Source organism: Amblyomma maculatum, chromosome 9 (genome assembly GCF_055883805.1).
Source record: "Amblyomma maculatum isolate TAMU_Amacu chromosome 9, ASM5588380v1, whole genome shotgun sequence".
Taxonomy (NCBI): domain Eukaryota; kingdom Metazoa; phylum Arthropoda; class Arachnida; order Ixodida; family Ixodidae; genus Amblyomma; species Amblyomma maculatum.
Genome location: NC_139352.1, coordinates 118639413 through 118927770, shown reverse-complemented (window position 1 = coordinate 118927770; position 288358 = coordinate 118639413). Strand labels below are relative to the sequence as shown.

Here is a 288358-nt window from a genome sequence, read left to right as displayed (position 1 = left end):
CGTTGACCCCGAGATAAGTGAAAGCGATCTCTGCACGCTGATCAAATCTACGGCGCGCATTGTGGATGTTCATCGATTCGGCCGCTCAAAGTGCGTTAAATTAGTGTTTGAAACTGAATCCCTCCCATCCCACGTTAAAGTGGGCTATGTGAGACACCCAGTTCGGATGTATGTTCCAAGACCTGTTCAGTGCCACAAATGCCACAAGATCGGACATGTGAGCGCCGTTTGTCGAAACGAGGTATCCTGCCGTCGATGCGGCGGTACGCATCCTCATGACGCATGCGAGACGGAGACTGTCAAGTGTTCGAACTGCTCGGGTGCCCATGAATCGACGGCTAAGGACTGTCCTAAAATTCGGGATGAAAAACGTATACTAAAAAAGATGGTGAGAGATAACTCGACTCATCAAGAAGCGGCCGCGTCTATTCGTCGTCGCAAGCACCGTTCCCGACGCCGACACAAGGAATCGGAAGGCAAGCCTAGCCTGGATAAGTCAACTTCAGAGTTAACGTCAGCTCAGGTGCCACAACAGATTGAGTCTAATCCCGCTAAGAGTACTCTTGCTGTAATGTCGCAGACAGTGTCACATGCCAAGGATCAGACAGAGGCTGTTGTATTACCTACCGCCTCTGATGCTGAGTGGCCAGCTCTACCATCAAAGGCCAACGCCAGGCCTAATCCCAGTTTGGTTGCCACACGTACTGAAAATTCCGACAACCCCGATAGCCAGCAGGTAAAAGAAATGCTGAAACAGCTGGTTCGTTCAATGCGGGTGCTGCTCTCCAGCATCAAAACGCAAACAGCAAAGTTTGCTGTTCAGTTTTTGGACGCATTTGAGCCGCTCTTGGCGGCATTGCAATAATTCACAATGGCGCAACAAACTAACCCCACCTCTGTGACGATGCACTTGCGCCGCAGTGTTGTGATGCAATGGAATGCCCGAGGCCTGCGTGGTCGGCTGAGTGACTTCCGACAGCGGGTACAGAAGTACCGCTTTCCTGTGATTGTGATCTGTGAGCCCAACATGCCGGCTGCTTTCCGCCTTTCTGGATATGTTCTGCTATGGTCTAGAGAAGCAAACGAAACAAGCAAAGTACTGGTATGTGTACGCCAAGACATTGCGCACGTCCGCCATGCTCTGCAGCCCCACAACACGAACCACTACATTTGTTTGACGTTAACCCTGAAAGGACGAGTATGTTCTGTAATTGGCGCTTATATTCCACCGAGGGATGGCTTGGACAAATCATATCTATTTTCAACAATCCAGTGTTGTGCAGCTCCTCGTATTATTGTGGGGGACTTTAATGCTCACCACCCTCAGTGGGGTAGTGCAAAAATGAGCAATAGAGGAAGAGACCTGGCAGACTTTATGCATACGCAAGATCTCGTCAATATAAACGACGGCTCACCGACATTTCTACGCGGAACAACCTACAGCAGCTGCTTGGATGTGGCGTTTGTTTCCAGAAACCTCCATCCCTCCGTTTCTTAGTGTAGTGATGTGGAAACACATGGGAGTGATCACATACCAACGTACATATGCATCAAGTGGTTTGCACCTGCCCCTTCACCTCGTGTGCAATACACAGACTGGCCCGCCTTTAGGGCAGCGGTGGAGACTTCCAGCGTGGACCTCCAGTCACCATCTCAAATAGAGGGACTCATTACTTCCTCTCTCAGTGAGAACACTCGCTATGTTAGTGTGCCGGTGTCAGTGTCCAGCATCGACGTGGAATTCGAGCGGCTTCGCGCGATCCGTCGGCGGGCTGAAAGGAAGTACAGAAGAACGAAATCCGCGCAAGATCTCGCACTTTCTCGCCGAGCTAAACGTCAAGTTTTGCGTCACCTGGAGAGGTTAGGACGACAACGTTGGAGACAGTTCTGCTCATCACTGGATCCCCGTAAGCCCCTGTCGCGTATCTGGCATGTTGCGAGAAGCTTGCGCACACCTCTGCGAGAAAGGCACCCTTTTCGTGCCCTGGCCCTTTACCAACGCCGCAATGAAGTTGACGTAGCTGAAGATTTTTGTAAAATGGTTGTGGGCACAAACCAGGCACAGTTACTAGTTTCAGAGGTTTTTGCACCACCTTCGCCGAATGATCAATACGACGTGCCCTTTACAATAGCTGAATTAGACGCCGCTCTTGCTTCTTGTCGGCATTCATCTGCACCTGGTACTGACGGGATTACTTATTCAACCTTATCGAACCTAGGCAAGGATGGTAGAACTGCACTACTTAATTATTGCAATGATATATGGGCTTCTAGTACTGTTCCTGAACACTGGAAAATTAGCCGCCTGGTTGCTCTTTTGAAGCCTGGAAAGCCTCCTCTCGAACTTCCCTCATACCGGCCAGTTGCCCTAGCAAGCTGTGTTGGAAAAGTTATGGAGCGCATGGTGCTGGCAAGACTTGAGTGGTATCTAGAGAGTAATGATCTTTATCCGAATATGATGACTGGATTTCGCCGCGGACGCTCTTCCATTGACAGCGTCATCGACCTTGTGGCGACAGTAGAACACGAAAAGCGTCACCGTCGACTAGTAGCTGCTGCATTTTTAGATATAAAGGGAGCTTACGACAACGTCCTCCATGAAGCTATTCTTGATGGACTTGATGACGTGGGAGTTGGTGGCCGGCTGTACTTGTGGATTGTAAGCTATCTCAGCGGCCGCTCTGTTTACATGACTACGCCTGAAGGAGATACTACCCACTTTCAGGTCGGTCGTGGAGTTCCACAGGGAGGAGTTCTCAGCCCAACTTTATTTAACGTTGCGCTAATTGGCCTGGTGAGTGAACTGCCGACTAACATCCACATAAGTGCATATGCTGACGACATCTGCATCTGGGCCTCTGTTTCGACGCGCCCACAACTACGTGCGAGACTGCAATGAGCTGTGTCATCAACATCGATGTACTTACGGCGTCAAGGTTTATTTTTGGCGGCAGAAAAGTGTGCAGTGATCGCGTTTACGGGAAAATGTGTCAGCCGCTACCCGATTACCCTTCATGGAGTCGTAATACCATACGTCTCCAGGCAGAGATTCTTGGGAGTAATTATTGACCACCGACTATCTTGGTCGAAACATATTGCTATGGTGAAGAAGAGGCTAATTAATTTTTGCCATGTACTTCGTTACATAGCTGGCATCAAATGGGGTCCAACTGAGCGCTCCTTAATACGCCTTTACGAGGCTCTGTTTGTTGGCTACATCCGGTACAGTCTCCCAGTACTCTCTAGTATGAGCATTTCCTGCTTGCGGACTTTAGAGAGCGTGCAAGCGCAGGCACTGAAAATATGCCTTGGACTGCCCAGATGCACCTCTAACAAAGGCACAATCGAAGAGGCACACGCTCGCCCAATGTCCATATACTTGTCACACGAACCACTTCGTGTATATTTACGAGCACTTACAAGGCACCGTTTTCACCCACTCAGCAAGATTCTGGATGAGAGGCCGGACTGCAGTTTTACAACTGCACTCCGCTGCCATCAGTCGCAAGTACCGACAGGATATGCCCTCCCATATCATCCCACCCAACCACCATGGACGATGGATAAACCTTTGGTGCACCTTCGTGTTCCCGGAATACTAAAGAAATCAATGGTACCAATTAGTGGACTCAAACAACTTACTCTGGCACACATCTGGTCAGAATATCCAAGTTATATTCACGTATTCACCGATGGATCTGTGTCAGCACAGGCATCCGCTGCAGCTGTGGTCATACCAGCTCAGAAAACGACTCTGCATTTCCTTTTGGGACATACCTCTACATCAACCGCTGCCGAACTTGTAGCCATTCTGGAATCTATTCGCTATATATGTGGGGAACCACCTCAAAAATGGTGTATATTCACGGACTCGAAGACTGCATTACAAATTTTGGAAAACTTCTTACGCCACACTGCCTATCAGTCCCTGGCACTAAACATTATGGATCTCATCACATCTGCCCAGCTGCAAGGCCACATGATAATGTTTCAATGGATTCCTGCCCACTGCGGCCTCCATGGGAATGAGCAGGCCGATGTTGAAGCGAAAAGCGCACTCATCAATGGCTTCCAAACAGCTGTGCCTTTTTCAAGAGCGGATACGACGTGTCTTCTAAAGAGTTATATGAATATTGCTACAGCAGCTTACTGGGCTCAACCAGACGCCCGACACATCCGTCTAAGAAGGCTTGATCGAACATTTAAATTCTATGTTCCGCGTGATATTCCGCGTCATCAGACATGCTTGATACATCGACTTCGTTTAAACGTGGCTTTCACGCGCAAGTACTTACATTTAATTGGACAGATGGACTCACCGGAATGTTTAACTTGTGGCATCCCAGAGACTGTGGACCATGTATTATTGGTGTGCCCAGAGTATGCGAACGAAAGAAATGTGCTAGCTGCTTCCTTGAAGCGTTTAGACAAGAGGCCTCTGTCGGAGGAACTGCTGCTGGGCGCTTGGCAGGACAAGGGGAAGGGCGTCCAGGCAGTGCGCGCTCTTTGCCGTTATTTGAGCGCCAGCGGACTTGATTCACGTTTGTAAAGCAAGCTGCTGTGTCTGTATATATATTTCATATGCCTTCTCCCACATCGTCACCCATCATGACCTTCTTTCTTCTCTCCTTCCCCTTCCCCAGTGCAGAGTAGCAGGCCAGATTTTAATTATTCGGGCCAACCTCTCTGCCTTTTCCTTTCAATAAATCCATCTATCTATCATGAGCAACACCTACGTGCTCTGTTCAAGCGTCTACAGCAGTACGGCCTGGTTGTGAACGCCTCCAAGTGCGTTTTGAAGCACAAAGCTTCACTACGGGGGTCGGAGCCGAGCATCGCGCATGCCGTATGCCGTATGCTGTATGCCGCGACCGAGTGACATCAGAGCCAAGGCCAGCCGCGCAGCCCCCTCGCCAAGCTCTGCCGGCGTTGCAGATGCTTATAGGAATCCATGCATTTGGATGCCATCGCCACTATCACTAACCATCACTTATAGCTAATGGGTGTTTAACTAACACTAACCGGAGATTAACTAGTACTCAGAAAGTGCAAGTCATTGTTAACTATCACTAACCAGTAGTAATGGTTAGACGTTTCGAGACGTCCATAGCCGTCACATAGTGATGTTATCGGCCGTGACGTCATTACCGGAAGTGACAATGACATCACATCAGTCATGACGTCATGACTGGTGGTGACGTCACCGGGAGAGAGACGCATATACGAAGCTGACCCCGCCGGGCGTTCCATCCCTGTGTCCGTGCGGGATGGAACACCCGCTTTGGCGCTTTGGCGCTTCCTCGAACGCCGCACCACAGAGTATATAGACTACAAAATAGTTAAGCACTTAATTAGGGTGGCGTCAAGGATGTGATGTCAACCATCTGCCGTCAGCTATTAATTCCTGGAGCGAGCGGACGCATCTCACATGTGCTCCGTGATTTCCCAGCAAAATGTCGTGTTTTTGGCCACTTGCGTTCACCAACTTTGCCCTGGACGGTCATCTATCGCTTCGGACCCGGTGTGGTGATTTCCAGACCAAGGCAAGCAAAGTTTGATGATTTTTCGACCAAATTGTCTTGGCCGCAACAGATGCGACATATAAGCCTATCAGCTGCCTCACGACATCGGCGTGTTGGCGCGCAGCGGCGTTGACGACGTCGCGTCCTGCCAAGCCCGAAAACACCTTGACTATGCCTTACACCGTGCAAGGCACCGACATTACTGCCGCGGAGTTATCCGATGGCTCATGGACGGCGTTCGAGATGCAAAGCCGATACCGAAGACCATCTCCGCCCCAGAAACAACCTGCCGAGGCCCAGACGCCAGCCACAACATCGACTCCACCGAATCCGCGGCCACGCGGACGCCCTCCACCTTTGACCGAAAAGCGTCCTCTTCCACGCCTGCCCTCAGAACACCTCAAGATCGTCCTCCGCCCACAGGGCACACTGAACCTCCACATCGTAGGCCCCGCACGACTTGCACTTGCTATCTACGCAGCTGCCAACGTCGACCACCGCCTGGTGGTTACTGCCGACCAAGTCCGTATTCACCCCACTAGCAACACCATCACAGTGAGCACGCCCGACAATGCCCATGCTGTGTCTTATGCAAAGATCGGCACCATTACTATCGACAAAACAGTAGTCCCGGTTACCGCCTATGCCCCAGCCCCGGATAATTCCGTGCGGGGGATTTTGTACCGAGCCTACAGTTACGAAAACGATGCCGAGATCCTCGCTGAGCTCCACGCTCGTAATCCCGATCTCCTCATTGTTGCTGCGCGTCGTATGGGCAAGACACAGCACTTCGTCGTGACGTTCGCCAACACCGAGCTGCCCCGATACGTGCGGTACTTGGGGGTTTACTTTCGAAGTCTTCCCTTTGAAATCTCGCCCGGAGGCGTGCTTTAACTGTCGCAAGCTGGGTCACCGAGCGGACGTGTGCCCCCAACAACGAATACCTACTTGCCGCCGCTGCGGCGTCGCCAAAGAGTCCCCCCCCAGCCGGTCAACCACCTACCTGTCAAGCAATGTGCACCGTATGCAAAGGCTCACATCCAACAGACAGCAGAAGCTGCAAATACCGCTTCGTGCCTAGCCACAGGACCAAATCCTCACAATCCCCACGGACACTGCCACTGACCCAGGCACTTCGCCAAGCGGCCGCCAGTCCCGTCCCCGAGAACGCGGCCACCAACAACTACCCCCAAGGGATGAATCCTTCCCGCCACTGCAAAGCAGCAGTCCCCCAACTGACCCAGCCACAAGTCATACTTCAGCCGTAGGAACCAAGGGATGACTCTTGTCCCCCTCTACGTGGACGCAGTGGAAGCAGAGCTAGGAGCAGGTCGTCGTCACAGAGGCACAACTCGCGGACAAACTCCAACTGCGGAGAAGAAGGAAGACCTGCCAAACATTTGGCATGGAAGAAACTACTTACAGACAGACAAAAAACCAACGCCGAGCACCCGACCCACAGGTAAGGGAACTGGCAGAGTTAGTCCGACAAGTGCAACAACAGTTAGCTCAGTCTAACGCAAAAATCAAACAGCTAGAAACTGCAAATGCGCAATCAAAAAATGAAAAGTCGTCTGTGGCTTGCGCTCGCGTTGTAGTCAGCTGCAATGAGGACATAGAAGTAGATCAAAACCGCCGTAACAAACTAAAGGCACATTTGGTACCTCAGCCAGATACAGTTGACTTAGAGAGTAATTATGAAGAGATATTTGCAAAAATAGACCAACGACTCGCCAAGGTAGAGGAAACTATCCAGAAATTAATATCACAGCTTAACAAAGTGACTGACACAATGGCAAAGTTTCCAACTACTTTCGAAACTGCCCTAGCTAAACTTAACACGCTTACAACCAAGGTTGACGCACTAGCATCCCCTAGCAACCTGATTATGACATCTCCAACGCCAAATGCAGGCTCTTTGCCTCCCGCCCACACTGCATTCTCACGCCCAGCCGATGGCTCTTCGGCCCGTCTGTCCCCCAGTAGCATTCTCAGACCCAGCGTATTGCAACCTGCGCGAGCGGAACCTTACCCGATACACGATGGCTGGTACACCTGTTATAGTGTGGCGATGGAACTGCAGGGTATTCCGAGCCAAGCGTAAGACTCTGGAATATGCAGTTTTGTCCCAAACAGACCGGTAGTCATAGCACTTCAAGAGACGAATACACAAGTAAAGCTTGCAGAGTATACAGCATACAATGAGAAAGTGTAGGCTGAGCGACGGCCGATCACAGCTACACTTGTACACTAATCTAACTGCAAACGAAATAGATTTGGAAACACCGAAGGTCTCTCGTACATTTGTACAAATCCTACCGAACAAACGAACAGAATCTCCCCTTTACATTCTAAACGTGTATAGTCCACCTAAAGACAACAGCACGAAAATAGCCACACTCTTCCGTAAGGCGCATGTAGCCGCTCATATTGGAATGTTGCTGACTGTTGGAGACTTTAATGCACCCTATGCAGAATGGGGCTACTCAGTTAACAGTGGTGGTGGTGGTAGTGGTTATCTATTGCATATACAAAAGGGAAAAAGTTATGTTTGCCAGCGCCGGTATCTGCTATCTGCTATCTGATATCAAGCACCTGAACTGGGGCGGCGGAAATAAAGGGATAGCGAGAAAGAGGTAGAGGAAATCAAAGAGGTGAGCGATAGGGAGAAAGAAAAGGGCAGGTAAAATAAAAGAAACATATACACTATCGTACAGTATACAGTAGTTTGCTTGAGGCCCACCCGCAAATGTCTTAGGTCACTGAGCACTCGGCACATCGGGCGGGCGTCTGCAATAGCTCTGCTTCCAGGCATCTGTTCACTACGCACGCACTTGCACACTGTAAAAAACACTGACGGCCGTCGTGGGCGATCGGCCGTTATTGTCCGAAATAGCACACGCGGAGCGTTCAGTCACAGCGCACACTATCTGGCTATTTCACCTCGCCAGATAGTGCGCGCTGTGAGTTAACGCTCCGCGTGTACTGGGAAACAGCCCAGACGCTTGGGTATACCTTACTCGTCGACCCTGATAAATCTACGCGCATTGGTAACAGTGTAACCAGGGATACGTGCCCTGACCTTACCTTTGCCAGAAATATCCCCGATGCAAGATGGGAAAGCTAAATACAAACATAGGAAGCGACCACTATGTACTATGTACCACTTTCCGAGCCACGCATTGCAAAATGCGTCGCCAGAAAGTGAAGCACACGAACTGGGACTCCTTTAGATAAGTCCGCTCGCAAAGGCCCGCGGAAGGTATAATAGATTTAAGACAATGGACGGAGGAGCGTCTGTTGCAAGACGCCGCAAACACTTCAAAAACTGTTACCCTGGAGAACAGCAGTCCAAGCCCGGACGCTAAGCTAGTGCACATGATTGAAGCACAAGGAAGTATCCATGCTCGATGGCGTAAAAATAAGCACAACCGACGTTTAAAAATTCGGCTAACCCGGCTTGAAAAGGAAATCGAGGCTTACTCGTGGGAACTTAGCCGAGCACAGTGGCATCAGACTTGCGACCGCCTTAATGAGCAACTGGGCAATATGAACACGGGGTTTTTCTTAGACATTTACGGGATCCTATGAGAACTAAGGCCGAATCCCACAAGAACCTACATAGGATCTCGCAATCTTTCCAAGGCACCGACGAAGAGCTCATGACCACATTAAAAGATAAATGCATTAACACCTCCCAGGATATACCCACGCCAGATGGGTACTCAGGATTGGATAAACCTCACATGGATAGCGTCTTTACCGTAGCACAGATCAGAGCTGCTCTTAACCAAATTAACACCACCTCGGCACCGGGGAAAGATTGCATCACCAATAAGATGTTGAGCAATTTAGAGGACCAGTCAGTAGAGGCGCTTACGGATCTCTTCGACAGGTACTGGACAGAGGGCAGCGTCCCTGAGGAATCGAAGCACGCTGAAATTATGTTCACATCTAAACTGGACAAAAGACTCGAGATGGGGAACCTTCGCCCAATCTCGCTAACGGCATGTCTCGGGAAGGTAATGGAACACGTTGTCTTAAACAGGCTCCTTATGCACACCGATGCGGAAGGCACGTTTCCCCCGTCCATGATTGAGTTTCGAGCAGGTCTTTCGACTCAGGACATCATGTGGCAAATTCAACAAGACATTCTAGATCCAAATCGCATAAGAGCCCCGCGAACCATCCTGGGACTCGATGTGATCTTCGACATTGTGTCACACGTTTCCATCCTCACTCACCTCACAGATAAACGTAGGCAAACGGACATACGACTACATCGATACCTTTCTGAATGCGCGTACGGCTCCGCTCCATTTCGTTGGCAAAACTAGCGACAAAATTACACTAGGGACGAGAGGAACACCGCAAGGGGCCGTACGTACTTTCACCTTTCCTCTTCAACATTGCCATGAGTGGCCTCCCGCGTCTGTTAGATGACATCCCACACATACATCATTTCATATACGCCGACGACATCACCATATGGACCAATTCTGGCTCCGATGGAGAGATTACAGAGTCATTACAACAAACTATCGACACAGTACAGTCTTACGTGCAGGAAAACGGCCTTACCGGCTAAATTAGAACTCTTAGTTATAAGGAACAAACAAGCTTCACAGGCAGAACCAGATTCTCGAGAACCTATACAGTTACACATTGACAACCATCCGATACCCCCGGTAGCTACGATCAGAGTTCTCGGAATGCTGATTCAGAATAATACGCAGAACATAGACGCTATACGTCGGCTACGCATCACGGCGCACCAGATAGGTGGGCTGGTGAGGCGCATTGTCACACATCGCAGGGGTATGAGAGAAGCTGACCTGTACAGGATCATTCAAGCCTTCATGATAAGCAGAATCATGTACGCTTGCCCGTACTATCATCTGCGTCGTAGGGACGAAGATACACTTAACAGCATAATTAGAACAGCATGCAAAGCGGCCCTTGGCTTGCCAGTATACGCTAACTCAGATCGACTACTGCAGTTGAGAATTTTTAACACGCTACCTGAACTAATTGGAGCCCATAAGACAGCACAAGTGACCCGCTTGTCACACAGCCTTGCGGGACGCGTAATTCTCGACAAGCTCCATATACACCCCACTGAGGTGGTGTGCGCAACATCCCATTTATCGGCTGACATTACTATTAGACTAGTTGTTAAACCAATAGCCAAAACCATGCTACCAGGCAGACATGATGCCCGCAGGAAGACAAGGGCACAGACCCTTGAGAAACAGTACGGGGACGATCCACAAGCAGTGTACTGTATGCAGCTCAGCACATCAAAAACGGAGCATACGTGGCATGTATGGCCACTCCAAAGTCAACCTCCATTAACGCCATAACATTTCATGCTAGCTCCATATGCGAGGCAGAGGATGTAGCTATCGCACTGGCCATCGCGGATACCCGCACCAAAACTATTCTAAGCGACTCAAAGAGCGCCGTTCAGAATTTCTCCAAAAAATCTGTAAGTGCACTCGCGGCGCGAATTCTGCGCAATCGATCTCTCAATCACAACATCAATCTCGTATGGGTTCCGGCTCACGCGGGTAACTCCGGAAACGAGGACGGGAGATCTATCGGGAACGGACGCGCCTGTCGAGGCGCTGCGCACATACACGGAGATAAACTTTTATCGCGTGCTAAGATGCACGTACCCCGCCCCTCACCCCGATCTGTACCGGGCGCTAGCCACGGCACCCAGACGCCTACAAAAAAAGCCATTCTTAGCCCCTACCGATTATCGTTAATTACAAACGGAGAATTCAACCCTGCATGCCGGCATCGCGGTGACTGGACGCAGGCCACTCAAGACCATATACTGTGGGAAGGCGCCAGCAATCCCCCTCCAAAGTCACTCTTGCCAGCTCCCTCGGCGGAGGGATGGGACAAGCTGTTGGCCAGCTCAAGAAAAACTACTCTACTGGCCCTCGTCACGCGAGCTCAAGAGGTCGCCTCCGACTGGAGGCCACCCTAGATTCGGCCCAGCCCGAAATAATTCCTTTCAATTTGTTGTTGTTGTGGCTGTAGGAAGAAGGAAAAGAAAATGCACGGGGCTGCGACTAGCTCTGTAGCTGAGCTACCTCCGCTACCTCGTGCAGACAGAAGAGAAAATAGAGAAGAAAGAAAAGAAAGAGGGAAAGAAAGACGCGCACCGCAACAACAGCCGTCGTCCACCACCGAAGCGGTGGCTGGTGCAATGACGGCCTACAACAGATAAAAATTCGATGGCAGGCTAGCCCCCGCCGCAAGCGGCGGTGACCTACCTGTCCCAGCCCCATCAGGGAAGATGCGATCACACCTACCTTTCATTTTGTGGCAATAAAAGTTGTTACCATTACGAGTGCGCTCCAACGCACCTGGGAGCACTTCTTGCGTTCCGCGAGTAACAGATGCTGCGCCTTTTCTTTCCTGTAAACAAATTATAGAACGCCGGACGCGCTCGACATGGCGGTGGTAGAACCATTTACTGCCAATAGCTTAACCTGAGCAGGAGTGCTTGCAGAGACAGTCAGAGCTGCGGTATCCATTTCCCCGTGCACCGTCGGCAAAAGCGGGTAATCAAAGCTCCCTGTAGCCTGTGGCGTTTGTGGCGTCGGAGTCAGCGTTCGGCTGGATGCGAAGTACGGCGCCGCGTCCATCTGCTCATGCCCCGCCGGTAAGAGCGGGTAATCACAACTTCTTGTAACTTGGCTTGAATGTGGGGTTGTAGTCGGTGTAACCTGTGGTGTTTGTGGTGTCGGAGTGAGGGTTCGGCTGGATGCGAAGTACGGCGCAGCGCCATCTGCTCGTGCCCCGTCTGCTCAGGTTGACAGCTACAGGATGCAGCATGACTTCAACGCATCGCAAGCGTCAAGTGTCCCCGCAACGCCTGCACACAGAACGGGTGAGCCGTCCTCATTTCACTGCTCTGATCAGGCCACTTAACAAAGTGCATGTCACAAACATCCCGAAACAGCCTATTACCAACGCAATATAGCAAAGTGCTCCGTCTCAGTATTTTTCGGATATGGCCATTCTCCGCTTTGATTCTGCTGCTAATTGCATCCGCATAACTGTCAGGGACGCTGAGCATTTCAAGAAGCTGTGTACATTGACCCGCTTAGTCACGCGAACGCGAGATTCTGTCCAAGCGTTCGATGTGGACACGTTCCCACTGAAGCAGCCTGCGGTTGGCAGCACGCGAGGTGTGATCAGAATTAGAGAAGGCCTCACGATGGACTATATCATGGAACATCTGCGCTGCGCGAGAGCTGAAATCGCAGACATACTCATGCTCGGCAAGACAGATTTGCTACTTCTGACCTTCGCATCAGACACATTACCTTCTCGGCTAGTATTCGACTACGAGATTACACGAGTCCGTGAATACCGTCCGCGCCCAGTCGCATGTTATAACTGTCACCGCATCGGCCATGTAGCCAAACACGGCTCGTTTCCTGCCGTTTGTCGGGATTGCGGTAAGAACCCGTACCCTGAGGACGCCGGCTGCAAGCACTTTCCTCAGTGCGTAGCCTGCGGCGTTTCCACGCATATCGCCCTGAGCCACGCATAAGCCCGGCTCGAGCTTATGCAAAGCCTGTCGACAAATCGGCACCTAAGGAGTCGGACGATCCGAATACGCATCAGGTGACATCCTCACATACTATCTCCAAACATGTATCATATGCTGAAAAGATCTCTTCTCCAAGTTTAGCCGCGGTCATTGAGAGCCTCAGAGCAGAGATATCTGAACTACGCCGCGAAAATCAGCGTCTCCGGGAGATGATAACCACGGACAAGATAACAATGGACACCCGAACTCGTTCCCAGACTCCGCAACGCAGCCGCTCACAGAAGGGCCGCAAAAGCCGTTCGCCTACCCGCCGGCCGCAACCAGTTACAGCGTCTGATTCCGCCTATACCCACATGCTGGGGCTAATCCGACAGGAACGCGCCCAAGAGACACAGAAGCTGGAAGAAACTCTGCGAAAGAAAGTTAATGCAACTCTTACTGCTGCCCTCACTTCCATGCAGAGCCATCTGCAGACTATATTTGAGGAGTTCCAACGTACCACACTCACAGACGATAGTAAGCGCCGTAAATCTGCCCGTTTCATGAGTACTATGGCTCATGGGATTCAATGCAACTGCAGAAGCTTCAATCAGAACAGTCCTACCCTTCGTACATTTGTGCCTCAGCGCCGTCCTCTTTTCATACTCTTTCAAGAAATGCGCGGTCCTTGTAAAATTCCTAGTTACTGCACTTACCAGACACCTACTATCCAACATAAAAACGGCCGTTCAGAGGGACAGGCGGCCGTCTTAATCCGAAACGATTGTCCTTCCACTCAGCTCTAGCTTCAGTCCCTTCGCTCTCCCACTCGTGAGATTGTTGCAGTAAAAATCTTCCCCCCTGGCCAAAAACCTTTCGTCGTGGCATCGGCCTATTTCCGGCCAGGTAACGTCATGGCAGAACCCTGTACCTGACTCCCTCACCTTGAAAACGCAGCACACCCTTATCCTATTCTTATTTGCGGAGATTTCAACGCACATCACGCAGCCTGGAGCTCATCTCAGCCTAATCAACGTAAACACCTATATGACACCCTTGATCAAACTCTTCTTACCCTGTGCAACGAACCAAACGCGCCGACCCGTATCGGTCTCCATCCCTCTCAAGCAGACACTACACTGGGCCTTACATTCTCATCACAGCGTCTTCTTCGGCGCTGGGAAGTCTTTTCTAATTCTCGGGGTAGTGATCACTTGCCCATCTTGCTCACTCTCAGTCGTAAATGTCTTCGCGTTCGGACAACACGTTCGTTTTTCAGCTGGGACAAGTTTCGTTCTAATACTACGACCCCCTTCTCGGATATTGACTCCTTCCTGTCTGTACTCCGAGATGCCCGCACTCAAGCTCTCGAATATGTCCCCTGTTACGATTCCACAGTTGGCATGGATGCTCACCTGGCTCACCTTTGGCGTCGCACAGATCACCTCACACAACGTTTTCGGACACGCGGAAAACGTCACAAAGATGTCGTGCTTCTCCGACGTCAATTCAAGCTTATCCGGGCATACCAGCTTCACCTGCAAATAGAGGCTTAGCACTCTACATGCGACCGTCTTTGACAAGTACCGGGCCTATCACAACTTTGGCGCATCTTTCGTGACTGTTGTATCCTTATTTCTTGTTTCAGTTTCGTTTCTTTCAGTGTACATGTCGTCATCGTCATTCAATATGATTCCCTATATAAGTGGCTTCACTGTGACGAATAAAGGAGGGTTTTTGCATACTGCGCTTGCGTGGTCCCTTGGCATGCGTCTGGTCTGAATCAGACACCACAGTGGCCTAAATGGCAAGGCACGCGGGGCCCCACCTCTCGCCGATCTCCTTCTCAATGGCAACCCGGCTGATGTTGAAGTTATACGCACCTTTTTCCCACACGCCAGCCTAACGCCTCCACCAGCAGTTTCCATTTTCCCAGTCAGAAACCCTGATCCAGACCTGGATCGCCCATTCTCAAAGGCAGAACTGCAAGCAGCCCTCGGAAGAGGTCGAGCTTGCGCCACACCCGGGCATGACCGAATCAGTTGGCAGGAGCTTTGCAGTCTCGACTCGGCAGCCCAGGATGCCCTACTCGACATCATTAATTCTTACTGGGAGAGCGGAACGGTACCGGATAATCTCAAGCGTTCTCTTATTCTTCCTATCCCTCAACCTGGCAAAAACCCTCGATTTCCTAGTAATTTGCGTCCAATCGCCCTGACTTCACACCTCTGTGAACTCATCGAGCGCCTGCTGCATACCCGAATTAGTCACTACATTGAATACGTCAGTCCTGGATTTCATCCAGCTCAAGCCGGCTTCCACCCTAACCTCGGAACGCATGGCTGTCTTTGGCTTTTGCGAAGAGTTCTGAATAGAGCTCATCGTAAAGCGCTACCTATATCCTGGCTGTCGATATACACAAAGCCTTTGACAATGTTCGCCATGAGGTTATCCTGGAGGATCTCGCCTCGTGCCCAAATCTGGATCCGCAATTTTTTGACATCTAGACCCATTCAGCTACATGGCAAAGCACCCGGTGCCCAAAACCTATTACTCGGACCCATATTGTTCAACTTGGCCATGACACGCGTCGCCGAGAATCTGGAAATCAGCACAAGCGCAAGATTCGCTATATATGCCGATGATATTACCGTCTGGACTGAGGCAGCGGATTACGTAGACAAATATTCTATGCAGACTGAACTTCAGGCGGCCCTTCTTTGTCTTGAAGATACACTAACCAAAATTGGTCTCGAACTCGCACCACATAAAACAGAATTGGTTAGTATCGGCGGAAAACATAAAACCAACCCCAGTATGCAGATCCATCTTCACATCGGGGGCAACATCATCACCTCCTCAAATGGGCAAATCCGCATTCTTGGCCTGCCCATCTCAAGCTGCAACAGTCCCCAGAAATGGGGTCATCAGCTACAACGCCTTTGACCAGCACTGCTACACACTATTCGTCGCCTGTGCAACCGGCACGGCGGTGCGCGGCAACATGCCTGCCGTGCGATGGCCCGAGGCGGAAAAATCCTCTATGGCACACCCGTCCTCCAACTGTCGAAGACTGATTTCGCTAAGGTCGAACGCCTTCATAGTGCAACACTACGTAACCGGTCTATTACCGGTCTACCTAAGCACACTACTATAGCCGAACTTGAGCGTTTGGCCGCTCTTCCACCGCTCACTACCATCACAGACGCGTCATCGAATACGTCTAGAGAACACTGTCCAAGGGCGTCGCCTGCTGGCCTGGGGTGAACAGCGTAACGACAAAACACCAGCCCTATATGCATCTCTTCCCCCTTGGGAAATGCCAGTAGTCACACGCCTCCATCGCCGACCTATAAATTGCGATTTTCTAATTCCCCGGGAGCTCCTCGCTGCCCATCGCCGACAAGAGCGAATCCCTGATACGACTGACATATACACCGACGCATCGATTACAAGCGATTTTGCATCTATGGGCTGGGTATGCGATGACAACCCTTCCCTTTCAGACGCTTAGGCCTGCCACCTACCTCAAGGTACCCCTCTTCATGCTGAACTCCTCGCGATTCGGGGAGCCTTGTCAGGAGTACCTTGCACCGAAACTGGTTCAATACGTAATCTTACTGATTCCTATGAAACTTGCAAGGAAATCGCTACTCCGGGTTCACAAGATGCAACAGCTACGGCCATACAGCGCCTCCTTAAACGCCACCAACTCTCGACCAGAACTGTCGCTGTTCACTGGGCCGCAGGTCACTCGGACGAATCAGGGGGCAATGCGGCGGCACACGCCACGGCTGCCTTGGCAGGTGGGATGTCCACATTTACTTCCCCACCCCCCTTGCTTCATCCTTACTCGACCTTGGGCGGGCAACTCACCCCTTCTCTTGCCCTTATGCACTATATTCGGACCAGTCTTCGTAGCCTCAGTCAGCATCGCATGCAGGTGGCCACACCAGACCCACTTTTTACGAGAAAAACCCACCTCACCCGAAGTCAAGAAGTCTTTTTGAATAAGCTCATCGCCCATGCGGCTTACACGCCCCGTGTTATGGCCCGCTGGCGTCAGTATACGAAGAAAATGATTACGTGCCCCCACGGTACGACTCTAACTCGCGGCGGCATATCTCATCTACTCTGGGATTGCCCTTCTTTTTCTACTGGACGCTCCAAGATCAAACCCTACCGCCTGAACTACCGTTCCCTTCTAGAAACTGATGCTAACACACAGATGATATTTGCCAATTATGGCTCGCTTAGTGGCCTGGTTAGAGCAATGTGATTCGAGTGACGACCTAAACAATGAAGATTCTGTCTACTCCCCTTTATCCCCACCATGGCCATGAGCCTTCCCATTCAGTAAAATACATTCATTCAATTAAATCTGCCAATATTACAGAGGGTGGGGGCGTTGCCCCCTACATGACATTTGAGAGCACCCTCCATGTACGGAGAGCCCTCTTACAAAACAAAAGAAAGCCCTTGGAGGGCTATCCGAGCGAGAGCGCATATAATGATCTTGCGCGGTTCCTTATAGGAGGTACTGGTGAGTAGCTTCTCCAGTAATCTAGGGCCACCTCTGGTGAATGAGGATGAGCGAATGAGGGGCAGGTGAGTAGAGTGTGTAGAAAGTCGCCAGGTTTGCCACACAGCTTTCAGGAAGAAGAAAACGTAAGGAAAGCGGGCGTGGAGAAGGATGGGATAGGGGGCTGTGCGCATTTGTAGCTTGCGCCACTGGGCAGCTTGTGTTATTGTGAGATTCGGGGCAGGGGGTGTGTAAGTCCTATTTTCGCGGTGGTAGGTAAGGATGTCACGAAAGGACAGCAGGCACTCCCAGGAATCTGAGGAAGACTGTTCCTCCCCAGCCTGGAAAGTGAGACCTCGGGCCAGGGAGGGAGCCTCCTCATTACCGACTTGCGCCTTTTTGTCCGTGAAGGCCCGCCTGCGCGGGTGTCCAAATAAGAGTGACAGATTGTCGGGGTTGCCAAAAACGCAAACGGTGGTGGGTGTCGGGAGACACTAAACCATTGGCAAAGTTTAGGAAAGCCGTTTTAGAATCCGAAATTATTTTCGCAGTGGTTGTGGATGTCATGGCTAGAGCGCAATGGCTGCCTCCTCCGCCTCTGTTGTAGAATCGGTGAGAATTGAGCAAGCAGAGAGAAGTTTTGCATGATTGTTAGTAACTGCTAGTACCTTACGATGGGTTTTTGCATAAGTGCCGCATCTACATATGCTACACTGGGGTCTTTTTCATATTGTGTGTGTAAGGCTTGCGCCCTGGCTGTTCTACGTTTCCCGTCCTGTTCTGGGTTCATATTTTTAGGAAGGGGGGTACCAAAATTTTGGAACGAATTGTATGAGAGTTACGCTGCTGGTGAACGGCACAGAAGACTGGAGAAATTAACTTCTGATCCAGAGGTAGTGACTGCTATTTATTAATTTATTTATTTTTTTAGAAATACTGCAGAGTCGCTTGACTCCAACTTATATCCAGGCTTAGCAGAGCTAAGCCATCTTCATTTTTTGGTGCCTCTGAGCTCGAATTCATGGGTCATCACATATCCTGAGAGGGTATTTTGTTGTTTTTGTTGGCCTCATAAATGGCGCATACCCACAAGGGTATTGGCCACGACCAGGCGGTGATTATAGTTTCTGAGATTCCATCGTGTAGAATTGAGATTAGAATTTTGAGAAAGTCCGGTTCACTGTCATTGATGGTTGAGGGTGGTGCATGCTGAAATTTTAATTGATGAGAATAAAAATAATAACAATATAATAATAAATAAATATACGTTTAGGAATAAAAAGTATATCAGCAATAAAAGAAAACATTGTAACGATCAGTTATGATGGAAAACGTTTTGATTCTATAAGAAAATTTTGTATGGCAGAGCACACATTACCATCGGCATCCGTGCTGACATGCGTCTGTATTCGAGTCACGTGACAACCATGACGTCATCGTGCCTGTATATATTTGGCTGCAATAAACAAACGGGCGTCTTTTGCTCTGGGCTTGCACACGGGCCTGGCTGCTTGTCGATGCGTCTCCGCTCCGTTGAAACGCTCAAGCTGATAGCGGCCGGACGCCGCTATGACAGTGCCAGAAGTTTGAAGCTGTGACCTGGTGGTGGTGGTTAAAACTTTATTTAGTGAAGGCAAAAATAAAATTATGTTGCCACCGTTCCGTGGGTGGCCTTCCGGCTGCTGGTCATGGCCTCCCGGTCACGCCTGACGGCGACTTCCGTTGTCCAGGTCATAAGCCGCTGTTGAATATGCGGCTCCGAGCTGGCCAAAGCAGCATCCTACAGCTGCGGGCTGTTTAATTGCCAGGATTCAAGGGAATGTGCGCTGGACGTGAGTATAGAATGTGAGCATAGTCTTCTCGGGGAGAGCTGCAGAGCGTGAATTTGGGCGAGAAGGGCACCGGGGTGAATAAGGGCAAGGCGTGCAGGGGAGAGGAAAGTGTGGGCCTGTAAATGGCACCACGTATTCTGTTCTATTTTAGATAGGGACTTGTGAGAGGGAGAGGGGGATAAGCGGGACTTGCGGTAGTGGAGGGTAATGTCATAAAAGGTGAGGAGGCAGTCACGCGAGTCCATCCAGGAGTGAAGGAGGCTAGCTCGGTCGGTCATCTCGCGAGCGATGGAATTTGCCGCCTCATTTCCAGGGTGCCCTGCGTGAGCCGGAACCCAGAAGAGTTGGATAGGACGGGAAAGGGGAGAGGAGTGCTGGAGAATGTTGAGCGCAGAGGAAGAGATTCTACCCTTTGCAAAGTTGCGGACTTCGGTCTTAGAGTCGCTAAATATGAAAATAATGGTGTGTTGGCAATGGCGAGGGAGATGGCTGCTTCCTCTGCGGTAGTGGAAGTGAGAGCAGGGATAGTGGCGACAGAGAGGGGGGTTCGTATATTGGAAACAGTAGCCAGGGCATAGGCGGGGTGCGAGAGGTATGGTGCCGCATCAACATACGCGGCATCAGACCGTGTACCGTACTGGCACCAGAGGGTGGAGGTGCGGCAGATCGGCGAGCGACATGATGCTCAGGGTGCATGTCCTTGCAAAGGGGATTAATAGTGAGCATGGAGAAGATATAGGAGGGTAAGAGATAGGTGACACAGACAAGGGAGACAGGGGTCAAGTGAAGGAAAGTAAGAAGGGCTCTGCCATGGGTGGTAGGAGATAAACGATCGAGTTGTGCCATCCGATGGGCCTCCACAAGTTCTGAAAGAGTATTGTGGACGCCAATCGCCAGCATACGAGAAGTGGGGGTGCAAGTGGGAAGCCCGAGAGCAGACTTGTAGGTTTGGCGGATAAGACTGTTGACCTTGTCTTCCTCGTCGTCAGAAGGAGATAGGGGAGGGGGCAGAGACTAAGCGGCTTAGCACAAAGGCCTGCACAAGACGACGGAGGTCGTGTTCGCGCATAGTTTGGTGTCGGTTAGCGACCCGCCGGTCAGCCGTACCGTCTGCTGGACGGTGATAATAAGGCGGGAAAGGACAGTAGTGTATTTGCCATGTGATTGGAGAAAGAGACCGAGAATACGGATGCAAGAGAGAGAAGGGACGGGATGTGCGTCTATAGTGACGTTAAGGGTTGGAGATGAGGTCGGAACTGTGCCTCGAGCCAGGTGGTGCAGAAGCTTTGACTTGGACGGGGAACAAGCTAGCCCGACCGTGCGAGCATAATCGGTGACCGTGTCCGCGCCCGCCTGGAGAACAGCTTCCATATCTTCAAGATTGCCGATAGTCAACTAGAGGGTGATATAATCAGAATAGAAATCATGAAAGAAGTTAGGGAAGTTAGCTAGAGCACGTGCCATAAGGAAAAGGGTGATGTTGAAGAGAAGGGGAGAGAGGAAAGAACCCTGGGGGTACCTCGATATCCAAAGGGAAAACGGTAGAAGAGAGGGAACCGAATGAGACCTCAGCCGTGCGACAGGCAAGATATGCCTAGATGTAGCCATGGACCCGGAAACCTACATTAAGGGTGGATAGGGCGTCCAGCATGGCAGTATGGAGGACATTGTCAAATGCTTTCGTCAAATCCAGTGCCATGATCGCGCGTGTGCTTAGTGTGAAGAGGGTGAAGGACCTCTTCGTAGAGCTGGAACATGACGTCCTGGATAGAGAGGGATAAGCGAAAGCCGAAAATCGAATCAGGGAAGAGATGGTTGTCCTCGAGGAAGCTCTGCAAGTGGTCTAGAACGACGTGCTCAAGGAGCTTATCGAGACAAGAGGCGAGGGAAATAAGGCGGAGATTTTGGATGTCTGTGGGTTTGCCGGGCTTGGGAATGGTTACCTTAGAGTAGGTCCACTCAGAAGGCAGAGTGCCTTTGTGTCAATGTAATGTTTGTTAAAGAGGTCCGTAATGGCCTCTAGGGATGATGTGTCCAGGTTACGGAGGGCCTTGCTACAGATTTGCTCTGCTCCTGGTGCAGAAGTGGTGCGGAGCTTATGTAGCGCCGAACAAACCTCCCCCAGTGTGATATCTGCGTCAAGCGCAGAATTATGGGTGCCGATGTGAGAAGGGAGGGGGATGGAGGGGAAGTGCAGAGATAGCGATCTCGGAGCGCAAGAAGGAAATCGGAATCAGATAGGGGAGATGATTTTAGGAGGCGCGTCACATCCCTGCGTTGCGTGGCCTTGGCATGCTACGGGACAAGGAGGAGACGTTGGAGCGTCCACGTATCCCTCAGCCCGAGGTTACCGGCCATGCGGTCGCAGGACTGGCCCCATTGCTGCCTAGTGAGATATGAGCAGTGCTGCTCAATTTCCATAGCCAGGCGGGCAATGCGGAGTTGTAGCGAGCGATTGTGTTTTTATGAAAGCCAGCGGCGGTGCAGGGAATGATGCGCATCCCATAGGTGCAGCAGATGGCTGTCAGCCATGGAGGAGTGAGGAGGGGTAGGGACAGTAGAGGTGGCGGATGAAACATCTTTGAGCAATGTGGCAGTCCATTGACAAAGGTCTGAGATGGAGGTGGCGGCATGTTGCCATGCGTGGCACAACCGATCCCAGTCGACCACCTGGTTCAGACGACGCCGGCGGGAGGATAGGGTGGAAAGAGAGAAAGAGATGGACATTATATAGTGGTCGCTGCCGAGAAAGATCCAAGTGTTCGTCCACGCCTCGTCCGAGACATTTTTGCAGATGAAGAGGTCCGGATTAGTGTTGCGTTGGCGCTGAAGCCGATGCGGGTGGGGTCTGAAAAATCATTAAGAACGGATAACTTTTCGTTCCGGACGAATTTCCATAGCGCGAGACCTTTCCTACAGTTCCTAGGGTAACCCCAGCTGACGTGATATGCATTGAAATCCCCAAGATTGAGGCGCGAGAAAAGGCTTTACGGAGAAGGAGGAGGAGGAGAGGATCTAGAGGTGTGCGAGGAGGGCTGTAGAAATTAATAAAAAAGAGATTTGCATCCTGTCGCCGCCGGGGTAGGAGCTCTAGGAAAAGGTGTGTGCACTCTGGAACGTCGAGAGGATGCTCTATCGCCGTGTAATTGCGGTGAACCAGAGTAGCAATGTTCGGGGGGGGGGAGGGGACGGGAAAGGAGGGTGGAAAGTAGTGAAGTTGCGCAGCTTAACTGTGGAGAAAGTTTCCTTTACGGGCGATTAAAGTGGGGAGGTCGAAGGGAGGGATTTCTAGAGGTGGAGCTGCAGCGCGTTCCGATTTCCGCCGCATCCACGGCAGTTCCACTGTCAGAAACTAAGGCGTGATGGATGGCTGGCCATCATGAGGCCTGGGTGCCTCTGATGATGCAGGGGGATTGGGAGATGAGGAAGGGAGAAGTGATGACATCATTAGGGTAGTCTGGGCAAGTTCGGCTTCGTGGGCACTTTGAGGGCCTCAATTATGGCTACACGTTCGTTAATTTGTTCTATTTCTGCGTGTCGGTACGCAGGGCAGAAATTGCGGCCTTCAGGCGTTGCTCATGGGCATCAAGAAACGAGGTTGTGTGGCGGATGACGGCCTCCACCTCCGGGGTGGATGCGGGCTCGTTGGTAGAGCGCCCCTTTTGTGGAGGGCTGCAGTAAGAGGTGGTGGCGCGGGAGGAAGCATTCGAGGAGATGACATGGGGGCGGGAACGGCGGCGGGGGAGTTTGAGTGACAGGTGGTGGGGGGCATTGTGGGGAAGGGGTGTGGTATCGGGGGTGCCCTAACAACGCCTGCAGCTGCTGTTTTGGCAGGGCAATCTCCCTGTTCTGGGCAACAACTTGAGCTTCGAGCTTTTATTTTTCGGGGTCGGGGGTGGGAGGCTACAAAGGCCAGCTCACCTGGGAAGAAGTCAATGGGGTGTCTTGGCTCAGCAGTTGCGGAAAAGAGATGAAGCAGTGGCGGCTGGCGAACTGTGTATCACGAGAAACAGACCAGCAGCGGGGGCGGGTAAGCCGGGAACCCGTGAGGATGAGCCCGGCGGGAGGCGCTGGTGGAGGAGGCTGTTGGAGGTAGCCGGGGGTGACGACGAGCCGTTCCTGTTGAACCGGAAGCACAGGTGCGAGCCTGTGATATGGGCCTCCTTGCACAGGATGCATCAAGGGACGCAGGTGGGGGCTCGACTGCTTTGTGGGCCTGACCGCAGCGGCGGCAAAGGTCAGACTTGGGCTTTGTGCATACGTCCGCGTGGTGGCCAGGAGCCCAGCAGTTCGTGCAGGCCTCGGCTTTCGGGCGTAACGGGTAGCAGCGGTAGATCCCGCAGTTAAACACAATGGTGGAGTGGTGGTGCCGACGAAGGTGATGAGAATAGATTTCGTGTGCCCCATCTGGTGCCCGTCGGCGATGGCATAGGGTGTGTTGAGATTCATTAACTGCAGATCGTGGATGATCTCGCCCTGCTTTTGGCAGTCCGCAGCGTTGTTTGGCAGTGGCAGTGACGAGTGGCGGTCGCACCCTTACATGGCTTGCACGTTCTTTCGTACTTTTTCCAGGTCCGTTCCTGCCCTGTTCATCTCGCTATCACCTTGCACTGACCCTGGAGTTCATTGCCGACTACGAGGGCTTACAGCTCGGTTAAAATCACAGTCTTTCTTCAACATCGAGGACACATTGGCCGCCGTCAGGTTGCGCCGACAACCATGTGATCTTCTACCGTCAGCGATAATCGGCAACGCCCCCGCATTTGGCAGTTTGGCAGCGGCAGTGACGAGCGACGGTCGCACCCTTACACGGCCTGCACGTTCATTCGCACTTTTTCGAGGTTGGTGCATTCTTTTCCGGTGCTTTATCTTCTTTGTATCGCCACTGCGGCTGCCAAACCTCTCGTAAAGTGATTTGTGTACGATATTCTCAAGGGAGAATACGGATGAAGAAGTTTGCGTTGCTTGCAACCGAACAATTGACACTCCTGACAGCGTAATCATATGTAAAGAATTTCAGTACCCATATCATGTAGAAGGTTGTTAAAGAATTGCTGAGTCGAGTAAACCCCTGAGCGCTGGTTCTCGCAGAGCGTTCCACTGCCCAACGTGCGAAACAGGTTCTTCTCGCAGTGGGAAAATGCCCCCAACGGCCGAGGCTCCTGTTTTTGACATTGCCTCTGCATTTCTTTAGAGCAGTAAAAAACTGGACAGTTTAATGCTCCTGAAAGAAAAAGTCGATAACATTGAGCAGTCTGTGCAGGTCTGCACACTTTGATTAAGTAATGAAGCGTCTGTATAATCAACACAAAGAAATCGCGCACCTGCGGAAAAGAATGGCACAGGTCGAAAGTATCCGCTGCGAAGAACAATTATCTCGGTTCAACTTTTATTTGGACGAGCTGGAATTCCGAAGCAGGAAAAAGAACATAGGAATTCATGGTGTTTTTGAAAGTGAACATGAGAATGTCATAGCGAAAGTTAATGAAGTGGCTAAACAAATTAATGTAGCAGAGATTAGTGATAGTGATATTGAGGCATGCCACCGGCTTCCTGCAAAAGCGAACAAGGTACCAGCCATTATTGCGCGCTTTCAGCGAGAAGCTCAAAGAGGCGAATGGTTTCAAAACAAGAAAACTGACAAAGAAGGGCAAACGTGTATACTTGTGTGAAAACCTTACCCGAAGAACGAAATCCTTACTCCAGCAAACTAAAGATTGTGCTAAGAGATGCAATATCAAGTTTGTTTGGTGCTCAAATGGCAAGGTGCTTGTTCGCCGAAGGGAAGATGACACTGCTCAAGTAATTCGAGATGACAGTGACCTTGTGGACGTGGAACAGAAAGCTGGTATCATTTGTGACCGCTTCAAGCAAAGATATAACAGCGTGATGGCTCCAAACACATATACTCCATCATGGGAACTTCGTAACACTACGTGTGTTGAACTGGAAAGACCGTAAGTACTGAGGTGTTTGCACCTAAATGCTAGATCAGTCAGGAATAAGCGCGATGAATTATCTATCTTATTAAGCAGCTTTTGGTTTTCTTTTGATGCAGTTGTGATTTCGCAGACATGGCTGACTGACAGTGATAATTTTGAGCTCCCCTTGTTTTCAACATTTTGTTTAAATTGGATAACCTTTCATGGCGGTGGTTTATGTGTGCTTGTTGGTGCACACTTACAGTGTGAAATTATTCCCGAATTGTGGTACATGCTGGTTGATGTTGAAATTCTTTCGGTTATATCTGGGAACAACTTAATGACTGTGGTTTATAGGCCACCATCTGGTAATTTGGGATCATTTCTTGAAACCATGAAATCTTATTTAAATCTTGTACTCAGAAATAAGTATGATGTAATCATTGGTTGGGATTTCAATATAGATATGTCATGTGCAACTCCAAGCAGTGAATATTTTGATGTTTTATTCAGATGTTATTGTGTTACAAATATGATTACCAATGCAATCCATATAACCTCCGGCTCTCAAACATGTATTGATCTATTTCTCATTAACATTGACTCTTCACTCGTTCACTCCAGAGTTGTATGCTGCGACATCAGTGATCACATGGGTATATATCTCTTTTGCAAGAAGGTGGTACCGAAGCGAGACCTCCGTGAGAAAGTTACATTGCAATGTGTAACAGAAAGTTCACTAGAAAGATTTCGTTCCAATGTTCTAGGTGTTGACTGGTCAGAAATATATTGTGCGGAGAGTGCTTACGATTTATTTCTTGCCAAGTTAATTTATATTTATAACATGCATTTTACTCCAGAGCTGAAGAGGTTGACTGATACCATAATAAAGCCGTTGATATTGCGTGAATACTACTCGCGTATTAAAGAAAAGCACAAATTATATCAGCTATTTATTGACACCAAAGATGTTCTTGTTTTTCAACGCTTTAACCCTTTGAGGGTTTTTGCCATACATATACGGTGGCGGTTTTCCGTCCCGCAAGGATTTAGCCGTTCCGGTACGGTTTACATCCTCCGTTTGAAATCTCGTGCCCTAATGACGATGCACTCTCACTGGGAGGAGCTGCCACCTCCTAAGGTTTACAAGAAGCGCTTAAAATTTATTGCGCTGCCTTCTTGCGAAGATAAACAGAAGTGATTCTTTGCTGCAGCGTGTCACCCGGTCTGTGGCAACGCCGCCGCCCTATTGCGGTTTCGGTTTCGCGACGTGATCGCAAAGTAGGCGCGAGACTTGATTTCTATCTTCATGGGCGCTTCCGTGCAGGGGATAAACAGAACTGATTCCTAGCTGCAGCTTGTGGCCAGGTCTGCGGCAAGGCCCTTGCCTGGTTTCGGTCACCCCCCCCCCCTCCCCCCTCCCAATGATTGCAATGAAGGCGCGCAAAACTTGATTTTTATTTTTATGGCCAATCCTGGTGAAGGGGCCACAGAAACCGATTTTCATTTTATTGGCGCGGCTGTTAGCTTGTTTATCATCGACGCTCACGAGGTATTCCTGCTCTCCTTGTGGTTTCTTGAGGTTCCTGAGTTTGCAGTGTAGAGCAACGTTGACTCCAAAATACGATTCCTAATATTTTTCTAAAACTTTCCTTGACGTTACTCATATTGAACTTTCAAAATCCAAAATAAAATAATTTGATCATCTGGGAAAGTTTTTCTGAACAAAATTCGACCCTCAAAGGGTTACGAAGTGCAGAAATAAACTGAAATCCGACAAACGGCATGCAAAGGACAGATATTAAGAAACTTACTTTCAAACTGCATCGAATCGCCCTGATAAACTCTGGCGCAAGCTTCGGTTACTAGACTTCGGCGTCTCGCAGGCTAAAAGCCCGAGAAAGATAACTAACAATGGCATATATTATTCTGGTAATAATCTCACAGAAGAATTTAACAAGCGTTTTACACACTCATTGAATTCCTTAACCCATTCACCTAACCTAGCCATAGACAGATGCTCTTCATCTTTATTTTTAGAACCTGTCTCTACGCATGAAATTTTATCAATGGTTAGAGACCTGAAGAACAGTACCTCGTGTGATGCGGATAATATCCAAATACCATTATCGAAACTGGCCCTTTTCTCTCTAGAATGCAGGCAGCTAGAGTGGCAGTCGTATACAAAACAGGTGATAAAATAACTTTGGGAACTATCGACCAATTAGTATTTTGCCTGTATTCTCAAAGGTGTTGGAGAAACTGATCCTTAAACGAGTAGAAAGCTTTTTAAATAAACACAGTGTAATCACCTACTGCCGATATGGCTTCAAGGAAAAACGTTCAACAGAACTGGCCCTTCTGAACCGGAAGGAATATATATTAAAAAATTTTTAAAATAGGAAACTTGTCTTGGGAATTTTTTTTAGATTACAGCAAAGCATTTGACTACATAAATCCCAGCATACTGTTTCAAAAGCCTCAATTTTATGGAATAAGAGGAAAAGCATTACTTTTAATGGAATCTTATTTAGCATTTAGAAAACTGTATGTCCAAATAAATTAATATAAGTCAACTCCGCGAAGAGTGTCCTGCGGGGGACCCCAAGGAAGTATCCTGGGACCATTGCTATTTAACTTGTACATTAATGATATAATAAGTGCGGATACCAGTGCTCGGTTCAGTGTAATTTACGGTGATGACACCAGCTTGTTTTTATCTGGTGATACTATTTTAGTGTGGTAATCTTCGTCATCATAACCACTGGCAGGAATCGCGTGCTGGCGCACTCGAGGACGAAGAAGTTGGTCGCAGTCTTGGTGCTTCGCTACGCTGCGAGTTCATCCTGAGCGGCTGGATCCATCTGGGTTGACTAAATAAACACACCCCTACAACTGGTGCAAGTGCTGCTGGGTACGTTCCCATCCAACCTGGAACTAAGAAACCGCACATTGCCCTCTGCTTCCACTATGCCGGACGAGACCACCTCGACATCGCCGCCCATCCCAACCACGGTCCTGTGTTCTGGCGTTCCACGGCAACGTGATCCATGCCTCTTCAGTGGCACGGCCGACCAAAACGTCGACGATTGGTTGTCGGCGTATCAGCTTGTCAGTAGTTACAACCGATGAGGCGGCACTATCAAGCTAAGTAACGTAATCTTTTACCTGACCGACGAGGCGAACCTCTGGTTTCGCAACCACGAGGCAGGCCTGCCGTCTTGGTCTGCATTTAAGAAGACTTGCGGAGGTGTTCGGTCATCCTGCAGTTGGCAAGCTTCGAGCAGAACAACGCTTGTGTGAGCGCACTCAGCATGCCGACGAGTCATCCACCAGTTATATAGAAGACATCGTTGACCTGTGCAAATGTGTTGACCCACTAATGTCCGAAGCGGCTAAGATCGGAAACATCCTGAAAGGTATCTCTGAGGACGCGTGTCAGATGGTCTGGGTGAAAAGTACTGCCACCGTCAGTGACATGAATAAACTTTGCCAGAGCTACGACGAGCTTCGTAAGCAGCGCGCTTATACCAGGCGGTCCGGTGTTAGAGACGACACCATCTCTACACCAGCACTGGGCGGTTCTGCTCCATCAGAGGATAACCCTTTGATTCAACAGATCAAAGCCTTCGTTCGAGAAGAAGTCGCCCGCCAGCTATCCCTGGTCCCTCAATTACAAGATACTGGCCGCCTTGCTCCTGACATGGCTCCATCTTTGGCCCCTACCATACGGCGTGTCGTGCAAGACTACATCGCTGATGTCCATCCGCCCAGACCCGTGCTCCTGCCCAGTCCAGTACTGCCGCCCAGCCCAGCGCAGGCGCAAGTAACGGCACTACTGACGTACGCCGAAGTTGCGGCCAGGCCGCTAATGCCAACCGCTTTTTTTCCTACCAGGCCGCTCCTTCCAACCACCCTTCCCCTTTGTCTAGGAATGCATTTCATGTCCCTGTTCCAAGGGTACGCCAACGCCATACGGACCCTTGGCGTACCGCGGACAACCGGCCAATCTGCTAGTCTTGCGGGCTGCCGGGCCTTTTGCACGCCTTTACCGCCGACGCCTTCCACCTTCTCGGCCTGACCTCTAGAACTACTCGTACGACACTGACCAGCCCTCGCCGAGAACTCCACCCGGTTCCAACTTTGTATCTCGGGACAATCAAAGGTATACCACTCGCCGATCACCTTCCCCTCGTCGCCGTTCACCGTCCCGGCTTCTCTGGCGTTCTACCGGAGCTGCTGAGGGAAATTAACAGTCGCAGTTCCCGGGGCAAGAACTGCGCTTCGTTCGAACTCTTCAAGTCCTCCGTCTTCTCCCGCTAATGTGATACAAGTGTTTGTCGATGGCGTCGCAATACTCGCTCTTGTTGACACCGGCGCTTCCGTATCCGTCATAAGTGAACCTCTTTGCCATCGTCTTCGCAAGGTGACCACCGCACTGTCCGACGTTTTGCTTCGCACCGCTTCATCCCAGCGCATTCATCCCTCAGCGGCGTGCACGGCCCGTGTTCTCATCGAAGACATGTTATACACCATCGAGTTCATTGTACTGGCTCACTGCTCGCACGACAGCATCCTGGGCTACGATTTCTTTTCCACTCATCGTGCCGTTATTGACTGCGCCCGCGCGGAATTTGCCCTTTTTCTGTTTGTGATACTGTCTTGTGTGACGTCCCTACCCGGTCTACAAAACTCCTTGTCGCCAATGACACAGACATTCCTCCATTTCCTGCCGCCCTCGTTCCATTCTCCTGTGAAAGTGTTACTACTTCGACCGTCTTCTTCCCACCTTCCGATGCCGCTTCACGCCATCCCTGCCTCCTGCTTCCATCTGCTATTTTCAAGTTCGAGGATGGCGTTAGTCCAATGTACGTCTCAAATCCCTTTTCATGCCCGTCCATCCTGCTACGCGACGAGTGTCTCGGTCGTATTGAAGAACTTGATCCCGCGCTTATCAATACTCTTCCTGCCACGCCTACTTCGTTAGACTTTAATGTTCTGATTTCTTGCGATATAGCGACCGCTTCGACACCATCCGATGCTCTTCAACAAGCTATTGACGCAGATCTTCCACCCGCGCAACGCGATCAACTTGCTGCTCTTCTACAGAACTTCACTTCTGCCTTCGACCTTCCTCACACTGCTCTGGGCCGCACGTCTGTCGTTACGCACACAATCGACACTGGTAAAAACGCACCTTTACGACAGCATCCTTGTCGCGTGTCGGCCTCTGAGCGCCAAGTCATTGCTGATAACGTGGACGACATGCTTCGCCGGGGTGTAATACTGCCATACAGTCAATGGGCTTCTCCGGTTGTTTTGGTCACCAAGAAAGATGGTTCCATCCGGTTTTGCGTCGATTAACATACGCTAAACAAGATCACGCGCAAAGACGCCTATCCTCTGCCACGAATCGACGAAGCCTTGTTCTGTTTACAGGGTGCTGAGTATTCCTCTTCTTTGGATTTGCGCTCTGGCTACTGGTAGGTGCCGATGGCTGACGATGACCGCTCGAAAATTGCCTTTATAAGACCGGACGGCTTATACGAGTTCAACGTTATGCCCTTTGGCCTATGCAATGCCCCGGTTACTTTCGAGCGCCTGATGGACACTGTTCTTCGTGGACTTAAGTGGCAGACCTGTCTTTGTTATCTGGATGACATCGTAGTTTTTTCTATCGATTTTTCTCACCTTCTCCGCCTAAAGCTTGTCCTCACGTGTCTCGCCAACGCTGGGCTTCAGTTGAATTTGAAGAAGTGCCACTTTGCCGCTCAAAAACTCACAATTTTAGACCACTTTGTTTCTAAGGATGGCATTCTTCCCGACCCCACCAAACTTCGCGCACGCTGCGCGACGTTTGGTGGGGTCGGGAAATTGCAGAGTTTCCGAAGCCAACCTCCCTGAAGCAGCTACAGAGCTTTATCTGCCTCTGCTCCTACGTTTGATGTTTCATTTTGAACTTCGCCTCTATAATCGCTCCTCTGACCCAGCTCCTTGCCGGCAGCTCCGACCTTTCCGCCTGGACTCCAGCCTGCGATAAAGCCTTCGACACTTTACGCCGCCTTTCCGTTTCGCCTCCCATTCTACGCCACTTTGATCCGACTGCGCCTACGGAGATTCACACTGACGCCAGTGGTATTGGGCTTGGCGCCGTCCTTCCCCAACGGCAGCCTGATTTCAGCGAGTATGTTGTGGCATACGCCAGCCGAACTTTGACGAAAGCAGAGTCTAACTATTCAGTAACAGAAAGAGAATGTTTGGCCATTATTTGGGCCATCGGAAAATTTCGTCCCTATGTGTATGGCCGACCGTTTTCTGTCGTGACCGATCACCACGCTTTGTGCTGGCTGACCTCTCTGAAAGGCCCATCCGGTCGCTTTGCTCGCTGGGCTCTCCGTCTCCAGGAATATGACATTCATGTCATTTATCGATCAGGTCTAAGCATACGGACGCTGGCGCTCTTTCCCGCTCGCCATTGTCTAGTGATTCCTCGTCTGACCACGTCTGTGCTTACGATTTGTCGACTCTTGCCACTGTCGACATGGCCACCGAGCATCGGAATGACCCGTGGATCAGTGCACTTTTGGATTTTTTTTTTCAATTCCTACTCACGGTCATTTATCGAAAGCACTCGTCAGGTAAGCCCACCACTTCTCCATTTGTGACGGTCTTCTCTATCACCGCAATTATCTGCTTGACGGACGGAAATGGCTTCTAGCCATCCCACGTCATCTCCGCGCCAAAATATGCGCTGCGTTCCATGGTGACCCACAGTGTGCCCACGGTGGCGTATTGAAAACCTACAAGCGCCTCCGTCTGCGATTTTACTGACGTGGAATGTACCGCTTTGTACGACATTCCGTGCGCGCTTGCGAATCTTGTCAACGCCGAAAAACTCCTCAGAAGTCCCCTGTTTCGTTGCAGCCATTACCCTGTCCTGCTCGTTCGTTTGACCGCGTTGACATAGATCTTAATGGCCCTTTTCCTACTACTCCCGCTGGAAAGCGGTTGATTATTGTGGCAGTAGACCATCTTACTCGCTACACAGAAACATCACCGCTACCTTTTGCCTCCGCACGAGACGTTGCTTTGTTTCTTCTCAGGAACTTGATTCTTCGCCACGGGAACTACTCAGCGGAACTACTCAGAAGGAGCTAGTCAGCGACTGCGGACGCGTTTTCTTGTCCGACGCTCTTGAGGCCCTACTGAAAGAATGCCGCATCATTCATCGCACCGCTGTTTTTACCAGCCTCAGACGAATGGCCTTACAGAACGCTTCAACCGTACTCTGAGTGACATGCTGGCCATGTACGTCAACGACGCTCATTCCAACTGGGACCAGGTTCTTCCCTTCGTAACCTACGCGTACAACACTGCGATACAGACAACCAATGGATTCTCTCCCTTCTTCCTTCTATACGGGCGCGAGCCCAACTGCACAATGGACGCGCTTTTTTCCTACCGCCCTGATGTTTCTGGATCGACGCCACTCTCGGACGCCGCCCAGTACGCAGAAGAATGCCGTCAGCTCACTCGTTCGCTTACAAAGGAAACCCAGTGGCAACAAAAACACCATCGTGACACTGGCGAGGCGCCTTCATATGCACCCAACTCCCTGATATGGCTCTGGGTTCCTACCACAACCACCGGCCTTTCAAAGAAGCTTCTTGCTCGGTATCACGGCCCATGCCGAGTCCTTCAAAAAACATCTCCTGTCAACTACGTAGTTGAGCCTGTTACGCCCTCTGAGGACTTGCGTCGCCGTGGACGCGAAACAGTTCATGTGAACCGAATCAAGCCCTACTACAATCCATCTGTTCTTTCGGCTCCATAAGTCGCCAGGATGGCTCCTTCTCTACCCGGGGGGAAAATGTAGTGTGGTAATCTTCGTCTTCATAGCCACTGCCTTGCATCGCGTGCTGGCACACTCGAGGGTGAAGAAGTTGGTCGCTGCCTTGCTGATTCGCAACGCCTGACGCTCCGCAGCGAGTTCCTCCTAAGCGGCTGGATCCATCTGGGTTTACCGAATAAACACACCCCTACACAATATATATATATATATATATATATATATATATATGAAACCAGGCCGTCAAGCTGCTCTAGCAGCTTTTATCCAAGAAACCTTCCAGCAAAACTGGAAAATAAACGAACTGAAAAAAAAGAAAAACGTCAGCAGGCGCGTGCACTGGAAGCTTGGACTGTCTTGTTTGGACGAGATTGTGCTTCACTCTACGATCGTCGTGTGTCACCGGTCGCCATCTACAGTCCTCCGAATAAACCCCAATAAACCTCTCTTCATTTGGTGGAACGTGCCGCGGTAAGACTCTTGCACGATCACCGTGGAGCTCCGCAGCCGTACGATACCTATGGCGACAAACGAGGTAGGCCAACAGCCAGTAGCAGCCCCTTCGCAGTCCATCTCATGCTCCGATGCCATTCGGCAATGAGACCCCGCAGTTTTCATTGGGCAGGGTGACCAGGACGTCGAGGATTGGTTGGCCTCGTACGAGCGAGTGAGTCGTCATAACAACTGGGATGACCGCTTAAAGGTCCATAACGTCATCTTCTACCTGAGGGACGCTGCTAGCCTATGGTATCGAAATCATGAGGCCGACATGCCAACTTGGGCTACCTTTAAGGCAAAGTTGTTGTTCTTGTTGTAGTGGTTATTTATTGTATGTACAAAAGGAAAGAAAAGATGTTTGCCAGCCCCGGTATCTGCTATCTGATATCTGAAGCACCTGAACTGGGGCGGCGGAAATAAAGGGATAGCGAGGAGAAGGTAGAGGAAATCAAAGAGGTGAGTGATAGGGAGAAAGAAAAGGGTAGGTAAAAATAAAAGAAATATATACACTATGGTACAGTATACAGTAGTTTGCTAGAGGCCCACCCGCAAATGTCTTAGGTCACTGAGCACTCGGCACATCGGGCGGGCCTCCGCAATAGCTCTGCGTCCAGGCAACTGTTCACAACGCACGCACTGGCACACTGTACAAAACACTGACGGCTGTCGTGGGCGACCGGCCGTTATTGTGGGAAATAGCACACGTGGAGCTTTCAGTCACAGCGCGCACTATCTGGCGAGGAAATAGGCGGGTCATCAAGCCAGCCTGTTCGATGTACTCACACAGGCTCACGTGAGCTCGCTCGCGGACACGCGCACTGCCCGGCGGCCACAGGAGCACATCTACGCTGTCCGGGATTACCCCCTGCGCTCTGTAAGCCGCCAGCAACTCACGTCCTGGTTCGGCTAGCGCGGTGCAGCGCAGTAGAAGATGTTCGAGAGTTTCTACCGCGCCACAGCCGTCACACACGTCACTAGCGGCAAGTCCGTGGCGCATCCGTCGTTCCCCAGGCCACACACATCCAATGCGTGCACAGAGGATCATTGCGCGTTGCAGCCGAGTCAGCGAGCGGCCGCTGAAACTGTGAATGCGCTCACCTCTTGCGATGCCTGGTCGGTGTGCTGCGTCCGGAGGTGATCGTCGATTACCGCACGCACATCCTCCAAAGCGAGTTGCTCGTCGCTAGGAGGGAGTTAACGTGCTGCGGTCGCGAGCTCGTCGGCACGTTCGTTGCCCTCTATGCCGCAGTGCCCGGGGATCCACTGTGCCCGTATAGCGCAGCCACGCTCCGTCAAGCGCTTGAGACGCGCGCGAATCTGACACAGCAGCGGAGTTCCCCGGCCGGTAGTTCGAAGGCGGCTGAGGGCAGCGCGGGAGTCACATAGCACGGCACACCTGGGTGGCGGCGGCGGAGTCAGTTCAAGCAGTAGATCCAGGCCTAGGCGTAGACCCAGCAGCTCCGCCGTGGTGGAAGAACCCAGGAATGACAGGTGCAGCTGTCTGTGCAGTTGCAGGGCGGGGGTGGTAGCCGCCGCTGCTAGCGAGCAACATATCTCTGGCCACGGAGCCGTCGGTGTAAACGAGGAGGTGGTGTTGGAGTTCCTCGTAGATGACGGCTCTGGTCAGCTGCTGCACTGCACAGGGCGGTGTGGTGCGTTTTCCCGCGATTCCGACAATCTCTCGCTGAACCTCCGTAGCAGCGGGCCAGGGCGAGAAGAGGTCGTAGGGGGCGTTGCATTGGTGAGCTGTTCGTACTCGAGCAGAGCCGCTCCCATGTTTTCGGTCCTCCCACAGTGCGGAAACTACGCGCTGAAGAAGCCTTGCGCGTACGAGTTCAGCATGAAGGTGAAACCTTCAAGCTACATTCAAGACGTCGTAGATTTATGCTAGCTTGTCGACCCGTCTATGGATGAGGCTAAAAAGATAAAGCACATAATGAAGGACATTGATGCCGATGCCTTTCACATGCTGTGGGCAAAGAGCCCCACCACGGTGACCTCAGTATACAAACTTTGTCAAAGTTTCGACGAGTTGCTCAAGCAACGCCTATGCACTCGTCGCCCTCCCGCACCTGCTGCGTTCATCTCTGGCCTGGCTGTGAGCAGCGACCTTTTTGGCTCACATCAAAGATTTCGTTCGAGATGAGGTCTCCCGGCAGCTTGGGCTTTTGCCCATCCTCTATAGCCCAGCTGCTTACCCCTATTACCCGACACACCATCACGCAGGAGGTTGCCGATGCACTTCCCAGTTTGGGCGAGCGAGCGCCTGTCACACCTCATGTCGACCCTATTCCACTGCAGCCACCGTCTGTCGCCCCACGGTTCCGATAAACGACGCCTCCCTACAATCCTTGGCGCACGAATGACAACCGGCCTATTTGCTATGCCTGTGGTATTCTAGGTTACGTCTCCCGCCTGTACCGTCGTACTCTGCGTTCTGCCCCTGCACGCACTATGGCTGACTGCGATTATCAGTACGACACATTGCGCCCACCTTCGGTGACATCTCCTGGACAGCCGCATAACTCGTCGGGCCGCCAGCACATTCCATTGCACCGCTCGCCGTCCCCTCGCCGTCAGTCCCTGTCGCCAATGCGGCGTTGCAGCGTGACGCAAGGCTTGGAAAACTAGCAGCCGCAGTTCCTGGGGCACGAACTGCGCACATTTCGCCTACCACAAGTCCTCGTCTGTCTCCGCCGAACGTTCTCGAAGTTTTTGTTGACGGTGTTCGTGCCCTTCCACTCGTCGATACAGGGACCACTCTCTCCGTCGTTAGCGAAAGTTTTTGTCGCTCGCTTCATAAAGTCACCACCCAGGCCTTCTGGACTCTCTCTTCGCACCGCCAGCGCCGATTCCGTTCGTCCGTCTGCTGCTTGCACAACGCGCGTCGTTATCGCGGACGTCTTATGCATCGTCGAGTTTTTAGTGCTTGCATCATGTCGCATGACCTAATTCTTGGCTGGGATTTTCTGTCCCGCCACAATGCTGTTATTGACTGCGCCTGCGCCCATGTCGCCTTCTCTGCACTCGGTGATGCGGTTCTTGACGATGCGCCGTCTTCTTCTTGCGCCAAACTTGTCGCCGACGACACCGACATTCCGCCCAACTGTGCTGTGATTGTTCCCGCGTGTGTACCCTTTTCTTTAGATGCGACTGTTCTTCTTACGCTTTCTCTCATGTTCCTTTCTCGCAGTCACCTCCTTCTTCCCTTTGCTATCATCGATATTAACCGCGGTGCCGCTGACATTGTTCTTGCGAATGCCTCAATCGCTGTGGTCCCGCTACTTCGTGGCGAATGCCTTGGCCATATTGAAGTTGCTGACCTCATCGCGCCGTTTGATGTTGATGGGTATTTACCACAGAGTGCCTAGGTAGCCTCCCTAACGCCGATTACTGCGTCTTCCGATATACCGGGTTGGGACCTTTTTCAATCGTCTGTGGCCAGTGACCTCAACCCGACTTACCGTGAGCAAGTGTTTGCTCCCCTCAACCAGTTCCGTTCTTCGTTTTACGTTCAGATGACTTCCTTGGGCCGTGCGACCGAGGCTGTTCACTACATCGACACCGGCAGTCATGCCCCTCTTCGCCAGCGCCCTTACCGTGTTTCGCCTGCGGAGCGCCGTGTTATTGCTGAGCAGGTCGACGGCATGCTACAACAATGTGTAATTCAGCCGTCATCTAGTCCGTGGTCGTTGCCTGTGGTGCTTGCGAAAAAGAAGGTTGACTCCATAAATTTTGCCTACCGCCGTCTTAACAAATTTACACGTAAAGATACCTCGCATTGACGACGCCATCGATTGTTTACAAGGAGCAGAGTTGTTTTCGTCCCTGGACCTGCGCTCTGGCTATTGGCAAGTCCCAATGGCTGAGTCTGACCGACTCAGTACTGTTACCCCTGATGAACTATACGAGTTCATTGTGATGCCGTTTGGTTTTTGCAACGCTCCTGCTACATTTGAGCGAATGATGGACATCTTACGCGACCTCAAGTGGAACATTTGTCTTTGTTATTTGGATGACAGCGTCGTTTTCTCTCTCGATTTTCCGACGCACCTCGTGCGCTTGCACCAAATCCTGAGCTGTCTCACTGGCGCCGGTCTCCAACTTAACTTGAAGAAATGTCGTTTTGGCGCCCGCAAGCTGACAATACTGGGTCATGTCGTGTCCAAAGATGGCGTCCTGCCCGATCCGGACAAACTACGTGCGGTCTCTAAATTCTCGAAACCGACTTCTGTTAAAGAGCTGCGCAGCTTCGTCGGCCTATGCTCATGTTTTCGCCGTTTTGTCCGAAATTTCGCAACCCTCATTTCACCACTTACACAATTGCTGAATGGTCCCGCTGACTTGTCTACCTGGACCCCACTCGGCGACGATGCTTTCACTACGCTCCCACGTCTACTCACTTCACCGCCCATTATCCGCCATTACGGCCCATCCGCTCGAGGTGCACACTGGCGCCAGCGGCATCGGCCTCGGTGCTGTCCTCGCTCAACGCAAACCCGACTTTTCCAATTATGTAGTTGCTTACGTTAGCCGAGCGCTAACGAAAGCTGAATCTAACTACACCGTCACGAAAAAGGAGTGTCTTGCAATCGTGTGGGCCTTAACAAAGTGTCGCCCCTACTTATATGGCCGCCGCTTCAACGTTATCACCGACCACCATGACCTCTGCTGGTTGGCTTCCCTGAAAGACCCTTCTGGACGCCTCGGCCGCTGGGCTCTTCGCCTTCAAGACTGACTTTGACGTAATATATCAATCGGGACGCAAACACTCCGACGCTGACGCCTTGTCGCGCTCTCCGCTGCCCTCTCCTGCACCCTCGGACTCGATATCCGAACCCTCCGTTGCAGCCCTTACTTCCGACCACCTGCCTTTCGAACAACGCCGGGATCCCTGGATATCTTCGCTCCTAGACGCCCTCACCGCGTCATCAACGTCTTCATTACCGCGAGCCCTTCGCCGCCAAACTTCCCGTTTTACGATCCGGGGTGGTCTGCTGTATCGCAAAAGCTATCACGCGGATGGTCGCAAATGGCTCTTGGTCATTTCTCGCCATCTTAGCACAGAAATTTGTGCCCATCAGCATGCCGACTCGCAAAGCGCACATGCTGGCTTGTTGAATACATACGAGCGTCTCTGCCAGCGATACTACTGGCGGGGGATGTACAACTTTGTCCGCCGCTATATTTGCTCCTGTACTGCTTGTCAGCAGCGGAAGTCGTCTCCGCACCCCTCCGCCGGCCTATTGCAGTCATTGCCTTGTCCAGCGCGACCATTTGATCGTGTCGGCATAGACCTCTATGGCTCCCTTCCATCTTCTACATCAGGCAACCGCTGGATAATAGTCGCCGTGGATCACCTCACTCGCTACGCGGAGACTGCAGCCCTGCCTACGGCTTGTGCTCGTGACGTCGCCTCCTTCATTCTGCGTCACTCCATTCTACGTCACGGGGCTCCTCGTGAACTTCTCAGTGACCGTGGCCGCGACTTCCTATCACAAGTGGTCCACGAGCTGTTGGAAGCTTGCCAAACAATACATCGAACCACCACAATCTACCATCCTTAAACCAACGGCCTCACAGAAAGGTTTAACCGAACTCTTGGTGACATGCTCGCAATGTACGTTTCTTCTGATGCGTCTAATTGGAATCAGGTGCTTCCGTACGTCACCTATGCTTATAACACAGCGTCTCAGGCAACGCCTGGATTTTCCCCATTCTTTCTCCTATACGGTCCTCCTTTCTCCTTCCTTTCTACTGAACACCATACTTACCACCCCGAATGTTCAGAGTACACTTCTCTTTCTGCTGTTGCCCGTAATGCTGAGCAGTGACGTCAGCTGGCTCACTCATTCACGTCGGACACTCAAGATCTTCGCCGACATGAGAGCGATCACGGCAAGCCCACTGCTGACTTTCCTATCAACCCCCTCGTTTGGCTCTGTGTTCCGGCTGATTCCGAATTCTCTGCAAAGTTTAATGGCCCTTATCGTGTATTAGAGAGTGCATCTCCAGTTAACTGCATCGTGGAGCCGGAAACGCCTTCTTCGGACCACCGTCGCCACTAGATAGATAGATAGATAATTGAAAGCATACTAAAAAAAATTATATATATATATATATATATATATATATATATATATATATATATATATATATATAGTATGCTTTCAATAATCTATCTATCTAGCGAAATAAACAAATGGTCCCGACGCTATAGAACTGGATTTCAAGGAAAGGGAAGTGCAGCAAGAGACGACGAAGCCAAGGAAATGAGATTCGCAAATATTCTCGGGTTAAATGGCCGGTTTTGCAACAGGTCAGGGTTAAAAAGAGCGATGAATGACACACAAGTTCCGCACTAGACGTAATGATTAGCGACGTTGATGAAATTAGAGAGATTTAGTTTAGCGCGCTTTGCGGTGATTGCGTGAATAGCAAAATAGCGGCTCGAAAATGCGCATGCGCTGAACGCTAACAGCAAAATAGCGCTAGCGCATGCACGGAATTTTGAGAACTTAGCACGAGTCTTTTGCGCATTTAGCGTGAAAACATGGCGGCGTTCTTCGATCGGGCAGCCATCCGCTTCAGACGAACGACGAGTCGTTGCAGCTCCGGTTGGCACGTTTACGAGCAGCTACTGGTACATTCGTCTTTCGCTTTCACTAATCTTGCTTCGACGACAGTGCGCAGGGCGTAAAGAAGCTTTGTTGTTGAGATTCGGTGTGGAATCTGATGCTCCTAGACCTAATTGCGTCGCCTACGACGATGCCACTGCTCTGAATTCAGCGAACTGGTTTCCAGCCTCGTTTGGGCGGTTACTATATTTTACTACTAATTTTGGCTACTATATACTTATAATTTACGAAAAAGTATTGAGCTGGCTGTGAAGTTTGCACTGCACCTTTTAAATGTTAAAAGCCTCACTTCAAAGAGGCATGCAAGCGGGGTTCTCGTAGCATACGTCCATCAATCCTCAGAGCAGAAGAGAGTAGCCGAGAAGCGTCATAATCAAAATGTCCAACGCAAGAGTCGGAGCACGGTTTAAAAGAAATATGCATGTACGTTTCGCTGCTCATGACGACGTCGCACTAGAAGTGCGGAACCTGAATCTAGCTGTTTCGAGCATCGGAACAGCTATTGTTTAACTACCATGGTCCGCGTATGACTGGTTTTCATGTGCTATCAGTTTTTGATTCGAAGCGTACACGGCAGTAAAAAAAAAAAAAAAAAAAAAAAAAACACTTTTTATAATTGCGTGAATACCCACTGTTGCGAATTCCTCCGTCCGCGAACTGTGATTGTTGCTTCCGTCAGCCAGCTGTGATTGTTGACACGACTAAAATGTGCAGAAAACTCCCAACAATGCTGCTGATAGTTTGAGCCATGACGTTGGACATCACTGATGAATGCAGACCGAAGATAGGTTCCAAATCACATCAGTTGTTGGGATACGCAAGCCGTCTTAGTGCAATACAAAGTGCCTGTCGGCCAGGAACCTTAACGCCTTTCGCACTGGTGAAAGTTCTGGCACAGCAAGCCAGTTGTAAAGTTGCTCAAATTCTCTTTTCAAACCGGAACGGATACCTGAACAGTGCAGAGTCCACAGCAGATATATCCAGTTGACCATTCTTCGAGCGGCAGCGGCATATTGTCGGCCCACTTCTGCTTTGCTGGGAGATTTGCAAACTGTCGTCTTCCAGCAAGTCAGGATGAGCGAGCTTGTGAGCATGCACTCCTAGATACAGTTCTTCGTACTCCACCCATGTCAACATCGATGGATGTCGTAAATCATTCAAGACGCTCGACGGTATATGTAGTTGAAAGGCGCCTGAAGAATATGCAGTTCAGAGGCCAAGCGCCGCGCTGGAAGGAAGCAGACGTCTGTAGCGCCTGTAGTGTCGTGTTAGCCCAGGCAGGGGGGCGTAGCCGCACACGCGCCGGAGCGCTGTCCGAGAAAGCAGTCCAGACACCGTGCTCCCAAGCGACGAAAATGACCCCCCGTTTATTATCGCACTCCGCTTTTATACACTTGCGCCGCAGATCCACTATCGCAGTCGCAGCTGCCAGTGGCTGATGACGTGGCGCGTAAAGCCGAAACAGATGATAACAGCACATCCCTCTTTTCAAGCACTATTAACTTTACATGCATACACTTCAAAATGACATTGGAACACACCCAAGAAAACACGACAGAACACAGTCACTCCAAGCATCAGTCGTCCACGCCCAGCCTTATGGGTTTGCGAACAACTCTGCCAAATCTGGTCGTAGTTACAATCCTAGCTTGAGAATTGCCACCGTCAGTCTCCGTCTGAGTTAGAGGCACCAAAGCTTCCGGAGCTTCGTCAAATTGGTTGTCTACTTCAGTTACCAATCCGGCCCTGCTGGGCTGTTCCTGACTATCCGGAAAACCGTAGTTCCCGCTATCTACCCGGTCTTTTGGGAGACGGTTAAGCATTCTCCTGTTTCGACGGACTTCAACCCCGTTTTCCGTTTGAACACGGTATGAACGCGGCTGTGGTGCTGCTCCGAGCACTGTGCCTTTGGTACGGAGATCAGTCACCCACACCACATCACCTGCTTCCAGCTTTGGGAGATTTTTAGACCGGTGACGTCGGTTGAAGTGGCGGCTTTGCTCCTTTCTGACTTTACGGTCCTTGGCTGCCGCTTCTTGCAGACAGCATTGTCCCGGATTGCGGTGCGAAGGCAGCATTGGGACTCTCGTCCTAAGCTTCCTACCCATCAGTATCTCCGCTGGGCTGACGTTCAAAACACCAGGCGTGGCCCTATAAGCCAGCAAGGCTAAATAAGGGTCGTCCGATTTTAGAACGAGATTCTTAACCGTCTTTACCATACGTTCGACTTCCCTGTTTCCCTGGGGGTGCCTCGGACTCGAGGTGACATGACGGAAGCCATACAGTTTTGCAAATTTCTCGAACTCGGCACTGGCAAATTGGGGACCATTGTCGGTCACCACATACTCGGGAATGCCATGTCTCGCAAAAATGCTTTTCATTCGGCTTATCACGGTAGCAGACTTTGTTGACGGAAGAATGGCGATCTCTGGGTATCGCGAAAGATAGTCTACTACGACAAGATTATGCCGTCCCTGAATTTGAAACAGATCGACCCCTACTCTCTCCCAAGGAAAAGAGAGCGTTGGCGATGCAATCATCGGTTCGATCTGTTCCGGCGCATGCATCGCGCAAACGTTGCACTGTTTCACGAAAGACACTATCTCAGTGCTAAGTCCCGGCCACCAGACAGAACCTTTAGCCACACTGCGGCATCGCGAGATGCCTTGGTGACCGTCATGCAGTTTGCTTAGCGCTTCCTTGCGAAGGCCTCATACCTTTGAGCAGAAACCCGTTCACCAAAGTAATGCATGCACGTTCCTGCCAGTATGGCAGAAGATAACAGGGAACATTTTGTTTCCTGGGCCACCCTTTTTTGCACTGTGCGCAAGCTTCGACACACTTCGTCTTTTGCTTGACCTTCTTTTACTCTTTTCAAGAAATCGTCGCCTGTTTCTAAACCCAGTAAACGCTTTCGAGTAAGCGGTTACCTCTGAAACAGTTAAACAGCTTTCCACTTTAGTACGAGCTAACGGCGAACGTGAAAGAGTATCGGCAGTGGTTAGCGATTTGCCTGGTACATATAGTACATAAAAACTGTATCGCATCAGGCTCAGATGAAAACGTTGAATTCTTGGCGGCATAGCATCGATTGCCATGTGACCCAACAGCGACACCAAGGGCTTGTGGTCAGTTTCAAAAACAACTTCCAGACCACGTACATACTCATCAAACCTTTCCGCTGCCCACGTCAACGCCAGCGCTTCCTTTTCGATCTAGGAGTACCGTTGCTCGGTTTTGGTGAGCGAACGAGAAGCGAATGCAACTGGTCTACGTTGCCAGTCTTTTTGCTTTTGAAACAAAACTGCTCCCAGACCGAAAGACGATGCGTCAGCTGAAAGAGTGGTTTGTAGCGAAGCGTCGTACAAAGCCATGCATTGCGCTGAACAAATGAGCTCTTTGAGTTCTTGGAACGCTTTTTCCTGATTGCTGTCCCAGACCCAGTCCCTATCCTTGTGCAAAAGAACACGCATGGGAGCAGTCACTTGGGCTAAATGTGGCAGGAAGCGGCCCAAATGATTCGCCATGCCCAAAATGCTTCTAAGCTCAGTAACGTTTCTGGGTGCTCTCAAATCTTTGATAGCACTCACCTTCGCTGGATCAGGATGAATGTCTTCTTAATTCAGAATGTGACCCAAAAAACGCACTTGCCTAACCCCGAATAAACATTTCTCTTGTTTAATGTCACATTTGCCCTTGCTAGGCGTGTGACCACGTTACTTAAGCGCTCGTCGTGTTGAGCTTTGCTTTCGCCAAACACTAGGACATCATGACATTAACGACCCCCGGCAAGCCACCTAGTATCTCAGACATTCTCTTTTGGAAGTACTCCGGAGCGGAGGTAATTCCAAAGGGTAGTCGCGTGAAACAGTATCTACCGAAGGGTGTTAAGAACGTGGTTAGCTCTTCTGAGTCTTTACTGAGTCGCACCTGGTGGAAGCCTGAGTTGGCACCGAGCTTTGAAAACCATTTCGCTCCCGACAGTGACCCTAGAGCTTGATCCACAGTTGGTAACGTAACTCGCTCTCGAACTACGCATTTGTTCAATTTAGTGAGGTCTACGCAAACTCTCAGGTCTCCTGAAGGCTTCACTACCGGAACTATTCCGGCGCACTATTCGGTGGGGCCATCCACTTTTCTGATTATGCTTAAACGCTCCATTTTATCTATTTCGCGCTTCAGGGACTCCCTCGGGGGAATTGGTACCCTGCGTGGAGCGCTTATGGCATGCGGGATAGCGCCAGCTTGTAGCCTGATGGTGTACTGCCCTGGCATCGTACCTAGACTGCGGAACATTTCTGGAAAACGAGTCTCGTACTGCAGGTTTCCTGACTCGACTGCGTCTGCAAATTTCACGATACCTAAGACCTGAAGTGCAGGTAATCCTGGAAGGACGTCGCGTAACGGGCTGACAACGTAGCATGTTTGATACACTGTTTTCTCTTTCCATGCGATCTCTGCTACGAATTTGCCTAGTACGTTAAGCTTACTGCCTCCTGCACCTTGCAAGATTTCATCAGTTTTTACCAGTCGGGACGGTAATCCCGGAAACATTGATGGTAATACTGACACTTCAGCACCCGAGTCAATCTTTGCGAAAATGGGCACAGAATTTATGCGCACCTGAACAAATCGCGCTTTTCTGCATGCATCTATTGATCCCACGAAAGTTTCTCCAGTTTCCTGGTTGACCGCTGAAACGCGTACCTTTCGTTGAGCGGAAGCCGTTGCTTTCTTCAAGCAGGCCTTTGCGAAATGTCCCTTCTTGCCACAGTGGAGACACTTGGCAGCTCTGGCTGGGCACACTGTCCTGGGGTGGGCGTCGCCACTGCAGAAAGGGCATCGCACCTCCGGCGTTCGTTGCCCATGCTGCGGGTGCACTTGCAGACGTCCCTTGTGCCTCTGTTGAACCTCCGCGTCCACATTGGGGTCCTGGTCACGAATTTCCGATGACTGCTGGCTGTGTTGTCCTCGTAGAGTACTTTGCTGCTGTTGGACGCTTTCCTTTAGGCGAGCCTTCGACAGCGCTGAAGCCAGCGTGAGCTGAGAATCCATTTGCAAAGCTTCCGAGAGCTTTGCGTCGCGGAGCCCGACAACCAGTCTGTCTCGGATCATCCGTTCTTTTAGTTCACCGTAGTCGCAACGTTCCGCCAAGCCGTGTAGCGCAGTGACGAACTGGTCTACCGACTCTCCTGACATTTGTACACGTCTGTGAAAACAGGCGCTTTCGTACACAATGTTGCTCCTTTTACAAAGCGCCCATCGAACTTTTTCTTTACGGTTTCATAGTTCTTGGCGTCTTCGTCAGATAGTGAAAACGTCCTGAATATGTCACGAGCTTGCCTCCCCATTGTGTACAACAGCGTACGTACCTGAGCCTCCCCGGAGCATTCGTTGAGTCCCGTTGCATATCGGAAGTCGTCGAAATGTTCGATCCACGCCGGCCACTCTGACGTGTGGTCAAAGTCCAGCGGTGGCGGTTGCTGCAGTCCACGCAGCCGCATTGAAGGCGTCTGCGACATCGTGGATGGAAGGTGCCTCGCTCAGGGGGAAGATTCTTGACCATCTGACCTCATGCCGTAGACGGCCACTTCTGACACCATGTTGTGTTAGCCCAGGCAGGGGGCGTAGCCGCACACGCGCCGGAGCGCTGTCCGAGCAAGCAGTCCAGACACCGTGCTCCCAAGCGACGAAAATGACCCCCCGTTTATTATCGCACTCCGCTTTTATACACTTGCGCCGCAGATCCACTATCGCAGTCGCAGCTGCCAGTGGCTGCTGACGTGGCGCGTCAAGCCGAAGCAGATGATAACAGCACATGTAGAAGCAGACGAACATTCCGCGCGTCTGCTTCCAAAGCAGACAGCGAGCCTTTCCAGGTTCGTCTGCTTCCACAGACGGACGGTCGTCTGCTTCTAAACGTTTCGCTTTGCTCGCGACTTCAGAGTGGTTCCTTGCAGCTCAACCTATGTCTTGGTTAATTTCAGGGAACACTTTGCTTACCAGGCGGCGCACCTCGAATATATCCTTAATCGCTGATACCTCATGCAAAATAGTTTCGGTACCATTTACTAAACGCTGTACTAAAACTCGCTCTGAAGGTGGGTCTTTTGCGGTACGCTAACTTTATTTCCGTTAGCATCGCTATTTACGCTAACGCTAAACTAAAGCTCTCTAATATCTCTTGCGCGATTGGTTTAGCAAAACATTATAAATCAGGGTACAGATCAGATCGCCCGTCATTTTAGCAGCAAATGGAACAAATATTCACATGTATGCTCCAGATCAGTCATGGGCAGTATCGAAGATACATGTATCTTCGATAATATCTTTAGATACATTTTGTGTATCGGTATTAGGTATCGTGTACTGAAAATTAAAGTATCGGGGTATCGCTATCGAAAATACATTTTTAAAGTATCGTGTATTTTGAAGATACTCGATAATAAAGAAAACTTCAAATATTGAAACCGCAGTGAGATTTTGGTTGACGGCGCTCGATCAGACGGTAGTACAAGCCCTGAGACAGCTCGGCTTGTAGTACCGCCTGAGTTCCCTACAAGATCCCCGGCCCGTCAGCGTCAACCACATTTCCAGATTCCCTTTCGTTAAAGCTGAAGGAAGCAATGGTAAGTAGGTGCTCACGAGGTACTTCACTTTTGAGCACCGAGTGCGTAGCAAGAAGCTGCTAAGCCTTTAACAGAGTCACAGAGAGATATGAACAAAGCGGAAACGCAAGACGAACAAGCAGTAGGTATCACGCACTCACGCGCTCTTCCCACCCTTTGCCATCCGTCCGACCGTCTTTGAGGCGTTTTATTCTCATCAAACAGTGTACTCAATGTCCTGTCGGACGCAGTAACTTATGCACAACCCAAAACCCATGGGCTTCGTGTGCCGGCTCTACTTGGCGGCAAGAACACAAGCTTCTAAGGCCTCATCCACCACGATGCAGTCGGCTAGCCACGTTCTTGTATAGTTACGGCGTTTGACGGAAAACAAATCCGTCCTTTGTAACTGCACAGGAAAGAGGCTTCCACTTTTCTGGAAAAAACATTACGTCCAAACTTTTACAGAATGCACGACATGAAAACTATATGAGTGCAATTTTCCAGCACACTTCGAATAACAATTTATGCGTTGCCAATGTTTTTGCAACAAACATTTGAGCAAACCTTGAATAAAACTTTTAAAAATATCTTTATCTAAATACAAACAAAAATAACTTTACTTTTTGAAATATGCGAATTGATTGACATCATATTAGCCACTTTCCGTTTAGAAAAAAGAAGACTTTTGTCTTTTATCTACAACCAGCCGTCCTCCAGCGACGCTGGCGGACCTCGAGTTTCCTAACTACCTCCAGGATGCTTGAGTCAACGCGTCTATGGTTCACTCTTACGCGCTGATAAAAGGCATCTTCATCTAATACAACACTGAGGTGTGCTCGTGTGCATATGTAGAGAGGTCTTTCTCATTTGCGCCGCTTTCAGCACGTCCACATCGCGCTCTTTCCGGGCTAAATAACATTCAGCCATTTTATTTTGTTTTCATTCTAGCTTTTAACAATATGCAGAGCTTCAAAGTTTGTTATCGAACTAATGGCGGTATAACTGCTCAGTTCGCTCACAGGTCGGTTCGCATGAAGAGCATTAGTTTAAGGAGATATTTCGCTAGGCTGCTTGTGGAAGCAATCGCTTAACTATAACCATGGCTTCAATTGAATGTGAAGTTCTGACAAGGACACCTGCCCAAACAATAACTCCATGCTGGCATTTTCCTTAAGCCCTTTCAGAAAAACTATGCTATAGGAATGCTCTAAAGATTCCAGAAAGCACGGTAAAAGGTCCAATGCCGCTAATCGTATTACCACCTTTATTATGTTAGGATTTCAGTGATGTATCGAAGTATCGATGATACAGTACCGAGTATCTGTATCGAAACTAGATTTCGTTCCTGTACCTTGTATCGGCATCGGAAATACAATTTTTCAGGGTATCGGGTATCGGTATCGAAGATACTTTTTCGAAGTATCTTGCCCAGCTCTGCTCCAGATGCAGGAAATGCGTTTAGCTCCAATCCTTGACGCTCTATTATAGCGGGGCAGACAATTATAACGAATTACCTCTCCTCAAAACGACTGTCGCAACTTCCGGGGTAAGGGCGCTCCTCTTCAACTTCTCCCCATCCCGACGCCCAAAATCCTCTTACGGGACACCAGTATAGCCATGACGCTTCCTAGTCATGTATCTTCACGCCGACATTACCCTTAGCTCGAGAGCATCCACTCTCTTATACCGCTCGCTCACATTTCAAACGCATGACATAACATCATACGTGTATCATGTGATCACCGAGATTGTACACCACACACATAATATATCATCTATTTTTTAACCAACATATGCCACCCCCGTCCAACCCAATGTCTTCACTGGGGAGGCTCCTGTGATATCTGCACAGACTCGCCGGAAAGCAACTACTTATCATTGGGGGAAACGTTTATTGTGCACACACAGACTGGGGCTGCCGAGCTACCTTGGGCCGAGGGCAATGCCTCTGGTCTCTGGTGCGGGAACTCCGTCTCACTGCGCACAGTACGTTTCACACTCTCACGCGAATCGGAAATAGCGTCTGCACATAGACACCAGTCTAGACCTGCTGCTCAGCCGCATCATCTGGAACAAAACCCGACACACACTAGGAACCGACCATTACGATATATCTCTCGCTGTCCCGTTTGCACAATCCCACAAGATATACATTACACACAGGCTAACAAACTGGGATTTTATCCTCAAATTGCGAATAGACAAGTCAGCTTCCACCATCATAGACACCGACTATGGGTGAGCTCACTCATGAGCGGTGTCTCGACGCACATCCAACACATCGAAACTGGACACTCCTGCATTAGATTCTTGACTTACCACCTCTGGGAAGCTCATCACAGCCTCTTGTACCACTGGAAAAAGAAAAAAAACTTAACCGCACTCTGAAAAAGCAGCTGGCCACACTGCAGTTACAGATCACCCAACATGCAGAGGAGCTCTGCCAGTCCAACTGGGACAAGTTTGTTACAGCATGGCCGTCATTTCGTCAGCCCTGCAGCCCAAGACAGCTACGCAACACCACGTCACTCGACTCATACGCAACACGAACTTAACCCCGGACTTCCTCTTGGACAACCTTAAACAAACGCATACATCGCCCGGCACATCCGGCCCCATTACCTATACAGGCCAACCGAACTTCACTCTCGATGTAGATATTGATACGGCGCATTCTTCCTCGTCGCTTTGGGCTTTCCACACCTTCAAAGTTTCGTAGTGTCTTCGCGGCGGCAGACGTCATCACGCTGGAACGGGGCGGAATGGTGACGTGATCATCGAGAATGCACAATGCCGTCGGGCGGCCTGACGCACTGTCTATTGCGTTCTCCGTCGATAAGGTCACTGACTTTGACTGAAGGTCAATAACTGCTCCATTTTCTGTTAAGAAATCCATGCCAAGTATTAACGTCGCGAGAACACTGAGCAAGGACGACGAAGGTAGCTAGATATGTTTCTTCTTGCACAGTTCCTCTAGACGTGCATGTACCAGTAGGTGTGATCAAGTGGCCACCGGCAGTACGAAATTCCGGGCCTGTCCACGATGTAGTCACCCTTTTCAGAGTAGCCGCGAATGACCCACTGAGTACAGAATAATCGGCGCCGGTATCGACGAGCGCTGTGACCTCGGTTCCGTCTACTGATATGTTCAGGTTGGCGGTTACAGCTGCGCTTGTGCAGAAACGTCGCGCGGTCCAGTCACGGCTGCGGTGCGACACAAACTGGTTTCGTGTCATCAGAGAAGAGGGGCATCGAAGAAGCGGATCAGAACGAAACATGTCGCGTCGTCGTGAAACGGTGTGACCATTGGGCTGCAGCACTGGAGGATCTTGAACATTTTGCCGATTAGCAACATTCCCCCCAAAGGTTGCCGCTTCTAATTTTCCCGGCGGTGACTAAGCGAGCGGACCCGCGTCTGGCTGACGTTTGGACGTGTGTACGAAGAATACTGTTTAAGGGAAGGCGACCGAGAATAGTCGTAGGGCATCCCGGATGCTTCAGTCAGGTACGCGTCTATGGCAGGGGGCCGTTCACCATGCTGCGGTTTTCGTACGCCGGCAGTAAATACCGGCAGACACATTCGACGGTAATAGCAGGTTCGGTACAGGTGACCAGCCTCGCCACAGTGGTAGCACAGCGGGCGACAATCCCGAGTGCGCCAAACGTCGCTTTTGCGTAGACGCACCTGAGGAGGTCGAGCGGGAGGTGGTGGACGGACGTGTGCAGGGGCCTCCTGGTGCTGACTTGGAGGTAGACAGGCAAGGCGAGCGACTGTGGCGTAGGTCATGGATTGTGGTGGCACCGTTTGGTGAGGGTCGGGTAGAGTGAGCGCCTGGTTGACTTCTTCCCGAATCATCTGTGATAGGGAGGAGACTTGTGTCTGTGGTGAAGTCGAAAACATTTTTGCAGCTCCTCGCGTACTACTGCACTTATTGTCACGCGGAGCACGTCAACGCTATCAGTGTCGACGATGGCCGCAAACATAGGGATGAACGGCCGCTCGTAGTGTTTAGCTCGCATCTCGAGCTTCTTCGCTATGGTAGTGGCCTCGGACACAAATTCCGTAATGGTCTTGGGGGGACATCTCACTAGACCAACGAAGATCTCTTTTATTCCCCTCATCAAATAAGGGATTTCTTTCTCCTCGGACATGTTGGGATCAGCCCGACGGAATAACTTCATTAAAACAGAAGCTTGGGCATGTTGGTAAACCATTGTGTTTACCAACATGCCCATGGTAAACATGGTAAACCAAGTCAGCGCTCGTCTTGTTGTCTTCCTTCGTCCCTGTCGTTTTTTTCGCGCTGTTCTACACAATGGAATAACTTCATGTTCTCGAAATAAATAAGAACGCTCTCGTTGGAAAACTGGTCGAACTCTTGCCTGCAGGAGCAGCTCGGCGCGTTCCTTTCGGACAATGGTGATAAAAACTTTCAGGAACTGGTCTTTGAAAGCACTCCACGTCGTCATAGTGGACTCGTCATTTTCAAACCAGGTGCGAGCTACACAGTCCAAAGAAAAGAATACATGTTGCAGCTTCTGGACGTCGGCCCAGCGACTGTACTGGGCTGTGCACTCAAATTTCTCCATCAGTCTTGGAAAGTCGGTAGCTCCAGCGGCTGCAGCAGCCCAAAGGAGTGCGCAGAAGTATCTGCCTGCGTGATCAAGAGTGATTACGTGGTCGCCGAAGGTGGTGTAGGAGCAGGCGGTGGTGTCCTCACAGCCAGGTGGAATTGCAGAGGGGAAAACTCCGGCTCAAGACTTTGAAGCCGTCGGCTACCCTAATGGGTTGGCGTAATCTCGATTCTAGGAGATCCCTGAGAGCTGGAGTTTCGGCTACCTGGGGGGTTCTGTAGCATGGATTGGGTTACCCAGCACACCTCCAACAGTCGGAGCAGTTGTACATGAACCATTTAGATAGTCCATGATGTGACAAAACTCAGGATCTGCAGAGTGCCTCGCTGAAAGACAATCTGCAGATCCCGAACTTCGTCACATCATGGACTATCTAAATGGTGCATGTACAACTGCGACAGCTTTCAAGCGTGTTCTGTCATCGTTATGTGTTCGCGATGATGTTCTTATGAAGAAAAAATTTTCCGCCAGCCAAACGCCATACCTGATTGGTGTACTATATGTATCTACGCGATAAAATTTTACAAGCTTGCCATAATGAACCAACTTCTGGACATTTGGGAGTCACCTGCACACTTGCAAGGCTCAAGAAAAAGTACCACTGGCCTCGTCTTAATTCAGACTTTTCACACTATGTCAAAACGTGTCGCAGCTGTCAGTGTCGTAAGGTGCCGCCGACCAAACCCACCGGGTTCTTGAAGCCAATAGACCCGCCATCGAGGCCCTTCTAGCACATTCGCATGGACATGCTGGGGCCATTTCCCCTCTCATGTTCCGGTAGCCGGTGGGTCATCATTGCTACGGATTACCTCACACAATACGCGGAAACCTCCGCTCTACCCAACGGTACTGCCCTAGAGGTTGCAAAGTTTTTCATCCATTGTTTTGTCCTGCATCATGGCGCACCGCAGATTTTGATCACTGACAGAGGTGCTGCATTCACAGCCGAATTGCTGTAGCAGATTTTGATTCAGTCATACAGAACACAGGAAAACGCACCATATCATCCTCAAACGATCGGCTTGACCGAACGGCTGAACAAGACAATCGCTGACATGCTCTCACCGTACGTCAACGCGGAGCACAAAACATGAGATGAAGTGCTACCGTACTTCACTTTCGCTTACAATACGGCAGCCCAGGAAACAACGAACATGTCCCCTTTCCGCCTAGTCCACAGCCGCGGAGTGACCAAAATGCTTGACGCCATGTTGCCACATCTGGGCGACGACAATCAGCACGATGATGTTCATGCCTTTCTACACCTCGCCGAAGAGGCCCGTCAGCTAGCCAGGCTGCGAATTTACACCTAGCAACGCCGAGATGCCCAACGATACAACCTCCAACGCCGTGATGCTCGGTAGCAACTGGAGACCGTGTGTGGGTCTGGTTTCCGATACGCCGACGGGGCCTCAGCGAGAAACTCCTCTGCCGATACTTCGGACCATACAAGGTGCTACGACCAGTTGGGGACCTAAACTACGAAGACGTTCTGGATGGCTTCCAAAGGTCTCGACGTTCCGCGTGGTCCACGTGGTCCACCTGGAACCCCATTACGACCGAAACAATTGACATTTGTGTTTGTGTGCACGTATGTGAGCACAGCGACTGCCTTCCATGCTACTTGTTATTTTCTCTCAAGCCCAACCTCCCAGCATCGATGCTTATTTACCCAGGGGCCAATGACACGACGCATTCTTCGTCGTCGCCTTGGGCTTTCGCGAGCGCTTGGGCTCGTCGAGACGAAGAAGCCGGAGTTTTGGTGTTGAGCCGCTGGCCTAACCTAGCTCGCTGCCGCTGTGTGACGTCTGCAAAGACCTGGCCTCGTGGCAATATCACGGAAGCCAAGGTCAGAGAGGCCCTCCAAACTATCCGTACCTCTTCCGCTCCGGGTGTTGACAAAATATCCCGCTCCGTGCTCCGCAACCTGGATCAATCGATCACACAGATTACGGACTATTTCATTATTTTCATTTCATTTATTAATACTATCAGCCACCTATTTCTGGTACAAATGCTGGGCGGAGGGGCCCCTCCTCCAGTCTTGGCGTCACGCGAAAGATATTTATCATCACCATCATCAGTCGGACTATACCCATTGCAGGGCGAAGGCCTCTCCCATATTCCTACAATTAGCCCGGTCCTGTACTAACTGCACCCACTTGACCCCTGCGAACTTTTTAACCTCATCCACTCACCTGACTTTCTGCCGCCCCCCGCTACGCTTTCCTTGCCTTGAAATCCAATTTGTTACCCTAAGCGCCCATCGATTGTACTCTCTACACATTTCTTCTTGATTTCTACTACGTCATTAACTCGAGTTATTTCCCTGACCCGCTCTGCGTGCTTCTTATCACTTAACGTTACACCTACCATTTTTCATTCCATAGCCCTCTGCGTTGTCCTCAACTAAAGCAGAACCCTTTTCGTTAGCCTCCAAGTTTCAGCCCCATAGGCGAGTACAGATAAGATGCAACTGTTATATACTTTCCTCTTGAGCGATACCTGTAAGCCGCTAGTCAAAATCGGCGAGTACTTGCGAAATGGGCTCCATCCTAATCTTATATGCTCCGTTATTTCCCTTTCATGGTCTGAATCTGCGGTTACTACCTGTTCTAAGTAGACATATTCGCCTACTACTCAAGTGCTTCGCTACCTATTGTGAACTGCTGTTCCTTCCCGAGGCTATTGAACATTACCTTAGTCTTCTGCATATTGGTTTTCAAACCTAGCTTTTTGCTCTTCCTGTCTAGGTCATCATTCTTTGCAGTTCATCTCCTCAGTTAGCAAAGCGATGTCATCAGCGAATCGCAGATTACTCAGGTTTTCTCCATCAACCCTTATCACCAACTGCTCCCATTCCATGTCTGAATACTTCCTCTCAGCATGTGTGAAAACAGTGCGCGTTAATTGTGTGGCGTCTGAACGTTCCTGCTCGCAAATTGTTCGCAACATTGATGCTAATACGCCCCTCATTGCAGTTCATGCAACGAAACGTATGAACTCCGCACTGAAGCATATCGTGTTATAAATGAATTAAATACTTCAACCTCTTACAAAAACATATTTTTCAGCTAAATGAAAAAATGCGCGTGCGGCCACGCGGGACGGGCTCTCATAGGGAACCAAAGCTGGAGTTTGCTCCGCGACGCCAGCGCTCGGTTTCCAGCGGAGCGGAGAGGAACTACAAAACCTACGCGCATCCGCGCCCGCGCTGCGCGTGGCTGTCTGCGGAGTCTGCGCAGCCCGCTCGCTCGGGAGCGCGTGCTACGTTCAGCCGCGCGTGCACGCGGAACGGGAGAAGGAGAGTGAGGACGAGGGGGGTTGGTGGCGCGTTCTCGCGCGCAAAGCCGGCGCTCTTTGCCAGTGGGATTTCTTAATTTTGCTTTTTTCTGTGCCCCGGCTGACATAGAGGCTGGCTGGAGGCATGTTTTTTATCGGTGCTTTTGAAAGCAAGAAATTATGATTAATTGATCGCCAGACATTGTTTTCAAAGAGCGCTTGTTGGCAGGCTCAGACATACATAAAAAAAAAGAACGCGAATTCGCTGCTTGGAGGCGGGAGGCAAACGACAGGTATCTTGAAGGACTTGAGGCGGCACCTCTTGATGCCTCTGTCCATGTTCACAGAATGAAGGGTCCAGCCTTTGAGTGCTCCTTCCTTTCCCTTTGTGACTGGTCACTTGAGAGGGGCCTATTCAGCTCTTTGGGGACAAACGTTTTAGGCAGTGCTGCCAGCGCCGTGGGGCCTGTTTTCGGCGCGTTTAGGATGCGTTTCCTACAAAGGCACAAAGTATGCCGCCTTACCCTTTGGTTCCTGCCGACACCGGCCAGGAGAAGTTCACTGCTGCGGCGCTGCCATCCGAAATCAATGACCTAGCTACCGTTAACGATGAGGGGTTTCTTAACGACCTGGGTCATTCCCCAGAAGCCGAGGCATGCCATTTTTGCGGCAGTTTCCTCTCCACGAGACGAACAGCGAGGAAATGTCTGACGACTTTCCATGCAGACGGGGACATCTCTCCACGGAAATCTTTGTCTTCTTAATTCCACTGTTACGCTGCGCAATTCCTAGTTCAGTTATCTCCTATAGCGAACGCGCAGTTTTGAGCTCCCGAAGCAGGATCGCGTATGAGGATAGGATGATTGACGTAAAGTGATCGCATTAATGACGAATATGCGTTTCTTGAGGCCGACCCGGTTCCACGATGGCTGCTTCAGCACCGCCAGTTAGAGAAGTACGACACACGAACGGTACGAAATATCCCCCCCCCCCAAAAAAAAAACAGAAAAAAGAAAGGCCCACAACCATCCCGTTACCGTTTCCACACAAGCTTCGCGAAAAAAGTGCGCCGTCATTATTTTCCTTCTAGCTCTTTTCTTCCTTTCTTCTTCCCCCCTCATTGTTAGAGCGCGACGGTGGCCACAATGCGGCCGGAGGAGGAGAGAAACAACCGAGCGCGCGCGCGCAAACACGTGCTAGAAAGCAGCGCGGAGCAGACAACATGCTTTTCTATGCGGCGGCTAGCAGACGACGCGGCCGGGCTGCGCGTAGATTTTGACGGGGTCTCCATGGAGGGCGCTGACGCACAGAGCTGCGCAGCGCCCCCTGGCCCAGGTTTTCTCCCCTATAGCCGCTCTTCATTCCAGTGGTTATGCCCCGTACGTGCCTTTGCTTTCCTGCACTTGTCTTTTTTTTTTTTGCTTACCAATAACGACTACATTGTGCTCGCATCGTCGAGTGAATTTCTAAAGCCCACGCTAATTAAAAACAGACATATGCATCACCTTCGAAGTTGGATATGCTATCATGACAAAAACAAATGACAACATAAAGCGCGTGGCTTGTGCCGCTTGTCCGATTATCAGGAGCAAGAGCATATCGAAATTTAGCAGTATCGAATAACCAGATCAACTAATCGTCGATACTCCGGCCCGGGCATAGAAGGGTCGCGGCGCCTTGTGTAGCAGACGACGCGGCAACGGTGCGCATGCGCAGTGTGCACCAAGGGTGAGTTCGTGACAAGGACTTCCCTACTGTGAACTAATGCCCCATAATCAATATCGCACTTTTCACAAACCGCGATTACACCTCTACTGAGAGTACTTTCACGATGCATGGCCTCCAAGATCGAAGTGAGAGCCCTCCCTTTTCTTGAACTTCTCTCCTCATTACTCAGGTGGCAGCACCTCACGGTTTGCGTTATTTTGATGTCCACAGGCTTAGAGCTCCTTTAGTTTTCATTTATCTTACGGTGACCCTCCGCGGTGGTTCAGTGTTTACGGCGCCGGCTTCCGAAAACACCGGTTCAATCTCAGCCGCGTTCTAATGGAATCGACACGCAAGGCGCCCGTGTGCTGCGCGATGTCAGTGCTCGCCAAAGAACCCCCATCCCAAGCGGTCGAAGTTAACCTAAAGCCCTCCACTTCGGCGTCCTTCATAAGCCCCAGATATGCTTACCATATTATACAGAAAATGTATTATTTTCTGTATAATATATATAATATATTTTCTGGTATACCATATTATACCAGAAAAGCGCTGGTACTGTGACTTTCGTGTTTCTTGTCCCTTGTCTTAGTGTTCGCGCTGTTCATATTAATAATGAATAAGAACCAACTCGCCCAACAAAGTATCTTCGTAAGTCATATTATACAGCTCTCGCCCCTCCTCCCTCCTATCTTGCACCGCTGTCTGCATCTCCCCCTGCGTGTGTAGAGAAGTGAACATGGGCATCATGCCCGTCATGCCTTCCGCGATTACTATCCTTTATCTGCTCCTTCTATTTTTTATAATCACACTATATATAGAAAACCTATCAAGTTGTATATCTGCTCGCTTTATGTGCTGGTGGATATAACAGAAATTTGTTTTTAGGGAGAAAAATTTCTCCAAAGCCATGTTATTGCAACCGACTTTTTTATTTAGGCGACAGTGCTAATCCCCACTAAGTTAGGACTGATGCTAAGAGGGAGTCACAGCTGCAAAACCTTTCTACAGAGCAACCAAGATCACTGCATGGTAATGCTGTCACCATATTAACTTATTAATCTTCATACTGTGAATCGATTATATTTTTTTTTGCAATCTGTGTACTGTGTGCAGCTTCTCCTTTTGTAGGAAATCATTCTCATTTATTATGTGCTGTTATTGTTATAGGTGCAGTCGCTACAAGAAAAATTACTTAAGCCAGTGAAAATGCCTAATGGCTTCTTTTTTCAGCTTCTGTTTTCTGCCGTTTGCTTTAATTCTGGTTTATTCTCCTGAACAGTAAATGTGACTAAGAATAGTCCATGTCTAAAGCTGGAGCAGTACAGATCGAATAATGAGAAACGATCTCTTGGCCATCCTTCCAGAGTGTGTAGCCATTCCAACTGAATGTGCGTCTAATCAGGGAAGACTTGCTCTTGTTGGGCTTTAGTGAGGAGCTTGAGGAAGTATATGCTCATGATGTACTAGAATCAATACTTTTCGTTGGCTAAAAACAAGTGTAACTGCTCAAGCTTGGAAACTTCAAGCTAAAGCGTAGGTGAAACAGGTACCGCCTTTGCCAAAAGTAACTAGGCTGCTCTGAAGACTGCCGGAGCAGGCGCGCGGCTGTATTATGGTGACCCTCTAGGCACCACAGCCGTGAGGCGGTGTTGTGTTTGCTGGCACCAGCCAGTGCTCGTCAGCTTTGAGGGTACAGGAGCTGACGTAACTTCGCACCCCAACTCTCGCTCTCTGGGTGATAAAAACTGGGCGTGCATATGTGGGCTGTGTTTTCAAGTGTGCAAAGCCCAGTTGTGCTGAGCGATGGGGTTATTCGCTCTTCTCGGTAACAGTGGAAAATAAAAAAGCCCAGTGAGCTCTGGCTGTTTGTTTCTAGGAAGAATATGCTAGGCTTACGAGATAGTGCTGCCCTGAAATAAAGTGTTTCGTACTTGAGAAAGTGATTATGTGTGCCTAATGGCTAAGCGTGAGGAAGGTTTTATTAGAATTGGTTACTTAAACCAAAACTTACCCAGAAGTAAATGCATAAATTTATTAGAATCAATCACTACACTTATTTACACACAACCTACCAAGGCGCTAACACACGATTTGCAAACCTAAAAGACAAATAGACTTGAAAGGGTTCACTAGCTTTTCCATATCTTTGCACAGGAGCCACAGTGCACATAAAGTGGCAGTACGCAGTGCACCTCGGAGAAAGCATATTGAAATTTCGAGCTGCATTATCATTATTTATTTTAAAGGTGCATCAAACACATAGAAAAGTGCAATTGTGCTTGTGCGTTTCAGCACCAGATTACAGAATATAGCAAAAACGCTACTTATATCCGCTTCAGAAGGGTGAATAGCACCGCTGATATACTGAGCGCCCACGCTGGGCACAACCAGGCTTCAAAAGCAATTTGCTACCTCTGAAGTTTCTTAAAATTAAGGCAATTTTGATTGTCTGTAGTGGGCAGCAGTAATTAACATGTATCTGTTCTGAAATTCAACTCTTTGAGGAGAAATATTTTTGATAACATTTTGCACTGGACACAGAACAAATGCATTTTGGCAGGATACCCTAGAGCCAGCACAGCCTTTTTGAGGTATGGTTTATCGCAGACGCTTTGGGGAGGCAAGGTCTTCTTTATACAGTTTCATACTTGTTAAAGAAATGTCACTAGCTGTATATTGTTTCATAAAATGCAATTTCTTCCATGTCACTTAGTACATGAAAGTTGATTGATCTAAATAGGTGGTTTCAAAACTTCATGAGGTTGAAATTAATTTAGAGCTTTCTACTATATGGCATGCAGTGTAGCTGGCAGTACTGTTTCAGGATGCTAAGCGCGATCAGTTTAACAAAGTTGTTGATTATGGGCACCAGCCAACAGATGTGCTGCCAAATGGCTGCGCAGTAAACTATCCATAGTGCCTTATGACCTCTCCTCACGCATGTATTGAGTAGTCCTAAGCATGTCACTAGATATGTTACATAGTGATAAAGTTTAGTAGCATTCCGTGCTCCAGATTTTGAACTGTAAAGCCTTTACTGTGTGGCACATGCATGCATGTAACACATATGGAGGAGAAACAGAACATGCAACTCAGATGAGCACTGCCATGTATATGTTATGATGTCATGTAAGCAAATGATTAAGACAACCCAGCAGTCTTAGCTGTAACCGCATCAGTAAAATGAAAGTAAAAAAGATCACCATTAATGAAATGTCCATAAATTGCTCAATGCACCAATTCCATCCAGCCCAGCAACCTCTCCAGTTTTGTAGTATATTGTGCAGCGCATTCATCACTGTATTAGATTACAAAAAGTCTTTACAGAGCACACCTAAGTTGCAATATAAAAGTTTGATTGCAGTATTCTCTCCCGTTCGTTTAGGCACTTTCCAATCTAGCTGCTGTGAATTTCTCCCTCAATTCCACCTGCTAATATTGGATGAAAGCTCTTGTGAAAGGGACAACACTATTACATGAAACAGAGCACAGATCTCGGTTTGAACTACTGGAACATTTCAAGAACCATAAACCTCACGGTTACTTGCCAGCCCTTACATGTTGTTTGCTTTGCCATATTCTTGTTTGTTTGTTTTTTTGGCTGATTGTCAACAGTGATGTGTATGCATGCAGGCTGCATGATAATAAACCAACAACTTGTAACATTTTCCAGTTCCATACTTGTACCATTGTACCTCACAAGTTTCTCCTGCTTTAGAGCACATTTAATGATAATGAAATTTTTGCAGCAACAGGATGCCCTGCAAATGTCAAGCTAAGGTTGTGTTAATTACAGCTTTTGAATATCCAATTTTGATGTATGCATGATATTTGCAAAACTGTCCAATTTTTTGCATGTTAAAGAATTAAGCACCATAGCCTATTTGCTGCTCTACTCCCACCCCATGTCTACACATGTAATGGTATAGTTCAGCAGGAGTCACAGTAGTCACTGCACGCAAGTGTGACTGATCAAAAGACTGCCTTCTGTTTGTATATAATGTTTATTTCTGCAGTAAAAAGAATATGACGATTCACAACCTAGCAGTTTTCCAAGCGTAGGAAAAGTCCTACACTCTAAAGAAATCTGCAAGATTTCACTTTTCCATGTTGCTGAGTGGAGGGAGCGGAAGCAATCTGGTGGGGACACTGCCCCCTCTGTACTGTTTCAGCACATCAAGCAAATGAATTTGGCAGTAAATCCTCAAATCTTCAGGCACTTGGTCCAAGTGGTCTGCCAGCGATAACAAAAAGTGTTCTGTCTGTGTCGTCCTTGCTACACGTGGCTTATCATTTTTGGCAATACATGCATCTACATGACTTCGTTTTCTTGTTGCATGCCCAGCCCTGAAGGTGATGGGTGAGAAAGGAGGGTCAGCAGAAGCAGGTTCAGAGGAGGGCAGAACACAGGCAGGAGATGGACTCTGAGCTTCTCTGAGAGAAAGGGAGTTGTCTTCAGGATGGAGTGAGCCTTGTGCTGAACCAGCAGAGGAGTTTGATGGAGAAGATGGCATTGCATGGATCGTGTAATGCGTAACTGGTGTGGTAGTGCCAGCAGGACTAGTGGCCGTATTGCTGGACACAGTTGCCAGAAGGAGCTGCGATGCACCACTCTCCTCGAGTTCTTCACATTCTTGCTTGATCTCAATCAGATCATTCACGTTTCGCTCAGTGGCTTTGGTCCTAAAGGGAATGGATGCAATAAACTAGTGCTGAACAATAGCTGCTTCAGCTTCCTGAAAAATAAGCCCACTAGCAACACCTAAGGGCATTGCCTGCATCAAATTAATATCATGGCAATTCAAAATTTCTGAACATGAAATATGAGAAAAAAAAAAAGGCATGAAATGAGGCTGAAATTTGCACTGCACAACAACCCAGGTGCACGAAACATAAGACTAATTATAGTGACTTGACTGGAACAGCGTGCTAAAATCAGAAATAAACCCAGTGTCTACATTATAGTCTTGGCTTGGAAGATTCACCCGAATTTTTTTGTTAGTAAAAAAACTTTAACCTTTTATGGCTCTTTCTGTGTATGCTGATATCTATATTGCAATGAAAAATGCATGTATTGCTGAAAAAAAAAATTGGATTCCAGATTTCCCTGCCACTAGATATAAATTTGCAACATCTTTAGCAAATGATCATATTTTTGGAGGGGAAGCAATGCAGCCTTGCCTCTAGAGCTCACGCTGAAATTCTGTCAACACGAGCACTTTGCTTGTAAAATCTGCCTGCTATGGTGCATGACACCTCTACTGCGGCCTTTCCCAACTTATCAAAGCTCACTTTCACCAAAAAGTTGAGCAATCAATCTGTACAGACCAATTGCAATTTCTCCTCAGCCTCTCCTTGAAACTAAACAATGTGGTACCTGTGCTATTTATAATGTGATGAGTTTTTTAAAGATATCTGCCATTGGTGGTGTAAGCATAATGTGAAGCTTATAAAAAGAACCAAGTCTGATCCCTATTTCTGTCTCCAGGTTTTCAACAGTGCATCAATACAGATGAAATTTGTGCAGACGTAAAAGTTGGGAACGTGGTTCCCCTCTACAAGTCACATAATACCAATTCCTCAACCAGCCAGCATCACATGTGAACTATTCGACAATATTTTCGGCTTCAAATCCTCCTATTTCTTTTCCTCGAGTTAATTTTTTTTTTTTCACATGCATACACAGTTTTTGCGAAATGCCTTTTTTTTTTTTTTTTATCAGAATCAACAAGCTCCACTTCAACCTTCACTGCCATTTCCTTGGCAATTTAATTTTCTTAAAATTGTCCTAAAGCATTCAATAAACACTTAAGGGGACATCCCTCATGTGTATCACCATGAATCTATGGTCAGAAGAACAACTGTGGGGCTAGTTGGTATACAATGTTTAGGTTTAGAAAGCATTAGGTTGGAAAAGCACTTAATTGAGCGTATCTGTCCTTCTCTGTTGCAAGCTAGCACTTTCTAAACCTAAAGATGAATTCATAGTAAAGCTTGCTGTAACCCTTTGAACATGCTGCAACCCCGTGGAGCACAGATTCCAATTATATGCTCTGATGATTCCATGCACTTGGTGCTCCAATGCCACAGCATGTTAACATAATGTTACTGAAAACTGCAATTTATTCACTTAGTGGGCATCTAGATATGGTTACGAAAACTTTATTAATTAATGCATGACATTATGAATGGAATGGTAAGCAAGTTTAATATTCCAAAGCAATATATTGGCTATACACAATGCTGTAGTAGAAGGCTCAGTGTAAATTTAGACCGCTTGAGGTTCTTTACCATGCACTTACATCACACAGCATACTGGCACAACCAATAAAAGATGCATGTAAAGGAAAAAATATGACAAGATACGAGATTAATGCATATGAAAAAAGTAAAAGAAACAATTCTAGGGCACTCCCAAAATGCTGTCAATGCCACTGTCGTGCAGCAAAAGGACAGTTTTAAGAATCGTTATTCGTACCGCCGACGAGGCTCGAGGACATCCCGAAGAAACATCATGCTGTTGAAATGCTTCCATCGTGATGATGCTCTAACAGCAGCTGTGTCACCCTTCTTCTTCATTACATACTTGTATTTTCTGGCAAAGGTATCCCGCAGATTTTTCCAACGCCGAACGATCATGTTCATTTCACCTAAGGGAGCGTAAATATCATTTCTCTGAAGGCTGTGGCTAAAGGTACGTCGGACGGACCCGATCAATGGTCTTAAAGGTACGTCCGACGGACCCGGTGCGTTTTTCTTCGGGATCCGTCCGACGGATCCGGGAAATATTTTTCAGAGGTACGGCGGACGGACCCGATCGGTAGGGTTCTTCCGACGGACCCAACGCATTTTTCTCCGATATGGGCCTTGGGATCCGTCGGGAAAGCCGGACTCAGATGTGGTTGTAGCAACAACATGGTAGCCATATGTAGCCAAATCGAAGTTGGTATGAGGTGTACTACGTGCGAGGTGTAAGAAGTATGCACTACATACTGCATGCGTGAAATGTGAAATTACAAAGAATAGTACAGTGGCAAGAATAGTGCCTAGAATGGGTGATATACTACGTGATGGCATGATGATAGGTTTACGTGAGTTGGACCGCGGCAGGGTGGCAAGCACGACCAGAGCGCAAGCGCATGTAATCGCGGTGTTGACGGCCAGCCCGCGGCCCGCACGCCCGCTCATTTGGCCCTCGTTATCATGTGGATTAACGTCTACGACGGTCGTTATGTAGTTATGTAGTTTTGATTCTTCAAAGTTTCCTCACTTCCATCTGTGATGAGATGCGTCACGTAACGCATCGCTTTCTGCTCGCATTGAGGTTTGGTGCTGCAAGTTCTACGTAGTACAAGCGGCGCTGAAAAAGCTGGGCACCGCCGGCGTGTCTCTAGCCCAAGCATCGCGTCATTCGTGTTTGTTGTACAACTGGAGGTGTGGTTTGTGCTTACCGTGAGATGCTGTGATTACGGATTACGTCCTACTAGAGTGCTGTGTGAGACTACGAAGAGTGCTGTGATGAGTGCGCCGATGTCCGGACGGACATCAGTGTGTCCGTTTATGATCGGCGATGTTGCACGTGCATGTCAGTGTTTATTAGGTGCAGTGGTAATTTATTTACACGCGCTGTGCAACAATCAGACGAAAATAAGTCATCGACAATTTGTTAGCCTGTACTACAGAGCTCAAAACTCGGAAAATGGGAATGCACGATGCAGTTTTCGCATGTTGGAGTGGACCGAAAAATAAGTGCCCAGCCCACACCGCCGGGATGCGTATTACTACAGGTGAAATGGTTCAGGTTTCTGTAAAATAGCTGCCTGGCACAGCACCTTTCTAAATGTTCAGGCTTTGTACTATTGTTGAAGGCCACTTTATCATTAATAAAGGAACGAATATGCTTTATGTGTTAATGACTAATGCTTTTTCAACATATTATGTTCATTTTTTTTTTCGTTTTTCCTTAGTTTCCTTTGTTTTTCATGCTAGATAAACACAAATAGTACACTTTTAAACTTGTCAGTCCAAAGCTGAACATGAATATCTGCCATGCATGTGACAGCTTTAATGCTAGAAAGGTTGACATGTATAGCATGTACGTACACGCTGCGACATCTTAGTGGCACGTTAGGCTACTTGCCCCAAGGTCGTGATGTTTAATACCAGTGATGGCAGTCGCACTTTGGTGCAGGTGAAATGCAAATGCTTCTGTTTTCTGCAAGATGTCAATTCAAAGTACAAAGCCCAGGCAGTCAAATTAGTCTGGAGCTCTCCACTACGGTATTCTTCATAGCTACATATGTCACTTTAGGATGTGAAACCCTACATGCCACAGGTAGGCTGCATTGTTTTTTAGATTTTGTAACCTCTCATCTATGTTTTGCAACATTTGGCTAATTTTAGTTCCCAAACAGTTGCTAAAGATGAAACCGAAGCAGTTCTTGGCATGGTTTGCTGCTTAGATTAATTTGCTAATTGCAGTTCTTTGAAACTTGCATCAATGCTGGACAGTTCAAATAGCAAGCAGTTGAATTACAGAAATGATGTGGATCATGCATTTCAGTTCTGACAAGTGGAAAGTAACGGTCCCCTCCTTGCATGCATAGGTGCCTTTAGACAAATACATACTCGGGTGTGTGATTGTGACGCATATCAAGGGTCAACAGAAGGCCATGTGGAGCCAGTGTGATATTCTTCATGAAGGCTAAAGTAAAATTGTACAACAGCTGCTGTACCATGCAGAAAAAAAATTGATCATTTAGTGTATGATTAACTGACCATGAATAGCATCTTACTCAGAGTATGATGTGATATATATCTGGTTTAGCATCCCAAAATAACTACGGCTATGAGGAACACAATAGTTGAGGGCTCCGGTATAATTTCGACCATCTGGGGTTCTTTTACATGCACTGACACCGCACGGTGCATGACGGCCTATTGTTTCGCCTCTATTAAAATGTCCCTGCTGTGGCTGGAACCAAATCTGCATCTTTGGGTTCAGCAGCCAAGCACTCTAACTACTGAGCCAGCACAACGGGGCCAAGTATCAAAATGCATGCCATTACATTTCTTTCTAGCCTGTGGTTTTCTTCACAGAACTAATGTATACAAGGAAAAGTAAGCAGCAAGAAAACACTAGTTTTATTGCACATTATATTCACATTTCAGCAAACATTCTCTAGGAAAAAATTTCTCATAATGTTTTCATGGAAACCATGAACAAAACAATGCACTTACTCCACTCCAATTATTAATGGGCAAGGTTGCATCTATGCTACTACACTGCACTTATCACAAAACCACAAGCCCCATCTGCTTTGGCCAATCACTTGATGAAACTAACGGAGACAGATGTCGCACACCACAGACTGGTCGTCTCGCAACATATCTCTGCATATGTTGCATTTCAGTTTCATGCCTTTCCACTTAACTTCAACTGTTGCCAGCATTACTAGTCACCCATCTTTTCTGAAATTCCTTTTTACGTTGTTGGGATCAGCATCCTTGTTAACGATGGTCTCTGGAATTTTCGATGCTATCATTTTCACATCTTCCTCATCTGGAAGAACGAAGGAAATGACAAGCTTTGAGCAGACAAAAAATTAGGGAGACTCCTAATCTCCACCTGTAAGGGTATGGTGTGCCAGCGTTAATGGTTCTTGTCTGCAGATCCCACTGTGGATTCTCGTTAATTTACATGCCCTTTGCTACAAACATTACTACTAATTCCTTAATTCATGTCTGTTATCTCAGATATACTCATTAGCATACGGTCGTAGGCTGCCCTGTTAGGTGATAGACAACCTGGCATAGACCTCTGTAAGCCTCAACCTTTCTTAATTGGAGCTGAAACGTTGAAGATGAAATATTTCAAATATAACTTTGTAAGCTTGGCTTAACAACTCCTACCATGTCGTGTGGCCTCGTGACATTTGGCTCGTGGCACTTTTGGCTTGTGCACAGGGGTCATCTGTTAAACACTGGTTAACATGCATGAAAAATACATTTTCACACAAACTGGTGGCAAATGGTCAAGTGGTGCACTGCAGATTCTGAAATGTATACCTATATTCATGCAAGGATCGCATCATCACATAACATGATCAAGAGTTCTATCAGTACCTGTAGTTACATAGCATTTCAATGCCCATTAAAGGACCACCTCAGACAATGGTTGTTGTTATCTCAAGACCTGTTCTAACAGCGTGCTGACGCCATTCCACTGAGCGATGGACATGTACATGCATACCCTAGATAGCTCATGATTGTGGATCTCATTTATTTCTATGACTTCCAAGGAGTTCCTGTCATCAGAAACTTTATGAAATTGGGACAGTAGTCTTGAAAGGTGAAAAGAAATAACCAGGTTACCTTGACGCAATGCTAAATTACAGAGGGTGAATATGCTGCATGAAGATACCAAGAAGCTTGTACAAAGAAAAGTGAGAGTGAAATGGCAGGATTTTTGAAACATTGAAATAAACTACAAACTATACTTGTCAAACCTGTCATTAAGGAATGGAAATCATGCAGTAATCAAAAACACAACATGGAGGACATTTTAGGTCATCTTCACAAAACACATACCCAAACCTCACACACAGCTTCATACTTATGAAAGAGGACAAACCAATATGCAAGGAGTGTGGAGATGAACTAACAATAAACCATATCTTACACATGCGCCAGAGTCGAGAAAAGAGGAAACATTTTGTACAATTTCCAACAGATCCATTTCCATCCCAGCATGATCCTAGGAGAGACGTGCAAATTTCCTGCATTTTTGGTTTCCTAAAATGTTCCTAAACAAGCTACATCCTAAAGAACATTTTAGTCATTACACACAAAATAAATACATTAAATTTTGTTCTTGGTGCATGGCAGCATTAGTCGCTTAGGCACCATAAAAATCAACACAATGCTGTAGTAAGGTATACCTTGGTTAGCTATGTTATATGAGACAAGCTTTCGGCCTGGTGTGGTCCTTATTCACGTGACAGCGCTGTCATGAGGGTCTATGTCCCAGCGATCGGAAAGTGACCTATTCCAATAATTTTACAAACTGAAGGTGATTGTACAGATTTCTAAAGACTGGAGTGCTCAACTGTTTTATCAACGTCCGCCTGCTTTGACAGCCTGGAGTGAAACTGTTGAAGAGAATACATTTTTGAACATTTAACGCGTTTCTGAAGGCGTTGCTTTCAATTACGGGGCCAACAAAAAGCAGGTGAATGTCAAACGCCGCCTAGATAGGCTTTCTAGCAAGACAGCGGTGTAGCGTGGAAAATCGCTCCGCCGATCCATCGCTGGCGCCGCTGACTTGAAAGGCGAACTGTTCAAACTTATATAGCTACTGACCACACCTGAAACACTGAATTGCGCATGATCAAGGCAGAATTTCTCTAACACTGAGCACTGGTAGCTATCGATTTCGCGCCCAATATTGTGAAAATCTGTCCTCTCTTCGATCATTGATACGTCCACGGTTGAACATTTATGCGCCTCGGGGTAGGCCAGCCGTGGGAACATGGATGCGTGGTTGTAGCAACGATCGCTTGCATGGCACACTCTGCAAAATTCCAAGAGTCAGCTTCTTCAACGAAATGTGCAGCGCACATTTTCTACCGCGTACCTAAGCCCGGCGATGCATGCATATCGATCCCGATCGTTTCAAAGCTGCGCGGCCGTTCAGTCGGGTCACGCTAACCTCGAGCATGCGGGGGTTTAAACTACATGTACGCAAACTTCAACGACAAGAAAAAGATGCAGCCTAAGCACTTTAGTCTAGTAATCCCCTATATACCAAAGAACATTGCTGTTCACAGGGAATTCGGATCATTCACGCTTCCGGCTTTCCGGTTGTGCACTCTTGCGGTGCGGTGCAGTAGGTCTTCGCCTCGACGAGTCGATGTGCAGGCCTCTAGTAGATTCGGCATGTCTTCTGCCACGGCTGTGAGGTAGAATTTAAACGAAGAATTTAGCTAAAAACATCCTGTTTCCTCGGTCTGCATGTGAGGAACGAGCACAATGCCATTTCACATACATACTTTGGACTGCCGAATGTTCAGCTGCACGACGAGGTGTGTGTGTGTTGTGCCGGCGCTAGATCTTTAGAGGTCGATGCAGGACCTAAGACAGCGTAAATGCTAGGAATAGCTCGCTCGCATTACGGGCAGATCGGGGTGATAGTTTAGTGCGAAGCGAAAGCTGCTCGTGAATGTGCGTATCTCGATGCCAGCTGGTGGAGCTGGTGCAGTACGTAGCATATCGCCTGCAGCTATGTGCTTGACAGCGATGTTTGCCGTACACAACCCTAAGTGAAGACCGTGATCTATGTTAGAACGGATGCACTCTTCGTAGCACCTCATCGAGAGTCGCGGCTAGCTGATATCATAGAGGATGAGATCCATTCACGCGTAGCAAGCGGAATGGGGCCGCGTTCGACGTGCATATAGCCATGAGCCTGTATATCGACGTCCGCCGTATCTTTACGAGAATCGAATGGATCCGTCGGACGTACCTTTAGACACTTCGTTCTCTGAAACAGGAAAGTTGCCCAAACATACAAGGACTGACTGAGCCATGTCACCCTGCCTAATCCTGCTGATCTCGGCTAGTTAACTTTTACATTCTAGTGTACAGCACAGTCTGATTCTACGTAAAGAGTATTCTACTATTAAATTTTAGTTGGTTCTTGGAGGCTGGAAAGGGAGTTTTGATGGCAATTCAGGCTTATTGAACTACGTGAGACGGGCACCGTATACTTTCAAAGAAAATCCAGAAAAAGGCATTTATTTTTAAAATTTACCTTTAAGCAGACGCTTGCATATGTTGCAGGCAGTAAGATAAACCATTATACAATGGTGCGTATCGTGCACAAGATTAGAAAATGTAGGCATATCTGTCATACCCACTATTGGCGTACGAAACATTATCGGTGTTCAATATTTATTCATTATTTGTTAATTAATAGTGTGGAGTCACTTGACTCCAAGCAGAGTTGGCCACAAAATAACAATACTCGCGAGCGTCTTCTTGGCTGGTTAGTCTTTCTTTATGCAATGCACAAACTAGCCCAACAACGTGTTTTACTGCTTTGAAATCCGTTTTCAATTTTGTAATCTGCGTGCCATGAAGCGCGGTGCCGAACCCTAGCTGTCACCTGAGCTTGGCTGCCTGCGCGTGTACGCGGACCATCGCCCCTGACCCTGACAGCCAGCCGCGATCTGCGCATAAGAACTCAGATGTCATTTACTATGAGAGCCGCAGTGGTGGTTTTGCATAGTGACTGTGGGTGCGCGCACGCGCGCGCGAATGCAGATGCATGCGTGAGCGTGCACTGCGTCGGGAACACGCTGACAACGCAATCGTTCATAAGGGGCTTGCGCTGCTGGAATACGTACTTTGAGACAAAGAAGAGAGGCCTAGTCCGCTGAATACGCGCTCCCAGGCTTCAGCCCGAGTGTCAGCCTCTCGGTAGCCACTGTGTGCCGAATCCCACAACGCCCTTTCAGCACGAACAAGTGAAATCAGGGCATCGTTCTGCGTCCAAAACAGACTCATCCTTTAAGTCAGGCCACTCGAGCAGTCTCACACAAGAAGGCTTAAAAGCTACTCCGTTACGTCGGACTGCGCGTCGGATGTACGACTAGGAGGTCTGTAATCGCACAGCGGCACACAGGCACAGGCGGCACAGGCCGTAGCCAATAACCTCACGGAGGAAGTAAACGTCACCATATGACGTAAATAGGCGCCTAGTTCGATTTTCACCCAGTCTCACCACCGGCGACACGAAAACCAGCATTTTTTTTAAAATACTTAACAATGATTACTGTAACAAGAAATGTCAATTGTCACTTGTGCCGATCCTGAGACAGTGTTTAACTATTAGCTGGATGGGGCTGCAGAGCCGCGCGCGGGAGCAGCCGGCTACTGCCAGAGCGAAGCGATACGCTTCGCCTACACATTGGTCGGACCTGAGCATCTCTAAAGCGAATTATGATAACGAAATTAACTTCGTGGTGTGTTGTGCACTAATGCGTATCGCCTTTTTAGGCATACTGACCTTAGGTGTGCGCTTAGCTCAATTTGTTCCAGCGTTCCAGCGCACGAAAAACACATGGACGAATAGACGAGAAGGGGTTGGTGTCTGTTCCAACGTCAATAGTTTGTTCTAGTAACGTTGGTCTGTTCTGCCCTTTACCGCGTGTTTTTCGTGCTCTGGCGTGTCACAAGTGTACTAGAAACCCTAGAAACCAACTAGCCCAGCTTTATACGCAGGCGCGTCTCGAGGGGGTGCGGTCCGCACCGGGTGCAGAGCTCAGGGGGGTGCAGCTTGGCAGTGAGAGGGAAGAAGGGGCGAGGGCGAAATGAATTATTGTGGAAAGATGCGAAAAGGCGCGCATCGTGCCACTGACTGGCAAGTGTGATCTCGTAGAACGAATTATTCTGCTCATTCTGGCGGTGCCGAGCCGCGCCTCCGCACTAGCACTATAGCACCGCCACTGTTTATACGTTTAGCTCACGGATAGTAATTCTTGATGCGCTCAAAAGATGGCGAAAAGTGTCCCTAGGACACAAAATATATCTTCAATGTGATTATTATTGGTTGGACACATTTAAGACAAAATACACATCCACACAAAAATTACATCCGGTAGCTTTTTGAAAATGCTCGTGCTCGGGCATACTGGCGCTCTCTATGGAGCAGCACCAAAACTCGGTATATTAGTGTTCAGCATACCCTCACCAGATGGCCGCAGTGTTCCTGGCCCAACTTCGTTTTCCGTTCGCAAAACTAACGAGTGGTAAGACGCCCGACTACTGTGCCGGAGTTCCCGGGTTCGAACCCGACCGCGGCGGCTGCGTTTCGATGGAGGCGAAACGAAGAGGCGTCGTGTGCTGTGCGATGTCAGCGCACGTTAAAGATCCCCAGGTGGTCGAAATTACTCCGTAGCCCTCCACTACGGCTCCTCTTTCTCTCTGTCCACTTTCATTCCCACCTTCCTCCCTTCCCTTACGGCGCGGTTCGGGTGTCCACAGAGCAAGTGTGACAGTTACTGCGCCTTTCCCTTCCTGTGAACCAATTTAACTTAAAACTAACGAGACTAGTAGGTAGAGACATTTCTGGTGTGAGTGATTTATTTGAGGCATGATGTTTTCGTTATGGTTGGACAAAGCACCAATTAGAAATAGCGCTCACGGCCTTGATACGGTTGCCGTTTGGTTTGAGGCATCATGTAAGCACGGTAAGTGCGGTCCTATTTGCATCTGCGGACAATGCCATGGTCAGAGCACGAAGAAGCGCGCGCGAATCCGTCAAAAAGAAAGGAAGAAAAAAAAAAAAAAGGCGGGAAAGTCAAGAGCAGGAATGGTTGTCGCACGCGGACGGGCCCCGCATCGTTCTTGACTTGGGGAGCTGCTTTGGCCGCCGCTCGCTGCCCACGCGCGTATTCTTTCTTTTTTTTTTTTTTTTTCACCAGGGGCCGGTCTGTATACCCGGCGAAGTAGGCGACCGGCCCGGCGTGCTAGAAAGAAAAGGCCGTCGCGCCCACGCGATTCTCGGTGCTTCGTGCTTGTGTGCACCCACATCGGATACCGTGTGCGGCGGAGGCGTGCGCCGAGTTTGGGGCCGGCTGTGGAAGCATCCCTCTGTCTCTGTGGCTGGCGGCTGCGGCGGCGGCGGCTGGTTGATCGCATCGGAAACCTGAGCCCTCTGGAAAGAAGCTGAACGACGCGATCACTCGACGCTGGAGACGGCGCGACGAGGGGATACCTACGGGCGGTGCAGCCTCTCCGAAACTCACCTGCTCCTCCGGAGATGGGTGCCCGCAGAACTTGTGTTGGAACGCTGTCGAGCCGAGCATCCTCACTTGTGAGATGCTTGATCCTGGTGGCGGCGTCGTCGTCGCTCTGGACACGGGTCGAATGCCGAGGGGACACGGGACCGAGACGTAAGTGAATCGTTTTTGTTGACGACGTGTGGTTTCGAAGTAAAATTGACGTCCAGGTAGCTGGTGGCCGGATGGTCGTTTGTTGTTAAAAATATTTAATTGAATCCGCGGAAGCAGCTGAGAGAGCGCCGACGGTTATAAAAGCTCCAGCTGATCTCATATATGGTCACAAATGGGGAGGTTAACGGCGCGCGCATGGAGCTTGCGCTTTGAGTCTTTTGGCCTGATCGCTCGAGTTTTGTAGCAATGTTTGATGGCGATCGAAGGTCCCTTCGGCATTCTGTTCTCCACTTGAAAATGCGTGGTTATATCTATGAATGTATAAATGCCATTCAGCTGACAGGTGTACTGCGCGAGCTCATCAGGTGCAAAAGGAAAACCGTACAGTCATAGCTCCGCGCCAAGCAATCTGAAGGGAACGCTTATCAACTGTGCGAACAAAACGAAACAAAAGGCATGTTCGCCTCTTGCATTCTCATGGGCGTACGCATCGCGTGTGTCGTTTCATTGACACCCACTGACCCTGTAGCGTCAGCCTTGACTCTATACCCTTGCATGTATAATTACCTCCGCAAACCTGGTTGCATGTTTGCGCTTGTCGTTGCATGTGCATGCCGAACGGTCACAGCGTTGATTGCATGAACCATGGCCGTGTGGCTTGATCGATTGTTAGGAGGCCTTCGCTGGACGCTATCACACTGGTACACATAATTTGTGCATTTGCGACCCATGCTCGAATAGAAAAGGGCGGGCTTGTCGTGAGCACCGTGATTGACTGCGGTCTCTTGAACCACTTATGCGCCACTCGCTTTCTGCACGCCCGCTCTAATTAGGCCGCACGTCGTGGCCGGAAACGTCACGCGAATATACGCCCGTGAGGCATTATTATTGTACTTTCGGAGAACATTAATTCTTACTGCATGTATGAACTAATGAGAGTTTGCGTCATATTCCGCGTGCGTTTATGCAAACATGAAACCATGGTTCGAATATATACGACGACCGTGCGCAATAATACCCGGCTCCTTAGAAGTCGTGAGAGAGATGCATATGAAAATCGACGAAGGAGGCCGCATCAGAGGCTTTCTGGCCCAGAAGACCGAAAAGGTGTCCTCGGTCGAAGAACATATTGCAACGCTTATATTTGACTCAAAAACGTGTTGGTTGCCATCAGCCTGAATGCAAAGGGTGCACAAATTGAATTACTCAAAACGAGCTGGCGACCAAGCGAAAAGGCTCACGAGCAAACAATATCTTTGCGATGCAATTTCTATCCTCTGTGTCTTGCACAGGTTCTCTCCTGGGAAACTTTCCCCACGAGATATGGTCTCGAGTGTCTTTCTGCATAAGCTCTGCTTGAAGGATAACCTTCTCTAGCCGCTGAATCCCGCAGAGGTTCCAGCAAGGGCCGAGCGCCAGCAGGCTCTTTCACTTCGGAATCCCCCCGCCCCCCTCGGGTGCCCTTTGACTCAGCACCCCCTTTGTGACGCCTTGTCCGCCCAGCAAATCACTTCTTTCCGGAGAAAACGTGCGGTCATTCACGGCCCGAGGCACCACAAAGGGCGGGACGGCGTCGGCATGCGTTTTCTTCTGAAAGAGGCTCTGAAAGTGTTTTCCTTGTGTTCACACGTTCACAGCGGGGTCGGCGGTAGCTAGACAAGTTTGGTTTTTCTTCCTATCTCAACGGGCGGCCCCTCCGTAGGCGGGCTTTTGAAATGTTGAGTCTGAAATGGTTCCCGCCGTTACACCAAGAAGGGGAACAATAGTAAAGAGGAACTGACGTTTTCTTTTTCATTTCATTTCTTTCCCCCCCCAGAATCGGTTGAAAGAAAGGGTCAGACAGCCCGAAGGCTGTCCGTGAAGTGTTTTTATTTATTTATTATTATTATTATGATTATTATTATTATTATTATTATTATTATTATTATTATTATTATTATTATTATTATTATTTTTTTTTTTTTTGCGCAGGACGCAGATTAAGCAAGCGATGAAAATGTGACCGGCTTTGTCTTGACAGCGATGTCTGTCTGCTGGAACGAAATAGAGGGGATTTGAACATCATTTGAACGTTATTCGGAGTGGATCGACTTGCCATCCTCGTCTTACTTTCATACGCACCAATATAGTGCACGCACAGATGATATCGCATTGTGCGCGCTAAATCGAGCTCCGTTATCAGCTCGCCGTCTCCCTCGGTGGTGCCAGATTCGACCTTTCAAGCGGCGATGAACTTCCTTCAACTTAACTTTCCTCAGTTTCGCTGACCAGAATTCTCGTTAACCTCTTGTCTCTACTCGTCTCTCTCTCTCTCTCTCTTTCTCTCTCTCGTTCGTCTTTGAGGAGCCGATCGAAGATTCATTTTATATAAGTTGACTACAAGCTTAGCCGCTTAGCGTTGTCTAGATCTAGTATCGCCCATCAATTCCATTCTTCGCCCATACATGTTTACGCTGCCAGTAGTAACACCAACAGAGACTAGCACAAAGGTTACAGATCCAACCAGTATCGCCTTCTTGTAGAGACGAGCATATTCATGTGACATGATTTTGTGTACGGCCTTCTTATTACCAAGTTTGCTTCTGTAGCCTCATCGCATACATGCCGAACGCGTTTTCTGATGTGTGCATGTGCAGGATGTTTTATTTCGGCTACTGACTCTTCATCTTAATTAGCTTCTCGGTGTTCTGCGAATATAATTCGCGTCCTACAAACAACTCTCTCAGACGCATTTAATACATGTAATATGATGAGTCAATCTGGACTTTTTACTTTACTTTTTCGCTCACACTGAACTGTTGAATCTACGGCTCCAGAAAAATGGAAGCGATAAAGCGCGGGAGAGAGGACAATGTGTTCTGTCCCTCCCCACCTTACTGGTTTTATGAACTTTTCGCTATGTCACACCGACTGTGGTCTGAGTAAAAGGCGCTCAGGTATACAACGATCATATGTTTTCACGTGAGACCTGACCAAGAGTTCACTTTGTAGACGTTTGAAATAATAATCTCCATTACCGTGATCAACGAACCATCTACCGTCCCCCCTCATAAATCTATGACTAAGCTGCAACAGGTGACGTGGCGCCATCTTCAGTCCCGTACATTCCCATCCCCTGCTTTCTTAGCTTTGATCCATCCAGGACTGTTCTCACCGCAGTGCACACTGTGTGGGGCACCTAAAGCTGATTTTGAACACATCATGATCAAATACTCGGAATTCCACCCTCCAGCCACTGGGCAACTCTCCGACCTCGAGCGATGGGAGGCTGCGGTGTCCACCTCTGACCCGGCCGTTCAAAAGCGGCTGACGGACTGGGCTTTGGGTGTCGCTGGGAAGCACCAGCTTCCGGCCACAACACGTAGCCAAGAACCTACCCGTCATTAGGATGTAATCACTTAGGGCTCCCAAATATAAAGTTTTTCACCACCACCATCACCACCATCTGTTCATAGGAACGGAAAGGCGCAGTATCTGTCACACTTGTTTCTGTGGACACCTGATCCGGGCCGCAAGGGAAGGGTGGAATGTGGGAGCGAAAGTGGAAAGAGAAAGAGAGGCCGTAGTGGATGGCAGCGGAGTAATTTCGACCACCTGGGGATCTTTAATGTGCACTGACATTGCACGACACACGGACGCCTCTCCGTTCGCCTCCACGAAACGCAACGGCCGGCGATCGGGGTCAAACCCGGGAAATCCGGAATAGTATAGGCATCTTAAGCACTGCACCACCGCGGCGGGGCGTTGATAGACAGATATCATATTTCTGCATTAACGTGGCACTTTGGACCACATAGTCGGTGTGACTTCAGATTTAGGCTCGTTGAATACCTGTGCACCTTTTGCTCTGCACGTCGGAGAGGTGTACAGGTGGTGTTCCATACACGTAGGGCGATAACAACGATGCGCTGTGGTGAAATGTGCGCCGACCTGTCCGCCCACGGCACAGGTGGAGGAGGAGGAGGAAGTCGTGCCGCTGGCCGAATATGGGACGTGAGGCGCCGGACGCCTCCGCGAAAACGCCCATATCTCGATGTTCGCCGATGGGAGCGGCCCTCGCGAGCTGCTCGCAGAGGCCTACGTCGCCGGAAAAGAGCTCGCTCACCCGCAGCCACGCGCACACCTGTTCTCCGGATGCTATTAATATTGCTGCACGACTAGTCATTATTCCAGCGGCGTTTGTGCGGTTTACGTTTGCTGCATAGACTCTGCATAGGATGGACATTGCTCTCCTCCTGTCGGTTTCTTCTGTTCCTTTCGAGCTGCTGTTCCGACAACTTCAGTGAGCTCGTCTGTTTTCGGTTTAGACGCCCTTCACGCAGACAGCGCTGGGCATTTTACTGTGCTGCGTCAACCAACCTGCCCAAAACACTGCACAGAAGAGACAATTGCAGATAAGATCATGCAAGGGGTGGATGGTCGCCTTCATAAACTTACTCGATATTGTCAGTTTGGTTTGTTCGTTTATGTGGTTTAACGTCTCAACACGACTCGGGCTGACGGACGCCGTATGCAGTGTAGGGATCCGGGAATTTCAACCACCTGGTTTTTTTTTTTATGTGCTCTGACATCGCACAGCACCCGAGCGCCTTGCTTTCCGCCTCCGTAAAAAGCGGCCGCCGCAGCCGAGATTCGATCCCGCACCCATTGTGCTCAGCAGTCGGGCTCGATCCCTAAACACTGCAACACTGCAGCGGGGAACTTACTCTGTATTGTTATATGCATATAGATTAAGTTCAACTATTGGTTCGCTCTTTAAAACTTTTCACAGCTCAGGAAATGTTTGGTCGCTTAGACGTAGAGTGCCACGCTTACTGGCTCTGCTGCTCTGGCAAATTAGGTGGCGAAAAAATTGAAATGTATACCGACAGATACTTGGGAAAGTTTACTATGAATCTATACGTATGGTTTAGTCTGTGCCTTCTCGTTTTTGTATGTTTCAAGAGTTCGGTCCTTTTTCTAGAGCTTATTGCCTAACTTGGTGGCTGAAGTGATCATTTTTCTCTATTTTGAGCGTTTTTATTCCAAGAAAGCCAAAAGTGCCGTAATTACACATTGCACTGTAGAGAAGCATGCTTATATTAAACTGGAAAATTGCACGTTTATGTTTTATGCGTATATAACCGGATATAGTCGCACAGATTCAGAAAGAGAAAGAATGCAACGCAGTCTTCGGACAATTATTAAAAGAATAGTTTTAAACGAGCATTATGGTCCTGAGGAGGAGGAGGAGGAGGAGGAAAAAACTTTATTAAACGAGCGAGTTTGGACCCTTCAAGGGCCCAGGGCCACCGCACGGCCCTCACATTACGCGCATGTGTCCAGGTCACGTAGGGCCATGGCACTGGCACCCCGGTCCACACAGCGAAGTTGTATGTCCAGGTCCTGCGACGTAAGGAGGGCCTCCCATTCCTCCCATGATCCGATGGCGGGCTGTCCCTGCGGGGGAGGATCGGCAGGGCATCCGAAAAGAATGTGGTCCAAGGTGGCGTGCAACTCTCCACAGAGAGTGCACTGAGGGGAAACGGGTCGGTAGTAGGATAGGCGTTGAGGGGTGAGAAGCGTTCGGGTTTGAAGACGCCTCCACAGGATTTGTTGGGAGTGAGACAGCTGGGGGTGGGGAGGGGGGTAGAGTCGACGGGCAAGGCGTGTTTGCTGTGTGAGCTCAGAAAATGTATGCGCCCGCTCCCTCGAGAAATCCCGGCATGGGTCGCCATTTGCCCGGCTAATAAGTCCTCGGGCTATGTTATCGGCGGCCTCATTTCCGGGATTGCCAGAGTGAGCCGGCACCCATATAAGCTCAATACGCCTGTCAGAATTCAGGGTGCACATTCTCAATATTTGCCACGCGGGAGGACTGACGCGTCCGCGGGCAAAGTTAAGTATGGCTGTTTTGGAGTCGCTAAGTATGTAAGCCGCATCTGTTTGGGCGATTGCTAAGGCTATAGCCACTTCCTCTGCTTCTTCCGAGTTACAGGGGAGGGTCTATGAAGTGAGTGAGTGGGGGGGCTGCTGGATTGTAGGCCACAGCTACCGAACGGTCTGAACCACATGCGGCGTCCACCCAGCGGACATCCTCTGCAGTCCCATAGTGTTTATGGAGAGCTTTGGCTCGCGCGACGCGGCGGGATTGATGGTGTTCTGGGTGGACGTTCTTAGGAAGAGGTTTGAGGATAAGCGCTGAAATGCACGGCCTGAGGGAGAGGGTTTAACTCTTCAGCACGTGCGGGTATGCGAATGCCGAGAGTATCCAGTATATGTCGTCCTGTTTGCGTGCCAGCCAACCGAAGGTACTGTGTATACCGATGTGCCTCTATAAGTTTCTTGTATATTGTTGTGCATTCCTAGTTTTAAGAGCCTGTCCGTTGCTAGTGGTCTTCGGTAGGTTGAGCGCTGCTTTGGTAGCCATGCGGATTAAGGCGTTGATTTTATCTTTGTCTGCACAGGAGAGGTTCAGGTAAGGAGAGGTGTAAAGAATGCGACTGAGCACAAAGGCATGTAGTACCTTTAAATTGTCAGCTCATCTCGGCCGGCTCGCCGAGTGTGAAACCCTTCTCAAAGATGGATGATCGAGTAAGTAGACTGTTTTAGTGCCTTCAGGGTAAGGCCGTTTTCCCCCGTGTCCTGTAAGTTCAGACCAGAATGCGGAGGTTGGGAGTTTGTGGTATGGGAGTATCGTGCAGATAAATTGTTATGGGGGCGGTAGGAAACACGCCGCGGCCGGAGTAGAAAGAGTGCTGACTTTGTCGGGGAGCATTCAAGGCCAATTTTTACCGTGTGGGTAGATATAGCTGTGGCCGCTTCTTGAAGTGTAGATTCTATGTCTCCATCCGAGCCGTATGTGGTCCAAACCGTGATATCATCTGCGTAAATGGTGTGTCCCAAGTGTGGGATACTGCTTAAAGCCTTTGGCAGCGGGATCATGGTAATATTAAAAAGGAATGGCGACAACACTGCGCCTTGCGGAGTGCCAATGTTACCAAGTGTGAAAGAGGGGGTCTGTATATCATCTATATGCAGGGAGGCGGTGCGTCTGTTCAGGAAGGCCCTGATATAGTTATAGGCCTTAGGCCCTAGCTGCAACTCTTGAATGCCTTGCAGGATAGCACTGTGCGTGACCTTATCAAATGATTTGGTTAGGTCAACTGCCAGTATTGCTCTGGTGTGGTGTGGCATATCATTGAGGATAGCATTTGAAATCTGTAGTAGGGCGTCCTGCGCCGATAAATGAGCTCGAAAACCTAGCATGCTATGGGGATACAGTCCATGGGATTCCATGTGCTGCGTAAGACGGGTGAGGATGACATGCTCAAAGAGTTTCCCCAGACATGATGTCAGGGAGATGGGACGGAGATTTTGGGCATTTATGGGCTTGTTTGGTTTAGGAATGAATATTATTTTACCGTGCTTCCATTCATCCGGCAGCTGCCCCGCTTCCCAGCACTCGTTAAAGTATTCAGTGAGCAGGGAAATAGAACGGTCATCTAGGTTTCTGAGCATGTACATCAACGCTCAGAAGCATCGCAAACCTGTCGAATAACCTCGATGCTGCATAAAGGCTCTCGTATGAGAATCTCGGCACAGCTGTCTACCGCATTCGTGAAAAGCGTAAAATCGTGTTTTTGGCTTGATTGCTTATTGTCACGATGCTGCGCATTGGCAGATTAGTTTCTGCAGTCTGAGTTTCCTTACTGCCGCGCATGACGTGACAGTCAAGACACACGGGCGCTTCACACTCCCCCGAAAAGCAGGCAGTATTCGACTTTGGTTACACAATGGGAAGTTAAAGTAACATAAATAAACAACGAAATCTACCAAATGAGAAGGGAAATGGCGTGCACAAAAAAAATATAAAAAAGCTTTGTTAACTTTTTCCAGTGCAGACACGTCTGTGCGTATACTACGCGATTCGCAAGGTGCATGTCAACATTTAATGCCGTGAAAGGCACGTACTGCCATCTGTTTTTAATTTTAATCCAATAGCGCTACCTGTACGGTGCGCCGAGCATTGCGCAAGTGTCTCATTGGGAAGCTGTAAGTATAGTGTACAGCGTGGGCGTTTTATGGAGCGTTTTTTTTGGCATGTTTTCCCCCATCTGCACCGCGCGTTTCTTGCACTTTTTATCCGTCGAAAAATGAAGGTCAGTGTGGTTTTCCTATGTGAAATTCCTGGCTTAAGTACCGGGGGTGGCGGCCGGCCGCTCCGCCTCCTGAGTCCTGGCTCTGCGCGATAAAGGGACGAGAGGGCTCGCGAATAGTGAGCCCTTGCCTTTTGCGGCTATCACTGTCACAATGGCCCGAGGGAGGACAAAAAAAAATCTGCAAGTTCTTTCGTTTTTTCATATTATTTACGTCGTAGTGCGAGGCAGCTGAAATGGTCGAGGATTAGGTGCAGGCCCAGGTAGTATAGGCACCGGGCAGAAACCCAGGGGGCAGCACTTGCGGCGAACAGACAGCGCCACGGGTGAGCGCCGGAACAGTTTGATAGGGAGACGCGCGGCCGCCTGGGCAGGGCGCGCGCTTGAAAAAGGCGGCCTGCGCAGCGAAATGGTAGCAGTTGCAGCCAGCTCGAGCGACGTAGCGAAGCACAAACAATGCGAATGCACAAACAAGAAACTATGTGAGAAGAAGAACGGTCCCACAGATAGCCATAATTTTTCAAACACTTGATCTGGATGGAAGGAAGGAACAGCTCAAAAGAACGGGACGTGTAGGAAGGCGAGACAGACACATGAGCTCATGTGTCTGTCTCGCCTTCCTACACGTCCCGTCCGTTTGAGCTGTTCCTTCCTCCCATTCAACATGAACCAACCAGCCCGACAAAGCTTGATCTGGATACCTGATAATTATGGTATCGCATGGAACGAGTGCACACATGCCTCAGTCGTAGCTCCTCTCTCGGAACCTTATAACAAACCCCCCCCCCCCCCCCCCCCCCCCCCCCCCCAGACAGCCGCTTACAAATACGCAGAGGTACTTAACATATGTACAAGCTAAGACAGAGGGAGTACCCAGCAGGCTTCAACAAAAAGCGACGTCCTTATAGGATAGTTCCCGGCGCAGTGCATGTCAATCCTGCGAGGAGAATACCTTTTGCAACATGGTACGGATCTGCCAGAGAAATCAGGCAACGATAGAAGGGTGGGAGGTCGCCCTGTCCAGCTCAGACCTCGCCACAATTAAGCTCTGATCAAGGCATCAAGGGCCTTTGCTGTTGAAGCGTCGAAATAGGGACACTACTCTATATCTCCTCCAAGCTTGTTTCGGTATCGTCAAGCATTTTCTACTACTACTTCTACCCATTCAAGACGTCCACTTGACGTCCTGTAGGAGCAGCTGATTGATAACATCTGGCCAACAGTAGCTGGCGACAGTTCATGTATACAAGGTTTTAGGTCGAGAGAACTACTGTCATTCATTCATTCATTCATTCATTCATTCATTCATTCATTCATTCATTCATTCATTCATTCATCCCTGCAGAACTCTTTTCTGATAGGTATACTGTATCATCACGCTGCTTTCGGCACTGCGAAGCTTCCCCACAAGCGTTATTTAAAAGCCTAATAACCGGGTGAAAAAAAAAAAAAATGCCAGAATAGGCTTTCCTGCATGTCACGGCATGTTCGGTGCGACTGTGGGTTTTTTTTACGGAAGCTTCGGCGGGGACTTCCCCGCGCTCCTTCTGATCTTCTGTCTCGGAACTGCAGAGCAGCTCTCTGTTCCTCTATGCTACATAACTGTTCCGAGGAAAAACGCCGAGCACCCCATGCACTTTCATTTTCCGCTCTATCCTCACCATGATCCCAGCCGCCGCCGTGGTCGTGACCTTCGCACCTCACGTAAAGTCCCTGTTTCCTTCCTCACGTAGGAACAGATGTTTTACGCGATGGATGGATGGATGGAATATAGGAGCGTCCCCTTTGAAACGGAAGGGGGGGGGGGGGGGGGGGGGTAGCAGTAGCTATCATGCTCATTGTTCTCCCTATATCCTAATTATTGTTTTAGATTGGTTAACTATACCATTACTCTATTTATTTAATTTTTGTTTCTACATTACTAGAGCTGCGCGCTCGCCCTCTGGTGGCTCCGGACTGTTGAGGCCGAGAAGGGCAGAGGTCCTTGGCGCGGTTGGAGTTGGGCAGAGCACTGTGGCTTCCTTCTCTGATCTATCTACTGCTGATATTGTTTAGCAGTAGATCTATCTGATCTGATAACTAAACTGCAGTCGGGGAGTATCGTTAACTCGCTCGCTATAAACAACAGTAAAACAGAAGCAGTGTTTTTTTTTTTTTTTGTTTGTGCGGAAAAACCGCAACATAGACACGCAGGTTATCCTCAATATCGGCACTGCAAATATTCAGATAGTGTCCCAAGTTAAACGTGTCGGTGTTGTGTTAGAAAAAATTATCTCCTTCAATGCACTCACAATTAGGATGCAGTCGCGACTGAAATTTCGCGTATTACGGGTATCCTGTGCAAAATGAAATATGTTGCTTCTGTTTGCATTAAACGCCTAATTTTCAAAGCATTGCTTGCTTCACATAAACTACTGTCACCTAGTGTGGGGTACATCTACTTTGTGAAATTTTACTAAACTTCACATCGCACACACAGAAAAAAAGAAAGGTAATTCGTATAGCTACAAATTGCATTCGACCTCCGTTCTAGGAGCTGAATATTATTTCACTTCCTGACATAAAACAATAAGCAACCTTCATACTAAAGGATTGAGCATAATAAAACTATTTTATGTGACATAGTAAACCTCACTCCTAAACGGCAAGCACACCCGCAGTGCTGAACTGCGTGAAATACATCCAGCACGCACTAACTTTGGTTGCCACAATGCGCAATGTGCTTCGCTTCTAAACAACCGAAATGCTTCATGTATCTCAGCCACAGTATTTACACTTGTTGCCTTTTTGTGCATTGCACCATACACTATATCATTAAAAACTTGGGGTTTGCTTATACGTCTTGATTTGTTCCAGATATTTCCATGTCTGATACGTTGGGTTTGCTGCCAATGCCATGTTTAGATGCCGTGAAACTCGTCAAGCCCCGTTGAAAGCTTTTTGTTCACGACCCCAGGATCTGTAAGGTTGGTGTTGGAATAAATGAAATGCAATGGTACGCATACCCAATTCAGGGAAGCCATTGAATCGGTTGTTTTATGTTTGTTCTTGTTTGTAAAAGTGATATTATGCTATGTACCACTGCTATGCCTCTGTAGGGTGTGTCGGCCTCGTCAAGCCTTTCCACTGGCTTTTTGCCGGCGCACCCAACATCCTCAAGGTGTTAGATAAACATTCTTATAAACTGCTCGGATGGTCATCAGCAGGCAGCAAACTGTCGAAAGCGAGCATAGGGTCGCGGCCAATGGAGAGATGAAAGGATGAGTAGCTGGTGGTATCTAGACGGGATTAATTGTATGCAAATAGACGAATGGCAAATTGACGTCCCAGTCATGATAGTGGTCAGAAACGTACATGCATGGACAGCATTCCATTTCATTTTGTTACCTTAAAGGCCCCTAAAAAAGGGTGTTACAATAAAGGGTGGCAAGAGTAAAAATACGTAATCACAATAACAGGAAAGTTTTGACATTTTCAATGAACTGTGGTGTGCAAGTGATGAGAGCAATGTTGTCCGGGAGGCCGTTCCAGTCTGCATCTGTTCGAGAAAAAAAGGTATTTGAAAACGTGACGGTACGTGAACGTGGACGGGCAACTTGTAGCTGATGGCTGGTGCGATGAGATATACGTGCGGGGGGAAGAATATAGGTTCGATGCGCATAGGGCTGTAAAAAAGTTTGTGAAATAAAGAGAGGCTGGCAATGCTACGACGGAGCGATAAGGGGAATAATCCGGATGCTGTTTTTAAGGAGGAAACGCTGATGTCATAAGAATACTATGAATAAATAAAACGAGCGGCGCGATTTTGAATAGATGCGAGGGCACGAATGAGGTAAGCGTAATGAGTATTCCAAATGGGCGATGCAAATTCTAGTTTGGACCTGACGATTGATTTGTAGGCTAATAACTTTACGTGTTCGGGAGCATGATGAAGATGGCGCTTTAAGAAACCTAACGTCCTGTTTGCTGACGATATTCCAACTCCATACTGCATACTCCAAGAAAGATCGCTACAAATTGTTATGCCTAAACGCTTATACGATGGAACCAAGGAGGATATAAAAAGCTGCTGGAGGGGATGTCCCCTATACCGGCCAATGGTCTGGGGTGAAGCCTGCGGCGGCCATCTTGTGGTGGGCAAGAATTGGCCTGCCAAGCGCTTGGAAGCGCTCTTCGCGGGCGTCGCCAGTGTGTTTCAAGTGCTTAATAGATTTTTAAGCTCTAATGCAATGTTGTGGGCTACCAGCTGAGCAAGTCTTAATTAAACAATTAAGTTCAGTCGTTCAGTCGTGTCCGACTCTTCGTGACCCTATGGACCATATCACGCCACGCTTTCCGGTCTCTCACTATCTTCCTAACATCACATAACTTCATCTGCAGCGCCTCCAGGATGCCATCTAACCATCGCGTTCGCTGCCTACCCCTTCTCCGGTGACCCTCAACTTTTCCCAACATCAAATCTTTCTCCAGCGACTCCTCTCTTCTCATCAGATGACCAAAGTAGCTGAGGTTTAACTTTAGAATTTGACCCTCCAATGAGCAGTCAGGGTTTATGGTACGGTAAATAATTAACTGCTAATGAACTTTAGATTTTACACATCATCGAGTTATATGTCGTTAGATAGCATATGTCGAGTATAAGTGCACTGACTTGATGTAATTCTTAATTAATTATGCTAATTAGATAATTGTTCATAAATGTTAAAATACATGCATTGGCTACAAGTCATATATCGTTAGATAGCTTATGCCGAGTACAAGTGCTCTAGACTAACTGCACGTCTTAATTAATTACCGCTAATTAGTCAATTGTGATTAAACCTGAATTGAATGCTATCTTTTCAAGTCATATATCGTGGTGTAGCGCTTGTATTGAGTACAGTTGTACTAAACTAATATCATTGTAATTAGCGCAATTAGCGGTAAATAATTGAAACGTCCAGCTAGTCTAGTGTTGTTGGACCTGGCATAAGTTATCCAACAATATACGACTTGTAGTTATAGCATGTATTTTAATATTTATTCACAATTATGCAATTATCAGTAATTAATTCGAGCAATTAGCGGTAAATAATTAAAGCGTGCAGCTAGTCTAGTGCTGTTGGACTTGGCATAAGCTATCCAACGATATACGACTTGTAGCTATAGCATGTATTTTAATATTTATTCACAATTATGCAATTAGAGGTAATTAATTAGCGCAATTAGCGGTAATATTTAAAACGTGCAGCTAGTCCAGTGCTGTCGGACTTGGCATAAGCTATCCAACGATGTACGACTTGTAGCTATAGCATGTATTTTAATATTTAGTCACCATTATGCAATTACCAGTAATTAATTAGCGCGATTAGCGGTAAATAATTAAAACGTGCAGCGAGTCTAGTGCTGTTGGACTTGACATAAGCTATCCAACGATGTACGACTTGTATCTGTAGCATGTATTTTAATATTTATTTACAATTTTGCAATTAGCTGTAATTAATTAGCGCAAAACGCTACTAATATGCTCAGGAACCCTTCATGACGCCATACACCAACAGTAATCCAAGCGGCGTTGCCATGCAGTAAAGAAATATCCGTAAACGGGCCGCGCGTTTGTCTGCGGCTGCTGTGGCCGCCTGTATGTTTTGACCCCCCTCCCCCCCCCCCCCCCCCCAAGATGGCGGCACGTTGGCGTCACTTTTTGGACGTCACCTCCGCTCCAGAAGTTTTTATATGTCCTCCTTGGATGGAATTAGCTGTACGGTAACTTCAGAGATTACGTAGGGAAAAACAACAGGATTACGGCGACGGTTAATGGACAAAAGATTACACTTCCATTAGCCACTCGTTACACTAGTCTTGAACAGCATTAAGATCGTTTTGAGGCCACAGGAACAGAGGGAAACGGAGACATGGGAACATAGATGACAGCTTCGGGTGGCAGGCGAACAAATTCATCAGCGCGGAGACGGGGCTTCGGAGAGGCGCTGTCGGGGCAGAACGGCAGGTCCAAGTGTTGAAGGCCAGTGGCGCAGCCTATAAGGGCAGCATGGGCGGTCAAAAAAACTATGCAGAGATCACATGGTGAGGACAGCTGTCTATAACGGGGAACAGCACAGGAGTAGTACGGTCGGTAATACTAACACGAGCAGTGCACATCCCACCGACAGCACCTGCACTGCTATCGGCGACACGAACGGCGGAGGAAGCGGCGGGGTCAAAACGTTTTCCAGACGTCGACGAAAGGATGAACTAAGGACAGAAACTTGGGCACCAATGTCAAAATGGTTACAGGTACGCCGTCCACATAAACGTCGAGAAGATTGCGTCGATCAGGTATGGTCAGGAGAGTATTTTTAGGCCGGGTCGTCAATGCAGCGTCACCTCCGGTAACTGCATTGGTCAGTTTTCCAGAAGAGAGCCAGAGAAGTGAGGGGGTGATGAACGGCGAGGTTGGGGCGAGCGAGGGCGCCGGGTCTGGGGAATGGGCGAGCGGCTGGACATACGCGGAGCTGGCGAGGTAAAGTCACGAGAGAGCGCATTACGGAGAGAGTTTGGGTGTGATTCATAGTCGGCGTTGCGATCGGTATAGTAGCGAGGTCGAGGTGGCGGAACCAAGGAGGTTATATAATACGATAATACTGCTGGAGCGGAGGTCCCGCGTACCCGCCTATGCGACCGGGTGAAGCCTGACTGCGCGGCCGGCGGCCATCTTGCTCAGGGCAAAAGGCGCTTGCGCGGATAAGCGCTGCGTGTAGAGATCAGGTGGCTGAGGCTTGGAAGCGTTCGCTACCGCTCGTTACGACGATCAAACTATTTTTCGCATTATGGGGACACTTAAGGTTTTCTTTTTCTCGGATACTTTGCCCCGCGGCACTTTTCTGGGCGGCTGCGTGTGGCAGATTCCTTGAGGGAAATCTTTGCTCACGTGCCGCCACCAACTCCGCGGTGGTCCATTCAAATCGGCAAGCCATTTTTATCAGCTGGTAGAGTACAAAAAATGTTTTCTGTAAACAAGAACACTCACGGTGACTAAGAACGACAAAAACAAAATAAAACCTTATTTTGTTTCTCTTGATCGCAGTTGAGTTTTCTGATTTTACTCGTTGTCACTCTGTCTGCGAGCAGCTTTAGTATTCGAATAAAAACTGAACATAACTGACGCAGCAGTTATCTCTATAAGCTTCTGTTAAGAACAAAAATGATCTGAAGAATGGGCCACAACCAGAGGAGGACTATACTGAATATAGTCTTATATTTAGCGGGCTGCAAGAAATGGCGAGCTTTTTCATGCGTCTGAACAATGGAAAGACACTGATGACTACAGGTAAAAAAGCGTGGATATGCTTCACTGGTGCTTGAATATTATCTCTTTGGTGAGCACTTGCCTCACCTTGTTTTTGCAGTTCTTTTCATTAATCATCTTTGCGATGTAATGGACCCTGATTTTCAGGTACATGTTAGCAACCTCTTTGGACAGGACGTAAATGTGATTATCGAGGGGGTCGCAGTCCAAAAGGTGAGGTTCAAGCTCGCGAAACAGCGCCTGCTCAAACACAGTTGTCACCACTTCTGCCAAGATACTTTGACATCTTATATGCAGGGTTTTTACATCTTTGCATTGTTGTTGAAGAAGTCGTATGCCCTTTTCCACAATGTTACATATCTTTACGACATCCTTGGATGATGCAACAAGATCGACCGCCTCGGCTTTTTGCGGCTACCAAAGCCGGGCACTCGGTCGACTGTAATGCCATGCAGCACTCCTCACATGAAGTCGCATGGCGCACTCTACGGGCCACAAACCCTGCTATGTAGGGAACTACTGCTCGAGCGAACTCTGACAGGCTCTTTGGGAGATCCACGCGATCTGTATAGTCGTGATCGTTATCCCAGGCTTCGACGATTTGTGTCGACGATTCGGCATAAGTTACGGTGCTTGACCCGTTAAACACTGTCACTAGATCTTTAGAGCAGTTACCGGCTTTATATGAGGTGACCTCTGCCTGTATCAGAAGCCTTTTGTATGCAGCTCTGAACTGACAGGCAGTGGGGTTGTTATTGTAACCACCCCTTCCTCTTACACAACCAAAAAGTGTTTCCAAATGGTCCTGTGACATCTTATGTGTCAGCAAGTACCTGAGTTTGCCAGTAGCCACCAGAGTGTCGAAAATAGCTGTCACGCTTTGAATGGAAATGAGCATGCCTGAAAATCCAGTTTTCTTCAGTCCTTCGATCATCGGTCGTCCCGCAGCATCTTTGAGCCCTCTTATATAGGCCTCTGCTGTGTGACAGGATGCCTTCCAAGTGGCTGCGTTCTCTTTGCGAAGGGGGGCTTTATATGACCGTGCTAGAGGATTCCTAGAGTTGAGAATGTCAAAAAGATGGTCAAAAATGCGAATGGATCCTGCTGTAGCGTGCGCCCCTTGGAACTGCGCTAATTTCAGCGTGAACTCGCAGAAGTCAAGTGCATCAACAACGGATGAGCTCAGAGTTTGAACTGCCAATTTGACTTTCATTTTCTGCTTAGCCCACTCAACGTGAACCTTTCTCGGTTTGTTGCCAAGGTGGAGTCCTTCTTGTCGTTGCAGTGCTTCCAATTCTTCAATATATAGCCATTTCACATGTGAACCATTTGGATCCACGAAGTAAGGAACCGATCCTAAGCAGTTCCGTATCAATTTTATCATATGACAGGCATCTAGTAAGACATGTACTCTTCCTGCATCTTCTGAGGACTGCAAAACTGATGTCGAATGCCGTCGAGTTGCAGTTCAACTGCGCACCAAGACACTTGGCCATAGAAAAATTTGACGCTGCTCGTCAGAGTTAAGCGAAACTATTTCGATGCCTAGTGATGATAATCTGGGGAGGCATTCTCTTGCGAGTTCAGCTGTCTGAGATCCGGAAAGGGAATCTATGAAAAAGTATGCAAGTGGCAATTTCAGCCTCATATCCATGGCCACAAGCATAAAAACACAAGCATTTGTGGCTTCCGGCAAGCTGTCGTGCGAGGTTTCAATTCCAAGGTCCACATAGCCAAACACTTTGTGGCCCACAAGTTGTACATGCTTTTTAATAGCCATGTTGTCAATCAGTAGTGCAGCGAGCAGTGGCTTCGCTCGGCTCTGCACTATATTCTTCATGAAGGCAAAAGCTCCAGAGGTAAAACCTGGTTCGCCGTTAACTGACCTGTACCATTCGCGCAGCGTACGTTGAGATGGCAAAGCGTTATTGAACTTCAGTCACACATACGCATAAGCAGCTGGAGAGTAGTAGCGCAGTGTCAGGACGAATGCGCGAAGTTCCGGGGGATACTTAGCGTGCGTTTTCTCCTGGGCTCGTGCAAGAAGCTTCTGAATATCAGATGAAATGGTAGCTTCAAAAACCTCAAGGCCTTTCTCTGATGACAGTTTTTGTTTCTTCAGTTCACCGATAAAATTCTTGGAATCGTCACAGCGCTTTAATAACCTTCGTTTGGACTGCTGCAGTATTTTCACTTTTTTCTTCAACTGTTGAACCTCATCAGCTGACTGCTGTGCCTTCTGCTTGTACCATTCTTTCGTCGGAGAAGATGGCTCTGAGATGACTTGTGTTGCTTCTTCGTAAACTGCAGGCAGAGGTGATGGAGTCGGTGCCCGGGACTTTGGAGGAGCTCGCTTTCGTTTTTGCTGTCAGGAAAAAAGTACGTTCGACAAAGTTACATCTTTTGCTCTCTCCATATTTACAGCCGTGTAAAGTAATTAAGGAACCAGTAATGAGACAGCTGTGAGGCTGATGTATTAATACTTTCCGAGCTAAGAACTGGAAGTAATTCGAAACATTATTCGTACTTACTGGCTGCCGATGATAGGCTGGGAACTCCGGAAATATGGTGGGAATGCTGCCTGCTCGCAGCCTCGTTGTTTGTCCTGTTCTATCGAAACAGCTAGCTTCGAAATGAACAGAACACAGAACATCAGTTTTCTTGGGTGTCCAGCCAACTCGCCGCACTGCGCGCTCCCATGCAGGCTGCACGCTGGGCGGCATCTTTGGGAAACCTGGGATTCACGAACAAAGGTCCACGTACAGTATAAATCCTCAGGCATGTCTTTAACAATGCCATCTAGTGCTCCTACGGATTCGCGCTATAGATAAAGGGTATGATGCAATAGCGTTAATATAGCTCCCATATTAGGCTCCCCTCGTGGTTCCTCTTTCCAAGCAAGTTGTAAGTCGTGTTCGGCGTACTTACACTTGAAAAGTTATTCCCGGCGTCTGCTTCACGCGATTGGCGCAGCCGAATGCAACGCACGAGCCCACCATCACCTTCCGGTAGGCTTTAACAAAAGCGCATGCAAAACTCGACCTGTACTGGTGCGCAATACTGTGCGTGCGCTATGCCGTGCGCGCGCTTTCTGCCCTGATCAAGATGGCGGCGCCTCGGCTTCAGCGTTTGGGCGCCACTTCCACTCCACACGTGAACAGTTGAAGCAGATTGGTCGGTTGTCCGAGGTCCGCGATTCTTCAGGGTTGCGGTAGTGGTAGCGGCACCGCGTCGGGAAGGGCGCAGTAGGAGCCGCAGCAGCTACGACGGTGGGTTGGAAAGAGGGCTGCGCGGACCGCTGACCAGAGTTGAAGCTGACGTTCGTCTTCGCACAAAGGCTTCGCAGCTATACTTGGCAAGCCGTCGAAGCGGGAAACAATACGACGGTGTTTAGCTTGCTCAAACCGCTGACATACTTCGAGGGCAGAGTAGGCTGTCGTATAATATTTGCAAAAAAGATTAAATGCGTCTTTGGTGATGCCCTTCTAAATATGGCCCACCTTGTCGGCCTCCCCTCCCCTCATGCCATGACTTCCCCTCAAGCAAGTTCATCTCCAAAGGCTCTACTGTCAACAATGTGCCAGTCACTTTCGTAATCGACACGGGTTCTACAGTGTCAATTGTTGGCGAAAATGACTTCAAGAGCTGTCGCCTAAATGTGAATCTCCAAGAAACATCCATCAGAGTGTTCCCATACAAATCAACGTCTCCACTGGAACTTTTGGGCAAAGTCTCTGTTACAATGAGATACAAAGATAAGTGCATTGTAGAATACATTTTTGTCATTCCAGGAAACTGTGCACCACTCTTAAGCTTCACAGCAGCAAGCAACCTGGGGCTTGTCCAGATCACGTACCAAGTTTCTGACAATCCAGGTGACAAGTCAGTCGTGGAAGCATTCCCCAAATTGTTTAGTGGAGTTGGAACACTCAAAAACCAGCACATCCACCTTTTTGTGAACGACTCAGTCCAACCTGTTGCACAACCACACACGTATTCCGTTTGCCTTACGTGATGCCACAGAAAAAGAACTTGAACGCCTCCTGTCAGAATACATCATAGAGTCAGCCATCGGACCTACACCGTGGGTGTCCCCTGTGGTTATTGTGCCCAAACCACATCAGCCTGATGAAATTCGAATCTGCATTGACGTGCGTGTTGTGAACAGTGTCATTCAACGTGAACGACATTTGTGTCCGACAGTGGATGACATCATTGTTGCCTTAAATGGAGCAACAGTATTCTCCAACCTTGACCTGAAGAATAGATATCACCAGTTGGAACTTGACACTTCTTCAAGGCAGCTCACAACTTTCTCGACACATGTTGGCTTGTTTTGCTACAAACGTCTCAACTTTGGCATCAGCAGTGCGGCTGAAATCTTTCAAAGCACCAAGTGCTCAATGGCATCCCCAATGTCCTGAATGTTAGTGACGACATCCTTGTTTTCGGACAAACAAAAGCGGAGCATGACGCCTCATTGAAAGCAGTTCTGCAGCGACCCCAAGAAGCTGGACTTAACTGAAAAGAGTGTCTTTCATCAACCAGAACTGAACTTCTTTGGACTTATTTTCTCAGCTGACGGCGTTCGTCCTGATCCCAAGAAAATAGCAGCCTTCCTACAAATCAAAACACCAGAGTCATCGCAAGAAGTAAAGAGCCTGCTAGGCGTGATCAACTATTCAGGCAGATTCCTGAGAAATCTAGCCGACCTCACACAGCCATTACGTGAACTGACATTGAAGAACATTGCATGGGAGTGGACAGAACGACAGCAGAACGCTTTTGAGAGCTTAAAGCAAGCCATGTCTGATGCATCCACCCTTGCTTACTTTGACCCATCCAAGCCGACAGAACTGGTAGTAGATGCAAGTCCACATGGACTAGGTGCTATCCTCACACAACGTGTCAGTGAACACATTGCAGTGATAGCCTATGCAAGTAGAGCGCTCACACCTGTTGAAAGCCGCTATTCCCAAATAGAACGTGAAATGCTCGCAGCTGTATGTGCAATGGAACATTTTCGCCTTTATCTTTGTGAAATTCACTTTCTTTTGCTGACTGATCAAAAGCCTTTAGTGAGCATACTGGGAAACCCAAGATCATCACCATCTGCCCGCATTGAGCACCTCGCTCTACGCATTCAACAGTACAAGTTTGATGTACAGCACACCGCAGGAAGTAGCAGTCCTTCCGATTACCTTTCCAGGCATCCGGTTCCTGAGAGGAAAATACATGCCCGCATCGACAAAGTACCCAACGAGTACGTTAACTTCATCCAGTGCCACAGCATCCCAAATGCCTTCTCAGTTCAAGAAGTTGCTGAAGAAACTAAAGCAGACCAGCAGCTACAATTGTCAGTGCTATCCAGCATCCCACACCTAGCAGCTGGGTCTCAGTTGAACTGAAGCCATTTGCCTCCATAAAGACTGAACTAACAACAACACCTGAGGGCATCGTCCTTCGAGGAATGCGCCTAGTTATTCCCACTAGCCTGCAGAAGCAAGCAGTGTTGCTCGCCCACAAGGGTCATCAAGGGATTGTCAAAAAAAAAAAAATGCTGAGAGAAAAAGTTTAGTTTCCAGGCATGGGCAAACTAGTACACACTTTGATTAAAAGCTGCCTACCATGTCAAGCAGTCGTTCCCCAAGCAAAGCAAGAACCACTTGCCATCACTGAACCACCCAATGGTCCCTGGGAGGAAATTTCGGTTGACTTTTGTGGTCCGTTCCCAGATGGAAAGTACGCTATGGTGGTAATAGATGACTTCTCGCGATACCCAGTAGTACAAGTCACACATTCCACGAGTGCGAACAATGTGCTCCCCTTGCTGCGACGAGTGTTTTTCCAGTTCGGAATCCCTGCACAGGTAAAAACTGACAATGGACCACCATTTCAAGGCAGATAATTTGCTGCACTCTCGAAAGAGTTAGGATTTCGACACCATCGGATCACACCTTTGTGGCCTCAAGCTAATGGTGAAACTGAACGGTTCATGAGAACATTGAAAAAGCATGTTCACACAAGGCAGCTTGAGAACACAGATTGGAAAGTAGAGCTTGACACTTTCCTGTGTCATACAGATCTTCCAAACACCTTACAACAGGAAGATCACCATATGAACTGCTGTTTGGCAGACCAATGAAGAATCTTCTGCCATGCTACCCTGAAGCTCCTTCGCACAATGAAGACTTAACAAGGTTGAAAACAACCGCGCTCGAGAAAAAGGCATTCAACAAACATCATGCTGACGCACGAAGACATACTCAACCACATCGCTTCTCTATCGGTCAACGAGTCCTGTGCAAGCAAGAGAGACGCGACAAGTTCACTCCATACTATGATCCAGACCCTTATATCATTGTAAGCATTCATTGATCACAAATCAAGGCGTCGAGAGGAAAAAGAGTAATAACGCGCAACTCAAGTTTTTTCAAGAATGTCTCTGGCCTCAAACAAGCATCAGCCACAACACCACTCGACCGCGATGACATTATACATCCACCACCTGTAGTGAACCAGCCTGCACCTCCTATATTGCACCTGCCTACACCACCTGCATTGCACCAGAGTTCTCCAACGCGGCGCTATCCACAGAGAAACAGAAAACCTCCACGTCATCTGTCTGACTTTGAGACCTGACTTTGTGACTGTTTGCCAATGAGAGACCTTTCTACAGTGGTCTGTGACAGTGTGTGCACATCCATTTAACTTTCCCCAAGGAGGGTAGGGTAGTGTTTGTAATCGGCATCTAGCCGAATGTTACCACTCCGTTGGCCACTATGGAATAATACATGGCGGCTTAACTAACAGGCTCGCTTCATCAGTGTCTCGCCCAATCTAATCAATCGGACCCCATCACAGTCTCCGGGAACACTAAGATTTGAGGGAGCGTGCTATTGGACAGAAGGCGATGATCGGGGGCGCCAATCGGGACGCTGGAACCGTCCGGCTGAACGGCAATCAGCAAAACGATCGTACAACACCCCTTCCGCACCACGTCTGCAAGCGGACAGAAAGCGTGCGTCCGCATACGTGCGGAGCGAGTCTAAAAAGCAACCGTACAGCGGCCTTTAAGTACTTGCAACTGATGCATGCAGCACCATTTTTGGTAGCCTTGCCTTGACAGCGAGTACTATATGGTGTTCTTGATTTGTACTCAATTTTACTTAGCTAGCTTGCTGTTAGGCTGGTCATCAAGGTGTTTTCATCCCTTGACGCTGAACTTTTGGAGATATGAAAATCATGCGATTCTTGCATTGCAGTTACAGCATCTTGCATTGTTGCCACTGGTGCTCGATGTAGGTTCCTCTCCCACGTGGATCTGAGCTCAGGATCAGCAGGCACCTTTCGCGCATTTTTTGTTTTTGTGTATCCTGTGCTGCACCCTGGGGCGTAGCAGTGGTTGAGCCGTTGCTTTGCACTCATTCTTGCAAGAAGTTAATACACGTACATCAAAACACGCGTGCAATGCAACCACACTGAACGAAAAGCCAGCGCAAAAATGAAGCGCCGTCGGGCGTGCTCTGATCCTAGTAACGTACTGCTCTTACCGGCCGCCGCCTTCAAAAGCGGTCGACAACAGCACCGCCGCTTCAGGAGACACTCTCGGTGACGCGCGTAGCAAGGCGCTGCCCCCTCCGCTCGCTTCACTGGAAAATATTCTAGTTGTCATTCATTCATTCAAAAACCTTTATTTATGAGGATGACCTGAGGCCTAGAGGGGAAGGGGGTGGGTTAGGTGAGATTGAACGCGCCAGACTCCGACATGAAGTCTAGCAGGGCACTAAGCTTGCGCTTGGCGTTGGTATATTGGGGCTGTCCAGTCTTCGTAACTCTGAATGTGGTGGTGAATGTGATGCCGGTGTCATCGCCATAATATAGGGCGGCGTCGATATAAATGCGGAGACCGATGTGTTGGTCTTGTGTATCAATTATGTGGCGATGTCGGTGATCCCTTCCTGGCCCTTTGGTGTTTGTTGGAAGTGATTTTGGATCCGTTACCAATGTTTCTGTCCATGGTGCTGTAAGGTGGTCCAATATGGGCAAGTGTACGTTTGCTTCGTCAAAGATTAGAGTGAGGAGGCGATGCCTGTTGGGTGTGTGACGCAGGCGAGTTTCATCATTGGCTCGATGCGTAGCAATAAGTGCATCCGAATCTATGAAGCTCCGGGATGCGTGTGTGTACGGGTAGACCAGTTATAACCATCAAGGGAGAGTTATAAAGTAAGCCAAGTCTCTTGTAATTGGCTGCGGTCAAGTCAAAGTAAGGTGCACCGTAGCGGAGCTTAGCGAGCAGAATAGCGACGGTGAGGCGACGCGCTACCTCCGTCCCTGCGCCCACACTCTTGCTGCTGAGCCGTTTGATTAAGTGGAGCGTTGGCTTCCATTGAGATTTTAGCTGTTGGATCCAATCCTTAGCAGTACCATGTTGATTGATGGGAACGCCAAGCATCCGGAGATGACCTTCCGGGGGTTGTTCGATGCTTTGACCGCCGAAGTGAAGGTTGACGTCCACGCCGCCAGGCGGCGGATGTATGATCAGAAATTTAGCTTTTTCCGGGGATGGACGCATGCCTGTAGAATAAAGTTCAATTTTGATTGTATCTAGTGCTAGTTGCAGCGTCTCCGTTTGTTCTCGAGCCGTATTACGATACGTGGTCCAGAGCGTGATGTCGTCCGCGTATATTGTGAACCATAGGCCATCGATTTTGTCTAGTTTCCATGTGATTTTCGCTATAACGATGTTAAATAAGGTGGGGGAAAGGACTGAGCCTTGAGGCACACCCGTGCGGTTTGTAAAATGTTGTGCCGTGTAGTTGGTATCGATTTGAATTTCATAGGTTCTGTTACTCAGGAAGGATTTCACAAAGTTGATGACGCGGGCTCTAACTCCAGTGTGGATGAGCGCGTCGACAATGGCTTGATGGCTGATGGTGTCGAATGCCTTGTGTAAATCAACAGCTACGAGTATGTCAGGACGGCCTTTGCACCATCGACGTGCTCTGTTCAGGTTGGTGTAGAGAAGATAAAGGCTGTCCTGTGTTCCTAGCTGAGGGCGGAAGCCAGTCTGGAACAGGTTAAAATAATTTGAGGCCTCAAGGTAATGTGTAAATCAACTGGTGACCATGCATTCCATTAGCTTACAGACGGTTGAGGTTAAAGAGATGGGTCGCAAGTTGGCAAGGTGCGTGGGGTGTTTTCCAGGCTTGAGAATGGGGACTACCGAGTGTTTCCAATGTGGTGGTAGGCAGCCCGTATCCCAGTACTGGTTGATGACTCCAGCACTGGAGGTGTGCTGGAGTTCCGGAGCATGCTCCGAGTGATGCCATCTTTGTCGGGCGCGCTGTTCTTTTTAACTTATAGGAAAGAGCATATTCGAATTCAAATGTGTTAAAGGGGGCGTTAATGCCAGTAGAGTCTGTGGATGGAACAGGTGCATAGGTGTCAGGTGGGGGTGGTGAGGCGAGTTGCGGAAAGAAAGTGCGGGCTGCCTCCTGCTCAAGCTCGGTAGCAGTGTGACTAGTGCGGAGGAGAAGAACGTTTATCCGGTATTTGCGGATTTGCGCTTGCCGTTCATGGCCCGGAATACTATCCACAGCTTGCTGGTGTTGGTCCTATAGGATAAAGTGCTACAAAAGTCAAGCCATCGACTTCTGCTAGGGCGTTTGCTCTAGCGGCGTGCCTCAGCAGTGAGGCGACGAAGTTTTAGAAGCTTTTTGTATTCTCTTCTAGATTGGAGGTAGTCGAGTTCGGCTTGTTTTCTGCTTTCCCATAGGTTAAGCACGTGAGGGTCAGATACAGGAACGTCTTCTGTTACTTGCGTGATTACAGTGGCTGAATCACGGGCGCGTTGAAGGAGTGTTTCGACTGGCAGTTCGGCGAGATGATCGTCTAAAGCCTGTCTGAAGTTTTTTCCATTGACGGTATGGGTATTTCGTTTGCAGCGGTGTAGATTGGACTGGAGCTGTATCCATATAGGGTAATGATCACTGCCCATTGTTTCAGGGCCACATCGCCAATCTTGGATAATGTTGTTCGAGTGCCAGGTCAGATCCGGCGACGTATCATGTTGACCAAGATGCATGCCTTGTCGTGTCGGATAATCGCTGTCATTGCCGAGGTATAGTCCCGCTACCTCTGTGGATGTGATGTGCAGACGTGTTCCGAGAAGACTGGAGCGGCTGTAACCCCATGTTGGATGCTGCGCGTTGAAGTCCCCGCCAATGAGCATCTCGTCTTTAGGATGAGCGTCGCGATGTTTCCGTATCCAGTCAAAACTGACTTCGTGAGGCTTTGCGTGGGGTCTGACGAATGCTTGTGACAATCACAAGATGTTTGCGGCTGTATCGCACTGCGACGATTTCTTGGTGCGGTGAACAGAACGCGGAGGTGTCAAGTTGGGCATGGGGAGTATTTTTATGAATAAATATAGCAGCCTGAGCGCGGATTACAGAGGCGTTTTGGTAACGAGGCGTATGCACAATACTTGGAGAATAAAGTGCCTTGTAGTGACGTAGTCCAGGTGAGGTTCCGTTTGTTTCTTGAAGAAGGATAATTGGGGGGCAGCCCATGCGCTCAAACAAGAGATTGAGTTCGTGCGCACAGGTTGCTAGGCTTCGGCAGTTCCACTGAAGGACATCAGGTACGGTTTCGATTGAGGGGATAGCCATGTTAGTCGGTGGGGCAAGGCGGATGTCTATCGACCGCAGCTATGTTGGGACGCTTTGGAGCGGGAGGGCCGTATAGAGTGTCTAGGCGTCGTGCGAGGTGAACCTGATCATTCCGTATAAGCTGTTGTTCGGCTGTGAGTTGCGTTTGAACATTATTGAGCTTATACCCTAGTCACACGGTCATTTTCAAAGGCGATTGAGTCGATAGCCTTTGAGATTTTCAATCGCGATCGAACTCGAAGGAGTTGTGCCGCTGCTACACGGCAAAACTCGAAGGCTATTGAAATAGTTCTGGTGTTTGGCGCCAAACTTTTATGGCGCTACTATCGTTGCTTTCGGTTTTGCTTAAAGAACTAAAATCTCTGTATAAATGCAAAATAAAATATAACTGTTACCTTTTTTTAGTAACTGCGGGTGTTTAGTTGTTATTCAAGGACAGCTTTCTTTTTTTTTTTTAACGCGTTGACGTTCATACGACTGTGCTTTTCATTGTGTTTGTTTTTCTCGGCGGTGCATGCTACAGATAGTAGTAGAGAAGAGTACATAAATAATACGCCTAAAAAAAAGAGCGATACTATTTTAAAACTATTACGGGTATTAATAATTTATCGCGTAAATTAAAGATATACAATAATAACGCTTATTCACGTTTTTGTATCGTAAACGCGCTGTGCACGTGTGTGCGTGACGCTCCTCGGGTCAACGCTAGCAACCTTGCGCGACGTTCGAAGGCCTTCGAGATCTCGATAGAGTTCTGAGCTGTTCCGTTGACTCGATAGACTATCGACTCAATGGTCATTGAAAACGCCCGTGTGGCAGCTTTCGAAGGCCTTCGAGTCGATAGGCAGTCGGTTCGAGGGCCTTCGAAATGCCCGTGTGACAGCGGTATTAAGTTGGCTGCTAATGGTATCGAGGACGGTAAGCTACGGCATGACAATTGCAAGCTGTGTTAAAATCTTTTCTTGTGTGGCTTGTTGTTCTTCGTAAGCGTCAACTCATTTCGTGAGAGCGGCCAGTGCTGCAGATACTGTGTCGACTGATATGGTGGTGGGCGAATCACAATTGATCTGCGTTGCGGAAGGAGGCGCTCTCTGGTTTTGCGGGGCGTCTGGCGCTGGAGAGGCTATTGAAGAAAGCTGAGAAGGCGGGGATGTGCCAGCCAAAGGGGTAGATTTTTAAAACCATACTGAGGCTTGACGAAGTTTCGCCTCATTAGTTGGCCTCGAGAAGCTGTTGGAACGCTAACTGCTTGTCGAGCATGAACGGTGCGCCGCAGACGGAGCGGCGCCGCTGCCGAGTAGGGGCGCTTCCATGGCCATGAGCGGCGCAGAAGATTAAGAAGAAAAGAAGGAAAAGAAAAAAAAAAGAAGGAGGAGAAGAGAAAGAGCAAGAAGAAAAAGAGAAAGAAAAGAAGAAAAAGAAAAATTGAAAAAGAGAAAGATGAAAAAGAAGAAGAAAGAACAGAAAGAGAAGCTACGTCGGCTTTGCTTACGCAACTTACCGGGTTTAACTAAAGCTGAACCCCAGCAATTTCTTGTCGGTTTGATGGGCTAGTTGATGCAACATTTCAGTATACACTAGATACCGATATGCCGATTTGATACCGTAGCGGGCTGCTCCGGTGGTGTGGGTGAAAACTTTATTTCCGTAAAAAAAAAAAAAAAAAAGAAAAGAAAAACACATATTTGTCAGATGATCAATGGGTTATTTTCGTTGGCTTCATGATGTGGTCGTCAGACCATGTCTTTCGGCGACTTCCAAAGCCCAGCTCATCGCCCGCAGTTGTACCACAGGTTCGGAACTGGTCACCGCAGCCTCCAATTGTAGTGGGTTAGATAATAGCCATTCGGCTTTGGGTTGAAGCTCAGGACACCTGTGTAGGATATGCGCTGAGTCGGCCTTTTTGGCTTCGTAAAGCGTGAATTCGAGGGTGCACAGCCCTGGGTTAACCAGGGATAGTTTAAAAGGGTCAGGCAAGGCATCTGATTGAAGCTGCCTCCACGTCACTTGCCGGATTTTACTAAGGGATTTATCCGGGGGTGGATATTCCGGAATAATTTCAACCGCTTGAGGCTATTGAACGTGCGCTGGAAATCAATGCGATGCATTTCGAATGGAACTGAGTCGCGAAAGTCATTTTGCTAGCCTCGACAGTAACCTTCCATCTGAGCGCAGGTTCCTGTGGCATCGCTAGTCGCAGGGAAAGGTAATGGGAGTTAGGATGTTACCACTGCTAATAAGGGAGTAATGGCTCGTTGACATCCACCCAAGCGCAGCCATACGGCTACAAAGGAGAGTTATACAACTTCCTCGGAATAAGTAATTACTTCCTTATCACAAATCTACTCCACCTTGCGGGATTCCCCTAAATCCGACCACGATCCGTTGCCACAGCTACTTGTAAGCACTGCCAGTTTAAACAAGCCGCCACTCCGCGGCGCCGTGACCGAAAGCATGGTGAGTCGTGCAATCAAGAGGCGGCGCGCGCTCTGCGCTGTACTAGAGGCAGCCTAGGTGCACGCAAGTAGCGGGACACGCCTATTCAGAGTGTTCTGTGCGTGTTTTGCTTTTGCACGGAAGCCAGCTATGGCGTGAGGGCGCCGGATCTGTTAAATTTTCCATTTGCTACCTCTCTGGCTTGCAGAAGCGACCTAATTGTGACATTTGGTGTTGATTAAAAAAGACGCATTGTAAAATAATAGCTTATACAGCTCGTTCGGCCGAAAAAGCAATCGGCGTCGTAGAAGTAGTAGCAGTTGGCATCGCGTGTCGAAAATAATTGGGGGCTGCGTAAAAAAGTATACATCATGGCAATTTGAGGTTGCAGTGTTTGATGATCGATCAGTGTGTGATATGCGATTGCCGAAAGGGGCCTTCAATGGCTTGAACATGCTAAGAATCTCAAGCCGTGCTGCTAATTTAGAAAATTTAGAGCGTGTAATTAATTGATCATTGAGTTAATAAAATTATTAAAAAATGAAAAACTGGAAAAAGGTGGGTTCAGAATGATAAAAAATGCTCAAAATAAAAAACCTAATGCTTGTTGTTGCTAATTAAGGAAATTTAATGTGTAATTGATCAATTAGTGAAATCATTGAAAAACAAAGGCTTCAAAAGTGCCAAAATGGTCACAGTGAAAAGCCAATGCTTGATTTCTATTCATTTTATTACTCTTGGGGCTGGTAGGGCGTGACAGAGAGATGTGGGAAAACTAAATAGCAGTAGACAAAAGAAAAAAAAAACACGAAAGGAAAACAACCAACAAGCTAATTAAGAAACCGAAATGTGCAATTGATCAAATCATTAGTTGAAATAATTAAAACAATCAAGAATAGGAAGCAAGAGGTTCTAGGGTGTCAAATTGCTCTGAATGAAAAGGCCCTGTTTGATGAGGCTAATTAAGAAAGTTAATGCGAAATTGATGAACTGATTTATCGAAATGAAAAAAAAAAAGCGGTTCAAACGTGTCGAACTGCTCAGAATGAGCAGAAAATGCTTGATTATGCTAATTGAAGTTATAGTTCGTAATTGATAAATTATTTAACTGAGAGAGAGAGAGAAATAACATTTATTGCACCCGTCAAAAGGTTGGTGAGGAACCGAGGCGAAGCTCTGTCCCAACCATGTCCTCCCCCTCAGCTGTCGACCTGGATCCCTTGGATCTTAGCAGCGGCCAGGGCAATACGGATGACTTCTCGTTGCCCTTTTTCGTCCTGCTTGAGAAGTAGTGCCTCCCAGGACTCATCTGTTCGGTCAGGTTCTCCAAATCTAGGACACGTCCATATCATATGGATCATGTCCGCTATGCCATCGCAACGTTTGCACCTGGGGCTAAAAATTTCCGGGTGCCACTTGCTGTAAAGCTGGGGGTTCGGGAATACTCCAGTCTGTAGCTTACGCCACATAACCTCCTCGCTTTTGGTGAGTTGCTTACACGCTTTTGGTAGTACTGATCTGCCTAATTTGTAATGATTTAGGATATCTTGGTAGGTGTTAAGGTCATCGTCGAACTGCAGGGGCTCCTCATCGCGCATGGGGTACGGGGTTGCGCATAAGTCCTCACTGGGATTTTGCCTAGCGCTCCTGCCATCTGCAATCCCACACTTGAACGCGCGCCAAGGAACGCCACGCGACGGGAGTGATGGTGTTTTAGGAAAACGTAGCTCAAAGAAGACAAGGACAAAAAAAGAAGGATTTTTTTTTTATTTTTTTGTCAATTTCACCACTTTATTAGATGTATTTGATAATTTTTTGTATCCTATATATTCTGTTAGCTTTTCTAATAAAACATCAGTTGTGAGTAAGCGCTCGTGTGCGTCTCCTTTTTTTTTTTTTGTCCTTGTCTTCTTTGCGCTACGTTTTCCTAAAATGCGAATGCACCAACTCGCCCAATTTAGCATTCTTGTGAGTGATGGTGTACCGTCCAAGCGCCATCGGTGTTGGGAAAAAGGACAACTAGCGTGACGTAGACGGCTGGGGAGAGGAGGATGTGAGCAGGCCTTTAGGTGTTGGTTCGATCCCGACATCGATGGCTGCGTTTCGATGGAGGCGAAAGGAAGTGACGTCCGTGTGCTGTGCGATGTCAGCGCACGTTAAAGATCCCCAGGTGGTCGAATTACCCCGTTGGTCTCCCCTACGGCTCCTCTTTCTCTCTTTACACTTTCACTCCCACCTTACTCCCTTCCCTTACGGCGCGGTCGCGGTGTCCATAAAAAACAAGTGAGACAGTTGCCGCGCCTTTCCTTTCCTATAAAAATAAATAAAAATCAGGCAGAGCCGTTTATTGAAGCTGTTGAAAGTGACCAGACGTGATGGTTGAGGCGTCGAATAACAAAGCGCAGAAGAGCGTGCCTTCGCTGCTCAGTCCCTTGCCGGTGGGAACGCGCAATCCGCCGGAAGGAACACTGTCGTTGTCCATGTGGGTTGGCGCAATGTCGGTTTGCGGATGTGGCTGCAAGAGACGAAACATGCACGATGCAAATCGGCATTGTAATCCGACACCCGATTGCAAGGATCTCCTGATGAGTCCCATATGGGTACAAGAAAAAGTGTGTGTAAAGCGCATTCCATTAACTCCCCAACTCGCGGCTATCGCGTTCGTTAGGCTCCGAATCGCCACTTATTTTCGAAGAGAATTGATATGGTCTATATTTGACCTTGAATAAATCTCACTCGCTCGCACCGCGTTTGAAGAAACACGCTGCAAGTTCTAGATCCGAAGGGCTTAGCAGGGAACATTTATTCCTTCATAAAGCTAATTTTTTTGGATGAGATTTGGGATGAGAGGTTAGGTTTCGATCGAGTCACTTTAATGTTTAGGAGCTGTGCACCTTGTGCGTAGGTCATTATCACCAGCATGCTCGAATTTTATATGTATTTTTCAATTGGACGTAATTTCAGGACGAAATTATTTTGTTGTTCCGTAGGGTTGGGCCATCACAACGTAGCAAGCGCTATCCTTGCCATCCAGAGGAGAGAAAAAAAAGAAAGAAGAAAAACTCCATGTCCTACCGTGCTCGCCTCGGGGTCATGCAGCACTGCTGAAATTCATGTATCGCTTGAATCCTCGATAACCGATCCAACGCTTCTTATTTTCTTGGGGCGCATATTTTTTCTTCAAGCTTTACTCTGCCGAGGCCCCTTTGAAAGCTCGCAACATCCGCCGCTCACTCAACGATCGCAAGCGTGCGTAAGCGCGAATGGAGACCGTGCCTTCCGCTTATCCTTATCGCCTCTCGAACAAGGGGGTGCACGCCCACTCATTCTAGGGAACGCTCCTGGGGATATAAAAGAAGGCAAGAAAACGCGACCGAGGGTTGAGGAGAGGAGAAACAGGGGCAGAGTTGTGGCACGGCATAGCCTGAACAGTTCGGAGCGGAGAGAGGCGTGCCTGCTCGTTGCGAAAGCGCCCTCGACCGACGCTTTGCGACGCCAGCCAGCGCTCCGAGCGCAGCTCGGGCTTCGTCGGCGTCCAGTCGGTTCAACACTCGGCACCAGCCTTGGAGGAGTTGTGTTCGGAGCGGGCTGTTGCGAAAAAGGCGCGCTCCCGGCGCCCAGAGCCATGTGCGTGGGGCCCGGCCTGGGGCCATGGTCGCGTTCCTCGATCTCAGTGGCCGACTGCTCGTCGCGTCGTGGTGTCTGCGGTGGTCGCTGCTGGCGCTCCTGGCAACGGTAGCTGGTCCGTGCGACGTGAACGAAGCCTGTCCGTGGGACGCCGGCTGTGCGGACTACGCCGGTGAGCGATGAACTGTGTTGCCGGTAACGCTCTGAGCGCTCCGGAGGTCACATGTTATCATGAACGCGTGGTCGTGCTCTTCGGCATTCTACCGTGCGTGATTCAAACGTGGTTCGCGATTTTCTTTGCTGTCGTGAACGTTGCCGCTGTATACGTGTCCTTTGTGCAAATAAGCATCCTTTATTCTGCTGTCAGTGATACTGTAGGGTATTACACCGGCGTCCAGTCGGTTTAACACTCGGCACCAGCCTTGGAGATTTTACTGCGGCTCCCTGGACCTTTTGAGATGGACGAAATTCTATCAGTATTATTAATTCCAACGTTATTCTTCCAATGGTCAATATGTAACCTGCTGGTGAACTCACAGTCAAGGCCAAAGTAACGCGGAACATGCTTTGACGATAAAAGTTCTCTCACGATTTACCTTAGCGGAACTTACGGTATACCCGTGATTTTTCCCTACTAAGATAGTGCACCCTGTGCCATTCTCTTCAGTAAGGCACTGATGAGTATACCAATAATGTCCACCGCTTCATCTCTGTCTTTCCTCTTTTAATTTCAATTCCCGGGGAGGTGTCCAAGGAGATCGAATGTGTACCCATATTCCAGCAAGTGTCGCTCGTGTGCGCCAAGAATTCGGAACACTACCCCTGCAGAGCGCACGAGGACAGTTCAAAAGCCAAAACATGCTCCATAACATTTCTTCCGCTTTAGCGTGCAGTACGTACTTCAGGCCTCATTCACAGCACGTGTAAACATGGCCGGGCTAGTTGCTTACTAGCGGCTCATGCCGAGGTGCTCTTTTCCGAATGCAGGTGCCGTTTATTTCGGTCTGGTGTAGTACGTTTAAGACCGGCATGGTTTGCTGGGGAAGCGACATATGCTCAAGGCAGAGCACCGCGAAATGTGATTGGGCTAACCAGAATCTCATCTTCGCAAACTACTGAGTCGTCGGAGAGTTTACCTCTGTCACTCGCAAGAATATATTATATCAGACACTGTGATCGAGCTAATTATGGCGTTGCGGGGCGACCCAGTTTAGTCTCCCCTCTGAGTGCAATGTGTTTTGTGCACAGACTGATGGACAGCGTCACACTATTCGGAATTATAGGCTATCAAGCTGATTGTTCACTACGTTTGCTCTTAGTGACGGGCACAATTATGACTGGCTAGCGATTTGTCGTTCCCGTCGCCACGTATCAGGTGGCAGAATTTGCGTACGTTCACCGGTTTTTCCTTTCATCTAAGAGCGACGTTTTGGGGTGGCCCCGGCTTGAGTGCATTGGCTGTAGTTAAGCTTATAAAACGATCGCGTGTTCCGCCATGTATAACATTGTTGCGCGCTATTGAAGCAATTTTGTAAAGAGCGGAATTCGCCTGAGCGAAGGTGGTTCGATATATGTGTATTTCGCGACGCTCTTGATTTCGCGAATGCCCACACGGAGTGGCCGCGTGCGTAACAAGTACGTGAGGAACTGTCAGAAATGCTGAGAAACAACAGCTCGCATATCGATTGACGCTGTGAATAGCAAGAATGACGATACAATTTTGCCGCGAAATCGCTAACTTCAAGACTAGCTGAGGTTCCACGGGAACTCAAGGTGAAAAAGAAGGTATACTTATTTCCGGCAGTTAGTGTTTGTAAAACACGGGTTAGGCCACCGGAGCTTATGACCGTGTCGAGTTTTTCTATAACTGCCAGATGGTTTTACGCACTCGACAACGTATTCCTTATTTGTACATGAACATTGAAAATACTGACAAGGGCGCGGCACGAGTAATCATTTGTAATAAGGGAGTAATTTGATATCCAAAGGATATCCACCTAAGCGCAGCCGTACAAAGGAAAACTACAGCTTGATCAGACAGAAACAAAATGTAGCGCACCAAGACAAGGACAGAGAAAGAAGACGCGCACAGCTAACTTCCAACTAATATTTATTCAAGGAAGAGAAAATGAATTTTTACCACCACATATCACATGAGCCAAAAGAATTCCCCTAAATATTGGACCGAGTAATCGTTTCACGCGCTTCCCAGCATCTTGATGTTGTCTGACTCCATTAAATCAGTAAACATGTTGCCGCGTTTATAAGGATATTTCCCAAAATGACATTTCAATGAAAGCGAAATATTCAAAACTATATTTTCGTTTCGGATATTTCCCGAAAAATTAACCTAGCTGCAATTGTATTTGCACGCTCAGGTTTTACTTTACTTTTACGATCCGGTCGACACAGGCTTGAGCGGCACAATAGCTCATTGCGGGTCCCCTCCCCTCTCTCTTTTGTTATTTCTGCTTGTTACTGCGCACTGGCCGCTAATTCTTCTGCTCCCTCTACTCTTTCGTTTTCCCCCTTCTATTCCTTTCGCCTAGTATAGGGCGAGAGGAAGGATACGGTTGTAACGGAAAACACGATTATAACGAAATACCTCGAAGGGTTCCTCATAATACCGTTTAAGTGGAGTCGAAAGGGCGGAATCATTCACATTTCCTGACTATCCATAAAATTCATCCCCCTAATGCGTAACCTTGATTTCCCAGGCAGCACAATCGTTAGCGGAGATAGTGCACCTACGTCGCATTTAGTGCAACGAAATTAATCGGGAGGTTTTTTTTTTTTTTTTTCTTTTTTTTTTTTTTTTCACAACAGGCCTGTGTTACGTTTCACTTCTGGGGCACCCGTACATGCATACAAAAGCCGCTGTGTAGACGATCCCCTTATTGCCCGCATACGCGTGCCGACACATAATGTACGTGCAGAGAGCTATACGAAAAAAAAAAAAAAGTCTAGCTATATATACTACTCCGATTTCGCCAAGTCCTCTCTGCGTATTGCAGACCGTTGCCCGTTGCTGAAACATGCAGAAGCTGTGGCATTCGGCTTTCGAGTCCGTGGCCTTGGTCCGGAATCCCGGCCGCGGCAGCACCTTTCGATGGAGGCCCATATGCTGTGCAGTATGTGACTGCGTGTCGAAGAACTCCCGATGGTTGAAGTTAACCAATTTGCCCGCATCAATCAATCAATCACATAAGAATAACTTAGCAGGAGCTTGCGGGTAGTTTATTGGAATTTGCTACCTATAGTCACTGAAAGTGACGAATCCTGTGCTTGAGATCATGCCCCTGCGAGGGTGCTCACTCAGATCTAAAAAAGAAGCGTTACTATTTTTTTTTTTTAAGCAGAGACGGTGGCTTAGTCTGATTATGCACTGTGGAAAAAAATAGGCACAGCATTCAAACGTCCTGTGTCCTAGCACACAATTCAGACGAATTTGACACTTGGACGTGATATAGGAACCACTTGCAGCGTTGATTCGTTCGCATATTTTTTTTCTTCTATTTTCACGCATACTCATTTGCCTGCGGCCGTAAGCTATGAAAGACAGCCCGACATAGATGGAGCGGATACGAACACATAAGTGTGTGGCCTGAGAGGAGAAGTCGCACAACTCGCCGGCCAGTCAGCGCCACTTGACGTGCCTACTACCACCTGCCAGGTGACGTTTCGCTCACGAAACCGACACGGACTCCAGCACCAGATTTTCTGGTCAGTGCTGCCGTGAAGACGGGGCTGACGTGGTCTCAGTTCATTCTTAGGTCCTCACTCACAGGGTGCCGCGTTGTCCAGAGGATAATGATAGAAATACAAGAGTAGATGAACTCAATTAAAGCTTGATGACATTGGTACGTAGTAGTGGAGGCAACAATTTAATCGACTGAGATTTCGCTGGAATAAATTATTTATTGGGCTGACATGCAAAAGAAGCGATTCGGTGGTGGCGATAGCAGCAAGCCTGCTCGGCGGTCGCCGAACTACAAATTCCCGCTGGGCTCCTCAACCTCAAGTTTATTTATTCATTTGATTTATACATACCGCAGCTCTACGAGAGGGCTATTTCTGGAGTGTGCATAAAGAAAACAAAAATACAAGGCATAGCAGCACATCTTAAATAAGTCGAAATCATGTTAGAGAAGGCAAGAACAGCTAAGAGATGTTTTTAACAGCAAGCATAAATTTACCTACTGGTAACAAAGGAACAGAAAACGAATGATTTCTTTTGGATGGCTTCAATCTTATCTATATCGGTTATTTATTAGGGATTCCATACAGACGAAGCCTAGTCAAGGACAGCATAGATTAATGATTTGTAAATCAGTAACTTGGTTTCTTTTGGAGCCTGAGTTAATGTTCGTCTAAGATATCCTGATTTTCTGAGGGCTTTATTACATGTGAAATCAAATATGTTTGGACCATGATAAGTTACCTGTAAAAATAACTCCTAGGTACTTATATTCAGACACCTTTTGAAGACGTTTTCGTAAAAAGATATTCAGCGCTACACAAAGACACAGACACTGGAAGAATACACAGGACGGTCGCTGACTCCAACTAATTTTATTGAAACAGATTCATCCCGCATTTGTACACCAATCGGTGAACGAGAGCGCATGCATATAGGAAATTACCTGCCAGATTCAGAAGAGCAGGTACATTCTGCCTTCTATTTATTAATCTATATTCAGTGTCTCGCAGGGAGATTGATGTGGGGCTGATGCACGTGTCACGCCTTTCCTTGATAAAAAACGCTTCTGACAATTCACGTGCTAATCTATCCTTAGTTTTTGCGCAGAATTTTGATGTCCTTAAGTCGTGGCTGACAATGATTACCGTTGTCATCTTTGCAAGAGCGACAATGGGCTGGTACATTTTCGCAGGTGTGCGACACATTACCAAGTGAACGTTCGTGCGTTCGTTTACACAGCGGCCAGTTTGCCCGACAAATACTTTGCCACATTTTAGGGGGATTTGATAAATCATACCCGTGGCACACTGCACGTACGGCTTGCAGTGTTGTTGCTTTTTGCAAGGATAATGGCCTGGCTCTTCTGCAAGCCGATAAGGCAGGGTGCTTCGTCGTCTTACCAAAGGGCCGCTACAATGAAAAAGCCATGCAAGCGATATCGAAGAACTTGGTTACCGTCAAGCCATCCGCCACCCGCATTAAGGGCAAGGCAGCGGATCTGTGTAAGTTCATAGATCTCCAGAACCTGGCAAGAGCTATCGTCGACTCCGGAGTGAATTTCTCGTTTTCTTTGCTGTTAAAGCCCATAAACCTGATTCACCTTTTAGAACAATAATTAGCGAAAAAGGCACCTGGCAGCAACACATTAGTCGGTTCCTGCCGAAGCACCTAAATAAGTTAGAAATTTCAGACCCTTTTGCGACAACAAAAATTCACTGAGGACACGAGTATTTTTTTTTTTTTTTGCTGGGAAAAACATTCAGGATCTAATAGTGTCTTGCAATACAACAATGGTCACGCTGGAAAAATGGTCGAAATCCAATGATATGCGCGTGAATGAAAAGAAGACAAAAGCCGTAATATTTCGCCCGAAATACAAGCCGGTTTCTACTCACAGTTATATTCTATATAATTCTCGACCTATAGAAATAGTTAATCATTTTAAATGCCTTGGAGTTATATTTTCTTCAACCATGTCATGGGAACATCATGTAAATCACGTTGTCAAACAACTGGCTAGAGTAGTGGGCATGATTGGTTGCAGACGGCACATTCTTCCGGCGTCACTCAAACTAACTCTTTATAACGCACTTTTTTATTCTCACGTAAATTATTGTCATCTTGTATGGGGAACTGCAACACATTCTTGTCTTCACAAAATACACATGTTGCAGAAAAGGGTCCTTCACTACGCCTTCAATGTCAGCTATGGGTCACCCAGCAAAGGTCTCTTTCTTGCAGCCGGTGTGGTCCAAATCCATAAATTATATCGATACCGGTTGAGCATTTCTTACAAAACAGAAATAAAAAATGGTGCAAACCATATTCGACGATTGGCAAACTTGCAAGAGAAAACCACAAATTACCCTTTCAGACAACCCGATGGTGCCAACAGCACGCCTAAACTCCGGGCAAGAACGTTTGAAATTCACACTCCCTTCCCTTCTGAACGCTTATACATCTGCACATTTTGACTTATTCACTTGTACTCATAAGGTATTGCGTAGGATGTATATAGAAGGTAGCTCCGAACAATTTTCATCCTTAGTTGTGCCAAAATAAGCCTTTGCTTCTGTATCCTATATTTTATGTATGAGAGTGTGATATGTAACAACAATCTTTTTATCCCTGTGTTTACTCAGTACGCTTAAAGTGCTCTTGCGATGTATAGCATTACATTTTTGTTCTTTTGTTTCGTTTATACGACACCAGAAGTTGAGTCGTTGTTTGTCTTCTGCTGTTGCCTGTAAAATGGGTGCTTTGTCAAGCTGTATTTTTACAGCTTTTTCTGCAGCTCTTCTGTCCATATATCTTTGAGGCAGAAATAAAATTTATTTATTTATTTATTGCATGTTACTAGCATGTTGGAAGGAGAGCAGCGCATTGGATACGCTTTTTCAGTAGATGTTGAGTTTCACATAATCACCTGTATAACGCTGTTCGAAGTTGTATTGAGACAAACGGTGTAATTTCCTTTCAGAAGGCAGCCGACCTGGGCATCGACAATTTTATGTCACTTTTAGAGTTTTATATTAACGCAACTTTTATTTGAGTTTGACAATCGAAGTTTTTTTCAACGCCAGGGCATTTTCATCGGTTCATGTGTCGCTCCTGTTTTGTGTAGCATTTTTCTCTCATCAATTGACAACATTTTGGCCTCACATATTGACGACGGAACAGTCCTAAAGATTTTTACATATGTCGACGACTTTAGATATGTCGAGACGCGATACAGGTGGTTACCAAGAAGTCGCTATGGAAATTTTACAGAAGTTCCGGCAACATGGCAAAGGGCTCTCGTTTACGCACGAGTTGCCTGAACAAAGTAGCCTTCAGTTCCTAGACTTCAACATCAAGCTCGGAGACGGGTGTGTTTGCTGGTGTTACCGCCCGAGAGCAAGGAAATATTTTTTACCATTTGATTCGGCCTACTCAAAAGATGTTAACCCCATTGCGAGCCTTTCTTTGGAATCCGCCCTCCTCAAGTCGTGCCGTCATTTGATGCAGGAGGGCTTCCAGGGTGAGGTTTCTAGACTACGCAAAGCAAGGTTTCCCGACCGAGTCACTTTTGCAGAAGATGAAAGGGAGGCCAAAGAAAGCGCGCAGACCACAACGTAGCAACGCCAGGCCAGTGGTGATACCTTACTTACATAGGGTGTCCCACAACCTAAATAGAGTTGGAAACAACTACGCCGGTCTTCTCGGCGCCAAGTAAATTGGCCAAGATTTGCCCCAAGGTTTGCAGTGGCGGCCCTGGGAAGTCAGGCTGTGGCATGAAACACTGCAAGCCGTACGTGCATTGTGCCACGGGTGTGGTTTATCAAATCCCCCTAGAATGGGGCAAAGTATATGTCGGGCAAACTGGCCGCTGTGTACACGAACGTTCACTTGGTAATGTGTCGCACTCCTGCGAAAATCTACCAGCGTCGCTCTTGCGAAGATGACAACGGTAATCACTGTCAGCCACGACTTAAGGACATCAAAATTCTGCGCAAAAAGTAAGGATAGATTAGCGTGCGAATTGTCAGAAGCGTTTTTTATCAAGGAAAGGGGTGACACGTGCATCAGCACCACATCAATCTCCTTGCGAGACATTGAATATAGAATAATAAATAGAAAATAGAATGTACCTGCTCTTCTGAATCTGGCAGGTAATTTCCTATAGGCATGCGCTCTCGTTCACTGATTGGTGTACAAATGTGGGATGAATCTGTTTCAATAAAATTAGTCGGAGTCAGCGTCCGTCCTGTGTTTTCTTTCAGTGCCGTGTCTTTGTGTAGCGCTTAATATCTTTTTACGAAAACATGCTTCACCTACTAGCCCAGCAACGAGTTTTGTTAAGCGAACTTTGAAGACGTACAACCTTTTTGAAAAAGTTAAAATTCATCTGCCAACTTTCACGGTAGCTTTCGACAATGTTGCCCAGCAATGCCTCTTATTCAAACTTTCGCGCCTAAACCTGAACCCACTGGAATTTAATTGGCTAATCGCTGAAGTTTTTGCCCATCCATGAATCTTTCAAGTCATTCATCACCGAACTAATGAAATGATCTGTTAGCCCGCCCCTCATGTAACCCCCGAAGTGGGCCTTTGAGGTACCAATAAATAAAAACACTCTACTAAGCGAGAATGATCGCTTGAAGTGTTAATGATGTCAACAGTACGCAATTGTCAGCATAAATGCGGATTTTCGAAGGTCGTTGATGTGCAGTAAAAATAACAAATGTCCTAAAACCTAGTCCAGTGGTACTCCGGAAGATACCGGGACAACATATGACGGAGCAGGGCTGTAGCTAACTGTGAACGCGCATTTAGAATATTTGAAATCCAAGCGATAGAGTCAGGTTTCTTATAAGATTTAGTTTAAACATTAATTTAGAACGAATTACGGTGTTGAAGGCTTTCAAAAATCAATGAAAAGTGCGTCAATTTGATTAATACAGTCCAGATTATATATAGGCGATATCGTGCAGAAATTCGGAAAATTGCATTGAAGAAACATCTAGATAAATCCGCAATGGTTGCCAGCACAAATTCGACCATTTTGGAAACAGACGCAAGCGCTTGGAATCTTTCCAGATACATCTCGGCGTATCTTGCACGACAAAGCCGGATCTCCCAATACAGAACGAAAAAAAAAAAAAGGAATAAGATCGTTTCGTCCTCTATAGAATCACGGTTAAAAGGCCGCATTCCGGCGGCTATTGAAAACAAGAACAACCAAAAAGGCTTTCAATGATTCACGGCAATATTTCCGAGGGTGAAATGAAAGGTTATTGAATGCGAACAAGCTTCCAGTCTTTCCGAGCCAGTGTCTTCTATATATGCCGTCCTCTGAATAAACTGTGTATATGGCAATGTAGCTTCGCAGCCAATGCCCAGCTATTTGTTTGTTCTACAAACGTTACAGCAGAGGACAGACGCATTCAAGTGCTTTTCCTATAGTTCCCCAAAACTTCGCGGAGTGCGTGCTTTATCTGGCCGTCACAACTCCCTCGTTGTGTCATTGGCTTAATTACGTGCACAATCCAGGCCTAAACCGACCCATGACGAAGAGACCGCGTCCGTTCGCGACGAACTGGAGCGACAGATGGATACACAACTGGAGGGCTAGTTGGTCTGACATCTTCAAGTGGCGCAGCGCTGTGTCTGTCCCATCCTCTTGTTTCGTGCCGTTGCGCTGCACCACTTGAAGATGGATACACTGCGGGTGGGCCGAGTTTGAACCTCGTGTCAGCTGTCGCCGTTCCGTCGGCCGGGGTGCTGGCGCGCGACGTTCAATGGGCTTCTTTGTTGCCAGTGGTGCGATGGGCCTCTGGTCATCGTCGCCGGAAAAGACGGATGGGAACTTGCTTGCGATTATGGACACTTGCTACGAGCTCGGGTTGGCGGAGGCACGTGAGACGACGTCGCCAGACAAAATGCATTATTGAGTTGCAGAACTTCGTCTTGGGTCAGTCGACGCTGAAGGCGTCGTCGCGATGAAGTTTTAGCTAGAGCGAAACTAGCCGACAAAATAATACACTGCAGCGCTCACGGACACTTGTCGTCATTGTGTCAATCATATTGCATAGAGACAGTTTTTTTTTTTTTTTTGTGCCGGCTTTTTTGTTGCAGGCAATATTTTTATTCAGTCCCATTAAATGGACGCCAAAAACAAATTTAAGTTGCCCTTGATAGATGCATTAGACAGCTTAGCACCTGTACAACTACATGTATTGCCGTTATCTTGCTTGCCCAGCCACTTTCGCCGTACGGCCATAGTTTCCGTATTTGCTGTATTTACCGTACGGCGGTGACAAATTTCTCATGTCACTTCATATATATTAGCAAAGAACTTAATTTAACTGAAAACTGAGTTTTTGTAGGCTAGCAAGGAGCGAAAGTTGACACGTATTTCCACCATACGCTGTTTCCGCTAGTACGCTGCGTTAATGTCAAGTGAGGGTTTTGTTGCACAGAAAAAAAAAAAAAAAGAGTAAGAATTAGGCGCTGGGCTGTCCCATTGGCTACATAACATTGCGCTACTGTGCGCTACGAAGTCAGAAACTTTGGGGCTACAAGAATAAAGCTTCAATGCCGCTTTGAAGGAGTCTCATTGGATGAAGCGCATGAGCTTTGATGAAAGGTGCAAAAAAATAAAGGCCCAATTTCAACTCAAAATTTCCTCACCAGTGAAAGTGTCTTTCGCCGCCTATAACGACCGTCAATAATCACAAGAGGTAGCCATCAGATTTTTACTCAGGCAGTGCCACCCGTTGCATGAAGTCTTGTAGCACGCCCCGTTGAGAAGTGTTCGTTGGCATCGCGTAGGCCATCTCCAAGCTTTGCAAGATCTTCGAAGTTGTTCGTTAACACGATGCCGAATGTTTGTGTCAATTTTCCAATCCGGTACAGACATTGATGTTCGTTTAATAAACTGTCATATTCACTTTTCACAGTTTACTTTTGCCCTTCGGGAAGCTGATACGTGCAGCCTGTGCACAAGGGGCGGCGGTTTGTAATGTTTGCAGTGTGTGACTCGCAACATGTTGTGACTACGGGCACATGTTGGTGGAATCACGGCGAGCAATGATGGGAACGAAGAGCAGGTCAGCCGCTAACGGAAACCTTTGTAACCTTATTTAGTACGCCGAACGTACAACTCTGCAACAGAGTATATACAGTGGATTGGTGTTCACATTTCTCCTCTTTATTCTTTTCGTTATGGCTTATTGCACTACACTACGTCGGCTGTTGTTTACTGCATGAAGCTCTATCTGTGATCTTATATTTTGTCTTCTCGAAATAATTTTTTTTACCGTTGTGGTTGAGCTGCTGTGTGATCCGCTTCTTTTTTGTTGTGCTTCTTTTGAATCAAGCGCGCTTTTCAAGTATGCTTTCGGAAGCACTGACCTGTATCCTATCTGTACCTACCCACCTGCTTGGTCTTCCGAGACCGCAGTATATTCCAAATAAAAAATTAAAAAATGCTCGGGGGGCAACCTTTTATATTAACTCGAAGCTTCTGACGTTTAGCGTTTCTTTCTCTTTGCTAATGGATCCTCCAGTCTCAATAGTCTAAATAGAAAAAAAAATCGACTGTGGATGACTCATAGTCGATATGGCGCTGAGCTACGCAGTGACCACTGTGTATACCCGCCTCTTTTCGCACCGTCCTCCATCACTTCCCTCACGAACATGGTTTGAGTGTTCCCCTATAATGCCCAAATATGCTCGCCTGCCACAGTAGTTCCACCCTGAGATTATTGGCTGTTGACTGTTCCCATGATCAGCATTGTGCATTGCCGTTATGCCGGCTAATATCTGAGCGTACTAATGTGCGAGCTCTCTTCTGACGCCGCGTGCACGCTTTATAGTGCGACAAAAAAAAAAAAAAAAAAACTCTTTGGTGCATTTCGATCTTTCAAGTGCGGTCGAAAGCCTTTGCTGCGACTCTTTGCACTCATTTTCTTCTTCTTTTTTATTTCTGTCTGTTTCTCTTCCTTTTATTGTTAATTTTCGTTTCATTTTGAGGCATTTCGCACAATTTCGGCGTCCGTGGGTGTTTTGTCCTCGGCACACTATATCGACGTGCTTGGCTATTTTGACGTCCAATTGATTTCTTGGCTGTCACTTCCTAACCTAACATCCACATCAATTAAATTTTGCACCCAGACACATTTTTTTGCACCTTCTACATCGTACAAGCCATTTTTTTAATCACCAATCATTTTTCGACCGTGACGGTGTGACACTCTCCGCGGACGCAGAAGTCTTATCCACACTCATGAGCCATCATCATCATCATTCATTGTTTTAAAGGCTTCCGCCTTAAAACGATGAATGGAGCACCCGATGCCAAAATGGAAACTCCATTCTGACTTCCACATCCTGTCCTCGCCGCAACAAAAATGTCAAGTGCAAAGGAGTTGTATACGAAAAGCGGCGCTCTCCGGCTTGGGAGCGCTGAACGAACGTTGAGCCCCTTATCAGGTCGACGCGTAAGGACGTGCCCAACGGGCTCTTCTTCCCTCGCGCCCTGAAGCCGCCCTGGAAAAAAAAAAAAATGCTAACAGAAGGTCTTTCGTGCTCTGCAATTTGCGGCTTGAGGGCTCTTCGCTCTGGAGGTATAAGCTACGATCTTATATACGGTCTTTTGTTATTTTTTTCTACCGTGCGTGTTCTATCACCTGTGTGCTGCTACAGCGCTATCTTTGTGTGTATCTCTTTCTCCTGCCTTTATCTTATCTCTCACCTAAACGGCGCTGCACGTTTTTCCCTTTCGTTTTCTTATTCTTGCTCGCGTTGAGTCTTCTGGACGCATTCGGCTAAGCTTAGCTGAGGCTGTGTTTGCTGTCTCAGCTGAAGGGCGTGGGAAGCGGGGGAAATAAGTCAAACGCAAACATGGCGACGAGGCGCGCATACCTTTGCGGTGACGCTGTATGCGCGATGTGTCACAGTGTCAAGATATAGGGTCGTTTTATCTTTCGCCTTCATACTGTGACGCATGGTGTTGCAGCACCTGGTAATGGAAGGAAGGTGCAGCAATGCGCGGACACCAGAGGGATCGAACTCTGATATTGCAATTCTTGAGCTCAATCCCTCTTGCGAGCTGCCTACGATAACCTCCACGAATTTACAGCTTCAGGTTGGTTCCCATCCGTTGTCACTGCCTCGGGAGACGTCCGGGTGCAACACAAAAGCTTTCGCAGTTTCACTGGACACGGATGCGAGTACCTGTTTTAATAAGGCCTCTTTTGGACGGGAAACTGAATAGCGGTTGAAAATAGTAAAAAGGAAAGGGCAAAGGATATGTAAGCTTGGGAACTTAAGCAGATAACCTGTGCGTAAATTATGTACGTTTTTTGAAGTGGATAATGAAAATTAGCTCTGTGCAGAACATCGATGATTTGGTTTATGGGGTTCATCGCCCTGCTTTTCGCCTCGGTCGAAAAGCAAGGCCCCTGTGTGATGCCAGTTCACGTTAAAGAACCACCGAAATGCGGCCGCCGCGGTCGTGATTCGATCCCGCATCCTTAGGCACAGCAGTCGAGTGCCCTAAACACGACGACAGGCCTGCGGAACATTGAAGAAGAAAAATGTTACGGAGGTTTATCATGGTTAATAGAATTGCCATAACAAAAAACAGCTGTCTATCCCACTGACCTGTTGCGGGCCTATTAAACCTAACACATCTCAGCGGCAGTTTTTAGGGAGAATAATAAGAAGCAGGCGTATCCTCTAGCCAGCCTGCTGACCTCCGAATGAATGTTCAACATCCCCGGGAAGGAATAGCAGGTAGCGAAGGAGTGGTAAGCGAATATGTTCACTGAGGAGAGCTAGTAACCGCCGATCCAGACTGTTTCGTGGGCATTTCCGTGCTGTCGTGCCGAAAGGCCGAGAGAGAGAGCCCAGCATCCACGCCGCTCCAGTACCAAACACAAAAGTGATTTATTCCAATCCCCCCCTGGCTGTGCGTCAGCTTAGAGGGCGCCACTATTAAGCTTATGGGTGGCGACCCCAACACAGACCATCAAAGGAAAATAACTAGGTTGAGATTGAGATGGAGCGTATTTGGAAGGTACTAAAACATTATGACTAGCAGCTTATCGGTGTGTAACAGTTGCATCTTACCGGTACTGACCTATGGGGCTGAAACATGGAAGTTAACGAAAAGTGTTCTAATTAAGTTGAGGACAACGCAGAGGGCTATGGAACGGAAAATGGCAGGTGTAACGTTAAGAGATATAGGAAGCGCGCATAGTGGTTCAGAGAAATAAGTTACTAACATTCTAGTCAAATTAAGAAGAAATGGACATGGGCATGACATGTAGTTTTCGGAGAGAGGATAACCGGTGGTCCCTAACAGTAACCATTTGTATTACAAGAGAAGGAACATGCAGCAGGGGGCGGCAGAAAGTTGGGCGGGCTGATGAGGTGAAGAAGTTCGCAAGGATCAATTACATGCACCTAGCACAGGACCGGTTAATGGGATTAATATGGGAGAAGCCTTCGCCATGCTGCGAGTATATATATATAGTCCGGCCTATGATGATGATGATAAGTGCAGGCAAAGCACTAAGGGGGGCTAGTTGGTTGAACGTTTCGAGAAAATTATGCTACGCTATAAACACACAACAAGGAAGCAGGAAAACTGTATTCAGACAAGCGCGCACTGACAAATATAGGGTTTATTTGTCATAGCAGGTACCACTTAAAGCAGTCCACGCGCATCCTCGGATAAAAGAAATCTCGCAGCTTCACATGCAGTGTCACATCTTCCTTTATTATTTTTATCCTCCTTTATTAGTTTTATGTCATCACTTGATAGCGTAACTGACGGCGTGCTTACGCACTTGTCATCTCCGGCTTCCTAAATCTGAAATGCTTGTATTATTTTTCTTTCTTTCCTTTCTTTTGAACAGCTTAACATGGCGGTTCCTTCAAATTCTAGCTTACATTTGTGTTTTGCGCAATGGGCTGCAGGGTTCGTAACACTGTAGCGATATAGGTAGGATTACTGGCCCTGGAAACTGTGCACCCCATTGCGCAAAACACAAATGCATGCCAGAATTTGATGACCACCATCTTAGGGCTATACTCTCTAAAGAGAGCAGAGCTGCTCTCTAAGAATGCGTTGGAGGCATTTATTATTCAAGCTCGTGCATCTGCCACATTCACGTGCGTGTGCTGAGACTCTTGAGTGATTCCTGAGGGAAACGAAATTCGGAAACGTACTCCCTTTGGGCGCTGCCACTTTCTGCCGTGCTTAGATGCAGTCTCGTCCGGCCACCACTGCTCCGTCCTCCGCTGTGCGCTCGAAAATATACAAATAAAAATGGTAATCCGCAGATAAAAAAAGTTACAAGTGTTCAACGCTGCTGAACCAAATATTGAGCGAAAGCATTAGCTGCGGGTGACCGAGCGTTCTTCTCTTTTTCTTCTTCCTCAGCCCACATATAAAGCCCCGCTTTAACCAAGCCGTATGAACGTGTCTTAGTGGCCGTGAATGCCAGGGTCCTAGCAGGCTGATTCTGACATAACCGTCCCATGTGAAACGATAGACCCAGGTTGGCAGCTCCTGCCAGCCCACGTGGGGTGTGACGTCACAGCGTCACGCGTATTGCTTTCGCAATAAAACGACGAGAGGATACAGGCATTTCCTCAGACAGCTGGCACGTGCAGAAATGAGCGGAGGGGAGTGGTTAGTAATAATTTATTTCTCTCTATCTAAACGTAATCCCTTCCGTCACGATTTGCATGTCAGTTTGTGCCTTCGTGTTCACACCCCGTCTCTCCGTCTATCATTTCGTCTATATTTTTGACTTTCTGAGTGTCCGTCTGTCTCATGGTCCGTCCGTCTGGTCATGGTCGGACCGCCGCCACCTCCTACTCCGACCTGACATGCTGTCGGTCTGTATCAATTTCAGTCGCCCATTCCTCAGAACCTCCTCGTGCCGGATTTGTTTGAATCCGGGGCTATAGTTTTAATGCGAGATAGGAAACTGTAGGTCGGCTTGGATTCGACAATTTACGAATACAGCTGGTAATACGCGCTGACAGCAACTCATTAGACTGGGAAAATGGCAGGCAGGGAATGCTCCCACAAAACGACACCAGGAGACAGCACCGTAGCCATTAATACACCTATCTGTAGCCGACGATAGTACTTGAGAGGGCAATAGTAAGTTCGGCAGAAATTGCACGGGTCGTTCTGCCATTGCAGGCAGACTTCGCTCTGTATATGAACGGCGCACGAAAGTCGGAGGCGCAGGTCTTTAGGATATTTTGCGTTTTGTAGCAGTTGTCATTCAATTTCGTACTTCTCGGTCGGCCTAATATTCAAAGAAGGTTTCTTCTTTTTTTTTCTTTTTTTTTTTTTTTTTCACTGGGTTAAACTTTAGGGTTTGAATTCGAGTAAATATACGGTGTTTGTAGTATATAGCTTGTTTCTTGTGCTTACCCAGGTTGGTGACGTAGACCTACGGTAGCCCCGCTAAACGAGGTCGGATACTCTCCAGTCTTCCTTCAGAACTGGAACATTTGCGAGTGCGAGGAGCTGTTGTCATTTGAGACAGAGTGAGAAAGACTGGAGTCGCCCTTTTTGAAGCACTGACGGACGCAGCCCTGCGGGATCCCTTACCGACCTGTCCAGTAGAACATATAGACGGATGAGTTACTGGCCGCTCGACGCGTTCTTCAACGAGGAAAGCAAGGATATTCCCATACATATGTACAACCGGTGGCCTAACATAATTAGGGTGCACAACGTCAGAGTGGACGTCCGATTTATTTAAAAGAAATAGAGCAGATTTCACTTAGGCACTCTTTATCATCTGTTTCAGGTTAGCCCAACCGGTTAGCATAGGACGACTGCCGTGGACAGGCAGTGGTCGTGTTGGGTTTCTGGAGCAGGATGATTTTTCCTTCGACTGTAAAGCTTCTGTATAATAGCCTTCATTTGTACCGCATGGGGCGTGCTAATGTGTCAGTGGCGTTATACCAAGATGGCTCGTGTGATTTGCTTGCAGACGCTGATTTGCAGACGCGGAAAGGCAGTTTTATTTATTTATTTTTACATACTGCAGCGCCATCTGAAGCTTTAGCAGGAGTAAGGGGGGGGGGGGCACATTACATTTCAAAAACTTCAAAAGATGACTTATGTTCATTGAGTGAGATGTGTACGTGTACGTTGTGCTAGGGGCAAAGCGACGATGCAATGGCGCTGATGACTGGGCTCTCTGCTATTAGACGGAATTTCGACAATGTTTGCAGTAGCGTCGGCGATTATGATGAATGACTTTGAGAGAATAAAATATGAAGCATTTCGCGCATGTGTTGAGATGGCGCCGAATGGGACCCGCTGCCTCTGCTTATAGTCGCTCCGCTGCTCGTCATCCCAAGCTCGCGAGGCAGTCCCGCGACAGCATTCGGATGAAGACAAAATGCAGAAACGTCCTCGCATGTAAGATGTGAAAGAACTGTTCGTAGTCGAAATTAATTTGGTGCGCTCCTACCTCATTACTCCCAGTTCGGTACCCTTCAACTCCAGTCACGAAGCACGGAAGAAAGCTACGAAGCGCTTTCCGCTTTTACGACCACTCTTAATTCCCGGAATCTGTTTCGTTGCGGCGATTTTCCAATCCTTGGGGGACGTTATGTGTGTATATATATATATATATATATATATATATATATATATATATATATATACATATTGCCGCATAGAAGACGACGCCAAAGATGATGACCGGGCCTCACAAGCGCGAGCCTGGAAGAGAAGGAAGTTGGAGCGCAAGACTCGTCCAGGTTGATTTATTAAACCCGTCCTATCTTTGGGTCCTCTTTGGCGTTCAATCGAGACGTGACACTGGTGGAGCACGCTGGGGTATGCATAAGACTCCTTCCGGCAGTCCACAGCGAATCCCAGACATCGACACGCCTGTACATCGCGCTAGCCGCCGCCTTCTAGGCCTAGCCCCGGAGTACAACTATCTGCCAAGCGACTCTTCAAACGACCAAGTCCATCAGGTCTCCCAAGCCATGGCACATCCCAACCCTACGCCGGTGACTCTTCAGAACACCAAGGTGCCAGAGTGCTTTCGCGGGGAAGCGTTTGAAGATGTCGAGGACTGGCTTGACCAGTTTGAGCGAGTGGCCAAGATTAATCAGTGGAGCGAAGATCACAAGCTTTGCAATGTTTATTTTGCCCTTCAGGATAATGCTAGAACGTGGTTTGAAAACCACGAGGCCAGCTTATCCACATGGAACGACTTCCGCCGCCAGCTTGTAGACACCTTTGCGAGAACTGATCGACGCGACAATGCGCTGCGCCTGCTTGAAGTGCGTGTCCAGAAGCCGAATGAGAGCGTGGCTATGTTTGCGGAAGACATGGCTCGCCTTTTTCGCCGTGCCGACCCTGATATGAGTGAGCCAAAGAAGTTACGGCATCTCATGCACGGTGTCAAAGAACAGGTGTTTGCCGGCTTAGTACGCAACCCACCTAAAACCGTGAGTGAGTTCATTAAGGACGCTACGGCTATCGAACGAGCCCTCCAAGACCGGTGCCGCCAGTACAACCGACCGGTCAACTGTGCCCCGACGACTGCGGCGGCGCTGACTGCAACAGATCAGACCACTCTTCGAGACATGATTAGAGAAATTGTCCTTGAGGAGTTGCAGCGAATTTCGGTTACGAAAGCTCAGTCGTCAGAGGCCCTCGTGCAGGCTGTAAGGAATGAAATTCGGTGCTCCCTAACACCGTCTGCCCAGTGCAACGAGTTTCATCCAGTCGACAACGCGGCAGTCATTTCCGAACCACCATACCGCGTTCCACAACCGGTCAACTACACGGCCAACATTCCTGCACCTTATCACGAGCCGCAATCTGAGAGCTACGCCGCGGTCCTACGTCGCCCGCCTCCAGACCACGCCTCACCGAGCGCACCAAGCCGTCAGGAGACGCGATTCTTCCAGGGGCCTCAGTGGGCGCCTTCCAGGGGCTCTCAACTACGCCGAACGGACAGGTGGCGCAGTTATGACAGCCGGCCACTATGTTTCTACTGCGGACAACCTGGCCACGTATATCGGTACTGCCGTTACCGCGAAGAGGGGCAGGCCTTTCCGTCTGCTTCTGCTCGCCGCCGCTTCGACGCTGACACTGCCCAAGCCGAGGACGGCCTTCCGGTCAGCAGGGAAACCGAATCCCCGGGCTTCCGCCGCCGCTCCTCCCCATCGCCACAGCGTTATTCCCCGCCTATGCGTCGTGGCAATGCTGACGTTGGCGGACGGCGGTCCCCTAGCCCTCACCGGGGAAACTAACAGCCGCAACCTCACGAGGGGAGGTTGCACACAGTCTAAAAGTGTCAAAACCCTCACCACCGCCGCAACAGCCGACAGCCCGTGCTTCTGACGCTGCCGTTAGTATTGACATTGCCGCACTACCGCCGAAAATGCCGCCTACATTACCACCGAAAATGCCGCATCAGATGAGCAGCCCCGACAACGAAGCTGATACCGCTGACCTTGCCGCACTTCCGCCGAAAATGCCGAAAGAGACGAGCAACCCAGATAACGTTGTTAGCGCTGACCTCGCCGTTTCCATTGATGGGCTGGAGGTACATGCTCTGGTGGATACCGGGGCGGATTTTTCAATTATTAGCCAGAAACTGGCTGACACGCTGCGCAAAGTAAAAACCGAATGGACTGGGCCAGTAATAAGAAGTGCTGGGGGCCAGCTACTGGCACCGACAGGGAAGTGCACTGCCCGGATAGGAATAGGAAACGCGGTGTTTGTTGGCAGCTTCGTTATTCTCCCTGACTGTTGCAAAGATCTCATCTTGGGCATGGACTTTCTGCGTCTTCATGGGGCTGTAATCAGCATTCGTGACAGCGTCGTTGCCTTCACCAACAATCATGAAGACCTTGGTTGTGCGGAAGTACCACTGATGCCCTTACGCGTCGCCAATGAGACAGTGACATTACCTCCGCGATCATGCTCTCTTGTTGAAGTGAAGTGCGACATGGCGCATACCGGCGATGGTATCGCCGAAAGGGCAGTCGCCCTGGTACTAAGCCGAGGTGTTTCTATAGCTCGAGGGCTAGTCAACTTGACCAATGGACAGACCGAAGTGCTGCTGACAAACTTCAGCGACGAGCGTCAGCAAATTCCGAAAGGCACAACTGTGGCCTTTTTCGACAGCATACCAAATGCGCAGCACTGCTTCTCACTGCAACAGGAAGGATCAATGTGCAAGACGCCCGTAACCATCGTCGATGTGAGTCCAAATTTGTCTTCTTCAGAACGGGACCGTCTTTTAGATCTCATAGATCAATTTCGAGACTGCTTTGCTTCCGAATCGCGGATCGGCCAAACGCCTTTGACAAAACATCGAATCATCACGGATGACTCGATTCGCCCGATTCGACAAAATCCTTACCGTGTAGCTCCGAAAGAACGTGCAGCCATTCAGCGCCAGGTGGCCGAAATGCTTAGAGACGACGTTATCCAGCCGTCACAGAGCCCCTGGGCTTCCCCCGTGGTACTTGTTAAAAAGAAGGACGGCAGCTTACGATTTTGCATAGATTACCGCAAGCTCAACCAAGTAACTAAAAAAGACGTGTACCCTCTTCCTCGCATCGACGATTCCCTTGATCGCCTACGAAATGCACGTTACTTCTCATCAATGGACTTGAAAAGTGGATATTGGCAGATAGAAGTAGACGAGAGAGATCGGGAGAAGACAGCATTCGTCACTCCCGATGGATTGTATGAGTTTAAGGTCCTTCCGTTCGGTTTATGCTCAGCACCAGCAACATTTCAGAGGTTGATGGATACTGTGCTCTCGGGACTTAAGTGGCAAACATGCCTGGTGTATCTTGACGACGTGATTGTGTTTTCGGCCACATTTGAAGAGCATCTACGCCGTCTGCTAGCTGTATTTCAGGCCATACGATCTGCGGGCCTCACACTAAAACCCGAGAAGTGCCACTTCGGGTACGAGGAGCTGCAATTCTTAGGTCACGTCGTTAGCCAAGAAGGTGTCCGGCCTGATCCTGAAAAGCTCTCCGCAGTCGCCAAGTTTCCGACACCTACGGACAAAAAGACATTGCGGCGTTTCCTGGGTCTTTGCGCCTATTACCGCCGGTTTATTGCTGGTTTCTCACGAATTGCCTGGCCATTAACTTCGCTGACGCGTGACAATGCTGTCTTTCACTGGGGTGAAGAACAGGAACAAGCGTTTAATGAGCTGCGGAGACGTTTACAGACACCACCTGTCCTGGCGCACTTTGATGACGACGCCCCTACACTGCTTCATACGGATGCCAGCAACGTGGGCTTAGGTGCTGTGCTGGTGCAGCGCCAGGATGGTGTGGAAAAAGTAATTGCTTACGCCAGCAGGACCTTATCTAAAGCAGAAGCGAACTACTCGGCAACCGAAAAAGAATGCCTTGCAGTGGTATGGGCGGTTATGAAGTTCCGCCCTTATTTGTACGCTCGCCCCTTTCAAGTAGTTAGCGACCATCACTCGCTGTGTTGGCTGACGAATCTAAAGGACCCTTCAGGGAGACTCGCGCGTTGGAGCCTTCGATTACAAGAATTCGACATGGCAGTTATTTACAAATCTGGAAAAAAGCACGCGGATGCTGACTGCCTTTCGCGAGCGCCGGTCGAACCTTTCACTATGACCGATGAAGACACTGCGTTTTTAGGTGTCATAGATGACGCAACGCTTTCCCAACAGCAGCGAGAAGACCAGGAATTGCTTCCTCTTATTGATTTCTTGGAAAAACGAACTACCGTTGTGCCTAAGATTTTCACCCGAGTAATCTCTTCATTCTTTATTCGCAACAACGTGCTTTACAAGAAGAACTTTCGCCCTGGGGGAAACAGTCATCTACTCGTCGTCCCATCTGTTCTCCGCAGTGAAGTTCTGCAAGCGTGTCACGACGAGCCAACCGCCGGTCACCTAGGCTACACCCGCACGTTGGCTAGAGTCCAGCACGGATACTACTGGCCAAAACTGCCTGCGACAGTGAAACACTATGTACGTACGTGCATAGACTGCCAGCGCCGTAAGTCACCCCCTGTAAAACCAGCTGGCCTACTCCATCCTCTTCAAGTGCCAACAACACCTTTTAAGCAAATCGGCATGGACCTCCTGGGACCATTTCCGACGTCGACAGCCGGAAATAAATGGATAATTGTCGCCACCGATTATCTAACCCGCTACGCGGAGACCAAGGCTCTGCCAAGGGGTACCGCCGCCGAAGCAGCTCGGTTCTTCGTGGAGAACATTGTCCTGAGGCATGGCGCTCCGGCGCTCATTATAACTGACCGAGGAACTGCATTTACGGCCGAACTTTTGGAGACCGTTCTCCGCCTCAGTGGTACCAGTCACCGTAAAACTACAGCCTATCACCCCCAAACCAATGGGTTGACGGAACGCCTCAATAAAACCATTGCAGACATGCTTTGCATGTACGTTGACGTGAACCACAAGAATTGGGACGAAATTCTTCCCTACGTCACGTTCGCCTACAATACGGCACGCCAAGACACCACTCGTATGACACCATTCAGCCTCCTTCACGGGCGACCAGTAACAACTATGCTGGATGCAATGTTGCTCCCGAATGCCGACACCGACGATCTCGATCAGGACGCCGAGGAAATCGCTCAGCGTGCAGAGGAAGCCCGCCAACTAGCGCGTGTGCGGATCAAGAATCAGCAAGAGCATGATGCACGACGCTACAATCATAGACGCCGACATGTCATGTACGAACCTGGCGACAAAGTGTGGGTCTGGACGCCTATTCGCCGCCGTGGACTCTCCGAAAAACTATTGCGGCGATATTTCGGGCCATATGTTGTCCAGCGACGTTTAACCGACGTCACTTATGAGGTGGTGCCAGACGGGGTGTCGACCTCAAAGCGACGCCAGCAACAAGCCGACGTCGTCCACGTTGTACGCATGAAGCCGTACAAATCGGACTGACCTTGACCCCCTACTCCCTTTTATGCTCATCGGGACGATGCTTCCTAAGGAGGGGGGCAAATGCCGCATAGAAGACGACGCCAAAGATGATGACCGGGCCTCACAAGCGCGAGCCTGGAAGAGAAGGAAGTTGGAGCGCAAGACTCGTCCAGGTTGATTTATTAAACCCGTCCTATCTTTGGGTCCTCTTTGGCGTTCAATCGAGACGTGACAATATATATATACAGAGGCTCAACTTGCGGGGAATTGAGCGAGTTGCGTCACACTGTGTACACGCACCCTCAAGCACCCGGGCCTCGGGAGTGGATGGACGGACGGACGCAAGGGGCACCGATATAAATCACCCTCCCTCCACTTCTCGAACGAGCAAGCCTTCTCAGCAGACTGGGATAACCGCAAACACTGGCCCATCTGCCGTCGCCCGCTATCGCATCACACACGCACGCACTGCGCTCTCGCGTCTTCGGCACCTGATGCCGCGTCGATTTTAATGGCTTCGACGGCGCGCGACCATTCATCCTCCTCCTCCTCTGTGCGTGAGTGATGCAGGCCAGAGCCCCGCCGGCGTAATCTTCTTGCGCGGTTGCTTTTCTGTTTGTGTCGCATTTATGGCGCAGGCGAAGGGAACATCGCCTCCTTTCTCGCGAGGTTCCGAAGGCTCGGGGATGACAGGGGCTTGTGTAGCGGCGTCGCCACGTGATGTTCAAGCATCTTGCAAGCAGCACAGAGAATACGGACGAAGAAGAGAGCCTTTCGGCGTTGTTTCTGTTTTTATTTCTCGCGATGCATGTTCCCCAAAGCACGCGGGGCTGTGTAGTCGCGGGTATCACTTCCTGGTCGCAAGTCCTTCCTCCTCGGGACGCGGTTCTGTGGAAAGTATAGCTCATTGCGACACGGGAAGTGATCGGCATCGCGTTGAGAGTGGCATCTCCTTATCGCGCTCCAAGCGGCAGGCACTTGTGTGGCAACATTGTTCGGGACTGTTACAAGAAGGATCCGCGTGTGTTTCGTCGAGAAAGAACCCAGTCGTCGGCGCTGTCTTTCCGCAGAACGTACACGTATATGCCGCAATGCGTCTGACAGGGACTAATGGAACAGTCATTCAAGAGTCTGCTCCTGTAGCCGTGCATACTCAGACTGTCGCTTATTTATGTCACAATACTGCAGGCAGCGTCGCTGCGCAAGCAGCGCATTTTCTCTAGGTCGAAAGATGAAAACATCAAACTTCGATGCAGGCGCAAAAAAAAAAAAAAAAGCGTTAGTTGGCCCTCCACTGTACGGCATATGTCTCATAGCAGCAATGGCTAGTGGATCATGCTGAAGCAGTGGCCGCTAGCTGATGTGGGGCTCCTGATTATGGCTCCAACCAGGAGGCATGCATTTAATGAGCTATACTGATGTGATCGAGGCTCGGGGGCCTAGGCTTCACCGCAGTGAGGCCATGGGGAGCCGAGACGCAGGAGAAGGAACAGGAGCAGCCAGGGAGGAGAGGCGAAGAACGTTTTATACACTTTTTACCTGATGGGATATTTGCGGACAGGAGGAAGGAAACGGAGACAATTTCCACCGCTTAAATACGGTCGGTTGTCCCCACTTCCCTAGGTGCGGAAACAAAGTTAAGTCGGTGTAGTCCAATTAGTGGGGCACAAGAGATCACTCGGTGTGCCTCCCATTGACGAGGGTGGTGCTCGAACTTCCTCTCATATTTTTCGGTAGCGAGGGTGAACTTCTTTGGTGTCGATGACGATGTTGTGCTGGTGGTGGAACAGCCCGGCGAAACAGGCCGCGAAGTCGCCCGCTGGCGACGGTCATTTCCCCCGCGTAAATCCAGGAAGGTCACCCGCCAACTTCGAGAATTTGCCGAGCGCGGGGTCAAGGCCACTGGGTGACGCGCCTCTGGTCCATACTCCATTCAACACAAGGAGGTTCCCTGCTGTCGCCGCAGACCCGAAAGGTAGCCCGTCTTCATCCCGAAAGGGGGGGGGGGGGGGACAGAGAGAGAGAGAGGGAGGGTTGACCGCCGCAGCAGTGGACAAAGGGTCACTCCCCCGCCGGCGCCGCCGCTTGGATGCTTTGGCAGCGGTCGCTCGCCAGCGTCCGCTAGACCCGTTTCTGTCTTCAGCTGCTGGAGACTACGCGAACCTCGGCCGGAACCCCGGTTACAACAATACTAAAGATGCTTACTGTCTCTATACTCATTGTTGCTTCGTCAATAGATAAATCAATCAATCCATCAATCAATCAATCAATCAAAGTTAAGGCTTGTTTTGTGGTGTTTAACGTCCTACCATCCGGGATCATCAACATGCACTGACGTCGGACAGCGCACATATGCGCCTCCACCGAAAAGCGGCCGCCCACATAAGAAGGCCCGCTCACTTCCTGCGTTAGGAATAGGTTGATTTGCACGACGCGCGCTTTTACGTCCTCACTTGTTGCGTCAACGCATTGTCGCATCAAAAAAAAAAAAAAAAAAAAACGTTTTAAGGGAGGCAGCGGAGCTATAACACAAGGACGTTGGAGAAGAAAGGGGGAACATGTGCCGTAATAGTAGGCTCCGGGTAAATTTTGACCGCCTCCGTGGGGATCTTTAAAGTGCTGGGCAGCATAGCGTACTCCGTACTCCCCAGCGATATGCCTTCCCTTGCCATCTATAGGTTAATGGTCTCGGACTCGTATTGGCATGCCTGTCGCAATGAGAAGGTTTCCTTCCTTATGGGCCAGGAACCAGATAACCCCAAAAATAACAATAGACACAATATCAAACAATAATAAAGTTAAAAAATTCGGTAAGATAGATAAAATCTACCAGAATGTCTCGTTCCCATCCATCGCGGAAGAGAAAATGAGCGCCTGCTCGATTCTGCCCAAACATAGTACGTGGATCGGAGGGAGCTACTGAAAGTGTGGAATGGTTAACAACAACCACAGCCACTTCCTCGCGAGAAAACTCTACACTTAAAATGCAAGAGAGGGTCGGGTTGCCTGGCTCGAAGGCAGCTGACGTCTTATAAGGTCCCTTTATGATTAAGGGGCCAGTTCAGGGCTCTTTTCACCTGCTCACATAGAACGTGTGCCATCAGCGGATGCGGCCTTTTGGTTCATTTTAATTGGAAAACGAGCCTGGTGGAAAAGCCGACTCGTGAAGCTGGCACATGCTTCTGGAACGAAGGTTCGAATTTTTTGGAGCCGGCGGACCGCGTGTGTGATACAGCTGCGTGGGTTCCGTGTTTGAGACCCCTGATCTAGGCCTTGTGGCGGATCTGCACCCCAGGCGTCTGGCCTCGCCTTGAGTCTGCGAGGAATTCAAACTTTTCAATGTGAATCCCGTGATTTGGAAACATCAGTTAGTGCATTCACGTCCCTACGTGGGCTCGATTGAAAACAAACAAACAAACAGAACTTTCGTCAGAGACTTTTTGTGACAGATTGTAGGCGGGAAATAATGACAAGAGTACCACTCGGTCACGAAAGATATAGAAGGGCGAAAGAGCACGTACACGCTGGCGTGAGAGATAAGCCGTCCGTATACGAAAATGACAGAGTATAGCGGAGAAGGCGACCAGTGCATGCAGATAGCAGGCTTTTGGTGCCTATTCATTGTCATTTCAGTGCTTGTTTCTGCCGTGGTGCAGCGCGGACTTTTGAAGCGGAAAGCTTCACTAGGCTAGTCAACTCCGAATCTCGCGTGGGCTCCGTCGTTAGAAAAAGCCACAGCTGCGCACGCGCAATCCACGTGACGTCACAGGAGAAGAAGAAGATGATGCACTGCGCTGGGTTTTCAAGCCGTCGGCGTGGCACAGTGACACCGTATGCCGGGAAAGACAAGAAGAAGAATGACAGGAGACGAGGCGTCGGGTGCTGCTGCTCAGGCCGAAGAAGCGGCGTGCCGAGAAAAGTAAAGAACAGCGTGCCGAGCGGTTGGAAAAGAGACGTATGAGCGACGCAGCAAGACGGGCGCGTTTTACTGTTGAGAAGAACACTGGATGTGACGATGAGGTTAACCGTTTACGAAAAGTTGACCTTGACATTCGGGTGAGTGAGCTTGGCTATGCTACTCGTCAGTTTCAGCCTCGCTTCCCAGACAATCCATTCGAAAGTGCGCGTAGTGGGCCAAGTATGCCAAGGAACCACAAGCTAAGCCATGGCATTGCCGAACTTTTTGGCTTCTGATATCTAGGCTTAACCAAGCTAAGCCACCACCAATTTTTTTATTGAATGGAGTTGCTGTGTTATTTCGCGTGCGCCAAAGGGTGATGGACGTCACTCGGCGCGCACCGCCCTCGGGAGATTTTGGAGTGGCGCTTGTGTCTGACATCTGTCGAGCCGCGGCGCATATTATACGCTAATCGCGTTTTCAAAATGAAAAACACAACCAACTGGCTGTTAGAGGTGGAACCCGGGTGTCGTTGGGCGGATCGTCGGCCGCATCGACGCCCGCTCTATACCTAAAAAGTGCCGCTGAGCGAAGGAGTCGGGAATAGAAGGTGGTGGTGGTGGTAGTGGTTATTTATTGTATATGCAAAAGGAAAGAAAAGATGTTTACCAGCCCCGGTATCTGCTATCTGATATCTGAAGCACCTGAACTGGGGCGGCGGAAATAAAGGGATAGCGAGGACCAGGTAGAGGAAATGAAAGAGATAAGCGATAGGGAGAAAGAAAAGGGTAGGTAAAAATAAAAGAAATGTATACACTATGGTAGGATAGGATAGGATAGGAAATACGTTAGTTTCTCTACGAGGGTCTTGTGCTAGTAGCGGAAGAGTTCCATCTTCCGTCTTCTCACAGGGTCGGTGCCCCTATTCCAGGGCTCCGCTGAGCTTCGCTGCTCGCTGGGCGTGCTGGATTAAACCTAGTTGGCAATCCAAATCGCCGCTGGAGAGCCGGCTCTCCCACTGTTCCGCACTCGGGTCTTTACGAAAGCTGTCGTTATTTTTACATTGCCACGTGATGTGGTATAGCGAAGGTTTGCTACCACACCATGGGCAGGTGTCTCGATATTGTGACGGGTAAATTTTGCTCAGGGTATGCAGGTTAGGGAATGTTCCTGTCTGCAGTCTTCGCCAGTACACGGCCTCTTGTTGTTTTAGATCCCGATGAGGCGGCGGATAGCGGATCCGTACCCCCTTATAGTAGTTAAGAATGTCGGAGTACGTAGGGCCGACTCGCTCGGGTAGATCGTCCGATTGGGCGACCGAAGTCGGCAGGAATCGGAATAACTCTGCGGCGTGAACACTGAAGAAGGAAGGCGACCATGAAGCTCATCCGCTGGGTCGAGGTGCACATCGGCCGGTCACGCAAGAAGGCCAAGAAGACGCCCACCAAGCAGCAAGGATCTCCCCGTTGCGGAGATGGCCCATCTGAGAATCTCGCTCGCGCCTCTCCTTCGACGGCGACCCCGAGACTACGCAGCGGAGAGCAGAGCTGCTCTCGGGCCGGCGACTCGGGCCGCCCCGAGGCCCACCCGAAAGCCGCGGCGACAGTGTCCCTGCAACCGCAAGCCTGCAGTCTGTCCAAGCTTCCAGTGGTGCACATCCGCACCAGCTTCCTGGACCAAGCTCCCGTGTCACCGGCAGACGCCAACTCGCCTCGCCAGCGCAGTCGCATAAAGACCAACCCGTGGATCGCGTCTCCGCGAAGCCCCTGCGGAAGCAGCTCGGCCGACTCCGGCTGGGCCGGCTCGCGCTCCTCCACCGGCTCCGAGGGCTCCGAGCCCGGAGACGTGACGCCGCTGCTTTTGCACGAGCCTTCCTGGCGGGGTGGCCATTGGGCCTCGCTGGGATCCCTGCCGCCCGCGCGCAGCCCCTACGCGGTCTCGCTACTCGGCGCCTCGCCACTCCGGCCTCGCACGTCATCCACGCTGGACCGGCGGCCGTCACCGCTCATCGGGTCCAGCGACCTGCGCTTGGCGTCTGCGGTGACGAGGCGACCCGAGTCGGCGAGGCTACAGCGTCGCCAGGCATGCGGCCGTTCGCTGTTCGGCACTCGCATCAGCGACAATGACAGCAGCGCCAGCAGCGATGACGAGGCGTACTCGGAGGACTTCCTCCAGTCGGAGGACAGCAGCGACGTGGTGACGGTAGTGAAGGCTGCTGAAACCCCACAGACCGACTCTGCCTGTGACCCCGGAAGCTGCACCACAGCTGTACTGTATACTGTACACTATGGTACAGTATACAGTAGTTTGCTTGAGGCGGAATAGAAGGACGAAAACGTGGTTTCTTTACATTGTTAACTGTAGGAAAGAACTCCGGAGAAGAACTTATGATGCCCGCACACACACACAGTTTTGAAGGGTCCGTGTTCCCCAGGTTTCCTAGGTGAAGGGCGGGCTCGTCGTCGAGACAGTGTCCTTGTCGCTTTGATTGCGCACACATTAGCGCACTTTCACGCATGCAGACCCGCCCCTTCGAAAGTTGGACTTGAAGGTGAGGAGGAAACCGTTGTGGCGGTGTAGTGAGCAGCACATGAGGAGCTCGCTGATTGCCGGCGTCTCACAGTCTGGCACACACCTGCGTCTATCGGCGTCTGTCTGCGTTCCATTGTCGGGGGCACTCCTGCGTCGAAACATGTCGAACGCGCCACTGCGCGCCGTCGGCAAGATGGCAAGCGAGGAGCTCGGCGCCTTTTGAGCCCCCGTCGGCGTCGCAAGGGCCGCCGCGCGCTGTCGGCCAGACGAAGGGGATGACCGCGTGGCCGCCTTGAAGGTACTGACCCAGGTGGGGGACGCCGGGATCCACTTGAACCTTTTCGTTTCCCAATGGCTCGACTTGGAATGCTGTTGCCGTCCGGCCGAACACCCCGCGTTCTTTTCCGGTGGGGAATTCTTATCTCGATGGTTGAAAGCCGCAGCTCTCGTGCTCGTCTCGTTGTCGCCATCCTTAACATGACATATTCTTTCTCGGAGTCAGCTAATATATCCAAGTGTTGCCAGGCGCCTAACTGTAATATTGTTACGGGGCTGCAAGCCGATGAACATAGGAGAACACGGAGAAGATGTCCGACGACGACGAACGATTTCGATGAATGCCGGCAGCGGCGGGCCTATAGCGCGATCGCTCCTCCACGCGCCACTGCCCGCTTCTTCCTTGTTTGTAACAATATTAAACGAAAGTTATATCCAGCAAGATATAGTTAATTAGTCATACTTTAGTTAATGATCGAATTGCGTTCTCCCGTTTGCAAACGTTGGTATTAGCGTGCCACAAAAGTATTTTTTTTAACCTATTCCAGAAGCTTGTTCTGGCTAAAAACAGTATTTGTGGGCAATTCCCTGCGCGTATTGCCGTTCCCCGAAAACTCCAGCCAAGAAAGTGCCGGGTACTTCACTAAAAATAAAACACATTACGCTTTGTTCGAGCATAATGTGCAGTGCGTAAACTGATGAAATGCACTATTAAACAAAATTCTAGAGGCACTTTTTACTACTAAAGTGCGATGAGACGAAAGTGCCTGTGGCGAAGTGGTCCGAAGCCTTCCACTACGGCACCTCTTTCTCTCTGTTTTCACTGCCACCTTCCTCCTTTTTGTACAGCTCGGTTAAGGTGCACCTTTTCTTTACAGCCAAGCAATTTGAAACGCCGCTGATGCCGGCCGTACTGCGTCCGTTTCTATATATGCTCTGTGGTGCGGCGTTCGAGGAAGCTCCATATGAAAGGCGCTGCACGGACCCCTGGATCGAACGCCCGGCGGGCTCAGCTCTGTATTGACCAACACCGTGTTTACAAAGGAGGCTGTCGCGGCGTAACAGCCGATTGGGGGTGAAAAATAGGGTTAGCGCCCATAGGAATACATGGAACTGAAAGATTCCAAAGCAGTCTTCTCATTTCACGGGGTACCTATGATACGGTTATTTGGTACAAAAGCAACTATGAACATCGTAGAACAGATCATGAAAGTATGAAATCTCACTACCGAGGGAAGTATTTTTAAAACACTGCAAAATGTACGGGGGTGCGAGTTGGGAGGGCGACCATTAGAAACACATGTAAACACAACTTACCGAAACATTTTTCTCATTTCGCAGAGCACCAGAAGCGTTGATCGGTCGTTAAGCGTCGACCAGCGCTTTAAAGATGTGTGTGACAAAGTATGATGCTTCACTGCGGAGGCAGTCTGCTTTTAAAACTCCCCGAATGACGTGCGTTATGAATCCAGACACCGCCAAAAGGCAAGCTGGGTGTAGCGAATCGCGCAGTTTTGTTTACAGATGCCGCATGGGGCAAAATTAGCTTCATAATCCGAACGAGAATCGCGGGTTGCAGCAGACGACGGCGCAGCTGGCCGCCTCCAGCTCCGGAGCGTCTGCTAGCGACACCGGCGGTGCATGGTCGTCTGCAACTGTGCGTGGTCGGTTTTTCATGCTGTGAACAGTCCCGTAAATCGTCAGACATGCAGTACTTGCAAGTGAATGCAGTGTGCGCTGCTGCAATGTCTGACTACGTGAAAAGCTTGTCGGAATTGGGTAAACAGCTCTAAAATGAAAAGCTATGCATTGACGGCGTTGTGCACCCGGACCCATTTGCTATGCCTCAAACACATTGAGAATTCCCCCGAACTGACGCGGGCGCTCTGCCACCGTTGGAAAGGTCAACATTGTGGTGTATTTGATTTTTTCTCCGAGTCGCTTCACTGCAGAGACCGTCCAGGCATTCAAGGTCCTGGAGACATACAATTATTTTGAATCAGGTGGGTGCGCTCAAGGTCATCAACTGGCATATAGGCTGGTTTACTATTTTTATCGTTTATTTTCTTTTTCCCCGTAGTATCGCTGTGGTTCTCATATATCGTTGTGCGGTTTCCTCGTCCTTTTTTCTTTCCGTACGGCGCAAGCTATGCAGCGCGTGCGCGGACGTCGGAATATATAAGCCTCTCAAATTGTTTGCTTACGACTTGCTCATCACATGCGTGTATCGCGACGCAATTATATATGCATTCATTTTAATACCGCCACGATCGATGTTTGCAGAACGTGACGACGTCGTGCCCGTTATTTTGCGTTTTATTCATCTCAATTTACAAAATGAGCCGTATCTCGACGGCATCATTACTGCCTTACGAGGCTTATATGCGCGTCGCCAGCACTTGCAATGTTTTTTTTTTTATTTTTTTTTACTTCCGTCATGCAACATGCTTTCGGGACATGGTAGAAGACGTTCATAAAAAAAAAACGAGAAAGAAATACTGTTTGGGTGACTCGCCTCCTAGACATGGGGTTCGTCTGGAAATGCGTCGCACATATATTTATTGATAAATATGCTTTACAGAGGTGTCAGACGCGAAATGTTGGTGCATACGTATATTCATGGTCTTAAAATAATGCACCAGCTCTTAACAAACCACTGTTCTTGTAGGCGTAGAGTCAGCTTATTTGCGAACCGTTCTTTATATATATATATTGTTTGTTTCGCGCTACTACAATGAATTTCCAACAGCGAGGGGTTTAAAAAGTAGACTGTCTCCGCAATGACGCAGCATACCTTGTCACACACTTCTTCAAAGCGATTAACGACAGGCCACCACTTCTGGTGCTCTGCGAAACGAAAAAAATGTTACTGTAAGTCGTGTTTACATGTGTTTTTATAGGTCGCCCTCCCAACTCGCTCCCCATACGTTTCGCAATGTTTTAAAATACTTCGCCTCGGTAATGAGACTTTATACTTTCACGATCTATTCTAGGATGTTCATGGTTGGTCTGTACCGAATAACGACATCATAGGTGCTCCGCAAAACTATAAAACCGCTTTGAAATCTTTCGGTTCTATGTATTCCTATGGACACTAAGCCTACTTTTCACCCCCAGTCGGCCCAGCCTGGCGATAGAAGCGCCACCGCATCGTGCTTACGTCACAGATCGGTGTTGGTCTATATGTGTGAATCGCATGCAGTGACGTCATAAATAGTCGTGACGCAATGACCGGATGTGACGTCATTGTCACTTCCGGTTATTAGACATGGCCGATGTTACGTCAGGATGGCGTCACATCCGGTCATGACGTCACGGCCGATGACGTCAGCATGTGATGGTGTCACTAATTAGAACTATTTAACAGGCATGCGACACAGCTGGCGAAGCGAGCGAATGCGAGCGCAACGATGAGGCAAGCGGTGTGACGTCATACCAAATGGTGGCGGCTCCGCGGCGAGCGCCGGCATCCGCCAGCTACTCTGGCTGCTAGGCAATGGCTCAAGGTCATTCTGTGCCTCCTCGGAGCACCGCCACAACGAAATCGCAAATTCGTGGCCAGTGTAGCTTTCGCTACAATAATCGGTTGTGTCCGTCGCGTCATGTTTGCTACGTTGAAATAAGTTAAATTTCAACGGAGAGTCCCGCAGCATCTTTCTCCTCACTGGTTCTCCCTAACCGAGTTAAACGGCGATTGTTGCTGAGAGGTATCTCAATGCAACCAAAAGGTAACATAAAAGCAGGAATTAATTAAGATGAAGGTAAGTGCATAGTCTAACCGTTGTCATGCTGTCACCTTCATGGCTGGTTTTGAGGCTATTAAGGCCATGGAATTATGCAACCTAAAGGGGAACACATCCGAGGAAAGATGTTAGTAATTTATTCGAATGTTGTGATTTGAAAAAAAAAAAAATTATTATTGCACTCACAGTATTCGAACACATGTCTTAGTGCTGAGTTGAGTAGTGTTAATCCATTGCGCCACAGAAGCTTTTTCTTTTCTTAAACATGGTATTTATTACACTGAAACAATATGCTATGCACATGAACTATGTACAAATAATTTAGAAAAGTGCATCAAATCAACACGATACGGAATAGGGTGCACCAAGTCAACAAACTTTCTAAATAAGAGGCAATGAGTGCACACCGCCTAGAGTGAGTGCCACTCCTGTTCAAAGTCAGCCTGTGCATTCAATTCCCTTAAAAGGACAATCATTCTACAGAAGCGGTCTTGGTTGGTTTGTGGGGTTTAACGTCCCAAAGCGACTCAGGCTATGAGAGACGCCGTAGTGGAGGACTCCGGAAATTTCGACCACCTGGGGTTCTTTAACGTGCACTGACATCGCACAGCACACGCGCACGAGAAGCGGTCTTTTGTAGAAACAACAGATTCACACTTTCTGTCTATCATGCGTGTTTTTGAGAGGCTGTGTAACCCAGTTAGAAAGAACATGTCTAAAGGCTTATCAGCAAATGGGAATGCAGTGAGATACCGTAAAAAATGCGGCGTTAAATTACGTCTTTATTCCAATTCCCGTTGCAAAATATTCCAGAACAATATTGCATCTTTACAATCGATGAAACGGTGCTCAGTGGTTTCCGGAGAGTCACAAAGGGGGCAATTTACTGTAAATACGAAAATGCCTTTTTCCCCTAACCACGTTTTAACAAGCAGGGTCTCAGTGTGTAACTTATAAAAGAAAGCAAAAGGTAAAAGACTTGCGCAAAAAGTAGATGAAGAAAGAGACGTGACAACAAGACAGACTCAGTGATAATCTGATGAGATTTAAGTCAATTTTGCCCTGCTTGGTAGATGATCTTCGCTGGTTGTGTGCTCACGTGTTTACTCTTGATCAATATGATATGATTTCACTTGTCTATATAAGTAGGTACCGTTTCCTAAATAAAACCAGTTGGAAGTTTGCGCTCTGTCTTGTTGTCACGTCTCTTTCTTCATCTACTTTTTGCGCAAGTCTTTTACATTTTGCTAATATGAACCAACTCGCCCAGAGGAAAGTACTTATTATAAAAGAAAGTCTTCGTACTTGGCGAGAGCGGCATTTTCCCTACTCTTTTGAGTACATCATCTCCCGGTAAACCAAAATACACACTACGGTACATGGGTGGAGGAAATAGCATAAAAATTAAATCCTTGTACAAATGCTTCAGCAATGCAGAAAACAAACTCTCGGGAGAAACGAACAAGTAGGAATCGAAGTGATAAATACACCTCATGCATTACACCGCATAAGCACGGATGATCAGAAACGTTAGAAGACACTATAAGATTTGGTAAAACATGAACTAAATTAACTTGCAAAAATGCACGTTGCGCCACAGAAGCGACGGGAACTGCGAGTTTTAAATGCGGTCTTATTCGTCGTGATGCGCCACCGCACATCCAACTTATTCAACGTAGGCGCAATGGATGCAGATGGCATGAATATCGGATTACTACAAGCAATTTTATTCGAGCAAACTATTTTATTGCTTATACATTTTGGTTTATGTACTGTACTCAACAAAACATATGGATTTATTGACTTCCTTTTTATTGTGTTTTATTTTTTAATTGACGCACCCGACACTTCCGTTGCTGAAGTTTTTGGGGAATGGCAATACGCCTTCCCTGCAACACTCATGTCACTTTAATAGTGGGAGGCACAAGTGTCACGATTACTTATACAATGGCAGTTCAGTTTCTCTGCTGTAGTAACGGTTAGTAACACACGTTCCTTTATTTTTCTCTCTAAACACGTAGTAGTATTTAATTGCATGCGTGATAGTTTTCTGTGATAAAGCTGTATGCCACGACGAGTTATGGTACAAGTGCCACTCTCGTTGACGCCGAATAGTTTACATTGTTTCCTACTCTACTTTAAAAAAAAGGATAACTGACGAAAACCGTGCACTACGCCCGCAAGGTTAGCGCAGAAAGACAGAGTCAACAAACAGACTAAAGACGGTAAGCGCGGTGTCCTGTCTTCTGTCTGTCGGTTGTCTCTCTTTCTGCGCTAAACTTTCGGCAAATTCATGCATCAACTGGGCTGCAAGAATGCTTTCGCTAGTTGTATTGCGGTTACAGGTTAACGCAAACAAAACTTATCTTTTGAAAGTTTGGCCTTAATGGTAAATAAATAAATAAATAAATAAATAAATAAATAAATAAATAAATAAAATCTTTCTCGGAGCTTCATCGCTTCGCAAAAAATTACTTTTTCGTGTACATGAATGGACAGGCACGAAAGAACGCCTTGAAAATTTTACATATGCTTGTCAAAAGTGCCAGGTTTATGGGGCGAAATATGTGGCTCGAGGAATCAGGATGGTTATGTCAGGGTACCGAGCCTTCGTCTTTATTAAAAGTAACGTAACTAACGTACGTGTCATGAAACGGCGCACGAAAGATATATGTCGCTGAAGAATAACAGCTACACAAGAGAAATGTAAATAGCGAGAGAAAGAGAAGGGGGGGGGGGGGGGGGGTAGAAGGAAAGGAGGAGACGTTAGCCAGGAGAACATCGGTCTCAAAAAATCCCGAGATTACTGTGGAATCTACACTGCAAAAATGTGAAAGCCTGAGCGTTGCTGGCGCGCGCACGGTGCATCACGTTTGCTCTCACCATAATTATCATCACTAATGTCATCATTGTCATAATCACTAATTACAGTCTCATTGTCATTGCTACAATCATCCTCATGGTAGACAAGGAGAATTATGATGTGCGTTTCACGATCCCGGGCGTGGCGTATATAGTTTGTAGCAGCGCTCGGCTTAGGATTCGAGGGATGGCTCGATTCCCGGTGGAGACAGGATTTTTATTTTTCCGATTACACTATCAGGATGATCGACAAGTGAAACATCTGCGCACATGGCCCATGCGCAGGTCCGACGCAAAGATCCCGCGCACAACTCTCGCGCACGGGATTTCGTTCCATGAGCCTAGAATGGCTCTCGCCTTGAAAAGGAAAATTGGTTTGAGGCAAGGCAATCAATCAACATACTAATGCGGCACCAAGGAAAAACATAGCAAAATAAAAGTATCGTGACCCGTCCCATCATGCGGGTGACGAGCTTGTTCCAGTTAGAAGTGGGAAAATATGTAAGATAAACACGAATTTCGCATAGCGTGGAAGAAATAACAAAGTACTGTATTTACATCGTAGGTACAGCCGTTGGAAGGGCTCTGAAGCGAGTTGTTTGAATGGAAGTAAAAATAACGGTTAAATGTGTTTTTCTCGTTGGACTGGCTGAGGTAATAGTAATGAAAAACTGTATGCTGTTTCACGTAACTTGAATCAAGGATTTGAAAAAAAAAAAAAAAAAAAAAAGGAGAACCGCTGCCGGGTGAGAAGCGACGACCCGTGCTGTGGCGCTCCTCAGGTTTTTTTTTTTTTTTTTTTTTTTATGACATGCTCAATTATCCAATAAGCGAATTAGCAAAGTTAACTACGCAACATTTTTAACATTGACTTCAGGGCCAACAAATGCATGTAGTTATTTGTAGGTTAAGAAACAACCGTCGCTATTATTTTTATCCTTTTGTCAGCGTTTGTGGAAGTCGATACTATACACATTGGAGCAAAAAGGATGAAAACTTTTACTTTCAGGTGATGTTGTACAACACGGGGGTGCATTACGAGTAGCGCGGTTCGGCTCAGAACACTTTTGTTTCAAACTTTTTTTTTTTTTCCCATAATATCGCACGCAGCAGCAGGGGCAAAAATAATTATATCGGTAGTTTGTAGGCATGAGAGTAAATATACGCCAAAGAACATATCGCAGGCCTGGCAAAACAGGAATACAATCCTTAAATAGCTCTTAATTACTTGAAATAGTCCTGAGACATTAATTGCTCGTCAAGCAGTCTGGCTGCCCTTCGGTTTGCTGAGCTCAACAAGCCGTCTCCGCACGTCCCGCGTAAAGCACCTGCGTCTTCCTCTACAGGAGAGGGTTGGGGGAGGAAGCCTTTGCGTAGTATGCAAAAAACCGCGGGCGCGGAGTTCAAGGACCGCCCCTTGGCCGGCTCGTCTGCCGCGGTGGCCCTCTCTGATGTTTGTACCCTTCCTTGACTACGGCACGTTGCGTCTGCGTTCCCACTCCAGTCGGTTGCCACCTTAGACCACCGTATCTGCCTGCGTTAATTTGCCTCTCTAGCTCTCTCTCTGCAAGCGCGCGCGCGCATGTGTGCGTGTGCGTGCGTGCGTGTCAGCATTGCGCGCTCTGTCTTGATCTGTCTGTCGGAATGTGAAGGGGATCCGGGTATTTAGTACGTTGAATAACAATACATTTTCCTCATATAGTCTGTCCTGTAAAAGTCGTGGCACGGGCAGAGGCATATTATATATATATATATTTTGGTAGCTTCACCATGCATAATATACGTCCTGTAAAAGTGCACCCTGTTCAGCCTCATTGCAAAATGAACTTTGGTGGAGCACTGTCATCCATCTAGGAATAACGAGATTATAATCGCCGTACTCGCGAAACGTATGCATGCTCAGAGTGATAGCTAGGGTGTGATCAGCTTGCAACTGTCTGATTTTTTCTTTTTCTACGATGCTAGAGTATATATGTATATGGCGGTCGTCAGTGTCATTATAGGACAAAGGTCCTGCAATGACATAGTTCATAAGTTCATACTGCCATCATCACCCCCCCCCCCCCTCCAACCTGGGGCCCCTCCTCCCCCTTCGTTTTATTTTGCGTTTTTTTTTTTTTTTTTTTGTTGATGCCGTATCCCCGGATTCCATGATCTCATCTACTTACCTATAGGCGTACGTTCCCCTGTCGTCCCTTTCTACACTTACGTTCTTTCAAATAGCGATACCATGGATGATGAGTTGTTCTTGGTGTTATGTATGCAATCCTCATGTCTATTCTTTCTTCATCTGATATTGGCTTGCATATCATCGACCTACTCATATTTCTTCCCTAAACCACGCTGATCTCTTATATTAAGGCTCTTCCTTATTGCCTCTAATTTTCAGTTTGCGGGTGAATAGTGGGCGCTGTTTATACGCGTCTCTCGTTAAAGCGCCTGGCATCGCCATATTCGTCCCCCCCCCCCCCCCCCTTTTTTTTTTTTTTTTTTTTTTTTTTTTTACGCGGGCAAATGGCGTATGCAAGCGCGCTACCGATAGTCTCTCTATGTCCTCCATTTAGTTTTTTTTTTCTCTCTCATGTATATCTTCTTTCGTGTTGCTGCCGCCGTCGTCTCCTGGGAGAGCCTGAATTCTGGCGTCCGCGCGCGGATGTTTATTCGTGTTTACGTCCATCATATCCGCCGACGGCGGCAAGTTGATCGACCAGCATGCCACGCTCGTAGATACTGTGCAGCTAATACAGGAAGAGCGGCTAGGTTCGTAGTCAAAGCAAACCTTCCCGCGACACCCAACACCGGGCATGCCGACTTTGTCCCTTTGTTTGTTTTTGTCCGCCAGTGTGCGCCGCGGCTTCTCGGCAGCTCGTAAAATATACGGTTGCGCTTCGAGAGGGAGAGTGTGCCTGGGGTGTTTATGCACATGTATTAGTGCATGCAGTATAAACGTTTATGCGCGCACTTTGGAGCGATGCATGTATGGGTGCTTTGTCTGCGGTTTAAGATCCCTTACACATCGTGCTTTGCGTAATGCATGCGTCAGTTAGCGTGTGGATGCCATGTCGAGGACGTCGGGGTGAAGGGTCGTATTTCCACTTTGAGCTCTCGCACTCGCGTTGAAAATTCAGAGCGAGAATTGGAATAAATGATATTCAAAGCAGTCACGCAGTGTTCGACGCCAAAAGTGGATTGTGTCTATTTCAATTCTGAATTGCGGTCGCCAGGGGCCTCTCGCTGTTATTTATTTTCCTGTTTGACATCTCAGACTTCATGAACGAATTTATGTTTCGCGCCACACTTGTTGAATTTGTGGCTTTACGCGGCTTTCCGAATTCGCGCTTTTTGTCAGCCGGATATTTCGGCCCTTTCGTTCGCACTGTTTAGCGTTGTCCTTATGCGATATTCGCTGTTTTCTCAAATTAAGAAGCAAGCTGAACGCGAGAAATGTGAGCATTGCTTGAGGAACTACAGAGAAACCGATCGAGACAGGCAGCCAGGCAGGCTTCACCCAACGGTCTTGTTTGGATCAAGTCTAGCTAGTGTAAAAGAACACTAATAAAGTGACAATGGGTCCAAGTTAAGCCCAATAAATTATGAACCTGAATTTTCGTGTAAAATTCAAACGGTGAGCGCTGGCGGAACCTCTCCTAACGGCCCCAACAGTACGAGTTGTGTAGGCAACCGATATGTCTCATCGAATCGATGGTTGGTGACGATGCGTATTACTCTATGACGTTAGTGACTATAGTGAACTAGAATACTTTCTAGTGGCGCGAACGACGATGCTCGGGCACGCCGCTTTTCATTGACGCCGCCACGTGGCGCCACTGCAACATCTACTAGTCGACTTTTCAATGCTTTCTTGCAATAGTGCGACATAGTACCGATGCTTTTGTGCGCCTATTCAGTAAAAGTTGCGATTTTTTTCCCTATGCCGACGTATGTGGACCTTCGCCCATAATAGAAGGCGTTTCATTCGACATTATTCGGGTTTTCGCCGTTGGGTGAAAGCGCTCTTATTTCGCTGGCGTCTGCTACAGCTCATGCGGGACGAGTTATCGCGCACTGTAAATATATATGCCGGACAACCCGGCAAGAGTGTATAGGCACCGCATCAGCTAGGCGCCAGTGATGGCTTTTCACGCGGTATATCCTCACTTCTGCCGTTACTAGGCTATGCACATTGCATAGCCTAGTAAATTTATTTTTCTACAAAACTTAAGGGGGGAAAATGTTTAAGTGTACCCGAAGCGTCATTCGACCGTGCACGGCCGCACTATAACGAAGGCGCGCGCGCGTGAGCGGATTGTTGACTGTATATTATTCCTCGTACCCGATAAATGTTCGATACTGATTACGGCCTTTGTATAAACCATAAGGGGCGAGATGTCAGGACCTACCGGTTGCAACTGACGCGGGCTGAGCGAAGAGCGAGCGCGCGTTTCCCCTGCGCGTGAAGGGCTGTAGCGGAGGAGCAGCAGTGGGGCGGTGGCGACCCCACCGAGTCGCGGCGGGCGGTGGAAACAGACCCCATTGGAGAGGTCTTAAAGGCCCACTGTCCACCCTCCGGTCGAAAATATTTTCTTTTTCGGTAACTGTGAGACTTCGCCCCTAGAACGCAAGGCCGCAAAATGTTTTTGAAAAGAGTAACTAATAACGCAGTTACAGCCACCGCAATCACCCGATTCTGTCATGCTTCTCTCCTTCCGTTCCCTCGCAAAGGTTTTTCACTCTCCTACCCGAGGTCGTCTAGCCTCCGCAAGACAAATTCCCTTTCCTCCTCCGCGTTTGGCGGGAGGTGGGGCGTGGCACTCCGCGAGCGCGAAAAAAAAAAAAAAAAGAAAAAGAAAAAAGCGGCCGAGGGAGCGCGCGCCGCTGGATTCAGTCTGGCCGTGGCGAGAAAAAAGCGCGCAGCGAGCGGAAGACACCCATCCTTCTCCCGTCAGTCAGCGAGACGGACCAATGGACGTCGTTCGCGGTACGTACGTCATTATTGTGGCCCATCGGGCCAGCGCAGGAAACGGAGAAGCTGGCTTCCCAAAGGAGAGCATGAGTGAGCTTTGAATCGTATTTTCGATGCTTTGCGGCGCGCGTGTCACTGTAGCATTTTGCACAGACTATCTCCGGTACCTGATCGAAACACTGGGCTCCTTTGCTTAAGAGGGCCTTCCCTGCACAGTGGCCCTTTAAGAGAAGAGAAGCGCGCTCTCCCCCGAGACCGGCCGTGGCGAGAGGCGCCCATTTTCCTTCCGTTCGCGCCACTAGAAAGTATTCTAGTTCACTATATTAGTGACGCTACTTTCCGGCTAGGTGGCGTGCTGTTGAGCGGCAGCCGCGCACCACCTAGCTCTGCCCTTTCTCGATTGTTGCCGGCTCGAAACCTCCTCCCACTTTTTTCTGCCGCGCGTTCGGCGCAGTAGCTGTCACACTTTCTGTGGACACCCGACATTCGCCGTAACGGAATTGGGAGGAAGGTGGGATGTGAAAGCGGAAAGAGGTGCCGTACTATTAGAGTCCCTAGATATTGGAGGCCGGGCTGCGGAGTAATTTCGACCACCCGGGGATCTTCGGCCCCGCCGCGGTGGTGCCGTGGTTAAGATGCTCGACTACTGTGCCGGAGTTCGGCAATCTGATACCAGAGGTGAACGCACTTCGGGTATTGTGATTACAAATTGATAACCGGGGTAACAATGCCACAGCCCTGAAAAAAAATTAGTCCACCTGCGAACAAATTAATGTAGGATGATTGGCAGGATATCCGGCAAGCACGGTGGACTTCTTGAAAAAGAAACCATTAGCCTGGTTCAGGCGTTCATCGTTAGTCGTGTGGTGTATGTGGCGCCCTACCTCAAGCTGAGGAAGAGCGACCGTGGGACGCTCGACGCGATGTTTCGGGCGGCGGTTAAAAAATAGGACTCCCGGCCAGAGCATCTATGGAGTGCCTGCCCTAGCTTGGGATTCATAATACAATAAGGGAGCTGATTGAAGCCCACAGAACTAGCCTAAATGCTAGGCTGTCGGTGACTAGCACCGGCAGGCAAGTCCTCCGAGACCTCAATCTCGAGCTTCTTCCCACCACAGAAAACAGTAGACATTCCGGAAGTGCGGAAAAATACTTTGACGGTTAAGCCACTCCCTAAAAACATGATTTGGAAGTATAATCAGGGGAGGCGTGAAGCCAGGGCAAAATTTATACAAAATAACTATGGCAGTAAGACAGGCACATATTACGTGGATGCAGCAGGTCCCACTGAGGATGGCATCTGCACCATTGCTGTTGTGCACGAAGGAAGGCAGGTGAACGGGTTCTCAGTAAAAACTAATGACACGCTAATGTTGGAGGGAGTGGTGGTGGTGGTGGTGGTGGTGACAAACGTTTAATGATTGGGGTGGAGGTATGCATGAGCCAGATGTTTGAAGATCCAGCCCTTACAGGTACTAGGTGGGGTCCTATATAGTACAGGACCCCAGTGGCGTTGGCCGCTGCCTGGGTGCGCTAGACCAAGGCCTTTTGGGCCTGCAGGTCATAGCAGCTGAGCAGGGTCGCCTCCCAGTCCTCCCGAGTGTGGTTGGGGTGAGGAGGAATAGCTGGGTTAGATGGGCAAGCCCGCACTATGTGGTAGATGGCGATTTCAATGGCCACCACCCATTATGTAGGATGCGTTGCATCCTACATAATATCCGACTCGCAACAGGCCTGCCAAAATTACGTGCAGGGTAGAATAGCGCCACTCGCCCGCAGAATATTATTGGCACATACGAAAAATTCAGATTCAGCTATTAGTAAAAAACAGGTTATATGGGTGCCCGGTTTGGCAATACGCTGCCCGGTCACCAGGGGGTGGAGGGGAACGAGACTGTCACGCGGCTGCCTGAGCGTTCCTCCCCCGGGGTTCCGCTTAATCCTCCGGTTCTACCGAGGCAACCATACCAATCCCGCTCATAACTTATGCGGACATTACAAATTATTTACGCCTCTGCAGGAGGGCATTCCCGGGACCCGGCAAAGGTCTCGACAGATCTGATGAGTGCCACCTTAGACGGCTCCAAACCGGGTGTTTTCTGAATCCCGCCACTAAAACACATGGACCCGACATTCACGGGTAGATGCAAATTCTGCGGGCAGTATGCTGACCTATACCACATGGTGTGGGCCTGCCAGCAAAATACAAACATAAAAGTTATATAGCAGCCAATTGGGGAGGGCTGGGAGGCGGCCCTGTCCAGCTCAGACCTGGAGGCCCAGCGTGCCCTGGTCCAGAGAGCTCCGGCAGCGGCTGCAGCCAATGACATCCCGGAATAGGGTCTGCCACTCAGCTCCACAACCATACGCACCTCCCTTCCCAAATCATTTCATTGTCAATAAATGTTTTCTCCTCTTCCTCCGGACTCGATCCCGACCGCCAGCGGTTGCGTTTTGCTGGAAGCGGAACGGAGAGGCGTCCGTGTGCTGTGTAATGTCAGTGGATCCCCAGTTTCTCTCCCACGTATTAATCAATTGGCTAAAAAAGGTATGAATCCCTCAAAGGTCACCTAGACAGCAAGACTATGTGGAGTCTTCGATGCCTAATGATCCATCGAAATTGAAGAGTGAACAACGTAGAAATTTGCATCGAGCCTTACACAACATTCAAGGCACGGATGGTGAGCTCATGGATGAACTCACGCGTTGCTATATCTGCACTTCGAGAGACGCAGAACCCTCAAATCCAGAATACCGGGGGGGAACCGAATGAAGACCTAGATAAAGACTTCACTTTAGAAGAAATTATAGCAGCACTAGCAGATATGCGCCGAGGTACAGCCCCGGGACACGACAAAATTACGGCCGGACTTCTAACCAACTTTGGCATGGAGGCACTGCAGCAACTTACGGATTACGTTAACGAATGCTGGCACATTGGCACCATTCCACAGGCATGGAAAACAGCCAATGTACTCTTTATCCCCAAACCCGGCAAGAAAATCAGCATTGAAAACCTACACCCCATATCCCTCACGTCGTGCGCAGGCAAACTCATTGAAAAGGCAGTCCACGCGCGTCTCTCCAACTATCCAGAGAACAACGAGCTACTGCCACACACGATGTTTGGATTCAGAGCACATCTGTCCACCCATGATGTGCTTCTGCAACTCAAACGCAAAGTCATTGATCCAGCACGCAGAAACAGTGACCGAGCACTTCTATCCCGCGACCTCAAAGGAGTGTTTGACACTGTCAAACTCCACAATCCTCCAGAACCTCCCGACCATGAACTGTGGCCAGCGAGTTCATACATCTATGATTTCCTTAAAGACAGAACGGTCAACATCAGCATCGGCACTAAACAAACAACACAAGAGAAGATGGGCACGAGAGGCACTCCGCAAGGGGCAGTATTATTCCCACTTCTGTTCAATATTGCACTCCGAAATCTTCCACCTCTTCTAAATCAGATACAGGGCATACGACACGCCCTGTACGCTGACGATATAACCATCTGGACAACCACGGGTAGTATGGGAATGATTGAAGAAAAACTACAAACAGCGGCAACAACAGTTAAGAATTATGCATGAGCGTGTGGACTAATCTGCTCTACCGAAAAATATGAACTCCTAGTCTTCTGCCAGCACAAAAACCAGGCCACGATTGACATCCACGTTGACAACTCACCCATAAAGGAAGTTCAGACCGTCAGATCTGGGTCTGTACATCAATAACAAGGGCAACAACCACCTCGCCATCCATAAACTCCGCCTCGTGAGCGAGCAAGTCGCCAGGACTATCGGCAGAATAACGACGCGGAAATCAGGGATGCGCGATGATACTCTCCGACTGGTGCAGGCCTTCGTCATGAACCGCATCGTCTGTGCAGCACCCTACCTCCGTCTCAAGAAGTTTGACATCAAGAACCTCGACGTCATAATCAGGACAGCCTACAAGAAGGCCCTTGGCCTCCCTCTCACAACATCGACGGACCGACTTTTACGATAGAGCGTTCACAACACGGTAGACGAGCTGATAGAGGCACACCTCATGGCATAGGTGGTACGCCTCTCCACGACTCTGACTGGCCGACAAGTCTTGAACAACTTGAACATCAATTGCCCCCGACAGCTAGACCCTAAAAGCGACATCCCAGCCTCATCGAGAGGATGATTCAAGGAAACTCCATTGCCGAGGAATATGCACCCCGACTTTCACCAGCCAAGACGACAAGCACGAGCGGAAGCTATAAAAAGGCACTACGGCGGGCGCGAGGTCGTGTTCTATGCCGATGCTGCGTGTCCTGAACAAGGAATAGCGGCCGTTGTGGTAGTGCACCAGAATCAAACATTGGGTGGACTAATACTGCCTAGCCAAGACACTGGCTGTGGATGAAGTGGCGATTGCCCTAGCTGCAACACACACTACCTCAGGATACATTCTTACATATTCACAGACAGCATATCGCAATTACCTCAGGGGCAGGATTGCACCGCTAGCAGCTAAAAGCCTGCACAAGATAGTTACACCCGTGGCTACCAACCCACGCATAAACACTTAGTATGGGTACCAGGTCACCAGGGCATCCCAGGGAACGAGAGTGCACACGCCTCAGCCCGAGCATTTCTCCCCCGGGCACCCAATACGGATCGCGTGGAACCTCCTACCCCATTGCTATTCTACACTGAAATACTCCAGCACTTAAGATTATCTCGCCAGGTCTACCCTCCACTGGCAAAGACACTAGACAAAGGGGAGGAAGTACACCTCCGCAAGCTTCAGACCAACACTTTTAACAACTCATGAAGACTACACACAATAGATGCAGAGTCATTTGACTCACAATGAAAATTCTGCGGGGCGAAGGCGGACCTGTACCATATGGTGTGGGCATGCCAGCAAAATCAGACTGTCACTATTAATAACCAGCCAACGCAGGAGGGGTGGGAGGCAGCTCTGACCAGCTCGGACGCAAGGGGTCAAAAAGAACTCATCGGAAGAGCGCGGACAGCAGTCTATGCCAATGGGGTTCCAGATTGAGGACTCTAACCGCCACTACAACCTCCTAATCATTTTCATTAAAATATTTTTACCACCACCACCCCAGTTGCTCGAAATTACTTGTCTTCCACTGCAGCACCTCTTTCCGCTTTCGCTCCCACCTTCCTCCCTTCCCATGCAGCGCGGTTCAGGTGTCGACCGAACAAGTGTGATAGATACCTTTCCTTCTCTGTGAACCAATTCTTCTTATTATTTTTATTGTTATCTTTAACGTGCACTGACATCACACAACACACGGACCCCCCTTCATTTCGTCGAAACGCAGCCGCCGGCGGTCGGGATCGAACCGGAACTTCGACATCTTACTGTACCAATGCGGCGGGCGGGGCATCTCTGCCACACTTTTATAAATTTTTCACACTTCTTGGTGGAAACCTAAACCTCACCGTAAGGGAACGGAGGGAGGTGGGAGTCAAAGAGGTGACGTAGTGGAATAATTTCTACCACCCAGAGATCTTTAAGTGCACTGACATTGCACAGAACAAGGGCGACTGCGTTTCGCCTCTATCGAAACGTTGCCGCTGAGGTCGGGAACAAACCCGGGTACTCCGGTTCAGTAGCCAAGCGTCTTAAGGTGCACTGAACACCTTACCCTCTTGCATTTCAAAGCCTATCGGTATTTGTTGCAATTTTAGAGCGCAGCTCTTTGGCACCTGCTCCACTTTCTCTCCCACCTTCCTTCCTTCCTTCCCCCAGTGTGACTCAGGTGTCCACAGAAGCAAGTGTGACAGATACTGCGCCTTTCCATTCCTGTGCGGGATTCAAGTGCCCATAGAAAGAAGTGTGACAGATACTGCGCCTTTCCATTCCTGTGGGCCATTCAGATGTCCACAGAGACAAGTGTGACAGATACTGCGCCTTTCCATTCCTGTGCGGGATTCAAGGGCCCATAGAAAGAATTGTGTGACAGATACTGCGCCTTTCCATTCCTATGAACTAATTATGAAAGGCATGCTTCAGAATTCATGTGGAACATGTGACCACATGTAACACACTGCAAAGATAATAAAGTGGAAGACATGACCACAGATGGTACACACCGCAAAGACAAAAGATCCCGACTATCAAACTAGCTGTATATACGCAAACTACATCAAAATATGATGCTGTTCTCTGTGAGTGTCTGAATTCTCGGTTACTGCGTAGCTACCCTGCAGTTCAGTGTGGGCGATATTTATGTGTGCACTCTCCTTGCGCAACTCACGTTATAATTATGCGCTGCGGTTATAATGGGGGCAGCTGGATTGTGAATCCTCACAAAGTCTATATTAAGGGGTAGGGCCTATGCATGTTTCTGTTGAACACTGTGCTCTGAATTCTGTTGACAGCATGTACCATGTGATGACTCCACTTTCTGTGTTCTTCTGTGCACTCAAGAAATTTTGCTTAGTTGTCCAACAAAAATCTGCATGCTGAATATCATACATTTCATTCTTGTGCAATTTTTTCATTTCCATTTTATGTTTTTACATTGCACCTTATTAGTCCCTTTAAACAAAATATAATAAAGGTATAGTTGTAAGTGACCTTCAAAGCATGAAAACAGGTTTTCTGAAAACAATGTTCTGTGAAGCAGTATGGCAGGTAAAAGATCAGTTCTGTAAACAAACTAGATGTATTAGTATTTAATTGTTAAAACCCATGGTGCAACCAAGGATTGTTAGCTGAGCAGGATGTGGGATGAGTGATACTCTCAGGGCTAATTTGTCGCGTGAGGAGGGAAGGGGCGCACTGACTGTTACCTGTGTGGAATTTAGTCTGCATCAGGAATTCAATAGTTGATAATCACAGGTTTCTTGCCCCCCCTCACCCCTTACCCCACTTCTTTTTTCTTCTTTGCAGACTTCAAGAAAGGCTTGTTTCCATCTGTATTTAATTTGGCAAGCAATGCCGAAATCACAGTGAATGCTACGTGTGGTGAGACAGGGCCTGACAACTACTGCAAGCTTGTTGAGCACACATACAATAGGTGCGTTCATCCTTTCTCTGCATTTTTAGTGTTTGGTTCATTTTCTTTAAATATGTTTAATTTTTATGTTTCTGACATGTTCACAATGTATCCACCTGCCTGTGTTTCAGCGGAGAGAATTGCGTGTGCTCAGCATCAAGAAAACGTGGCAAAATTTTGACATGCACAGTAAATACGAGGCAAAACTAATAAGGCTCATGGAGCAGCCTTTAGGTTTGTTGGTGCGGATCTGTCTGCTTACCACAACTGTGTTGATGCTTTGGTAAATTAGTATGTTCTTGTCAAATTCCCAGTGTTTGATATTTAAAGGATTTCAGACATGTTATATGTGTTATATGTTATATGTTATTATAAGTTAAAGGCGCCAAAGGAACACGCACACACGCAAGAAAAGAAGAACAAGACAGAGCGCCTCTGTTCCGTTATTGCAATGTCTGCATTTTGCGCTCTGTCCCGTTCTTCTTTTCTTGTGTGTGTGCGTGTTGCTTTGGCGCCTTTAACTTATAATGAATAGACACCAACTAGCCCAACAAGAAGTTCTCTTAAGTTATTTGTGACTTTGTTTGCTACTTTCCTCTTTGTATCCTGTGCAAACATTGTATTCAAGAAGTTGTGCACCTATGTGTCGAGTTCCACTTTTAACATTTTGTATACTGAATTAAATTTATTGAAATCTTGTAATGAATGTCCAGACCTTTTATGCCCACTTTGATTATACCATTTGCTGCATGTAGACTGGCCATTGAAAGCTGTTTACCCGTTGTCACCATTACTTCCTGAAAAGCATTTCTTTCCTTTCCTCATTTACCTTATTATCTATATTGCTTTTAGGTCTATGAAATTTTGATATACTTATCTTTTCAACTGACTTTGTTGCCATATGGTTGTGTGTTTAGTAACAATCCACCTGCCCAAGGCTATGACAGGTGCATGATGACTGACTGTGGCATTACTAGAATAGATCAGTGTCATTTGCTAGAGGACCCTCTTGGGGCTATGTTTCACTTTGATCTTGCATTGTGTTTAACTATAAGTCCAGCAAAGTGCTTTGTTTTTATGGTTTGAGATATGGTTTCGTTGCACACTGCCAACAAAAGATCTTAGTAGTGCTCTCTCTTCTTGTGGCACTTACATGATGCCCACAGTCTTATATGACTTCTTGTTGACTGACTTTGTTGCACTGCTGTTTTTACGGTGATGAAAAATGTGTGAAGTTCAACAGAACTCCTAGCTGAGGGGGTTGGCATGTATTCTCATTCATTCCTTGTCTTTTTGAAAGTGATATTAATTAAATACACTCTGTATGTTCTGAAAACTAGGGAACCACAGTGTGGAGAGTGCGATGCCACCAGCCGCTATGCTGACAGGAGGCACCCCATCCAGTACGCCATCGATGGCAGCAACCGTTGGTGGCAGAGCCCTTCCCTGCAACACGGGCGCAAGTACCAGTGGGTCACCATCACACTCGACCTCAAGCAGGTTTGCTCATTCTCATGGCTGTAGACTGACTGATGCTCGACAGTCACGGGGAAGAGCTATGAAAGTCCTCAAGCAGATAGGAACAGTGGGATCAGAGGCTCATAATGTTATATTAGGAAATGGATGACAGAAAGGCATGGATGATACAAGCACTGAAGCATGTACGCCATTTAGGTTGTTCTGTCCTTGTCTGTTTACCATTGGGAAATGCTTCCCAATTTGTAAGAGAAGCCGACAGTCAATACAGCCGTGGAGAATGTCATCTCTTTTATTCATGGATGTCGGTATTAGCAAGGGAAAATTGTTATGTAACGATGTCTTATATGAGGTGATTATTGGGGAAGAAGAGCAGAAGCTAGTGCTCATGTCATTCTGCAGAGAGCTTTATAATGGGAAAAAGGAATATGAATGATTGAGTGCAAGTCTTAGAGTGAGGTTGAAGCTCAGTTAAACGTTTACTAGATGTAACATAGGTTTGGAGTGTAAGCCCTAAACGTCTTTGAACCTGGGAGGCATGTGTTGAAAACACAGTTGTTCAACCTAAGTCACGCATATACAGTTGCATAATATTTTAGAAAAAATAGCTCAGCCTGATCTATGAACTGCATTAAAGGGTAGGGTTTCAGAAACAGTAATGCAATAAGTTTTATGCAAGCCTATTTAGTGTCCTCTTTGAGCATCAGTCTGTTGTCTTTGAAAGTTAACAAGTGCATATTTAGAAAGAAATGATGATAGATGCTGTGTCCTGCTTCTTCTTAAGCTTCTGATCGGCAGTTGGAAGTTTTGGCAGGATCTCATGGGCTTGTGCAGATCAATATATTCTTTATGGTTATTAATAATGCTATAGCACAGGCATATCGCATAACATTGTGTTTGAATTTTTTTATGTTTACTGTACCTTTACACATAAATGTATATCAGCAACCATGAACAACTGACGTACTCATCAAAAAATGTTTGTAGCTGTAATTTATTAATTGTGTTGTGCCAAATATATTTCTCTCTAAAAAGTGATCCTTTAAAGCGTTAATCATCACAAGGCATTTTATTATTATTGTTATTATTATTATGTGCAAGCTATATACATTGTGTAGGATAAGGAGGTGCATTCTCTTTCCATGCTGATATTTCCCAGCACTATGTTTGCTGCACTAGGTGTTTTTCTATCCGGCAGGTATTCCAAGTGGCCTACGTTATCGTCAAGTCGGCGATATCGCCTCGACCAGGGAACTGGATTCTGGAGCGTTCTATCGATGGAGTCTTCTACCGACCGTGGCAGTACTATGCTGTCTCAGATGGAGAATGCTGGGAGGCCTATGGGATAGCCCCCACCCCTGGACAGCCTGTTTACAAGTCTGACGATGAAGTGATTTGCACGTCTTTTTACTCAAGCATCACGCCTTTTGAAGATGGAGAGGTAGGCTAGCATGCATTCTTGTGCAGGTTTTATCTCTTGCATTGCATTTAATTGCTTGGATGTTCTGTCATGTCTCTGTTGTGTTGAATGAAAAGTAGTTTACTCTAATGTCACAGTGTGGGTGCTTGGTTTGAAGCATGGCTTCTCAGTTTGGTCTTGTGTACAGACATTTTTACAGACATTTGTACAGACATTGTGTACAGACATGACATTGCCTTGCTAAGCAACTCGGGGGATGAACTGCAAATAATGATTGATGACCTAGACAGGAAAAGTAGAAAGGTAGGCTTGAAAATCAATATGCAGAAGACTAAGGTAATGTTCAACAGCCTCGGGAAGGAACAGCAGTTTACATTAGGTAGCGAAATACTGGAAGTAGTAGGCGAATATGTCTACTTAGGACAGGTAGTAACCGCAGACCCGGACCACGAAAAGGAAATAACAAGAAGAATACGATTGGGATGGAGCGCATTTGGCAAGCACTCGCAGATTATGACTAGTAGCAGCCTACCGGTATCGCTCAAGAGGAAAGTATACAACAGTTGCATCTTGCCTGTACTCACCTATGGGGCTGAAACGTGGAGGCTAACCAAGAGAGTTCTACTTAAGTTGAGGACAACCCAGAGGGCTATGGAACGAAAAATGGTAGGGGTAACATTAAGAGATAGAGAGCGTGCAGAGTGGGTCAGAGAAATAACTCAAGTTACCGACATTCTAGTAGAAATTAAGAAGAAGAAATGGACATGGGCAGGACATGTAGTGCAAAGAGAGGATAACCGATGGTCGCTGAGGGTAACAAACTGGATTCCAAGGGAAGGAAAGCGTAGCAGGGGGCGGCAGAAAGTTAGGTGGGCGGATGAGATTAAGAAGTTCGCAGGGGTCAAGTGGATGCAGCTAGCACAGAACCGGGTTAAGTGGAGAAATATGGGAGAGGCCTTCGCCCTGCAGTGGGTATAATCAGGCTGATGATGATGATGATGACAGACATTTTTATGCCAACTTAATACTGCGTGTGACTTTCTTGTTTTCAGGTTCACACATCACTCATAAATGGAAGGCCAGGTGCACAAGAGTTTAGCGAAAAATTAATGGTATGTCAATGCTTTTTGACCGCTTTAAGCTAGTTGGTTCTAGATTGCATTATGAAACATTGTTCCTGTGTACGAAAAAAAAGATGCGTGCAAATAAAGAGTAGATGCCTGGCATTTGTGGTGTCTACTCTTTTTTCGTCTATATGTTTTTTTGAAGCATCTCTGTGTTCCTCAAGGCTTCACTCTTTGAATGTGCTTTTGCTGCGATTATATGAGCAGCTATGTATTATGATTGAAGTCTTCTAGGCATGGGGCATCAAAATGTCTGCTCTAGTAGTGTTTACATGATCCTAATTCACAAATTGAGAACACTATTTTTAATTTTGAAAGCTTAGTTGCATCACTTGGCTGATGCATGTCAAGTTCTGACAGATATTTAGAATTCAAGTTGTGCCTGTAAACAGCTACTTAGTTATGGAAGGTTACATACCACTCAATATTTTCATTTAAGAAATCTAAACAGTTAATTCTTCTATGTTTTGTATAAGACAGTAGAAAAGGGGCAAGGCTGCTAACCTCACTGAAATGTTTTCGCACTGTCACAGTGTTACTGATTGTGGAGTTAAATCGATAAAGCACCTGGGAAAGTGCTTGAAGTGTTTGAAAATTGATGCAGTGTTCAGGATATGCATGCTTTTTCCATGACTGCCCAATGCAGGACTTCACCAAAGCCCGGTACGTTCGACTGCGCCTTCAGCGCATACGCACCCTGAATGCCGACCTCATGAGCTTCCAGACCACTGGGGATGCAGACAAACTGGACAAATCTGTAGCTAGGAGGGTGAGGCCGCATCTCCATTCATCAACTGCATTGCTGTTCATGTGTGAGCCAAGGAAAAAATTTAATTATTTTCGTTAATCCCAACACACTATTGTTTGTGTTGTTAAACGGGGAACCACTCCTTGTTTGTCGAGGGTACATGATATGTGGCGATAGTGAGTTAGCAGAGGGGTCACTGCAGTTGAAGTAGAAATATAGTTGTGGGGCTGAGAATTGTACAGGTAAGCTTTGCACGTTAGCAATAATTAGAGCGGTTGATGAACATCATGATGAGCATATTTCTTAATGCAGTGAACCCACTCGAATGATGTTTTTTTTTTAAATATGTATTTGGACAATTCTTCACAGCTACGGTTAACAACCAGGCGCTTGCTGTGGGTTGGTGGAGCACTCCAGAGTGAAAGGATTGTCTCAGAAAGCTTGGCTATGTGTAACTTGTAGCTCAACTTCAGTACTGGTTTAATATTGCCTGTAATCAAGCCTTCTCATGTCTTTTATGTTTTTTGCCCCAATTTTTTTTACTACAAATCTCAGCACACCTAGCAGTAAGAAAGTTGCATGACGACCCCTTCTTCCCCCTTTGTTTCTCTACATTGCATTTTGCTTGAAAGATGCTTTCTTGTTAAGATATTTTTTTAATTGTGCAATTCTGGTCTGTGGTAGTGACCAACTGGTCAAGTTTGTGGAAGCACATTAGTGTGCTGCAGTTTCTGCATGGTGTGAGTTTGCTTTTTGTAACCTTCGAAAATTTTGCCACGGCTGGTGTACATCTGCATCTTGAAAGTGTCTCACCCTTCCTATATGTGCGACTCTTTAAGAAAGGCTGCCTGCTGTTGTTTTTATCCAGTACTTCTACTCCATCAAAGACATATCGATTGGAGGCCAGTGTGTCTGCTCAGGGCATGCCCAGGAGTGCCCATCTCAAGGGCGGGGTGGAGAGGTAGGAGGATATTGATTTTTTATTCTTTCTGAATGTATTGTACCTCTGTGTGTGCGCTTATTATAACTGAAGCAGTCAAGAAAAAGAAATGCTCAATGGCCTTTGTGTGTTGTGAAACAGCCACAAACTTTATTTGTAGATGTTTTCATTTCTTGACGATGTGTACTGCTACTGAAACCCAATAAAATTGCTGGCTATGGAAAAGGAAATAAGCATAGGTTGGATATAACAGAGCTTTTATTTCTGTAGTCTTTATTAGCAGAGTTCATTGTGGAAACATGACTCAAGGTTCCTTCAGTTATTATGCTTGACTTGGACATGGCATTTGGTTAATTCTATGCAGAAAAAATGAAATACAAGAACTACTAGGTCCAGATAACCACCACCTGCTGATTAACCGTGGGATATATGTTATTGCTGTTTATTGCTCAGTGGCTTGGTGTCATGTGGAAGGGCTGGCATTTTTGAAAACTTGATTTAGTGTTTGGTTTTTTGTTAGCCAGTCGTATATAAACCATTTGAGTAGTTTAAATCTCGTCGTCAAGTATATTTTGCGCAATTTGGTGTTTCTTTTTTTATGCACTTTATGTTCTTAGAATGAAATTGTATTAAAAAATACTGCTGTTCGTGTCCTACTTTGCATAGCTTTCTTTGCATACAGACTGATTGCTGCGTTTTTCCTTCAATTTGGCATCAACTTCCCATGCCCTTTGGATCAGCTCTCGGTGCAGCTTTGATTTACATCTCCGATGCCTTGTAGAAAATATTTATCGACTTAGTAGCAATTTTGTCTTCTTTTAATTGTATTTCATTTTTGATTTCCCATTCCTTGAAATCCAGAAACTGCTTTTCTCTAATTGAGAAATTAAGCCTCAAGCATTTATCTTGTTAATAAGCAATGAAAACAGGATCTCCAAGGAAGCTCCTCTGTGAGTTGGGTACACTTTTTCTCCAAGCATATTTTGTTACTTCTGTGCACTTCTGAATCTTTCAAGTATTGTGCCAGGGCTCCCCTCCTGATTTCTCCATTGCATTATGCAGTTGCAGTGTCGTTGTGAGCACAACACGTGTGGCACCAGCTGTGAGCGCTGCTGCCCCCTGTTCAACCAGCAGCCCTGGAGGATGGGCACGGCTGCAGATGCAGCTGAGTGCGAAGGTGCGCATGCCCTCTTTTCACTGACAAGCAAACACACTGACAAGAAAGAACATCGTGCCATTCAAGCTATGCACATCTTTTGGAGACTGAGGGTAGAAATTCCTTAACAAGGGCTAGTTGAAGCATCTGTAGCTGCTGCTGAAACCACCTCTCAGTGCGACTGATTGTTCTTCATTTGATTGATTTCACAATTATTAAGCAGTAAATGGGCTGCAGGGATGATGTCAGGATGAAATAATGATGCTTTAAAAATTTAAGGAACGTTATCAACACAAATTGCAGAAGCAATTTGGCTGACTTGCAGTGTTTACTGAATTTTGTTTTTTTTGCTGAACATGTTTGTAAATGTTTGAAGGTCACGGATAAAGAAAGCCTTTTATTACTTATATTCAACTAGGAAAGTTATACCTGAACGTTTCTCTAGTGCTGCATAGTGTAATATAGGCTGATGTTGAATGTTGGCAGATTGCTTTAACATGCACTTCTACTCAGTTCTGTGCTTCTTTAGAATACTTGATGTCAGAGAGCTCTACAGCGCTGCTGAAAGGTAGAGGGTGACCCACAAGCCACAGGAAAAGCAAAAGTTCAAGAATTTGAAAAGCCTAGATGGTAGTGTAATGCAGTTTCCGTCTTTTGAACCACCTTATTTTTTCTGTTTTAATCATCATCCAGTTGCACTTCCTAATAGCAAGGGCTAGTAAAAATGTTGAAGGCATTTTCTTTTTGCAGAGTGCCAGTGCTTTGGTCATGCCACGTCGTGTGCCTACGATGCCGAAGTAGCAAAGAGTGGCACGAGCCTGAACAAGTTTGGAGAGTACAGTGGTGGTGGAGTCTGCCAGAACTGCTCAGTGTGTATCCACTTCTTTCTTGCCTTCCTGTCCTGAATTCATTCACACTGATGGGTGATTAAAAACAGCGTGTGTTTTGAATGCTGTCGTTGACTAACTGTCCTTGCCTTAGCTGAAGGTTTAACTTTATTGTCAACCACCTGTATTTCTCTAGCACATTGCAGAACTAACACCTTTGGGGCACATTGTAAACATTTGCCTGCCGTTTTAACACGTCAGATTGGGTTCTGCAGAGTTTCTTTTCTGTTCAGACTTGAACTTAGGATGATATTTAACTTAATTTCTTCATATTTAGCCTCTCTTATGTGACTTGAGCACATTCTTTCTTGTGTAGCGCTGAAAAGCAGTGTGCATTCAGATTTGTTCTAATTATCTTGTTAGCCTTGAGAATGTGAAAAAAAATTTACGTTGTAGAAATTTGTCTAGGCAAATCAAGAAATATCCATGGTAAATATTTACTTTGCCAACAATTTTATATATTAAAATAAATCTATTTCAAAATTAGACACTTGCATGATGTTCCAAGATGTCTCCATTAACATGGCAGAAAAGAGTGCATGGAGACACAACAAGCTGCAGAGCAGTGCTGTACATGCTGTTTTCAGCCGTGTTTGTTTACCATTCACTAACTAGCCCAGCTGCAGACTATTATCATGTCTGCATAAGTTTTTCATGCTCGTCTTTAGATTGAAGTAGTTTTAGGCAGTGCATCAATCAAAGATTTTTGATTGGTCACAGCTTTCTAATAACTGGTGTCAATGGTTTATTTTTTACATTGGTACACGTAAACATAAAAGGCTAATGGTCAGTTTGAAAATGCCATGAAAAACCTAATTAACAATTCTAGTGCCAAACATTATTTTTGTTTTCTAGTATACTTGAATAAAAAGAACAAAAACCAGAAGGACAAATTGTTCAGCAGAAAAAATGTGTCATATAAACATTGGCCAGCATTGGTTAGATGTAAACCTGAGGAGGTATTATTGCTTGAATAGTATGCTGTCGCTTCCACATTAGCGTATGCTGCATAGTGATTCCAGTGGATTTATCTTCAAGCTTTACTTGTGTTTTCCCCACCAGCACAACACGGCCGGCATAAACTGTGAGCGCTGTGAGGATGGTTACTTCCGTCCCCGAGGAGTGGCCAGAGACCATCGCAACCCATGCCGCAAGTGTTCCTGTTCTGGACCAGGCACCACTGGAAGTTGTATCGGGGATGACTCTCACATTCAAGAGGGCCTGGTGAGTGCAATTCACCATGATCACAGTCATAGCCAGTTTAAGCTAGCACCAAGCATTTTGGGCATAGATTCAGAGCATTTGAAAGCACTAGACCGAGGTAAACCTGGCCTGTGTCAGCTTGATCGCTGTACAGATGGATGTAATGCACAGTGGAACGTTAAAAAATGCTGTCACGCCTTATGTACAGATGCTGTGCAATTTAAAACGTTCAGTGTTTCATATGTAGCCTATTGTGCCTGTAGTCAAGCCTGCACCCGTGCAAGTAACAAGTTCTTGCCGTGTATTTAGGAAGCTCCAAGACTTATTGCAGGAAAGAGGTCTCATACAGCACCTTTAATCTCCTGATAATGTCAGAATCTCAACAACATGAGCAGTAAAAGGTATGAATTCACCTCTGTAATGATGGTTACACGCTAGGGCAGTATAATTTTGTACAGCCTTGCCAGTTTCGTGTTTCAAGTGGAAGAGAAATCAGGCCTCACTTCCAGGCGGTAGGGTGTTTTCCTGTTCTTGATAATAATGCAGATAACAGCATACATCTTTGACGCATACTTAAGCTTGTTGGTGAACTTTGGAACAAATATTAATTGTTGCTGCTAACTAACAATTGAAACAGCAGAGAAGTACAAGAATCTGCCTCCCTTCTGACTGCACATGTAGGCTACCAGCACAATTATGCTTAATTAACACTGGATGAAAGACAATGCCGACAACCACCTAGAGAAATTAGAATATTGAAATTTGTTGTGAAACGCGGGAAGTTTCACCTGAAGTTCATAATCAGCTGTGACTGACTAAACAGTGGGTGCCTGTTGTTATAGATCACCGTGTGCCTCTGTGGGTGCCATATATTTGTCAATCCATTCTGTAGCCACAAACAGCCAAACAGCAAACAAATCGTGGGAAAATGAGGGGCTTGTCGTGAGTTGCATACGAGGGGAGCAGACAGCCAGTGACACCAAGGAAAGTATGCAGAAGTTTCTTTTTGTTAATTGTAGTTGATCAGTGTGAGATAGTAAGGTAATCATGGAGGTAATTTAGTAGAAAAAATAATTGTATGCTCCCAGTGGGACTCACATGAAATTCACCTAAGCATCTCATGTTCTTTTTATTGATGCCACACATTTGTCTATTATGTCCTTTGCATTTGTTTCAGCAGGAGGTGGTCAGGCATTTGAGAAGCTTGAGGAGGAGGAGTAGAAAAGGAGGGCGGAAGACAGGGATGTTAACCAGAAAGAATGAATTCCGGTTGGCTACCCTGCACTGGGGAAGGGGAATGGGGGATTAAATGGGGAGGGTAGAAGAGGAGAGGAGGTGAGAAAGTCAGAGTCTGTCAATCAGGCTAGTCTCTCTTAAAAAGCGAAGAAGTGCCTTATAAGCTTTGAGCGCAGATGACTTTTGTGGCCATGGTCCCAAGATCTTCCCTTCCGTTAAGGTGTGAGCATCCCGACGACCCGATGCAGTACGCAGCGTAAGTCGTTCAGTTGAAAAAACAGGGCACTCACAAAAGAGGTGCTCAATCGTTTCATCAAAACCACATCGTTCACAAGCAGGGCTGTCAGCCATCCCGATCAGGAAGGCGTATTTGTTTGCGAAAGCAACGCCAAGCCATAGGCGGCATAGTAACGTTGTTTCACGACGTGTTGTGTGGTGAGGAATACGCAGGCGCAGACTGGGGTCCAATGCCTTCAGGCGACGGTTGGAGAACTCTCCGGTGTTCCACGCTGAATGTGTCAGCTCCACAGCCAAACAACGAAGCCCACTCGCTGCATCGGTTCTCGCTAACGGAAATTGGACTAGAAGTCCGTTGTTGTGGGCAGAAAGGGCAACGTCGTCCGCCCGGTTATTTCCCGCAATGCCACAGTGTTCTGGCAACCACTGGTAGATGATATCGTGGTATTGCGGCGTGGTGCACCGTACGGATTTCTGCAATTAGTTGTTCATTTGAGCCGTGGCGTAGTGCTGCTTGCATGCCTTGAAGCGCTGCTTTGGAGTCAGTGAAAACTGACCATTCTTGGGGGAGTTCCTGGCTGATGTATTCGACTGCAACCCGTAAGGCAGCTAGTTCGTTGAGCCATTAATGTAGGACATGTTATGATGGGCTGCAGTCAGTCTTAATTTTCTGCATGCCTCTAAGGGAGGTAGATACCATGTAACATGCATATATAATATATTGCCTGAAACACTGGCTGTGGCTGCGAGGCAACCAGCTTGAGCTCTGCATTGCACTGATTTCAGCATCCTGGAGATTGCGTGTGCCGTGAAGGCTTCACGGGGAAGAAGTGTGACCAGTGCAAGCGTGGCTACCGCAACTACCCACGCTGTGAGCCCTGTCCCTGCCACTATGCGGGGACTGTGGATCCGAACCAGTGCGATGGCCCTTGCCAGTGCAAGGTATGGCATGTATAGTTTTCTTGGGGAAAAGAAAAACATGAGCTGTTGCAACAGTTGTGAACAAGCTTTTCTTGGGAAACAGCATGGCATGACACATTATTTTCTGTTTCACTGACAGGGCAGGTGGTTTATCTCCTGCAGATGTGTCAGCCTGGTTGAAAGCACTTTATGTGCTTTCTCTGCTTTATCTATCTTATGCTTATCTATCTCTGCTTTATGTATCTGCTTTATCGCCATGCAAATTAGCTGAGTTGCAGCACTGTAGTGCTGCATTTTAGCTTATTCAGTGAAACATACGTTTTTTTGGCTGCTTACTGATGGAAAAGCTTATCCAGGTCACATGTGCTGTGACTTTCTACTGCTCATTGCATTTAGCACTGTTCAGCCTTGAGTGACACGATGACTGTCATCATATGCATTGACCTGTAGCTTTTTGCTAATTACTGATTGCTTAACTAATTATTTTTGCATTGCAGAAACATGTTGAAGGCGCTCGCTGTGACCAGTGTGCCCACGGCTACTATGACCTCTCTGAGACTAATCCGGAGGGGTGCTCATCATGCTTCTGTTTTGGAGTGACCAGCGTTTGCCGACCGAGTGATTGGGGTGTTGAAACGGTAAGAACTCTTTTACAGAAAACTAAAATGAATACAGAACTTTCTGAACTGCCCGTAAATTTATTAGACCTAGATTATTTGGAATCGTTGGCTATATCAATTCAGACACGCAGTATTTCCCCTTGAAGATTTCGGATTAAAGTAGAGCGCAGTTACAGAGTACTATATCGAGCCTTAGTTTCCCCTTCCATTTGTTATGTCAAAGTAACTATACACCATGCTCTTGCATATGGTTCTTCTCCTAATGGGGCTGTTCGGTCACTTTTCATATGCAGAGGTGGTTTGGCTGCACAACCTTGGTAACCGCATGATGACGGGAAACCTGGGTCATGTGTGAAAGCCAACCTAAGCAAAGCCTAGGGGTAGCTATTGCTTCTCTGTCGAAGACGTTGCAGGAACCACTCTACCCCAGACTCAATGATGTTTCATTTATGTACAGTGTGCCGGTAATCGCATCGGGTGTCTTATGACAAGTAGTGGCTATTTCCAAAATTCTGCAGCTTTTATAGGAGGCCAGAAAGCTGACAGGCAACATGTCACTAGCGTTAATGCAGTTTATTCTGACCTTTAGTTTACAGATAAGCCATTTTTATATTGAGTTACATAGATAAAATCAAACTATTTCGCGATCGTCTTTGAGTTAAGAATATCCAGGTTGGACTGTATTTTTTTAAGGATCACTTGAGAGAGAGAGACTAGTTCTTTTTTTACTGTAGACAAGCACTTAATCCTTGTTCCAGCCAGGCTCTCTTTAGCTTAAACTTGAGTAATTTTGAACAAATCGTGTGTTCACTGTGAGTCTGAACATATGAGGATTTGACTCTCGGAATGTGCATGGGATGAGAAACAGTATTGAACAAATATCGCTTTGCATGTACTGCGGAGATATTTGGCTAGAGCTGATCACTCTAATATATCTGCAGTCAGGGTGTTCACACTGCTTTAGAAGCAGAAGCTTTTATGCTCAACATGTCCATCACTGTGATTAGAGTTACTGATGTGATTGAAGTTGTGTAAAAAAATATAGGAATTTGCCTTTTTTAGAGAACGCATCAGGTCAGTATGTACCTATTTAGAACAAACACAGAGTGTTATTTTTTGTGGGAGAACGTTTACAGGACTGATGATACAGTTTCCTTCATTTTCGGGACTGCCCACTCTCGGGACTGTCCTTTAATTTTTTTTTTACTAGCATTTCATCGGTGAAACTGATTAGTGATGTTGTCGATTGTGCCCTTGTTCCTTGCAGATTCGGGAGCCTGAAACATGGCTGATCAGTGACTTGCCTGGCAATCGAGTAGTTCGACCGACGCCCGAGAATGGACGCCTCACTGTTGCCGATGACGATGTGACACTTAACATGTACTACTGGCAGGCACCTGAGAAATACCTCGGAAACAAGGTTAATGTTTTATTTAGCTACGCCCTGACAGCAGCCTTTGTTTATCTTTTCCAAGTTCCAAATATTTCATGAAATTTGTTTCTGGAACTTACATTCTGACATGTGCTGTGCTTTGGTGGCTGTACCTGACAGGTTTGGATGCCAAGGCATGGCTTAAAGTGAAAACTACAAGCAGCTCATATCTGGCTATATACAGAACTAAAATACAGTAAAACCTCGTTAATTTGAAGTCATTTGGACCGAGAAAAGTGTTCGAATTAACCAGGTTTTCAAATTACTTGAACACTGATAAAACTCTGGCCCAGGAAAACACTTTCATTGCGAGAGCACACTGGGCGTGCCCACCTCCATCCTTCTCCTTCTAGAAATCCATCAGCCATTAACGAAAGCACGTGGTCATCTGCGATCAGGATTCTGCTCTTAGTATCGTTCGTTCGAAAAGGCGTTTGCTGCTATCGCGCTTTCCAATAAACTTGTGGCAGTGGGTGGCACACACCCCAGTCGTTGCATGATAAAGCAAACATACTAAAAACCAGGCTTGTGCAACGAGACGAGCCGAGCAAGCTGTTGCCGGCATTTCTGTCAAGGCCGCTAGCACCATTTCCAGACCCGGCCCCCACTTCACATGCCCAAATGCCCAATGCAAAGGAGCTAATGTCAAAATATAAGCACACCGTGATGGTATCTCTGTCCAGCATGTTGGCACGTTACCATGAAATGCGCTGTGAACTGCAAGTATTGAATTTCTTTTGTTAAGTTCGCAGCGTCATAAGTGAGGGGTGGGTTCATTATGCGAGTGGGTCTGTTGCACGAGTAAAATAGTATGCTAATCGAGATGGCCCTTAACCTTTTAAGCCATGGTAAACCATTAAAATAAATGGCAGAGGTCGATGTTGTGCTCTGTCACCCCATCAAGAGCATGGAGCAAGAGTCGTTGCATTGCAGGACATGCACTCCCACTCCTATGAGTGGGAGATGCTTTAATGCCAGCGCCTCCACTGTATGCTCCCATGGCCACGGCCGGGCTGGGAGGAGAGGGGCTAAGGGTGAGCGCACCGCTGCCTCCAGTCCTGCCATGCCTTGACGAAGCACCGAGTACCCACGGCTGCATTGCAGTGAAGTATGCTTCACTTCTGCAGGGTGCGCTTTGGTGGTCGGCAAGCCGTACCACAGAGTGGTTTTCTCTCCTGGAAACTCTGGGGTTGGGGCGCTACAATATACAATATACAATATACAATGCATAAGCATCGCTTTATGGGGCCACTTCGCGCTCTGAGATGCTATCGCTTCATTGATTTGCGGCGAAATTGGGATTGAGCATTCCAGCAAAGCACCGAAAACTCTCGAATTAACAGGGTCGCTGCAGGCCGCGGCTTTAAATTATATGGATAAATTTTCATTAGAAATTGCGGGACATAGAAATTCTTCGAATTATCCAAGGTTCCGAATTAAGCAAGTTTGAATTTTTGAGGTTATACTGTACAAATATGTTTTTGTTGATGCATAGTAGTAAATAGAGTGTAAGCAGTGAGAAGCTGGCTTGACCATGAAAGATTCCATTTCCTCTGAGAGCACAAGCAGGCATACAAATGCAGGCTCATAAATATAGCAAAACTTACCCTTGTTCACTGTGTTCTTTACACAGCAGGTCTGGAAATGTTTTCTAGCATGCTGTCTTTGTTCACATTTGTACTGCATGCAGCACCTGGCATTACTTACCATTGTTGCAGACTGTAAGGACCTTGTTGTTCTTGCAAGGAAGGTCAGTGTAGTCGATGACATCACTGGCGCTATGGAAAACTAGTTTCATAATGAGTGACAGCATTCATTCCGAGGTAAATAAACAGCATAAAGAGAAGAGCTATTTATGAAATGACCAATGTTTCCTGCTTGACAGATTTACATGGAACTTGTTTTCAACAGCACTTGACTCACCTAGCAGGCACTTAAGCTAGTAGGCCCCAAGCAGGACACTTATACTGAGTCTCAGAAGCAGTTTGCAGCACCTTGAAGGGCGACCTTACCTTGTCCTGCTACCTCTCACCACACTTGGCTTTCAATCATTGCTGGAAGATTCACACTAATAATAATAATGCTGCCAAGGCATCGCATACTCTCGGCTATTTGAAATGCAATCTTCGAGATGCTCCAGCAATTGTTAAAAAACTTCCCAATTTTAGTTCACCTCATCTATCCGGCCACTGCATCAAGCCTTTTTAATGCAATCACTCGAATGTATTTAGAATTGTGCTGCTTGTTTTATATGACCAGGAAATACGATCGACAAGCAACTGTTACTAATCTCAAATTATCGCTGTCACTCCCGGCGTTAGAGGTATGCAGGAAGGTTGCTTTTCTTTGTCTCTTTCATGAAATAATCCATAGCATCCTAGTAGCCTCCCCCTTGCCGAACCACATCGCACATGCCATCGTCTTTGTAACCACCAGAGCTTTATGTGCATATTCGATCGAACCACAGCTTTTAATTCATCAGTGCTATCGTGTGCCATCAGCTAGTGCACTGATCTTCCTGATTGCTTTGCTACCATTAATGACCCTGCAGTCTTTATATGCCGCATTTTATATGGTTGTTGTATATGCTGCATTGCACTTTGTTATTCAACTTTTAGTCACGCTTGATCGTCACATTTGTTGTTGTCATCGGTTATGTTGTGGGACATGATTTGCTTTTTATATCCTTCGCTTCCTATACTCGCCCCCTCACGCAATACTCCTATTTGGAGCCCGTATCTTGAATAAATAAATAAATAGTGCTCCTGCTGTCACATTTGCCAATTAAGGGGTGAATGGTGCGTAGGAGCACAACCATCAATCATAGTGCGCTTAATCTTGATTGGGCCAGGGCACCTTGGCCTTTCTCAGCGCTGCAAACAGCTTCCGTGATGGAGTGTAGTTAAGCCTTGGGGAGAGTTTTAGCCAAATGCACAATAATGGATTAGAAATTTGTGACTGAAAATGTAATGATTTTTTGTTTCTGTTGCCAACAGCTGTACTCATATGGAGGAAATCTCAAGTTTATGCTCAGCTATGTGGTGGCTCGTGGAGACACTTCGGGATCCTACGTGGAAGGCTCTGATGTCATAATTGAAGTGAGTGAGGGAGGCTTCTACAATTCTGCTTTTCATGCGCATTAGGAGTGCTATAATGACAAAATATGTTCAGTGTCTGTGTGTGTGAAGTCTCTGCCTGTCTATCTGCCAATTGTGGCAGGTGGTGTTTAGGAGTTATCCCTCCCTCTCCACCTGTTGCATTTGGCAGGTGGAGAGAGGCTCTCCTCTTATTGGGGAGCAGAGGAGAGGCCGAACTAAGTGCAGCAGGCTGATGTATAAATGAAACAGAATTTTCAAAAAGCGTTGCAAATAGGGCAGAAACATGGAAGAAAGACAGCACAGGACAGTGCTTGTTTAGCGTGTCATGCTTTATTTTTTCTCAGACCGCTGTTTTTATGTATTTTTTATAATTATGAGTCTATACCAACACATTCGACTCATTTATCCTTCCTGAGAGTGAGAAATGTACAGGGGCAAGGTAGCAACTTGTGCAGGTTTACTGGACACCTGTGGGAGAAGTCTTTGTCCTGTATTCGACTGTGGTGGAATAGGTAGCACTTGAGGCTAATATCTTATTTGCTTTTAATCTACTGACAACTCAGGAGAAGAGCAAATAAAGTACCTTGCAGACAAATAAATTGAACTATCATTGTAAGTCTTGTGCTACTTGGATTGTGTAAGGTTTCTTAAATAATATATGCCTTCATGCAGTTCGCATCAACTAAGTTACAGCTGTGCAGTCATAAGCAAACTATATAAATGTGTTTGTTGTATGAAAGTACACTAGAACCCCGCTATAGGAGACTCGGATAGAGTAAAAGCTCTGATATAGTAAAGTGAAACTGAAGTCCCATTTCATCTTCCATAGAGAAATGTACATTTTCCCCCCTTTATAGTAAATACGTTGTTGGTAAAAATCAGTTATAGCAAAGTGCGCCTGGCCGCAGTGACGATTCTGACATCGCCGCCTGTGCACTACCTAGACTCGCGAGGCAAAGTATTTTTTCGTGTTTGAAAACACAAAAACAACACCGAGAGTTCGTTTAAGTGGCTTTACCGCTAGGCTTAGCAGCTTTTAGGAGAAGCCTACTTTGCGGACGCCTTGGAGCTGTGAGGGAAAGCACGCAGTGCGTAGGGAAAAAAAAGTAAAACTGTCTACAAACATGGAAAGGAGGCGGCGCGGTCTTTCGGAAAGTAAAGGAGAGTAAAAGTGCAGCAAGGAATAAGGAAGGGGATGAGATGGGTGAACATTCACAGCACTGTGCAGCATGAAGCATGAGGCAGCGGAGGCAAAAAGTGGAGCACTTGAGTGCCACGCGCATTTATCATTTATTGCCTTTTAAAAAACAGAAACAGCAAAAAGTGACACCATGTTCACGCAAGGCTTTGGTTTTCACATGAAATCGAACTTGGTTGCATTCATAGCCACATTGTCCTCGTGCGTAAAGGCTGATTTACATGCAACTGAGCGAACTGAGTGGCAAGCGGCAGCGACAAGAGTGAAAAATTTCCAACCGGATGCAACTGCACCGCGACAGCTGAAAACAGGTTTTTCGCTTTGCCGCTGCAAAAATCGCTAGCGTTTTCGCTTGCATGTGAAACAGGCTTAAGAGGTACTTCCACAAGATGTAAAAAATTTTTATAACAAAAAATTGCACAAAGAGAAGATAAAAGTGAGATGGAAGGTAATTCAGAATTTTTTTTTTATTAAGCAACAACACGTGTTCAGTAAGTGCCTATTTAACTACCAGACAGCATCTTCAGGACCATGTCGTCACCAACAACTGATAGTAAAGGCCCTGATTAGTAAATATTTTTGCTGGTCCCAGTGACTTTACTATAAAGGGGTTCTACTGTACGTCATTCGTGCATGTATGTACAGGGCAATGGCAAGCGGTTTGGCTACAACTGGGGCTTGCGGCCAAGCCCAGACAATGTGACCATTGCCATCCCACTTCGTGAGCATGGTTGGCACGTGCTGGACAACGATGGCCGCCCTCTGAGACCAGCAACACGCGAGGAGTTCACACTTGCCCTGGATGATGTGGAACGGCTGCTGCTGCGAGCCAAGTACCACTCGGACCAGATCGAGGGAGCGTGAGTGCTGTTCTTTTGTGTTCATGCTTCAATTCGTGCTGCCACAGAAGTGGTTCCACTTGCCTATGTTTTGCAGGCCAACATGCCAGGACAGTCATTGTGTGCTCAGTGTTGTGACTGGCAAAAGTGGCAAAGCACACAAATTTTAGAACTTTTTAAAATTTGGAGGGTTTTAGCAAGTGAAATTAAAAATGTGTAATTAAAAATGGCAATCCAAGTGACAAAAGTTGATTCTCTGCTATACTTCAAAAGACAAGAAACAAGATTTTTCGTTGCACATGCATTATGCATTCTGCACTAGGCCAGTTTTATGTACAGTCATGAGCAAAAGCGGTATAGAACACACAGACGGTGGCGGAACTTGGGAAAACCACATAGAAATGCCATCTAGCGACAGCGACAGTGACACATGCATGTCAATAAAATCTAGATTCCTTGCAGCTGTTGTTACATGGCACTGAAATGCAGTTTTCCCAAGCTTCGCTACCTAGCTGCGTGTTGTATAGCACTTTTGCTCATGACTGGACATTCTAGGATGCCGGTGCTGCTTATAGGAGGAGAAAAACTTCCAAGAGGTGATAAAAAAAGCTTTGATGAAAAATGCTTTAAGGCCCTTGTAAAAAAATAACTGTTTTTGACATTTGCCATAAATGTGATTTCGTTTCAGTAGCACCACCTTGCAGCACTCAGTTTCTTTAGCACCGCGGATTAATGGCAGTCATTTATGCAGTTGCATTTAGCACTCATTTCTGCATATACTTCACATGCTCAAACATCATTGCGCTTAAGAAAAACCCGACGTAGAAAACGATACGAGACACAGGAGCGCAAATAATCAACTGAAATTTTATTGCTGTGAACACACGTATGTAGCTTTACACATAAAAATATCACAAAAATCGACGAGTCAGCAAAGTAGCTATCGTATCAAGGGCAATCGTGATACACCTGTCACAAAAACCATTTGTCTCTTTTTTATTTTCCCATGAATTCCTTTCCTTCTTTCGAAAGGGTGACCGAAGGGTCGCTTACACATGTCCCTTTCCCAGATTCGATACAGTGGTCCTCCCACAGTTCCCTGGTTAGCTTATCTCTAGAGTTCAGAAGAACTGCCATCTCATGGAAAAGTGGTGCTCAATCTTTGCATCTAGCGCAGTGCGGCGCCAGATCTCCAGACACACTAATCTGGTTACAGTGGTGCCTGTGCCCTCTGAGCCTTTCGTTAAGGCATCTTCCCGTTTGCCCCACATATGCATGACTGCATGAGAGCAGTATCTTGTAAACTACTCCCTCGCAGCACTCGACAAACCTAGTTTTGTGCCTAATGCCACAAGACGTCTCTGCTCCAGGCTTGCGCTCCTCATTTGCTTTCTCGCACATTCCTTTTAATTTTCATGGGGCAGAGAAAATGACCCGCACAGAATGCCTTTCAGCAACTTTCTTCAGTCTGTGCAATAGGGCATGAATGTATGGGAGTACCACATACCTCCTTATTTTTTTTTACCTTGCCTAAGTCGCTTTTGTTCCTTGATCTTTTTAATACTTTCTCTGCCACAGAGACAAGGAGTGATGTCGGGTAGCCAGCGTTCTCTAATCTGAGAGCCTGCGCACAAAAACTGGATTGCATTTTGTTACTGCAAGACTTCTTAATGACTTGTTCAAAACAAGACATGGCCAATTAGTTTCGCTTGATCAGCTTTGTGTGATCCGAGTCGTATGGCAATAAGCCCTTGCCACTGCGCGTTGTGTATTCCCGCTATAAGTGGGGCTGCAGAGTTAAGGCCAACTTCCTGTTGCTTTTTGTGCATGATGATTGTGATGAGCAAACATGAAACTGTGCTTTGATTTTCCATGAATGCAGTTTGCATGATGTAGAGCTTCCCATCGCATCCAAGGCATCAGGCACCGTGACAAAAATGACATCCGTCGAGATGTGCCAGTGCCCCGTTGGGTATGCAGGTCTCTCCTGTGAGGTAAGGACTCGCATGTGCTTCAAGGTCTTGTCTGGGGAAAGGTAAACACTGTGGAATATGTGAAAATGAAAAGTCACAGGTCAATGTTGTCTATGCAGTCGTATATGCGTTAGTGTTAGAGACGTGACTGTGCGTCCGATTTCTGCGAATGGAGTGAAACTACTGGTACCAGCCCAGGAACATTACTTATTGAGCATACGGAGTGAAATTGCTGAGATCCAGACGAAAAGAGCAAGGTAGAGAGCATACACACTGCTCTTTGTTCACCTGCGTCCCCTATGCAATCAGCCTGCATGTTTGCTCCTCTCCACTTTTCTTATTGGTAGCCAGTTTTTCTCTTCTACACCTCTCCTCCCCTCTCAACTTCAGGGATTGGCCACGACGTTTCGCCTTCTCCACTCAGCTACTACCTCTCCACATTTAACTCTCTTCCAGATGGACAGATATCACGAAGATATTGCTAACACATTATGAAAGGCATGCTAAAGCACTAGAAGATAATGTCAACACTCTAGAAAAAATTATTTGTTCATTTACTACTTCCCATTTTGTTCAGATAGTAGTACATGTTGGCTCTTCCTAGTTTATTTACGTACAACACCTGTCGTGTATGTTGTTATGGAAGGTCTTGCACTTAGTTTTTATCATACTGTGAACATACTTGATACTGTATGTATTGGTTTGGATTGTGTGTACATGGGTTAGGAGAATGAGTGTTACTTTTGTGGTTCGCTTGCCATTCAGGTTTCTCTTTAATGGCCCACTGAAGACATGTAGTGTGTTGCGAGGTGCTGAATAAATTCAGTTGACCCTGTTCATAGAAACTTGTTTGGACACCTTGTATGTCTTACTTATTAACATTATTATTATTTGGACAAATCTGACTCTCGTGTGTATTGCATGTGTTCGTTTTCAGCTGTGTGCCCCAGGTTATCGTCGAGTGAACAACACAGTTCTCGGTGGCCGCTGTGAAAAGTGCGACTGCAACAACCACGCTGACTCTTGTGATCCATACACTGGCAAATGTGATGTACGTTGCCTGTTGTGTTTTTGCTGTTTTGTTTGTTTTTCTTTTGTCGGTTGCACTGCACATATATGCCACCTCCGTGTGAGCGGGGCTAAATGGTTTGCATGTACAGTTGACCTTGGATTTATCGGGCTTGAAAGGGATTTATTTATTTACAAATACTGCTGTCTCGGAGAGGAGACATAGTAGGAGTGGGTAAATACAATGTTAGAAACAAATAACATCAGTAACATAAAAATAGATAACATAGAAATATTCAAAACAGATAGCTTGATATATCGAGCATATGGCAGCAGATGAGCTTGTCGGTAATCCAGAAGCATGAATACCCATGCTTGCACTGATGTGCTGACTGCTTGCGTGTGGGCTGCACACCACATTCTGTGACTCGCTAATCCTAGCTCACTTCACGTCAAAGCTGTAGTGAACAGTGGTTTGGCGAGATCTCATAGGCTCCACTGTGCTGCAAATAACTTGCAAGATGGACGGTAAGGCTGTATTCATGCCAAAAGCTAGACAAAATTCATCAGCAACTATAATCACTTTCTACACTTTGACATTTTGGGATCATTGCAAGGGGTTCAAACTGTAGATTTTTCAAATAAGACAGACAAGGTCAAATCTTTAATGTGTAGGACACAGGTCCTCATTTTTTTTGCACATAAAATAGTAGTTCATCTGAGTTTCACGCAAACTTCAGGCAGTATGGCCTGCAGATTTTAGCTATGACTGGCCACCAAGCAATTTTGAGTATTTATTAAGGCTAACAATTGATCTTGTCCTTTTCTTATTAGGATTCATTCTCCATTTGACCATTGAGAAAAATGGCACATTTGTTTCTTGTTGACATTGCAGGAATGTCTGCACAACACCACTGGCCCAAACTGTGGTGAATGCTTGCCGGGGTTCTATGGCAATGCACTCCTGGGTTTTCCCGATGACTGCAAGCCGTGCACTTGTCCCCCGGGTTCCAGCCTGGATGATCTGCCGCCAGAGTGCCGAACAATTGTTACTCCAGCTGGGGAGAGTGATTACATTTGTCTGGAGTGCCCACCAAACCATGCAGGCAACAAGTGTGAAAGGTACTCGTATACTCGAAAGGTATTCTGTTCTCGCAACGTTTCTTTTTTGTTCATAAAATTTAGGTAGTACCTTGCAGTTTGATACAGTTTGATGCATCTTCTGACCTTCCAATGCATAGGAAGGTGCTAGATGCAGTGTGAAAACATGGAGAAAGCTGTAGGAGGTAATTTTACCACTTTTTCCAGCTAGTCATTGACCCGTCTATTTTGTTATTTTCTTTTACACGCCGATTGCCTTAGATAGTTGGTAGTTTGAGGAAAGGCAGTAAAGACATTAAGAATTACTGGACACAAGAAGCCATACCTGTTTAGCAAAATGATCAATTAGGTAAAAATTTGTTCATAGAAATTAGTGTGTCCAGCTACAGATAAAGTGGAACGCCATTCTTTATTTCTTGTCAAGTCAGTGCACACATATACTTCAAAGTCCATGATGGCCAGTATGTTAAAGCGAGGTACTTCTTATAAAAGATTAAAAGTTGTCTTAAAGGTCCCCTGAAATGGTGCTTTCTCCAATATTCTAGTGGCTAAGTGGAGAAATCTATAGAGGTGGTCTTTGTGAGTATATTTGAGCCAAATTTAAAAGCATTGCATGGAGCTGATAATTTACAAATAGTTTTTAAAAAGTATTCCTAACAACCACTCGGAAACTCATTAGGGCGACGTTCGCCCTGCGCAAGCATCCCATATGATTGATGCAAACCTCCCATGTGACGTCATCGGGGCTTGCTGGGTGCACCCACTCATTGGACGCTTCCAAATGACACAGGCTGAACAGCACGTAGTGGGGCACCAACGCAGCTTGTTTTCTAGATTTTTTTTCTTCCGCACTGGCGTGAGCTGAGTTGAGGAGGGTGAGGAGGAGCGTCAATTTTGGTAGCCGATATTTTTGGTGTTAGTGATGCTAGCTTGAATATTTTTGCATTGAAGAGGGGACTGATGGGATACCTATTACTTGTGAGCGTTTTCTAATTTTAGTATATAGCTTTTCATGGGCCCTTTAAAAGGTAAATGGCCAATACTAAAGCAAGGGTAGAAAAGGTTGTTATGCAAGTTTGGAGCGTTTTGAACAGCTATGCAGTAGATGTTTTAGACTGCTCTTCACCACCAGCATGAAGGGTGGCTAATGTTGCATGGTTCATTAGGAAATTTTCAGTGATTTTGTTGATTGGAATGGGGGAGCTTATATATATATGAAATGAGAATTGCAGCTACCTTTATTGCTGGCTTATCATGATGCATAATTATGTTCACTGTGATTCAGCATGTGTGCAGAGACATTCGTGGTATCGTTTTATTCCTTTGTATGAAAATTCACTCCATCAAAGAGATTGTTAATTATTTGTAATGATCACACTTTCATTTCACGACATATACTCTTATATAAGTGACTGACACTTTGTTAACCTCCTGCATCGTCTGTGAAAATCAGCTTGAATGAGATGCTTGATTTATCGCGTGAAAAATGACAGGAGTTTAGTCTGTCAGTGTGAAGAGGCTGGAGACTGCATTCTTAGCTCTGTCACCGTGGCGTTAGAGAGATGGACAAGTTTTCCACTATGGGTCTGTCTCCTTTCCAGCCATTGCCTGAGGAAACAACTTTTGAACATAAGTCCATTGGCTGGCAGCTTATAGAGCTGGTTCCTCCATCATAGGAGAACAAGCTGGATACATGCCTGGTTAGTCTCCCTGCTGTTTTTTTCATATATATTCTGCTTTTGTCCACTGTGCAGGTGTGCTGACGGCTTTTATGGGAACCCCGCCATTGGCGAACCTTGCCGTCCATGCCGCTGTGGTCCCAATGCCGACACATCCGTCCCAGGCTACTGCGACCACCGCACTGGCCGCTGCCTGCGCTGCCAAGGGAACACGGGTGGCTGGAACTGCCTTGAATGCCTGGATGGCTACTTTGGAAACCCAGCCACTGGGGACTGCCGACGTGAGTGCTTTTGGCTACGTCACCACTGTTGAAAACGAAAATTCCTGAAGTGCTCGTGAAGTCGCTTTTGTAATGAAGTTTCCGGCCGCCACTAAGGAATCCTTGAAGGGCTCATGAAGTTGCTTGTTGGTGAAGTTCCTCTCAGCCATTATTTACTCTGTGTGACATTCCTTTGTTTCATTTCTTCTCAGTGTTGGTTGATGAAGGTGGCCATCTTCATGCGATGCATGACTTTATCTTCACCCTAACAGGCTGAGCTGGGTTGACTGCTCTTTGCCGCGCCTCCCTTGTTTCAGCTTGTGACTGCAGCCTGACAGGCTCGATCAGCCAGGTGTGCAACAAGACGACCGGCCAGTGCCCCTGCAAGGCCAGCTTTGCGGGGAGGACCTGTGACAGGTGCCAGGTGAGGCTGAAACAACATTGGCACAGCTAAACAGGAGAACTGCATCTCTGTAACAAGGGTGTGAGTAGTCTGACATGCTGTGCAGGTTTTCTCTGTGTTCATGTATGCATGCTAGCAGTTGAATAGCTAACAAGCAGCTATCACAGGTTTATGGAAATTCAGCAACTTTACAATGACATCAAGCAATTTTACCATCAGTCTATTTAAACCACAGTTTATATGACAAAACTTTCTGAACTTATTTATTTATTTATTTTGAACATACTGCAGGCTGAGCGCCCAAGCAGGAGTGGCATACATTTACATAAAATTCAAAAAAGCATGAAAGCACAAGGTACAAAACACACCAACACATCGAGTAGGCCAGTTGAAGCGGTTATTACCGCACATAAAATATAAGCACAACAACAGTAAAAAAAAAACAAAAATACTGACACAATCAAAACTGACACCCAAGAACTGACAGGAGGCAATATTTCATAAGTCATTACATACTTAATTGAAGCATATCTAAAGACTGGAGGGAACAAGCAGGCAAACTATTCCAATCTGCAATTGTATTAGGGAAAAAGGAGAATTTGTATAAGTTAGTCCTTGCAAAGTGAGGTGCTAAAGAGAGGGCATGAGAGTGGCGTGTCTGCCTAGTGGTAAGAGGGCAAACGTAAGGGCTAGGATCAAGTGCAAGTTTGTTAATAAGTAAAAGAAATAAAAATTTAAGACGGAGGAATTTTCTCCTTGCTTGGAGAGTGACAATACCATTTTCTGCCATTAATTCAAATACCGAGTCGGTGCGACCGTATTTGGAATAAATAAAACGCACTGCCCATCTCTGAATTTTTTCAAGAGCATTTATGTTGCACATCGTATGCGGGTCCCACACTGTGCAAGCATATTCAAGCCTAGGCCTTACAAGTGTTGTGTATGCGAGAAGTTTAACATGAGCGGGAGCATCCTTAAGCTTGTGTCTGAGCAGGCAAAGTTTGCGAAAGGCTGAAGAGGAGATGTTGAAAATATTTGTGTTCCAGCTGAGGCGGTTATTTAGTGTAACGCCAAGATATTTAATATTCCTTCACTTCGGTTAAACTGCGGTTCTGGATAGAGTAAGTGTACTGAAGCGGGTATTTTTTCCTGGTTATGCGAAGCAAGACAGATTTTTCTGAGTTTAGGAGCATGCCCCACTCCTTGCACCATTTTAGTATATTAATTAGTTCGACATTAAGTGCGTGCTGGTCTTCGGGTACCACAATTTTATAAAAGATAACGCAGTCATCGGCGAAGAGACGAATTTTCACGGGATCGTGGATCACATTAATTATATCGTTGCAAACTATCAGGAAGAGGAGTGGCCCGAGAACACTACCTTGCGGAACACTGGAAGAGACTGGAAGACAGTCAGAGTCTGAACCATTTATATGTACGTACTGAGAACGGTTAGTTAAGTAGGCGGAGATCCAGGCAATGAGGAAACTGGGAAGTTCAAGCTCCTTTAATTTGAAAATAAATTTGTCATGCGGAATACGATCAAAAGCTTTGCTGAAGTCCAAAAATATAGTGTCTATTTGTCTACCTCTGTTGAGGACAGAAGCGAAAAAATGAACAACTGTTGTTAACTGTATTGTGGTTGAAAACCCCTTTCTGAAGCCATGCTGGAATGGAGATAGAATATTGTGGTTATTTAGGAAGTCAGAGATGAGAGTACTCACTATATGTTCAAGCATTTTACAGGTTGATGATACCAAGGAAATAGGGCAGTAATCAGATAATGATAATGGGTTGCCTTTTAAACACAGGCACTACGTGCGCTATCTTCCAGTCATCTGGAAGAGAGGACGATCTGATTGATAGCTGAAAGATTAATACAATGTACCTTGCTAATTGCTCTGCATAGTGCTGGAGAAATGCATTTGGAATACCATCTGATCCTGGGGATGATTTTACTTTCAACCTTAACATCATATTAACAATGCCCTCATATGAAATAATGTTATTGTCAAGAGTATCACAAGGTGTGTTTACAAAGGGTTCAGAGATGGAAAAGACAGTGCTGAAGTGGCAGTTGAAATGTGATGCAATAGCCTCAGGATCTGTTATTAAGGTATCTTCATGTGAAATGTGCTCAATAAGTTTCTTACGCTCACTAACAAAGTTTCAACATTTATCAGGATCTGATTTGATAAAGTTAGGCTAGGTAGTGTTAAAATAAAAATGTTTGGCTGACTGAATGGCATTTGAAAGGGCGCGACGAATTTGGATAAAGTCATGTGAAGCTGTACGGTTTCTTTCTTGCCCGCTTTGCTTTCCTTTTTTGAATGTATTATGTCCCTAGTCATCCATGGATTATGCTTATCAGTCTTTTTTACTTTGTTAGGAACGAAGCTGTCAAAACAAAAGAAGCATACATTTTTAAACTTGTTCTGTTCCATAATGCATTAATGTCATTACCAGAAAAGTTTTCGAGGTGAGAACCTAGGTAATCTATTATGCTTACGTCATCGGCATGAGCGTAATCTTTCACAGTTTTTAGCATAGAAGCGTGATTGGGTCGAGTACCATGTAAGGAAAAAGTGACTGAAACAATCTGGTGATCAGAAATCCCCGGATCAACTAAAACATTGTAGTTATTTATAAGAAGGGGAATAAAAACAAGATCAAGAACCAAGTATGAAGAAGCAGTAACACGTGTTGGTTTTTGCACAACTTGGAGTAGATTGTGGTAAAACATGATATCAAAGATTATACCAGAAGAGCCGTCAGAAACGTGCATCCTGCTCTACATGTACATGCAGCTAATAAGCAGCTATGTGTCTTTCATTGTTTCAGTCCTTGTGTATCACCCCTAGCACTGTTCAATCACCAAGCAACCGCTGCAGAGTTTTAGTTTTAACTGTACTGTAATGGTGCAACTCAAGGAAGTCACAAATCGGATTCCAAGGGAAGCGCAGCAGGGGGCGGCAGAAAGTTAGGTGGGCGGGCGAGGTTAAAAAGTTTTCTGGGGTCAAGTGGTTGCAGCTAGCACGTATTGTACCGGATTAATTGGAGGAATAGGGGAGAGGCCTTCGCCATGCAGGCTGATGATGATGATGATAGTTGTGTAACCATAGCATAAATTTTGCCAGGAAATTTAACAATGTTGTACTACTCAAGACTGGCGATTCCCTCATTTTTTCTTGTTATCAAAATGTGTGACCTTAAGCACACAAAGACAAACGGTAACAAAATAAATGTTGCTGCATTGTTACAGCTTTGTTTCATGACCAGGAATTATAGGTGCTGCTGAATTTTAACTCTGATGCTACTTGACTGGCTCTTTTCATTTGGGATGCTCTTTCAGGATGGCTTTGGAGGTGTGGAGCGCGGCTGTGCTCCCTGTCGCTGCAACCTGCAGGGTTCCATCTCCGAACGGTGTGACCCAATCACGGGCAACTGCATCTGCCGACCTGGGGTGTTTGGCACCCTCTGTGACTCCTGCCTCGAGGGCCACTACGGTTTCTCCATTTTTCCAGATGGCTGCAAATGTAAGCAACTGTGGTGGCTGACTGATTCTTTTTTTGTTCATCTTTTTTGTGGAGAGCGACTATTGACCTTGAATTTAGCTAATGATACATTGGCTGGTCGTAGCATTGATGTTTACGAATTCTCTGGTTGCATTCTTAAAATAAATGCAGATTTAATGAAAGCTGCATTATATTTGCGAAAATGACACAATAATGCTTGCATGTGCTCGTGTAAAGTACTATCCTAAAGAGGCATGTATTCATTTGCCCTAAAAAAGAATTTTAGTTCCTTGTATTTTATCAGAAAATAACCTCCGTGCTGCTCATTTGTGTTTGTTTCACACTGAGATCTTTATGTGTGAAGTGAAATGTGAAGTTCACTCTACATTTTAACTTTTTGCTAAGATGGATGCTAGGCTGATTATTAGTAGGTTGAAAAAAATTCAATCTCAGTACAAGATTCAGTTTGTGTGAAACTGCAGTACCTTGGCTTGATACTCTCTAGCCTATAAATTTTTGTGCATATTGTAGCTTTAACTTTAAGCCTGACAATGTTTTCTGTTGGAAGTAATGAGCAAGCATTCAATACTAGATGAATGTTTTAAAGAAATCCAAAGCTATAAAAAAGAAATTCCCTGTTATATCTCCAAGACATGTAAATTTTTAGCCCATACAAAATCTCTTTTATAAAATTGAAAAATCAGATTGGGTGCAATATATGTGTGCATTTTGCACCTCTCATGTTGCTGTGGAATATGTGCTGTTTGAGTGCATTCCCATTGTGTCCCAGGGTGTGGTTGTGACCCCCACGGATCCCTCAGCCCAGAATGTGACGAAAACACGGGGCAGTGCCCCTGCAAACCCAATGTGGTGGGCCGTGCCTGTGACCGCTGTAAGGTACTTGTAAACGGCTTTATGTATTCATATTTCTTGTGCCCCATTTGTTCGCCACCTCCTTTTCGTGTCTTACTTTTTAGTATGGCACCAGTGGTTCTATTGGTGGCTAGTAAAAGTCTGGCAAGTGAGTGTGTCAAGGTGCCTTTGTAAAATATCCGTCATGCTTTTTTTCCGAGCAAGAAAATTGACCCATGACATGTACTGGCCTTCTGTGATGTCTCTGTGTTCATTCCAAAGAGGTCACAGTGCTCACAGGCAGGAAACACGAAGATATGCGCCATACAAGTGCACCATAAGCTTTAGGTTTTTGTCCCCATGTGCACTGAGACTCCTTTAGAATGAATGTATTCTAACTAGCCTAACTAGCCCATCTGTGTGTGTGTGCACCTGCAGCCCGGATACTGGAACCTGGCCTCCCCCGGAGGCTGTGAGCCGTGCCATTGCAACACCACTGGCTCTGTGAGTGCGCAGTGTGATGACCGGACGGGCCAGTGCCCGTGCAAGCCTGGCGTCGGAGGAATGGCCTGCGATGTCTGCCTGCCGGGCTACTTCCGCTTCTCACACCACGGATGCAGAGGTTCGTGCAGTTCGCTGCCTTCATTCAATTCTTACCGCCAGAAGAAAGGCGAACTACAGTGAAATGTGCCTCCAGCATCACTGTGAATGCAAACAAGACAACTGCAAGAAAATAGTTTTTTAGTGGCTCGAGAGTATATGCGTGTGGCCTTTATTAGCAATTCCAGGGAGCAACCTGTTTATTGTTCAAAGTTAGCTTGGGCTCCCCCAACTAAATTTCTCATTTCACTGTTTGTTTTTCATTTGTTCTAATCATATATTATTTAACGCTGCTGGTACTTGAGTCAGAACATGTGGAATCAATCCATTGTAGCAAGCAGACAACATTTTGTGCTGGGGAATACTGCGCTACTTGATAGACAGAGACAAGTGAAAGACGACACACGAATGAGGCGCAAACATTTTGTGGACTGAACTTCAAGAGTATTGCTCTGTTCAGAACATTGTTGAATGACCCAGACACATGTGAGGCCAGCATGTGTTGTGGAAAGAAGACAAAAAAGAAACAAACTCAAAGGATGACAAAAATGAGTTTAGTAGGCACGGCCATGTTCCTCTAATTTTGCGGTATTATGCCTACTCATTAAGCTTGCTGCTCATAGATTGCATTCACATGTGTATGTGTACCTTTTTGAGTCCCATGAGCTTTTTGCATTTGCAGCCAAAGTTGTTGACTGCTTCAATATAGTGCTTCACTCCTGTTAGCTGTTAGGGTCCTTTGGAATGCCCAAGTTCAAGTTATGGAACTTTTACACAAAAATTCTTCCCCCAATTTCTTATTTAGGGTATGTACTCTGCAACATCAAGGGCTATTAAGCAGAATCTGTCAGCATGCAGCAATTAGTTCTTTATGAAATTTTTTGATGGTACACTTTTGACTTCTGAAGTTCATAACTAGTGCACTGGACAGCAGCAGGATGTGATGTTACTTGTCACATGATGCTTGTATTCTTTCAAAAGCATTTCGAATACGAAATAATAGAATATGTTTGTTCTTCGATTCATGTTGACAAAACCAGTGGCGTCGTGAGGGGGGTGCGGTCCGCACCGAGTGCAGTGCCCAGGGGGGTGCAGCTGGGCAGTGAGAGGAAGGAAGGGGCGGGGGACGAAATTAATTATTGTGTAAAGATGCAAAAAGGCACGCATGGTGCTGCTGAGACACTGACTGGCAAGTGTGATCTTCTCGTAGAACGAATTGCTCTTTTGTGAGGAGTGCTTGAAAACACATGCCTTAACTTTATGCCGACACCATTTTCACTCGACACCATTCTCACAATTGACTAGACCTGTGTGTGTGCGTTTACCCTGGCTGAAAATACCAGCATTAACTCGATACCTATCGAAAACCCCTGTGTAGTAGTTAGACACCCGTCGGCGGTCGCGCTGCCCCATTGCCTCTCTTTGTGGATGTGCGGTTCACTCTCCTTTTCAAAGCGAGGATCTCTGGCAGTATCTCTCCAGCAAAATTTTGTCTCGTTCATTTATCTCCTATGCCTTTCTCGCTCCTCGGCCCAGTCACACATCCGCCTCACACTTTCAAAACATCAGAAGGCATGGGATGCCTGTTGCTCAGTGGAATGGCAAGTCTGATCACTACGCACTGACTAGAAAAAAAGATAATGAGAAGGAAAGGAGGGCGCCTTTAGTAAGGCCAGGTGCCAGCTAGGTAAGGCCAGGTAGGGGGGGGGGGGTGCTGTGCTGTGCATCCGCACTAGGTGCAGGTGACTCTAGTGACGTCGTTGTACAAAACTGATCCTCGGAATTTTCGAATATTCAAAACTTACCAAATGCTTCAAAAACTTTCAATTCACTGCAGTTTCACTGCACTATGCGCTTCCCCGCGATGCTTGATCGGGTTGATTATGCAGTGAAGCATCCTCAAAATCCGAAGGGGTGTTTTGTGAAGGCAGACCTTTCCTTTGTGAAGAGGGCCTTTCCAACAGTGTGCGCATTGATGAAAACTGGAATAAACATTGCTCTCACCTCGCTCATGTCAAATGCAGACAACTATCATGCAGGTGTTCATCAGATAAAATTACAGTGATGGAAACAGTTTTCAGCAGTTTTTTCAGGCCTGTATGTGATAATTCGAGCTTTCAGTTCATCTAAAATTTTTTTCTGGTCCCATGAAGGCTGAATTTGTGAGAGCATTTAGCTGTGATATGACAGCTCCACCCTGTTTTATGCAGGCAGGTCCATCCTGTACAAAAAACTGGTATACGGAATTCGGTATAAAATGTGTGTTGAATTTTTTAGTAGGGTATATGTTTCTGTGTAATTCTAGTTTAATTTTATTTGCAAATACTACACGAATTTAGAAATAAACAAGAAGAACAATGGTAAAGATTAAAACCAGTGGAAAGACGCAGACAAAGAGAGAAGCACACAACACAACGCTGGACTGACAACTGCGTTTATTGCTAAAAAACTGACATTCATATATACCCTTCAGCGAAGAAGCAGCACATGCGCGCGTGGCAAAAGAAAAATAATCCCCTGGTTTTAATCTTTACCAATATGTATCAACTGGCCCAACTCTCCACTTTACAGAAGAAGAACAATGTTTGCAGTTTTTAATTTTCTATTTTTTTTTTCGTACTGATATTTGAAAATTTAAATATTTGCACACCCCTAGTAACGTGCAAAAATTTGATCTCTGTGTTGGGCAAGAAGTAAAAAAATTCATGAGTTGGGCTGAATGAGCAGTGATAAATTCGCAATAGGAGGATATAGTTCAGCCTAATATTAGGACTGCATAATATAGGCATTTTAGGTCAGTCACCAAGGACCTAATTTGCTTATTTATTGTACCTCTCAGGGCCAGAGGTGTTACAAAGGGGGACGGGCAAAAATGCAAAGATAAAATAGGAAAAATACAGCTGAGAGACAAATTTAAATAACATCTGTGTATACAATGCTATCTATAGTTTCGCGGAACATTTAGTAATTATTAATGCTGACAATATCTGCACAGACATGATTCCAGTTATGTGAAGTATGCGTCAAGAATGACTAAAAAAAAAAACAATTTTGTGTTACACAAATCAACTGACTTTGTAGGGTTAAATGATGTGTTAGCCTACTCCTCATGTAATGCCCCTAGGGGGCCTTTGAAATGCTAACAAAATAGAAAGGAAGAAATAAACAGTCAACACAAGGCATGCTATACCTCTTGCTTGCCACATTACACTGGATGCCTGCTACTGATGTGTTTAGTGCCTTGTGCTTTGTGTGCTATTCCAGTGCTAATTTGTAGAAACTAGTGAGCTGACTTTTCCATTCACCTTCACTGCTGCAGCTTGTGAGCCATGTGAGGCACCCGGTCATGTCTGTGATGAGGAGACCGGTCGCTGCATCTGCCCTAAGAACACCGGGGGCCCTCGCTGCAACCGGTGTAACACAGGGGCCTGGGGATACCACCCAGTCGACGGCTGCAAGGTAATACCAGGGAGCTGCTCGTTCACAGTGAAAGCTTGATGGACTGCATCTGTTGCACAGATTTCTTTTATTCAGGAGCTTCATTTGGTCATAAATACTTCACACTTTGTGTAGAACAGGATCAGAGGGAGGAAAAGTGATATGACAGAAGCAGGTGTTTGTTGTAACGGGGTTTTTATAATTCTGAAGATTTTGGATTACCCTGTTTTGTTTTCTGTTCCGTGCTGCTTCCTCAGCATTCATTTTATATTACTGGTTCCTTCTGTACTGTATCATCATTCTTGCATTCATTTAAACATGCCCTCGCCTAATGTTTCTTTCTTTGTGTGACCTAAAAAGTTTGGATGTCTTCCTCTAGCTTCTTATGAGTTCATTCCCACCAGCTGTCGGAGATTCCATGTTACCAATTGCTTTACTGATTCTCAGCTTTCGCTTCGAAATAACTTCAATGGCCTCTTCAGAATATATATACATATTATTTAAAATGTATATATTCCTGCTTACCTTGCGGTATTTGTCGTGTTATTTGTTTTCTCCTTTTGTTCCTATTCATGCTCTCATTTTGATCCTGCTTCAGTGGCTTTAATGCTTAGGACCCTTCACTGCTGACCCCAAGGGCGCAAGTTAAATCCTTTCCACAGCAGCCACATTTTTCGATGGGGGCAGGACTCAAGGTGCCAGTACTGTACGATGTTAGTGCCTAGTGAAGAAGCCCATGTGGTTGAAATGAGCCCTCCACTGTGGCTCTAGACAATTTTATTGCGAGTTACTTTGGGACTTCAAACTCCATAAACTGTTTTGTAACTGTTGGTTAGAGGTGACTGTGAGCAGCTGACATCAAGACTCTGTGTGAAAACTTGACTGAAGAGTTTCCAAATTAAACTGAGCCCAGTGGCCGAAATCGATTAGAGCAGATGTGGTGAGAGCTGGTAACAGACAATGTGGAGTCTGCTTCATGAGGCAGGCAAAGCGCTACGCCACGTGCTTTGCGCAAATATGTGTGCACACCTGTGACACGCGCATGACACTCGCTTCTTCTCTCAGCTGTGCAACTGCAACAAGCTTGGTTCCCTGAGTCCCAATTGCGACGAGAACACGGGCCAGTGCCAGTGCCTGGAGGGATTCGAGGGGAAGCACTGCGACCACTGCCGGCCGGGCTACTACAACTTCCCCAACTGCAAGCGCTGTGACTGCCACCCGGCCGGCACAGACCCTGCGGCCTGCCATTCGGGCATCTGCCAGTGCGACGAGCGGGGACAGTGCCCTTGCAAGGTCAGTGCAGGCACTGCCAGTGCTGGTAGCAGCAGCCTTGATGGCAGGGGTGTCTGCTTACACTGTACTGCAGACCTGATGCGGTCCAAGCAGGGTGGGCAAAAATTGAACAAGAAAATCCATATTTAAAGCATCAAGAACAATAGCACAATTCAATGAATATGGTGAATGGTCCCAAACAGCAGGTCGGTAGAATATGCAGACAGATTTGCACACGTTAGCAAGAGAATTTACAAAATTTTGATTTCAAACTCTATTTCAGGGAACAAGCTTCACTCTGTGATAGTCTGTGGGAAATGTGAATGTTTATATTGGCTTGTTTTAGCAGAGTAAGGAGCCAATGTATAATTATGCTTATGTCAGGTTTCATGAGTTACTGACTGCATGATGCAAGTGTCTAGGGAGATTTTTAATTTTCTGTGAAGCAGCAAATGAAGAAAGGTCGATCGTGAAATTTTAGAGCATCAGCTCTTCTGCAACCATTCGTGAAGCTCAAATGACACCAGGATTTGACCTCTAATAAAGGAATGCAGTGGCTAGTAGCATTATGCCATTGCCTTAGCAGGGGTGCCTCCCTGTGTGCGTCGCCATGTGTACAAAATGTTGGTGTCCAGCCTAATTCAGCCATGGCGAACACGATGGTGACTTCCGAATTTAGCCAGAGCCATTCTCAAAATTAGACCTCGGCCAATTTTTGCCATGTCTAGCCTAAACGATAACCGCATGAGAAGACAACCCTTGGCGATGCGTTGCGCGACGATGACGCCAACACCTGTCGTTGCCGTTGGTGCACACCTCACGATGCGATGGGACCCAGCGACAGAGCGGTGCACTTACAGCGTTGTTCTGTTACCACCGCTTCGTTGTTTTGTCAAGGGGAGTGCATTCACGCTAGTATTCCATTTCTAACACTAAACATCATGAAGTACGATAAAACAAAGATGAAATTTCTTGTAATGCATCGCGTTTCTATGGGTCACAGGGCAGTGGTGCTCTAATACACTGCAGTGCAAAAATGCATTGCAATCCCCCCCATTGCTTGCATTGCATTTATCTCGGTCTTTTCAAAAATGAACAATATTGTTACAGGGCGGCAAGCCTATGAACACAGGAGAACAGAGAGAAGATGACCGATGACTGCGAGATGATTAAATGAATCCCAGCAGCCCTAGCGCGAGCATCCCTGCCTACACCCCGCTTTTTACTCATCCGTAACCATATCTGGCCACACTAGCCTTTCTTTCCCTTTATTACCTTACTGAACTCTTACTGAATTCTCTCAATGTGCTCATATGTGCACGGAACAGACGAAGTGAGCGTCTGCAGGTTCTTTGCTCAAACTGGACTTGGAAAACAAACTTCACTCGCAAAGAAAGGCAGAACAGAAGTTGAGTATCCCAAAGCTTTCAGCGATTGGCTGCCTCGCAAGCTGCTTTCGGGCAACACACGAAATTTTCTAAAAAGCCAGAACCTGAATGACAGCAATGGGTGGCAATGCTTTGGCAGCCCTTCGCCCAACGGTGATGCCGTCGCACGATGTGTCGCCGCAAATTGTTGCCATGTGCAGTTAGTGCTTAATTTAATTGTGGTGAACAGATGGTGGTTCTAAATTTGGCCTGGGCCACCCTGAATTTAACCTCAGTCAATTTGGATTTAAATTGTGCTGCATAATGTGTAAAGATCATCAATAAATAAACAACCCAGTCAAAAAAGACCATTGGAATCAATTGGATATTTTCAATTGGGACCATTTTGTTTTCCAACTGGAAGCAATTGTGTTGTCGGACACTTAACCCATTGCAGCCAATGGGTGAGACCAACTGCACACAATATGATCTAATGGGTCACACCAACTGCGTGCAATGGGTCCAATAGGATATACCAATGGGATCCAATGAGCCAAACCCATTGTATACAATGGGTCCGATTGGACATACCAATTGGGATAAAAGGAAGACTGACTGATGATTTGCATGTTTAGCACGTGGAAACTGATAATTACATGCTTGATGGAAATGAAGGAGTACAGGCAAGCACATATCTCACATAAGAACAATATACAGTTGCACAGTAACATATAAAACACGAGGTCACTACATATACCCAGCAAACACACTTCTGCTCCTTATATACACCACTCGTCCTACTCTTATGCTGGCGCCAGTGACTCTTTCCATTTGAGTGCACTTATTTTATTTTATTTTGTTTGTAGCGATAGTGCTGATGTTGAATTTAGTTTAACAGGTTAAGCTGCTCATAGTTGTTATTATAAACAGAATATTGTGTTTACTTTCTTTGTGAAATATACGAATGTTCCCATGGATGCACTCAGTGCAGTTGGTCAGACCAATTGAACTCAATTGGTAAGACGCATTGGATGCAATGGGTTTGACCAATTGGGCTATGCAGTTGGCAAAGATTCGTCAAACTGAGTTTTCATTTGGAACATGAACTTATTAGTACTATAGTTACGTACAAATGGCACTCTATAGAGTTTGCACAAGCAGCAGATCCAATTGGCCTATTCAACTGGAACCAATTGGAATCTATAATTCTATATGGAACCAACTGAACTGTCCATTTGGAATGCGACTGCCAAACTGATTTTTCAACGGGTTCTATAGGGAATGGGAATTCCAATTGGAAGCCATTGGTGAGTCTAATTGGACTGCCTATTTGGAAAAAAAATTCCAACAGGAACCCATTGAGTCCAATTGGTACCCATTGAGATTCCAATTGGTTACAATGGTTCTTTTTACTGGGAACTTACACAACCATGCAACCTGCACATCTTCCCGAATTGCTAAGTAACTCAGAGTTAACGTTCGATATTCAGGTTCGGCAGCGTTGAACCCCTACTGCTTTTTTTTTCTTCTGATTTGGAGGGGCTCTATTTGATTGGCTATCATTAAAGCAAATGAAGAGTCTGTATTTTGATATTTGTTGTATATAGTTTCGATAGCAGTGTACTGATAGCAGTTTTCATCATTAAAGGACAGTCACCTGGAGCTCTTATCGCCTTTTTTTTTATCGCCCTTTTTTTAATGTAAATATAGCGCTGTAAGATTTGTGAAAAATCTAGCTGGTATTGTTGTCATAGTGAGTGAAAAATCAAAAGTAGCAAATTGCATGTGCATGAACAAGAATCCACAAAGGGAGTCGCAGAGAAGAGCCATTAATGCTATCTCGTTATGCTTAAAGAAGAGCCTAAGTGTTCCCCTATACACTAATAGCAGTCCTGGCAGCTTGAGTATTAACAAAGGGTCTAGTAAATGCTCTAATCTCTGTACTGATAATTATACTAATGATGTCACTGTCGGCAACGAAAGCACTGGCAGGAGTACAAGAAACAGTTCTGACCACCACCTGATCACACCTTATATTTTGTACTGACAGCAACTAATGCAGAGATAATGGAAAAGAGCTCTAGTCAAAGTATTTTATTCATTTGCGGTATCAGTGTTGAAGGAGTAGTGATCGCTTCACTGATGGGAGTGCTGGTAGTTGGGTACTGACAGCACTACAGATGCCATCAGGACATGTGTCATGTATGATACACAGATAATTACTGACACATTTGTGCTGGACTAGTGAAGGAATAATAATTGCTGCCTATAGACATACTTAGCTTGCATTACGTTCATTGCTGATGAGAATTCACAATTCTGGCTGCCTGGTGATAAGTACAGCGTGTGCTTACCTGATGTGTTCAGTTCACTTCAGTTCATTCCAGTGCTTCAATGAAGTGCTACTGTTAATGTCTTGGGTGTCGTTGTACACTTAGTGCATTTGTTTCAATTGCGTGCAGGTGAATGTTGAAGGGCGGCGCTGCGACCGCTGTCGGGACAGGACTTTCTCGCTGCTGGAGAGCAACCCTCGTGGCTGCACAGAGTGCTTCATGTTTGGACGCGCCGAGCACTGCACACAGGCCAACCGCGTCTGGGGGCTGGTAAGGACAAATTCAGAACATGCGTACAAACACTGTGCTGTTCTGCACTTCAGGATGAGCACTATTTCTTTATTATTGATACTGGGGTAGTGCGAATATTCAAAGTTTTGAATACCAAATCGAATATCCTCATATTAGGATTCTTTAAACGAATCAAATAATGGAAATTAAAGATTTGCAAATTTTCGAATAATTTTTGAATAACTGGCACGAAAGAACGCCTCGGTTACCTACGACTATTCTCTTGAAGGCAGCGTCAGATCCGAGCACGTGCAACTTGCTGTCGTAATTAATCTACACGAGAAGCAGAGATTATCATTTTAGGGAGTCTACAGGCTTCTGTGTGGCTGTGACACGGTCCATTCATATGGAAACATTCATAATGCCAACCTTAAAGATTGTACATATCTCTAATCGCGGAGGCCACTTCTCATAGTCGTGTCATAACTCACACATCTCTAATCTGCCGAGAAGTGGCGCTACATGTTTATTCCCTGAAAATTTGATTCACTTTCATCATCAATAGATTGGGTCAAGTTTATTATGCGTGCGGCGCATGACATGAGAGTTACATGAATGTTGTCAGCTCATACTCATACATCTCTTCCACTTTATATCTCTGGTTGCCTATCACCAGCTAGAGGGGGACACGCAAGCTAAGTGAGAAAGCAATGAAAGTCAATGAAACGAAGAGGACGATGAGATCGCGCTCGGTGAAAACTGGTTTGAAGAGCTGACAGCAGGGGAAGCGCCTCAGGTTACGCGGACGGAAGTTGGACGGAAGCGTCGCTCAGCCATTCGTAATTTCTGATATATTGCATCATGCGGTCTAGTTTACTAAATAAACTCATGGAAACGTAATTGTTGTAGATAAAAACAACCAGCAACTGACAATGTGCGTAGAGATCAGTGGTAGCGCCCCCTAGAGGAGATCAGCATTTCACCTTTTCCCGTCACATCTATTACTCCACGAGTTGTAGTGCTCTACCGCAGTGCTACTGCTACCGCTCCGCTGCTGCTGCCCGAATTCCTTAAGTAAAACGGAACTAATACGGGTCTGTTTCCGCTTACTGCTTTCTGCGCGCCGAATGACACCGCTGCTCCGATGCCTCTTGCTGCCTCTTCATGAATGAAGGTGAAACAGCAGCTGTGATATGCTCAAAGAAATGCAGTGGTGTTTTGGGCTTTTTACGAACATGTAGAGGCAGGCTTGTCCAAGTGCGTCTTGTGTGGAGCGGTTCTCAAAATGCCAGCTAACACAACAATGTCTTTGATCAACCACCTCAGACGGCATCCAGGAGCTCGCAAAGAGAATGAGAGCGGAGCATCTGCTGCCCAGCAGCATTCTACATTAAAGACAAGATGGACAAATGCTAGTTCATTTTTCAAGTTACAGCTGAGCCCTTAGAGCCCCTACGCCAGGGCGCTTACAGAGAAAATTACATCTTTCATTGTAAGTGACCTACATAGCTACTCTGTTGCCGAAGAGCCAAGGTTTCAAGATGTGATACAGTACACGGTGCCCTAATACAAGGTCCCCTGTCGCACGACGTTCTCGAGGACCATCATGCCTGAAATGTACAACGCTGTCAAACGCTCTGTCCATGAGAAGCTGTACAGAGTCACCATCATGGATGTAAGCTCTGTCGCGATCACAACTGACGGTTAGACATCGTGAGCTGGGGACAGTTACATGTCTCTGACGTGCCACGTGCTGAATGACGACTTCATGCCTCGCAGTTTTGTTCTTGTGTACCACCACCTGTGTGCAAACCATACTGCAGAGAACCTGCATTGTTTACTTATGGGCGTCTTGAAAGAGTGGGACCTACCCGATGACCTTCCTTGCTATGTAGGGACTGACAATGCTCGGAACTTTGTGCCTGCGATTGGGCCAACGTCCTAGATTCACATTGCTTGTTTTGCACACACTCTGCAACTTTGCGTTCAGGACGCGAAGAAAGAAACCAACGGATTCGCAAGCATGTGTGGGAAAGCACGGGCTATCGTTAGGCTCTACAAATGAAGCAGCAGCGCAAGAACAAAACTGCGAGAAATACAAAGGAGAATGGGCATAGAGGAGCCACTGGACGTAATACAAGATGTGCCGACAAGATGGAATAGAGAATACGCTATGCTAGCATGCTTGCAGAAGCTGGTCAGCTATGAAAGTAGACTTGGCAGAAATAGATTGTGTTGACAACCAGAGCACTCTTGAATGGCGTCATGTAGCAGCGTTCGTGTCACTGCTGCAATCGACTAGAAGCCGCTACCGCTGCTTGTTCCAAGTCCCACCCATCATTGTCTCTTGTTATTCCCTATTCCCCTTGTTCAATGCCTTCAGGTGCTTTCTAAAGAGTCCAGTGGAGCTGAGGAGCTAGAGTTTTCAAAGAACCTCCTGAGGTCTGTGAAAGCTAGATTTCAAGGTATAAGCACACAGATACTTCATGCTATTCCACTCTGCTTGGCCCTGGTTTCAAGCATGTCTGCAGCGACCAGCAAGAAAAGTGGCACATGCGGTCCCTCTTGTATTCAGTACTTCAGAAACAGGAATAGTCAAGGCAGTTACAGTTCGGCTCACAAGAAACTTCTGCACAGGAGCAGATGGATTGAAGAGGAGAACAGTCATCCGTTTGGGGAGTGTTTAATACCTTGTATCATCAAAACACAAAGAAAACCCTTGTTCTTTGATGCAAGAAATGTCCGACTGTCTTCAGTCCCCAGTGTTGTCTCGTGATAGTAGTCCATTTCAGTGGTGGCAAACAGAAAGAAAAATCATGTATGGAGCTCTTGCATCCATGGCCAGAAAGTACCTTGCTATTCCGGCTACTCAGGTGGCAAGCGAGAGACTCTTGTCAACCTGCTCCAACACAGTAACTTTGAAGTACCGGGTCATGAAGCTTGCGTTTTCCTGGTCCAGCACTGCACTGCAGGTAACTTGGATTTCTAGCCGGAACAGTTCTATTTTCCTCCAGCTTTCAACCCGCAAAATCTTGCATAGGCGTTTTGCTGTCTTTTCCGTTGGCGCCATACTTCCCAGCAAGGAGCAGAGGACAGGAATCGAAAGGCCGTGAGACAAGGCATACGTTAGGGTATGAGTGCGGCATCTATCCTGGGCAATACAGTTCACAAGATAATATACCCGAGGAAGCGGTGGAAGGCTAGGAATGTTTAAGCCCGTTGAACTGGAAATAAGTGCAAGCAAAGCAGCAATGGGGGCTAGAAATCCAAGTTACCTGCAGTACAGTAACTTTCTTGCACGGCAACTCAGTGCGGTCCAAGCTTTCATAACATTTCCCAACAGATCTGCTGTGCAATTTTACAGTCCGGAACCATGTGTTGGCGAATATCCCTAGTTATATTATGAGGCCCAAAACAGCCTTTGTTTTGTTCCCATATTCTCAACACTCTTTTTGCATACAGTGCTGCCATTGGAACATGCCCAGTCTTCCGTATACTCATTCAAATCCTTTTGAAATGCGCATTTTTTACTGCATCTGCACTACTTCTAATGTTCCACCTTTTGCGATATCAAATTTTGTCTTTGTGAATGGTCGTTTGTCATAACTGTTGCGACAAATTTAATTCCTGGTCATTATCTGCTTATGTAATAGCTGAATAATAATCTAGTCTTGTATCTGCATTTTGTGTGGGGTTTCCCAGCAGTGTTAGGTTCTTAATCTAGTCAAGCATTTTTAAAATTTTTGATGGCTTGTCTGAGAAAGTCTTGTCTTATTTGATGTGATGTTTTTCAACTGATGCCATGTTGACAGTACTCAATTTTCAGTTCTGCATTCTAGTAGCGCCAGGCTGTACTTCTAGCCAAATTGTATCTAGTAACTTTATTAACCCCTGCCTAGCCAAATTGTATCTAGTAACTTTATTAACCCCTGCCAGCTTTACCTGACGCTACTTTCTTTTGCTATGGCACTGTGCAGTCTTTTTGTTTTTAATAATTTAGACTTGATCTCGCCTGTAGTCAAGCTTGACACAGCTGTGCATTGCTTTGAACTGCATTTTGAATAAAATTAAACTTCAGACACTTTTTTATGTTTTTCAATCAACGTACAAATGATATGAACATAACTTGCACATAACTGGTTTGGAAAAAGCACTATTCGCACACCCCTATTTGAGACTGATGAAAATGTTTACCAATGGCTTCATGTCTAGAAATCATCGATTGCACCATTGTTTGAAGCCATTTCACTGCATACACTTTATCTTTATTTTCACTTTCTTAAAACCGCAAATGAATCTGAAAAAGCAGAATAAAAGCAGGCAAATATACAAATTAGAGGCAGAATATGTTTCCTCTAAGCAGACATTGAAACAAATTAGAAGTTTTATAAGCAAAATGAGACCCGTTTGGTAACCTGCTAGGCTGCCAGCCTCGTCCAGCCTAGTCTTGTTCGCTTCTATTAGCATCTTTTCTTTTGGCCGGTTTAAAATGAATGCTTACCAACTCGCCCAGTTATCAACCTTGCTGTTAGTCAGTGCTCGTGTTGTGTCTACTTCCTTGTCCCGTCTCTTGCGCTATTTTCTTCTACCGTAACCTTGCTGTTAGGCTGCATTGAAGGAAATTATGTATCAACTTTGTTTTTGAAACCTTTATGTCTTACAATTCTGAAACTGCAGGATAATATTAATCTAGTTTTTTTTTAAATCCAGAACAGGTGCTGGTTAGTTCCAGTTTTGGGGACAAAGTAAATGGGGGCCTTTAAGTACAAAAGTTTGAGACGACTTTCTTTGTTGCATTTCGTTCTTTCATGAGAATGCTTCACAGGAAGGTTTTGTGAAGAAGAGCAGCTAAGGGTGCATTCTAGTTTTGATTTTGATTTTCAGCTGGTACAAAGAGGTCTTCATTGCAGGAGAGACATGTTAATGAAAATACCAATTTCAGATCGGGGCACCGCCAAGGGACATCACAGCTACGCCGGGTGAACCAGAGTTTGACCGAGTGCACCGGTACAAGGTTATTCCTGGCACCCACCCAGGGTCAACTCTCCTGCGGCTGCCATATGTCCTGGACCAGCCACTTTACTGGTCTCTTCCTGAGCAGTTCCTTGGTGACAAGGTGAGCTCAGCTTTTTCTTTTGAAGCAAAAGCTTCACTACGCCAGGTAGTTCGAGCCTTCGGGTAGGCACGGTTTTCACTTTGAGGGAGATTTAGAGGTCAAACTTCTGTGCTAAGCTTCGTGGTCATCATGTGACTTTGGGGCATAGTCACGTAGGCCACCAAATAGCTCGTGTACACTGTCAAGGTCAAATTCAAGGTTATGTGACCTAATGGTCACCATGTGACTTTAGGCATAGTCACGTAGGCCACAAAGTGGCCCGTGACTACTGTCAAGGTCAAGTTCATATTTGAGCCTGGTCAACACCTTGAGAAAGATTTAGAGGTCAAACGTGTAAAGCCTAGCAGTTGCCATGTGACTTTGGGATAAAGTTTTTGTCTTAGTTTTCCCTACACAAATCTTGTAGCATCATTGTGTGTAATTTTCACTATCTGTATTTGAGCACCACAAATACATACATGGTGCATACATCCAAAAATACTTGCGCTAGTACTATTTACAAGAGCTGTTTGTTAGGGCACATATTAATGTGAATGGGCCATTTCTGATAATGTGCCATAGTACTTGCATGCACTGTTTTGCTGTGGCAGTCTTCTTCATTAACGAATTTTCTTTTACACTGTAATGGTCCTGTGACCAGAACCAAAATGTCAAAGGATGTAAGCACGAATGTTGCTTTGAAAGCTGGCACTGTGGATGCATGCCCCTTCCAGTAAAGCAGTTGCATTGAAAACCTCACTCATAAGCGTTTGTAATGTGGGGCATAATCAAACTGCCTTGTGTGCCTTTGCATGTTTTGACCTTAACTCCTAATGGCAATTTCTCAAGTAACTGTCGTCTCGCCAGGTGCTCGCCTACAATGGAAAGCTGAAGTTCAGGGTGGAGAGTGACGCCCAAGATGTGTTTCCCGAGGCCATGCTGCGTCAGTACCCCTTGGTGTTTCTCCAAGGAAACCACCGCATTCTTCTGGGCTTCCAGCCGAGGGAGCTGTCACCTAACGGGTTTTACGTGGTTCCCATTCATGAGGTATGGTACAATCTCGGCTACTCGCTTATTCAGTGATGTTCTTACGAGTTCTTGGCTACAAATGTGTGGCTGCAGATGAGTCTTGCCTTATGTTCAAGAATTACAAGGGGGCTCTAACATTCCACTAAAAGCTGTAGCTTGATTGTGTGAAACTTAATTAGTGTCTAATTGATGCACTGAGCAGTGAGTTAGACCTTCAGTGGTCAGGCTGGCCTCCATAATATTCCCCCCCTCTCCCCCCTTTAATTTTCCTCTCTCCAGTGAAGATTGTGTGCCCATGTTTTCACTTGGTGCACAGTGTGTCAATTAGGAGTAAAATTCTGTGTTGGCAGGATGCCTGGTACCAAGTGGACAATCCTCAAGTACCCGTGACTCGGGCCATGCTGATGGTTGCCCTGCAGAATGTTCAGAGAATTCTCATTAGAGCCAACGATGGACCAGACGTCAAGTTTGCCAGGTGTGTCAGCATCATTTCTATGTTTCAGTTTCATAAGAAATGAATCATTTAAACAAAACATGCTTGACTAAGTACACTTTGAATGTGTGCAAAATGCCTCGTTTTGGACAGACCCTGTGTTGAGCTACTATTGAAATTGTAATGTGACGTGTTGGCTAAAAGCAGTGCTTACCTGGGCTTCTGTGTCGATATAATCTCATTGATACATTCCCTGTTGATGCACTATGCCTCAGTTCATACACACAGAACCAAATTGCTGGCAGGATAAGTATCCTGCAGAGTCGAGTTTCTTTTTTTTTTATTCACTTAAAATTCATTCTTGGATAACTTGATTTTTTGGCAACTTGTTTCAAAATTTTGACAACTTAGCAAAACTCATCTGCGCATGTTCTGCTTGTCTAAAGATTCTGCATCATATCAAATGGCTCTGTTGCATCTCCAGTTTGAAGGATGTGTCCCTGGAGATTGCTGAGCCCCTAGACCGTGACGAAGTGTCCCCTTACGTGGCCTATGGTGTTGAACAAGGAAGGTGCCCCATACAGTACACAGGATCATCTTGCCAGGTAAAGCAGTCTAGTTTGAGTTGAATTAATATCAACTCATGGGCTCTTTACAGGTGGATGAAAATCACGAGAAGGATATTTACATATTCACTGACTTCAGTGGTTTTCAGCTTGTACTACAGGCATGCTAAAAGTAGTGTGTGAAAAATAGGTAACCATTAACAAATTCACAGTGAAAGAAAGCCTAACTGGCCTGCAAAAAATAACATCGGTGGTTGAGGAGTAAACGTTAGCAATAAACATGACATGCACTGTGCATCATAAGTAAACATTGAACGAAAGTTTTCATGTGTAGATGAGCAGAAAAGCAAGGCATTTTTCAACCACTTAGAATGTTACTTTTAAGAAACAAGAATAAAAAAGAAATATAATTCCACCCCATGTAAACTGTCTCGTTTATGCCGATTAACAAACAATAACCTGCAAAAGAAAGTAGGGTGCGGAGTCAACCACAGACCTAAGTTTGTAACCTGTAAATGGGAGGTATCTACGAGATCCCATTAAGCTGTGGTTCCATATATGTAGGGCAGATGGGACGCTGCAATTATAAACGCCTTCAAGAGCACAATAACTCGTCGAGCCAGCACGGCGGGCAGCATTTAGCAAGGCACTGCCAGTCTTGTGAGATTAATGACAAAAAGAAAAAAGTATTTTCTATGCCGCTTTTCAAGCAAAGAAAGATTACAGGCTGCACGAAAGACAGGAAGGCAAGCGAGATTTTTGAAGCTTGGCAAATTGCTAGGTACGGTGCGGAAAATTGTGTTTGCGAGGCATCAATTCACCTATATCAGAAAAAACTTGACTCTTTGGGTTGATAAGGTAGGGTACTTATGTTTTTGGCGTTAAGTTAGGTTGCGCATGTGTTATGCTCTTAAAGGAAGGGCGTTTCGTTCAATAAATCAGTTGTTAGTTTACGCTCGTCCTGTCTGCATCTTTTCTGAGTCCTGTCTCCTGCGTAGCTTTATGTCTTCAGAATGCCTTACCAACTAGCCTCCCATCACTCACTGCTAGAATTCCTTGCAGTCGCAAGTGCGGTGTGGGCGCCGGGTTAGCGAGAATTCGGAGGTCAGTGTGGTAAAACCGAAATGACTGAAACGGACAGCCGACGGCGCCACTAGATAGTGCCTCCTCTTGCTAGAAACGGGATGCTAATGGCTCTGATTAATAACAAGGCAGAAACTGCAGATTTAGGCTGAAATCTGTTCAGATCCGCACATAATACAAGGCAGAAATTTGACATGATAAACTCGGGATAAAAACTTTATATTATAAGCTTGTTTACCACTGCTCCCAATATAAATTATTCTTTGGCTCTTTCTTGCCATGTTGGTGTTTGTCCGGCAGTGAAAAATGTGTCTATTAATGAGAAAATTGTATTTAAGAATGTTCCCACTGATAATGACTGGTTTTTTGCGGAGTGGCAGTGGCATTATTAATTTAAACAGCGTGAACACGAAGACAAAGGACAAGATAGAAGAAAGCCACAGTACAAGCGCTTTTATCTTGTCCTTTGTCTTCGTGTTCGCGCTGTTTAAATTAATAATGAATAAGTACCAACTCGCCCAACAAAGTATCTTGGCAGATCAGCGCAGCCTCTGTGATCCACGACCAAAAATCAATGTCAGTGCGTGCATTTTATTTGCTAAATTCGCCGGCATTTAATTTCTTGGTCTCTACTAGAATATAGAAGCTGCACTCCAGTGAGGTTGTTTGGTCTCTGTATGTTTATAGTCCAAATTCACTTTTTTTCTTGTGTTCTTTTAACATGCAGCTTAACTATCTAATATTTTTTGTGCTAAGGAATCTTTCTTTTGCTCAGGACCCAGCTGAAGGCTACTACCGCAAGTTCAAGCCCAATTACCTCAACAGCCGAGACATTCTGGATCTGGTTGGATGGGCCGAACCCTGCGAATGCAACAACCGCACCAGGACATGCCACAAGGAGACCGGAGTCTGCATCGTAAGTTTGCCACACAACGGAGCTCAGTGACATTTCATCAGTACAACCCAACTGCGGTAGCTCGCTGATTTTTCATACTTCAGTAATTCAGTCCAATATTTTGAACTCTGTCGTGGAATTGTGATAAACCAAATTGGGCATATGCTGATACTTCGGACCCTGCACTTCTCAAAAGTTAAATTTTTGCACTAGTAAATAACCAGTGGGTGGTCACCACTGCTGCAGTCAAGCCAATTCTTACATCACTGCAGATTCTGTGTCCTAATCGATCAGCTTGGGTCGGCATGGCAGTTTCTTTGCCTCATTGTTATCAATCGAGGCATGCAGTGATCAGGTCCTATCTAACAAAAAGAAATGTAGCTCATGATGCTAAGCATGGGATTATGCTGATAACTTGACAGCGGAAACATCCTTCATGGCTCAGACACCATTGCCGCCAGTTCACTAGAAAGTCCTCTATACGTACCCGTACAAACCCATCCCCTGTCACTGCTTATTGTCGACAGTGCAGTGCAGTGGTGCATATGACTAATCGATTCTGCCGTGTCATGCTTAGATAAATGTCCTGTGCAGGACTGTGGTGGCAACACTGTCGGCGACCACTGTGAGCGCTGCGCTGAAGGATTCTTTGGAACGCCCTCCCGAGGGCCATGCCTGCCCTGTGCCTGCCCTCTGCCCACCAACAGGTAGGGCCGCCATGTTGCCTGGCAGAGATTCTTGCACCTGATGCACCACACCACAAGGAATCAAAACCAGCTGTGTTCAATTTACCGCAAATTCTGTTTCTGCTGTCTGCTGCTGACAGGCTACTTTGCCATTAGACATCATGTATGCCGCATCGTTCTGCGTCTTGGAAATATAATTAAGTTGGTGCTAAAGATAGCAATCACCTTTCGTTAAACTGCTGAATGTTCTGTTCATGTGATTCTTCCTCTATGTAGTTCATATTATATAATTGGCGGGCATTTTTACTGTACTGGCATTACTGCCCAGTGAGGTAAGGTGACCGGGTCAACATCTTGCAAAGAAAAAAAAAAAAGCTTATTGTCTACCATCCTGAAATATTTGCTTGCTGGCTGGTGTAGACAGTGCTAATAACCTTTTTCAATTTATTTAGCTCTAGTGAACCCTACCCCAGATGATAAAAAAATGCCTGACACATTTATTATGTCATTTGACTTTTTCTTGCATTTACACTTTTCTTGAAATCTGTGTTTTGTTATCCATTACATATTCTCCTACAAGAACTTACAAAACTTCTATAGATAGACATCAGACTGCACATTGAGAGTGAAGTAGACAATTTGGAGACTGTCCGTCAATACTTCTGTTCAGTGCTTCCCATTTTCACCTTCTGTCAGTTATGCTCATAGAGTTTGCTTCTGTGAAAATCAGTTTCAGCAGCACGTGCCAGACTCATGGGCCGGACTACATCTGCACCGATTGCCAGGAGGGCTACACTGGAAGACGTTGTGAGAGGTAATGCATGACTTTTATTTTTGGGACATATAATTGGCTTTCCCTTGTTCTGGCAGCTGCCTGTTTCTGCACTACTGTTAGTATGCTCTGCTGACCACTTGGGCGTGTCATTGCATTAAAGGTGTGTAAATAGGGGAAATTTTTTATTGAAGAGACGATTGCTTCAATGGGGGGCTGGGAATTTGACCTAAAGGGAGAGTAGAGGTTGCTACTGAATATCCATTGTTTATCTACCTTGCATAAGAAGAATTGTATGAAGCAAAAAGGAATAAATCTGATTAATATATACCTCAAGATGGGGGACGCATTTTTCAAGAACGAATGAAGTGGCACTCAACATAGTGGCGAGAAAAAAATGAAAAGTAAATGCTCATAATTAGTAAAATATTATAGTATTGGAATTGTATTTGACTGAATGTTGGAAGCAGCAATTCTGTAATTAGGCTCCGCAGAATCACAGCTTCTATGAGTACCCAAGTCCTTGCATGCCTCGGCCCCTCTTTTCTGTTGTAGACTATATGCTCTAATTTGGCCTTCAGAGGGCCAGTAAAAATTTTAAAGGAACCGAAAGTTCAAATTAATAAATGGTCATAAAAGGACTATCAGAAACCATTTGAATCACTGTAATTTTAGTAGACTTCATATAGACATCAGCTAGGACCGCTGTCCTAGCTGCAAGAAGGCAAATATCTGAATTAACCTGGGCACTTCTTTAGGTGCTATGTGTATGCAGACAGTCTGCTTCTTTCTGCATAAATGTCAGGCAGAGAGGGATGAAAGCCTAGGTACGCAAAGTTCTTCTGCATCTTTTGGAAGCTGTTAGGGTGTCCCGAAGCTTAAAAGGTTGAGAACCCCTTCATTGTTATAACAGCGAAAATGACCTTGAACACTGCTTGAAAAGGAATTTCTTAATTCATGTTGTGTTGGTGATTGAGTGCACAGTGGGCTTTATTACGAGACTTTTCTTCCCTGGTTAGTGTGCGCCAGTGTTCAGCTCCAAGTGAATTTCCTCATAGTATAAAGCTTGAACTCAATAGGGATCCGATAAGAAGAAATACGTTTCCTATTTAATATTTCAAACATTTTCACAATGATTAGATAATATCTTATAATTATCTAATCATGTAATTATCTAATGAAGGTTACTCTTGGCTAAACTTCATAGTAGGAAATTTTGTTTGTTAGATAACTTGATAAGTCGAATCCAGATATATCGAACCTGAATATATCGAATTTTGGTTATATCGAACTCACGGAATATCTCCTCGAAAATTTCATGTAAAAGTATAGGAAAGCCGCGTTATATATCGAACTCAATTTCACCGGTCGTCCGATATATCGAAATCCGCACCACGCACTGGAAAGTGTGCCTTCCCCAAAGACGATCGCATCACCGTCGGCCGTTTGCCGCGTGACGTTTTCAAGCCACGTGCGGAAGGAACGAGAGGAGACAGTTCGGCGACGGCTGGTCTAAGGCAGTCTAAGGCAGCGTCGCGCCCATTCCCCAGAGGTGCGCGCACCTGCGATTATCGTTTCCCGTGCGCCAACATGTGATGTTTGCAAGCCATGTGCGTGAATGAACCAGATAGAACCGGTGGGAACGAGAGGGGAAAAACGCGATAGAGCGAAGCGCTAGGGTCTGCCCATTATTTTGCCGAGCTATCTCTCTCCTTCCTTTCTCCCAGCCTTCGTTTGCAGTAGCTATGCATGCGTCAAGCCAGCGCAGCCCGTTTTCAGACAGAACGTCGGACGCTTTCTTCAGCGTGTGTTGTGAACCCTCTGCGCGCGGTAGCTGACAGATATCTATCTCTTTTTTTTTTTTTTGCGAGAGTCGTTCATTCTTGTTGTGCTGTACGTGCGGCATAGCGTAAGATATGGCGGCTGCAAACGTTGGCGGCAGTTTTTTTTTTTTTTTGCTGGAGTCGTTTATCTTTACATGTATGAATCAACGAAAGCACACGGCCAGCTGCGATCATGACACCGGCTTTTAGCATTTTTCGCTACAGACAGCATTTGCAGCTATCACACTTTCCAATGATTTTGTGGCAGTGGACTACACCCACCCCAAGCTCGGTGTGATAAATTGAACCAGGCTTGTGCAATCAAGCCATCAGGGGCACTTGGCCAAGTTCGCTCCCCGCCACCGCTGGAGCTATCAAAAGATAAACACACCCTGACGTTATCGCTGCGCAGCATCTTGGCACGCTGCCAAGAAATGAGCTGTGGATGAGGCGACCCAAACGAAGTGGCGCGCTCTATAGACATGAAAGCGAAAACGCTCGCGATTTCTGGCCGGGGTGGCGACATAGAAACCTAGTTTTGAGCTGCCACGGTGGCTTGAGCGGCGAGAGGGACGCAGTTCCAACAAATTGGAAATTTTTTGCTCTGTTGCTCATCACTGACATCGCTCAAATGCTTTCATGTGAGCGAGCTGGCCTTAACGCTTTTTTTTTTTTTCTTCAAAATTCTCGGGTGCAAAAGTGGAGGGTAGGTTCATTATGCGAGTGGGTTGATTATGTGACAAATACGGTATCATTTTTTTCGCATCGTAAGTGCCATCACAAGCCGACTTCTGTATATCGAATTATCAATATATCAAACTATTTGGCGATCCCCTTCGAGTTCGGTATATCCGGGTTCAACTTAGTACGCGTGACTTTTGATTGTTTCTGCCCTTTCACTACTTTGGGTGTTGTGCGCGTGCATCTCAGTGTGAGTCTTTGTTGTCTTCTTTCTTCCAATAAAATTTCAATTTTTAGTTCAGCCTCGTCTTGTTGGCTTCGCTCCTCTGCGTTGTGTCTTCTCTCTGGTTTTGAGACGAACCAATGCCAACTCACCCAGTCCTTGTTGAAATAGCATAACATAGATAGCACGCCATAGCATGGAGTAACATAGCATACTATCTGCTAAGGGGGCCCTTATACAACTTGAAAAAAAAAGAAAGCAGTGCATTTTCTTCAAGGGTGGTCGTTTTTAAGAATGCAGCATCTTGTCTTTGTGTAAAATATTGTGTGCGTGTAAAGCATAAAGATCAATTTTTGCTGGATTTATAGAGGTGGAATGAAACACATGACATTATATTAGAGAAAAAGAAAAGCCTTTTGTATGCAGTGTTATTTTGTTGTGTGTGTTCCACAGTGTTAAATGGATTACTTCATGCCCAGCCGAGTTGTGGGTGTTGGAATCAGTTGAAAGGGCAGCCTCTAAACTGACCGATTTCTGCAGGTGTGCTGACGGTTTTTTTGGGAGCCCACTCGTGGATGGAGGTCGATGCGAGAGGTGTGAATGCAATCCGTATGGGTCACAAGGTCACCGGTGTGACCACCTGACGGGGGCATGCCACTGCCTGCCCGGTATCACTGGCCGCGACTGCTCTATCTGCCCAGCGAGGCACATCCTGACCGAATATGGCTGCAAATGTGAGTCCCGTTTGAGGCTGGCTTGTGAGCAGAAACAGCCCATTGCAAAAAGTTTATTTACCATTTTAGTCATACGGCGATTCTGAAGGTCTCTAAAAGCTGAGCTCTAAATGGCAGGTAGGGTGACGGTTATACTACATGGCTACAAAAGTCTATGCTGCTGATTCTTGTGTACTCTCGATGAATGTAGGAGGCTTAAATGCGTGCCGAATGCCTGGCTATCAAACCCTCCATGCTCCTGAAACCACCTTGGTGGAAACATTTACTGTGCCACCTTTGGTGACTTGTGTAGTGCAGTGATGCGTACAGTCTGCTAATCACGCAGTCAACGCTTGCTACTGGGAAGATCGATGTGTCCGTTGTGCATCCAGTCAAGTTCAGTATATAAAGTAAAAATTGCATAAGTTTGTTACAAACACATATTTAGGAAGATTTTCGTATAGCCACTCGTTCACTATATCCGAGTTTGACTGTATGCAGCATGGCAGCATAACAACCTGTTGCATTTGTGCTGTCATCACAAAGAGCATCTTGTTGTTTCGAAGAACTGCAGATGTTGTCCTCTGTGACAGAAAGTGTTAGTCACTGCCCACAAGCGTGTCTGCTTTCATATATGTGAAAGCAGGACAATTGAGTTTGTTGGTTTGGGTATCCTGAAATTTGCGAATGATGTCACTATTTCAGCCTGTGATGATGACTGCACTGGACGACTGCTGGACGAGGTGGAGCACATGTTGGCCTTGCTCAACAGGTTGAATGCCACCGATATCATCTCGGCTCCCTGGATTCACTTGCTGGCCATTCAGGAAACCTCTAGTGTGATGAGGGTGAGTGGGCACAATAGTGGCGCTGTGCATGAAAGCTGGGTATCTTTTCCAGTTTTAAAACTGAGTAAGAGGAACTTCAATTGGCACAACATGGGAAAAAGGAAAGCAGGACATATAACAATCATACTAACCGACAATTCTAGGTTAACTGCATACTGATAGAGATAATGTTAATTTGCCTTTCAGACTGACCTTGACAACTACCTCCACCTGGTCGACAGTGGCAACCAGGTTCTGTCCAATTTCTCATTCCACTTCAACCTGGAAACACAAGCAGACATCCTGCTGGAAAGGGTGAGACTATATCTAACACTAATACAATGTTTACTACTTTTTGGATTAGTACCCACTGCAGCTACTCTGTAGCCATGGCATTTGGTTGCATTATGGGGTTTGCATGTTCAATTTTATTGCAACAGCGTGAAGGCCTCGTTTTCCAGAAAATCTAGCATGGTGTTATCAGCGTTGGTAGAGTTGTGAGTGATTAATCAGGAGCATTCTTCTGACAGGTGGTAGTTGGCGGGTGGGTGCACTGATTGGTCGGCAGGTTGCATGACAAAACATTACTTGACACGGCTGAGTTGGCAGCTCCTACCAACTCGGGTAGCTCATGTGAGATGTGATGGTTAGATAAGATCCTGAGTCGGAAAGCCAGGCAGGAACATTCGTATGGTTTGGTTTAAGTGGGGATTTATATTTATTTTTGGTAGTGTTTTGCATAATTTGGTAGCTGATTACAGATGCATGATAATGAGAGTATGAGACAATGGAGGCATAAATTAAGAAATTAATGATTATCTCTAAAGTCTTGGTGTGGGCCAACCAGTTAATCGTCATGCGATTTAAACCTGCACAGGAAGGATGATGATAAGGAATACAGTAATGACAGATGTGATGCTGATGTCTGTACCAGTTCCTTTATTTCTGTGTTCTCATTGTCCTAGTTAGTGGCATAAAAGCATAAAGTAAATTTTGATGCAAAACTGCCATCATTACATGTGGATTACCAAGAGGGTCAAAAATTGATTGTGTCAAGTTAACTTCTATTATCGCGTTTTTCTTCACATTACAGTCCAAGGACATGGTGCGTACCTTGCCTGGAGTTGCACAAGAGGCCCACCAGCTGCTGATGAGGGCCAGGGACCTGCTGGACCTTGTGAACAAGTACTGGAAGGAAATCATTGGTATGGGCTGTGTTCCCATGCTCCCATACTCGTGCTGCTTCTTTCTATGCTCAATGTTTTCTAGTAAACTTGAATGTTTCATGTTCCTATACTGCACTGTTCTGTGTAATGATCTAAGAAGCCTGTTAGCATGTTCTTGTTGGTGAATGGTGATATGGCATCATCGGCATCCGAGGTTGGCTTGTAGTTCAGTGCATATGCAGTAAATGTCAACCCTGTTCTCTCTGGCTAGGTGCTAAGATGCAGATGCAAGTTCAACCTGACTATGCGGATAGACCAACAAGTGGCCTTTCTCATTTATACTATCAGCGCAATTGATATGCAAACTGCTTTCTCTTTGTTATGAGAACATCAACTTGTACATTCCAGCAGGATACCACGATACATAAAAAAGCAGAGACAAAATAAGGATGCACCAACGGAGCAGTCAGTGCTCACACAAACACATAGACCCATCTGTGTGCAGAAGACATAAAAGCATGTCCTAGTTGTTTTGTCTATATGCAGTCATAGGTGAAACTTTCTTTGCAGTGGTCTGTCGTGCCAAAGGAAACCTATTTCAGCATTGCTGCACAAATTACTCGGCTGATTTTAATTTCGGCACGCACAATCCCTCTGGCTTAGGAAAACGGAACAGTGTTTACGGCCTGCCTGAAATACTGCCTAATGTGTGCATGAATCGCAACATTCCAGATGCGGTGGACCACCTGAAGCAGCATGGCCTGGGCTTTGGCACGGCAGCCACTGGCATCGAACGGCTTGTGGAGGAAGCCAGACGAATCCTGCTGGAGATGCAGAGGCGCAAGTTTGATCGTCCTTTGGATGAAGCACAAAGAGAAAACAGGTTTGAAAACTCTGAAAAACTTCTAGTAGGCTGGAGCATGAAGGGTAAGAACACGTGATGCTGGGTTACCTGTTTCTTCCCTTGTATTGGCTAAAGCAGATCACATTTTCACACTGTTTCCATCTGCCGCTGTCTGAGACACCTGCGTGCTTCCTGGAAAGTTTATTTCTGATGTTTACATTAAGCTATGCAACTGAACCATGTCATATGACTGAAGTCTTTCTTTTTTTTTTTCATAATTGCCAGTTTTTACAAGTGCAGTATAGTTCTTGTCAACTGTGTGGACTCCTTGCAACAGGATAAATTTATATTTATTTTGCATTTGTGTTTATGTTTTTCTGGCTAGTCAGTTAGCCTTCACATGTTAGGCACTGGGCCCCTTGCCACCAGAAGTAAGAAGTCATGCATGTGACATTTACACATGTGGCATGGGTCAGTTGTGAAAAATTAAATGCATCCTCCTGACACTATTCAGTTTTTCTAGAGAGGTCCGGAAATACATTTTTATCATGTTTTGATTGGATGTGGGATAAATGTGAAACAAATGGTGCAAGCATTTTGTGTAGGTATCATTTTGAGCAGTCTTAGATTCAGATTCTGGTGGCTTGCAGGAAGGCCCACCAGCTGCTTGAGAAAGTGAAGAACCTGGTGGTGAACCTGCAAGAGGTGGGCGACATGGCCGTGCGGCTTGACCGCATTGAGCGGCTTCTCAGCGAGATGGTGCGTAGAGTCCAGCACGAAGTGCAGAATCCGACAGCTAAGGCCCTGGACCTCCTGGAAAAAGAACTGCAAAGCCTTCAGTCAGTCCAGGTAGGTAATGCCATACTCGCTTGTGTCCCAAAAATGTCTTCCTTGAGCAGAACTTTGTGACAGGACATGTAGAAGCTTTCTGCCAGGTGAGATGTCTTAGTACTACTGCTACTGATGGCGAAACAGAAGGTTCATATTGAAATTAATAATATGACAAACTCTCAGTAGTTTGAAGCCAAAGAGGAGAAAAATGCATTCAAATTTTGTGCTGTTTGTAGCTGGGGGAGCTATTTTACCATGCTTGATATTGATAATAGTGAACCCATGATTTAAATTGAGTCCACTGCACATTATTGTTTTTTTATTTGTATGGTTTAAATTTTTCTAGGACTGTGGGAGTATTGAAATTTTCGAATACAAATCGAATAGGAATATAGGAAAAAATTGCCTTCGAATATTGAATATGTGATCAGACGAGAAAAAGGAATGGAAAATTAAAAAAATAGCAAACACTGTTTGTCTTGTTTATTTCAGAATTCACATGGTATTTGCAAATAATATTAGAGTAGAGTTGCACTGAAGTGTATACCCTAGTGAAAAATCCAGTACAAATTTTATACAGGATTTCATATACCAGTGGTTTGTAGAGAACATGCATGAAGCCGGTTGAAGCTGTCATATCGCTGCTGAATACAGTAAGCACTCATTAATTTGGCGTTCAAGAGATAGCAAAAAATGTCTGAATTAGCCTACAGCTCAAATTATTGAATGGGCCTGAAAAAAGTGTAAAATATTTTTTGCGTCACAGTAATTTTATCTTATGAACACTTGCATGATGAATGTCTGCATTTGAGGTGAAACCGAAGTAAGAGCGATTTTTATTTTTCTAGTTTCGCCGTATGCTTTGCTATGCGCGCACTCTTGGAAAGGCACTCTTCACAAGAGGAGAGGTCCCCCTCTTCACTAAATGGCCTCGTTGCATTTTGAGGATGCTTCAGTGTGCCCTCCATGTGGTCAATCGTTATGGTAAAGCACACAGTGCAAGCAAACTATGGGGAAACCAAAAATTTTCGGTGTATTCGGATATTTTCAAATACTAATCAAATAACATATTTGATCCTTATTCAAAATTTTGAATATTTGTGCCCCCCTGCCCCCTGACTTTTTTAGCTGAGGCCTTCGTGCACATATGTCATGGTGCTTTAGTGTTGTGCAGACTTTCACTTGTTCAAAAAACATTCGTTTGTTCCCTCACTGCTATGGACAGTCAAAGACCTTGAATGTGAAGTAGGGTCTGGAATATTCGAGATATTAAAAAAAAATAAAACGCTTGTGTTGTTGAAGCGCACTTCATAAATGAATGCAGTAATAATAGTGCATCATTATTAGCTTTTATAGGTATGCTAGCTAAAAAAAGAAGGGGAACGGTAGGGCTTCGTTAGCTTTGTGTGTAAAAACTTCATAAGAAAGCCCCATGTGCCCTTCTTTTTTTGTTTCAGAATCTCATTGGTGGCAGTATTGACGGTGCTGGCCGAGCCAACGGCTCGCTGGTTGAGGCCAGAGAATGGCTGAGAAAGGCCAGAGATGCAATCATTGATGCTGCCTTCATGTTTGACGTGAGTGGTTCACTTGCTATTCCCTGTTATCTGGGGTAGAAAACTGAGCTCGCCAGTAACATTGTTGTACAGGTGACAAGCATGAGTTGTACAGCAAAGAATTCACACCTGAATACGTTATTTCAGAGTTCCATGCAAACCTCAGTGCCATGCGGTAACCACTCGCTCTGTCCTAAAGTTGATAGTAGTTAAAGTGGGCTGAGAATAATGCATCGCATTTCCTTAGTGCTCAGCTGTGTGGCGTGCCTTTCATTGCCAATGCCTGCTTTGATTGTAAAATGACTTGAGATAAACAAATTGATCAATGTCTTGAGCTGTTGCATTGGGCCTGTATCCTCATTTTCTTCTTTGTGACCCTACTGCCAAACCTCTTAGGGTCAATACTGTGCTAAGTGATGCAAGTGAATTTGAGTTCAACTCGCACATTGATCTGAACACATTTAAATTGTAGTGGACTTGGTATGTCTTCACTGTACGTGAAATGCACCGTAAAAACCCGTGTATAATACGGACCCAGATATAATAGTAGGGATATAATACTAATTCTGAAATAGCAAAAATGGAAAAAAAAAAGTTTTCTTTCACATATGATGCGAGCGAGAAAAGATCAGCAGAGGTATTTTCTTACACTACATTTTGCAGTTGCCCTGGGAATCATACGTGCTCTGCGCTTTCGCATCTAACGTGACCTCGTCCCAGATGTCAATAGTGCTCTAAACCTTCATGTTTCACTGCTGTATATCGCTCCCCTTCTTGTGCTGACACACGTGATCGGAGAATTTCATGCACCGTGATGAGAAGAGTACCGTATTTACTCGAATCTAATGCGCCCTCGATTGTAACACGCACCTGTTTTTCGTGACCCCCACCCCCGAAAAAAAAAAAAGCTCCGATTGTAACGCGCACCCGTTCTCCGCGAAAAAGAGTACCGCGCACCTCACGCTTTCATACAGCAATACAACTTTGTCTCGTTTGGAAAAGCAAAGATTTAATCTCGGTGCACTAAAAAGCACGCACACAAAAGGAAACGGCTTATCTTGCCAAGATTGTCACTATGCCGGCACAAGGTTCACTCGTCGTCGCTGTCAGACAACTCCTTGTCACTGTTGACGGACCAAAGCATCTCATCCTCTGTGCCGTCCATGGCATTCGATATACCACATTTTTTAAAGGCCTTGATGACCATGGCAGACGGTATCGTGCACCACGCATCTTTCGCCCATCCAGTGAACTCTTGCAGCGAGGCACGCTTCATTCTGTTGCTGGGAGTGAATCATGGCAGCCACTCACAAGCCATTCGGTGTAGAGCGCCCGAATCCTATCTTTCACTGGCTTGTTCAAGCAAACATCGAGCGGCTGGAGCTGCGATGTCATGCCACCGGGTATCACGACAAGGTCGGTGTTGCACGCAGCGAGCTTGTCCTTGATGCGTTGGTCGAGATGGCACTTGAAAGCGTTGAGCACAAGCATCGCACGCAGGCCCAAACTGCCGCCGGGTCTCTTGCGCCAGACGTGATCGATCCAGTCGGTGACCAAGTCCGTTGTCATCCAACCTTTTTCATTGGCGCGCACAATCATGCCACTCGGAAACACGATTTCTTTCAGGAGCGTCTTGCGCCTGAATATGAGATACGGGGGCAGCTTGTGTCCATCCGCGGTACAACAAAGCATTGCGGTGACGCGTGTTTTTTCGTGGCCGGAAGACAACACGCGCACTTGCTTCGCCCCCTTCTTTTCAACGGTTGTGGGGGCAGGCATGTCAAAGTAGAGCAGTGTCTGATCGGCATTTCCAATCTGGCCGAGGTGGTAGCCGTACTTGCGGCGCAAACTTAGAACGAACCGCTGAAAACTGTGCAGCTTTTCTTCGTACTCTTCAGGCAACTTCTGGCATATCCCTGTCCGCCTTCGAAGAGAAAAGCCTTTTCTCTTCATAAAATTTGACAGCCAGCACCTGCTCACTTTAAAGTCGCTCCGCGTTAGCCCTGTTTGTAGGGCTAGCTGCATCGCCCGGACTTTGAGCAGGTCCGTCGTCACTGGCCGCTGCGCCGCTCGCTGCTCTAGAACATATTCTGCGAGCCGCTCTTCTATTTCGGCGAACCAGCCCTGCTTCGGTCCACTGAAACCTCTTCGTGTAGCCTTGCTGCCGAAAATCTTTTCCTTCCGCTTGCGCCAGTCCCACACGCATGTTTCCGGAACTCCGAATGCGCGTGATGCGGCCCGATTTCCGTCCGTCTCTGCACGCACGATGACTTTCCTTTTAAATGCGGCATCATGATGAACTCGACGAATCTCGGCACGTCCATACTGGTCGGTCAATCGCAGAAAACGGGTAGGCTAACCAAAGCATATGTACCAAAGCACACGAAGGACGCTACTGCAGCTAGGCATAGACAGCTAGACCAGCTAGTAGGCTCGAAGTGCATACCAGGCGGCCATTTTGAAATGCGGATGGCGATATGATATCGGAGATTTAGGGTCGTACTCGATTCTAACGCGCACCCAATTTTTGGACACGATATATCGGAAAAAAGGTGCGCGTTAGATTCGAGTAAATACGGTACCTCACGTTTGCCCTGCCAGTCAGTCCTCCGGCTGTTATAAAACCAGGAAATCTGACATGATAAAATCAGGAAAAAACCTCGTGTTATAAGTGGGTTTTATGGTACTTAATTGTTACAAATACAATGGATGCTCAGTAAATGAAACTCAATTGAATATAAAATAATGGATAAATGACATTAATTGGGGTCATTTGATTGATTTTCTATGTCTGCATAGCGAACTTCTTTGGGTAATTGAAACGCTGCTGTTGCCCTCAATTGCATTGAAAGACAACTACTGCATCATGCCACTTTTGTGTTAACTTATTCTTGATGTATCCTTAAATGTGGTAGCAGACAAGCATAATTTAGAGCTGCAGTTGTTTTCTAAATCAGTGAGATATCAGATGACGATCGGGATGGTTGCTATGTGTCCAGGAACTTCCGCGACTTCTCAAGGAGATTTCAAATGCGACCGACGCCCTCGAGGAACGCCGTGGTATTCTCGACCGCCTGAACCCCGAATACCGAGACAAATATGTCCTGGGCTGCCAGAGACGTGCTGACGAAATGGCGGCTCATGTGTCTGTTCTTGCTGAGTAAGTGATGTCCTTTCTTCACTGTGTCGAAATTGCCTCATCTGCATTACTATGCCCCATGCTGAAATGGTGAGCATTGGATAATTTTAGCATTGGAATTCGTTGTATCATTGTTAATATGATTTCGTCTTCTTAGTTATATTGCATTATTGCATCACCTGCTCACGTCGCATCCCTCAGTTCTGTCCCCTATTGCCACAAAGCCTCTTTTTGTCCTCCTCAGTAGTGGGCGAACAAACTTGTCAAATGTGGTACTGCTAAGCAGTAGGTGAGGGAGTGCTATGGCTAGAAAAGTAATAAGGTGAATCAGTGACGTTTTCAGCGTTTGCTGAAAAGTATGATCACAAGGAAGACCATTGCGATGTCATGCAGGCAGCTGTGAACCTTTGTGACACCTTGCACTGATGATTTTCATGCAGTGACATCTTTATTTCATGTTTTTCTCTCTAGCAATGTCTCATTGTTGCGCTGTATAGTTTCACGTAATGAACACATTTGTATGTTGACACACTGGTTATTTTGTTGTTATTATCGGTTGTAACGTAAGCACCTTCCCAAAATTTTTGCGGTTGTTTTGGGGGAATTTAGAGTTATTGTGCAAGCAGATATGTTAGCCTCGTCTTCTCATTTATCTGCTAAGTTGTGTGTTAGAACAGTTAGCCTTATTGCATCATACTGTGTGCCAATCAGAGAATGCAGCAGCATCTCAAGTTTTGCATGCAAGGAAAATCAGGGTATGTTGCTGACCTGCTTGTGCTTGCAAAGAAAAGAAAAAAAACAATCACCAATGCTTACCTTTACTGGACAAATATTTTTGTGCACACTATTGCTGAAAGAAGGGAAATGGAAGGGGTGAGAAGACAGAAGTGTGGATTTAAGGAGCAAACAGTATTTGATATCCTAGCTGAAATGAAGGAAGGGAAGTGGATGTGGGCAGGGCATGTAAAGCAGAAGCAGATGAGGTATGGTGTTTAAAGTTAACGAAGTGGGTTCCCAGAGAAGATAAGAGTATCAGGGGCTGACAGTAAGAGGAGAGTTACAGGGACATGATGGCTGCAGCTGTCACAGGATAGCGTTACTAGAAGGTCACTAAAAGGGATATGGGAGAGAGGGGCCTTTACTGTGCTGCTGGGCTGGGGGTGTCGATGGAACTGAATACTCCCCCCTCGCCCTTTCTTCTGTTTCTTCACAGCCAGTTCAGGACGACACAGGAAGTATCTGAGTACCCACTGCGTGCTGCCCGTGTCTACCAGAACATTGTGGATGCCTTGAAAGATGCCGAGGAGGCCGCTCGCAAGGCAGCAGATGCAGCTGACAGAGCCTTTGATGAGGTACTGCTCCCAGTGCTGCTTAAGTTAATGAGAGGATGCAAAAAAACAATCCTGTCTATCTTTGTACTTCCATCAATGCATAGCATTTTCAGGGAGGTTTGTCTCAAGGTGGCAATAATCAGTTGATTTGCAAATTTTGCTTCTCACACAAATCACTATGCTTAACGACTGGCTTTGAGCTGGGTGTCAGCTGTATTCATGATTGCGACAATATAACAACAACCATTTTGAACAATTCTGCAGTACTCATTCTGTGGAAGAGACTGCTTTTTAAGCTGGCTGTTGTAAACTAGTCACCTATTAATTGGATGCCTCAAAACCAAAACCCAGTAGGAGTTGCAAATTTTCATAACCATACACATACACTAATGCTGTCAGACATTTGCATTAAAATTCTTTAAATAAATCTTTTGAGAACTCTGATAATTGCATACAAATATTAAACGTGTAATCTTTTTTTGAAGTTATGGCAATGTGCATGCCTTTCTTTTGTGTGCAGGCGTACCCACGAACTGGTGACAGCCTCACACACCAGGCTGAGAGTGCAAGGGAACGAAGTGAAGCTCTGCTCAGGCAGGCAAAGCAGCTCAGGGATGAAGACATACCAGGTACGCAGAGCAGTACTGTATTCTGGAACATTTTTTGGCTCTGAAGTAGAAGCTATGGAGATGATGCACGCCTCTCCTCCCATGCAATGGAATATAGTCCCTGCTTGCAGCTGACAGTTTCCTCTCAGCGCATGGTATATTATCAATATTTGTTACTGGGGGCATATTTCTATCATGACTTACAACTTTCAACTTTCAAAGTCAGGGAAAAGATCTTCTTTGTGAATAGTGTGCTATGCATCTCTATAATTACAAGAAACTTCCATAGACGATGTCAACTGATTCAGTGACAGAATGAAATTGCCTCAGCGAGAGCAATGCACCAAGCATCCAAGCGCACTCTCATAAGGCTGAACTATATTTGGCGATAATGACAGAGCTGGTTATGGATGGCTTACTTTCATTGTCATAAAAAGACTGTCACCGGGAATAAATGTTCACCATGTTAAGAATTAGGTTGAGTGCTTCTGCCGGCAACTGGATTTCCATTATAAAATTTGTGAAAGTGTTGTTTGAAGTGAAATAATAAAACTTACCTATTTGTATTTGCCGCGAGGTCGACCTAAAGGTGGCGCTACAGTCTCTCCGATAGTGAGGATTGGCAGCCGGCGGAGGTCACAGAAACGCACGTGGCGTATGCCTGCTTCCGAGTTTACGGCAGGTTTGTTGGCGATAAAAACGTGCCTTATGCAATGCATTAGTGATTTACTGTTTAGAGTGTTCCAATATTGCAGAAAAAAATCCGCAGATTACGCCAATGCAGTAAAAAAAAAGGCACTGATTTTAGGAAAACAAGGCATGCACCACCCGGAAAACCACCCGTCTTTTAGATTAACTGGCATCGCTTCGTACACTTTTTACGTTGTACGGCACTCACAGGCCTAATATTTGGGCCTGAACATGGCATAACTTATCGCCTTTTCAACACTGTGCGCGTGTCTTATACGAGTGAGACAGGCGAACTTAGTGTCAAGCCCATGGAGATAAAGTTCGTGCTCTGACCTGCAGTACTTTAGAATGAATCGAGGCAGCCTGGTTCATTATATCGTACTTGACTCGATGATTAAGCAGGTTAAATGTAGCACTGACAGCGTACTGCCCGGCGGGTTGCCGTAGACTGAGTGGACATCAACTCGGTCTAGACAACCAGGCACAAGTATTCCCCAAAAATGAGATTACGCCGGCACTGTACAGGAAGCCTGACTGCATAGGAAAGCTGATTACTCACGTGTAGAGTGGTAAGTGGATTGAGTTTGCTGAGCTCACAAGACGGATGCTTCTTGTGGTGAAATGACTCTAAATTATTTCCTGAAACCGAGGGAAGTACAAGGAATTTCTGATGTGTGTGATATCTATAAATGGTAAATTAGTAGTGTAAGTATTTTTTTTTTTCAATGACAATGAATTTCACCATGTGACAGAACTTTTAGACACTTGATAAAATTTAGGACTATCAGAGATTAATTTTCAGTAACGTTAAAGTGCAAGCTACGAATCAGTAGCCGCAAAGACATCATCAAAACTGCGTTTAGTCGCTGTCATGTTCTGGCAAGGAATTTTGATAGCTTAAGATTTCTTTACCACTAATTGAGCAGTGCCTTAGTTGGGGCGGTTCAGTCGTTTACTTCCAAAACAGGTGGCGGATATAAAACTATCCTGAAAGAGTTCATCTTATGATGTGACTATAAATATGTATTTATTCCCGAAGTAAACACCGATTGGTAAGCCGTTTATTCCCGAAGTAAACACCGATTGGTAAGCCGGTATGAAGTTGTTTTACTCACTTTGTCAGAAACAACCAGCCTGCTTAAAAGACGGCACCGATGTAAACAGATTTTAATGATTCTAATGGGCTACCAGTGTACTATGTGTATCTATGTGTATCTATGTGTATTATGTAATATTTAGTGTAACAGTAGGTGCTGCGAAGATTTGTTTCTCAAATGTCCGAGCATTTGTCTAAAGCGAAATGTGCTCATTATCACTGTTACGGATGCGCAGTATCCTTCAACAGAAAAAAAAAATGAAATGCATACAGTCGAACCCGGATATATCAAACTTGAAGGGGATCGCGAAATTAGTTCGATATATCGATAATTCTATATACAGAAATAAATAACGATACTGTATTTGTTGCGTAATCAACTCACTCGCATAATGAACCCACCCTCCACTTTCGCACTCGAGAATTTGGAAAAAAAAAAAGGCGTTAAGGCCAGCTCGCTAACATGCAAGCGATTAAGCGATCTCAGCGACGAGTGGCAGCGATAGAGCAAAAAATTTCCAACTTGTTGGAACTGCCTCCCTCTGCCGTACGAGCCACCGTGGCAGCTCAAAACAAGGTTTCTGTGTCGCCGCGGCAGAAATTGCCAGCGTTATCCCTTGCATGTCGTACTTCGTTTCGGTGGTCTCATCCACAGCCCATTTCTTGGCAGCGTGCCAAGATGCTGCGCAGCGATAACGTCGCGGCATGTTTATCTTTTGATAGCTCCTGCTGTGGCGGGGAGCGAACTTGGCGGACTGCCCGTGATGGCTTGATTGCACAAGCCTGGTTTGATTTATCATGCCACGCTTGGGGGCTTGGGGCGGGCGCAGTCTACTACCACAAAATCATTGGAAAGCGTGATAAAGTAGCTGCAAATGCTGTTGAAGCGAAAAATGCTAAAAGCCGGTGTCATGATCGCAGCTGACCGCGTGCTTTCGTTAATGCATACATGCAAGGATAAACGACTCCCGCAAAAAAAAAAAAAAATCCGCTTCGTAACGCCATATCTTACGCTACGCCGTGCGTACAGCATAACGATAAGAACAAACGACTCTCGCAAAAAAAAATAAATAAGATAGATCTACCGCTTCTTAACTTCCGCAGGCGCCATAGCCACATCAGCCGCCGCGTGCACAGGGTTCACAGAGGGTTCTCAACACACCCTGGAGAAAGCGTTCGACACTCTGAACTGGCTTGGCGCATGCGTAGCGCGTGCTACTACGAACGAAGGCCGGGAAAGAGGATGGAGAGAGATAGCTCAACAAAAGAATGGGCACACCTTTGTGCTTCGCTCTATCGTGTTTTTCCCCTCTCGTTCCCACCGGTTCTCTCTGGTTCATTCACGCACATGGCTTGCAAACATCACGTGCTGGCGCACGGGAAACGATAACCGCAGATGCGCGCGCCTTTGGGGAATGGGCGCGGCGCTGCCCTAGCCGAACTGTCCCCTCTCATTCCTTCCGCGCGTGGCTTGAAAACGTCACGCGGCAAACGGCCGTGGGTGATGCAATCGTCTTTGGGGAAGGCACACGTTCCAGTGCGTGGTGCGGAGTTCGATATATCGAACGACCGGTGAAATCTAGTTCGATATATGACGCGGCTTTCCTATACTTTTACATGGGATTTTCAAGGGAATATTTCACGAGTTCGATATAACCAAAATTCGATATATCCGGGTTCGACTGTATATGTTTAACGTGTCATGTGACATCGGCTATATGATGGATGATGTAGGGGCGGGTCTCGGTGTCGTTGACCACGTGGGATTATTTAACGTGCAGTCAAATCCCACAGCTGAGGGGCGCCTTTCGAAATGGCCGGGATCGAACCCCCAGTTCTAGAAATCAGTAGTCGAGAGTCCTACCACTGAGACACCGCGACAGAGGTTTGAAAGAAAAAAAGCACTCAGACAACTCTATCGTGGATACAGAAGGCACAGAATGGCTTGTTCAAACTGGATTTTGCGATGCGGCTGTCTACGATCACATGTTTTAGTAGTTGTAGTGTTCCAAACAGAAATGGGAATATAGTATGATTTTTGAGCGTTTGCATTAAGTTGTATTGACGGCAGCAATCTGTTTTGCTGTGACACGGCACCTAGCGGCAGCAAGCGCTGCATTTGATATACCGCGTGTCAAAGAATCTCAAGCGCCGAAGATTGCAACTGATGATGTCCTTGCAGCGTGACATGCTCGATATGGACAAGTATATATATATATTTTTAATAGAGTGTGGGGTAATAGCCTGTTCATACATATTTCTTTTGCGAGAGGCAGATAGGTAAACCAAAGCTCACAGGAACCGCGAAACAAACAAAAAGCACTTTTGTACACGCCGCACTTGTGCACGTAAATCACTGTGTGCTGACACGCGACGCGAACACGCATTCACACTGGGTAGGGTTCGCCACTATGCCACTAGGTGGTGACTCTGCTCGATCTCGAGGCCAATTGGGGAGGCTCTTTGCGGCCCACTTTAGAAAAATGCGGACGTGCATTGAAAGAGGAGATGCTTTCATTGGGGGCTTTGTTTTTTAAACGTTTCTTTTTTCCTATTAGGCTCCTTCTAAACATTTGAGTCATTTTTAGTTGCCTGCTTCACGGCACCTTTTCAATGCACGTACCACATTTGCCCAAATGCAGCACAACCATGATTTCGACTCCAGATTAGTTCTTACTTGTTCAGCACAAACATTATTCAGTGCAGTTGATTCAGTCATAAGCAAGGGTTCTGTTAATATTACACACACCTAATTAAATTTCAGTAAATTTGGTCATAGCATACTTACTTGCTTATTGATCATACTTTTTTGTTTAAAGAAATAACAACCGGAAGGGCACATTCATTACATGGGGTGATTGTAATGTATTAGCAACAATTTGCAACTTCACTCTAAAAATAGCAATCTCTGCAGTGGTTGTGGTGACAGCAGAGTGTTTCTTTTTTTTCATTTTTTGACAGCATTCTCTTGTGCCATAAAACAGTTATCTATAGATATATACACACTTTATATTCACAGTTGAAACGATGGTGCACGTGTTTGTCACTAGTATGAGCTTACTCACGTCGATGGCATACTGTTCTCTTTGTGTGCCCAGAACTACAGTATGCCATGCGTGCCAAAAAAAACAAGCTCAAGACCCTGGGAGAGGACATCGAGGATGGAAACCAGGCCATAGACACCATCAACCGGGAGCTGGACAGGCTTCCCACAGACATTGGGGGTCCCCTGGAGGACGCCATCAGGGAGGCCGACCGTGCTGACCAGAAGCAGGAAGAGGCCAACCAGCGTGCCGACAAAGTCACTGCACAACTCCCGGGCCTCTTGGCCAAGGTGGCTGGCATTCGGTCTGGATCTGAAGAGGGACTGGGCAACCTGTCACGGCTCAGTGAGTGCTCTGCCTGGCCATTTGAAATGCCTGTTGGGTTGTTTAGCGGTTGCGTTGAGTTCAACACAATAGCAAGGAGAGCATAGTGGTGGTATGTAAGGAACCGCCAGCAAGAAAAATGCAGAGGAATAGAAGGCACACAACACTTGTACTGTGTATCTTCTTGTGTGCGTCCTTCAGGCAGGTGGTCCATTATGTGCTTAGTGCACAGTGTGGTTAGTGTTAGGCCTTTTGCTACCTTCAAAAAGGTACTGTGCTCATACAGTTGACTCATAATAAATTTAACCTGAAAGAGGATGGCATTTTGTCCTATTTGCTTACTGTTCAATCAAGCAGGGCCCAATTGGGTTGTTCATAATAGCATGCACGCTGTTCACAGAACCAGCACATCATTTTGAATGCACTATGTATTGCTCAGCATTTCCGTTATGCCCTTCTATTTTCGTATCTACTGCGATTCAACTGGAAACTTTCACGTGAAGGATAGCAACTGCTACTACCCCATTTAAAAAGGGATGCTCCTATATTCCATCCATCCATCCATCCATCCGTCCGTCCGTCCGTCCGTCCATCCATCCATCATGGAGTGGCAGCACGCCTCTAGTGCAGTTAAGGTCATATGAGTGGGGCAGACGAGCTCGAGGGCGTGAACAAGGAGGGGAATGACATGGAATAAAGCATGGTGGTGTTGGAGCATGTGTGTGGTGTGACATCGCCGAAGCGTGACACAGTAGTTTTCGTATTATCATAGTTTACACATTGTTCACATGTTGCTTGCTCATGGAAGGTTAGCATGATTACAACACTGGCTGTGGGTCTGTAAATGGTTTTAATATATCATAAGAAGTGTAATCTAAATCAAGACGGTCCTAATTTCGTTTTGAACTTCCCAGCTCTTTTTATAAAGCAGTATGCACCTTCCCCTGATGTTTAGAATGCATCATGGCCTAATTACTGGTAATAAAAATGTGAGCCTGAATGGTAAATCTGAGGCTGTCTTGATACAAATCACATGTAAGCAGTTACAACAAAACAAACGGCATTCAAATCTGTGCGTTCATTGTGGTGCTATGGGTTCCACAAGCAGGGTGATGTGCTCAAAACAATCGTTTGAGAAAACAAGCCTTAAAGTTCTAAACTAGCGTACATTGCCTATGTACATTACATTGTCTTTATGTTTATTTGGAGCAATTAGAATTTGTTTTGGGGTGAAATAGTACAGGAGAGAATGAGTACTGTAGATGCTGTTAAGCCACGTTTTCTAAAATCAACTTTTCTTGTAATTTTTGTGGTTCGATCCCCACGTCTCCCCTTTAAAATTTCCTGCCATTCGATTTAAACTTTCAATGTCTACACTGAGAACAACTCTGGGATTCCAATCTTCATGGTGAATGAGGGTGTAGCACAACCTCTGAGATCCGTGTCAAAAAACGGTGTCAGCACAACATAATTTGCAAAATTGTGTGGTCCTTTTTTTTTTTTTTTTTTTTTGCCTCTTCTAATAAAAAGGCTTCGTTTTCAGTGAAAGTAGCATTTTTGTCATCAGAATGCAATAATGTATCGATACAGGCCGACTTCTGTTTGTCCTTGGTGTCTTTTTAACATGATAAAACCAGCTACGTGCCACAAGAATGCCTAAATGGTATGAAGGCTTGGAAAACCACTTTTTCATTCACTTCAGATGATGTGGTCAGCTCTAATATGTCACCTAGTGTAGTGTAGTCCAATACAGCTCAAAGAGAAAGGTGGCTTTTACCCCTCAGAGGACTCCACAGCAGCCATTGAAATCTTGGACAATCCTCTTGGGCCTGCTAGAATGATAACGCAGTGGGTGATAGAGGAAAGGAGGGTCATCATGCCCTAATCAGATTAACTGCAGGATCATGGAAATCGATCAGCATCATTGGCTGCAGAAGGGTCCTTTGAGGGGTACCTGGTACTTCCTTCTCGAGTTGTATCCGACTTTAAGGTGCATAGAACTTTTGGATACAGTAGTGTTTGTTGTGCCTCTGTTGCTGTGCAGTCGATGATGCCCATCAGGGCATCAAGCGTGCTGACCAGCTGGCCAGCCGTTCGGAGGAATCTGCTGGACGGGCCCGTGAGGTGCACAACATGCTGCAGCTACAACTGAAAGAACTTAGGGACAAGATTCTTCTTGCCAGACAGCGAGCTTCAAGTGTACGTGCCTCGAGGAGTTTCTTTTTCTCTCTTTTTCTGTGCATACGTGTGCTGTGTGGTCCCAGTCAACTCGGACTTTGAGTCCCACAGTTGATCTATGCACTCTTCAAGTTGCATGACTGCATTTGCAGCCTGCAACCCACTACAGACATCCCTTAATGAGAAAGCATTTAAAGTCTCATTGGCGAAAAGATGTCACACTGTCCAGTGGCTACCAGCATTTCCCATCTTAAAATTCCTTAAAATGTCTTAAGAAGAAGACTGAGTGGACTGCAGTGCTGTCACATTGTCAACTTATGTTATAATTAAGTGTCCCCTGAATATTTTTTTTCTGCTGCTATCGGTTCTACCAATTAGTTTGGAAACGTTTATTTTGCCTGTAAACTTACAAACTAGTAATGAAATTACAGTTTTAAAGTAACTTATTGCACTGTTTCAGTGCTTGTGTGAGCAATCAATGCAAGGAAAGTATGGTTGAAACTGTTTTGCATATTAGCTAGTTACTCTGACTTTGACAGCCATGTTTAGCTGGGTGCTTTGACATATGACAGCCATTTCCAATCATTTCATCACATTTAGTGCATTAAAATGACTGACACAACACTCACATTCTCCTTGGCTTGTTAGTGTTGTAGCCCCAGACTCTGAATAAAATTCGAACTAAGGAAAGCAGAGGAGGCATTACTTGCTCTTCTGCTGTGTGCATTTAGCCAAAATGTTATCCACTTTTCAGTAGAATTGAGTTCGTAAGATTTGTCAAGTAGAAGCAAATGGTATACAACAACCAGTCATCTGATAAAGGCTTTTTATGTGCTGCATCTACCCCTACAAAGAGGGTGATATTTTTTCATTATAGTTCTTCGTAAGTGCAGAAGCTGACAATAAGCCTTTACTCTTTTTATTGCGAAAGCAATACTCCGACAGCCAAATCGAGACCTCGGGTAGCCGCAGCTACACCGTGAAGAGACATAGCTACGGTCTTCCCATAACAAAATCAGCCTGCCATGACATTTGAATTCACAGTACCCCTGTGCTAGGGGCAAGAGCTGCAAACTCGGGTCATTCCTTTCATATGGGAGGGCGATATCAGAATCAGCCTGCCAGAACCGTTTGCATTCTCGTTACCTTTATGACACGCAGGCACATCCATATGGCTTGGTTGAAGCGCGACTTTATGTGTGAGCTGGTAGCTTACACTCTCGCGTCATACCCTTAAAGGATGAACTTAAGTGTCCCCAATAATGTAGCACCTTACACTGATAGGGCGTGACAGGCGAATAATGTAGCAGGCAAAAGAATTTTCCGCCGTTGCTTTCGCAACTCAATTAGGGTTAACTAGAGCTAAACCATAACAAATTTTTTTCCTTCTGCAGATCCGGGTGTCCCTGAGTGCTGACGAAAATGACCAGTGCTCACGATCATTTAAGCCCGAGATTGAATCAACCATGACGAACAGCATCATTCTCAACTATGCCATCAAGGAAGATGATCAGAACAGCCTCCTGTTCTTTTTGGCAAACTCCAAGGGAAAGGTGAGCCTAAATGGAAAACTGAAGCTATATATGCTCCCGGTGTCAATTCGATGAATGATTACAGGATCTCCGATTAGTAGAAGGTCGAGATCATGATGCCTGTTTATGAAGCGGTGCTTGAGTTATGTGACAATTAAGAAGTCTGAAATCGCATGCAGTTTGTGTTGGGTGTTCTGTTTGAACATTATGCAGTTTTGCATGCAGTTGCCATTGGATTGATGAATCTTTGATGGGATTTTGATGAATTTTTTGTTGAGAATTACTGCTTTTCATGGGGCTTCTTTGTAATTGTTGTCAAACATAATGGCCTTAAATGTGTTTGTATTTATATCAGTGTACATCTATTAGTTGCATGCTTTTTTTTCATGTGTAGCAAGAGCAGCACGCATGCTGACTTTAGCAGCATGAATATTAGCACTGTAGCGCATGTTATCAGTTTTTGACTGTGCATCATTTCGTTTCTTTCGAAAAAAAAAAAAATGGCCCCCAGGATGACTTCATGGCTATTGAGATGGTGAACCGTAAAATCAAGTTTTCATGGAATGCTGGTGGCGGGACGCACAGCATCACACACAGCATGCACATTGAGACAAATGACCCGCAGCTGGGACGAGACTCACACTGGTACAAGGTGGAAGTGTTCAGGCAAGTGACTGAGTTCATACTCTTTTACAAAAAAAGTCTCAAAGTCTCTTTGCTGAACTTTGACTGTGAGGTGGACAGGTCTCGAGTAGATTCTGCTCCTTGTGCATCAAGTTCCCTGGTAGACACTGAATAAGAAGCCCAGCTTTGCCGGCTTGCTTTGCTAACTGGCAGCAAGCTCAGGTAAAATAGTGCTCCAGTGTAAGTCTGGTGTTTAGGGGTAATCCTCCAAGGTGGGGTAATAAGGGTGCAATTACTTCCGTTCATTCACCCAAGCACAGCCATGCGAATACAAAGGAAACCTATACAGGTCTCTCAGAAACTTTGCGGTTCAAGGGGGAAAAAAAATGCACTCCACCTTGGTGGTTCTTCTGAACACTACGCTAACACTGTTCCCATTTGGAGTTGGTGCTCAGTTCACTTTCTCCTACTATCTGTTAGCCATCCTAATTGGCTGTGGTGGTAGATGACATGAAGAATGTTTTGTACACACCTGGATGAGGACGAAGGAAGAACAGGGGACACACAAGCGCTAAACTGTTTTCTCTGTTCTTTCTCCATCGCTTTATGTCATATGCTATCAACAGCAGCAAACTTCCACGTTAGTGAGGTGGTAAAGAAACTGCCTCAGACAGTCCCAGGTTTAATGCCCAGTTCAGAATTAATTTTTCATCAGCTACTATAATCTTTCTGAAAGAGCAGTAGGGTTTTTAATGTGAACTCGGTTAATTTGATGAATTTCTCCAGTGCCATGATATCTGATTTAAATTTTACTGGATAATGCAAACTAGCACCCGATACCAGCCCTGTTAATTTAATGGTCTGGTATGCTATGCGGGAGCGCCCAGTTCTGTTTACACAGCGGACCTGGCAAAGTGACTGACTCTCAGAGCTGTGAGGTAAAGCTGCAGGGCAGTGCAGGTGCTTGGCGATTTCAGTAAAAACCAATATTAGAGAAACGAAATCAGCGTCCACTAATCGGATTTTTTTAGGGGCACGCAAATATTCGAAATTTCTAATATGAATCGAACACATTTGTTATTTCAAATCAAATCTTTATTTTCATTAGGTGCTACAGATGGAGGGCTACAGAAAAAAGCTGCCACTTGGTGGCTTGAAGAGTTAGACAGCACCACAGAATAAACAAGTGATAAACAGATTAAAACACTTGATCAATGCAGAATAAAACAAAACATCCCAAGCCAGATAAAACAAACACTTTTAGCACCAAAGAACGAACAAGCAATAAGCATATCAAGACACTTATCAATCCAGAAGAAAAAAAGTCCTGTGCTAGATAAAACAAACACCAGAATAGATGAAATCAGCCAGATTAGTCAATCATGAAACAGGTCTCTAAGTTTAACAGTGGAACAGCTATATAAATCAAAATTCAGTGACTGATAATAGTTTAAAAGAGATTGCAGAAAATAGCACAAACACTCCATACCAGAATTCAAGCATGGTACAGCAACCTTCCAGTTTTCTCCACGCCTAGTACATTACAACATTTCTCATTTTTTTCTAAATGTGCCAAGGCATCCAGGTTATGAATATTGGTTTTCACTTCATATTTAAACCAGGCACTGAAACGGTAGCGGTATAGCTTGTGAACTGCAATAACATGAGCACTGTGAAAAAATTCTGAGTGGTTGCATTATTAACCGGCATTGTACACATGGCGTAGATACTGTTTTTGCATATGGAATATTTTTGTGTGTTAGAGAATGTAATTGTGCCCCAAACAAGTTGGCAGTAGTTGATGTGTGGATAGAAAAGAGAATTAAAGACTAATATTTTTGTTTTAGTAGAAAGCATGTATCGGAGATGACCGACCACACTGGTTATTTGAGCAAGTTTGGCTAATACAAAATTCACATGAGATTGCCAGGATAGATTGGCAGTGAGTATCACACCTAGACATTTGAAATGGTCAACAATGTCAACAAGATGAGAGCTTAAAACAATATCAGCATGAGGAGGAACAGGTTTATTTTCGTTTTATTTTGTTTTATTTTCGTTAATCTGCATGTAATTGGATGAGGACCATTGCTGCAGTTGACCTATGGTGTCATTACAATCAATAATGAGTTTATCGATGTTATTACCAGAAAAAGTATGCTAGTATCATCTGCGTATATAATATATTTGGCATTCTGATTAATGTTAACAATGTGAATAATATACAGGTTAAACAGCAAGGGGCCCAATATTCTGCCTTGCGGAATACCACAAAGCAGTGGCAGGACTCGTGATCGCGAGTTGTTTATTTGGACTACTGGACATCGATAAATATGATTGTAACAACTGTAATCCACACCCTCTTTTATCGTAAAAGTCCAACTTCTGCAGCAGAACATCGTGATTCACCAGGTCGAATGTGTTGGAAAAATCGACAAATAGGCCGACTATACTGCCTTGCTTTTGTTATTAATTTGCAGTGATCAGCAAAATTTACAAGCCTGCAGTGTATTATTTTTTTCATACGGCTTAGAAAATACATGTAGGTAAGACGATAATTGCCCATACTGGACGGTAATTGCCCAATTCATTTCGGCTTCCCTTTTTGAAAAGCACTACTACTTCTGCAGTTATATGCATAGAACTGCATAGAAATATGCATTATAACTGGGGCTATGACATCTGTGACATACTTTACTGGTTTTATTTGAATTTCATCAATATTCCTACTGCTGCTGTTATTTAAATTTGTTATTGTTGAAATTACTTCCTGTACATTCACTGGCTGTAGAAATATAGATTTTTCATTCCGTGTGCTGATATACCGAAATGCATTTGAAGAGCTGGCTGGCATACTCACATTTGTAAAAAAAAATTATTCAAAAGCATTAGCCAGTTCCGCCTCGTGCAAAACTTTGCCATTAATCATTAGTTTAGAAATGCAGTTACGTTGGTTATCGCGATGCAATAGCATATTTAATTTGTCCCAGAGCAACTTAGTCGGCACATTTTCGTGATCCAAAAAATGGGAGAAGTATTCTTTATATGCAGTACGCAGCTTTTTCGTTAGCTAGTTTCATCAGGACTGCGGGTGTTTTAAGAACTGTCTGCAGAGCTTATCTTTTGCTCTCATTTGTTGGTACAGTTCATGTGTGACCCATGGCATTCGAATTTTTCTACTCTTTTTGTGTCTTTTAACAGGAAAATGAGCATTGTACAATCTTTTGAAGGTGTCTGAAAAGGCATTGTAGGCATTGTTAGTATCATGTATATTCAGGACTTCGCACCAGTCTATTTGAAGCAGCTCATTTGTAAATGCGCTAAGAGCCGTATTGGCTACTGGCTGGTAAAGAGTGGCAGCAGTTGAACAGTTTAGAGTGCGGGCTACTTGTAAACAAAGGAACACGGGAAGATGATCACTAATGGAACATGATAGGACACCAGCTTTCATATCTTGCGATGAAAGGTTTGTTATGAATATGTCTAGCACTGACTCGCATTCAGTTGTTATTCTGGTTGGTTCATTATTAACATTGTCAAACCCATATGACAAGAGAAGGTTGTAAAATTTGTACTAATCGGGAGTGGTAACACCCATGTCAATATTATAATCACCTGCGGCGATCAGTTTATACTTGTTCTCTACAACAAATTAAAGAAAGCTTTCATAAAAGTAAAAAAAAAGTTGAAATATGCCCATTCCGCGGCCGATAACAGACCGAATATATCACCTTATCGGCAAATAAAGTTTACACTTCATAATCTGGAGTCACTGTGCTGAATGAATCAAGCAGTTCACAGTTCATTTGTTCCAAAGCGAGAATTGCAGTGCCACTTCCGCGATCACAAGGGCGGTTGATATAGCACGTATTGTAGCCTTTCATTCTGGAACGTCATTCTCGTTCGTGCTTCATGTTTGGCTGAACATAATAATAGAAAGCTAAAAGAAAATTTACTGAAGAATTCTCCTAAAGAAAATGTTTTGTTGCGGACAGACAGATCTTTCGTTTAGGTGTACACATTTTAGTACAGAAGACCTAAAAGCAGATACCATAACGTTCAGGTCATGTGGCGAGTAAAAGGGGTGCTCATTCATCTTGCCCTCTTCACTTAAGTATTGCATTCAGTGCATCATTTTGGCTTAAGGCGATCAAGGTCCGCGAGGCATTTAATATGAATTGCGTTTGCCACATCCATCCTGCACACGAGAACCTTTCCATGGGTATACCATACATATTTGAACTTGGCTTTTTTCGTCCAATTTTTTGTTGCTAGAAGCAGTTCTCAGTTGTGTATGGTTAGGTTTTCTTGGATGAAGATGTTTGGCGTATTATCTTTTAGGTTGCTTTTCTTACTCGACCATGATTCCCTGATCGCCTGCCTTGTGAAGCACATGATTATGCCGGGTATCTTATCTCTCTTGGCGGGCAGCTTGTGTGCCGAGACAATGTCCTGTTTGACGAGATGAGGCGATTCGAGCTTATCTGCAACCTCATTCAATACCGTGAGCAAGTTTTCATCTTTCAGAAAAGGAACACCATGAACATCCAAATTAAGCTGCCTATTTCAAAACTCAAACTTATTTATTTATTTATTTATTGAACCTTACAGGCCCCGAAGGGCATTGTGTAAGGGGGGTTACAATATCAAGGTTAATGGCTGTAAACAAGGAGCAGACACTAGGTATTACATAATTTCAAACATAAAAGAATTCCCAACGTAATTATACATGGTCGCTACAGAATAGAGTACATACAGATGCATATAAAAATATGAGAGAAAACATTTAGAAAGAAAGGCAACATGATAATAGTATAACATAGGTCAATTGAACTAGCAATACAAACTTAACACTTTCTCACGGAATGAAGCAGGACTATTTATCGATGCAATTGAATCAGGAAGATCATTCCAGAGTGAAATGGCGCGAGGAAGTGCAGATGAGTTGAAAGCTTTCGTATGGCCAAAGATGCGAGAAAAACTAAGATGATTGTGCAAGCGTCTAGACGTGCGCAGTGGATTGCTTAGTGGCAGCGGCGAAGGCCTATCCGTATACACATACTTGTGTAACAAGCACAGAAGCGAAACTTGGCGGCGATTTTCTAGAGGCGGGAGAACATGTTCTTTTTTCATTTCAGACGCACTAGATTGGCGGATATAGTTGTTGGAAATAAATCTGGCAGCTCTGTTTTGTATCGATTCTAATTTTATGTTCAGATAGTTCTGGTGTGGTGACCATATCGAAGACGCAAATTCAAGCTGGGAGCGTACATAGGTTATGTAAGCTAATTTTCGGACATGAGCGGGCGCTTTTTTAAGGTTACGGCGGAGATAACCAAGAGAGCGAGATGCTTTAGCACAGATGGAAGTGATATGTTCGTTCCAGGATAGGTTCGGTGTTAAAAGAATGCCCAGGTACTTGTACGACGATGTCTCAGACAGAGGCACATTATTTAAGAAGTAACAGAACTTGGATTGAGAACGTTTACGGCTGAAAGTCATTATTTTACATTTGGAGGGGTTAAGCGTCATGAGCCAGCTTTCACACCACCTAGCAATATTATTAAGATCCTGCTGAAGAAGGTGATGGTCATTAGTCGATTTTATTTCTCGGTAAATTATACAATCATCAGCAAACATACGGACAGTGGACGATGTATTAGTTGGGAGATCATTAATATAAATAAGGAAGAACAAAGGACCGAGAACGCTGCCTTGAGGAACACCCGAAGTAACAGAAGAAGATGACGAGGAGTAATTATTAACGAAGGTAAACTGTTCGCGAAGAAAAAGAAAGTTTCGAAGCCATGATAAAGTGAGGGAATCAAGACGAAGTGCTGACAATTTGGAGATTAGACGACAATGGGCTACTCGGTCAAATGCCTTCGAAAAATCAAGAAATATGCAGTCTGTTTGTTCATTTTTATCCATATTAAAATTAAGATCAGTTGTTAGCTCGAGCAGCTGAGTGTCACACGAATAACCTTTTCTAAAGCCGTGTTGATTAGGAAAGAAAAAGTTATTAGACTCAAGATGACGGCGGACGTTAGAAGAAACAATGTGCTCGAGTAGTTTACAGCATATGCATGTGAGCGAAATGGGCCTGTAACTGTCAGGAGAACTTCTATCACCGCTTTTAAAAACTGGAATTATTTTTGCCATTTTCCACTCAGCAGGGAGTTGACCTGTCTGTAATGATTGCTGGAATATACGGCACAATATTTCGCTGCAAATGGGCTTTAAATTCTTCAGTACCTTCGAGTTGATATTGTCAACGCCAGACGAAGTAGAAAGGTTCAGATTGTCGATTAGAAGAGATATGCCTTCAACTGTTATAGTAATGGGTTCCATATACGGCCAGTCGAATTCGGGGACAAATGGTACGCTGGAATGATCTTCCTTCGTGAAGACAGATGAAAAGAATTTGTTGAACTCAGACGGGCATTCTTCATCAGAAACAGGCACGTGAGCGTCCCTACGTAAAGAAATGCGATTGCCATCCCTCTGTGGCGCAATCACCTGCCAGAACTTTTTAGGCGTGGATTTTAGCAAAGCGGGGAGATCGCAAGAAAAGTATTTAACTTTCGAGTCACGTATGGCAGCACAGTATGATTTGACACACTCCTTGTAATTCTTCCAATCGGACTGATTACAAGTAGACGAAGCTTTCATGTATAATCGTTTCTTTTTATTTCTAAGCCTTCTGAGGGATTTGTTAAACCAAGGATTAGACTTATCGTTGTTCACACGCACTAACGGGACGTATAAGTCGACCAACTCGCAGATCTTTTCCCTGAAAAGAACCCAGTTTTCGTGTACCGTTCTAGAAGGAAAGTGTGGCAGGAATGTGTGGCGAAAAAAGATGTCAAAATCCGCGTTCATTAGCGAAAAATTGGCTTTATTGTAGTCTCGTATATTTTTACTTTCGCGACCAGAGTACCTATGATTGATTCTGATTGGTAACTGCATTAACTTGTGATCACTAAAGTCATCAAAAAATGCAATATCGCCTATGGTATCAGGAACGCTGCTTAGAATTAGGTCAAGAGTATTCGGGCCACGTGTCGGATGGCTAACAATTTGGGATAGGTTAAAGTCCAAAGTCAAATTTAGAAAGTCTCGAGATGTGGTGTTAGCGGTAGTTAAATTAGGCCAATCAATATCTGGAAAGTTAAAGTCACCAAAAAGGTATATGTGGTCGCATGGATATTGCAAGGTAGCTGCATCAATACTTTGGCGTAGATTGTCAACAAAGCAGTGACTTTGGTCCGGTGGTCGGTAACAGGCACCAATAAGTACCTTAGTCGAAGACGAGACGAAGGCTGTCCAGACAATTTCGAGTGGTGAAACTGTGTCGACTACAAATGATCTGAGTGTTTTTTTAATGGCTATCAAAACGCCTCCGCCTTTCCTTTCTGAGCGGTCATGACGATAAATACAGTATGCATTTATGTCTGGTAGAACTTCACTGCTGTTTATATCGGGGTGCAGCCAGGTTTCTGTTAATATAAGAATATCAGTATTGTTATCATCAATGAAAGAACATATCTGATCGCGCTTCGGAAGCAAGCTGCGAATATTAGCGAAAGTTACTGATAAACACGGTATCGACTGACTTTTTGTGGCGAATGTAAGTGTATGAGGACCTGATTTCTGAGCTAGCTAGCTGCAAGAGATGACGGAATCTGTTTCACTGTCGTAAATGTAGGTCTTGTCGCCCATGCGCATTTTGTCTACAGACAACCTGAACTTCTTATCCTTTGCTTTGGCATGCTGTATCAATTTTTTTCGGGCCACCCGGGTGGCAGCAGAAAAATCCTCGCCGATAGAAAATCCTGAGTTCTTTAATTTGCGAGCAGCAGCTAAGATTGTTTGCTTGTCCTTAAAAAAAGCGAATTTCGCGATTATTGGTCGTTGCTTGTCGGAAGCAAACTTACCTATACGGTGGGTGCGCTCAAATTGCGATCCAGTAATTGTGATATCCAGGTGCTCTGAGCAAAAGTCTATTAATTTTTGTTCGGAGGCTGGCCAGTCTTCTTTAGCATCGTCGCTGATGCCGAAGTTCGAACGCCTAGATCGATCCTCGGCGTTATCGCATCTAGAATGAATGGAATGCAGCTCTTTCGTGATATCAGACATCACATTATTAGAAGAAACACTGGTTGAAACACTGCTGGGAGAAGCAATAGCGGTTTCAAGGGCAGATACCCTATCCATTAGAAGTTTGATTTCATTGTCAGTGGCTATTTGTTTTTCTTTAACGCCCCTCAGTTCGCCTAGTATCTCCGCCTGCCCTGCTTCAAGTCTTTTCACTGCATCAAGAACAGATGTAAGAGTGTTGTCGTCAGGGCCCGGGTTCTCTTCAATATCGCCACACAGAAGCAGTAAGAATTCAAGCAAACAAGCGCGAAATTGTGTCAGCAACAATAAGTATCTTCTAGTCATATCATACAGTTCTATTGGGTACGACACCGCTACGAAACAGTAGTTACTGCTTTTAGTACAGGTGCAATGATTCAAGTAACTAACCTGGAAAAGTAGGAAGGGTGAGTGCCCCATTCTGGCAGCGGTGTCGTACCCAAACGAGGCCGGTGCAGGTGGGCGTTTATATGCCGCGCCGAGTAATCCGATAGTGGCTGCTGACGTTGAATGCCGGTGTTGCCAGATGAAGGTTTCGTTGAAGGCCAGGCTTGACCATGTGATGCATGGCTTGGACGAGCACAAGGTGTGCTCCTCGAGGAAAGTGGGTCTAGTAAGTCGTTCTTCAGCAAGCCAGGCGAACGCGCTACACAGTAGCGGGACCTGGAAAAGTAGGAAGGGTGAGTGCCCCATTCTGGCAGCGGTGTCGTACCCCAAGGTGTGCTCCTCGTCGAAGCTGAACCTGAGCTGATAGGTTGTCTGCATCCCTTTCCTCCAGTTCTTGCACCTTCTGAGCACTTTAATCTCATTTTCTTGCACACCGGCTGTTTTTTTTTTTTTTTCAAATCTTCAAAAATAGCAGACATGTGTGTGATGGATTCTTCCAAGGCTTCCACTTGAGTTGCAAGGACTGGTAGGCTTTCAAGCTTCAGATTAATAGATGTAAGGATAGCCTTTATGTCTCCATCGGTCTTGCTTTCATCACTGCAGCTACCATGTGACACCGAGCTACGACAATCTTGGCATTGCCACGCTATCTTGGCAGTGTCAGATTTTCCGTTGAAAGACTTTTCTGCTATTCCAGCACATTTTCCGAAATGGTACTCCTGTGTGCACTCTGAACAAGCTACGCGTCCGTCGCTCTCAAGAAAGACCTTATTACAAGTGCAACAGACATTAGACATGGTTTTCATTGTGACAAGACGTCACCAGAGCCAACATAGCATAGTACACTACAGGTCTTTGGCAGTGACCACAGCACAAGCACCATTAAGTAGAAGAATATGAGTACAGACTAACCTGCACAGTTTCGATAGCAGTTGTAAGTGATGACGTTCGCAGGGTGCTGCCGTTGCTGCCAAATGACCGCTTCACCAGGTGCTTTTGATTTATATACGGTCAAAGCTAGGTTCCGTCAGGTGCACTGGATGCTTGCAGCGATGATAGCAGCAGTGATTTCGTGCAAAGCTGGTCGTGCAGCAGAACCAATGATGAGCTGCAGGAAAAGCCAGGCAGCCCGCTGTGTCCGATGGGGCCAGGCAATCCGAGAAAAGACTGCTCTCCGTCGTATCTGCACAGTTTCAATAGCAGTTGTAAGTGATGATGTTCGCAGGGTGCTGCCGCTGTATTCATACTCAAAAAATTGATATTCCAAGTTTTTGAATAGTATTCAAAAATTACTGAATATACCAAAATTTTTCGAATTTACAGTAGCATTTTTCTGTGCTGTGAGCTTTGCTGTGCATCCCCAAAATGCAATGGGGATGTTTTGTGAAGAAGGCTTTTCCAATGGCAAAATTAGGAAAAAATGTCGTCCTTACATTAGTTACTGTATTCAGCAGCGATATGGCAGCCAACCAGGTGTCATGCAGGTCTTTCTTGTACAAAAAAACTGGTAGAGTTGTATACAGAACCCTGTATAAAGTTTATGCTAGATTTTTTAGTAGGGTACCTTCTGTGCAATCCTAGTTCAACTTTGTTTGCAAATACCGTGTGAATTCTGAAATAAACAAGATGAATAGTGTTTGCTATTTTTAATTTTCCATTTTGCTTTCGCTGATCATATATTCGAATTCAATTCGACATTCAAAGGCATTTTTTCCCCATATTCGTATTCGATTCATTTTCAAAAATTTCAATATTTACACACACCGACTTTTTATCAATTCAGGTTATGAGCTCATGGCTCGTGCCTATACTACATCATTTCTGTCCTCTCAACTTATTACATATACCAAAGAACTGTCTCAAAGGTACAAGTTTATTCATAAAAAGCAGTACAACAGTGTGTCACATCTCTGTTCAATTTACTTTCGAATTCCATTTCCTGATGACCAAGTATAAGTCGTCACCCATTTGCCTTAAGACACTGAAGAATCATGGGATGTTCTGTTTTTCTTCCCTGACCATCATTCAACCAGAGTTGGCAATGTGGCAACGTTGAGTGTCAAACGGAAGCCCGATGGCGCACGTGACGATCCTGAAGAAATCACGGGGGCCGCACCTGCTGGTTTCGGCAAGATGGACTTGGACTCCAGCTCTTACTTTTATGTTGGCTCTGTACCTGTGGACATTCCGGTGAGCATGTGATGCTATCCTTCTCTTTTGGTTTTTACAAGAATCTTCTATTCCCTCCTGGTTGTTTTCTCTATCACCTCTGTAAAAAAAAAAAATGTTTCCTTGGTAGAATTCAAGAAGCGTAGCTTGTTGGGCCAGTTGGTGCATAGTTGAAGGTGAAAACCAGTGTAAAGATAATGCGTTAACAAGAAAGGAGCGTCGTCCTTGTGCACTCCTTTCTTGTTAACGCATCCTTTTATCGCTGGTTTTCACCTTCAACTGTGTTTCCTTGGTTTGTTGTATTGCTGTGGCTCAAACTCTGTCACACTTGTTTTGTAGCCCAAAGTATTTCATTGGGGATTATAACCTAGCACCTCACTTCCCTTTGCTTGAATGGTCAGACTAATTTCGCTTTAAATTTAAAATTATTTTTATTTTGCTGGAATGATAAAAAAAAATATCAATGCTATGCAAATGCGGGGAATTCATAGCTTATCACTGAACCTTTCCTCATGTTTCCCACTGTAAAGACGGGCACTTATTAATTCATCATTCGAAGGATGAAGCCAGTTGTACAAGGAAGATTAGTCTTTTTTTTTTTGTTATGCAGGGTGTTTCAAATATACAATTTTTTCTTTCAAAACCTGTGTATGATATGCTGGTGCAGTCTCTTCAGGTGAATTGTACTCGAAGATGGACATCATACACATCATTGAGCTTAGTGACTACATATGATTATGGATTTAACAAAATTAACTAATCAACTTTTATTTTTGTTTTTGGGGACCCTGATTGTATTGCAAATTTGAAGGCCGTAAACATCAAAGGGCAGTCTCCTTTTTAAATTTTTCCTAATTAGCAATGTGGCTATAAAATGGTAAAAGTAAGCATCTGAAAGCTTATTGAGTTGGCTTTCATGCATTGCACATATGTGGAGTGGCATAGTTTCATGTGGTATGGGCATTAAAATCATCATAACGTTTTCTATACTACAAATACATAAAGGAAAGCCTGTTTTTAATGCATAAAGAATGCAAATGATGCCATTTTAATAATGCACAATGAATGAAAGCCAACTCAACAAGCTTTCAAATGTGTATTTTGACATTCAATATGTTGCGAATGTTGCGAATGTTGCGAATTAAGAAAATTTAAAAGGATACTTACCTTCAGTGTTGACAGTTTACAGTTTCACAGCATAATACTGCACCTTAAATTCTAAAATAATAATGTTGATTATTCAGTTCTAGTCAATTGTGTAATCATTACACTCTACCCATAATGTCTACAACACATTGGCACAGACCGTACGGAAGTACCTCATACTGCTTGGAAAAGACAAATCAGTAGTATTGAATGATTTGAAACATCCTGTATAAGTTGAATGAATGGCAATCTTTGGTTTTTGCCATCTCGCATGCGTGACATATATAAAGTGGACCTGACCTTTGGGAGGACCTTAATTCCAATGTACTAGTACATGCTATAGAGCGGTCACTTATAGCAGTGGACTTTATTTAACTATTGGTCATGTTGTGTCGACCAATTAGGCTACGCAGCAGCTCACGGCAACAACTTTTGTGGGTTGTCTGCACGAAGTCATCCTGGACGGTAAACAAGTCGGCCTCTGGAACTTCCTCACCAACGAAGGCTGCGATGGCTGCAAATCGGGGTAAGATTTATATTTTCAAACTACGCAATTTGCACAGCACAAAATGGAAGTCAAGCAGCTTAAGCAAAAGGGCCATGACTGTTGACAGCTAATGATTGAATGGTTATGGATAATATGCAGCTCCGTGCTTCATACAGCTTGTTTGGAGACATTCCTAATTAATGGGTTGGTGATGTCAGGGAGGTACGATTACAGCACCTTAAAGCCTGCTAACTCTTCAGTGTTTTGGTCCTGATAGGGTTGTTATTTCTCATTCTCACTTATTAGTTTTATCATCATCATCATCATAATCATCATCGTAATCCAAAGTGTACTGATCGAATGCTGGGTAAAGGCCTCTCCCAAATTACTCCAATTAACCTGATCCTGTGCTAGCTGCATCCACTTGACCCTTGCAAACTTCCTAAACACAGAATGAAGAATTTGATGAAACAGGGGAAAACCTTCGTTCTCACTTCAGTTTCATTTGAAATGCAGACAACCATTGGGCAGGTGTTCGTGAGATAAAATAACTGAAACGTTTTTCGGCAGTTTCTTCAGCCCTATTCGATAACTCAACTTTGGGTCAGTTCAGGCATCTTTTCTAGCCCCTTGAATGACAAATCAACGAGAGTTTACTGTATTCAGCAGCGACATGACAGCTCTACCCGAGTTCATGTAGGTCCTTCCTGTAAGCCTGCATACATGCAGAATCGTATATTATTTATACCGGATTTTATAGTAGGTTACACACTTCAGAACACTTCTAGTTTAATTTTATTTGCAAATACCAAGTGAATTCTGAAGAAAAAAAAGCCAGATGCATGTTTCTAATTCTTTAATATTTTCTGTTGTTTTTCACTGACGAGATATTTGATTCCATATTCGAAGGCATATTTTTTTCTTATACTATTCGGATCTGATTCCTATTTGAAAATTTCAGTATTTGCATGCCCGTAATTTTTGCTTATGCTTAATTTCCTCTTCATCATTTTTTAAAACAGGCTCGATTTTCTCCGTTTTATGCTTCCTTATGTCAGATAGTTTACACTGCCGCTATCAGTTTTATAGCTGCTGTCATATAGACAGTCATGTTGCTCTTAGAAAGGCCATTTCGGTGCCAAGGGCCAGGAAATGAACAGTATGCTGCATACTTCTTTGCACTGTGAAAACCACAATAATGTCGAACGTGAAAAAGTGTGATTAGCTTTACCTGCTGCTTGTCCCTCTGTAGCAGATATGTGTCTGTTCTGTTAACAAACGCATGCTGGCTCTTTCAGACCCACGGAGGATGTGGATCCGAGCTCCTTCCATTTCAAAGGTGAAGGCTACTCCATCCTCCCGCAGATACGTCGCTACCAGTCCAACAGTTACTACATCTCCATGCTCATTAAGACCTTTGATGATGATGCCCTCTTGTTCCTGTGCCCCAACACGGAGACAGTAAGTGATGTCACATTCGGTTTCTATTGAAGGGTATACAGAAAAATTTATTTGAAATTGCTGGGATGTACATATAGGTGCAGGCCTAAACACATAGAAAGGAATCGTCAAAAAGTACATCATTGATGGTGCAAATTTAGATTTAAGTGCGTGATGTTAATGATGTTGTTGCACAACAGGTAAATCTATGTTTGTAGCAAAATTGAAAAAAGTTGGAAAAATTTTCGTTGCTTGTGGCTTTCATTACAGACAGTTTTCATATGCAGACTCAAAAATGAAATGCAGAAATGAAACCAAGCTGAGAAATAACTTAGTTACAAGGTTCCTCTTGCATTATGCACTGTAGCGTGAATCGAATCTTTTTTTTGTTGGTTCTTTGCAAACTTTGCTTCTCTCACCACTGTCACATTGTGTCTTTTGCAGGGTGAATTTGTGTCTTTGGGCCTGCGGGGTGGCCACGTGGTGTTCCAGTTCAAGGTGGGCCCTGTGGCTCCCATGGAGTTGCGCACCAAGCGTAGGTACAACACGGGCAACTGGACAAGGGTGGTGGCCGAGCGAGACAAGTTCCAAGGTGGGTGGACAGTGTGTGACCAGTGGGCAATATGTGGCACCACCTCATTGCTAGTGCAAGCAAAGTGTCAGATAATGCCATGAAAGGATGAAGGGACCAGTGTTGGGTGACCTGGATTGGTTGCACATTGGCTATAGTCGTGCATACATGAACTCAACAGAAGCGAGTAGAGTTGATTGTAAGGAATAAGGAAGCGCGTGACTAGCCCCCTACTCTCTTCCTCAATCTTTTTGCACCTTCTCTCTAAGGGGACTCAATATTTGTCGAGTTCATGTAAATGTAGCTTACGAGGTGTTCCTTATGGTTGCTGACAGTGCACAGCACATTTACGTACATTTCCCCATTTTCAAACTGTTGACCAGAATTTGATTCCCCAGTATTCAGCCTAGCATCAGAATCCCAAAGCTGTTTAGTAGGGATGTGTGAACAGTGTGCTCCCCAAATTAATAAATTTGTGAATCAAATAACTAGTATTGGGATGGCCAGATATTGCGTATACATTATGTACTCCTATACTTGCCGCACTTTTTTTTCACAATTCTGGTGGGGTGTGGCCTTTAGACAGCACATGAATTTTTCTGTTAAATCTTTCTGATTACAGCGCAGCCTAGTTTACATGCATCCCTCTTTTATGCAGTGACACACATTTCTATAACGAATTACTGCAGCTTTGTTGAATCATTCAGATACATAACCCAAGAAAAATGTATAACGTGCCACTCATATTTTTTATGCAAGATCATTCATTCTGCTTACAATAATTTATAGACTGGAATAACCTGCCATCGCACATCGCTACTGAAGATAACTTGCAATCCTTTCAAAATCTTTTGCGAAGAAACACTTTGAAATGGCCAGTTTTGTGCTACGCTGAACCACTGTTACACACAAAACACTACAGCTACATGATTTTCCTAGAGATTTTGCTCATTCTGTAAACTGAACACATATACGGAGGGCAAGTGGAGTTCATGCTTAGTTAAATTATTAGTGGCTGATACCATTCACCAAGTTAACACAATCTTTACTGCCAACTTTAGATGTGCAACACAAACTTGGATATATTACTGTATTCACTGGTGAACACTGGTGATGCAGCAAAAGTGTTTATAAAGTCCGCATATGCGATGTGGATGGAGAGGAAGTGAAAGGGTGCACACATTGAGTCTCCATTCCCCAAAGCTCGCGCTCATTTGCTCTTACTTTCAGTGCCTGTTCAAATTGGCACGAGTCATCCTTCACATCCACTTAGTACGTGCTAAGGGAGATAAGCATACAAAATAGAGCTGATGACACTACCATACTTGACGAATTAAGCTACCGTTATGACTACTTTGACAAATTAAGCCACGATGAGTCCGCACACATAAATGAACTATGGCTAACTTTCAAAGAAACTGTTCACAAATGTATAACACACTATGTACCCTTGAAATGTAAGAAAAAACATATCCACAATCCGTGGATTATGAGAGAAATTCTTCAACTAAAAAGAAAAGTGTCCAGACGTAAAGCAAGGTTGCGGCAATCAGTGAACCCGGCGTTACGTGAGGACTTAACGACATTAAGTGAAAGGTTGAAATTGATTAAAGAATCGAAACATAAGTTTTACAACATCACAATGAGTAAATATCTTCGTGAATCTCCCCAAAAGTTTTGGAGACACTTGTCGGCAACCAAGACACCAATAACAAAAATGAATACGCATCAGGGTCTCACTGAGGATAAGGCTAAAATTGCGGAGGCTTTCAATGGGTTCTTTGCAAGTGTTTTTACTTCGGATGACAGAGAACCGACACAGTTTGCGTCGCATAACAATTTACCCGAATTAGACGAATTGCAAGTGTCATACGAGGGAATTCTGGCTTCACTGCTGAAGCTAGACATTTCAAAGGCTGCAGGCCCGGATGAAATACCGAATTTATTTTCAAGGAGGTACGCTGAATGGACGGCCAGGTATCTCTTCGTAATTTTTAAGAAATCTTTAGCCACAGGTATGCTTCCTGATGATTGGAAGATTGGTAAGGTTACCCCAGTTTTTAAGGATGGTGACGCTACTAACGTTTCAAATTTTAGGCCAATAGCACTAACATCAGTGTGCTGTAAGCTTTTAGAGCATATTGTATCAAAACATATTCGCCAGCACTTAACGCGCAATGACTTTTTTAGCGAATAACAACATGGCTTTCGGGAGGGCTTGTCAACAGTGACACAACTATTGGAATGTTGTCATGATTTTTGTAAAGTGGTTGATTGCAGGGGCCAGATGGATGTTATATTCTTAGCTTCAAAAAAGCCTTCGACAAGGTTAACCACAGAAAGCTTCTAATTAAGGTAAAAACTGTTTTGGGACATAACTGTGTAGTTCGATGGGTAGAGGACTTCCTAAGAGGTCGCAGACAGTATGTTGTCATTGGGGATAAGAGGTCCGATTGTTGCGAAGTTAGATCAGGTGTACCTCAGGGGTCAGTTCTTGGCCCCCTCTTATTTCTGATATACATTAATGACATGATCCGGGATTCACCAGTAAAAGCGAGGCTATTCGCAGACGATTGTATTATCTACCATGAAATCAGATCCGTTAATGACCAAATTCAGCTTAATGATTATCTACTCCAGATCGATAATTGGTGCACGGAATGGCAGATGTCACTGAACCCACACAAGACAGTTTGCATGACAATTACTCACAAGCTTGAGCCCCTGAACTATGTGTATAGCTTGCAAGGTAGCCCGCTTTCCAGAGTAAATGAATACAAATACCTCGGCGTGACCATCACTTCAAATCTTAGCTGGGCAAAACATATTGACAACATTGTCGCGAAGGGAAACAAGCGATTAGGCTACATTAGACGCGTCCTAAAACAGGCTTCTACGGACACAAAACTGACAGTGTACAAGATGCTTGTACGGCCTTTACTTGATTACGCATGCGAAATATGGGACCCATATCACAAAAAGTCTGTCTCTAAGCTTGAGCAGATACAGAGACGGACGCTACGGTTCATTTTCTCCCGGTATCGACGATTGGATTCAGTGACCCCTCTTTATGCTCAAGCTGATGTGTCTCTTCTTTCCCACAAACGAAAAGAAAAAAGACTAACTTTGTTTTATTGTGTAATAAATGGTTTAGTCCTGGTTAAGAAAGAACAATACATAAACGAAGCAAAGACGCGCGTCACTCGTAATAAGCATAATAAACACGTCCAGGTAGAAAAATTTTTTAAGGACTGTTTTAAATACTCTTTTTTTCCTGCCACATCATCCGACTGGAACAGCCTTCCTAACCACGTTGTGAATGCTCAATCCCGAGAGCAATTTGCTACCCTTATATGCAAATATTTAACGCAGGAGTGCACATAATTTGTACATTACATTGACTGTATTTTATGAACTGTGTTTTATGGACTGTACTTGCTGTTTTATCGTACTGGCCTGCGTTTATAAATTTTGATGTCAAACCCACTCCTATCTTAGTCCAGATGGACTGATAGTATGTGCAAATAAATAAATAAATAAATAAATCAAATACAGCTTCTCCATTTATGGCCTCAAAATGAAATATATACTCGGTCTAGTTCAGTAAAGCTGGAGGACAGTTCCTCCTCTTTGCATTTTATAACAGCCAGCTCTGTGAAGAAAGTATAGTACCTCGTTTGAAATTCGCAAATTAAATGAACTCTCTGCAATTATTTTGTATTTCGGTGCTGTGAACCTCGCAAACGAGCACTTGAAGGTGCAAAAGCAGGCATGCACCGGTCGTTGCCACAGAAGTGAGAGGTTAGGAGGGTAGATGTGTAGGCCAGTTGGTGAGACATGAGGAAAATAAAACCGCAGCAGGCACAGGATGGAGGGAGGAGGCAACACTCCATCCTGTGCCTGCTGTGGTTTTATTTTCCTTATGAGCAGTAAGGGTTGGGTTAAAGTCACTCTTGGTCGATACATCCTGTGCACCCCTCATGACGGAAGAGAGTGCGATTCACTTAGGAGAGCTCCCGTTGTACCCGCAGTGAGTGCACAGGCCATAATAAAGCATGCGTCGCCACCACTTGAGTCCGGCGGTGCTTTTATATATGTCACAGCAGTTGTCCTGACAATTGCAATTTTTCTTATGACTGCAGTTGTAGGCTGCTGTCTTAGCACATGGCATTGGTGAGCACTATACGTTTATCTTGACACATAATGTTGTGTTTAGCTTTAACTGGGCTCATTCAGCCAAAATGGGTTGCTGCTGACCTCTGTATGATTTGTGCTTATTTAGTGGTTTGAGTGCGCTGCATGCCCAAATGATATGTTGAAGTTGAAGTTTGAAGTTTATTTTTTAGCTTCCGTATAGAAGAAACTGCAGGATCCTGAACAAAAGTTGCTTTCTTGCACCTGACGGGGTTCAGGACCCCACATGATCAGTGCTCTGCATGCGGCGGCATACAGTTGAAACATGAAAATATCATTTTCTCTGCTCAGAAAGGTACAGATAAATGCAAAATTGAGAAACAACATGGGAAACAATCAAAATACTCGCAAAAATGTTGACATCACTCACCTTAAAACATAAGGTGAGTTTTACATGCGTAACCATGCGTAAAATTACATGCGTAACCAAGAACAAAAAAGACAACTGAGCACATGTTTTAAGGCAGTTGCATGTCCACACACATGCCAGTTTAACAAGCTAGGATACAAATTCCTGAATAGTGGTGTTATTTCATTACAGTTGCGATATTATGATGGTGCAAGTGAACGAATGGTTTACATATTTTTGGCGCAGGTATTCTTTCTGTGGAAGACGAACTCCTCCAGGGTGAACTGCCAAGACGCAGCCCTAGTGAGCTTCAGCTTAGGCGCAGCAAGCTGTACTTTGGAGCCGTCCCGCCAGACTTTGACTCATCTGGGTATGCGCACAACTTTTGGTTTATTCACTTGCCGTCACGGGCTGATTCTTCAGATGTTTGAATAGATATAAGACAAATTTCAACATCTCAACTGTTCAGACAGCTAGCTTCAAGAAACAGTTTATATCAGCACAGTGTTGTCAGAAGGGCTTTTTTTCTTTTTTTTTTTAAGAGTGGCTTGTTTCAATTCAGACCTTTTTTTTGTTCCATTCAAGCCCAAAAATTGGCCAAGGACTGTACTTGTTTTAATCGCTGCCTTGGTTTTGTGCTATGTTTTTCATAGAAAGCGACAAACTGTTTGAGTTGATGAGGTAAAGTTAATTAGATTAAAAGTACAATAAAAGTGCATACTTTTTTCCGAACTTGCCTGGTTCACACAATAAAAAATGCAATGACAATGATACACAGAAGACAGATAAACATGCAGAGACAGGCACGATGCTGCACTGACAACTAATTATTCACACCTTGCACACCTTCTTCTTTCTTCACTTCCTCTAAGTACTGCTAACTTCTTCCTTCACTGTCCCACCAAGTAAGCTAGGAATTTCACCTACTTCTTCAACAAGGAAACGGCAGGCGTACTAGCACATTGTTCACCAGACACAGTGATCGCCCAGGCTTCCAAAATATCTCCTGTCAACTGTCCTTATTCATTTTTCAAAACTTCAACATTATAAAGGTTTCCGTTTCGTTATGGAGGAAGGAGATGGTATTCCGAAATTACTGGCAGGACAGTGAAGGAAGAAGTTAGCTGTACTCAAAAGAAGTGAAAAAAAGGAGAAGGTTTGCGAGTGTGATTACTAATTTAGTTGTCAGTTCAGCATCGTCCTTGTCTGTGCGTGTCTTTCTTCTGTGCACTGTAGTCCATTCAGCTGCGCTTTTCATTATGTGTGCCAACCAGCTAGCTCAACGTTCCACCCTAATGTTGTCTGGTTCCGCTTGCAGGTTCAGCACTGTGGGCTTCCAGAACTTCATAGGCTGCATGAAGAACCTTCAGGTTGAGACAACACCATTGGACTTGCTCAAGTACGAAGCCTACGGTGTGGACCCTGGCTGCAGTGAACGGGTATGACCTGGCTTCCTGTTTTTCATGCGCAGTACTTCTTGCCTTCATCAGACAGCTTCTTCCCCGCTTCACTGAAAATGCACAGTGGTTTCTACTGAAGCACATTGTTTCACTGAGGCTGTCCTGTGCCTTTAGAAGGTCTTGCATGGACTATATTAGTGTTCATTGAGTGTGCACTCATTTTAAAAATACTACATAGTATAGCTTGTCTTTGACATTGCAACATATCGGTGGCAAAAAGAGAAATCATGCGAGGGTGACCAAATTGTGACTTCTGGCTCCATAGTTCAACAGGCCTATTTATTTCGTGTTTATTATGTATCTTTCCACCTACAATAATACCTACAGCCACTACAGGTATTTTCAATAAAAAGAATAAATAAATACAGCATGGTAGCTTCTGGAAATAGACTTGCCTGTACACCTCCTGTGAAGTGTGAGCAGTAAGGTAGCGTTATTCTTGGTTCTTTTCTGGGCTGCATGATCTGGCAACTGTCTCTATACTTATAGAACAACAGAGGGTATTTTTTTGTTTTGCTTTAACTTTATAAATAAAAACTTGATGCAGCTTCAGCCATTTGTCAAACGGGGTGGCTTATTTCAATGCATTTCATTCTTTTTTTTATGTGCAGCTACTGTCTATCAACTCTTGCCTCATACAAACAGGAAATAAATTATGCCTGTCATCAGTGCGGCCTCGCCACAGGCATATTTTATTTTGAATGGGTCAGATGGGACCAAGCCACTTTTATCTCTTTCCTTACCTCTCATCAAAGACACCCCTTGCTCACCATTTCTTTCAACTGCTATCCAGACCAATTTCAGTATGAAAGAGCTTATCTTACTGTGCACAAATATATGCTTAGTTATCACGTGATGAATGCCAATTACATTTGCTGTTGCAGTGGAGAAGCCCACTACTGTAATTGTTTTCAGTTTAGCATAGTTATTGCATGCCTGAAAAATTTCGGTATCCTTTTTGTGATCAAAAAGTCAGTTCACTGCGCCAGTTGGTACAGTATTGATTGTACTCGTGCTTGTATTACATGGCTCAGCATTAGGCAGGGCGAATGAGGGGCTTGCTAGGATATACAATTGAAAGAAACCAACGGTCAGTGAGGCCGAGGTAAGCATAGGGATGGCGTATTTTTATTTAATAAAAAAACGACCATCTTTTATGCTTTCCTTGGCATCGTTGGCTGTCGGCTTCTTTCAGTCATGGCTGGGTATGGCCATTTACTTTCTGTACTAAAATGTTGACATCACATGATGTGTACCTGCCATCTTACAGAAGGTCAAGTTGGTGAGCTTCAAAGGAACCGGCTACCTGGAGCTCAAAGGGAAGACGCTGGCTGCCGAAGGGAACTTTGGCTTCACCTTCCAGTCCATGCAAACGGACGGTCTCCTCATGATCTCAACATTCTCGGCAGTCCGGGGTGCTGAAAGCAAAAGAGATGTAAGCTAGACTCAACACTGTTCTGTTTTTGCTTCGAGTTTTTAGACCTTTGCAACACTGCTCTCTGGATGTAAACATTACACTTTGTAAACATTATAGTTTCGCACTTTGTAGCAAAGAGCAAAAGAGAGATTCTGCACTGATTGACACCTATACTTTTTAAAGTGTCCATCATAAATTAGACCTAAAATAGTAATCACCATATGTATACACACAGGGTGTGTCCGGAAGGTAATGCATTTATATCTGGGAAAAGAATTTTTAGCCCCGTTATAACAAAGTCGGCGGGAATTGAAAATTGCTTCGCTAATCCGCTATTTCGTTGTATCTGGACTATGAAAAAGAGAGACAAATTTGAGTAAATTGTTTTATCGTCGCTGGACAAAATGATCCTGTGTTCCCTGAACACATTTTGCAAGTGCGGTCTTCAGGATTGCGGCCTCCATACTGTCAACTGTAAACCGAAGTTCTGCTCTGAACTCCCGAGGTACTACATCCGTAGTGTGTGAACAGCTGCAACGGCTGCAGCGAAGGTCACTAGCTTAGAGGCGGAACCAGCATCGTCGCAGTCACTCTCAGAGGTGCTATCTGTCCCTTCCATGACGTTCCCGGCAACTTCGTCAATCGTGAAGTCCTCCGTGGCAACAACTTAGCCGTCGGTGGAAGTGAAGTTCATGTGGGACAGACCTGGAGGTACAAGATCCAACTCGTTAGCAGACTCCCATAGCTGCTCCAACCAAGCTGTCGTGTTGGCACCATCAGCTGTTGCAACGATGTCAATCGCGCCAGCATCATCCTAGGCAGGCGCCATGACAGCACTGCTGCTTCGGGAGAAGCCAGCTTTCTTAAAGCAGTGAGAGATAGTCAGGTGCTTCACGTCCCTCCAGGCTCCGCTTGCAAAATAGATGGCTTTCACCAAAGGGACCTTCATGTCGACCACGTTGTCGGCAGAGTGAACATCGATCAGAAGGCGCTCGATCACTCGATGCTGGTAGTGGACCTTGAAGTTAGCGATAACCCCCTGGCCCATAGGTTGCAGCTTGGCAACTTGGTGAAGCCCAAGTCCTTAGCCTTCACTAGCATGATAAGCTTTTACATTTCTCCACTGCAGATCCTGCGGTCCTCTGAGAACACAGTAATGTCACATTCCAGCGTCGACATAACTGTCATTATACTGACGTCTTCATAGCTCATGTTACTGGAAGTTGGGTATTATGTGATCACTTTGGCTATCGCTATTACTCCAGTTGGCTATTTCAGTGTCTAATTGACTTAATTGGCTCCAATTATTTAACTAATCACTCCACATGCACCAAATTTGTTCCTTGGTGACATTTTTTTATCCTCTATTGACTAAAGCCATTTGCTTTTTTCTATTACTCCTCACTTCGACGAAATTCTACTGACAACGTTCTGGTGACAAAACTCCCCAAACATAGCCACTTAATGCTCACGCATTATATAGCAAAGTAGAATTGACCAAGGCTTATTGACTCATTTGGCAAGTGTCAGAAAGGCTTTTGTTTTGTTCATCACAGAAATTGATTTAGTACTGTTGTTCGAGTATTGACTCGATCGCATGTTGCAACATAGCACTATCAGAATTAGGTTCAGGAAAACAGTAATTCCCCAGAGTTCAGAGCGAACTGAACTAGGCAGCATGGAAAAGATAGGAACCACCCTAGTTAATGCAAACTGGTTCTGCATCGAAACAAACAGTAACGCCGGAAAAGAATAATTGCATTACTATCTGGATGCATGCTGTATTTTTACAGGAAGGTGACGCTCTATGGATGGATAGCCATATGACCAAGCCTGTAGGACATTGTTTCAGTCGATTCATGGTATTTTAGTTCGGCTGATTGTTGTTATAATAATTGACTTTGTGAATAAATCTTTTTAATACAACAGCCCTCCTCACAAGCAGCCAAGGCTTCGCAAGGCTTTCAAAGCTGTTAAATTTGAACCCTGATGTGAGGCATACGATTGATGGGAAGCTGCATTTTTATTTACAGCACTACTATTCAGTGGCCTTGAAGGATGGCCACATTGAACTGCGTCTGAATGGCGGGGCAGGAGAAGTGGCCTCGCGCTCTGAACAACGCTACAACGACAACAAGTTCCACACCATCACTGTGATTAAGCGACATCGAAAGTAAGCTGGTCACCTGAAGCAGTCAGTTTTCATTTTTTTTTTTTTTAAAGTTGCATATATGTTTGCTATCCGCCACATGCCACCTGGATTGTTGTGATGTTATCACTTCATCACAGCATTTGGCACTGAAGTGATGAAACCAAAATTGGTGTGAACATTATGTGTTACTAATAGCATTCAGTGTCTTGCCTTTATTTCTATTTAGTTCATAGTTACTGAATAGAAATAAAGCAAGGTATTGTGCGCATCACGCATTTCATTTGTGCATCTTGCTGCAGTTAGGGTGAAATAAGAAAGAAATTAAGGTGCAAGAAGGATAACCGAGCACCATAACATTGTGGTTAGCAATAACCTGTGCAGGCAGTTGAGCATCAAGCAGGTTTACCTGAGTGCACGTGACTGTACTCGGCAACACCTTTTCTTGGCAATGGAGGAAAGCTACGCAGTGCAGGGTCTGTAACTTTGTCATTGCGCCAAATAGTTTGGCTATCTGGCACGATGCCCTCTCCACAGTAACTGCATTCTGTCACTGAAGTGGCTGGTGCAGTGTGTTGAAGCATCTTGTAATTGGGCATGCCTGGCAAATTAATTTGTGATAATTTTTAAAGAAGCTGTACTTTCCTTGACATTAAGCTGTGAAAGCTTAAAAAATATGCCTTAATTAATTGATATTGACACTATACATACTATTGCTATAGCTAGAATACTATGACGCAAGCAGAGGTGTGGGGACAGAGCACTTGTGCTAGACCTGCAGTAATTAAATAATACTTTATCCTTGCATCGTGTCTTCCTATATTCATTGGCTTGTCATCATGTTATATCTTGGTAGCGATGTGGGCAGTCTTTCTCATCCCGACCATGGAGATTTGACGCCTTTAGCTTACCTTGATTTTCAGTTACTTCATTATCTTTTATCCTTAGCACTACATTGTAAGAGAAAACTAATACACTGCAAGCGGGGATCATTTTCTACTTAGCAAGAGAGGGTGTGTTTCAGCTCTGTAACTTCTGCTCCACTGCCTGGAAAAGTTGTTGTGCTGTTTGCTACAATGGCATAGTCATTTACACATAATCAATCTCTGAAGACTGTGCAGAATTCATTTGAAACTTGAAAGATACAAGTGGTTGGTGACTTTGCAGGATTCATGTGAACGTGGATGATGCCGAGATCGACGTCCTGAGACTTCCCAAGGGCACGGGTGACATCCAGGGTCCCGAATTGGGTGGCCTGTTCTTCGGCGGTGTTCGGGGTGGCGTTGCTATTGGGGCTCAAGCGGCCACTCGAGACCACTTTGTGGGCACCATCAAGGATGCTGTATTCAATGACGTGTGAGTGGAGTGAGAACACTTGGATTTCAGGCATCAGCTAGCTTACACATTTTGCAGCTGTTGTGGCTTAGCATACTAGTATTTCCGTAAAGAGAAATGAGTAGAAATGGTCATTGCATCTGGAGTGCTTTGAACACTAGTAGTGCCATGTGGTGCTGCATGGCAGACAGCCTCATTGCTCCCCATTGCTTTGCTTCAGCTCTGATGCTGCAGCAGGTTGTGTATCCTTTGCTTCATTGTTTCTTTTACAGCAACAGTTGTTAAACACTCATTCCTGGGTTTGTTGGTAGTGATGTAGTAGTATAGCAAAAGCTCGTTAATTCAAACTTCACAGGACCTGGAAAAAAGTTAGAAATATTCGAATTCGACTGGCCTAAAAAAAGCTGGCAAGAACCATTTGCAACATGGTAAATCTACCTATTTACTCGCGTAACGAACCCACCCACCCCCAATATTTGTCTAAGAATTTGAAAAACAAGAAGGCGTCGGTCGTTAGCTCTAGTAACAGGAGGAAGTGAACTTGGCAGAGTGCCAGTGCTTGTCCAGTTGTGCAAGCCTCTTTTTCAGTATATTCGCTTTATCATGGGCGATTAGGGCAGGTGCCGTCTACTGCCACTCAATCATTGAAACGCGCGACATTTAGCAAATGCCTTTTGAAGCGAATGACGCTAAAGCCGGAGTCATGATCGCGGCAGACCGCATGCCTTCATTGACGACTGATGGGTGGAAGAATGGACTACTCCCACAAAAAAAAAAAAAATTTCCCGCATAACTTGTAGCTGCCATCCGAAGTCATAGCCTTTCATGGGCATTGGCTGGCACGTGCCGACAGAAATTATCCATATTTCTGAATGACCAAGGTTCAAATTAATGTGCAATTAGTTGCAAGATTTGGAGGTTGCATGGAAGAGAGAGCAGGTAGCTGCCACCGCGGCCGCTGCACCATGACGCCATTTAGGCTCTGCCCGCTCTTCCATGGTTTTACCTGGTTTCATCTTCTGTCCCTGTTTTGAACGAGTGCAGCCTGCAACTATGCCGCTTTTTCATGGAGGTGTGCTTTTGGCCACGTGCTGTTCGCTAAGCCGCCCAGACGCGGTGGCGCATACTTCAAATTATCTGTAGCTGAACTGACTTTTGGCTGGACCAAGTAGAGTAGTTTGAATTATCCAAACATTCGAATTATTGAGGTTCGAATTAACGAATGTTAGCAGTGATTTGGTTTGTGGGGTTTAACGTCCCAAATCGACTGAGGCTATGAGAGATGCCGTAGTGGAGGGCTCCAGAAATTTCGACCCCCTGAGGTTCTTTAACGTGCACTGACATCCCACACTACATGGGCGCAAAGCTTTTTGCCTGCACCAAAAAGCAGCCGCCGAGGCCGGGATTCGATCCTGCATCCTTGGGCCCAGTAGTTGAGCACCCTATCACTGCACCACCCCGGCAGGGAGCAGTAGTAGTAATAGTTGTTGTAGTGGTGTTAGTTGTAGTGTAGTAGTACAGTCGAACCCGGTTATATCGAACCCAGATATATCGAATTTTGGTTATATCGAACTCACGGAATATCCCCTTGAAAATCCCATGTAAAAGTATAGGAAAGCCGCGTCATATATCAAACTCAATTTCACCGGTCGTTCGATATATCGAACTCCGCACCACGCACTGGAAAGTGTGCCTTCCCCAAAGACGATCGCATCACCCTTGGCCGTTTGCCGCGTGATGTTTTCAAGCCACGCGCGGAAGGAATGAGAGGGGACAGTTCGGCGACGGCTGGTCTGGGCAGCGCCGCGCCCATTCCCCAAAGGCGAGCGCATCTGCAGTTGTTGTTTCCCGCGCGCCAACACATGACGCTTGCAAGCCATGTGCGTGGGTGTGCTCATTCTTTTGCTGAGCTATCTCTCTCCTTCAGCATGCGCAACAACGCATGCGCCAAGCCAGCTCAGCCCGTTTTCAGACCGACGTCGAATGCTTTCTCCAGCGTGTGTTGCGAACCCTCTGCGTGCGGCGGCGCGGCGGCGGACGTGGCTATAGCGCCTGCGGATGTTAAAAAGGCTTTCTCTCTCTGCTATTTTTTTTTTTTGCGAGAGTCATTCTTTCTTATCGTTAGGCTGTACGCGCGGCGTAGCGTAAGATATGGCGGCTGCGGACGTTAAGAAGCGGCAGGCTTTTTTTTTTTTTGCGGGGATGTTTATTTTCTTTACTTTTTTATCCTTGCATGTACCCAGACAACCATATCAGATCCAGGAGATGTCCATAAAATGCACCCCTCAAAATGTTTAATATTCAGAGGATCTCCATAAATACCCACAACTGGTCCTGTGGATATTCCGGAGATGTCCCTATTGCCTCACAGTGGATGTCCACATGGACATTCATTATGATGTCTAGAGGACGTTGCCAAATCAGTCTCTGGACATTGCATGGACATTGCCAAGATGTACAAGCATGCACTTTTAGCAGAGCTAGGGATAGCTGTTGAGCAAAACACATAGCGTGCATTATAGGTTTATTTACAAAAAGACTGCAAGCTTTCAAGCACCTTCCCCTCTTCATGGGTTTCAGTTTGCGTCCGTGCTTGTGCCTCCTGGAAAATATGAAAGATGAAGTGAACAATAAAGTGAGACATTAAGAAATTGACAGGTAACAGAAAATAAATAGTCACAAAAAAAGGCCGCATGCACAAAACAAACTTGTCTGAAAGCTGGCAACAGAACTTACAGCTATGTAACAGTGAAAAAAAATGGATGTAAAACCTTTACGTGCGAAGAAAATAAGCCTATTAACATGTCCGTAGTTAAAGGAATGTAAAAATTTCACAACCTGTTGTCTCTGTACAAGGATAGTTAACAATTTGTGTTCACTTCTTTTTCAGTTAAGGTTGAAAGTTGTTTTAGAGTGTAAGCTGCATTATTCAGGCTGCAAGTTCAGATTTCACCTCGCTGGAACTGAATGACTTCAACCTAATGAAGCATAGGTGTCCACTAAAAAGTGAGACATACTGTGCCTTCCTTTCCCCAAAAACCAACTAAAAAAAATTTAAAAAGAAATGGCGGAATGGAAAGGTTGTGTTAAGGCACTCTCGCATCTACTTTCAATGAGAAGCTTGAGCACCCCCCTAATTCAAACCATGTACAGCCTTGGTAAACTATGCAAAATCACGCTTGAGCTTGAGCTCATTTAAATTTGTTCAAGCCATGCTTAAACAGGCATCTAACTGCTATGTACACACACAGTTTTGTACAAAATAGTGGCTAAATTTTCATACCTTGTTTTGCAAGCCTTTCCTGTTGCTGTTTAGGACGGCATGGAACATGTTGGAGCCATTTCTTTATAATTGCTTGCACATCATCCACTGTTGCAACATATCGCATGTTTGCATTGCAGCCACTGAAACAAATACAGCAGTATAGTAGCTGTGGCTCATTGCTATTTAATAACTTGAAACACCTGAGTACTGAGCTGTAGCCAGTGGAAATAAAGGAAGAGGGAGAGGAAAACAAGGACAAGTAGAGCGTAATGACAGCAAGAAAGGAAAATAGAGTTTCATACACTCTTCATAATATCCAGAAAAATATACAGTGTGAACAAGCTAGCACCGCATGCATGGCAAGACAACAATCTTATTCTCTGAAGTGAGCTAATAAGAGCCAGCCTAGCTTTTCACAAAAAAAACTTGAACAAAAAATGGCAAAGCAGCAACCCATTCTGCGATGAAGGCATGCAAAAAGTGATGTTAAAAAAAATTATATAGCAGGGAGGTCGCGGCCTTCTGCGTAATATCCTCTTCTAGTATCCACTTCCGCAAAATGCACTTTATGTCAATATCATCACTGTCGCTCGCACATTTGCTAGGCGTTGGACGCGCGCAAAATGGCTCGTCGCCCAAAGAAAAAGCTAGAGGTTCCCATGACGCAGATGATCCTTGCGCGGCGGGAATAAACTCTGGGTCAAACATGACAGAGGTGGGCTCCGGGTTGTCATTGCGGGCTATAGCTCTCCAACCGCCATTTCTGGTTTATGCATTTCTGCACACTCGTCGGGTTCACCAAGAGCAGAAAATGTGGCACGAGTATTCCTCGCAGCTGCGCGTGCTGCCCATGTCTTCGCTCTTGGTTTAGGCATAGCAGAAAAAGTTGTGCTCTTAGGTGATCCTGAAACGTTACCTTTGAAGAAACGTACTCCACGAACAAGGCAATGCACAGGGCGATTACCAACTTGAAATGACTGCTGCTGTCAACTTCGTCAGCGAAGATGTGGCCATGTGACGCACGTGCGACGTTATGCGGCTGCCAACAACTCGGAGAGCGGTTGAGGCGATGTGAGCTTGTGTCAGCTATGCAACATATGCATGCCAGGCACAATGACACTTCCGGCTTCCGGGGATATCGCTTCCGGTTGTAATGTACTGCTGGGTGCAGAACTATTACACCAAGCTCGAGCTGCAATACTTGGAAGCGCCAAGATTAGCAGACGTTTCCAAAATACGACGACGTCACTCGACCGCTGAGTGTATTGAAATAGGCATGTATTACGGCATGAGTCATCTGTGGACACACGTCCGTGTTGCACTTAAATTGACCGCGTCTTCTCGCTCGAAGGGACAACACGTGAATTGTGTTATTGTGTTGTGGTGGCTGCGCAGCGGAGGCAGGGAAGGGAACAAGACGAACGCCGCGGACGCCACGAAAGAAAAAAAAAGGCGTGCTACTCCGCGCTAATTTTGTGGTAGAGTTGCCGAAGATCTCATGATAGTGACAGCGCGTCGCCCAATAAACGCATTATTCCTGTTCATAACAAATGTATCATACAACAAGCCTGCAGGCAAAGCATTTAATATTTTTCGCTCACCACAAAGAATGCACTATTTCTTGATCGCGAATGTAGGCAGCGAGTTTCTCCAACGTCCTCCTCAACCTCTACGGCTCGAGCAACGAGCTGCCCACGTTTTTATTATGCACTACGGCATGAGTCATCTGCGGACCGCGTCTTCTCGCTCGTGGGGGGGGGGGCTGTGCAGAGGAGGCAGAGAAGGGACAACAGGGTCTTCAAGATGAAATTGAGGGGCTTTACTTGAAGACGCTGCCTGCCTTTCCACTTAGTCCGAATCAAAATTTAAAGCAAATATCTGCTGAACTATGCATGTCCACTGAAAGTCACATTATATAACATCGAAGTTGTGTACACTGTGTGATATCTTCACGACCACACAAAGGTAAAGTCATGAGCGGCATGAGGATATCCACTAAAAGATGATCTTTTAATAATGGATGCATGGACATCTCATGGGTGTACAAAAATGATGTTTGATATTGAGACCTTTTGTGAAGATCCCATGGATATTGCTGGTTGTGTGGGTATGAATCAGCGAAAGCACGCGGTCAGCTGCTGCGATCATGACGCGTGATAAATCGAACCAGGCTTCTGCAATCAAGCCATCACGGGCACTCTGCCAAGTTCGCTCCCCACCACCGCGGGAGCTATAAAAAGATAAGCGCGCCCTGATGTTATCGCTGCGCAGCATCTGGGCACGCTGCCAAGAAATGAGCTGTGGATGAGACGACCCAAACGGACTGACGCGCGCCGTCGACATGCAAGCGAAAATCCGCGGCGACACAGAAGCCTTGTTTTGAGCTGCCGCAGTGGCTCGAGCGGCGAGAGGGACGCAGTTCCAACAAGTTTCAAAATTTTCGCTCTGTCGCTGCCGCTCGTCGCTGAGATCGCTCAGTCGCTTGCATGTGAGCGAGCTAGCCTTAACGCATTTTTTTTTTTTTTTTTAATTCTCTGGTGCAAAAGTGGAGAGTGGGTTCATTATGCGAGTGGGTTGATTACGCGACAAATATGGTATCGTTTTTTCACATCGTAAGTGCCGTCACAAGCCGATTTCTGTATATCGAATTATCGATATATCGAACTATTTCGCGATCCCCTTCGAATTCGATATATCCGGGTTCGACTGTAGTAGTAGTAGCAGCTGGCATAACTGGAGTGTTGTTGCCACAGTAACTAACTGAAGGGTTCTTATGTTAGGAGAAGAGAGTTGCCATGCAATCAGGAAAGTATGGTGAGAACAAAGGAATGCTCTGTTATAGGGTAGTACTAGTGGAGTCTACTGTCTCATTTTACAATGATAGCTGTCAGGCACCAGTTCCTAAGCTTTACATTGTCATTCTCAAATTCTTTAACCTAACTATACTGTAAAATGCTAAAGTCTGCCCCTCAGCTGTCACAGTCAGTGGCGTCGCGAGGGGGCTGCGTTCCGCACCGGGTGCAGCGCACAGGGGGTTGCAGCTGGGAAGTGATAAGGAGGTAGTGCGGAGGGCGAAATGAATTATTGTGTTAAGACTCGAAAAGGCCTGCATTGGTACCACTGAGGCACTGACTGGAAAGTGTGGTCTTCTCCTAGAAGGAATTATTCTGTTATAGAAGTGCTTGAAAACACGTGTGCCTTAGTTTATGTCAGAGAGCCGGCGGTCTTTTGTCTTGTTCATTTATCTCCTGTGCCTTTCTCGCTCCTCGGCCCAGTCACACATCTGCCTCACACTTTCACTCAAAGGCACAATGCCTGTTGCTCAGTGGAATGGCAAGTCTGATCACTATGTGCTGATTTGAAAAAAAAAATATAATAATAATGAGAAGGAGGGCACCTGTAGCAAGCTGGGTGCTTTGAAAGGGGAATTGAGAGTTAATTTACCCAGGAGTGCTCACATCGCGCATTATGCAGTTCTTACTTTTTTTTTCTGAAAAAGGCAAATTCACTGTTAAAATGAGAAACGCATCTGAAAGCATTAGAAAAATGAGCATGTAGATGCCCACCGCCTCCCAGCTCCAAAAAATCGTTTCGCGCTTAGTATTTTCTGTTGATGTATATAGCATCAATGCACATTGATAACTTTGCAGTCTGGATGCAGAAGTCAACCTGCATCTTTTGGAGGAAAGGAGAGGAGAAAAGTTAAATGTAGAGAATGCAAAGTAAAAGGCTTTCACCTATGCATGTGGCATGTGAAAGGCTCTGCTGGGGATCTAACTACAACGCGTGGTCTGATACTGGGCAATCGCCTGTCTTAAGCCGCTTGCTCAGTGAATTTCCTCGCAACTTTCACAGGCTAGTGTTTGCCTTTTTTAGGAAATATGTGCTTTAGATGCAATGTTTTGCTGAATTATTTGCCGTGGTGCAGGATCGCTGTGTCAAAGTGTTAAAAGGAAAAAAAGGCCACTTCAGTCGCACTGCGTGGTTGAGTGCAGAGCGAACTTCAAAGCAAATCATGAGTGCAGAGGAGGTTGAAAAGAAGTTGTGATCGGGTGCTTAAAACACGGGGACGGGGGCGTGCCCCGTGCAGCTCCTCTGCATTGGGTGCGGGTGACCCTAGGGACGCCACTGGTCATAGTATCTCGTGTTTCTTTATGAATGTTGAAAGCACATTCAGTGAGAAAAGATTCCTGATTGCCAGAACGACCTTTTAAGCTACGATCAGATTGTCTCTTCAGATAAGCAGGGCAGGAGCTTTCCCTTACAATCTGGAAACAGGAAGAGAAGTGGGCTGCATATTTTGTCTCTTACTCCTTTTTGCTTTTCACAGAAGACGTAAATGGAACAAAGAGATGTACTCAAAAATCTGATGCATTTTACATTGTGTACGATACCAACGTCTTGGTGTTACCTTTGCTCCAGGCTGCTCGGCTTCAACTTCCCTGTGTCGCACGAGGGCGCAGGCATCGGACGGCTGCTGAAGCGCCCTCGTCCCTTGCCGCCTGACCATGACAGAATGGCGGTCCTCACAGAGCAGGAACTCGACCAGTGCTCAGACCAGCCACCACACGCTCTACTTGAGAAGGCGGTCAAGTTTGGCGACACACTCAACAGCCGCGTGATTCTGCCTGGCATCCTTGAGTTCAGAAATGAGTAAGCGCTTGCCTTTCTTTGCCTATGTACCCCGAAGTATACTTGTAATCACACATTGTGGTGGAAATCAAGAAGAAATAGACATAGGCAGGACATGTTGTGCGAAGAGAGGATAACTGATGGTCATTTAGGGTAGCCAGTTGAATTCCAAGGGAAGGAAAGCGTAGCAGGGACGGCAGAAAGTTAGGTGGGTGGATGAGGTTAAGAAGTTCGCAGGATGCAGCTGGATGGAGGTGGATGCAGCTAGCACAGGACCGAATTAATTGGAGGAATATGGGGGAGGCCTTTGCTCTGCAGTGGGTATAGTCTGGCTGGTGATGATGATAATGGCTCGTAATCTTTGCAGAAGGCACAAATTTGTTTCAAAATTGCAACAAAAACAGTGAATGTTTTGGCTGTCATGTGCGTCTTGAATGCTATCTGTTAAGGGAAGAAACTTAAATTGTCGCGTCTGTCCTGGCTGTGTTTGACACGTCTTCTGATGCAGCTTCAATCTGAGCCTGGAGCTGCGCACCTTCTACCCCAATGGAGTGTTGATGCTTGCTCAAGGTGGCTCCCATGGCCGGCAGTTTGCCCTGGTCCTGTCTGGAGGTAGAGTCTTGCTCGACATCACCGACAGGGCGACGCCCAAGAAACTCCACAGCCATAGCGGCCTCAACGATGGTGAATGGCATCATGTGAGTCGGACGCACTCAAAAGATTAACTGAACTTCTGGTGGAAACAATTGAAGCAAACAGAAGAAATTACTGGCTATACTAATTAAAACACTCAGTTAAGGGAATCGTGTTTTATAAATATCTCTCTCTTCTCCATTTCTTGTTTCCTTTTTTTCTTTCTCATTTTTCTGCTTGTTTTTTCTCTTAACTTGCCTCTTGAATCAGTTTGTCTTGCGTAACAGGTTCTTACAACTGTGACTGGCGTCAGTTACACGACAACTCAAAGCAGGCTGTCAGTAATAGCTCGTGCGATAAAACAGCAGTGCTTTATGCAGTCAGCACTGATCTTATAACGAGCATCTCGCTAAAGCAACTGTAGCTGTCTCTCTTTCGAGTGATGATCAGAGAATAAGTTCAATGATGTCCTGGGGGGAATCAAGAGAAAAACAATTAATACAGGCAGGAAATATAATATGCAGAATAGGTGACTGCAATAGCCTGTCAGTACTGAGTGGATTACTACTTTAAAATCAATCTTAAGGTAACTCGCCTAGATTGCAGCTGGTTGATTATTCAGAAATTTTCAAATATGCATCCTCCAAATTCAAGATGCAAGGTATTAGATTGGTATTTAAATTCTGGATATTCACACGCTCCTAATTTTTATCCTTTGCTTTGCAAAATTAGTACGCTCTGCAACTGATTATCTGTTGCTGTTGTCTTGTTTTGTTTCCACACCCATTTCACAGTTTGGACCCTAGACTAGCCACATGAGTTTTGATTCCAGACAATTCTGCACATTGTTGGGACACACAGAAGGAAGGGAATGAGAGGTTTAGGTCCGAAAACACCATCATTGCACTAATGCAGATAGGCTACTGCAAATTTCTCCCCGATTCCATGCTGATGTGTGTGACGGCATCTCCGCAGGTAATCCTGTCAAAGGAAGGCTCTCGGCTGATGCTGTCTGTCGACGACAACACAGCGTTGAAATTGCAGGTGCACAGGAGGATGCCTTTCCGCGGCCCGCTCTACATTGGCGGCATTGCGCCGGGTCTCTCTGTCCCTGATGAACTCGTGAGTATACTGTGGAATTTTATATTTGTTTAAACATTGAATGGGATGTGAACAGGGGAGAAATATGCGCACGCCGAAATGTGCGTTCTGTAAGCAGTGATACCTAATAACCTTCAAACCATAGAAATCAATTTCAACCTAAGAATGAAAAAAAAAAATTGGTATGCAAGTCAGGTAAACTGTGGTGTGTTCAGAGATGCCAACAATTTCAGGTATTTATGGCAGCTTGAGCATGTTAAAGCTTCTGTTATAAAATTAGACGCATCCTTATTGAAAGCTAAGCTATTGTGCATCTAAATTTGTTTTTTGCCAATATCACTACAAGTGAATTCTAGCACTTTAGTATTCTGGAGAACATGGTTCTGTGCTTAGTGGATTTGAAATGGTGACAGACACATTTGCACATCTTTAAATCCTCAGACAGCCGCTAATTTGCTTGTTTGTTTGTCAAATCCAGGGGTGCAAAAGCTCCACTAATTGCGCCACTTTGATACAGCTGTATATTTATGCGCTAAGCTGGACCATAAATTTGAAATTAGTTAAATTTGTGCCACGTTGCGCCAAAATGCCCAGACTAGCTGCAAAAGTTTGCCATACTCAGGGACAACATTCCGCAGCCATGATATGGCCAATCACGACGTTTCATACACTACAACATGCATCATTGGCTAGCCTTTTAGTTTTACTTTGAGATCATGTCACACTGTTCTAGTGCCTAATATTTTTCTATCTTGCATGAACGTGTACGCTCAACCGTTACTACTATTTGAGAAGGCGTCACTGCACAGGTCACAGTTTGTGTGGTGAAGCATCCCCATAACACAAGGGGGCCGTTTGTAACGAGGCACCTCTGATACTTGTGTCGCATGTAGAAAGGTGGTACTTTTGATTTTGGAGCAATACTCCAACACTGTGTTTTAAGCACCGCATGCTTTTAATGAATGTACCTCTAGTTCTTTATGCGACTCTTGGAAGTTTTCGGTATATTATTGGGCCATTCGTGTACAGTAAGGTTGCTTTTACATTGTCTCGTCAGTAGACTCACTTTCCCGTCATTAGATAGTGTAGGAGGTGCGTCAGGTGTAGCTTCTCTGTTTGTGCTAATATAGCTTGAGGTGGTACATGTAATTTACCGTCCCTCGTTATACCTCAATGGCAGTATAATCGAGTACGTGGACACCTTCAAATCATTGGGTGTAACGCTCAGCAGTACGATGAGATGGGATTCCCATGTTAATAATATTGTGTCAACGCTTTCTAGAATTGTCGGAATTACTTCACGTAACAGGCATATTCTACCTATCAAAAATAAAATTACTTTATATTATGCATATTTTTATTCCCACCTCAGCTATTGCCTCCTTGTCTGGGGCAATACAACGGTATCTAATGTCATAAAACTGCAAACATTGCAAAAGAAAATGCTTCACGCAATTGTCAAAGGGACGTATGATTCGCCCACTAGACACATTTACCTACATTATAATATTGTACCTTTCAACAAATTATTTGACTACAGATTTGTATCTCTTTATAAATCAACGATAAAAAAGGTTGATTCATTTTTTCTCAAATTGTTCCAATTACATGTTGCCACTCATCATACGACATCAGATTGCAGAGTAGGTTTGCATTACCAAAGTGCAGAACTAACTATGGGTTTTGTATGTTGAGATTTATTGTGCCAAAGTTCCTACCTCTTTCAGTGACTAAGTGAATATTAGTTATGTCTTTTTCTGCCATTCAGAAGAGCTTTATTCAGGAATCTATGCTACAGTGATGTCAAGTGTTTGAACGTACTGTGCCACTCTGTGTTATAGCCTCACGGTCTTCTGTATCTATTATTGCTGCCAGTTATGAGACATGTTTCTGTCAACTTTGTTCTGTAGATGCGCTTGTATTCATTTTTTTTTTTACCAGTGGTTGTTTTTGCCTTGTGCCTACTGCTGACTTGTAGGGGGGGGTGAGGCCCGTCAAGCGGTGTATAATTCACTGCTTTTTTTTCACCATCTCCAGTTTGCATGTACAAACTGAAATAAAAATTCCGTGCATCAGCAGGTCAGGAAATGCACAGCAGCTTTAGATTTTGAATTCCATAACGACGCAGTGGAGCCCAAGACTGCCAAAGTTAATGTTTACGGATTACGGATGCTGGAACATTGAAAAATTATGAGTCTGCTCTGTGCATGGAATATATACCTAATACCCCAAGTTATCGCCCACCTCCCCTTAATTAAAATATCGAGTTGGAACCACCGAGTCATCAAAAGGTCTGTGGACAAAAAAAGCTTGTTAATTCAAACACGAGTCGGTTCTGCTACGGCAATTCAAACTATGCGGCACAGCGTCTGGACTGCCTGGCACGTAGTACATGGCCAAAGAAACGCTTCTGCGATAGGGCGGCATAGTTAAGATGCTGTGCGACTCCAAAATGATGACAAACATAAAACCAGGTAAAACCATTGAAGAGTAGGTAAAGCCTAACTCATGATTGGCGCTGCCACTGCCGGCGATGCCGGAAGGTAGGGGTGGCGGCCATGGCGGCGGCTGCTTGTTGTCTGTTCTGAGTGATCTCTGAGGCTTGCAACTCAATGCTCAGTAATTCGACCCTTGTTAATTCGGAAATACGGATAAGTATTTCTGTCGGCGCGGCTCCAGCCGACGCCCATGTAAGCGGACGGGCGCTACGGGTCTCGCACCGGTTAGGCTGCCTACGGTTACAGTTGCATGGTACTGCAAGTTATTGTCAATATAGCACTCCTGTTGCGTAGTTGACCGCGCATCCCTGACGTGCACGTAATGGCAAGCATAACGAACACAAACGCCTTATTTAACAGTATACCTTAACAGGCTGACTAGGTTTTAGCTTCGCTTTTTGGAGGTTCGTGCTGTCCACGCCAGCTAGCGGCAGCGGTGTTCATTGGCCGTGTACCAGCCAGCTAACCGATTGCAGTTACACGGCTTTTCGGATCGTGGGTTTTTTACACATTTCCATTGCGGTTCTTCTGTTGCTCCCAAAATGTGCACTCATAAAGTACTGTTCAGGATATCATGCAGTGAATCCTCACATGCGACGCAGGCTGTTTTGAGAAGGGGCACTCCTGCTACCGCGTCGTACCGTTAAGAATGAGTGCCGGCGAGGAGTCAAGGCCGGGGAAACTGTGCTAGTTCGCTCTCCCCCACCTCACCCCCCAACCTCTAGAGCTAATGTCAAAAGATACATGTACATGTGCAGCATCTTGGCACCTAGCCAAGAAATGAGCTGTACGAAACGGAGATGGCACGAAATGGAGCGGAGCACTAACTACTACCACTTTTTTTAAATTCTCAGTGGCAAAAGGGGGGTTGAGTTCATTATGCATTTGGGTTCATTACGCAAGTGAATACGGTAAATTTATTGTAATGCAAATGGTTGTTGTCAGATTTTTCAAGGCCTTCCAATAATCCGAACATAGAACTTTTCCCTGGTTCCATGAAGTTCGAATTAACGAAAAAGCATTACAAACTTCCACAAGGGCTTGGTAGTTATCTGTTTGTGCATCATTTGTGTTGACTCGAACAAGCGAACACTCGTTTTCAGGTGAAAGAGAGCTTCAAGGGCTGCATCCGAAATTTCAATATCAACAGCAGAGACGTGGATTTGGCCAGCGGAGAGTCACATGGGGTCGGCCAGTGCTATGTGAACATTGAGCCCGGAGCGTTCTTCCAGGGAGATGCATATGCTGTGTACGGTACGTGGCTTTAAGCATGCATTAGTTATATTGTTACTCGTGGTAGTGTATTTGTTATATTATGAAAACTTACCAATCCGGTAAGGGGTGCTTTTTTAACAGGCATTAATAAACGTGCTGCAGCCGATTTAGGGAGTCGGGTGCAGTGCAGTGTCATTCCTTTGGACGTGACAACTGGTGACGAGAATGGGATCCGATGGCAAACTGGTTGAGTATGTGGCGTGGCAAGCGCACCCCATTAACAGGTGAAGATGACCACCGGAAAGCTGGAGCCGTTCGACGTAGACACAATCGAGTGAGCGGAGCATCAGGAAGGTGCTCAGCTGTACTTCGCTGCCAACAACTTCACCGAACAAAGGCAGAAAGCAGTATTCCTGACAACCTGCGGGCCGACAACATACGCACTGCTAAGAACCTTACTTGTGCCTACAAAGTCTGCGGATGCAACGCTTACAGAAATTTTCGCAGTTTTGAGCTCCCACTTCAAGCCGAAGGTGTCCGAAGTTGTCGCAAGTTTCAAGTTTTTCTCGAGGCGGAGGCAGCAAAGTGAGCCTGCAGCACTTAACAGGCTTGTGGATGAATGCAATTTTGGACAGGTGCCGTGTGACCGCATGATGAGGGATGAGATCGTCTGTGGTATTAATGATACAGGAATGCAGACACGCCTCTTGGAAGCCACGAATTTAGCCTCGAAATTCGCCAAGCAGTTGATGACTGCCATTGAAGCCGCGAGGAAGGATGCAAACATATTGTGCACGCAAGCAGCGTCAACAAGCAAGATAGGGACAGCCAATTTCGTGGAACTACTGGAGAAGAGTTGCGGTTGAGCGGCAGGGTTGTGGGCGGTGTGGGGGGGAAACACTCGGCGACATGGTGCCAGCACAGCATTAGCATTTGCTTCAAGTGTGGGCAGCAAGGGCACCTTGCAAGGGTCTGCAGTGACGCGGCGGTGGACCAGAGAAATTAGATGAGACCGCGTTCAGTGCACAAAATGGACGACACATGCTCCTTACGGCATGCGGTCGATACAAGCGGCCGGACCCGAGCCCATACAGGTCCAAGTCTTCGTTAATGGTGTACCACTGATGATGGAATTGGACACCAGATATAGCGTCTCCATCATAGGTGAAGATAAGTGCAACATCACTTTTCCTGAAGCACAGTTAGAGCACTCTGATGCCAGATTGAAAAGTTATTAAGGACAGCTCTTGGCAGTCTTGGGTAAAATTATGGCCGCAGCGAAGTTAGGAGTGTGCGAGGCAATGTTACCACTGTTTGTCGTGAAAGGACCATATCCGACTTTGTTGGAGAGAGACTGGATGCAAACGTTCACGATTTCCATAATGAAATCGAAGGAGCTTAGTGTAGTCAGCTCCGTGACAAGCCTCGTCAAAGAATTTATAGGCATTTTCCTGGAGTTGCTTTGTACGTTAAGAGGCATACAGGCCAAGATTTCACTACAGGAAGGGGCAAAACAAAAGCTTTTTAAAGCGAGGCAGGTGCCATTTTCACTCTGACACAAAAAAATAACGCATATGAAGGGAAGGCATCGTACACCCTGTCTGGATGTCGAGGGGGGCCGCTCCTGTCGTTCCTGTGGTCAAACAAGACAGCAGAGTAAGCATCTATGGTAATTTTAAGGTCACCATTAACCCAATAATGGTCAGCAAAAGCTATCCGATTCCCAGAATTGAAGAACTTTTTGCGAAACTGAGTGGTGGTGTCAAGTTCACCAAGCTTGATCTAAGGGATGTTTATAGGTACAGTTGGATCCAGAGTCGCAGCAATTGGTCACAATCAATACACTGAAAGGTTTTTTTCCAAATCACCAGGTTTCCGTTCGGCGTAGTGTCAGTGCCTGCGTTGTTTCAGCGTAAAATGGACCACTTGCTGAGTGATCTCCTGCACGTTGCTGTTTACTTCGACAAAATTTTGGTGACGAGCTGGGCCGATGAGGATCACTGGAAGAATGTGTGCAGTGTCCTTGGGCACATCCAGGAAGCAGGGCTCCACTTGAAACTGGCCAAGTGCGAGTTCATGTAAACAGTTGAGTACTAGGGCCACCTCATTACAAGCAAAGCCTGCAGCTGAGCCCTAAGAACATCGAAGCAGTCCTTTTGGCTCCGAAACGACGAAACGTCAGAATGCTCCATAGCTGCATCGGCCTTATTAATTTCTACAGAAAATTCATTCCCCAGCTTTAAATGGTGCTTCACCCACCTGCTGAGTGCAGGCACACCGTGCTCTTGGGAGCTACGAAGCTGCATTCTGCCGAAGTAAGGCATTCCTGTCATCAGTATCAACATTGGCACATTTAGATCCGGGGAAGGCTACAGTGTTGGTCACGGATGCGTGGCCTTATGGCCTTGGTGCAGTTCTCACACAGAGTGAAGCAGACGGAGTAGAGTGACTGATAGCTTTTGCATCGCGAAGCCTGGCCTCGGTGGAAAGGAACTACATGCAGCTTGACAGGAGGCACTCGGTGTTTTCTTCGGAGTTACATGCTTCAAGCAGCACCTTTGGTTTGGCAGATTTGAACTTGTGACTGATTATAAGCCGCTGCTGGGTTTTTTAGCAGCAGACAAGCTTATACTAGAGTCATGTTCTCCTTGTGTCCTTCGCTGGGCATTGTTCTTATTGGGATGCAAATATGTATAGTAGAGGTATAAGCGTGGTGGACAGATTCCTTATGCTGATGGCCTCAGTTGGCTGCCCCTGCCAGTGAGGGAAGCTAATGTTGAATGCCCTCCTGAAGTTTTCATGTTCCAGGGTTATTATCCAAGGGCGCTAATCAGCATCAGTCGTGGCACTAAAAAAGAGTCATGTTTGTTACAGTTGCGAGAAGCTTTGTGGACGGCTAGGGGGCCCCCTCTTTGGGAGAGCATTGGAAAGCATTTGACGCTCAGTTCCCGGAGTTCAGCATCCAGAGTGACTGCATCTTATTAGGGAACATAGTGATGATCCCTGTATTGCTACAGGCTGAAGTATTGCATCTTTTAAACGAAAGTCATCCAGGAATCTCAAAAATGAAAGCGGCTGCCAGCAGCCATGTTTGGTGGCCAGGACTGGATAGAGACGTTATGGCAGCGGTCCAGGCATGCCGTGTTTGTCAGGAGAACCAGCAGATGCCTAGGCCTGCCAAACTTCCCCTTCCCGTAGCCCCTCCCAGCAGGCATTGGATACTGCCCTCCTCTACTCCTCCTTGCTGGAGTATCAACGGGTTCTGGTGTGTCTCCTGCTGTGGTTGCTCAATGGTTATGGCACACTCCTGCTGAACCCAAGGATTCGGGACAAAGTCCCGTTGGCGGCACCTGCTTTTCTGTGGACATCGGCTGGAGCGACGGACAGTTGGGACGGGTATAGCACGCTTCCCCGTGTGGCGGTTTCCGTGTGTCGGAGGCAGTGTGCCATCTGCCCACAGTGCCGAAATCCCGTGAAGTAAATGCCACACGTGTTCGTAACAAAAGAGACGTGAACATGTTATGCGGCTTCTACAGGTGCCTAATAAGCCTCCCGGAGTGTCAAAGTTCAACACACTTTGTTTTTTTAGATAGAGTGCAACTGGATAAAAAAGAAAATAGCAAAGCCCGAAGTTTTTGTCCTTCGCTGCACTGTCGGTCATAGCTTTTTCCCCAAGAGGCCGTGATCTCGTGTATTTGGTCATCGTGGTGGATCCATTTTCAAAATGGATAGAGGTCTATCTGTTGAAGACTCCATCCACACCAGTTACAGTCCAGAGCCTGAGAGAGATCTAAGACATGTCAGGACTTGCCAGATGCCATGTCAGACAACGGCCCGGCATTTGCGTGCGAGGAGCTCAAGGTATTTTTACAGAAGAACGGTATCCAACAGATACTGCCGCCATCATACCACCCAGCATCCAAAGGTGCAGCAGAGCGGGCAGTGCAGACCATCAAGCAGAAACTGAAGAAGGCCGGATTAGGAGACATTCGTACAGAGCTGGCTAGAATCCTACTCATATACATGACAACAGTGCATGAGGTAACTGGCAGCTGTCCTGCTGAGCTGTTACTGGGCAGGAAGTTAAAAAAAGCCCTCGACTTCCGGATCTCTGAAAGGCAGTCACGGTGAAGCAGCTTCACGAAGATATTTGTAGGAATCCTGGAGCCAGGAGAACAGGTACTCATGTGGAATTTTAAACCTGGGCTGAGTTGGGTGCCAGTAACGGTGGAGTCGGATGAATGGTTTGCAGCAGTGCTAACTCTTCCGGATGGCCACATGTTGACAAGGCACCACGATCATATATGAGCAGCACTTTGGACGGCCAGTTCAGTGGATAGTCAAGAGTCAAGGATCACCACATGTGACTTTTCCGAGCACTCTGGCCGACGACCCGGTTGCTGGAGGAGAGGGTCTACTGTCACCTAAGACTGCGGCTGCAACTTTTGCTGGAGGCATTGCCTCAGGCCATTCTGAAGAGGACATGAACTCACCGCCAGAGTCTTCCTGTTCGGCCTCTGACACCTCGGGGGGGGGGGGGGGGGGGGGAAGGGGGTGTACCGGAACAACGCAGTGGACTCTCCTTCGTCACAGTGGCTGAACCGGAGGGCTGTGGTGTGATATTCACCATAGCGAAGAAGGAACAATTTTTGAGTTGTTTCGTTTTGTTCATGAGTTTTATTGTGCATGTCCCTCTCCTATAAAGAAGGGCCTGCCGATCCAGCAGGGAGCGTCCTTTTAACGGGCATTAATAAATGTGCTGTTGGCAGCCTAGGAAGTCGGGCACCTACTCTGAACAGCTGACATTGTCATGTCATTCGACAGTATTTTTGTGCAATAAGGGCACCCGCACAGTAAATATGCTGTCTGTATTAGAGAATAAAATTTCACAAGGTAGCAAAAGCTGCCTCTATCATAACCTTGCCTCCCAAATCAACTCCTAATACTTATGACAAAGTGCCTTCATTATGCAAGGGAGTTCATTGATTATGTGTGTATCATGTGCTGCCTTGAGCTGTCATGAATTTATGAAGATGTGCTAGGGGAGATGTGTACTGATTGCTGAGTGCTGCCGTACTCTTCTTTCATGTGTCGCTTACAGATGAGCGGTTCAATGTGGACAACAAGTTGGAGGTCCAACTGGAGTTCCGCACCTGGCGAATGAGCGGCATCTTGATGAGTTTATCTGAAAAGCCAGATGGTAAGTGTGAGAGTACTGTTTCACTCTTTTTAATGCTTTCAAAGGATGCTTTATGAAATGCTTTTTGCACCCTCTGTTGGTGCACCAGTGGGAAGAATCGGTGCCAAAATAGAGAACTGAACACAGACCCAAAGGCTGAACAAACCTTTGTGGGCTGCCCTTTGGTGCCTACATACCACGCTACTGAACACTGCATACATGAAGAGGTGCTTTCTTTCCACACTGGTTTCGTGGTACAAAACTATCCAACTTCTCGATGGACACCTCAAATGCTCCACAAGAGACATGCTGAAATAGAAATGAGATACTGTTGAGCACGGTACGCCTTTTAAGTTAGTGCTACTATCTTTACCACACTCACCACATGAGCACCTTGTATCCCACTGTTTTCTAATGCTGCCTTCAGTGTAAATGCACAACCAGGCCAGCAGGACTCTGAGCATGAATGCCTCCAGTGGTCCGCCATGGTTCGTGAGGACAATAAGCCCACGTTTATAGTTGTCCTTCTTGATGTTCTCACACGCAGGTGTGCTGTTGCACTGGTGCTGGTTTGTGGAAGCTTCTCACTGTCGAGCGTAACATCCTCATCAGAACTTCTTAAGCCGAGAAATAGAGCCAGACAACCAGAGAGTGCCAGTAATACACCCGTGCCATGTTTATATCTGCTCTCGGATTAAGGGAGAGGCAGTGATTTTGTGCAACACATCACTGCAAGTATTTAGTTGAGGAAAAGATGCGAAAAATATACAGAACAAAGGGGAATTCATGCATTGTATTATTTATGAATGAAAATTAAAGGCATTTTCTCGGCCAATGCCGGAATCAAGTGTTGTTGGAAAACCACGTAGAAAAAGGGGTTTCATTTTATGCACTGGTGTACGAGTATTGAAAATTTTCAATATGAATCGAATAACAGTGCGAAAAAAAAAACACTTGCGAATATCTATATCTAATCGAGTCTCTGATCAGTGAAAGAAAGAATAGCAAACACTGTTCATCTTGTTTACTCAGAATTCACATGGTATTTGCAAATAAAATTTTACTAGAATTGCACAAAAATACATAACCTACTGAAAAGTCTAGTCTAAATTTTATGCAGGATTGCGTGTGCCTGTTTTCTGTACAGGAAGGACGTGCATGAAACTAGATATAGCTGTCATATTGTTGTTGAATACAGTAAACTCTAGTTGCGTTTTTGTCCACTGCTGTATTGCAGTGTAAGCGGGGTGCTAGCCTTTGTCAAGCCATCGCAGGCTTTTTGCTAGCACCCTGCAGCATCACGAGTACTGCGTAATCAGTGTTGATGCTAAATAAAATTATTTGTATTTGTATTTGTATTCGTAACTTGGCCTTCAAGGGCCCAAAAAATATGTTTGAGTTACCTAACTAAAAGCACGAATTATCGAATGGCCCACATGAAAAAATCCAACAGGTCCTAGCTGGTCCCAGTTGGGACCAGTTATAGGGCCTGCCAGTGGGTTTTGTGCCAGTGTGTATCTATCTGCCAAATGCGCGGCATATGTCAAAAGGTACAAAAAATGCAGTCAGGTACATTGAATATAGCATGCACACTGGCAGCAATATAGAAGACGCCAAAACATTTATTTCATACCAACGAGTACACCTTTCACGAACAGTGGCTTCTTCAGTCCCGTATTTTCTTCGAAGCTTTGGAATCATGAACAGTGTTGCCACTCCGTCCGCACCTCTCAGACAGCCTTTCGGTAGTATGCGGCTGAAATATAAAACCAGCAGAAATATGTTACTCACGTCAAAACTTTAGTTCTATCATTTCGTGAAGCAGACAGTTAAATTAGAAAATGCAAGTTTCCAGCATATCACATGCACAAAAAACCAACCTTTAGAGCAGTCTAACCATCACCTATAAGTTCAACGCACGGCATGTGAACAATTTGATCACTGAATCACCTTAATTTAATGCAGTTTTTAATTGAGGATTAGCTCGGCAGGGAATTATTTTGCTTCAGCTCATGCTGTGTACCTCATCATAAGGATACAGCAGCACAAAAATTTAATGTCCTGCTAAAGCAAATGAATTGGTATTTGAACTGCACAGAAAAAATAATGCCACGCTAGAGTGACGAAAGTTGTGGATGATGCCGTGGAAACATGAATCGCAACCCAATAAGGCACTCGTGATTTGGCAAACTCGAGTCAACAAAGGAGTGAATAACGCCTCTGCAACGGCGTTAAGCATAGGAAGGTGCACGAGACGGTGTCGAATACCAGAATCACCGCACCGGTCTTGGCCGCGCTCATCTTCATGGGGACGGCTCTCGAAATGAGCTCCAGAAAGCAACGACAAGAGTCTTGAATGTCATGGAAACAGCTGCGCGAGTGCAACCTTTTTCAGGAAAATTTTGATTGTGTCTTGTGTAGCAGTTATGACCGTGTGCTTCGTTTAGCTACAAAACAAAATTAACGAACAAATAAAACAACCTTTCCCAAATACTAACAGACATATTCAATTCGTATTTGAAATTTTTAATATTTGCACACATATAATTTTAAATATTTCTTGAGCATGCAAAGAATTCAAGAATTGTGGCACACGATGAGCAGTCTGATATCGCAAGGGTGCCTTGTCTCAAAAGCCACAATGAGACTGAGGCATCGAACAGATCTTTGAAGCATAAGAAAAAGCAACAAAGATAGGTGTAGCTAGGAAAACTTGAAGTTGATACTGAATTTTAAGAAAGAAACAGAAAGGAACTTTGAAGCAGAGGCCAGTACACAAACTCTGAAAGTTTTGCTATCCCAGCAAGGAAGCCTAGGTCGTTACAAGGTTGTTACATCATTCAGAAAGCTTCCTTACTGAGGGGCTCTCAGTGAAGGCCTTCGTGAGGTTTCCTCAGCGCAAGGCAGCATGAGAGATACCCCTGTATGACCTTCCATCACTTCTGGCCCTGCACAGGAGCTTCACATTGCGCCATGTGTTTTTCACTTGCACATGTGCTCGGTTGCTTGTTGATGCCAGGCAGTGGGCCATGAGCTGAATATGAATGCAGTCTGAAGAGAGTGTGGTTAGACCTTATTCCACTTGACTGGCAATTTTTTATGTTGAATCACACTCTAGTGACACCACTCATGAGAAATTACTGTTAATGTTGTAGGAGCCGCAAAGAGGTCTACGCAAATCCACAACATGAGAGTTCACAATGAAGGTTCTGGTGGGGCAATTGGTAAGACATACGGGTTAGAAGTGAAAATGTAGTGTGTAGAAAAGGCAAAAATAGAATGGACGCTGCATAACATTATTGACATGGACATAATGATTTTAATCAAAAGAATAAAACCATGGGAGTTAGTGCCTAAATACTTTGTCACAGGCGAGCATTCACATGTGGTAAATATCAAACTCGCAAATGAAACATGATTTCAATGCCATTCGTTAACAACTTTCTGTATCGGAACTCTCAAAAGGGCAGCTTACTCAGGTTACAGTATCAAAGGCCCCTTCTTTCTGTCAGTACCAAGTAAATGAATTTCAAGATTAGAATAAAGCAGTGCACAAAAATTGCATTTGGACTGCGCAGTAGAGAGCATTGTCTTAAGTGGTGCAGTAATGACATCACAGGCATTGTCAAAGAAATTCTCACAATTTTCATAATTTCTCTTGTTCTTTTTAATTTTTGTAATTTGTATAATTGTAATTTTGTAATTTTGTATAAGCTGCTTATGCTCAAGCAATAAACTGTATTGCAAGCCATTTCCTTATGCTTTCTTGTCACTCACATTCTTGTTTACCTTAATTTGTAGTGCCGACTTTGACATGTCTTTCCTGCACTTACTCGCTCCTGCCTGGACTGCCAAGAGGCATTTGGCAGTATAAAATAAATAAATAAATAAATTGCCTTGAACAGCTAAACTAGGGACTGGGAACGGTAGCCAGTTCATCACGGAATTGTCTGGAATGACTAGTGGAGAAGGGCACATATGGGCAGGCAGCATTCAAAATATAGCTAATGCCAGTATTGTAGAAATTAGTCTGAGGTCATAAGATGGACAACTTCAATATCATCCTTTGCAGCAACGAAAACACCATATGATTAAGCGCTAAATGATAAGGAGAACAAGGAAGAAGGTGCAGGAAAGGTCTCACTAAATTGCCTGAATCTCAGACATTTCCCTTTCCCCACACCCCCTCTGCACTTCTCAAACAAATGGTAAAAAGTTCATATGGCATTAGCATGAATTGCAAATGGGCCTGAATCAATGCAGGGGCACCTTCATTGGCCATGGAGCTGCACAATGGCGAAGTGATTGTGTCGGTCGACCTCGGCCACAACGGCACGGGCCCTTTCCGTGCTCGCAAGCAGTTCAGCTCCCGCTTTGCCATGTGTGATGGCGAGTGGCACCTGCTGCGAGCCCACTTCTCCCACGACGAGATCTCACTGCGCATAGACCGTCACCACGTGATGTACGGCTTGGCACCGGCTACCCCTGCTGAACCACACACCGAGAGCCCCCTCTACATCGGCGGCCTGCCAGGTAACCCAGTGTTTGCGTACAGACTCATCATTGGTTCTACATGTTTGCGACAAAAGTTTGGACTCAAAATCTCTGGTAGCGTCAGGAACAGCTTTTAAGGTGCAGTCTTTGCAAAAAGTAAGCAGTTCGGGGGATTCAAAAGAAGACATTTGAATGTCTGATTGGGAAAGAAATTTAAGTCAGAAAGAAATGCCAAGCAAAAAGAAAATAATAAAAGGCACAATGTTTCACAATCTGTTCGATTCCTTCATCAGGTGTGACTGCAGGTGAGCTGGAGCTTGCCTTTTCAAGTCCTTATTCAGTCATCTGCCAGGTCATTGACTGTAAACCATAAGTGTAAGAGAAGAAAAGCGTTCTTATGGTGCAGTTAACATTTCCCAATGTCTGCTGAATATGCCATGACTCAAGAGGCTCCTGTGTAGGCATGGCTTGGTGTCCAGTAATATGGTTCTATCGAAGTCAGCCTTGAGGTCATGTTTCTCAGTGTTTGTCCACCATGCTTCAAACTCTGTTGATTTCTTTTACCTCTGCTTTGTGCTGCTTTAATCTTTTGAGGAAGTGCTTAGTTTCACCAATGTATGACGTCAACCACAGCTTGATATTTTGGGCGGGTGGCAAGACATTCAATGGAGGAGGTCAGGCAGTATGTCGTGTGTACACCTTCCTTTCCAAGAATACACGAGGTTTTACTGACACCTTTTACATTCGCAATGCAAACGCGTTTGTGCTAATGGCATGTGCTTGGGCCAGAGGCGGAATTATTTTTGTTTTTGTTGAGTCGTTCCTGGTTTTGGATGATATACAAGTAGGAGGACCAGGCTTTGGTGCTGGTAAGCAGTGGAATATATCAGAAGCTTCATAGGGATCCAATCTCATGAACTCAAAACGGCATCAACAATCCCTTTCAGAGATGTTCAGCCGACACTCCGATCTCAAAAAGCAATATCTCAAACTCATTTAACTCATTTCCAGAAATTGTTTCCCCAAGTTTCTACAGCCTACCAAACATTCAAAAACCTGACATCCCTTATAGTAAGTTGCGGACTTCACCCTGTCTGCCTTGTGGCATCTTCCTATCTTCACAAGGTACTGGCCCCACTCGCTGGCAGAACTCTGGACATTTCGTCCTAACTGCTTTGGACAACACCATTCAGAATGACAAGAGAATTTTACTCGTTTAACGTAGTGTCATTCACCAGTGTTCCAGTGCCCCAGGCAGTGTCCAACTCAGAATGACCCAATGGGTTATGTATCGTTGTGAACGCTGCATTTCAGGTGGCATTCCAAACCCAAAACTTTGCCTTCAGTTGTTGGTAGGGAAAGTAGAAACGATGGTTCCATTAGCATTGCTGCTGAGGTTGCTGTTGGTCTGTCCATTTTGACAATTTCCTTGTTGTTTTGCCAGTGCCTTGGCTCGCCATTAATAGATCGGTAACATCACTCTAGTGAGGAACAACATTAAAATGCTTGACAGCAATTAGTAAACTGCCTTTTCTATGTGTACAATAAGTGAAACTGTGACTTGTTTTCACTGACAGCTATCATTATTAAATAATTCGAAACAGTGTAGTACAATTATTATTTTTTTTTTTTGCTGCCTCTGTTTCTTTTTATAGCCATGTTGGTGGAAAAATGTTTCGCTTTTTTTCAGCTATTTGTACTGATCTTCTAAATTATTTAGAAATGTTTTTGCAACACATTTTCATCATTCGTATTTGCTTTGCTGCCAACAATGTTTTATTCACACCTCTCTAATTCTTATCTTTTTCTGGCAAAATTTACACAAGATTTCACCTCTAATTCTATTTGGAAATATTAAAAAGAATTTTTTATTTGCACTCAGTGTTTAATATGTGTTCTCAAGCAGAACAAACAGACTACAGTTGAATCCCGCCACAACGAATACCGCCACAACGAAATTTCCGCGACAACGAATAATTTATTATTCCCCGCGAGTATCCTATAAGAATTAATGGCCTAAATTTCTCTGCACAACGAACCATTTTTGCAGAGCGTTTCCGCTTCAACGAAATTTTCGCGTTCAAAATCGAAACCGAAACTAGTTTTATTGGCGAGAAGTCCAAGTCAAGTCAAATCCAAAGCCACATTAAGCATGAAATCACGTGATTGCAGTTCCGCCATTTTGGCTTTGTGTCGTGGTCGCGTTGTTCACTCGCTGCCTTTCTCTTCGACAACGACGAGTTTTCATCCGCAGGACACGATGGCAACGCAAGTGAAAAAACGCAAAACTCTTTCCCTTGAGCAAAAAGCTCAAATAATCGCCCAAGCAGAAAGCGGAAGGAAGAAAGCGGCAATTGCTGAAGACTTCGGAATTCCTGCAAGTTCGCTGTCAACGATTCTAGGCAATAAGGACAGCGTGAGAATGGCACTTGCTTCAGGCACATCCTCGAAGCACAAAAAGGTGACGCGGCCCCTCCATGAAGAGTTGGACAAAGCAGTGCATGCGTGGTTTGTGGAAGCACGAGCCAGCAACGTCCCCCTGTCCGGAAGCATCGTCCAGCAGAAAGCCTTGAACTATGCATGCCTACTTGGCAATGATGATTTTAAAGCCAGCATTGGCTGGCTAAACAGTTTCAAGGCCCGCCATAACATCGTTGGAAAAGTGTTGTGCGGCGAGTCAATGTCAGCAGACGTGGACGGAGCAGCTGCTTGGAAGGCGAGTAACATGGCCGGAATTTTAAGCAACTTCGCGCCTGCAGACATTTACAACGCCGACGAGACCAGGCTATTCTACGAGATGTTGCCGGCTAGGACGCTCGACTTCAAGGGGCAGCGCTGTCACGGCGGCAAACACAGCAAAAAACGCATCACAGTGCTGCTTTGCACAAACATGGATGGCTCGGACAAACGTCCGCCGTTAGTCATAGGCAAAAGTGCCAAGCCGCGCTGTTTTAAGGGAACTCGTAGCCTACCTGTGCAGTACAAGGCGAACAACAAGTCATGGATGACCCGCGCTATTTTCACCGAGTGGATGATGGCATTCGACCGCGACATGAAGCGGCAGGGCCGTAAAGTTTGCTTGCTTTTGGACAATTGTTCAGCGCATCACTCCGACGAAGTCAAGCTCACTAACACGGAGCTGAGGTTTTTCCCTCCCAATTGCACGTCTGTCTTACAGCCTCTCGATCAGGGCGTGATTCTTAGCCTGAAGCGCGCTTACCGCGGGAGGTTAATTCAGCGGCTGCTTTTTAACACTGAAACCGGCCGAGACACGAAGGTGGACTTGTACGTGGCACTGCAGATTATGTCTGCTGCCTGGAGCACACTGGGGCGCTCAGTAATTGTGAACTGTTTCAGGCACGCCGGATTTGCCGAAGGTCGACCCGTACACTCTGCTGGCCTAACACCAGGCGTTACAGACGACGACGAAGAGGCGTCACCGGCTCCGGGGATCGCGGCCGCCTGGAAAACGCTGGGAGAAATAGGAACCGTGCCGCCTAATCTCGAGCTCGACGAATACATCGGCGCTGACGCTTGTGTTGTTGTTCACGAAGATGTGAGTGATGAGCAGATCATAAAAGCTGCCCGGAATGATAAGGACTCTTCCGATGAAGAAGACGACGACGTACAGGAAGCGCCGGCTGCGGCAACCGCCGTACAGGTGATGGACGCTTTTGATGTCATCAGGAATTTCGTTGCTGTCCGAGACGACGATGTTGCAATGGGTTTGCTGACCGAGTGCGAAAATCGCGTGACGGCGTTGCTCGCCGTGAAGCGTAAGCAAACCAAGCTTACAGATTTTTGGCATTAAACGCCTTTGCTGCTGCTTGGGCAATTCTTTCTGCGTTTCACGTCAAATTTTTGCGATAACGAAGTTCCGCGAGAACGAATTTTTTTTCGTGCACCGTGAATTTCGTTATAGCGGGATTCAACTGTATGGAATTCTTTGTTGTGATGCAGAAATGGCTCTATGGTAAAGTTTCATCACTGCAACATTATTTAGAATTAACCAGCATTAGCGTAGGCAGAAGAGTACCTATTTTAATAATTGCTATTTATAATCAAAACATTAGTATGCCTTGTTTAGCGATTTATGAATGATTTTTGTATTGCAGTATGTTCAGAAAACTTATACAATGTATTAGAGAGGTATTGAAACTCATTTACCTTTAACATACATATTTAATGCATTGTTTTTTTTCCAGAACATGCCACCAATGGTGCCTTGTTTGGTCGAGACAACTTTGTGGGCTGCTTGCGTAACTTGGCCATCAATGACAAGCGCATTGATTGGATTGACATGGCCTCCCTGCACAATGTGCTGCCAAACTCATGCCCTGACGACTGAGCATGAGGATTTATACCCTGCTTGCTGATGCTATTTATTTCAGTTTATTTTTTCTGCAATGAACCAAAATGCAACATCATGAAGAGCTTGTGAGAAAGATAATTTTGGACATTTATGAATAATTACATAATGTTGCCTTATAGTACAAGTATTCTGCATTGAAGAATATTTTCAAAGTATATATGGTTACTTACTGAAATGAAGTATAACTGAACTTTGGTAAACTTAATAATCTAGTTCTGACATCCTGTAACACCATTTCCTTTTCTTTTAGCAGTATACCACCTTCAGTGCAGAAGAGACTTAATAAGAAAGTCCTTAAATTTAACAAAATTACTGCAGTGTACTGAAAGTGAACTGTATTTCTAAATGCAGTTTGTGTAGCTTTAATACAACAGAACTGAAAATTTAATTCCAGTTAATTCTGACTGTAGACTCATAGCCAAAGATTATTTTACATATTTGATCTTTACATGGTGTGTGTGCGTGCATATTCTGCAACCTCTCAAGCCTGCATTGACGCAATTTTTAAGCAAAGCTCTTTTCCGAATACATTGCCAGGAACTGAGGTTTAGCTATGTTCTATTTCTCTGAACATTACTTGCAAATAATATTTATTTTACTGCATACTAAGACCCATAAGAAGTGCCATGCTGTCATTTCATTGCTTAGTCAACTGTGTTGCTATTTAAATTCTCTTAGTCATTGAATCCACTGCCAAAGTGTTTGTGCTTGCATTTGTGGAGGACGTGAATTTCTGCTTCCATGTTAACATCTAATCTGGAAGACTGCTTGCGTTTCAAAACTGTCATGTGTTGTACCATGGATCTGGTTAACTATAAATCAGATTTTCATGAAGCCAAGAGACCACTTCATCTCTATGAAGCTGCTATTCTTGGTTTCATGTTCATAATTAAATACAATAGATGCAGACATTCAATTTAGTGATTGGTTTTCAATTAGGCATTTTATACGAATAAATTTTTTATAAGTTCTATCAGTTCGTGTATTCTTGTAATTCCTACCTTTCACTTATGTGCTTGGTGGCCTTTTTTGTAGTATAATATAAACACTTATTGACATCGCCTGGTATGAGGAGCAAACATGGGGGGATTATGCAAAATTGACAAAACATGTTGCGGGGTTAGTTGGTGAAGCATGGTTTCGTAACAAGTTTTCCCAGCGCTACATAAAGATGAAGGCATTTCTTTCTGTGTCTTCATCTTTATGTAGTGGTGGATAACTTGTCAGGAAAGGGGATGCAAAGCCTGGTGCATAGCAAGAAATATTGTTAGTATTATGCTGGTTTTTTAATTATACAGAAAGAAAGGCAAATGACAAACATTTGACCACAGGCAGGACTTCACTTGCATGCAACCAACTTGCGTTAGAAGTTCTGCAATAGGAACTTGTTTGAACTCTCATGTGGACTTGAGCTCATTTGCATCAGCTGTCAGAATTTTGGTATTGCCTGTTTCAATTTCCGCAGAACCCGGCCGTGCATATCTTTAGATGCAATTCAGTTATTGGCAAAGCTCCTCGCCGTTTGCCCAAACTTTTATTTATTTGCAAATACTGCAGACTTTTTCCCTAGAGGAAAAAAAATTACATATTTTGGAATAATAGCCTGGCAAACATATTTTCATTGGTGCATTTGACAATAAATGAAGGCAAACAGTTCCATTGCTGTGAGGGAAAAATAAGGAATCTGGAAAAGTTTGGTTGTGGAAAAATATGGGCGTACTACTCCAGAGTGGTTCAATCTATTGGATCCCTGAGGGGCAGCAAAAATATAGATGTTGCGTGACAAATCATATTTGTTGCTGTACAGCACATGAAATGTGCTGTACAGCAGAGATGTGATGGCGTACTTTAAGTGGCCCGGGTTGAGCTTCTCTAGTCCGTCACTTTTGGCGGGTGCAGCAGTACTCCAAGGCTGAGTACTAGGTTCATGGCCCTGTGCAGCTTTAGTATCAATGTACGCAAATACCCTGCAAAATCTGCAAAAAGGCTCACAATCTGACCAGGCTAGGCACGGCACTGTAAGTTAGTGTTCACACGGGCAATGGAATCCCTCCCTAAAAGCGAGAGCGATGTGCACACATCACGCCTTCCAGAGGCCACGCAGTGACACAGCTTCTGGTTTCGCGCCGCCAGCTGCAATCTTCGGGCAGGGTGACACCCCGGCTGATCAACACGAATAACATCACCCCACCGCGATCTTTTGTTTTCGATGTTCCTTCTGTGCGTCCCTTCTCTTTTGGACGAGTTTATGCGTTTTATTAAAGCGAAAGTGTCGCTGTGCCATGTATCAGCCAAGGTCAACCTGGCAGACCACTTGACGATCAATGAGCAGAGGTCACAGTGTAACTATATAGCTTAACCATGGTACCATCTATGTACCACTGCTTCACCTTTGACCTTGATCTTTGACCGCAGATACAGCAGCACATGTTCTTTTGTAGTTGGCGGCATCCTTGACTCCATAGTTTCTGCAATTTAGTCGCTGCAAAACCATCTCTGTTCATTTCTAAACCTAAGCCTAACCAAAGCAAAACAACACCTTTGCTTCGCCCAACTAGGTTTAGCAGGTTTAAACCTCGGCCATTTTTTGGCCTTCTTTTTCTGCTGAACATGCTGTCGTAATTGCTACGGTCAGAAATGCACCTGTCTTTTGTGCTTCGTTATTCCTGGAAACAGCGACAGTGCTCACGGCGACTCCCTGCTGCCTGTATGAATGTGCGAGGGCAGAAGCAGGGCACGAGTTTGCCTGGCGGGTGAAGTCGTGTAGCTCCTTTCCACATTCATCTTCACTGAGCATAATTACAGGGCATTCAGAGACACAAGAAAGAGGACACCACTGGCACTTTGTGTGTGTGTCTGTGTTGCGCTGAATGCCGTGTAATTATGCCTGACATCCAGCTAGCTTCGCTGAGATCCCCCATGCGAAAACCACTTAAAGTTCGGGGCGGTCGAGCCCTGTTGAGCTGAGCCACACTAACACTTGCTTCTAAGCTGCTTCATTTCAGCAGCAGACATTATGTGAAGATACAGTAAAGCCTCGTTACAAGAGACATTCAAGGGATCCGAAAAAGATGTCTCTTGTAAGCAAGGTCTCTTGTAACCAAAAATTCAAAAAGCATCGTGTTGATCAGTTTACATTTATATGCTGATGTGCAGCAAACTGTCTGTGTTGATCAGTTTACTGCACATCATCATATAATTTCATTCACATGCATTAACAGGAAACTGTTCAGGAAAGCTTAAAGAAGTTATTCTTACTACTACTAGTACATATTTTTTTGAGTGCAGAGTGTATTCTTTCCCAAATTCTAAAGGTAAAGCACTTTGTAAGCCTTCCTGTTGCTCCAATACCTTTGAAGCACTCTTACATGCACATCACCCTCAGATGCTGACACTTTTCCTCTGAAATGACCTCGTTGTCATCCTCTGTGAAACATGCACTATTTACTTGCGCGAGAATTGCAGTCTGTAAGTCCTTTAGGAGCACACAAGATCCACATCTGCAGATACCAATTCCTCAAGAGATTCTGGTACCTCAGCACTCTCTTGGATGCTTGCCCAAGCTCCATCTTCAAGGACACTTTCCACAGTATCCATATATAGGCCCTCTTACATCATGTCACCACATTTAAAGCCTGCTTGTCTGAAACATTTTTCACAGCTTCACTTCTCAGGTCATTCCAAACACCTAAAATCACCTGAACAGCAAACTTCGGATCAATTATTATTGTACAGTCTTGCTGCCAATCAAGCAACAGGCGTTCTACCAACTTTGTTATGTACAGCAACTTGACAGAGTGCATAATGACTTTGTGTGTTAGTTGAAGGTAGGGTGTGGAGTTTGGAGGGAAAAACTAAATCTGGTGGCTTTGAGCACGAGAACTTCGGCGCTGCAAGAAACATTGTCCACAAATAGACAGACATCAGGATTCTGAGCTTTTATCTTGGGATCAAATTTTAACGAGGAGTTAAAAATGCTGGCTGTCATTCATGCATTTTGAGTAGCTTCGTAGGTGACAGTAATGTGATGTCAGTGGTTGAAACAAGGGGATCGTTCCGATTTTTCAATCATTGAGAAGCACTTTTTCTTAGTTCCTGACATATCGCAACAAAAAGGATGCTGATATGGAACAGAATTTAGCCAACGGGAATCTGAAGTGCATTATGTACGAGTTGTTATGTGTCAGCTGCATTGTATGAGCACACCTGGGTTGTGTCTTTTCTAAATAGTGAAAAAGTTACTCTAGGGGCCTGAAAAAGTTGTCCTTAGTAACCGAGTGTCTCTTGTATGCAATGTTGTTAAGATGGCAGACATAGGAGAACCAACCAAACCATTTTCAAATGTCTCTTATAACCGAGATCTCTTGTAACGAGATTTAACTGTATTATAACTGATGCGAAAATTTCTTTATTTATTTATTTATACACCCTAAAGGCCTGAGGCTGGGTATTACATAGGGGGAGACGCTTCAAGCAATAGCAACAGCCAATTACAAATAGAACACGTAGACCTGGCAGAGTTCAGTTAACATTTGGGCTTAAAAGTAAAATCAAGAACTTGGCAAACAAAAAAGCAGACAAAGCAAGCTTGGTTACAGTTCAGCATAGCACAAGTAATAACGGAACATAAAAGCAGAAAGGCACAGGAAAAAGTATAAAAGCATCAACTACACATACAGTAACCAAGCACTCTGCAACACATTTTCTGCGCTTAAAAATGTTCTTAAGGATGTTTGAAAAGATGATAGCTCGGTGTGACTGATAATGCTAGATGGCAATGCATTCCATTCATTTATTTCCAATACAAGCAGTGACTTCTGATATTTTAGTGTGCGAATGAAAATCGGGCGGACTTTGTGCGCATGGTCAAGGCGAGCTGAGCAATGGGACGCAGGAAAGATGTGCTTTCGGGAAAATGGCTGGTCGCTGTAGTACAAAGTATGAAAGAATGACAACCGAGCAAACTTTCTACGCGTAGCCAGAAGCTGAAGATTCAGTGCGTGTTTCAATGCATGATACGCTTTGATAACGTGAGTAGGATGGCAGTATGAATCTGGCTGCTTTATTTTGCACTGCTTCCTGAGCGTTTGTAAGAGCTGCGTGTGGAGGGTGCCATATAATAGAGGCGTATTCAAGAGATGTTCTGATCAGTGCTGTGTAAGCGCTATGCCTTGTATTAGCATTCGCAAGTGGTAAGCGTCGCTTCAAAAGTCCAATCTTTTTAACAGCCTTGTTTGTTATATGTATATTCTATGTGATCATCCCGTGTTTGATTATGACTTAGAGGTATTCCTATATTTGACACTTCTTACAGGATCAATTACAATATTGTTTAATCTATAAATGTTTTGTGACGTTACTGATGATTGGAGAATCTTACACGTTTAGTTTTCCTTGCATTAATATCCATCTGTCATGATGAACATCATTTCGTTAGTTCTTCTAAATCGGAATGAAGTTCTAGAACATCTGTTGGGTTAGTTATTTGCCTGTAAATTATGCAGTCATCTGCAAAAAGTCTTATCGATGAATTAATTTTGGAGGCTATGTCGTTTATATGAACTAGGAAAAGCAAGGGCTCTAATACTGAACCCTGTGGAATGCCGGAAATTACGCCAGTGGGTTTCGAAATGTAGTTCTTAATTTTGACTGACTGGTAATGATTGGTTAGAAACTGCTCAATCCATGTAGTTGTTTAGTCGTCTAGCTGTAAATTGCGGATCTTTAGCACTAAACACCTGCAAGCGACACGGTCAAAAGCTTTTGAGAAGTCAACGAAAGCATCTGTGCAAAGCGACATGTGCAGGCATTGACGAGGGTCAGTCACAAGTTGAAAAAGTTGTGACTGGCATGATCGATTTCATTGGAAGCCATGCTGGTTTTGAGTAGTAAGTTGTTTAAGTTCAGGTGGTTCATGATATGGGTAAACAAGATATGTAATAGTAGTTTGCAGCAGGCACAAGTAAGCGAAATGGGCCTGTAATTCTTTGGATCAGTGTTTCTGCCTGATTTAAATATAGGGATGATGTTTGCTTGTTTCCAGTCATCCGGAATGAGACCTGTATCCAGGGATTGTTGAAAAATCAGTGCAAGCAAGGCCGATGATTCGTGGCAAGTTATTTTTAGAATTTTCGTGCTAATTCCGTCAGGTTTTAACTTCCAGCCTGTCGATAGAGTTGGCAACGCCGTTTGCTGTGATAGTAATGGCTACGAAATGAAAACGGATGATCGGTGAAAATAGAGGTGGTAAATTATCAAGAGGGAGTTCTATCATGAATATGTCACTAAAGACATGTTGAAGATTTCGACACACTCGTTTAATGGCGTAGCCAAGCCGTCTGCAGCAGTTAATGTAATGAGCAGACAACATGCCATATTTAATTTGTATTGGGACCAAGCAGGGCTGGTGTGGGCAGAATATTGAGGTAGAGTTGAATTTTAATAGAAAAGTGGCCATTGTGCTGGAGTTGACCATAATCAACATTTTCTAGTTAATTATTTTTTGTGCTGGACTTGTGTTGAAATTACGGGAATGTTCAACACATCTCTATCATCTTTGGTTGAATAGCAATAAAAATGAACACCAGGCTGTGCCGAGGCAATTCTTGGATTTTCAACATTGCTGCAAACTGTAATTCAGCGTTATCTGCATCCCTAGTCCTGAGGTGTGTTTTTAGACACTAAAGGAATGGTACAAATTATGTATTATATACATTAAAAACACTCCAAATTCTTACACACGCACATTTACAGGTTACAAAGCATGAAGCAGTCACTGTCTTAAGATAAGCACACATGCATATGCCAAGTACTTCTATTATACTCCACAAGGTATTCCCGGTATGTGCAAAGTTATATAAAATATTCCTGTGAGTAGTAATTTATTTTATTAGCAGTACAATGAATTAGCGTGAGATTGAACATTGTGTTAATTGAGTCTATTCATTTCTTTGTTGACAATAAATGTCAAGTAATTAGAACTGTTTTGTGTTCTGCGTAGAAGTTGGGTGCATTGCTAATTCACTATTGCAGTATATGCCATTTATGCAAACTTGTATTGGATCTTAAAGAGGCCCTGCAATGCTTGTCTGCTATGTTTTAAAGAGACACTGCAGTCGCCTTCTAGCCCCGGCGTGCCAGCCCTAGCAGACAGAGCTGTGACCCGCAACCCGCGATGCGAGAGGTCGCTACTGCGGCGAGTTCGGGCCAGAGCTAGGGGACAAACACCGAGTTACGTACTCGAACAGAGTTTGTTGTGCTCGACTACACGGCAAAAGAACACTCCGCCGTACAACCTCCGAAATAAACCATCTAGTGGCGAAGCACACGCAAGGAGGCGAGAGGAGTGTTCTGCTCATCTGGCGCGGCTTCGCGCTCTCGGCCCTTTGCGGTAGGTGCGAGGACCGGGCGATTCTCGATGATGGCTGTGGTCTCCCCGGCGGAAATCGAATCGCGCGCGTGCGCGCTCAACCACCGGAGAGCCCCGAGAAAGTTGCGACAGACGTGCTCCTCGACTAAAACCGGGGAGAGGAGGTCTCCGGGCTAGCCGGGGGAAAACAGGGAAGGCCGCAGCAGTGTCACCGCGGGAGAATGAGAGGCCAGAGGGGGGGGGGGGGGGGGGGGCATTGTGTTCTCTTATCCGCCAATCTCCTTAAAGGCCCACTGTCCACCCTCCGGTCGAAAATATTTTCTTCCCCGGTGACTGTGAGACTTCGCCGCTAGAACGCAAGGCCGCAAAATGTTTTTGAAAATAACTAATAACGCAGTTACAGCCACCGCAATCACCGATTCTGTCCTGCATCTCTCCTTCCGTTCCTTCGCAAAGGTTTTTCACTCCTGCCCGAGGTCGTCTAGCCTCCGCAAGATAAATTCCCCTTCCTCCTCCGCGTTTGGCGGGAGGTGGGGCGTGGCACTCTGCGAGCGCGAAAAAAAAAAAACGGCCGAGGGAGCGCGCGCCGCTGGATTCAGTCTGGCCGTGGCGAGGGAAAAGCGCGCAGCGAGCGGTAGACACCCATCCTTCTCCCGTCAGTCAGCGAGACGGACCAATGGACGTCGTTCGCGGTACGTACGTCATTACTGTGACCCGTCGGGCCAGCGCAGGAAACGGGGAAGCTGGCTTCCCAAAGGAGAGCATGAGCTTTGAATTTTATTTTCGATGCTTTGCGGCGCGCGTGTCACTGTAGCATTTTGCACAGACTATCTCCGGTGCTTGATCGAAACACTGGGCTCCTTTGCTTAAAAGGGCCTTCCCTGGACAGTGGCCCTTTAACAGCGCGCGTGACAAGCGTTATAATTACGCGCTGCCGATAGGGACACCGGGCTTGTGAATCCCTACATCCCCCACCCCCCTCCTTAAATCCGCCGTACGGCTAAAAGTACCCACGTTCCCCGAGGCATATATACCGATCGAGTGGGGCCGGCTACGCCGTTTAACTTTCAACCCCATTTAGAAAAGTGCCACTATATAGATTGCAGACAGCTCACCGCCACCGGTGCCGCTGCAGAGGGCTAGGGGTTGCTGGGTAGGAAGGCAGGGTCGACGACAACAGGAGACGACCATGGAGCCAGGGGCACACGAGCGGCGACCGTAGCAACCGCAGATACCCCTCCTTCGACCGTCAGTCTGCCGGGGCAGCTTGCTGGGGGCTCAAGGGCGGCGGGCAGCACTGCGTCGTCCTGTTGCGTAGTTTGCAGCAGGCCTCCAGTCAGCGGGCACACCACTCGCCCTTAGCTTGCCTTTTTTCCCATGATATTGCCGACGCAGCCGAGGGTGAGCGCAATGGGGGAGTCAAGCTGATCCCTCTGGTGAAGCTCCGATGGCGGGTCTTGAGTGGCGCCAAGGCGGCCTCCTTGCTGCAGCTTTCGCTGAGGTAGACGCAGGGGCGCGTTCCACAAACTCCTGCTCGCTCGCTTCGTGGCCAACTGGAAACCGTTTTTCTGAGTGGCCTGGTTGACGGTAACATATCAGGCTCTGGGTGCAAGAACGCGGCCGCTCCCTAGCTGGACGGCTTGCCCTTCAATGCCGCTAAATATCTGATTTTTTTTTTCGCTTCAGCATGGAGGGGCTCGTTCCACGAACTCCTGCTCGCTCTCTTCGTGGCCGACCAGAAACCGTTTTTCTGAGTGGCCTGGTTGACGGTAACAGCAGGCTCTGGGTGCAAGAACGCGGCCGCTCCCTAGCTGGACGGCTTTCCCTTCGATGCCGCTAAATATATATGATTCTTTTTTTCGCTTCGGCATGGAGGGGCTATGCCGCAACGGTCGTCGTGGCTTCCTCCTCCTCCCCTGTTGTTGTTGACCAAATAACATACCCACAGAGGGGGATTGGCCAAGAATTGGGTAGCAAAGAAATTTTTTGAAGTATATGTGCATGTAATAAAAAATTGCTTTGAGGGGCGAGAAAACAAAAAGCTAATAAATGAAATATAAAATGAAAAGTGGTAACACACACGGGCGATTGAGACTGGAATTGTAGAACAAGTGATGTTGAAATATTTAGCAAGGCAAACGATTTGATTCCAGTAAAACATTTTGCATAGCGGTAAAAACAGACATGTGACTGTGTCCAAGGATGGTGGCGCCAAATGATAACAATATCGGGGTACTTAAACTGAGGCCAAGCTGTTTTAATGGCCTTTCCATTAACTGTCTTTTCAACGTAGTGAAGCGGCGGCAAAGCAATAAAATGTGTTCTAATGATTCCTGTTCACCGCAAAATGCGCAGACTGAAGAAATTAAGTGCCAATCCAGACCTGTGAAGATAGAAATTTAAAGTTGGGATACGGCATCACAGCCTTGTTAGAGAAATTTCAAGTTGCCGTACATAATTTCCTGTGCCAAGAATAATTTAGATGCAGGTAGTCATCAGATCTTAAAAGATGTCCAGTTTGCATATTTAATAGAACGTTTCTTCGAAACCTCGCTGCGGTGATGTACGCATGTAGCCGGAAGGATAGATAATACGGGGCCATTGAGGGACTCTTGTCAAACTATCAGCATAAGTCACATTGCTATGACCTGGTACCCATACCATATGTACAAGTTTCAAATGTTGAGGGATCAGGGAGAGAAAGGTTTTTACAATTGAAGAATTCACTGACAAAGAGAGGGATGAAAACAAGTATAGAGAGTCGGAAATTACAGCCACTTTAGAAAAAGAGGAGTCTAATTTCCGTAAAGCGAGCACCACCGCCAGAAACTCTGCTTCAAAAATTGGGGTGAAGTCCGGAAGACGGACATAAAAAGACCAGTCTAAATGCGGACAATATATACCCACACCCGCCTTTTCATTGCACTGAGATGCCTCAGTTGCTATTAATAAGCTAGCAGAAAGGCTTCTTAAATGATCTTCTAATAATCGTTTAGAATAACGGATGATAAGTCTTTAGTATTATTCGGGAATATGTCATCAAAGACAATTTCAACAGACGACCCACTGCCTAAGCAGCACGCCGTCAATGGGCCGCGCGCCATCAGCTCAATATTGGGGGAAACCAGCCCAAATATTGGGACCAATAATGGTGTTTCATTGAGGCGCTACCCGTGCCAAGATTTAATCCAGTAGTAGACTGGCTTTCCGGCGATGGCCACCAGTGGCAGACTAGGTTATTTATTGGCATGCAGCCTCACTCAACGGCTACCCAATATCTTCCACCCAAGCATACCCACTGGCTTCTATATAACGTACAACCAGCCACTCTCACTGGCTATCCAATACTTACAACCAAGCTTA

The 288358-nt window shown here is 46.1% G+C and overlaps 3 protein-coding genes across 4 annotated transcripts; 2 read left to right on the top strand and 1 right to left on the bottom strand.

Annotated features, from left to right (window-relative positions):
- Positions 1-60560: 60560 nt before the first annotated feature.
- Positions 60561-70254, bottom strand: LOC146180230 (uncharacterized). The gene is made up of 3 exons (XM_084579440.1): positions 69982-70254; positions 63054-63225; positions 60561-61258 (listed from the first exon to the last, which is right to left on the bottom strand). Exons 1-3 carry the CDS (start codon positions 70139-70141, stop codon positions 60673-60675), a joined length of 918 nt encoding a protein of 305 aa, XP_084435566.1. The 5' UTR covers positions 70142-70254; the 3' UTR covers positions 60561-60672.
- Positions 70255-72206: 1952 nt separating this feature from the next.
- On the top strand, positions 72207-278602 carry LOC146180228 (laminin subunit alpha-1-like). 2 transcript variants are annotated; one of them, XM_084579439.1, is made up of 63 exons: positions 72207-72531; positions 152536-152662; positions 153982-154141; positions 155316-155558; positions 156590-156649; positions 157308-157430; positions 158278-158370; positions 159412-159526; positions 160256-160374; positions 161455-161616; positions 163855-164010; positions 164487-164627; positions 165877-166029; positions 169038-169139; positions 170983-171197; positions 173059-173170; positions 174087-174200; positions 175053-175279; positions 177013-177218; positions 177515-177621; positions 180953-181136; positions 181906-182012; positions 182406-182589; positions 185887-186026; positions 187071-187298; positions 191107-191247; positions 196151-196324; positions 197171-197350; positions 197683-197807; positions 198250-198370; positions 200190-200330; positions 200904-201016; positions 201726-201809; positions 205035-205228; positions 205913-206055; positions 206242-206349; positions 207128-207239; positions 207933-208083; positions 208695-208893; positions 210333-210449; positions 213428-213588; positions 214781-214919; positions 215419-215527; positions 220391-220681; positions 222705-222859; positions 224233-224391; positions 224882-225036; positions 235554-235710; positions 237240-237361; positions 238621-238783; positions 239207-239354; positions 244123-244246; positions 245195-245315; positions 246607-246771; positions 248787-248926; positions 250070-250258; positions 257925-258155; positions 258643-258832; positions 259743-259889; positions 263470-263620; positions 268683-268781; positions 273024-273293; positions 277460-278602. In XM_084579439.1, exons 1-63 carry the CDS (start codon positions 72399-72401, stop codon positions 277600-277602), a joined length of 9543 nt encoding a protein of 3180 aa, XP_084435565.1. In that variant the 5' UTR covers positions 72207-72398; the 3' UTR covers positions 277603-278602. The 2 variants fall into 2 exon arrangements, with proteins under 2 accessions (XP_084435565.1, XP_084435564.1); XM_084579438.1 differs by lacking the exon at positions 72207-72531 and adding an exon at positions 104463-104865.
- Positions 132569-134005, top strand: LOC146180229 (uncharacterized). Its single transcript, XM_084579617.1, has 2 exons — positions 132569-133540; positions 133773-134005. Exons 1-2 carry the CDS (start codon positions 132628-132630, stop codon positions 134003-134005), a joined length of 1146 nt encoding a protein of 381 aa, XP_084435743.1. The 5' UTR covers positions 132569-132627.
- Positions 278603-288358: the final 9756 nt, after the last annotated feature.

Coding starts and splice junctions, on each gene's coding strand:
- LOC146180228 (XM_084579438.1), top strand. CDS start 104,718: ATGGTCGCGTTCCTCGATCTCAGTGGCCGACTGCTCGTCGCGTCGTGG. Junction 225,037..235,553: donor TACAAGGTGGAAGTGTTCAG/GCAAGTGACTGA, acceptor TCATTCAACCAG/AGTTGGCAATGTGGCAACGT. Junction 235,711..237,239: donor CTGTACCTGTGGACATTCCG/GTGAGCATGTGA, acceptor TCGACCAATTAG/GCTACGCAGCAGCTCACGGC.
- LOC146180229 (XM_084579617.1), top strand. CDS start 132,628: ATGAAGCTCATCCGCTGGGTCGAGGTGCACATCGGCCGGTCACGCAAG. Junction 133,541..133,772: donor ACTGTATACTGTACACTATG/GTACAGTATACA, acceptor TCACGCATGCAG/ACCCGCCCCTTCGAAAGTTG.
- LOC146180230 (XM_084579440.1), bottom strand. CDS start 70,141: ATGAGTCTGTTTTGGACGCAGAACGATGCCCTGATTTCACTTGTTCGT. Junction 63,226..69,981: donor CCTCTCTTCTTTGTCTCAAA/GTACGTATTCCA, acceptor ACGCTCCCTTAG/GTGAAATGAACATGATCGTT. Junction 61,259..63,053: donor GTCCTCGAGCCTCGTCGGCG/GTACGAATAACG, acceptor CATTCCCTTTAG/GACCAAAGCCACTGAGCGAA.